Raw genomic sequence first — 288,358 nt, forward strand, 5'->3', positions numbered from 1 at the left:
CTTATTATGTTATTATGAAATTAAAATTTAACTATTATAATTTTCGGTGTGGATACAACCCCCCTTTTTTCTTGGTAAATCTACTTTTGCTGAATTTTGTTCAGTTTCTGATATCTAGCACGAAAACCAATCTTATATAACATGATTTGACATCACTATCTTTATTTCCCTTTCAAGGTATACACCATTACTTACTCAAAGCTACTTTTACCTTGTGCACAGTAATTCCTGTCTTCTTTCAACACAAATGTTATATCATTTGGATAATTTATACATAAAATATACTTATATTCTTATATAATATCTATGAATAGACAATCACTTTTTGGACACACTAATTCATTTAAAAAAATATATATATTATCTTATCATCTAACCCAAAATCATATCACTGTCAGTGTAAGATATAATATGTCCTCATTCTCTCTCAAAAATGAATTAAGTGCCAGGAGAAAAGCTCCTGAGAATCTGGATGATATCTTCCCAGATATCCCTATGGAAGGGGCAGAATTAAAAAACTGGAATGAAGATCTCTATAAATTGAAATCTACTTTATAGAGACAAATCAGAGTTTCATGGGATATTACCACCCTGGAGAATTATACAAAACACAAAATCACATGATCTGGGGAGGTGATGAAGATTCTCTGATGTCGTTTATCAAAAGCTTAAATAGCAATACTATCAATCTAAAACTGACGCATTCTATCAGTCATCAGTCAGTTCCCTTCCTAGATCTAAGAATCTACAAAGACCCCACCGGTATGATCCAGATAGAGCTGTTCCGAAAGGAAACAGCAACAAATAATCTACATCAAACAAGTGCGCATTTTCCACCCACTATAGAAAATCTACCCAAGGGTGAATTCTTAAGACAAAGGCGCAATTGTTCCGACAAAAGAAATTTTGAAGATAAATGCATTGAACTTACTGAGAGACTTCTGGAAAGAGGCTACAGCAAAAGGTCGATCAAAAGAGCTAAAAAGATTACATTTGATACACCCAGGGAATCTTTAATCTTCCCAAAAAAAGCGGACAAAAATAACGAGATTTCAGACAAACTCCGCTTTGTGGGTGATTTTTGTCAAGAATGGAGGAAGATACAGGAGATCATACAAAAACACTGGCATACCCTCCATCTTGACAAAGATTTATCAAACATTCTTGCAGATAAAGTCTCTATGAGCTGGAGACGGTCTAAAAATCTGAGGGATGAACTAGTGAAAAGTCATTTCATCAAAAACCCACCGAGACCAATGAGACTAACGGGAACTTTTCCATGTGGCACCTGCAAAGCATGCCAGTTCATATTAAAGACCAATAAGGTGGAAGATAAATTTGGTCAAATGCTACATATCAAAAATTTCATGAACTGCAATGCGGAAGGGATAATCTACTGCATAATGTGCAGTTGTAATAAAAGATATGTGGGTATGACATCTTGGGCATTCAAACATAGAATCTTGGAACACATTGGATCCATTAGAAATGCATCTTCAGATCTAGAGAAACATAGGAAATTAACCTCAGTAGCCCGACATTTCCTAAAATACCATCAAGGATCCAACCGTGACTTCAAAATCTTTGGCTAGAGAAAATTAATCTCGGTATACGGGGAGGAGATCTGACATGGGAGCTGCTCAAGAGAGAGAGTGCTTGGACATTTAAACTGGGAACATTAACTCCAGATGGTCTAAATTAATTTATTAACTACAGTGTTTTCTTTTAAACTACATAATTTACTTGCCAATTATTTGATTGATCATCTTATCTAGTTAATAAAATACAGGTAAATACACTTTTGTTTATATTCATATATACTTGTATGTAGAATGTTCTCATAATATCAATCTGTCTCCAATTTTCTTAAACTATTTCCATCACCTTCAATCTATATTTTCCCCCTTTCTTTTTCCCCTCCACCCCCCCCCTCTTTCAAAAAAAAAATGTTCCCCCCTTCTCCTTTTTCCTTCCCTTTCCCTTCTCCCTCTTCCCCCCCTTCCCCCCTTTCTCTTCTTTTCTTCCCTTTTCTCTTTTTCACTTGACTTTTATTCAGATCACAATAGTATCACTAATTTTTCGCAAATAGCTCTGGTAGCGGTATTGCCCTCTAACATATTGAAATTCTTATCAATCAACTCACAAATTAACAAATTATAGAATCCCCAGTATTACTTCACTTCTCACAACTGCACAGTCACCAGGTGCACTCTTACACACCTAAAAGAACCAATTCACATATGCCCGAACATCTAATGGTCACCCTAGGTTCACAAATGATCAATATATATCCCGTACTTCTATTACTTTCCCTAATCTTTATGCTATTCTCAACAATATGACAGCTACAGGAAAATAGGAACCTATGACTCTGCAATGCTGATAGCAACAGAGTCAGACTCCTATCAGTACTGTTAGATGTTACAAGTGTACTTTCTTCCTTCATCTTACCTCATGTATGTTCCCAATGTTCACCAATCACCAATGTCATATATGACATATGATGGATAGTAACTTGGACAACTGCCTCTGTAGTAAGACTTTATTTGAATACCTTATTTCTCAATATGGTATAGACCAATATCTTCTTATGGGTACTCTCATTATAGACTTTCAGGGAGGATGTCTGCAATGACAACAACAGGCCTCCTCCTGCTGATACAATGTAACAGCAGATACCCAGTGCACTTACTCAGACACCCAGTTGCATTGATGAGACGCTCACAGGCCATCCAATACATGATATGATGACATGCAGCAGCTGTCACCTACGCAATACATCGGGTGCTCTCTTTGTTCCACTAACATCTTTTTGGATCGGCTCTTTATACGTATCTCTCTCTGAGGTTCACAATATACTCTGTTCTTCTAGTACATTACCTCACTGTATGTGGGATATCGAGGGAACATATGTGATATTATAACGGACTTGACATAACATATCATGGATCTGTGGATATACGAATCAAATCATCATATATTAACACACTATAACATCTCCCACAGATGATTAAGTTACATAGTAACGAACACCTTTTAATTATCATCATAGATGACGTTTGAGGACAAATGATTGATTAACAGTTCTTTGTCCTCTCATTACCATTAATATTATCCTGTTTGCTATTACTCTCCCCCCTTTTCCTGTTAGATATAAGGATCTATACTTGGAGGAATCAATTACATGTAACAGATAACATAACCATCTACTACTTTCATAGGAGGATGACCTACTCTTTGTGTCTAATGCTAACTAAACACAAATATAAGTAACAATATATGATTATCTTTTTACTTTTAATTACTCCTCATCATTATTGAAAGCAAGAAGTTTAATATAACTAAATTAATTTATGTCCTTGAGGTGATGTCTGCACTGTGATCGATTACAATCACTAAACATACCAGTACTGAAGGAGTTAATTCTATTTGAACTGATGACTAATACTCCACCCTATTGGGCATCCATCACACTCGTGATGGACAATAAATATTAGACGCACAATGACGCTGTGGACACACATGGCGGATGACAGGCGGTCACGTGGGGGATTGAGCCAATGATGAACGATCTCCCGCGACCACATGATCGGGATATAGACCCGGCAATGTGTACCACCTCACTGAGTGTCTATTACACTTGTGATTAACAATACACGTGACCGATAACAGGTGGTCACATGTGGCATTGAACCAATGAATAATTACCTTCCGTGACCATGTGATCGGGACATGGACCCGGAAGTGTGTACATAAGGTAAGAGCAGTGTTTCTGCACTACATGCGATGGTGAACAAGCCTACAACGGGTGAAACGCGCGTCCAAGGACTCTGATGCATATGGTCTGGCTGGTGCACACGCCGACCACCTCCTTCGACCTTGACATGTATTAAGGGTAATTGTATCACTTCATTCAGACCTCCGTGTCTGTACCCTTAAGCTGACTTATTTCTATTTGCTTTGCCTTAGTATCTGGTCAATTGCTGAAATATTCAGAATTTGCAGATTGTGGATGGTGATAATATCATTTAAATGTATGCAGTAACTATTTAAGGTTCATATAAAGGAACTAACAGACACCAGAAACTACTCTTTTAAGAGATAGCTCAGATTTAATACTCTATCTCTGACAATATTGTGTGTATTTTATAAAGACTCTGTCATTGATATTTGCTACCTCTGAGTGACATACAGGGACGGACTGACCATCTGGCAATTCTGGCAAATGCCAGAAGGGCCGATGGTTAGATGGGCCGGTCCGACTAGTGCCGCCAATGGAGTGCTCAGGCTGCAGCAGTATTCCTGGCCACAGCACTCTGTACATGGAGTGCTGTGGCTGCCTGACAGATAGAGACTTTCTGCCCCTCTGTGCCTGCCACCCGCTGCCATGCCTACAGTTCAATATCAAATAGAATAGATGCGGCTGGCTGGCAGGCGGCGCTAGGCAGTGACTGAACCAGCCTCTCTCAAGACCCCTCTCATTGTGCCGGGACTGAAGAATGAGATGGCGCGGTGACATCATCGCGCGTCTGTCTCTCCTGCCAGCTGCCGCGCGAAAGGGACAACAGAGAGGAATTAGAGGACAAACCCTCGCGGACGCTGGTATCAGTGATAGGCAGTACTGAGTGGTGAAGGAACAGTTTAGAAGACGGCATGAGGAGCGCAACAGAGGTAAGTTGAGCTGCATGAGTGGGGGATAAACTGTGTGAGGAGGGCCCTGGGGAGAGCTGTGCCAGGGGGAGATGATGTGCCAGGGGGAGAGCTGTAGAGGGGGGAGATGGTGTGTCAGAGTGAGAGCTGTGTCAGGGTGAAAGCTGTGTCAGGGGGAGATGGTGTGCCAGGGGGACATGGTGTGTCGGGGTTAAATGGTGTGTCGGGGGAGAACTGTGCCATGGGAGATGATGTGCCAGGGGGAGATAGTGTCTCAGGATGAGAGCTGTGTCAGGGGGAATGGTGTGCAAGGGTAAGAGCTGTGCCAGGGGGAGATGGTGTGCTGGGGGGAGATGGTGTGCCAGGGGGATATGGTGTGTTGGAGGTTAGATGGTGTGTCGGGGGAGAACTGTGCCAGGGGAGATGAAGTGCCAGGGGGAGATAGTGTCTCAGGATGAGAGCTGTGTCAGGGGGAATGGTGTGCAAGGGTAAGAGCTGTGCCAGGGGGAGATGGTGTGCCAGGGGGAGATGGTGTGCTGGGGGCAGATGGTGTGCCAGTGGGAGAGCTGTGCCAGGGGACATGGTGTGTTGGGGTTAGATGGTGTGTCAGGGGAGAACTGTACCAGGGGAGATGAAGTGCCAGGGGGAGATAGTGTCTCAGGATGAGAGCTGTGTCAGGGTAAGAGCTGTGTCAGGGGGAGATGGTGTGCCAGGGTTAGATGGTGTGTTGGGGGAGAACTGTGCCAGGGGAGGTTAAGTGCCAGGGGGAGTTAGTGTCTCAGGTTGAGAGCTGTGTCAGGGGGAATGGTGTGACAGGGAAAGATGGTGTGTCAGGGGGGAGCTGGTGTGTCAGGGGGAGCACTTTATGAGGGAGATGGTGTGACTATCAGGGGGAGATGGTGTGACTGTCAGGGGGAGATGGTGTGTTGGCGCCCAGAGGAGATGGTGTGTCAGGGGGAGAGATGTGTGAGGGAGATGGTGTGTCAGGGGGAGAGATGTGTGAGGGAGATGGTGTGTCAGGGGGAGAGCTGTGTGAGGAATAGGCTTCAGGCACGGTGGCTCGCTTCGCTCATCACAGGTTTATATTCCCCCTCTATGTCCACGTGGATAGTAACGAATGATGTTGGACAGTAACTAATGACATCAGGGCACATCTACGGAAGAAGATCTATCCACTACCGCAAGGGTTATGGTGTCGGGGAGAGAGCTGTGTGGCATAATGTGTTATGGACATTACTGTGTGGCATTACTGTATTATAAGGGGCATTGTTGTATGGCATAATTTTTTATAAGGGGCACTACTCTGTGTGGTATGTGTTATAAGGAGTACTATTGTACTGTGTGGCATAACGTGAATGGGATCTGTGTGGCATTAATTGAATGAGCTCTACTGTGTGGAGTAACATGAAAAAGGGGCACCACTGTTTAACGTAACGTGTCTAAGGGGCACTACTGTGTGGTGTACTGTTAATGACGTGCATTATTGTGCAGTGAAATGTGACTAAGGGACACTACTGTGCGGTGCAATGTGACTAATGGGCACTACTGTGTGGCATAATTTGAATTAGGGATACAATTGTGCGGTCACGACCCAGCAAAACCACACCGTTTTTTGTTTTTAGAAGCACGCCTTCAGCGCGCACTCTCCCTGTTATGGTTGTGGATGGTGTCACCAATGCTCTTTATATACATAGTGCATAAAATGTGTAGTTATGGCTCTGCTTTGGTGTGCACAGATGTATCATCCTCTGTGTTCAGCACCCCTGCCCTAAAAATTTCCTACAGTGAACGCTATCAAAGCCTCTACAACTGCTAAGCTAGGGCTTAGTCAATTGGTAAGATGCCTTCTCCGCCAGCTTTACCTAACAGAACCAACCCAATATCTTGCTATGGCACATGTTTGAATCACCTGCATGATTTGCTCTGCTGTGTGTGTATTGCTCTGCTGTGTGTGTATTTATGTAGAGAATGATGTACACTTGTATGTTGTTCTAATAATTATTATATTTGTAAGAGCATAGACTATGAAGTGGGAGGAGTCAGGAATAGTAAAGGGAGGAGTCTACATCTGGGGCCAGATGCTGACGCCTAGTTGGGCCTGTGTGCTTTAAATGCCAGGTCCTATTTTTAGTCCCAGTCCGGCCCTGGTGACATACATATGGGGACATTGACCCATATAGATATTAGCGATAAACACGAGGTCTAACAATATTTGAAGTGATGTATAGCTCAACCAATTATTTCTGAATATAACCCTGTATTATGAATGGACCTTTTTGTACATACAGGGGAGTTTATGCATAAATAATTTTTGAAAGGCCAAATCTACTCTCTTAGAGAAAAGTGTATTATTATAACACGATATTTACTCTACCACTATATGTATGTATATATATAAATGTACAACTTCTCAATATAGCGCAGTATATATGTGTATATGTTCCTGTATAGCATGACTACAGGAACGTTGTGGGTTAGAGAAAGACACTTTGATAATATATGAATAAGAATACTTTGGTACGATCTGGTGGTGAGCATACCCTGTATACACAATAAGACTCATATTGGAGGTCTAAGAATACTGAGAACAATCTGTTCCACTGTATCACTTAATATTCTCGCTCTTCGCTTTTCTACATATGATGCTACTTATGTGTCCCGACAACTAATAACCATATTAAACAGAAGGATATTCTGTGGAATATGAGATATATGTATCTCTTTTAGGTAGCAACATAAAATCTTTGTACTGTATTGTTTTGCATTGTTTTTTGTATACCTTGAGGTATTTTTAATGGAATATATTAAAAGTTACATTTTAATTTCATAACATAATAAGAGTGCCCCACAAAGAAAGCCTTCTTTTCTTCTTTTCTCCTTTTACGCATAGTCCTGGTCTCAACAGCTGTTTCGGTGCGTCGGCACCTTTGTCAAGAGACTGTCACACATACTGTGGCAAAAGCTCGACCTAAATACCCCCTCCATGAATGAAACACACCTCACCTGTGTGAGCACCTGTAGGCGATCACCGCCGGTCACCATGGGACCCACAATCATCCACCCATCCACGCTGACAGGAACACCACGCCGCGCCGGAAATGAAACCGGCAAGCGGAACTAAGCTGCCAGTCTACGCGGGCGGGGAAGAGAAAGAGGTTCCCATATACCGGAAGTGATGCCCTCCCCAATGTAAACAATAACAAACGCAGTCAGAATTTGAAAGAAATGATTAGCCAATCAGACATAAGTCCTAAGGTCTCAAACAACAGGTGCTGGCTGAGCTGCGAAGTGGGAGCTTTTCGGTGTCCAGGTTGTGTTAACTGTCGGCACATGATGGTGGGCGACAGCTTTGCGCATCCTACCATGGGCACGATATATCGGTTGCATCATCGTATGAATTGCAAAACCAAAGAAGTGATATATGTGATTAAATGTCTGTGTAAAGTGCTATATGTAGGCAAGACCATCAGGATGTTGAAAGAAAGGATCGCCCTACATAGGTCGTCAGTGAAGGCCTACCAGATGGTTGAACCTAGCACTCCACCTGTGGCCTGACATTGGGTGCAACATGGTCATACGATGAAGGACTTTCACTTTATGCCCATTGATTGTGTTCCCCCCTTGCGAAGAGGAGGGGATAGACACAGGTTATTACTACAAAAAGAGGGGCAGTGGATACATAAAATGCGTACCATGTCACCGTTGGGATTAAATGAGGAATATTTTCTCTCTGCATTTTTGTGATTTAAAATGGGGCTGCATGCATCGATATTCTCAGTGCAATTTATTTGACTATAATATTTTGCATGTATAATTTTTAGTATTAACATTGGATCCATTTGTGTATGTTTGTATTATTGGATGTTTATTATGTATATATATGTGGTGTCTCACGTGTCATTGAAGCGAAGGCTTAGGCACCGCTGATGTTCTATTATGAACATTGTATGTACATCGTGGTTTTGTTATTGTTTACATTGGGGAGGGCGTCACTTCCGGGATATGGGAACCTCTTTGTCTTCCCCACCCGCGTGGACTGGCAGCTTAGTTTCGCTTGCTGGTTTCATTTCCGGCGCGGCGCGGTGCTCCTGTCAGCGTGGATGGGTGGATGATTGTGGGTCCCATGGTGACCGGCGGTGATCGCCTACAGGTGCTCACACAGGTGGGGTGTAATTAATTCATGGAGGGGGTGTTTAGGTAGAGCTTTTGCCACAATATGTGTGACAGTCTCTTGACAAAGGTGCTGACGCACCGAAACAGCTGTTGAGACCAGGACTGAGAGCCTGATTCAGAGCCGTACGCAAGTGGATGATCGCTCGTTCGACGAACGAGCGAGAAAATGTAAATTCAAGCGCTCGCTCCTAAGTTCGCTCGTAGCTAATCTTCTGCCCCAAAGTGTCCCAACCCCTCCTCTAGCTAACGAACAAGCAAAATTGCGACCGTCCATCTCCAAATTTGGTTGCAGGGAACGCTCGCACAAATCCAAACCGGAAGTGGGCCTGTCAGATTTCGATTACCTTCTCGTTCATTCTGCATACATACTTTAATCGTATCATGCCAATCAATCTATTAATTAGCTCAATTGGTCTTCACATGTTTGCAATCCGTTTTTTTTTTCATTTTCAATAAACTTTATTCTTGTCCGTGTGTGTCATTTTTCCAGCAGAATACGTACGGTTTCACCAATGGTTTTCAAAACTACATGTTGTTGTAACCAATGATCCTATTGTTTTCATGTGAAATATCGGTCAGCTAGAGCGCAGGTGGTCGGATCTGCGCTGCCGCACGCGACGCTTGCTGGCCTGTTTTCGGCAACGTATAGCTGAAAGTATTTGGTTATTTTCTGGGCTTTTTTTGCGGCCCTATCTGCGTGTGCATGTTTTCAGTCTAGCCCTGTTTGTTTATTGTGGTTCTATCTGCGTGTGCATGTTTTCAGTCTAGCCCTGTTTGTTTATTGTGGTCCTATCTGCGTGTGCATGTTTTCAGTCTAGCCCTGTTTGTTTATTGTGGTCCTATCTGCGTGTGCATGTTTTCAGTCTAGCCCTGTTTGTTTATTGTGATCCTATCTGCGTGTGCATGTTTTCAGTCTAGCCCTGTTTGTTTATTGTGGTCCTATCTGCGTGTGCATGTTTTCAGTCTAGCCCTGTTTGTTTATTGTGGTCCTATCTGCGTGTGCATGTTTTCAGTCTAGCCCTGTTTGTTTATTGTGGTCCTATCTGCGTGTGCATGTTTTCAGTCTAGCCCTGTTTGTTTATTGTGGTCCTATCTGCGTGTGCATGTTTTCAATTTTTAAAATGTTATAATATTTGTGGAGTTGCTAATTTGTGGCCAAACCCCCCCCCCCAAAAAAAAGACTAAACATTTTTCTAAACTCATTTAGGGGCTGAACGCAGAAGCCGGCCGCGCCGCAGTCACAGACGCTGGGCTCGGCCCCTCAGTCCGACTCCCAGCACAGCATCAACTCCCCAACCTTCCCCCAATTTCCCCTCCACCCCTGACCGGCCACTACCTGAGGCCCCTCCCTCTGGAAATTTGCCCCCCCAACAAAATTCACCCTCCACTCCACCCCCCCTTCTCTTTTCTTCACCCTCCCCTCCCCCCCCTGCGCTTTTCATCGCCATCCAGCAGCTCCGAGATCTCCCCTCCGTGTAGCCTACAGCACTGGCCCACCTCCGAGGAGGAGTAGGATGGAGGGCCTCCAAACACCCAAATCCCTATTACCTGTATGTTTCCCTTTAAAAAATGTAAAATTTTTAGTGGTGACATTTTTATTTTGATAGACAATGTATTGGATTTTTACCAATGATACATATCACACATGTCCAAACACTCATACTTGGGTAGTTATTGTTTACCCTAACAAGGGTACTTCGTCCTTTTTGTGGTCGCCTTTTTGTGTGTTCATTTGTAATTTAGTATTTATCCCATCTTTGCATTTGCCAGTACTTTGTTTTTTTCATCACAACTGGATATTTGTTTACACTAGATTTATTTGTTGAGTTTGTTTTGTAAACTTATAATGTAAGGTGTTATTTTTTTTTTTATTTTTTTTTCCAACAGAGGACCAGAGGCGGATGCATTGTATGCAGGAGGGATTGGCCGCCTTGCGTGGGCACATGATAGCAATGTTAGTGGTCCTTGACCACATGGCGGCGGCCCTTCGGAGCTGATTTTTTTTTTCCTTGTTTGTTTTTTTCAAATTATTTGTTTGAAATTAAAATTTCTTTGTATTTTAACGAGTTTCATTCCTTGTCTGAAACAATTACATTGTTTAACCTTCCATAAGTCCACTATTTGATCATGTTCTTTAAAGTAAGGTAAATTATATTGAACAAAGCGCTAGTAAGTATGTAAGCTGCCACATTAAACACCTCACCATACCAATAGGTTATTAGAAATTCAAACATTTTCTGTTTTTTCTTTGGGTGGGTAATGTAAATTTTCAAAAAAAGCTGCTTAGGCCTAGTTTGGCAAACCTACTGAATCAACATAATACCTTTGATGTTTTTTGAAAGCCACAAAGCATGTTCAAAGACTTAAACATTTCACACATTACAGGATTAGGCATTACGAAAGTTGGCCTTTTTTGTACCAGGTTACACGTGATTCTAATTTTTTAATTCTTTTTAACGGCAAACAAAAATTTAATACACACCAAACACATACAAAAAGTGAATTGTGACAAGCAATTCACACAGTGAAAAGACACTCCAAAAAACAACCAACACCAAAAGCAAACAACAAAAGAAACAATCAAGAACTGATGAAATAAGTAGCAGGCCAACATAAATCCACAAATGAGGCGATGAAATAATTGATTCCAAAGTTAGATCCAATGTGGCCACATGTACACAATTTAGTGGAGCAGGTAGTAGGCATCGTTTTTTCGAGGTTTGTAAAGGAAGACAAGAAAAAAAAAAAAAAGGCACATTACAATGGTACATGTTGACATTGTGTCAATTAAGTAAATGTTTGACAATAATTACCTGAAAAATCTAGCAACTACATCATCGGTTATGGTCCCCCCACATACTGACCTCCGACCAACCTCGGGGGGGCCATCCTCAGGCAAGGCATCCTCTGGCTGCATTGGGACACCACTCCTTATGGCAATGTTGTGAAATATCCCACACAGGACCACTATTTTCGAAACCATATCCGGCAAATACATGAGCTCGCCACCAGAGCGGTGGGGAGGCATCTGAATCTGCCTTTTAAAAGGCCGATACAGCACTCCACCACCTGCCTGGTGGCTGTAAGTGCGGAATTATACTCACTTTGTGGCCCTGGTGTGGGAGCCAAATAAGGAGTGAGCAGCCAGGGCGTGCAAGGGTAACCACTGTCTCCTGTGAAAAAACAAACACAAACATCAGGACCATTGTGTAACAAGCTTTGCATTGGTTGCCACGGAAGGTGTCAACTTACCCAGAAGCCACGCATCACCAGCTTGTAGGTTGTCTAATTTTTGCCAAATCCCTGATTGCCGGATGACGAAGGAATCATGTGCACTCCCAGGGAATTTGGCATTCAGGGACAGGATCTGGAGGGAGGCATCACATACCACCATTACATTCAGTTAATGAAAGTGTTTTTGGTTCCTATAAATAGCCTCCAGCCTTGCTGGAGGCTGAAGTGGTATGTGAGTGCCATCCACAACCCCTATGATGTGTGGGAAGCCAGCTATTTGGTAAAAATTGGCCTTCGCCACACTAAGGGAACCCATATCCACTGGCATTTGAATAAAATGATGGAGGTGTTTAAAAAGGGCCTCCATCACTTCCCTCAGGATCCTTGAAAAGGAGGATTGGGAGATTCCCGCAACTATTCCCACCGTGATTTGAAAGGATCCTGAGGCACAGAAATGTAACACCGCCATAAATTGCGTAAGTGGTGGTATTGCTGTAGAACTGTCAATTTGCCGTTCAAGATCACTCTCTATTAATGAGAGAGTGTCTAGGATGATTTGTGGAGGAAGACGGTATCGTCTTAACACCTCATCATCTGGCATTCCAAAAAGGGTGACACGTGTTCTATATATCGTGGGCCTTGCACGCCTACGAGGCCTACGCCTGGGACGAAGTTGAGGTTGGTCGGGTTCAGGCAACATGGCCAAGATAATACGACCAACATCAACCTGAAATGGTAAGCCAGGTAGTTATTGTTTGAGACAAATGTGAACATAAAAAACAACTTATCTTTTCCAATCAATCCAAAGATGCTTACAGGCCGGGGTATTGTCATGATGTCAAAATCCTACATTTTAAAAGATGAAAAAATTTGTAATTTATTTTTCAAATTAAAAATTATTCGCAAAACAATTTTAAAACCATAAATATATAGAAGGGAGCACACATTAGTTAGGAAATGCACGCTACATTTACAGTGGTTTTCAATATGGGATAGATAAGTCCCTTTTTGCGTTAAATTCGCAATTCAGACATCATTATCTCAGGTTTTACTTTTACACCGTAGTCAATATCAAAGACTTTTTGCATTTTTGTAAAGGCGAAGTGATAAAACGGGGAGAAGTTTTCACCATTGAATAGGTGTGGCAAAGAAGTGCAGAATTGGGGTTTAGGGGTGCAGTCTTGAAAAAAATAGCCGGTACCCCTGAGATTGACATTTAACAAAGAACTGTGTAAACCAAAAAATTTACACAATAAATAGGGACACCACCCAAAAAAAAGTAAAAATTTGGGGTGATAAAATAAAACATGATAAAAATTTGCTAAATAAAATGCAAATATGTTCAGGGCTATTCTGCATGTATGCGGCAGGTATTTTGAAGAATAGAATTATAGCGGCAGGTGCACAAATGCTGAATTTTCTAAACACTTACTTTAGGGACACCAAAATATGCTAGTACCCATTTTCATGTTCCCCAAATTTGATGTGACCACTTAAAATATTTTTAACAAATTCCAAAGTGCTCTTCTGCATCACTTGCTCAATGTTGGTAAAAAAACACATGCTGCGTCAATTTAAATCCCCGACTTTCAATTAAAGGCGAAAACGGGGGTACCCACAGTGTGCCCCCATGTTTTCCCAACTTTAGGGGGGGTCTTACAATTTTTTAAAGGAAAACTTCTTAATTTTACGCAAATCAAACTAAGGAGTTTCCCTTTTTTGCTAATTTTATATTGAATAGGTGGATAAGCGGGAGCGCGCACCAGACTTAACGAAAACGAAAACTCCAATATGAAACGTTAACTTCGACAGTGAAATTTTACTTGCGTAAAATTACGAAGTTTTCCTTAAAAAAATTGTAAGACCCCCCTAAAGTTGGGAAAACATGGGGGCACACTGTGGGTACCCCCGTTTTAGCCTTTAATTGAAAGTCGGGGATTTAATTTGACGCAGCAGGTGTTTTTTAACCGACATTGAGCAAGTGATGCAGAAGAGCACTTTGGAATTTGTCTAAAATATTTTAAGTGGTCACATCAAATTTGGGGGACATGAAAATGGGTACTAGCATATTTTGGTGTCCCTAAAGTAAGTGTTTAGAAAATTCAGCATTTGTGCACCTGCCGCTATAATTCTATTCTTCAAAACACCTGCCGCATACATGCAGAATAGCCCTGAACATATTTGCCTATTGTTTTACATTTTTTATGGGGTTTTTTTTGGGAACCCCAAATTTACAAATAATTTTTTGAGGTACCCCTATTCTAAAACAAACCTTTTTTTAACACAGTGCTTTTTTAAAGGACATTCTCAGGGGTGCAGGCTATTTTTGTCAAAGCCTGCACCCCTAAACCCCAAATCTGCACTTTTTAAAGACACCTATTCAATGGTGATAACTTATCCCTGGTAGTGGTAAAACATGACTTGAAATTTGTTACAGGCAAAAAACATTAGTGCGCTAAATAGTTTGCATTTTTGACTGGTTAAGAAGGAAACATTAGTGTGCGAAATAGTTCACATTTTTGACTGGTTAAGAAGGAAACATTAGTGCGCTAAATAGTTCGCATTTTTGACTGATTAAGAAGGAAACATTAGTGTGCTAAATAGTACGCATTTTTGACTGGTTAAGAAGGAAACAGTGTGCTAAATAGTACACATTTTTGACTGGTTAAGAAGGAAACATTAGTGCGCTAAATAGTACGCATTTTTGACTGGTTGAGAAGGAAACATTAGTGCGCTAAATAGTACGCATTTTTGACTGGTTAAGAAGGAAACATTAGTGCGCTAAATAGTACGCATTTTTAAAAAATAAAAAAATGGAAATATATTTCACAAAACAGTACGCTATATTTAGTGTAAATACATGATTTTTTAATTTAAAAATAAAACATTACTTGGCAAAACATATGCGAAAACCAACACATCAAAATTGTAAAATCATGAAACAATAAAAACTTACCGAAAAGCGACAAATAAGTCACAGTCCAAAAACTTCAATGGGGCACTGCCTAAATAACTGTTAAAAAAAAAAAAAAATAAGTAAGAACATTTGGTTAGTAGATCCATTAATTTTTCAAAGAGTTTTTAAAAAGACTTACTCAAAAAATAACCTGAAAAAAAAAAGCAAACGTAATATCCAAAAATCAAACACAAAAAACCAACTCCAACAAACCGCCTCAAACCAGTAATCACGCCAACAATCCACTTCTCCAAGCTAAACCTCCAACATTCATCACCCGCCACCTCGACTCGAGTCGCAACAAGCCATAAATAGTCTTTATTTTCCCGCTCAAATTAAGGACGGATCATAGGAGCGCACAATCAATGATGCGGACGAATAATGAGGACGCATGTATAAATACGTCACGGAAAGTCACAAACGGTCTGCTGTAGTTCAAGTTGAGGTGCTCATAATGGCTACAGAACAGCAAAACAATGGCCAAGAGGCGCCCGGTAAGTATTTGTCTCTTTTGTATTCAAGGATTATTTAGAACCCTAATTTATAGAAAATTTGACATCAAAATTTAAAAAATGTTTTTTAAAAAAGGTGTTGAGGATGCCATGGAAGAGGCTGCTGGGCCGAGTAGGCCAACAAAACCAACCAAAAAAAAAAGGCAGCCACAATTCACAAGAAAGGAGATGGAGGTTTTGGTCCAATTGTGTGTTGACACACTGCCACAGGCAGAAAGGAATATGGGTGCAAGCCAGAAGTGGAGAATGTGGGATGAGATAGCCAGTGCTGTCAATAGGGTGGGTGAGTTGGACCGTCTAACCCGGGATGTCAAACGCCGGCACGTAAAAACTACATTTTAATAAAAAGTGGTTACAGGGCCAAATACTGCAGGAATAATGCCAACTTTTTCACCCACAGATGGACCGATTTTAAATATCGCTTGAAGCAAAAACTGACTGACAGGGCTAGGCATGCAAGGGGGACAGGTGGGGGTCCCACCCCTGTGTCATTGGAGCTGAATGACTTGGAAGAGCTGGCACAGGGGTGTGTGCAGGAAGAGGAGGTGTTTGGCGTGTCCAACATGGATACGGACATGCCAGACTTTGCGGCTCCTCATGTTGTCCCAGGTAAATGTTGTTATGTTACCAACTCTGAAATGTGTTTGTGACAATATGTAGATTCTAATGTTCCTATTTTCTCTTTTTTCTCACAGAGACACAGGCGGATGAGTCTGCTCCAGAGGGGAGCCTTGGCTGCAGAATTTCTGCTGGCACTGCAGGGGAGGAAGCAGTAGATCCGGCTGGGGACCCTGCAGAAGCCAGTCCAGGGCAATCCCCCTCGCAGGCAGTGGCCCTCCTCACAGATCTCAATTTTAAATCGGATCACCACACGGAGATTCTGCAGAGGATGGACGCCAGTCTGCTACGGGTGGCTGAGGCCATGGAGCAAAATGCTGCGGCCAACGTGATCATTGCTCAGGCCCTGGCCGAAAATACCGGGGCCAACATCCGAATTGCCAATGCCCTGGAGCAGCTCGTTCGCCAGCACATGGTGGAGCCGGCCTCCCTTCCTGCCGGAACATCAGGATCCTCCACCTCTGGCACAACAACAGCCATCCCTCCAAATGTGCCTAGCCCTCTGCCTAGTCCAGAGGCCCCAACATCTGCCTCTGGACAGGCCAGCCAAAGGACATCCCGGACCCGGTCAGGCTCCCACCCTACCCCGGCCAAACGGGGCAAAAAGCGATGACAGCACTGGCTAATTTTCCCACAATCCTTCTGTGCTTGCCCCATATTCCTTAAGGGCCAAAACTTCCCTCTCCTTTCTTGTGAATTGTTTTTAATGTGTGTTATTTTCTTTTGGGCAAATGCCACTATTGTTGTGTTTGTAATTTTAATTTCAATTTTTTTTACGTTAGCCAGAACTGAAAACTGGCAAATGCACATGAAAAAATAAAAATGTGTCTAAAAAATAAAAACATTTCAAAATATGCTTCATTGTATTGTGACATTGGCCCTGATTCAGAGCCGGACGCTCTGACCAGAGCGCTCGCTCTGAATCAGGGCCCTCCTCCATTAAAATGGAGCATCCTCCTGGACGCTCGTATAGCTGTGGGTCACCACCCACAGCATATACGAGCGTGCAAAAAGATGGTCGCGATGGTCGCGATGGTCTTGCGGCTGGGAAACCCTGCGGTCGTGTTTCCCAGCCGCAAGGCCAGGAGTGATTTTGGCTCTATCAGTGCCAAAATCACTCCCACTGACATCACTAGTGATGTCAGTGGGGCCGGCTTCAGACGGTAGGCGTTCCCATGGGAACGCCTCCATCTGGCAGGCACGCCCCCGGCACGCCCACCAAAGGGGGCGTGCTGTCAATCAACATCGACAGCACACCCCCTTTGGTGTGAGACCCCGAGCGATGGAAAGCCCGTCGCTCGCCGGGTATCGCGCATGCGCACGACAGAGCTCCCTCCATCGTGCGCATGTGCAGTGGGGAACATCGACCCACTTGTGAGCGTACTGCCGCTCGCGAGTGGGTCTGAATGACCCCCTTTATTCTAAAAATGGTTTATAGGTAATCCCGGCCAAAAAAAAATAAATAAAAAAAAACATTAATTTTAATTCAGATTCCAAAGGGTTAAAAGCCATTTAGGAGTTTTAAGGAACACTTTGCCAAAACAAAATGGATGTGAATTTTCCTGGCCCATTAAAAATGTTGCTAAAACACAAACATGATGACAATATTGTTGCAATAACACAAAACCAAAACAAAAATGCAAAAAATAAAAAAAAATTTCAAAATTGGTACGCTAATTGATTGTCTAATCCAGAAATTAGCAGCTGAGTATTTCACCTGCGTACAGTTTTGTGCTACTAAAAAAAAACTATTTGCTAAACACATTACAAGCTTGTTTTCAATTCTAAGTTGATTGCTTTTCGGGCAAGAAATGGTAAATCGATTAAACATCGAAGAGGCACGGGAAGGAGGACGAGACCATCGTCATTGTGGTAGAGTATACCAGACCACAAGATGTGCGAGCAGTTTGAACGGAAAGTGGATCAGACAGTGACGTATGACTTGTTCCGATCACATTGGCCGTTCGCATGAGATAATTTATGTACGCCCAAAAAATGCCTCGACACGCCTGCGTTTTCCCATCTCCACCCCGTCAACGCCCAAAAATGGCCTGTTCTGTCAATCACATTTGACATGTCACTTCCTGTTCGCTATTCGAAGAACGACTAAAAAAAAGATCGCAATCAGCCGTACGCACATGCGCAGTGTAACACCGGCGCATGCGTGGTTTCACAACATTGGAACGCTACGAGCGTACTGACGCTTACGAGCGGCTCTGAATGAGGACCTATGTCTGTTATATGGCTCTTTTGGATACCAGCAGACTGCTGATAAGTATATTCTTGCTACATATGCATTGTTTTGCAAGCTTTTGACTGCTTACCTGTTTACACAGTAAAAACGGCTTTTTTGTACTTTTCAATGGAGTGCCGGTTTTTCTTACACTTGGGGTAACCTGGTCACAGGTTTGCTCCAAATGGATTGTTTGTCTAAGAATTTACTTTACCGTGCACCCACAACTTATGCCAGTGAGTGTGTGCAGCTCCCACGACACAACTTATATATATATATATATATATATATATATATTGTGACACAGTCAGATTAGGGGTCCCTCTCCTGGGTAGAGGACTCCTTCCTTACACACACAGCAGCCGGGAAACAGTACGCCAGACTGGATTCGAGTACAAGCTGGTCGGCGCCAGTCTTTATTGTGCAAAACAGAAATAACATAAAGAAAACATAAACATAAATCCTAGCCCTGTCGGGGCACTAACTTCACAGGTGGTTCCCTCACTACCAGAACCTGGCAGGGCCTAATGCCCTCACCAGCAACAAAGGCACAGCACAACACTCACAGTTAGGTTTTCAAGTGTCTCTGAGCAAACTCCCTGTCTGCTCTCCCAGGTGAGACACTCAGCCCTAAACACACTAGGCTTATATTGGCCACTCTCAGGTGGAAAACTAACAAGCCTGTTACCAGGCTGCGAGAACCAAAACCTGGAGTGGCCGTGGGTGGAGCCCTCCCTCTCCTCTCACCCACAACCCCCAGGTCCCAAACCGGCTTTTCAAAAAGCCGAGACTCAAGCCTGCTACACTGCAGACTTTCTCCTGGGGGTTTTAAAACACATAAGACAGGAATCTGGCACAAATGTACCTGCCACAGACCACTTTACCAGTGATCCTATCACATATCCCCCCCCCCTTTGTTTCGACCTGTGGGGCGGAACAACTGAAGCCCCCAAACAATGAACGCGTGACAACGCGTCTGCATTGGCCAGCTGGCTTCCTGGCCTGTGTTCCACTGAAAATTTAAAAGTTTGTAACACCAAGAACCATCTCGTAATTCTCGTATTACTGTCCTTATTTTCGGACATCCACTTCAAAGGGGCATGATCAGTGATCAATTCGAACTTTCTTCCAACCAAGTAGTACCTGAGAGCCTCTAATGCCCACTTTATGGCCAACGCCTCCTTCTCCACTGTGGCATAGTTTCTCTCATGTACATTCAACTTTCTACTTAGATAGAAAATAGGGTGTTCCTCACCCTCCTTGTTCTGGGACAGGACCGCTCCTATACCTACTTCTGATGCATCGGTTTGTACTATGAATTCTCTGTCAAAATTAGGAGTCATCAGGACTGGTTGGGAACACAACGCTACTTTCAACTCCTGAAAAGCTTTCTCTGCCTCAGGACTCCATTCTACCATGTCTTTTTGTTTGCCTTTGGTCAGGTCAGTCAGTGGGACTGCCATGGTGGCAAAGTTGGGTATAAACCTCCTGTAGTACCCCGTAATTCCCAAGAAGGCTCTCACCTGCTTCTTATTCAGAGGCCGTGGCCAGTTTTGTATGGCATCAACCTTATTGAGCTGAGGCTTTATCAGGCCTCTGCCAATGGTGTATCCCAGATATTTTACTTCCTCCATGCCTAGACAACACTTTTTTGGGTTGGCTGTCAAACCTGCCTTATAGATGGAGTCCAACACTGCTTGTACCCTGGGTAAGTGAGACTGCCAATCAGGACTATGAATGGCCACGTCATCCAGATAAGCAGCCGCATACCATCTATGGGGCCTTAGAATCCTGTCCATTATTCATTGGAAGGTAGCAGGTGCCCCATGTAGCCCGAAGGGCAACATCTTGTACTGAAACAAGCCCTCTGGCGCTGAAAAAGCTGTCTTTTGTTTGGCGCTCTCGGTTAACGGTACTTGCCAATACCCTTTGGTTAGGTCAAGAGTGGTTAAATACCTTGCCGTCCCTAGTCTCTCAATCAGCTCATCCACTCTTGGCATCGGGTAGGCATCGAATTTTGAAACACTGTTCAACTTTCGGAAGTCATTGCAGAAACGCATACTCCCGTCTGGCTTTTTAATCAACACAATGGGACTTGACCATTCACTATGTGATTCTTCAATAACCCCTAACTCTAGCATATTTTTAATTTCTTTCGACACCGATTCTCTTTGTGCTTCTGGTAACCTATAGGGCTTTAGATTAACTTTAACCCCTGGGTCAGTGATGATGTCATGTTTAATGACCGAGGTTTTCCCAGGTACGTCAGAGAACAGCACCCTATTTCTAATCAGAAACTCCTTGACCTCTTGTTGTTGAATTGCCGACAGGGTTTTTGCCACTGTCACTTCGGGAACTAAGGGCCATGGATTTACTGGAGGGGCTCGGTCGGTCGACAGTACCGTTCTATCTTTCCAGGGCTTTAACAGATTTATATGGTATATCTGTTCCGGCTTTCTTTTCCCCGGCTGGTAAACTTTGTAATTGACCTGCCCCACTCTTTCTAAGATTTCAAAGGGCCCTTGCCATTTAGCCAAAAGTTTATTTTCCACAGTGGGAACCAATACTAACACTCTGTCCCCAGGAGCAAAGCTGCGTAACCGAGGATTGCGGTTGTATACCCTTTGCTGTGCCTGTTGAGCCTGTTCCAGGTGCTCTCACACTATCGGCACTACCGCAGCAATTCTCTCCTGCATTTGAGAAACATACTCAATCACCGTTTTGTAAGGACTAGACTGCCCCTCCCATGTCTCTTTGGCAATGTCTAGTAACCCCCTTGGGTGTCTCCCATACAACAAGTCGAAGGGTGAAAACCCGGTGGAGGACTGGGGAACTTCTCTTATGGCCAACAATAAATACGGCAATAAGTAATCCCAATCCCTACCATCGTTGTCGACCACTTTCCTAAGCATGTGTTTTAACGTCTTGTTAAACCTCTCGACCAGCCCATTGGTTTGGGGGTGATAAACAGAAGTTCTTAACTGTTCAATTTTGAACAGGCGACATAACTCTTTCATGACTTTTGACATAAACGGTGTACCCTGGTCAGTTAGTATCTCCTTAGGTATACCCAGCCTGCTAAAGACATGAACTAGCTCTCTGGCAATGGTCTTGGTTGACGTATTGCGCAACGGGATCGCTTCTGGGTACCTGGTAGCGTAATCCATTATGGCCAGAATATACTGGTGTCCCCTGGCAGACTTCATTAAGGGTCCAACCAAATCTATCGCTATTCTTTCAAACGGCACCTCTATAATAGGCAATGGCACTAGTGGACCCTTAAAATGTGGCCTGGGAGCATGATACTGACACTCAGGGCAGGATGCGCAAAAGTCAGACACCTCTTTATGAAGCCCGGGCCAGAAAAACCTCTGCATTATTCGCTCAGTGGTTTTCTCTACCCCTAGATGGCCTGCCGTTATATGACCATGGGCCAGATCCAACACTGTTCTTCTGTAGGCTTTGGGAACTATTAGTTGTTCCACAATATCTTCCCCCTTCTTAATCACCTGATATAACAAATCCTGACACATTGCCATGTGAGGATAGGACAAAGGACTATCAGGGTCTACGGGTTTACCATCAACTACTTTTACATTCTCCCTGGCTTTTACCAAAGTAGGGTCATTCAACTGTTCCACGGCAAAGACCTCTCTTCTGACCTCTAAATCAGGCAGATGATCACCTGGCCCAATAACACTTCCCACCTCAAGGGGAGGCACATCAGTTGGCGGGCCACCGTCACGCTCCGCATTCTCTAGTTCGCCAATCATAGTAGAAAAAGGGAATAACTCTGACTCAGAAGAAACTCCCTCCTCCACTACATCGACAACCTTCTCAAATGGATCGGGGTTGTTCACCTCTGGAAAAAAACGGCTTTGCCACAACTTCCAGAAGTGAGCAAAGTCTCTCCCCAATATTGCATCGTACATCAGACCATGCACCAAACCCACAGAAACTATAGCAGAACCACATGGTGTCTCGATGTTCACCTCAGCAGTAACATAATATCGAGTATCCCCATGTATGCAGGTCACACCAACAGTTTTCCCCTCACGCCGCAAGGGGTTCACCAGCTCAGCTTTTATAAGTGTCACCAAGCTACCAGAGTCTAACAGTGCCTCTACTCGGTTGCCATCTACAGTGAGTACACACATGTGCTTATCAGTCTCAGCCTGCCGGTCAGCCGTACAGGCTGTCTGTGCAAAGAAAGACCCCCTGCGGTAGACATGAGCAGTATCACATTGCATAGGTTCAGTTGTAAGTGAACAATTAGCGGCAATATGGCCGAAGCCACCACAACGGAAACACTGAGTCATATTAATGTCTAGTCGTTTACGAGGCAAGAACCTTCCCGGCCTGTCAGGCCTGTCTCCAGGTTCTACACCCTCAGTCTTAGGTACATTCCACCGCCCAGCACCCTTCTCCCCTGGAACAGTCTTACCAGTGTCTGTGGGAGTTCGCCGGTGCGCCATCGGGGCTCGGTGGGGCATACTCATCAGCTCTTCAGCCGCCACGTACCTCTCCACCAGCTCCACCAACTGGTCCGCGGACTTAGGGTCTGCATGGCTCACCCACTTGCGCACAGTCACAGGTAATGATCGCAGGTACCGGTCCATCACGACCCTTTCCACGATCTGTGGTCCCATCAGCGTCTTGGGCTGTAGCCATTTTGAGGACAGATGGACGAGGTCATGCATCTGTGAACGTGGAGGCTTGTCCTTATGGAACTCCCAGCGGTGGACCCGTTGGGCACGAACAAAGGTGGTGACTCCCAAGCGAGTTAGGATCTCCTGTTTTAGTTTTTTATAGTCCTTGGCATCAGCCAGGCATAAGTCGAAATAGGCCTTTTGTGGCTCCCCAGACAAAAAAGGTGCCACCAGACTTGCCCACTGCTCCTTGGGCCAACTCTCCCTTTCGGCCGTTCTTTCAAATGCGGTGAGATAGGCCTCCACATCATCGCCCGAAGTCATCTTTTGGAGGAAGTGACTGGCTCGTATGGAGTGAGTGGTGGTGGGCGGACTAGTATTAACATCTCTGGATCGGGCGACCAGGTGCTGTAACACCTCTTTTATGGCCTGGCTGTTTTCCTCGATGGAGACCTGTTGAAGTTTGTTAGTCTCCTGCTGAGCTGCTGCAGCTTGGAGCAAGGCCTTAATAATTTCCTCCATTTTGTCCTGGGGTGTAGGTTGGAAGCTGAACCTTGCCTCTCTGAGCATTGGCTGACGCCTCCTCTATGGGACTCCAAGGACACAGTGTTATTTCCACACTCACAAATTGGGTGTCTGTCCCTTTAATTTTTAAATGGAAAGTTTTCCTCTTGCTGCAACTTCAGTGTGTGTGGGTGCCCGCATTCTCCACCATATTGTGACACAGTCAGATTAGGGGTCCCTCTCCTGGGTAGAGGACTCCTTCCTTACACACACAGCAGCCGGGAAACAGTACGCCAGACTGGATTCGAGTACAAGCTGGTCGGCGCCAGTCTTTATTGTGCAAAACAGAAATAACATGAAGAAAACATAAACATAAATCCTAGCCCTGTCGGGGCACTAACTTCACAGGTGGTTCCCTCACTACCAGAACCTGGCAGGGCCTAATGCCCTCACCAGCAACAAAGGCACAGCACAACACTCACAGTTAGGTTTTCAAGTGTCTCTGAGCAAACTCCCTGTCTGCTCTCCCAGGTGAGACACTCAGCCCTAAACACACTAGGCTTATATTGGCCACTCTCAGGTGGAAAACTAACAAGCCTGTTACCAGGCTGCGAGAACCAAAACCTAGAGTGGCCGTGGGTGGAGCCCTCCCTCTCCTCTCACCCACAACCCCCAGGTCCCAAACCGGCTTTTCAAAAAGCCGAGACTCAAGCCTGCTACACTGCAGACTTTCTCCTGGGGGTTTTAAAACACATAAGACAGGAATCTGGGACAAATGTACCTGCCACAGACCACTTTACCAGTGATCCTATCACAATATATAATTATCCTTTATTTATATGGTGCCACAAAGGTTCCGCAGTGCCTTACATGGTACATAAATGAGCGCACAAGAAAAACAGCTAATAGTAATACAAAACAATGCAGGACAAGGACATGGTTTATAAACATAGCTGCATAACACAAGCAGCAGGCCCCAGCAACCAAGTGTTAGGTGCCAATTGGGGAGTTAGGACTAAATGATAATGTAAGTAGGGGGAGAAGAAGTCATCTTTTGGAGGAAGTGACTGGCCCTGCTCGTGAGAGCTTACATTCTAAATGGGAGGGACAGACAGACAGGGGTGACACAGATGGGGTAGATAGTGAGGAAGGAGCATGGAGCAGTGGGTTAGGATACAAGCAGCAGAATGTGTGCTTATAAGATGACCTGATGTTATGTCAAAATTAAATCCTTAATTCATTTATCTTTATAACAAAAAATAGATTTTGTTTATGTGTTATTTACATGAGAGATGTACAAAATAAAAAAGTTGCACTTTAATTTTTGTCTGTTACATTTTAGCATCTAAATACATCCAGCTAAAAATGCAGCTATTATGGGACTGTCCCGCCATCCTAATAGTGAATACTTTAGTCCCAGCTGCTGGGTGTTATGCCATGCTCCTGTGAGTGGGTGCATCTCATATGCTAGACCCACCCACAAATGGGTGCAGCCATACCCAACATGCTGTGGTCCTGCAGGATGTTGCAGTACCCGGGTCTAGATTTCTTTTGGCAGCCCTGGAGGTGACAGACAGAACCAGGAGGGAATGGGGCTTAATGGTGGGGTAACAAGGCCATGAAGGAAAGGAGGTGGGTGAGAGTGGAGGAACAGGAAAGGCAGGGAAAAGAAGCAGAGGGTTGGAAAGCAGACTGATGAGAGAAAGAAGGGGAAACAGCAATTGGAGGAGACAGGAGGGGGAGGATAGGGATGGATAAAGTAAAGGATTATGTGGACATACAATAAGGGAGGTGTTTGAAGTAAGGGTGTTCATGCTGTAGATGAGGTAATAAGCGAGTAGTATGAAGGCACAAATTACAGTGTACAGAGACGATCCAGTCAGAAGTGCTTTGAGCAACAAGATCAATCAACAAGAGCAGCACGCAGATAGGGAAGTACTTGCTATGTACAAGCAGTGAGTGCAGTAAGGAGTTTCCTGGATATGCACGGTTACAGGACTTTTTTCGGGCTGCACCCACCCTGTGGAATGCCCTCCCACGCACAAAAAGACTTTCCGCTAGTCTCCAAACATTCAAGCGTTCTCTGAAAATTCACCTCTTCAGACAAGCTTATCAGATTCCAGAACCACTCACATAACCTTTATAGAGTCCCTATATAACTCCCTTCTTATAGTTTACACATATCACATTTTCTCTCTCTTCAATTTCACATCCTCCTGTAGCCTCTATTTGTTTACATTGTCCTCACCTATAACCCCATTCCATTGATCCTGAAAAGGACCCCACTGTTTGCTAACATGCATGCAAACAGTGGCATAACTACTGTGGGTGCAAGGGGTGCGGCTGCTATGGTGCCCTGGCTGCCTCTGTGGCCAGGGCCGCCATCAGGAGGGGACTGCAGGACTAGAGTCTCAGGCCCGGCCACTCGGGGGCCCCGCTGTCCGGCTGCTCATAACCACCTGTCACTGCACAATAAAAGTGGCTGACAGTGACAGGTCCAGCCCAGGTCCGCCCTCCCGCTCCGCCTACCCACGCCGCGGCCAGACACTCGGGGGGCCTGCACACTCCCCTAGTACTGCCCACCGACCCGCCACCACTATCCACTTAAAAGATTGTGAGTGACAGGCCCAGTCGGTGGCCCGCTCTCACCCCCCCGCCACACAATAGCATGAGTGACACCCAGTTGCCCCTCCCCCTCCACTCTTACCTACTGCATTGGCCACAATAAAGTTTTTTTAGTGAGCCGGCGGGACGTGACATCATGGAGTCATGTCGCTGAATGAAAGGGGACCCAAGGAATGTGGTGTGAGGACTTGGGAGCCGGAGAAGACAGTCAGAATAGAAGGAGTCAGCTATGGTAATTGTGTCTGATACTTCTTGTATATATTTTTTTGCAGTATTTCAGATGTTTATAATATTTGCCTTTTTTATGTCTGAATAAAGTGGGGGGGCTGGGGGCCCGGGGGCCATTGTTATTTTGTTAGTCCCGGGCCTAATGATTTCTGATGGCAGCCCTGTCTGTGGCCTGCAGCTCCCCCTGCACCCAGTCACACACACAAAGTGGGCCGGTCCAGTCAGGGCCACTGAGGGGAGACTGGGTGTCAGATGGCGCACCGGCACGCAGATATGGAGAGACAGCGCAGCCGGCAGCCAATCAGCAGTGGCAGCTCCTGCTTGGCTGTCAGTCTCACTAGCTCCTAGTGGCTCATGACCGGCGCCAGATTCATATTGTGCCGATGCTATCTGTGCATGTCTGCCTCTGCCTGCCAGTGTACCGGTTGTAATTAGCTTGTGGCCCGGCATCAAATCCACACCTGGTGGCTGCTGATGGCACACAGGGGGAAGCAAGAGGCTGCTGGATGGACATGGGGAGGTGAGGTACTTTAGGGAGGAAAATAAGGGGCATTACTGTGTGGCATAATGTGTAAGGGGTACAACTATTGTGTGGAATGTGTTATATAATCTGTAAAGGGCATTACTTGTGGTTTAATGTGTGAGGGGCATTACTGTGTAGTGTAAGGTTAATTACTGTGTGGTGTAATGTATAAAGGGCAGTGAATGGCCAGCTTAAAAGAATACATTTGTAGCTTTCTCACAGGTTTTTGGCAGACTGCCAATTTCCACTTGAGCCAGCCCCGAAACCTGTGTAATGTAAGAGTGTCCCCATTTTTAGGAATTGTGTGAAAGTGTGTGGCCCAGATGAAGTTCAAACCTAGGCAAAAACCTAATCCTAACCAAACTACAACACCATGCCAAATTTGGTGCTAGGACTAAAACTCTGGCCATGCATAAAGGACAAACAGACAGACAGGCTTTCTCGCTTATTATATGGATGTGTGTGTTTGCATAGCCCTCTATCTATCTCTATATATTTATATATACTGTATATCTTAGTGATCTCTTCACTCCTCTATCGGGACTACAGCAAATGCTCAGTCTACTGACCATGCAACCCTCTCCCAATAATTTTTGCAAAATAGTAGCCCAGAGAATACTATAGTACTATGGAGATAGCGTTATCCGATCGGAGCCAAACTCCGTATTCTAGAGCTTGGAACCTCTGACAGCTTTGCAGCCCCCAGTCAGAAATAAAGGGCCAAAGCAGATATCTCCAATCTTGAAATCTGCTGTGGCTCCTGCTTGGTACATTTGGGGGACCCTTAATATTGTATCCCCTGTAAACAGAGTATCCCGCAAATATTACTTGATAAATAGGCCCCTTTATAACGTTCCTCCTCATATACCAATCCTTTCTGAGATAAGCAATTGCAAGTTCCCTATTTTCACAACATTATGGCTGCTTGACCCCTGAAACACACTCAAGCCGTTTGTTGAAATAGCTACAAGTATTTACGTAAAGGTTCCTGTTTAAAGAAAAACTTATAAGCAATGTTAACTACAATAGGGGAAGCTACGCCCTCTATATTAGATGGGCACGCTAGCTACAGTATTTACCACTTCAGAAACATTTTTTATTGTAATTTGACAGAGCAACTCTGTATTTCAGTTATAGAACATTTGTGGAGTGAATTAGATACTTCTGTCAAAGCTGGAGCGATTAAAGCACTCGTGATATTACTCTCATATTACCCTTAGAAATAAACGATTTAAATTTACAGTGATTAGATGCTATGAAGATAAACTGCAAAGAGCCCTTTCAGTTCTCAGTTGTTACACTGAGGGTGAGAAGCTGATAAAATTACTGACATTAGAAAATATCTACTGACAAAATATAGAAACCTTTGCACACGTGATTGTGAATGTTTCCAGAAACTGTTACGTTTGGTTAGTGGACCTTGAATTTAGCACCTGTGCAACTTCTGCTGGAAATGTGTGTAGGCTTCTGATCTGGGCAGGTGTGACACTGTTTGCAGGGGGAGGTGACACAGGGACAGGAAACTGCAGAAGGGTGTTACTAGGCTACAGACACAAGTTCAGTTTACAGCTGGGACACTTCATTTAGGACCAAGGTAAATTAAATGTGATTTATTATATTACATTGATATATACTATAGGTCTTTTTTGTAAACTACATGTTACTGCACTTTGAACAAGTTGACATCTGTAGCCGGCACTGACAGTATCAGTTTCCAGCAATTATGACAATTATGCTGCAGAGCAGATGTGTCCTCCTGACTTTAACTACTGAAGTGTACGTATTTTGTATTAGTTCAGTTTTGTGATTTATCCAGATTAAGGGGGATATTTATCAAAGCTGGGAGAGAGATAAAATTGTGAGAGATAAAGTACCTACCAATCAGCTTCCAATTTACATTTTTCTGTGTTTAAAAAATTATAGTTAGGAGCTGATTGGTTGGTCATTTATTTTTTACAATTTTATCTCTCTCCCAGCTTTGTTAAATACTCCCTTAAAATAGAATTAAAGAAGAAACCCTTGACCTTATTTTATACACTTCTGATACAAAGGGATTGCAATACATTCGATGGCAGCGTGCACTGAAAGATTTATCGGAGGATGGGTTGTTCACAAAGGCTACCTCTAGCTGTGGATGGTCCAAGAATGTCTGAGTTCCCAGCTGGAGAAACTGTGGTTTCAGGATGCCTACAGTTCATCAAGTGTTTATCTTAACGTCTTCTCTTTTACAGTTAAGTCACCTGCCAGAAAAGGCATTGGGATGCGTATAGACAGAGATTTCAAGAGCAATTGAGTGGCTTCAACAGCCGCTGCCTAATACACAAGAGGTGTCAGAGTAGTGAATTCCAAGGTTGACATTGGCTGGCTAGGGAGTTGGTCTTTATAGAAGAATGTAGAGTGAACATCTCACAAATGGGAGGGTCCCTGAACACTGGATCATTGGTATAGTACATCAAAAGTTCTCAAACTCGATTCCCGGGAGCCCAAACAGTTCACGTTTTCCAGTTCCCCTCACACAAGTGAAATAACTAGCTCTACATGTGGATCTTTTAAAACATGTCAGTGAGTAATGAATATACCTGAGCACTGGCTAGGTGACCTGGAAAACGTGAACTGTTTGACCTGATGATTGAATTTGAGAACCAGTGGTATAGTGGATGGGATTTTACTGTATATTTTGTAAATTTAGCTTTTCGTTAAGTGTGATATTATATTACGGTTTTATTACATTCAGCACCTACAGTAAAAGGAAGCAAAGTATAGTTTATCGTTTGTAAATGTCAGGTCATAATGATGAGTTGGGTACGGGATGCCGGCGCTCCAGATTCCGGCGGTCAGAACACTGACGCTGGCATCCCGAAAGGGTTAAAATACTGACAATGTCCAGTAAGTACCCTAACCCAACCCCTGCCCCTAAACCTAACCCTCCCTCCATTCACCCTAAGCCTAACATCCCCCCCTAGTGCCTAACTCTAACCCTCCCCCTAGCCCCACTACTTAATGTCGGGATGCAGGCGCCGAGATTTTGTCTGGTGTCGGGATTCCGGCGCTGGTATTCTGAGCATTCGTATTCCGATAACAACCAGCATTTCAACTACTTCCCCATAATGATGTCTGTATAAAATTATGGGAACTCAATTATAGGCATATAACATATAGCACACTTATGCCTGGAAATTAATACATTTTAAATGAGTTTTACATATATAGCATGATGAATATGAAGAGAAATTGCATTCTACATTATAAGGGATGCCCATCCATAGATATATTTTGCCACTAAGGGGTCTATTCTTTATCACTTAATTTCTACAAAAGCAGTGAAAATGAACATTTTCACCTGCATTTGTAGAAATTAATTTATAGGCCATTCATCAAGAAGGTGTAGCAGGAGATATCACAGATACAGTATCTCCTGCTTACCTTCCTCTCCCGGAATGGCCCGCTGTCCCCATACACTAGTACCACAGATATCTCCTGCTTACCTTTCTCTCCTGGAATGGCCCGCTTTACCCATAGACTAGTATCACAGATATCTCCTGCTTACCTTCCTCTCCCGGAATGGCCCGCTGTCCCCATACACTAGTATCACAGATATCACCTACTTACCTTCCTCTAGCGGAATGGCCCGCTGTCCCCATACACTAGTATCACAAATATCTCCTACATACCTTCCTCTCGTGGAATGGCCCGCTGTTCCTATACACTAGTGTCACAGATATCTCCTACATACCTTCCTCTTCCGGAATGGCCTGCTGCACCCATACACTAGTATCACAGATATCTCCCACTTACCTTCCTCTCGCGCAATGGCCCGCTGTCCCCATACACTAGTATCACAGATATCTCCTACTTACCTTCCTCTCCCGGAATGGCCCGCTGTCCCCATACACTAGTACCAAAGATATCTCCTACTTACCTTCCTCTCCCGGAATGGCCCGCTGTCCTCATACACTAGTATCACAGATATCTCCTACATACCTTCTTCTTGTGGAATGGCCCGCTGTCCCCATACACTAGCGTGGGGACAGAATTCATCAAGCTCAAGTTTGATTGCGGGAGCATTCGCTATCTTCAGGTGGCGAGTACTGCCACTACCCGCTCCTTCCATATGGGAGTCCCGGGTCGTGAAAAGGGATCCTTTCGGATACCTCCACCCCTATCTGGCTCCTTCCGCTGGAAGTAGGGGCTCTTGTGCATATGTGTGACTTGTAGGTCAGATTTAATATGTGCAGAGAAATTTAGATTTGGGAGGAGTGTATCCAAACTGATATCTAAATTGCAGTGTAAAAATAAAGCTGTCCAACATTTATGAGCTACATGCAAAAGCAGCCAGTATTTACCCTGCATGCAAAAAAATGTATGTATTTGCAGCCCTTGCATTGCTACATGGTTTGTCCAGGTGCACAGTTACTTTCTCTATCTTACTCTATTCCATACTTGCCTGCTTTCCCCGGACTGGCGGGAGCCTCCTGAAAATCAGGTGTGGCTCCAGGCACCTCACAAAAGTAGGCAAATCCCCCGGGGTGGCGGCCGCCCCCCCGCAACCCCCCTGTGAGTGCTGCAAAAGTGGGTGGCCCGGGGGTGCAAGGACGCGATTCGCGATGAATCGTATAATCATAACCTCACCCTCTGCTTTAAAATGTAGGTAATATCGGCATTATAAAGCAGGGGGCAGGGCTACGGTGATGCGGCGCGCCCCTGCTCTGCTTGCTTAAACCGCCCCCACCAGCCCTGTTGCACTGACCTGGCAGCCCCCTCCCGGAGGGTAAGGTAAGTATGCTCTATTCCAAAATCTGAATCAGGCCCTGAGTACAGTGTGCCTAATAATGTGTGTTATTACTTGCTGTCTTTGTGGAAGTATGCAGTTATTTCACTAGAAACTGGCTCCCTTTTCTGTCTGTCTTAGATAATGTACTGTACAATCCTTTAGCACTGAATCTGTCTGTTTACTTGCATTAAATGAAAGAAAAACCATACTTACCGACATTCTGACTGGGAGGCAGCCAGGTTGGTGCAGCAGGTGGCGTGGCGGTGGCATAAGTGGTCGGTATGGGGGTATGGCAGCGGGATTGCAGCCCTGCCCCCCAGTTTTACAATGCCAATATTATCGACATAGTAAAGCAGGGGGCAGGGCTAAGATGACGCAATTCAACGTAAATTGCGCCACCCCCCCCAGTCTGCCCACTTTCGCTCAAGAAGTGGCTGCGACCTGGTGCAGGTGGGGGGCGCGGGTTGCAGTGGTCAATTCGGGAGACTTTCCTTCTCTTGCAGGGGGTCAGGAGTACCAGCCGATCTTCAGGAGGCTTCCGGCCATTTAAGTATGAGAAAAACATTACCGCAAATATCATTGAGAAAGTTTCCATATAACCCTCCAATGACCTAATGTACTATAAATATTTATGGTGTACATATGGTGTTGGCAATGTTTTTTTTATTTTGGTGCCATACATGGAACATTACAAGTCAAAACAATATCTGGTGTGCCACCACCATTACAAGATATTAGTCTCTGAGCAGAACTAGCTGTGGAATGGTTCACACACTGTGGATAGGCCTCATAGCTGGTGTGGATAAGCCTCATAGTTCCCAGACAACTGCAATTGATAAGGATATAAACAGACAATAAGCATCTTACTCAATTATGCAAGCAAGGCCTTACTGTATTCAGACTACAGTATGGGCCTGATTCACTACGGATCGCAATATTCAACTGCGATAGTATGCTAATCCATAGTGATCGCAATGCCGCAGCACTACTTAAGGACGCCCACTTCACCTACATGCACATCCGTAATGGTAAGCAAGACTGCCAAAACATCGGTACAATCGAGTACCATCTGACCCATACGCATAGTTAAGGTCAGACCTCACTCAGGAATTGCTCACTTCAGCGCATGCTATGAGGCCTCAGGCTGCGTAGGGTATCGCAGTGGATAATTTATGCACACCCCTGCAATGGCGTTGAAACGCACTGGAATGCCTGCCTTCGGCCGACCAACCCCTGTCACCACCCACAAATGGCCATCGTTGGGTTAACCATCGATGGTTATCAATTGTACCATCGGTGGTTGACCTAGATGGTATGCATCCATCAGCTGTCAACCATCAATATTTTCATCTACCGATGGTCATTTCTGCTTTAATATGTGCTTGGACATTGCTTTGTGCCATCAATGGCGGAGAACCATTGTATTTCCAACATCGATGGCAATACCCATCAATGGTCAATGGCGATCCCTATCTCTCAGTGTATGGCCACAATAGCAGGCTGTCAGATAAAATATCTGTTGTTCTGACAGACATTTTATCTGACAATGTATACCCAGCTTAAGTAAAATTTAAAAATCCCACCTTCAAACCAATACAATACAGGCTTTCAAAACAATATGCTGAACTGCAGCATTGGAATGTATGTTAGGTACATGTTTGCAGCTTCATACTGTAAAATAAAGTATTTTACAACAATCTTAACAGTGCATGCTATTATTATTATACTTGTAGGCATATTATTGCTGGATGTTTGGATTAAAAATAAAATAAATATCAAGCCAATAATTAGACACATTACCTGTAACATACATACAAGATAAAGTATTGTATAGAAAAAACACAATCAGGGCGCTATACTACCGAGGAGGGAATAAATAATGGTGATTACTACTCAGTAAACAGGACCTACTTAATTTAAGAGACAATACAGAGGTAAATCAATCAGATCTTAGATGACTGCTGCTACCAATCGAAGAGCTGACCCTCATATACAACATGAAAAAAGAACACAAGTGGAAGCGCTGTCTCTGAGAATCTCAATAATAAGTGTAATGGTGTCAACTATTGATGTTAACCTAGCATAATAAACATAAATTAAGATGGTAATTAATGGACAATACCATAGGCAAATCTATGAAAAACTTTATATGGAGAGAAATATAAAAAAAATGCAGATTTAAAAAACACAGATAATGGAATAACATATAAAGATAAAAATAAAATGAAAATGAAAACCAAATGAAATTAAATACACATAAATTGCAATGATATAATAATAAAAAAACATCTATTAGCTTGAAACCATCTATTTGGTAATGTGACAAAATCGTATAATAGTGGCTTACTAAATTTAATCTTATAAAATCAACCTGTAACCCAAGTTTTGACTAAATTGCCACACACTTTCAATAGACTGCAACAATGTTGCCAATTGATGTCAATAAACGTTGGAAGTTGTAATAATAGCCACCTGGGGTTCAGCTGGGCTGAAGAAACGGCAAGTGCCGAGAAACGCGTCAAGCTCACAACCCCCGTTTTGCTGATTATGCACATCTGAACCTCACGTGGGTGAATTGTTTACACACCGCAGCCCAACTGGAGCCGAACTAGGAGTTTCCGGCTACCCAGCTGAACTCCAGGTGGGCTTATTTCATCTGCAATACAGCCTGACGGGAGCCGGACTAGGAGCTCCAGGACACACGCTGCAGTTATTGCTGTCCCGCTAATTAATTTAAGAGCACTGACAGTCCACTACTAAGCGGCTACGAGTGCACTCGGTAAGGATATATCCCGGACGGCCGAAGGCTGTGGAACTCGTTTACTAGACACTGAGGTACCATTATTATTATTTCCACGGAGGCCATGTACCATTGGCTCCAGAGTGTCCGTTTGTCAGGACACTACATATGTACTGTTCCTACACCCCAATCGGGTCTCCTCTATAGGCTGAATCGGGATTATACCAGCGGTGTCACAGGGACATAACCCCGGTGTCAATTCATGTGCATTTGATGTGCCACTGTTTTCTATAATTCCTTTCATGACTGGTGGCTATTATTACAACTTCCAGCGTTTATTGACATCAATTGGTAACATTGTTGCAGCCTATTGAAAGTGTGTGGCAATTTAGTTGCCAACAAAGGCATCTGTCCAAACTTGGGTTACAGGTTGATTTTATAAGATTAAATTTAGTAAGCCACTATTATACGATTTTGTCACATTACCAAATAGATGGTTTCAAGCTAATAGATGTTTTTTATTATTATATCATTGCAATTTATGTGTATTTAATTTCATTTGGTTTTCATTTTCATTTTATTTTTATATGTTATTCCATTATCTGTGTTTTTTAAATCTGCATTTTTTTTAATATTTCTCTCCATATAAAGTTTTTTATAGATTTGCCTATGGTATTGTCCATTAATTACCAGCTTAATTTATGTTTATTATGCTTGGTTAACATCAATAGTTGACACCATTACACTTATTATTGAGATTCTCAGAGACAGCGCTTCCACTTGTGTTCTTTTTTCACAAAGTATTGTATAGGAATGGTTTGATAGAAATGTCATTGCAGAGGCATTGTGAAGAGGAATGAGGAAGTTTAGATTTCCCTGCCAACCCTGTAATTAAAAATACCATTATTTAATAATCTCATTGTTGCTAGGACACCGTGGTGGACTCATACTTAATGCCCAATGGAAGGCCCTTGCATATACATATTAATGTACAATTTATATTACATATCTTCCAACCCCCTCTATTTACTCCTAATAAATAAAATGGGAATTTCATTCAAAAATGGTGCCTAAGTGAAATAATTGCACTGGGTACTAAACCTTGCTGCAATACCTCATGATGTTGAAATGGTTGTTCTGTCTTAAATTGCATCTAACACCTCTTTTATACCAAAGTTCCGTCTGAGCCGGGGGTTGGAACAGGGGCCCTGATTCAGTGCTGGACGCTCTGACAGAGCGCTTGCTCTGAATCAGGGCGTCTTTTTTTTTTTTATGGAGCGTCCTCCTGGCCGCTCGCATTGCTGTGGGATGTCAAGACCATCGCGACCATCGGGCTTGTGACGAGACCCTTGTGGTAAGGTCTCGTGGCCGCAAGCCCCAGACAGCTTTCGGCTGTGATGTCAGTGGGGCCACCCCCAAACGGTAGGCGTTCTCATGGGAACGCCTCCACCAGGGCAGCCACCCCCCGGCCCGCCCTCCAAAGGGGGGCGTGCTGTCACTCAACATCAACAGCACGCCCCCTTTGGTGCGAGACCGGGAGTGACGGATTGCCCGTCGCTATCCGGGTCTCGCGCATGCGCATGATGGAGCCAGCTTCGTCGTGCGCATGCGCTCTGGACCACCATGGACATGGTTGCGAGCGTCTGAATCAGGCCCAGGGTTCCAATCTGGATCAGACCTGGAACTTACCCCTTACATACTGCGGCGCTGACCCGGGATATTCCCGAGTCGGCGCCGTTCACACCGGAGACGAGTCTGCAGTGACCCGGCTTTTCAGGTATTGCAGTGGACGCTTGGAGATCATGTCATCTCCAAGTGCCACTGAAGCTTGCCAATCGGGAGGCATGCGGCACAATCTGGGTCATCGTGACCCAAATCGTGCTGTTTACACTGCAGGGTGCCAAGGGAGCGACCCGTGGCCAACCCTGCAAAGTACCCGAGTTGGATCCCCGGGTCGATCCATTTACACAGACAAATATCCCGGGTTGATCAACCCGAGATTTTTAGATCGGTGTAAAAAGGGTATTAGAAACACACTGGTGCTGCTGTTAAAAAGACAAGCTGTGAATGGCTATTTGTTTTTATTTTTATTAGCAACAACTGTAACCTTATGCTGCGTACACACTAGACGATAAAAGTGACCATATGAACGATATAGATATCGTTCAAAAATATATTGTTCATATCGTCTAGTGTGTATGGTCTGAACGACCAATGAAGGGTGCTCCTGCGGGTCGTTAACAATATCCCCAGTCAGCTGTACATGCAGCTCAAACTGGGAATATCGTTAACGATGCCATGATGCCGAATGCAGTATGTCATGACATCACTCCCATAGTTCCGCGGAGCGGGAACCGGGGACGGACGGCAGCAGGCACTGGAGCGCAGTTTAAGGTAAGTATTTTTTTTTTTATGTGTTGTGCGGGGGGGGGGCTTACTACAGGGGGCAACATATGGGGGCAGTATTGGGAGCACTACAACTGGGGGCACTGCAGGGGCCCTTACTACTGGGGGCACTGCAGGAAGCATTACTATTGGGGGCACTACAAGGGCATTACTACTGGGGGCACTGCAGGGAGCATTACTACTGGGGGCACTGCAGGGCCATTACTTCTGGGGGCACTGCAGGGAGCATTACTACTGATGGCACTACAAGGGCATTACAACTGGGGGCACTACAGGGGCCCTTACTACTCTGGGCATTGCAGGGGGAATCATCCCTTTAATTTGGGTCATGTGAATACTATTAGGGCGCTGTGTATGTGTCTGTGAGCTGGGCGGAGGGTTTGGGAGAAAACAGGGGCGGCATTGTGAACCTTTGCCTAGGGCGCCCTGAAACCTTGCACCGGCCTGCATATGCGTCTACAAAGTTGTACGTAAAACTACAGGCAATATGCTCTTTAGTTTGTCAGGTCCAGATAATAAGCTATACAGAATATAGTATAGGAACAACACTGTAGATATTTATTTTTTTGTACAATTGTATTTATCAAAGATTAAAGAGAGATAAAATTGTGAGAGCTAAAGTATTAACCAATCAGCTTCTAAGTTACATTTTAAAAGCTGTGTTTGCAAAATGACAGGAGCTGATTGGTTGCTACTTTATCGCTCACAATTTTCTCTCTCTCCAAACTATGATAAATACCCCCGTCAGTCTGTACATATACAGTAAGAACATAAAACAAAATTGAGGCATATGCATTTTTAAGATGTATCCAGCTATTCATCAGTAGCCAGTTTACATCAGGCATACCAACACCCAGGACACTTATAAACATAATTAGATGGCACTGCCCTAAAATGAGGTGCTTTTGGGACATGGTACATCGTTTAATTCTCTTCCTCATGTGCGTTTCACTCCCACACTGCCTCTCATATTCCCTCCAACCACGGCCCATTCCCAATAGTTATTAAAATACTCAAGCACTTATTTGTAACATCCTTAACACGGCTAACTGCGCCGTTGTGGCTTACTGGAAGAAAGTAGACTCCCCACTCCTCTTCTGCTCTACACAACTCCTTTTGGCACACTTACCATTTAGAACATATTACTAGCTGCCCACACAAATTCACTGGAATCTAGTCTCCCTGGATTTCTTATCATGAGACTCGTACTTGACAATCTATAGCTCCTCGTTATATGCAACACTTGCCAGCAGTCTCCCACCCCTTTTCCCTCCTTTCCCTTACTAACACTTCCCTTCTTCTCTGACTCCCCCTCCTCTTTATATCTTCTCCCCTCTCTCTTCTTCCGCCTGCTTCTGCCCATTCAAAATATTCTAGTATCTCCCACATCGCTATTTCATTCTTGCCGATATTCAGCTCCCTCCTTCCGGGAGGGAGCTGAATGCCTGCAAACAGTGGGGGGCGTGGCCGGTCAATGGGTCCATTTGGGGGCGGGACCAGGGGCGGAGCTGCATGATTGCATTATCATGGCCCCGCCTCTCCTCACAATGCCGAAAATAAAGGCATTGTGAAGCATTCACAGCAAATTGCATAATAGGGCCCCCTGCTGCGGGGGTTTCTAGTAAGTAGTTGGGGAGGGCAGGCAGCAGCCGGGAGGCTTGCCTGCCTTTCTGGGTGGTCAGGAGCGGCACCCGATATTCGGGAGGCTCCCGGCCAAATTGGGAGGGTGGGCAAGCCTGCGCTATTTTGCTTTATATGAATATATTTGTATGCCGATTTCAACATTGTGTGATCATTGTCAGATACCATTTTCATATTGTTTTGTACTGGTATGTTATGTATTCTGATAAACCTCAATAAAATTATTTCTCAAGAAAGTTCAAATAAAATAAACACATTCAGTCAAAATAAAAAAATGTTTTAACATTTTAACACCAGCATCGGCGGCAACCCCACCACCACCCACTGGCGTCTCCCCGGCGGCAACTCCACCAGCACCCACTGGCGTCTCCGAGCCGCGTAAGTAAAGTACACCACATTGTTTTCTACAGCACTGTATCGCTATCCTTTTTTACCCTTGTCAGTCTCTCTCTCTCTCTCTAAATCCGACACATCACATCAGAAATCCGAACCCGCTCACCCCTAATATATATATATATATATATATATATATATATATATATATATTATATGTATATATATTAGGGATGTGCAGGCTCGGATAGGTTCGAGTTTGCACGTGGAGTTCGGATTTTTCCCTCCAAAAAAACGGATCTCAGAACGAGGCAAAACGTCATCTTACATGGACGAACATCATCATTCCTGGACAAAAGACCAGGAATGATGATGTTCGTCCATGTAAGATGACGTTTTGCCTCGTTCTGAGTTCCGTTTTTTTGGAGGGAAAAATCCGAACTCCACGTGCAAACTCGAACCTATCCGAGCCTGCACATCCCTAATATATATATATATATATATATATATAAACATATATATATACAAACAATCAGAGGAGCGGCACTCCCTTGTAAAAAATCACACAAACCACAGCAGTGATAATAGAACGTTTCAAAACTTTAAGTACTATCTTCAGCTATACAGCACATACACATACATCTTACCTTAATTACACCCCACTGCCCAATACACAAGAAGCGCGCCAGACAGGACACACGAGGCCAGCTGGCGTCGCATCCTGATGATGTCATCAACAAGCGCATCATCAACAGCTGATCCCAATCACCTCACCATAGCAACAAGTGAACATATACAGATAACGAGCATGAATAAAGACAACATTATCAGGCTAACAGAATAAGATCCTCGGTGATATCAGGCACGTACACATGCATCTAAATGATCATTACCCATTTAAATCAAGCAATATGGTGGATTGATATAAACAGATTCCATAGAATACATAATTAGATTTTTTTCCTAAATATTATACATCATAACACAGGTAACATTATAGCAATAAAATGGTCACATAAAAATTAATTATAAAAAGCACCAACATTACATGACAAAAAAAGCATGTGATTTAAATACCTGCATATCAGAACGCATGTTAGCCAAATAGCATGCTAGAGGTCATAAGACATTAAGATTTTCACATATTGAATATATCGCCTGTTAGCATGACTATGACATATTAAAAGCATGATAAGCCCAAAGATTCATTGAGCCCACGGGGTGCAACCACATCTAACCTGTGAATCCACCTTGATTCACACTGCAACAATAAACAGTTTCTATCTCCACCTCTATTTAGTTGAGGGATATGATCAATCATCCTATAGCGAAGTCATGCCAAATTATGTTTGAAATCCACAAAGTGGCGAGCCACTGGTTGATCACTTGATCCACATGACAATGCAGCGCGTATGCTTGACTGATGCATTGCCATGCGTTCCTTAAATTTCCATTGGGTTTTGCCCACATAAGAAAGCCCACAAGGCCATATAATCTGGTAGATTACAAATGAACTGTTACAAGTCAAGTGATGTCGAATAGAAAAAATTGTTTGCCAGAATGAGGGTAAGTAAAGATCTCTCCAGGAATTAAGTACCGGGAGGTTACATAGGAACATCTAAAGCATCCATTTTTCACCACCGACAAAAAGTGCTTTTTAGTGGCTATTACACCACAGTTAGAGATGTCAGCCTTAACAAAGATGTCCCGTAAATTCCTGCCTCTGGAATAACATGACATGATATTAGTATTAGTTAGACCCAGGTTCTTGTCATATTTGACAATAGGCCAATGTTTTTTAGAGGCCCTATTCACACCGGGAGACAAAACATTAAACTTGTTAACCCACGGCAATATTGTTTTCTTATCACAGGACTCACGTTTCATCAATAATGACATACGATCAATTAAGATCACTTTCTCCTTGGTGGTAGGCAAGCTTTTACTGCTGTAGCCATGTAATATGAATTTATCAATGAGGGCATCAATCTGCACTAGGGCCTCGTGTTTCCCATCTGGCGCGCTTCTTGTGTGTTGAGCAGTGGGGTGTATTTAAGGTAAGATGTATGTTTATGTACTGTATAGCTGAAGATAGTACTTAAAGTACTGAAATGTTCTGTTATCACTGCTGTGGGTTTTGTGATTTTTTACAAGGGATTGCTGCACCTCTGATTGTTTATTTAACCCTTCTGTGAGGGCACCCCTGCTATTTCTTCATTTATCTGGAGTGCCGGACCTTGGATTGATATATATATATATATATTATATATATATATATATATATATGGATTATCACAAGTAGAGCCTTTCAGCCTCTCATTCACACGTCCTGATGGTGTGCTGAGAGATGACACGGTGGGTAGATGGTGGTGTGCTCTGACACAACGAAGCGGGGGAGGTGATGGTGTGGCTAAGAGATAACGCAGGAGTGGAGGCAATGGTGTGCTGAGAGACGATGCAGGTGGAAGGTGATGGTGTGGCTGAGAGACGACGCAGGGGGGGAGGCGATGGTGTGCTGAGAAACAACACGGGGGAGAAGATGATGCGCTGAGAGATGACACGGGGGGGAGGCGATGGTGTACTAAGAGATGACACGGCGGGGAGGTGATGGTGTGGCTAACAGACGATGCAGGGGGGAGGCGATGGTGTGTTGAAAGATGATGCTGGGGGTAGGTGATTGTGTGGTTGAGCGATGATGCAGGGGGGGAGGCGATGGTGTGCTGAGACAACGCAGAGGGGGAGGTGATGATGTGCTAAGAAATGACGCAGGGGGGAGGTGATGGTGTGGCTGAAAGACAACACGTGTGGGAGGCGATGGTGTGCTAAGAGACGACGCGGTGGAGAGGTGATGGTGTTCTGAGAGACAACGCAGGGGGGAGGCGATGGTGTGCTGAGAGATGACGCGGGGGGAGGTGATTGTGTGCTGAGATGACGCAGGGGGGAGGTGATGGTGTGGCTGAGAGGCAACACAGTGGGGGGAGGTGATGGTGTGCTGAGATACAATGCAGGGGGAAATTGTGTGGCTGAGAGATACAGGGGAAAGGAAGTTGCACAACGAGAACGAGTCTGGTTGAACCGCTGTTGTAGGATGATGACCTTGTTAATATTCCTACACAAACAGGCATCTTCCGAATGATGTGACCTACATGAATAGTGAATACCGGCTGAAGATGCCGTCTTCCCAGGGAGGATACATTTCTTTAGAGGTTCCATATTGTGAGAAACCACCATATAAGTAAGGTGCATATGGAATGCAAAGGAATGTTCCCAGAGTGACGAGAAATGGGTGGCGTGTCATGTTGGCGAGCCCCATTTTCAGTGGCCACACCCTTTCAGAATGTGACCACGCCCATAATTTGCTATGTGTGTGTGTGTGTGTGGGGTATGTTCTTCAACTTGCCATGGGCTCCAAATACCCTAGTTACGCCTCTGACAGTACGGAAATGCATGTTTTTCTAAACTAAACCTCTAAGCTCCTCTGTTTCTGCACTGTTAAGGCCCCCATACATCAGCAATCGATTGTGGCAATTCTGCATTTTGCAGATGATTGTATAAAAAAACCTGCAATGTATGGAGTTCACAGATCGCAGATTGCAACCAAAAAGTGATTGGAATTGTTAAATCAGGTTGTCCGACATTTCACAGATCATATGGGGCTGTAGATCAGGGCCGTAAATAGGGTAGTGTGGCCGGTGCCATCGCACCGGGCACCACAGGTCAGGGGGCGCTGTTTGGGCCTGTCAAATTTCTTTTTATTATCATTCTCACTTGTAGCTTTCTCTTATTTTATCTCCAGCATCTCCTGGCCTCCCCTGTCTCTTCCCTGGTCCTTCCCCATGAGGCCATTCCCATTTTTTGGGTGCATTATGTCCCTTTGAAAAATGAGGGGAGCGCCAATGCTCTTTCTGGCACAGGGCACCAAAAAGTCTAGTTACAGCTCTTTTGTAGATTGCTAGTGTATTGACATGATCAGCAGATTTGCAGACAGTTACTAGTAAAATGATGGGCCTTTCAAGATTGACAGATCTGTGTTTGATGAAAATGATCTGCAAATCACTGAAAAAGATATGTAATGTATGGGCACAGATTGCTAGATTGGGAAATCCTAACATCGGGCAACAAATCTTCAAATTGTTTAGTTGTGGTTTTCTGATGTATGGGGGCCTTAGAGAAGTGCCTAATAATATTACTGATCTTATTTTTTCCATCAGTCAAGTAACACTTTATTTAGTAGAACAACCAGACAGTGCATAAAGAAAAGTTTATTTAAATTAACTGTGATACTGACACATTCGGGATCATGCTCACTCATATTCTAACTTTGGTGTACTAGTCTGATTTATTTATTAGAACGGCAGACAACGTGCACAAACTAATTGGCCTCTTTCCCTAGTACTAAACTAATACAGTCCTAGGGGTAAATTTACTAAAGTGAGAGTTTTTAGAAGTGAGTTTTAGAAGTGATGTTGCCCATAGCAACCAATCAGATTCTACTTAACATTGAACTAGCACCTCCTAGAAGATAATAGCTAGAATGATTGGTTGCTATGGGCAACATTGCTTTTAAAACTCACTTCTAAAAACTCTCACTTTAGTAAATTTACCCCCTACTGACTATCAGATCAACCAGCTGGTCTAGCATTCATGGCCTTATGTGGGATACACACAGGCCAATCTAAAGATTTGGCAAGGTTATGCACAAACGACCTTTTGTATGCACACTTACCAACTTACCAATCGGTCGCCCGACATGTCTGGCCAGAAGAACCAGTTGTGATGTCATTATCGCTGGTTCCTGTGACCAGTGGGTTGGGTAAGGGATCCCGGTGGTCAGGACGATGGCGGTCTGAATACCAACAGTGGCATCCCGACAGTCAGAATCCCAACACCTGAAGGTAAGTAGCCTAACCCTCCCTCTAACCCTAACCACCCTTTCCCGCACCCTTACCCTAACCCTCCCCATAGTGCCTACCCCTAATACTTACCTTTGGGATGCCGGCGGACTGGATTCCAGAACCGGGATTCCCACTGCTGCCAGTATTATGATCACCAGCATCCCGACCGCCAGGATGGTGACTACATTCCGTGGCCAGCATATGGGTCGGTTGGTTGTGTGTACACACAAGCAGATTTGACAGATATACAGTATATTTCAGATATATCGCATCTGCTGTGAAGCACGGCCGTATCTGTGAAAGATGTCAGATGGACTGAACGATCATTATCCACAGGAACCAGGACCTTTTAAAGGTTAAGCTCCACCCCAGCTCTATCCTAATTGCCTGGTAATTAATCCATATCTTATCTCCCTGATTTATTATTAAAGCAATTCTGTACTTAAAATATGCGGAAATGTCTGTGTCCACATGTTTATAGCAAAATTAAGTAACTATGGGCCAGCAAGGAACGCAATTGCGTATACACACGCAATTGATTGATTCGCACAGCGCATGCATCGCAGTGCGCCTGCGCGAGCCAGATGCTGTGGTCAGAACTGCGTACACAGAGGCTACGCCGACGAACGACAGAGTGACTGACAGGAAGTGCCGTTTGTGGGTGGTGACAGGAGGGTGGCCGTGCGAACTCAGGCGTGCCACTGCGTTTCAACGCCATTGCATGGGCGTGCATAAATTATCCACTGAGTAACCAGAAGCCTCCTGAGTAATCATAGAGTGTGCAGAAGTTAGCAATCCTGAGTGAGGTCTTAGCTTCCTTAACTGTGCGTCTGGGTCCAATGGTACTCGATGTTACCAATTGTTTCGCTATGTTGGCCAAGTGTACGGATGTAAGTAAGGGGAAGTGGGCGTCCTTATGTCAGGCTGTGTTCACAATGCAAATATTAAATATCCGCTGATATTAGCAATGCAGTTCCGTGCGTATAAGCAGAATAGCGATCCATGCTGAATCAGGCCTATATAACAAGGCTGTAAAACAGGAAATATGGGAGGGCTTATCTTCATTAAATAAATATATACAATTCAATATTGCTCTGGTGTAGGGAAACCTAATAGTAGCGGCAAATGTTTACACTGCCGGTTTGTGCTGGCAGTATTATTGGCACATGCGTGACCTTATGGCAAGCATGTGCACTGTGAGGGCAGGAAAAGGAGGAGGGATCAAAATACAGTAGATTCCTTTTTACAATCCTTGCCTCTTCCTAAGAAATGGGTTCCGGACTATAGATAGACAGTAAAAAGGTCGACAATGTCTAGATAGACACCAGATGTTAGACAGTCAATAGGTCGACTGGTAAACAAGGTAGACAGGGAAAAAATGTCGACACACTAAAGATAGATACGTAAGAAGGTCGACAGGTACAAACAGTCGACTGTGTCAAAATGTCGACATGAAAATGGTTGCCAAAAAAAGGTAGACACGTGATTTTTTATATTTTTTTTTTAGGGTTAGGCACTTACTGGAGGGTTAGGGTTAGGCACTTACTGGAGGGTTAGGGTTAGGCACTTACTGGAGGGTTAGACACTTACCCCGACGGTTAGGGTTAGGCACCAGGAGGGAGAGTTAAGGTTATGCACTTACCGGGGGGGGTTAGGGTCAGGCACTAGAAGGGACGGCTAGGGTCAGGCACCTACCCCAAAGGCTAGGGTTAGGCACCAGGAGGAAGGGATAGGCACCAAGGGGAGGGTTAGGGAGAATGGTGGGGCTAAAAAAAAAAATATATCATGTGGCAATCAATTTTTTGTGTTGACCATTTTCATGGTTACCTCTTGACCATGTTGAACATTTGTACCTTTAGTGTGTCGACCTTTAACGTGTCAACCTTTTGCCCGTCGACATTTTGTCCCAGTCGACATACTGACTGGCAAACATCTGATGTCTACCTAGACACTGTCGACCTTTTCACTGTCTATCTGTTAATCCACACCCCTAAGAAAATGGCGTTAGTTTGCGCAGTCAAGCTCTGAAAACTTAAAATTTTTAGAGCTTGATGAATTATATAATTGAAACACTCCCATATGATGGGGAAGGTGTGACACATCGGGTCTGTGCTGTTAGCAGAAGATACAAGCGGAAATGACTCTCTTTGTAATACTGTATATAGAACCTGCTCATCTTGATAAATAGAGCCTGTGTCTCTTTTTCAGTAATCTAAATGTAATTCTCAGTATCTTGTCATTCTATGTGTATGCACAACAGGTGAGTAGTATCAATTTTATTTTGTCAAATGCATGTGTAATTCTCTGATCTTATTCGCAGTGGCAGGTTATATCTGCAGCCATAAAACACACGCCACAATCTTTTCTTATATCTTATTCCATTTGGCTAATTCTACTTGTTGTGCATTGTAATAAACTTGGGGTCAGATCAGTACTGCATATTGTAAATAACTTACATGGGATGGAGTAGATGTGTATTGTAATGAACATAGCTGCTTTGCTTTTTAGACAAAATACAATAAGCTTTTTCACATACAGGTTTGTAAATGATCCAAGACAAATACATATAATTGAAGGCTTTACCTAGGTGGGGCAATGAATTCTCAGTGATGTTGAAATTCTATGTAAACACTAAAGAGCTATGAAACATAATCAAAAATATGTTTGATATGTTGCAGTGCACACTTGCCAACTTATGTAGAGCCCTCTCTGAGCCCCTTCCTTTAGAGTCCCAGGGGCCCATTCATCATTACTAAGATCTTGCATGGAGTTCTACCTAATTACCGAAGGAATTCATCATTCCTCCTCTCCACAAGTATCTATTCCAAAAAGCTGTAATTTTTGCGATGACAGCTTTTCGGGAAATAGATACTTTTCCCTGCCTACACTAACTTACCGCAGCTGGAATCCGTGCTGTGCATGCGCTGGTACATTTGTAAAAGCAGCATATGCGCAGCACTGCCTACAGCTGCGGTAATTGTGCTGCTCTGACACTGTGTTCTCCCGGGTGAACACAGTAAAGTTTAGAAAAAAAGAGTAAAAACGGAGCAGCCAGAGCCAGAGGAGGGACCAGGGAGCGATGGAGCGAGCCGAGGAGGACCTGCCCAGCTGACAGCAGGTAAGTATAACCCGCTGTACGCCACCTGAGAGTGGCGTATAGTAACACCATCGAATTCCGAAAATACATAATTTTTGGAATTTGATGAATAGCCTAATTTCTATATCCCCATACTAATATATGGGGAGTGTGGAAAGTAACACAGGCGGACTTAACCAGGACATATCAGTGATATCTCCTGTGTTAAGTGTGTTCATGAATACTAAAATAACGGTAATTAAGATGTCCTTAAAAACGTTAGTGTTGATGAATAGGCCCCCCAGAGTGGTAGCCATGTCAGTGGTGTGTGTGGGGGGGTTGTTCGGCCCCTCTTTCAAGCCACAATTCATCTAATCCCTTGACCACCCACATGATGGAGACTGGCCCACTCTTTCATTAGTCAGGGAGAGACCCCCCCAACATTCGTGGCCCTTCCATACATTCTGAGAGTGTTGTATGTTGTAGAGGACTGACTTACATTTCCTGCTTAGTTATAATATATATAATATATATATATATATATATATATATATAGTGATATCTTGGGGTAATTAGCTCAGTAGATTGGTGTCAGTGGTGCAGTGATTAGGTGCAGAATTAGAGTGCACACCTGGCCTTCAAGTAAAATAAATGAGATGGTGTGTTACTTCCAGCAGGGAAAAACAGGTACAACACAAAGGAACAGAAAATAATAAACAACCTAGCCCCTGTTTAGGACGTCTAACTCACTTCTTGAGCCCTCTCTATCGTGCTGCAGCTAGTCTGTCAACAAGGTCTCTGCCTGCTTCTTGCAGATCTCTCGCTGGCTCCAGCCTGGCTTGGCTTGGCTGCCACAGCTACACAAATACAGTCTGGGTGGCCTTCCCTGTATCCTACAGATTTAGGCCCTGGCTTCCTCAGCCTGCAGCTTCACTGCTGTCTTGTCACACAGTCTGAGAGTTTGTGGTCCCCCTTTGCCTCCTGCAGGTACAGACCCAGGCCTCCTGGCCCCCAATGGCTTGCTCAGCTTCACTGGGCTCTCTGGCTGCCACAGTCTCACATCGACTGTCTCCCACATCAGCCCATACCTGAGCTCTCTCCACAAGGCAGCACTTAGGCATCTTCCCAGAATCCTTTTCTTCTCTGTGCAGGCAGAAGTCCCCTGCCTCACACAGAATCTGCTGCTCACCAGTGCCATCTCTGGTGATATTGCCACTATATATATATATATATATATATATATATATATATTATATAAACATCCATCCAGGAGATCCATTCAGGGGCTCCTGTATAGATTTGACCAGCACTCCATCGATTATAAGTATTTAATGTCCATAGTGAAAAAAATGCCCATAAGGCAAGACATGTACCAGCAACAAGTTAAAAATAATGAATCACTTATTCAAGTGTAACTTCATCGCTGGGGCACAGCGTTCCTACCCAGCACCTAACTCCCAACAGCCAATTTGGTATCAACCGTCTTCAGGGGAAACAAAGTGGTAAAGTGCAAGTGCAGCCCTAAATACCTGGTCTAATCAATCTAATGGGACCCACCTGTGACGCGACCTGTGGCACTCAATCCATCGTCGGAATCTACGGCAGACCACACCAGCCGTGGACAGCGCTAGTGCAAGGACCTGCATCCGCCGGAAATGACGTCAGCAGTGCGTCCATAGCACCCATGCTGCCAAGCAACAGGGCAGTCACCATAACACTCACGGCGGTGGTAACTGCCCACAAGTCAGCCGTCACATGCACAAAGTGCACAACATAACACCCATCAGTAATGAAAGGTATTCAAATACAATTAACTAGCCGCTATTAACTCCGCTATTAATACAGTAGATAGAATATAAATTGCAATCTACAGGACCCGTTCTAAATGCAGAACCAATCAAGGGGTCCACTAACGGAGCAGCATAAAAAACCTATCATATAGAATGTTAATGTGCACACAATGTACAAACAGAAATTCTCATCAAAAACATACAAGGTACATAATATAACAAAGAACATTGAGAGTCGACAGCAACTGATTCCAAATGCAAATGTCACACCTAGAATCAACTCCAGACCTTTTACCTGCTTAATTGATAATGAAATAATGAGGGAATAGACCACACCTGTCCATGAAATAGCTTTTGAGTTGATAGTCCCATTACTTTTGGCCCCTTAAAAATTACATCCAAATCAGGTGAACGGTGTAGGAATTACAATGGTTTCTATATGTGCCTCCCACTTTTTAAGGGGCCAAAAGTAATGGGACAAACTAAACCATCCTAAATCTAACTTTCACTTTTTAATACTTTGTTGCAAATCCTTTTCAGGCAATTACAGCCTGAAGTCTGGAACGCATAGACATCACCAGACGCTGGGTTTCATCCCTGGTGATGCTCTGCCAGGCCTCTACTGCAAATGACTTCAGTTCCTGCTTGTTCTTGGGGCATTTTCCCTTCAGTTTTGTCTTCATCAAGTGAAATGCATGCTCAATCGGATTCAGGTCAGGGGATTGACTTGGCCATTGCATAACATTCCACTTTTTAGCCTTAAAAAACTCTTTGGTTGCTTTTGCAGTATGCTTCGGGTCATTGTCCTTCTGCACTGTGAAGCGCCGTCCAATGAGTTCTGAAGTATTTGACGGAATATGAGCATCTAATATTGGCCGAAACACTTCAGAATTCATTCTGCTGCTTTTGTCAGCAGTCACATCATCAATAAATACAAGGGAACCAGTTCCATTGGCAGCCATACATGCCCACGTCATGACACTACCACCACCATGCTTCACTGATGAGGTAGTATGTTTTGGATCATGAGCAGTTCTTTTCCTTCTCCATCACTCTGGTACATATATATATATATAATGACTGTAGAAACTGCCATATTTATCCATGAATTAGAAAAGTGAATCCATGCTCTGATTTATATTTGCATCTTTTATTTATACGGCACTGTGTTTGTAATAGCTATTCTAACAAAGAATCCATGCCATGCCAACTATCCCGATTTAGGCACAACAATTCCCATTTGAGGGGACTGCCCAGCTGTCCTGATTGCTGGGACTGTTGGGAGTTGTATCCCGCTCACAGCAGTTTGAGTGACAATGCAGTGTTTTAGGGCAGGGAAGGAGAAAAGGTGCCAAAAAAAAGTGGCACGACCAATGTGATGTGGTGGACACACCTCCAGTGGGGCATGACCATACCCTTTTTTTAACAGCATAGGCCTGAATCAGTAAGGATCGCTATTGCGATAGCGATTACGCACGCACTTCAACTGCGATAGTATGCTAATCCATTGTAATCGCTATGTTGCCACAGTACTACATAAGGATGCCCACTTTACCTTACACACATCCGTAATGTTTAGTAAAACTGTGAAAATATCGGTACAATTGAGTACCATCACAGCCTCATGCACAAGGTCAGACCTTACTCAGGAATTGCTAATTTCCTCGCATGCTATGAAGCCTCAGGCTGTGTATGGCATCGCAGTTGATAATTTATGCACGCACCTGCAACGGCGTTCAAACGCATTGGCACGCCTGCGTTTCCCTGACCACCCCCCCATCACCACCCACAAATGGCAATTTCTGTCAATCACTCTGCGATGGGTCTGCGTAGTCCCGATCGAAGTATGCAACAATCGGCCAATTGTGTACGTATTAGCAACTGTGATCCAAGCTGATCAGGCCCAGTGACTGTGAGACATGACAAAGTTCATTTTTACTTATACCTCACTTGATGCACCACATGACATTACGGTAAAATCAAATCTCAAGAGGCAAACTCCGCTACATTTATTTAATTGCTGTCCTTATGGAAAGTAATAGCAACGCAGCATAAATCTCGATCAGTAGAAATCTATGCTGTGCTATTTCTCTGGTAGATCTACCACTTTGCATTTCATTTTGAATTCAACAAGAAACGACATGGAAGCAGATCCAGTCTCTCAGCACTTATTCTTTAATATATCCAAACTTTCAGCTCTAATGCAGCCTGACTGGAAACACAGGCTGACAGAAGCTATCAGCAATCATCTTCCAACTGCATTTCAAGAGATTACAGATAGCTGATGTGCCTGGGCTTTTTTCCTCTCCACCTTCCTTCCAACTCTCTCCCACCTGTTCCCCTACTTACTGTATCTCGTCTCCTCCTTTCTCTGTCTCTCTCTTCCCCCATCTCTCTTTACCCCTCCTTTCCACTGTATTTCTCTCTCTTCCCATCTGCTTCTGGCTCTCTCTCCCTCTCTTCTCTCTGTCTCTACCCCTTTTTCCCTGTCTCTTCTCTCTCCTCATTTTTCTCTATCTCTCTTACCTTTTTATTCTGTCCTCCCCTCTTATCTCTCTGTTCACTATTTGTTGCTTATAGTGAAATGGCCATGCACAATGCACATCATCACGGATGTGCATGCGTTGTGGCATGTGCTTCAACTGACCCTCTGACCCAAACAGCAGGTGGTGGGCAATTGGTGGAGTAAGTTACTGGGTAAGGTAGGTGAGTGGGCTGGCCTAGCATTCCCAAGGTGGTGGTGGAGGCGGCGACGGCATAGTGTTTGTCATTGATGGCAATGACAGCTGTGACTGTTGGCGTGCACGCTTCCGTCCATTCCTCACTGCGCATGTCCTAGACAGACTGTTTTGCACCATTATTGTATAGGACATTGAAGTTTTTCGCCCATACCGGTAGCGATATTGGTACAAATGCCCAAAATCAGTAGCAAAATTAAGGCGTGTAGTACTTGCCTACTTTTGAAAAAGCATTTCAGGGAGATTGTGAAAGCAGCACCTATGACAGCGGTAATGTGGGCGTGTACTATTACATCTGAGAGGTGTCATAATACTGAATTACATCCAAATGTAAATGAGACCCAAAGCAGTCAGTAAGATCTATTTGTTGATGATTGGAAACACACTAAAACTTTCCAGAAAATGCATGTAGCCATAGGGATCATTGTGCCTTATACCCAATGCAGGGAAATATGTACTAATGATCCCATTTTAATGCATATATCTCTGTTTTTTTATTTAATATAACAGCTACATAATGAAGGCGCAATCAGTGAGATTGCTAGACTCTTCAGGGAGACAGGAAGATTGCTGCTATTTCAGGGAGTCTCCCAGACAATCAGGGAAAGTTGGCAAGTATGACGTGTACACAGTGGCGTAACTATGGAGGGTGCAAGGGGTGCACTTGCTATGGGGCCCGGCAGCCCAGCAAGCAACGCACTGCACCCTCTGAGTCCACAGCTACGCCACTGCGCTAGGTGTACTCTGCGGCAAGCAGGTGGGCGGACTGGCAGCCTGTGTGGCCCTGTGTGCGGCAGTGCAGCATAGCTGCCAATAACAATCCTACATGGAGGTGCATGGCCTGTGCCCGAATCCACCATGGCGGTGTGGTGCCAGAAGTGTCGTGCCGGGTGTTGTCCTGAGTCTGTGTGGGCTGGAAGCGCCTGCTCTCTGTTTCAGTTGGGAGTTTCGTTGCTGCCCGGCAGTGCTGGAAGCGCCTGTTTTCCGTCTCAGTCGGGAGCTTTGTGGCTGCCCTGCAGTGCCCGCAGGAACACGATCATGAGTCAGAGAGTGAGTGTTGCGGTGCTCAACCTGACCGTGCCAAGCAGCCCCACACCGGGTAATGATCTTTGGGGTGTAATGTATCACTTGTACATACGTTTAAAAGCCACAAATCTGAGCACAGCTAAGAAAACACTGTAAGACAATGTCATGCAGTAACATAGCGTACATCCGTGTACCTCTGACCGTGATATTTGTTTTGCTCAAATTTAGGCTCCGAAGTGCGGCATGAAAATACAGATATTGCTGAGAGAGAACTAGAGATATGGAAAGGTTATACAAGCTGTACATGTGTTGGTCAATACACTTATAATCTAGTTAGTCTGGGCTTGAATATATATGTGATACATGAGTAGGCACAACTATTTATCTCATACAACAGAACACAGATGAATATGGGCATAACTACGATAGGTACAAGGGGTGAAGCTGCTATCGTGACCGGAGCTTAGAGAGGTAGTTTTCCTTGTCAAAGTTACATGTGTAATATACATTTTACATCATTGGCTAGTACATTGGCTGGTACATAGGGGCCCTTACAAATTTTTGCTCTGGGGTCTTCACAGGGCCGGCTCTTGGGGTGTTCGACCCATAGAGGCGCACAGGGCATGGCTACCACTGGAGCCGGCCCTGGGCCTTCAAATACCTAGTTACGCCCCTGCGTGTACACAGGTACCTTAAGATTTACAAAAGGCTTACAGTAACTGTAAATGTATTTAAGACCATATTAACAGCATTTATGAGGGCTAAAGGAAGGTCATATTAGGTGAGAAACAAAGTGCTTGATTTTTGAGTCTATTTATCATTGGAAGAAAAGCCCTCAATCCAGCTAAAAAAAATTCGACCAGAGATAGGGCTTCCCCTCATTAGCCTACCTGTACTAGCCAAATCCTCTTATCACTAAGCAATGGGCAGTAAAGAAAATGCTTTATTTCATTAAATAAAGCATTTTTGAAAGTTACATTAAAAGATTTTTTTTCTGATTTCTTTTTTCTTCTATTGTTCTAAAAGTTCTGGCTTCAAGTGCGCTTGTGTGATATGGCAATATCGATTTGGTACACACATGTGCAGAAAGGACCTGGACTGCCAGCAAAGCAGTAAAGATTATATTTACAAACAGACAATTATTAAAAAATTTTGTCAGTATTAGTAAAGGTGTGATTTAGCCCCAGACACACAACTTCAATGTTGATTGATTTTGATTGACTATAATCGACCTTTAGTATTGCCAGTAAAGTTGGCCATGTTCTGCTGCCACCAGCCAACTCTCAATGATAAATTGTGATGATAGAATATCTCTTCCAAAAACGCAGGATAATTAGACCCCTTAATGCCTAATGTGTGCTTTTTATTTACATACTGTATACTGTAAAATTGTTTGCATATGGAAATTTGCAGCTCCACCAAGAAAACTTATTTGCATATGGAATTTTGCAGATACATCAAGCAAATTAAGTATTTGCATATACACAGCTTTATATAACTGAAGATCTGAATAAATATTGTGTATCTTTACTTCAATTAACGGTTTTACAGCTACGGAGCAGAGTCAAGGTATATGATTTGTAAGGACAAGGTCTTCTAGAAGTCATGTCACCTACTAAATAATCTGGGTTGCAGCGGGAGACCAGGGAGACTGCTGCTGCCGCTGAGTAGCAGCAGTCTTCTCTGCCTGTAGAGGGGAGCGATCACACTGATTGTGCCCCCCCCTGGATTTGTGCCGGGCTGAAGGGCTCACAGTGTGCAGCTTCGCGTTGCTGCAGATAGAGTTTTTTTTTTTTTTCTAAGGGGGCATGACCACGCCTTTCCACGGTTAGGCCACGCCCCCTCATTAGTAATGGGGCCCGGGTCGACTCTTAACAGCCCTGAGTAAAATTGGTGCAGGGTGTGTGGTGCATATGGGCCCCTAGGTCCAGCTGACCCCACATAATACACCCAGCACGCATGTATTATACTTACCTATTGGGAGACCAGCATCGGTGAAGCTGCACAAATCGCCAGCAAAATGGTGCACAGTGCCAGAGTCTACCCATCTGGGAATGAGCCCTGTGATAATAACGCTATTGGGAGATGAAGTTATGTCGGCTTCCCGTCACCACCCCAAACCAGTTTCACCTACTCCAGCTCAGCCTTTCCTGCCTGCTGACAAGGAAAGCAGATTGAGGAGCAGGCGGCGAATGCACAGTCACACCTTGAGAAGTGCGGAGAGAGATTTCTCATAAGGTTTGTCCCAGCATGCATTATTTGATACATACTTGTGATGTATTAAAATTTCGAATTGTGAATTTGATATTATCACATCCCACCCACATCTGAGATGAGGACTGTGATAATATGCCCATTAGAGCAGAAATCTGTACTTTTATTGTCGAGATGGCTAATTCTTTCATAGAGCCACCCAGGGGCGTAGAGAGCCACGCGGGGCCCCGGTAAAGAGGGGGCGTGGCCTAATTTCAGAAGGCGTGGCAACGCCCCTTTGAAAAAAAACAGTGTTTTGCACGCGCCAGGGAGGGGGCGCTGTGAGCCCCTCAGCCTGGTGCAAAGCCAGTGGGGGGCGCGATCAGTGTGATCGCTCCCCCCTTCAGGCATAGGAGATTGCTGTGGCTACTACTTAGCAGCCGCAAGCAATCTCCCGCTGCAGCCCAGCACACGCTGTGTGCTGGGCTGCTGCAGAGGGAGGGAGGGAGAAAGTAAGGGGGGGCGGCGCCAGACCCGGGCCCCCGCCGGGCCCCTCTGGAAGCCCGGGCAAATTGTACCTGCTCCCCCCCTCTCGGTGCTCCTGGAGCCACCATGCAAGAACTGCAGGACCTGTGAAGACTCCTCTCTCATAGGGTCACATTTAGCTCCTGTCCAGAAAATAAACGTTTTCCAGTTTCTGTAATATGCTTATGCGGAGATTATTTTTCTTGCCTGTAACAGGGCCTCAATTACTTGGTCAGGAAGTTCTTTTTATTTCAGCTTTTTCCACTCAGCCTCCACACTGTCAAACTGAGGCCTGCTACATTGGGATGAAGCAGGGCCCCCTAATGCAAAAGATCCAACCTGTTTGGTAACACCCAAGGTTCTTCAATTGCCATTTCCAGAGTGGTTGAGAACCAAGCTCTTCTCAGCCAGTAGGGCAGCATTACTACTGCCTCTACCTGTTTTTTCTTTATTTTCTTCAATGTGCGAGTTATCAGAGTGAAAGGTGGGAACACATTATCTAGAGGAAAACTCCATCTTAAAGACGATACTTGGAGAAGTGAGAGATCTTTGTATATGAATAGATACAAATTGGAATCCCTCACCTCAGCCCCTATAACATATGAGATATGGAACAATTAGATAATGTAATATAAAATGGACTGTAACCACTTATCTTATAAATGGTGGATGTATTCCCACATGTCATGTCCAGATAGCCAGCTACAAAGACTGTATTAGCAGACAGCACAGTGGAGAGAATTTGATATTGACTGTTAGAATTCCCTTTTGCTGCTATGCAACTTCCATGTATGCTGTCATCAGGATTGGAGTAACAAGTCCATAGTAAGGGTAATTAAGAAAAATATGTTGAAAAGTGCGATATTCAACAGCTTTTCTTTTCTTCCTCTAAGTGTCGGTAGCCACTTTATGACTTGGCTTAAAGAAAACGCATATGCACTGAGAAGACGACCAGCTCTCTGGCTCCAAGTCTGCTTTATTGAGGCCAGAATGTTAGATAGTAATACTCAGAGGCTCCTTCTCAACCGCAATTTACTTCTACCCAGAGGCATATACATTGGGCCCTGACATCGTAAGAAGCAAGGCTTAAAGACAGTTTTAAAAAAAAGAAACTGGTCCACATCGTATAAGCAGTCACTTCACTCCTGTTCTGGGGATCCTGCGCATGCCTGGTCTACAGATCACACATGCATGGCGGCCATTGCTGGGAGAGCTTCCTATGTAACCCTCTACCGGTTAGTTATGCAAAGTGTAGCCCATGGGCTACAGCGAAAGTTCTGAAATGCTTTGCACACGGGAACTTGGTAAATCTGACAGCATCGCATCTCCCATATATACCTATAGGGGTTGTTGTGCTGGTGGAAATGGAGGGACAGCAGCAGATATCGCAGAGCCCTCCATAATACATGTGGGCGATACTTAATATTTGTGGTTATCCAAAGGGTGAAGACGAGGAGCCTATAGACACCAGTTGGGCAGTCCCTGTGGAGAAACTTCCTGTCCACATCTAGGAGAATGGGTTACTAACCAGTGGAGGGCTGGGCCGGGGGGGCAGGGTGCCATGTGCCCCCCGGGCCGCAGCGTCATGCGGGCCATGGACTGCAGGCAGTCTGTGTCACTGTGACACAGACTGCAACACGTGAGTAGCGCTGACCGGATGGAGTTCGGTCAGCGCTACACAAGTGACAAACACACAGCTGCCGGCACCGGCAGCTGTGTGTTAGTTTTGATCAGCAGCCAATGAGAGTCTGTCAGACTCTCACTGACTGCTGCTGCGCCCACTGCAGGAGCCGCTCCATCTTCCAGCTCCCGCAGTGGGCAATGAGAGAGGCGTCATGATGTCATGACGTCTCTCCCATAATGCAGAGCGGCCCGGCACGGGAAGGACAGACAGAGGAGCGTATGGCGACGGCGGGAGCGGGGATTGAGTGGGTTTTTTTATTTTTATTTTATTACGTGTGCCTACTGGGGGGAGGCGGGCACTACAAGGGGGAGACCACTACTGGGGGCACTACAAAGGGGGGACCACTACTACTGGGGGCACTACATGGGGGGGACTCTACTACTGGGGGCACAACAAGGGGGGAACCACTACTGGAGGTACTGCAAGGGGGGGACTACTACTAATGGGGGCAATACAAGGGGGGGACTACTACTACTGGGGGCACTACAAGGGGGGACTACTACTACTGGGGGCACTACAAAGGGGGAACAACTACTGGGGCACTACAAGAGGGAGGGACTACCACTGGGGGCACTACAAGAGGGAGACCACTACTGGGGGCACAACAAGGGGAGATCACTACTGGGGGCACTACAAGGGAGGGGGGCGACTACAGGGGGGGCACTACAAGGGGGGACCACTACTGGCGGCACTGCAAGGTGGAGACCACTACTGGGGATTATTACTGGGAGCACTTCAAGGGGGGGACTAAAACTGGGTGGACTACTACTGGGGGCACTACAAGGGGGGTTACTACTACAAGGGGGGACTACTACTGGGGGCACTACAAGGGGGGACTACTACTACTAGGGGCACTACAAGGGGAGGGGACAACTACTAGGGGCACTTCATAGGGGGAGGGGACTACTACTAGGGGCACTACATAGGGGGGAGGGGACTACCACTGGAGGCACTGCATCGAGGGACCACTGCTGGGGGCTCTATAAAAAGGGCAATACTGGGGGTACTGCACATGGGGGAGACTACGACTGGGGCCACTATTCAAGGGGCACTGCATAAGGGTTACCACTATTGGGGGCACTGCATGGGGAGTGGACTGCTACTGGGGGCACTATATAAAGGGCACTGCATAGGGGGTATCACTACTGGGGGCACTATATAAGGGGCTTACTACTGGGGGCACAAGGGGCACTGCACAGGGGGAACCACTACTGGGGGCACTGTATAAGGTGCACTGCATAGGAGGGATCACTACCGGGGGCACTACTGGAGGCCTGCATAAGGGGGTCCTCTCCTGGGGCACAGGGGGGCACTGCATATGGGCACCTCGATGGGGCTGCCCCTAATCTTTATTTTTACTTTACATTAATCCCATATGGACCCGCCTCCTCCCTGGAACACTTGAGGGGGGGCGCCGTAGCACGCACGTTCTTCCGGCACCCTGGCTACACGCTACTCCTCTGCCAGGGTCGCCTGCATGCATTTGCCCCCCAGGCTAAAAGTTGCCAGCCAGCCCCTGTTACTAACCCATAGTAAGGAGTGAAGAAGAAATAAAAGTTATACAGTACTTCCTTTTATTATAGGGCGCAACATCTTCACCATCATAATAGTTCTATTTTAAGCAATATATGCCTACAAATGCAGTTTTATTCTGTAGCTAATTCTGTGCTGAACATTTCTTAGAAGAAACAATTTATGTACATTATATTTTCATTACACATTCATGCTTAGAGTAGCAAATTCCCATGTACTTTAAAGCCAATACAAAGCTTTATTCTAAATATCTATCAGAAATTCTTCTATAAAACATTACAATTTAAATTCTAGAGATACTTCTCCAACTAGTAACAAAGGGCCTGATTCAGAGCCGGTCGCTATTTGCGGTCGTTCGTTCAAAAAAATGGGGTGGCTATTCAAATGAACCGTTCGCTCTTTGCGGTCTGTTCACACCTCTAGGTCTGAACGAGCGAACAAAACTTGCGGTCGTTTTTTGGGAAACTACGCCCCCTGGCCGCTCGCATCCTACGTCATGTCCGCTATTTATTAGATTAATCGAGTACATCGACCAGGGTATGAGCTGCTCGCTATTCTTGTGGTTGGTTTTTGCTACCACAATTTTGCGAGCAGTTCTGGCTTTAAAATAACCCAGTGACGTGCACAATGACGCTGCTGTTTTAATTATGCACACCCATAAAACACCCGTTTTGACCTTTAAGCACGCCTGCGTTTGGATCTCCACTCCCCATTTTCAAGCACCTTCCCCTGTTACCACCCACATACGCCTCATTCTGTCACTCAAAATAGCAGGCATTCGCAATTTAGCGAACAAACGATTTTCGGCCGCACTGACTGGTTCGCGCATGCGTATTATGATCCGTACGCATGCGCAGATGGGCAAACATCGCTCGGAGCGAACGAGCAGCCACTTGCGTCCGGCTCTGAATCAGGCCCAAAGTTCCACTAAGCACTTATTCACAATGCTGTCTGGTGGCACCAATACTAACCTCATGTATCTATGCACATTGCAGTCTGGCGTATAAAGCCCCTGGAATCATTTGGTCTGGCCCTCAGTGCTTTTTTCTGCTAAACTCATCTGGATAGCTGGGTTCCTACAATGACACACTGCAGCCAGAATCTATGCAGCAGTGCAGCCTGGAGCGTCCTTAGGACGCTTCAGATGGTCAAACCGCTGCCCTTACAGCTCCCCGAAGCATCCTCAGGATACTCCAGGCTTTGCTGTAATCACTGGCGATTGTGGCCCCGTCCTCATGTGACGTCACACAGAGGGGGCATGGCCTGCACCGGGCCCACAAATAATGTTATAATATATGAAAATGGCCCTTGGCAGAAAAAAAGGTTCCCCACACCTGCTTTAAAGACATAGTGGAAGGCTAATTGGCTTCTGACAAAGTTAAAGTGTATGTCTAATGTGATAACTTGGGGTAATTAAGCTCGGTAGATGGGTCAGTGGTGCAGTGCCTAGGTGCATAAAAAGGGTCATGGTGCATACTAAGGCTCCACTCACAGCTTTTCAGGTTTAAATGAAAATAAATGGAGCTCTGCTGTCAGCATTCAGGAACAAAATAACAAACAACCTAGCCCCACATTCAGTTCACTACCTCACTTCTTGAACCCTGACTATAATGGGCAGCTAGTCTGCAAATGTAACACAGTCTCTCAAAAGTCTCAATCCTGTCTCTCACAGGTATATACATGGCCTCTTAGCCTTCACGCTGCTACAGCTTCACACAGTCTTAGAGATTTGTGGCCCTCCCTGCCTGACTGCAGGTCTGGACACTGGCCTCCAGGCACACTGGGCTCTGTAGCTCCATCAGTCCTCCTTAGACTGATTCCACATGCAGCCTGACTAGTCTGCCTCATTAGCCTCACCTGAGCTCTGTACACATGGCAGGCCTTCGGTGTGCTCACACTTCTTTTTTGTACCCTGTGTGGGTGGATGGTTAGGTCTAAAGTGGAGTGGTTTACAGGACCTCTGATGTCACAACCATGTGACTTGTGACAAAAGAGGGAGGAGCAAGGTTCAGAACAGGAGGTCAAAAGTGTCCCCTTGTAGGCTCGCTTTGCTCACCACGCTTCGGGCACGGTTTATGTTCCCCCTCTGTGCCCACGTGGATAGTAACATTGGTAGCTGGCCAGCCCTGTAATGGCGGTCACATGGTTGTGACATCAGAGGTCCTTCTGCCAACCTGGATCTAGCATCAAATATGGGTAAATCCCTCCAGCTCCACACAGAATCCATGGCTCACTATCACCACCTAGCTTGGTATTGCCACACTATGTAGTAGGGAATATAGAAAAAATAAATATCTTAGGAGCAGGACCACGTTACAGCTTTGTCTGCCTGTTAATACCCTCTCTTGTTTTATTGCTGTGATTATTACCATATGTAAAGCACTGTGGAGCATGCTGGCACTATATAACAAATGATTGTGGAGCATGCTGGCACTATATAACAAATTACTGTGGAGCATGCTGGCACTATATAACAAATTACTGTGGAGCATGCTGGCACTATATAACAAATTACTGTGGAGCATGCTGGCACTATATAACAAATTACTGTGGAGCATGCTGGCACTATATAACAAATGATTGTGGAACATGCTGGCACTATATAACAAATGATTGTGGAGCATGCTGGCACTATATAACAAATTACTGTGGAGCATGCTGGCACTATATAACAAATGATTGTGGAGCATGCTGGCTCTATATAACAAATTACTGTGGAGCATGCTGGCTCTATATAAGAAATTACTGTGGAGCATGCTGGCTCTATATAAGAAATTACTGTGGAGCATGCTGGCACTATATAACAAATTACTGTGGAGCATGCTGGCACTATATAACAAATTGCTGTGGAGCAAGCTGGCACTATATAACAAATTGCAGTGGAGCAAGCTGGCACTATATAACAAATTGCTGTGGAGCATGCTGGCACTATATAAGAAATTACTGTGGAGTATGCTGGCACTATATAACAAATTACTGTGGAGCATGCTGGCACTATATAAGAAATTACTGTGGAGCATGCTGGCACTATATAAGAAATTACTGTGGAGCATGCTGGCACTATATAACAAATTACTGTGGAGCATGCTGGCTCTATATAAGAAATTACTGTGGAGCATGCTGGCTCTATATAACAAATTACTGTGGAGCATGCTGGCACTATATAACAAATGATTGTGGAACATGCTGGCTCTATATAACAAATTACTGTGGAGCATGCTGGCACTATATAACAAATTACTGTGGAGCATGCTGGCACTATATAACAAATTACTGTGGAGCATGCTGGCTCTATATAAGAAATTACTGTGGAGCATGCTGGCTCTATATAAGAAATTACTGTGGAGCATGCTGGCACTATATAACAAATTACTGTGGAGCATGCTGGCACTATATAACAAATTGCAGTGGAGCAAGCTGGCACTATATAACAAATTGCTGTGGAGCATGCTGGCACTATATAAGAAATTACTGTGGAGTATGCTGGCACTATATAAGAAATTACTGTGGAGCATGCTGGCACTATATAAGAAATTACTGTGGAGCATGCTGGCACTATATAACAAATTACTGTGGAGCATGCTGGCTCTATATAAGAAATTACTGTGGAGCATGCTGGCACTATATAAGAAATTACTGTGGAGCATGCTGGCACTATATAAGAAATTACTGTGGAGCATGCTGGCACTATATAACAAATTACTGTGGAGCATGCTGGCTCTATATAAGAAATTACTGTGGAGCATGCTGGCTCTATATAACAAATTACTGTGGAGCATGCTGGCACTATATAACAAATGATTGTGGAACATGCTGGCTCTATATAACAAATTACTGTGGAGCATGCTGGCACTATATAACAAATTACTGTGGAGCATGCTGGCACTATATAACAAATTACTGTGGAGCATGCTGGCTCTATATAAGAAATTACTGTGGAGCATGCTGGCTCTATATAAGAAATTACTGTGGAGCATGCTGGCACTATATAACAAATTACTGTGGAGCATGCTGGCACTATATAACAAATTGCAGTGGAGCAAGCTGGCACTATATAACAAATTGCTGTGGAGCATGCTGGCACTATATAAGAAATTACTGTGGAGTATGCTGGCACTATATAACAAATTACTGTGGAGCATGCTGGCTCTATATAAGAAATTACTGTGGAGCATGCTGGCACTATATAAGAAATTACTGTGGAGCATGCTGGCTCTATATAAGAAATTACTGTGGAGCATGCTGGCTCTATATAAGAAATTACTGTGGAGCATGCTGGCTCTATATAACAAATTACTGTGGAGTATGCTGGCACTATATAACAAATGATTGTGGAGTATGCTGGCACTATATAACAAATTGCTGTGGAGCATGCTGGCACTATATAACAAATTAAAATTACTGTGGAGTATGCTGGCACTATATAACAAATTACTGTGGAGCATGCTGGCACTATATAACAAATTGCTGTGGAGCATGCTGGCACTATATAACAAATGATTGTGGAGCATGCTGGCTCTATATAAGAAATTACTGTGGAGCATGCTGGCACTATATAACAAATTGCTCTGGAGCATGCTGGCACTATATAACAAATTACTGTGGAGCATGCTGGCACTATATAACAAATTACTGTGGAGCATGCTGGCACTATATAACAAATGATTGTGGAACATGCTGGCACTATATAACAAATTACTGTGGAGCATGCTGGCACTATATAACAAATGATTGTGGAGCATGCTGGCACTATATAAGAAATTACTGTGGAGCATGCTGGCACTATATAACAAATTGCTCTGGAGCATGCTGGCACTATATAACAAATTACTGTGGAGCATGCTGGCACTATATAACAAATTACTGTGGAGCATGCTGGCACTATATAACAAATGATTGTGGAACATGCTGGCACTATATAACAAATTACTGTGGAGCATGCTGGCACTATATAACAAATTACTGTGGAGCATGCTGGCACTATATAAGAAATTACTGTGGAGCATGCTGGCTCTATATAAGAAATTACTGTGGAGCATGCTGGCTCTATATAAGAAATTACTGTGGAGCATGCTGGCTCTATATAACAAATTACTGTGGAGTATGCTGGCACTATATAACAAATGATTGTGGAGTATGCTGGCACTATATAACAAATTGCTGTGGAGCATGCTGGCACTATATAACAAATTAAAATTACTGTGGAGTATGCTGGCACTATATAACAAATTACTGTGGAGCATGCTGGCACTATATAACAAATTGCTGTGGAGCATGCTGGCACTATATAACAAATGATTGTGGAGCATGCTGGCTCTATATAAGAAATTACTGTGGAGCATGCTGGCACTATATAACAAATTGCTCTGGAGCATGCTGGCACTATATAACAAATTACTGTGGAGCATGCTGGCACTATATAACAAATTACTGTGGAGCATGCTGGCACTATATAACAAATGATTGTGGAACATGCTGGCACTATATAACAAATTACTGTGGAGCATGCTGGCACTATATAACAAATGATTGTGGAGCATGCTGGCACTATATAAGAAATTACTGTGGAGCATGCTGGCACTATATAACAAATTGCTCTGGAGCATGCTGGCACTATATAACAAATTACTGTGGAGCATGCTGGCACTATATAACAAATTACTGTGGAGCATGCTGGCACTATATAACAAATGATTGTGGAACATGCTGGCACTATATAACAAATTACTGTGGAGCATGCTGGCACTATATAACAAAGTACTGTGGAGCATGCTGGCACTATATAACAAAGTACTGTGGAGTATGCTGGCTCTATATAAGAAATTACTGTGGAGCATGCTGGCTCTATATAACAAATTACTGTGGAGCATGCTGGCACTATATAACAAATTACCGTGGAGCATGCTGGCACTATATAACAAAGTACTGTGGAGCTGGCACTATACAACAAATTACTGTGGAGCATGCTGGCACTATATAACAAATTGCTGTGGGGCATGCTGGCACTATATAACAAATTACTGTGGAGCATGCTGGCACTATATAACAAATTACTGTGGAGCATGCTGGCACTATATAACAAATTACTGTGGAGCATGCTGGCACTATATAACAAATTACTGTGGAGCATGCTGGCACTATATAACAAATTACTGTGGAGCATGCTGGCACTATATAACAAATTACTGTGGATTATGCTGGCACTATATAACAACATGTTAACCATAACAATAAACATGACATACTGTGCACTATACTAGGGGCCTGACTCAGAGATGTACTGACTAAGAACAGATTATATTGAACTGGAGAATCAGTACTGTGCATATGGTTAAAGATAGATATGCTTTAAGGGCAAAATTTGCCAGAGACAAATATTTAAAACGAGGGGATGTCCCTGGAATTCAGATACAAGTGTCAGCTATGGTACAGTACTGTATGTCATTAGCTTTTTACTCCTGTTTTTTTCTGGTGTGAATTTATTTATGAATTAGAGTTGAGATATTTTTAATTTCCTCATGTGATCAACTGCTGTCCTGCCCTCCTCTTCCTTCCTGTGCCTCGGAGGCCTCATTGACGTTCATAAACAGCTATTTATTTCCCCGTCCGTCTCAGCCTCCAGCCGGCGCGTGTATGCACTTCTAGAATCCCACATTCCTATCTTAATTCCTGGCTGCTTCTGCTGTAAGTTTTCTTAGTCAGTTTGAGGACATTGCCAAATCAGGAACAGGCAGAAAGAGATGTGAGACAGCAACAGGTGAGAAAGTTTACATATTACTTTAGACCCTAAAGTATTATACATATTATACATATATATATTGACAAAGATGGACAATTAAGATTAGACATATGCAAACTACCAGATACAAACTAGCATACTATACTGTATTAAACCTTTTTGGAATTTCGGTTCAAAAGAAGGTTGTTTTGCATTATTTTTGTACATAAAAAGGGGCATTTCAGCAAAAGGGTAGGTTTCAAGAATTCATGAAACATTCCAAATAAATCATGGATATTTACAAACATTTTTGCAATTTCAAATTAAAAGTTCTTAATGAATATGGCATACATGAGAGCAATTCATTCTGGAATATGGCCATTTCAAAATAATTCCAGCACCATTTACATCAGCTCTCATGTCAAGTCATAGGGGCGTATTTATCAATATTATTTTTACTAAAATAATGTGAAAACAGTTGTTTGCAAACCCTTTTCACATTATTTTAGTATCACCTAAATGTATGAAAGGGGATGCAGTCATGTGACCAGCGGCCGCTGGTCACAATCCCGACGGCAGAATGCTGGCTAGGGATTATTGATAGACGTCAAAATACCGACGCCTATAATAATCCCGACTCCAGAGTCTAGAACGACGCTGGACCGAATGAGGTAAGTACGGTCCACGCGTCTTCATAGCTGCGGGGGGGGGGAGGGTTAGGTTTAGGGTATCCCAGGGGGGATTTAGGGTTAGGCACCCCCCCGGGAGGGTTAGGCTAGGGGAAGGGGGGGATAGAGTTAGGCACACCTGGGGGAAGGTTAGTTTTAGGTACCCCCAAGGAGGGTTAGATTTAGGGTGCGGGGAGGGGGGTTAGGTTTGGGCACCCCAGGGGGGAGGTTAGGGTTAGGCACTAAGGGGGGAGGTTAAGGTTAGGCACTAAGGGGGGAGGTTAGGGTTAGGCACCCCTAAAGGAGGGTTAGGGTTAGGGGGGACAAGAGGGGAGGGTTAGGTAGTTTATTCACCTCCGTCGGGATCTCCGCTGTTTGGCCTGCCGGTGTCAAGATTTTTCGACCACCTGGCTACGTCCGGCAGTCATTCATACCGATCCCGTATGAAAGGGCTTTTGGAGAAGATTTCGCTAAATTCTCCTCCAAGCCCTTAAATTCGCATTTATTTTAGTAAACGGATCGCATTTCCTATGCTTGTAATGGGAAATGATATCTGCCCAAATGTACTAAAATTGAAAAAATAGTGGAGGGAGCCGGGTGATAATAACGCTATCTACACATGGCGTTATTATGGTTTCCCTCCCATTTCCCCTACTGCTCTGACAGCCAGAACAGAGCTCAGAGCCATTTGTGTCTAACTAGACCGCAGGCTGATCCCTGAAAATAAAAAGTTGAAAAAGAAAATAATAAGCTAACACTTACCTGCTAGTTGCTGCAGCCAGGTATAGGTGTCCAGCTCCTGTGACCCCAGTCAGCTGAAAATATGGTGGTGTGTACGCAGAAGATAGCAAAATGCTCTGGCACAGTGTCAGAGTCTTTGTTATCTTCTACACATGTGCCAGAAAATTCCTCAGGAATATGGCACCTTTGTTATAATTCTGAAGAAGTCACTGGTATAATGGAAGGTAGGAACCCATTAGGAAATATAAGGAAGATTACAAGGAGCTTATATGAGTTGGGGGTAAAGAAGTTCTGAGGCCTCCTTTTGATATACAGTCAGGTCCATAAATATTGGGACATTGAAAGAATTTTCATATTTTAGTATTTTGCTCATGGTATTTGCTGCTGATACGTCATGCTCTTCCTTAATAATATGCTGTACTTGCAACGCTATATCTCCATTACTATGGTAAACGTTTCAGTCTGGCAAGTAATGTAACCAGTAAGTTACCTAAAATTAGAGGACATAGGGCCTGATTCAGAGCCGTTCGCTATTTGCGGTCGTTCGTTCAAAAACAAGGGGTGGCTATTCAAATGATCCGTTCGCAAATTGCAGTCTGTTCACACCTCTAAATCTGAATGAGCGAGCAAAACATACGCTCGTTTATTTGTTAAAAACGCCCCCTGGCCGCTCGCACCATACGTCATGTCCGCTATTTATTAGATTAATCGAGTACATCGACCAGCGTATGAACTGCTCGCTATTCTTGTGGTTGGTTTTTGCTACCACAATCTTGCGAGCAGTTCTGGCTATAAAATAACCCAGTGACGCTGCTGTATTAATTATGCACACCCTTAAAACGCCCGTTTTGACCTTTAAGCACGCCTGCGTTCGGATCTCCACTCCCCATTTTCAAGCACCTTCCCCTGTTACCACCCACATACGCCTCCTCCTGTCACTCAAAATAGCAGGCATTCGCTATATTGCGAGCACATGAATTTCGGCCGCACTGACTGGTTCGCGCATGCGTATAACGATCCGTACGCATGCGCAGATGTGCGAACATCGCTCGGAACGAGCGTACTGCCGCTAGCGAGTGGCTCTGAATGAGGGCCATAACTTCTGAATAGTTCATGCTTTCAGGTCGCAACCATTCCCCATGCTTATTGCTTATTTAAACATGTTCAGACTGTTTCCATGTACTAAAGAATTAATTTGTACGCTTTACTGTGTTTTTTTGTTTGAAATAACCATTGGCAGAAACATATTGAAAATGAAATAAAATCTCTCTTACTGAAAGACCTGGACACAAAGTAGATCTGTTTGCTTCTATTTATAGTTTCTTAAAATCTAAGTTGCACTACCACATAGGAAAACATTTTACTATCCCCATAGTCGGAGCACTGGGATCTGCTCTGTGCAAACTTTTTACCCAGGAATCTTCTGTTTCTCTACCAGTCCTGAAAACCTGGGAGGTGGTTGGGTTAAGATTGTGGTTTGGGATTAGTCCTCCTGCGCAAACATCATCGGCCTATTAATAATGTGTGCAGGGTGTGCAGTGCACACAGGCCCCTGGGTCCAGGGGGGCCCTGCATTGCACCCCTGTCACCCAGATTATGCTTACCTTGTGCTGGCAAGAGCGTCCTCCTCCTTGCCTCCATCTTCCCAGGGACATCTTCAGGAAGATGGTGCTGCTTAGTGAAAGCAAAGACTCTGGCACTGTGTCAGAGCCTATGCTCTCTTGCACGCATGTGCCATCTTCCCAAATATCACTGGTAAGATGGTGCCCCGTAGGAGGAGGGGTCCGCTTTTTGGCGCACAAGGTAAGATGTGCGGCTAAGGGGTTAGTTTAATTAATTTGCCGATTCATAATCAAAGGCCGTACGGCCTCCGATGATGAAGTATTGAACTCGCTGCAAGGGATACTTAAGTATCCAACTCGCAGCGGGGGATCGATTACACCGGAGCAATTCATCTTTGTTCCGGTGCGGGGACAGCTGCTCCGAAGAGCAGCTGTCCCCTAGGTTAGTATTGCAGCTACAGAAGTAGCTGTGTTACTTACCTCCTCCCTGTCATCCTGGCTATGCATGCGTGACCCGAGGTCATGCATGCGCACAGCCACCGGGGAGGTAGTGAGGAGGCAGTGGAGGGATCCGCTTGAATCCCTTTTCGCATCCCCGGAACTCCTTTCCATAGGAAGGAGCTGGGATCCGAGAACAAGCGCCATCTGAAGATGGAGTTTGTTCTCGGAAGCAAACTCCGAAAACTTTCAGTTTGCTGAATATCGGAATTTCTGACCCCTGATGATGAATGATCCGGTAACTTAATGAGGAAACTGGCGTTTCCGCATGGTTACCGGGCCATTTATTGATGAATAGGCCCCTTTATCGTAGAACCAGCAGTGCCCTGGGAAACATGGCTACATCTAGGGGAAATGTTAGCAAAAGATGTGCTGTAGTGCAGCTTAAAATTAATATTACTTGTATGTAATTACTGCACTGGTCTTTTGCTGACTCTGGGTAAATTTTCTATGTACAGTAGACTTTGCATATCACATAAAAAGCAATGTACTGCCCTCTCTGAAATACAAAACCCGAAAATTCCCAAATTTTTAGCAATACTTACCTTTCCGCAGGCTCCTATTTCTACTTCAGGGTCCATAGGGGGCCCACAGGGTTGACCTTGGGGTATAGGTTGGGAACCAAATCCGGGCACCACGCAGTTAAAGCTTTTAGCTCCCAGGATGCACTGGGTCCACTCTCCCTATAACCCCACCCCCAAGCCAGAGGCACCTCAGTTTAAGTTGTGCCCGGCCGGAGTCGGGTCACCGTTTAGTGCAGTGGGGAGCTGATTAGCAGCCCCTAAGCTTTATTTTTTCTAAGTACAGAGTTTTTTTTTATTTTTACTTTGGACTTTCAGAGCGGCAGCGTCGGACTGTCCATAGGACGTCTAAGCTGCCGCTCCGTCACCCCGCCGGCGCTGAGACGCCAGTACAGATCTGGGGATCTCAGCGGGACCCCAGAGTCTGTACTAGCCGGACTCTGCGGGCGCCCAGGACTGCTGCCGGATCCACGAGGGGACAGACCGGAGGCGCCGGCAGTGGCGGCGGGCCCCCCATACCCCGTGTGTCCACTAGACCACCAGGGACTTACTGATCGGCGCTGGGAGCCGGCGTCCCGGGAGGTTAATAGCCGGCCAGGGGAGGAAGCTTTCCCTGTTACAGCGGCTCCTCCCCTCAGCTCAGCGCGCCTTTCAGTATTATAGTCTGGCGTCGCTGAGCTGCTTCCTCCGCGGGCCACGCTTCTTCTGAGGTCTCCAGCGGCCATTTTCTTGTGGTGCAGTAGCAGAGCTCCGGAGATGGCAGTGAGTCCAGTCCCCCTGCGTACCTCACCATCAGGTCAGTGTACACAGCGCTGTAGCCTTCCCAGACACTGAATCTGGGTAAGTTGAATGCAGTGTAATAGTGCAGTATATTATATGACATGTTTATGTATATATCTGCATGGTATGTGACTTATGCTAGTGCTGACTGTCTGTATTTAATTCTCTCACCTGTCAGTGTATATCTATCCCTTTTCTTTATCCGCCCTAATACAGCTGTACTTGGGGTGGTTCTGTGACCTCACATTTATATACTTGTTAATATTTGTGAGGTTTGTCACATACTGTGTGCGTGCTGCACGTTGCCATATTTTAGATGGAACTGTGTGTTGCATACGCTGAAAATGGGTCCCTGCAGCTAATTTTTGGCATCAGTCAGGACCAGTATAGCGCTGCTTAATATTTCCGCCAAGAAGGTTGGTCAGATATGTCTGACCAGGAGATAGAGCATTATACTACACCCATTTTTCCTAGCCTGCAAGCCATGTGCTGCAGGTGTTAGTGCGGAGGATTTGACTCATAAAGGGTTCTGTATGTGGCATCTGGTGCCGGCCCCTTTCACGACCCCCTTGGGCGGTTTGTTTTCTCGGGATCCTCTCAATTGCGGATTGCCGGGTGGGCCCCATTGTTGTACCTCACTTGGGGTTACTCCACCATACTGCCCTTTTCATCTCAGGGTATCTCGCAGTTTCTTGCACTCTTCCCCTGTGACACAGACTATCGCTCCCTGCAGGGGTTTTTCGCAGTATATGAATTCCCCCTGGTGCCACAATAGTCTGTCATGCCCCTTGCAGGGATTACCACAACAGCCACCCTGGGTGGTGTCATTTTCTACGAAACGCAAATTGGCGTGGCTGACGCCCTGTGGTTACTTCCCAGTTGGCTCTGCATGTACTGGATACTGTTTTGGGCTCTTTCTCTCTTACGGGTGGAAGCCTATTTCAGGTATTATTATCCCTGCTTTAGGGCTGGTAGCAGGTCCATTCTGGTTAGAGTGAATGTTGACCTGCACCTGTATCATACACCCTCAGTCTTACATGCCTTCGGGTTCCCTGTTGCTGACTAGCGGGTGGATCGCATAGCGGGACTCTGGCTGTTGCCAGATAGGAGGTGTTACAACAGTGTTTGGCCTCCTGTCCCAAATTCCCTGAGGGTCATCACGAGCCCCTCCTGGGGTGGATGGGCGTGTTACTCGTCTGATTACAGACGTTACTACGCCTCCCATTCCTGCGTGGTCCGTAGGTGGTAACTCTGCCTGAAATCGGTATACTTGCTTTCAGGGGTTGTTACCCATCCTACCATGGCTATAGCATGGTTGGTTAATACTATTGCATATTGGGCTGATGCATTTGTAAAATTTTTTCCCCTCCAACACGTCGGGGGTTCAAATGTATTTGGTCGCTCTCGTAATATATGCAGTTGTCATAGGTGGAAATGCCTATATTGGATACCAGTCTCCTAACTTTCAGAGTTCCGGCTGCGACTGTATCCTCCGTAATACCCTATGGCTGCGCTCTGGGGATGCAGAGGTACAGATACCATCTTTAGGGTTGATCTTGGTTGGTCCTGACCTTGACAAGATTGTAGTAACATTGGCAGTATTACTAACGACAAGTTTACCGCTTTCAGCTATGCCCTCTACAAGGCCTCAGACTAAGTCTGTAAAGTCTTTTTGTCCTCTGGGTCAGCCTAAAGGTCTGTTTCTTCGTAGACTGTCGGCATCTACAAGGGCCGACATATCCAGTACCGAGCAGGCCTGGACTGCCAGCCGATCCTGCTTCTGAACCTACGGATATCTCTTCAGCCTGACGGGACAGGCCTACAACTGGGAGATACCGATTTTCTCAGTTCGCCCGGTACTAGTGTCAAGTTGCCGTGGCTACGTGGGTAGGAGGGTACGCCCTCTCTTTGCTCAGGCGGCCTCTTTACAAGGGCCTTACAGATCCAGAAAGCTATGCAGTTGTTGCGGTAAGCGGAGCTAATTAGGCCATCCCCACTATCTCAGTGAGGGACTGGTTGTTCTGCTTTCTTTCTGGTGCGGTGGCTGAATGGTCCTCTTTGGCCTATTCTCTGTCTCAATTCCCTGAACCAGTTCCTAAAGCTACCTGGGCTCAGGAGGAAATCCCTATGCTCCATCATACGATGTTTGGAACCTGGGGACTTTATGGTATCATATACAGGACGCGTGCCTACGGGTACTTACAGAGACCTTTCCTCAGCATGGGCTGAGGTTTGCTGTATCACAGCAACACTTACAATTTTTCGGGCTCTGCCTGTTGGGACTGTCCTCAGCCCCACAGGGGTTTACCAGTGTTTTGGATTTTCTGACAGTTCTCCTGTTCAGTATATCCCAATGCTCCTGTACCTGGACGGCCTCCTGCTCTTAGCGGGATCACCGGGGTACTTTACAGCCAGGTCAGGATGACTGTGGCTTCAGGGTGCAGACGTTTAATCAACGGGGAAAAAGTCCTCCCTGCATCCCTCTCTGGGTATTCTTCATCTAGGATCCCTGCTGGATTCTCAGAATCTGAGAATTCTTCTGGCGTAAGACGGAATCTCCACTCTTCCATTAGGAGTACGTGGTTGTCTGCGCAGTCGACATATGTCTTTACACTCTGGGATGCATGGTGGAATGGGCTCAGTTCCATTCCAGACCTTTCCATAATTGGCTCATCTCCAGATGGAACGAGTTTTTTCTGTCGGATCACTGTTCAAACGATGATGCTCTCTCCGGAGGCAAGTCGGTCCCTGTCCGGGTGGCTATGGCCATCTCGTCCAGGGTATTCTTTGCTATGGACAGTGTCTGGTTCGCATCCTTTTCAGTGCAGTTGGACGTCTGTCGATTCCACCCTGTCAATTAACTTACTCTGGCATAACTCTTGTTTCCCGGTGAACCTGAAAAGGTTCAGTCCGACAGGGTCAGGACAGTGGATTCCTTTTTAGCAACACTGTTCGTTGGGTGGCAATGACAGGTATGTCACATATTCGGACATAGTCCGAGGGTCTCCTCCCGACCATCTCGGCAGCGTTCATTTCAGGAGCTCTCCATTGGGAAGCGGGAGTCCTCAGCCGTCACGACGTGCATCCCGGGGACTAGTCTCTTCCCCAAGAGAGGTTTCATCTCCTGGTGAGCAGGGGGGGCCCCCCTGAGGTGACCCTCAGGCCTTCTGACTTTATCACACTATGGTGTTACAGTCCAGCTCTGGGGATTCTGAAGCAACCTTCAGCGACTCTTTGTCGATGAAGTGGTCCTTTCACTTTGTGTACCTCTGTTCTCCGGTCTCCCTTCTTCCTCGAGGTCTTTAGAAGTGTTTCAATTGAGACGGAGATGCTTTCCTGCTGGTGGCTCCTGATTGCCCCAGATGTCAGGGGTACTTGGATTTTCGGAGTCTCTCCATCGATACTCCATTCCTGATGCTTCGCTGCCCGGACCTGTTGTCTCAGGGTCCTTGGTTTTGCCTTGGACCTGGGTCGTTTGTCTTTGACTGTGTCCCTACAGTGGTCTTACGGCTTCCCTGGCTTTGTCATCGTTGGAATGATTAGAGCACATGGATCAGCTTTTGCTGGGACCTACCACAAACTGTGGCAACCATAAATCTTATGGTATTGTACCTGTCGATACAATCCTCCGGTGTCCAGGATTTCCAGATATTCTGGCATTCCTTCTGGCTGGCTTGGGTTTCACACTTGGCCTGGTCTTCCTGACAGTGCGGATCTCTACACTGTCAGTATGGTTAAGATATGGAATTGCTCCACTCTGGTATCCAGTTCATCCTTTGGAGTGTTTTCTGGATTATGCTTCCATTTGTCCTCCCTAGGGACTCCTTGGGAGTTAGTAGTGGTTCTTCGTTCCCTCCGGGGACAGTCAATGGAACCGCTGGTTGTGATAGCCATTACATGGTCTATTGCTTAGGCTCTCTCTTTCTCTCAGGGTGTTTATATCAACCAGGAGAGTGTCTGAATTGGGAGCGTTCTCAGGTGGCTCCCTCTTCTGGAGGGCATCATGTCAGGGTGTGAGTTGCTCTCGCCCTGTGTTTCTTCTTAGTGGTTTTCAGGTTCCATTTTATTCTGGAACTTATGGTACGGCCATTCTGTTCCCAGTCCTCTCGGCTGGTGTGGCCTCATTGACTGTGGTCCGGCCTCTTTGGATTTATGTGATCCGTTCAGGTTCCTTACGGAAATCGGACTCCTTATTGGTGGTCTGAGATTTCTGGTTATCACAGGAAAGGATGGCCGGCCTATAACCAAATGTTGGTGGATGGCCTCGTAGGTCTTCCTCAGGGGCCTACCCATGGGTAGGCCTTTCTGTTGTTGATGCTTGTTTTTTCTCGGGCCATGTAACCCTCGTGGGCGGCTCGCTGTGGCGCCTCGGCTGTTTTGCCTTACTAGGTGGCCACGTGGTCTTCTGTCCACACCTTTTTAAGGTTCTAGGCATTGGTTTCCTTTGCCTCTCAGGATGCTTCCTTTTTGGCGACGGATTCTCCTCTCAGCACAGGAGCGTCCCCACCCTTGGTTGAACTGCTTTGGGACATCCCCAAGGTCAACCCTGTGGACCCCCTATGGACCCTGAAGTAGAAAACAAGAGATATGGTAAGAACTTACCTTTGTTATCTCTGTTTCTACGAAGTCCATAGGGTCCACAGGGCGCCCGCCCTGACGCACCTGGCTTCATATGGGCTGTGTGGCTGGTCACCGGTTTTCCGTCTCCCATTTCTGTGAGTATGGTTATTGAGTGTTCCAGTTTTCTCTCTCTTTTTCTCTCCTCCTCCGGCCTTTGGCTACTTACAAACTGAGGTGCCTCTGGCTTGGGGGTGGGGTTATAGGGAGAGTGGACCCAGTGCATCCTAAAAGCTAAAAGCTTTAACTGCGTGGTGCCCGGATTTGGTTCCCAACCTATACCCCAAGGTCAACCCTGTGGACCTATGGACTTCGTAGAAACAGAGATAACAAAGGTAAGTTCTTACCATATCTCTTGTTTTTCGCTGCTTCCTAATTGAATACGGGGATAAAGTGGGCGCGCGCCCGATACTTTATCCCAGGAAAAGCTCCGATGTGGAGCGAAAAGTCCAGCACAGACTTTTCGCTCCCTAATTGAATAAGGGCCATAGGGGGACATGTACTAAGCTCTGGGAACTGATAAAGTGGAGAGTGATAAACTATCAGCCAATCAGCTTCTAACTGTCATGTTACAGGCTGTGTTTGAAAAATGACAGTTAGGAGTTAATTGGTTGGTAGTTATCACTCTCCAATTTATCACTTTCCAGAGCTTAGTACAGTAGTACTTAGTAGATGTAAATGAAGTGTATTTGCTTCTGCACTGGACGCAAGGAAAAAATTAGTATATTCCCACATATGCAGAGTTTTACAATGTACCCACCTTCCTTGATGTACGCTTGGTTTGCTACTAGTCATCATCATCAGTGTACATTTGCACCTACCCTAAGATGTATGGATCTATGGGCCTGATTGAGATCCGCACACAAATGCCATCACAGCTGCGATCTCTTACGGATCGCCATTGCTAAAATATGCTAATGACTCACCCGCCATCCAGTGCTTAGAGATTGCCCACACAAAGCATCTCACATCTACTGCTCATGCACAAAACCGGAAACTTCATATGCAGATCAGACAGCCATCAGCCATCTGAACAAGTCTAAGCTGTCACAGACATAGTGGGTCACCAGACACTCAGAGGGCTCTCCTGCTGCGAGCAAGAACACAGTGGCTAATTTTTGCACACCAAAATACAGGTGCATTTTAAGAGAAGAGGGGGCTTGTGTGCAGCCTCCATTTGGACCCCTTCCTCTATGTCAGTGCACTGAGCATTAGCACACGCAGGGTGGGGGGGTTGTCTCTGCACCAGCTGCGGGCCACCCACTATCCCCTTCAACTACCGGTTAGGGTTAGCTGTCAGCGCTTCTGCGTCGGGTGGCTTTCATATCACCTAACACAGAAGCACTGACAACTGAACCGGCAGGGTCCGGGCAGCATGCCGCAATCACAGCACAGTCCTCCTAGAATGAGCTAGGGAGAGCCTGAGGGACGATCGCTGCCGCCCAGCAGCCCGGCACCTAGGAGGACATCCGCAGCTAGCAGTAGGAAAAGTTGCTGTGAGTATGCTATGTGTGTGTTTGTACTTTGTAAGTATGCTGTGTGTGTATGCTTCAGTATGTGTAAGTATACTGTGTGTATGTGTAAGTATGCTGTATGTGTATGTGTAAGTATGCTGTATGTGTAAGTATGCTGTGTGTGTATGTGTAAGTATGCTGTATGTGTAAGTATGCTGTGTGTGTATGTGTAAGTATGCTGTGTGTGTATGTGTATGTGTAAGTATGCTGTATGTGTATGTGTAAGTATGCTGTATGTGTAAGTATGCTGTGCGTGTATGTGTAAGTATGCTGTATGTGTATGTGTAAGTATGCTGTATGTGTATGTGTAAGTATGCTGTATGTGTATGTGTAAGTATGCTGTATGTGTATGTGTAAGTATGCTGTATGTGTATGTGTAAGTATGCTGTGTGTGTATGTGTAAGTATGCTGTGTGTGTATGTGTAAGTATGCTGTATGTGTATGTGTAAGTATGCTGTGTGTGTATGTGTAAGTATGCTGTATGTGTAAGTATGCTGTGTGTGTATGTGTAAGTATGCTGTATGTGTAAGTATGCTGTGTGTGTATGTGTAAGTATGCTGTGTGTGTATGTGTAAGTATGCTGTATGTGTAAGTATGCTGTATGTGTATGTGTAAGTATGCTGTATGTGTAAGTATGCTGTATGTGTAAGTATGCTGTGTGTGTATGTGTAAGTATGCTGTATGTGTAAGTATGCTGTATGTGTATGTGTAAGTATGCTGTGTGTGTATGTGTAAGTATGCTGTGTGTGTATGTGTAAGTATTCTGTGTGCATGTGTAAGTATGCTGTGTGTGTATGTGTAAGTATGCTGTGTGTGGTGTATGTGTAAGTATGCTGTGTGAATGCTATGAGTGTATGTACTGAATGCTGTGTGTGTATATGCTGTGTGTATGTATGCTGTGTGCCTCACATATACTGTATACAGTATATATATATTATCTATACACACATAAATACGGTATATATATATATTTATCTATCTATCATGTGTGTGTATGTATATAAATATATATACAATGTGTGTGTGTATATATATATATATATATATATATATATACATACATATATATATATAGAACCCCCCCACTAAAAATCCTGCGTTTGCCACTGGTCAGCGCGGTAGATTCTAGCTTCATGCCGGAATCTACTGCGCATGTGCGGTCTCCCACACCTATTTTCCCTGGAACATCTTTTCTGCGCATGCGCAGGTCACCAGGAAAATGGCCACCGCTATTTTCCCAGTGATTTTTTGCTGCTCAGCAGCTTGTCCGGCGCTGCGGAGCAGCACATCGGAGTCTGCGGAGAGGTAAGTATTTATTAACTATGGCTTGCACCCATTATAATGACGCCTATGCCCAGAAAAAAAGTGTTTAAAAACTACCGACATGCCTGCGTTTCTCTAGCCACCATGTTACCTTCTCCAAACGCTGACTACCTGTCACTCACTTTGTGAGTGAATGCTCTGTGCGAGTGTAATAGCAACTTAATCGCTGCACGTGCACAGTGCGGCTTTCTACTCAAATATCTGGATGAATCAGGCCCTGTATGCTGGTCAAATGTGATATTTCTCTGTTTACTTTCAGCAATTCCTCTGAAGTTAATTCTCTTTCCATAATATTGATCTTTGTTATTCCCCTCATTAAATTTCTAGAGGATAAAATAAAGGATAGGTACATTCGTTGCACATTATCTTTTTATTTGTTGTGTTATTAAAAGCAATCAATATGCACTTACATTATTCCAAAAGTATAAGATATATACCCCTGCTAAGGTTTATTCAAAGGATAATGTATGGAAACCTCATTTATTATGAATTTGAGGCGTTAAGAGCTCACCAACCCTCTAAACTATACGTTTCAATTCTAATAGGTCTTCATCAAGGTACTGTATGTTGATTAGTGTACGCGAGGTTCCTTTTACATCACGTAATCTAATTATAAAGTCTTATTCCAGTAGGTGATCTTACTGTACCTTTTCTCTTGCAATATTAGGAGGGAGAGAATAATACCCCTTTCACACTTGCAGCAATAACCTGGGTTATTGCATGTGAACGCGCAGCAACCCGGGATACTGTGTAGTGTGAAAGGGCCAGGTTGAAATAAGCCCGGTATTTCAACCCTGGTAACGAGAAGGGTTGAACACGGGCTCAACCCGACTTGCGATGCGGTGTGAACGGGTAACTTGGGTCCCGTTCACTGCATAGGAAGAGCCAGCGCTTTGAGATGATCTCATCTCCAAGCGCCGGCTCACAGTGATGGCTGTGATGTCATGGACCCCACATTGTTGCTGGGTCGCACCCGGGATGGACCTGTTAAACAAAATCCCGGGTGCGACCCTGCTTTCTGATGTGAAAGAGGTATCAGTGTAACTGTGCTTCCCCTTATCCTCTGTGCTCTGGCCAGTGACTGTCCAATACAGCAGAAAACCCTTACTGATGTCCAATGTAGGTTAGTTACTCAGTGCCAATGAGTAAAAGTGAAAAGTGCCAATCCATTGTAACCCTTAACCAACTGCATATTGAAAGTTAAGCAATAAAGACATAGGGCCTGATTCAGACCCGGACGCTATCTGCGTCCGCTCGCTGGCTAAAAGGGGCCGGCTATTTAAATTATGTGCTCGCACTGCATCGCGTAAAGCCGCCCACTAATTAATAGCGAGCGGCCGCACTATGCGCTCGCACCTGTATAAAGACGCCCCTTTGCCACACGAAACACACGTCATCTCCGGCAGTTGTAGGATTAATCGGGAACATCGAGAGCCATCGGAGCTGCTTGCAGTGCTTGTGGTAGCCATCTCCCACCACAACATTGCGAGCAGTTCTGACTAAAAAATAACCCAGTCACGTGTGTAATGACGCTACTTTGCTAATTATGCACACCCATTAAACGCTGTTCTGACGGTCGGGCATGCCTGCGTTCGCACAACCACACCCCCGTTTTCAAGCACCTTTCCGTTACCACCCACAAACAGCACTGTCACTCAAAATAGTGGCCCGACTTTCCCATCGCAATGACTGGTTCGCGCATGCACATTGCAACTCATATGCATGCGCAGATAGCGAAAAATCACTCAATGCGAGCGAGCCCAGCATAGCGTCCGGGTCTGAATCAGGCCCATAGGCCCATATTCAATTAGCCACGAAATGTCGGAAAGGTTTTGCACGTCCGACTTTCTGCCTACATCGTGTGTTTCACACTCGAAAACTTATCGGGCGCGCCCCGAAATTCACCATATTCAGTTCCAAAGGACGCAAAAAGGCGTCCCGGCAAAACTCTAACAGGCGGAAAGTGCTGTAAAAAATGTGGAAATCAGCCTGACACCCCCCAAAACATGCACTAACATTGGGGATCAATATAGAAGTCCCTGAATAGCCCTACTGAAGCTATTTGGGGTACTTAAGTGCTGTCAATAGCTTCTAAATAGTGTCTTTGCACAAGTGGTGAAGAATAGCATTAAGCAATATTTTTTTGAGAAAATAAGTAGTCCTGTCAAATTTGGGGTACTTGAAAATGGGTGCTAGTATATTTTGAAGTCCCTAAATTGAAGTTTTAAAAAACGTGAAAACGCACTTGCTGCAAGGTCCTGCAGTCCTAAAAACACCTGTCCCATACTTGGGGACCCCCCAGAAGTCTATTTTGCTACTTTTTATGTTTGTACCCCAACTTTGGACTTTTTTGCCCCCATTTTCAAAGTCATTTTTTGGGGTGTTCCTCACTTTTTGGGGAGGATTTTTTGATGCAGTTATCCTTTGGGTGACTGTCCCAAGAGTGCTGAGTGGTTTCCCCACCTCTGCACCCCAAAACCGCAATTCTGCACTTTTTTCCGCCTGCTTTCTGAGGCAAATCTTTTCCGCCTATTACATTGCATTGACTTTCCGTGTACGCGAAAAGTCTTTGGAATTGAATACGGAGATAAATTTCCACCTGGCGAAATGATATCATCTGTGTTACTTTTCCACGGATCTCGGCTTTTCATTGCTAATTGAATACGGCCCATAGTTGGCAAAAGTCCCTAAGGTCCACACAGCATTTTTGGCCTCACAAAAGGACAAAGTTTATGGGTATTGAAGAGGTACCTGTGATGGGAAGTCAATCAGTACTGTACTGTCATTTTGTATCTTTCAGGACATTGTTATATTTAAAAAAAAACACGTCTAGGCGCATTTCCACCAAAACTGACCCACTGTGGCATATCTAATTACCGTTATTTTAGTATTAATGAAGTCACTTAATAAAGGAGATATCAGTGATATCTCCTGGTTAAGTCCGCCTGCGTTAATTTCCACACTCCCCATACATTAGTATGGGGATACGGAAATTATGCTATTCATCAAATTCCAAAAATTATGTATTTTCGGAATTTGATGGTGTTACTATACTCCACTGTGAAGTGGCGTATAGCTGGTTACACTTACCTGCTTTCAGCTGGGCAGGTCCTCCGCCGGCTCCCTCCGTCACTCTGGTCCCTTCATAGGCTCTGGCTGCTGCTCTGTGCATTGCGGCTGTGAGAACAAAATAAAGTTTAAAAAATAAAAAAAAATCTTCAGCTTCCTCTGCCTGGTCCTGCTGTCCACTGCAGACTGGGGCCGGGCGGGAGGTCGGGGTCGGCGGCTACAAGTGGCTAGGTAAGTGAAGGGGGGGAGAGGGGGGTGGACACAGAATTATCGCCGCTGTAATCTGTAATACATCAGCAATTGATTGAGGCAATTCTGCATTTTGCGACGATGGGCTTCACAGATCGCAGATTGCAACCAAAACGTGATTGGAATTGTTAAATCAGATTGTCCAACATGTTGGATTTCACAGATGGATTGGGGCTTTAGATTGCTAGTGTATGGAGATGATCAGCAGATTTGCAGACAGTTACTAGTAAAATGATGGGCCTTTCAAGATTGGCAGATCTGTGTTTGCTGTAATCGATCTGCAAATCACTGAAAAAGGTCTGTAATGTATGGGAGCAGATTGCTAGATTGGGAAATCCTAACATTGGGCAATAAATCTTCAAATTGTTCAAATGTGGTTTTCAGATTGGTGATGTATTGGGGCGTTTACAGTATTTGTGATGTGTCCTGTGTGCTTCATAAAAGAGACTTGCTGTGTAGCAGATGATGCACATTTCATTCAGATATTTCCTACATCTCTGTGCCATTGTGGTGCTGTGAGCTTTTCCTTACTGAAAAAATAGTAGTATTTGTTTTTTTCATTTTATTTCTACCTGACAGTGACACATATTGACAGTACGATGAGCATAAGCACTGAGACGGGGTGGTAAGGTGGTAACAAAGTACTCCGGCCTGGGTCCCCTTTAGTGATGATAATGTAGGCAGACATGGCCGCCCGTAGCTTTGTCAGGGCCCCGTACTGGCTGTGGCCCTGCCCTGTTGAAAATACTGAGTTTCACTTTACATGCTGCAGGTCATGTAGCTGCACCTCTTGTAAGGCCTGGGATAATTTGCGGCCTGATGACCCCTTGGTCAGCCTGGGCCCCATATATCAGTATCACCCTGTACCCCTTGATGGCGGAATTGGAGGCGGATGAGGCTCATTTAAACCATCTATACAGAATATCTTGTATTGAAGAGTGTGATGCACACCACTCCACTTACAGAGATGATAAAACTGGAGTAGTTAGAAAGTGTCAAATGTATGAAAAAGTAACAGCAAGAGATTTCAGTGTTATCAGAAAAGTACACTGTTGGATATTTTTAGGCTTGTAAACTTTTCAATACTGTCGCTTCCAAGTGGTCAGAAAAATTGTTCCCGGTGCTCGTGACACATCTAATGCGGCATATGTATTTATTTATTATTGATTAGCAGTTATTTATATAGTGCATACATATTCCACAGAGCTTTACAAAGTCGTTCACATCAGTGGAGCTTACAATCTATATTCCCCACCAGAGGAAGATTGTAGGCAGGAAAAGTGGCTGCACAAGGCTGGGGAAAGTGATTGTTTAAGGGGGGCATCCACTACACGATTTTAGCAGGCGATTGATAACGATGTCGTTATCGTTCAATCGTTTAAAAATCGTTTATAAATCGTGCAGTGTTTGGTCGATAAAATTTCAAGGGAAAAAATCAAAGGAAAATCGTTTAGAGATTGGACAGGGAGTAGAGATCGTCTAGTGGATGTGCCCCTTTAGGCCAGTAGCCTCTTATTGGTCCATGTGGTCACACCCCTTCTAAGCTGTGCCTACGGCACCAGCTTTTTCACAGCTATGCTGGTAGTCAGGGAAGAGTATACCAAGAAACAGCAATCAAATCAATAATTTGTCATTGAACATGCATAAGTAAATATATGATTTAATAATAGCATAGCAAAATAGCTGCTGCAATACCTCTTGTTCTACTGGTACAAAGGGCCAATTTAAAAACATGATGCAAAGAGCAATCACATGTTGTAACCAATGCAACCAATTACATTACAGGCTAGCTAGTCTGACTACAATAATCTGACAAAACTAGATATTATTTATTTATTAAGTTATTCATATAAAGTACACCTATGCCGCAGTGCTTTTCTGAGAATATTTCAGTCATTCACATCAGACCCTGTCCCAGTGGTGCTTACTATCTATATTTCCTATCACATGAACACTTACACTAGGGTCACTTTTTGACAAAAGCCAGCTAACCTACCTTTATGGGTTTTCTTTTTGAGCATGGGAGGAAGCTGGAGCACTCGTTGGAAACCCACGTAAACACATATAGAACATACAAACTCCACACAGATGTACCATAAAACCGGGAATTGAACTCAAGACCTCAGTGCTGTGAGGTAGTAATACTAACCACTACACCATTAGTTGGTTGCTGTAGGTTATAGCATCATGTTATTAGATAAGCCATTAGTGTGTTATGGGGTATTTGGATCACTGTTATTTATTTATATAGCACCTACATATTCTGCAGTGTTTGCAGTGTGCCTAATATAACCATGTAGTTGGCTGAAATACCACATACAACTTGTATTGCACTGCTAAATAGCTCTCTATGCAATATACCAAGAGCCACTTACATTTTCTGGAATTACAGAAGGCTACAAATGTTTTTGTTTTTTTTAATAATCTCTGCTGGACTGTAATAAAGCAGTCATTGCTTGTGCAAAGTAAGAAGAAACTAGTTAACATTGCGTGTTATTCATGAATATTTGATATCTGGACTTTGCCTGGTATCACTCATGCTGTATTGATCTTAGGAAAGCTCTAAAATATTCCATTAGAAGTGATAACTTTTAGCTCAGCATGAGTGCATACAGAATGTTAACCCTCAGTAAGGAGTACATAACAGGAGCAGCTGCTATATTTACTTGCTGAGAAAGAGTTAAGCCCTGCGTGATACTCATGCGAGGGTATGTGCAACCCCATCACAACTCCGCACAGCTTGCCTTCAGCTGAGATGCTCCCAGTAATGACATTCCCCCTTATTAGGGCTTTCAAAAGTCTTTTACACAGCGTGTAACTGTAGACAACTGGCTCATTATTCAGCTGTAGTGAGTCACCGTGAGCCCAGATGCACATCGTTCCCTTGGCTCTGTGTGTTTGGGTTTATTGTGGATTGATGCCGAAGGCTGGGAGATCTGGTGTCTAGAGGGCTCAGGTAGGACCCATCAGTATACACAAATATGTTTTCGTTCTGACCAAACTGTTCCAAAACCTATTCCTCCACTCATACCAACCTGTATGCCAGCTGTGATACACTGCCTGCTCTTCCTTCTCCCACTCCACGTGGCCTATTTTATCCTCAGCCATTTCTTTCTAATTTTAGTTGTTGATTCAACATTTCCTTTAACATTTGTCTGTATATACTCTGCTATAGGCTTTATTCTATTTCTTATCTGACATAGTCCTCACTCTGCTCACTATCTTACACTTTTGTGACCACATTCTCTTATGCACTTTGTACTCAACTTGTTGGTATATAGGGTCTTCTGCACTCACCTCCGTGCTCTGTACTCTTCCTTCCTTCCTCCAGTATACTGTATCTGGTCCTCCAGCCTCTTATCTAAGCTTTGTACATTACTCTATCTTGCCGTCCACACTATTCCACTGTGCTTTGTACTCTCCTGTGCACTAGATGTTGTCATTAGCATTCTCGTCTGTGCTTTGTACTTTCCTGTGCACTATTATATATTGTACTCAGCACACTCCTCTGGACTTTTGTGTATACTGTAGGATATTTTGTTACTCACATTCTCCTCTGTGCTTTGTACTCCCCTGTCCACCATACTCTCCTGTCTATTTCCTATGTAGTCTCCTCTCCTTTATAGCTTGTCCAGCACTTTCTCTACTGCTCCTGGTATTCTATTTTCCAGTATATATTTGCATTCACACTCTCCTATCTGATTTATATGTACTATACAATGTATTTTGTCCACAAGTCCACAGACTTCTCTGTGCTTTGACCATTCTCCCCGATATACAGTATCTTGTGAACCACATACTTTTCTTTGCTTTGTACAACACATTTTAATATATTCTGTCCTTCATACTCTTCAGTTTTGTAGTAGACTCTCTAGTTTAGTTTATCTTTTTGTTCACTACATTCACCTCTTAGCTTTGTACTGTACTCTTTAGTATATATACTCCTGCACACTCTCTTCTACACTTTGTACGCTTCTATCCAATATACAGTATGTTGTCCTTCATCCCCTCCACTGTGCTGTACATTATATCATAGTGTATACACTCTCCTTTATCCTTCATACCATATTCTGCAATATATTACACAGTCTATCTTGTATTGAAGAGTGTGATTTGCACCACTCCCCTTACACAGACAAATATGGTAATGGTTGCAGCCACTGAGAGATTATGAGGCAGATACAAGGTCCTCTTAAAAAAGGTAATGTAAAGAAAGGGTGGTGTTCTCTCAGGAACAGGTATATCATCTGCTTAGATTCTTGCAGGGCTGGCTCCAGGGTACGGAGCACCCTGTGCCGGCCCTTGAGAAGGCGCCCTAACATCGCGCGCGGCGAAACCTTGCGCGACCGAATTTGGGGGTGTGGCCTAATTACCATAGGCCTTGCCCCCTGTGTGACGTTATTTGGAGGCTTGTCATGCGGGCTGGGCACTCCATCACTGGCTGGGCTTCCCCCAGCCCTGTCCCGTCAGTGAATGGTTGCCGCGCGTTGGTTGCCCCAACCTCCCGATTTGACCATCCGCAGGCCACTTCGGCCCACGGGTGGAACAGCAGAACAGTACTGTCCCGCTGCAATCGGGATGCTGAGGAGGGGTGCCGTCCCTCTACGGGTGGTGCCCCTGTGTGACCGCACTGGTCGAACACCCCTAGAGCCGGTCCTGGTGTAATATTTCTTTTAGTATAAGAAAGCGGGACCACAGGAAATTATTTCATATAATTATTTATTATTAAGTAGTTTCAAATGTATAAAAAAAGCGGTTTCAGGGTTTACTACTTGTTTTATGGGTCATCAGAAAAGCACGTTGTTTTTTTAGTCTTTTAAACTTTTCAATACTCTCACTTCCAAGTAGTCGGGAAATGGTGTTACATCTAATGCGGCATATGCATTTATTTATTATTTATTACCAGTTATTTATATAGTGCATACATTTTCAACAGATAATATTTGGTCATTTACATTACTCTCTGCCCCAGTGGAGATTACAATCTATGGGCCTGATTCAGAGCCGAACGCTCTGACCAGAGCGCTCGCTCTGAATCAGGGCCCTCCTCCATGAAAATGGAGCTGCCTCCTGGCCGCTCGCATAGCTGTGGGTGACCACCCACAGCATATGCGAGCGTCCATGATGATGGTCGCTATGGTCTTGACCATCGCGACCATCGGGCTTGCGACGGAGACCCTGCGGTAGGGTCTCGCTGCCGCAAGCCCTGGAGTGATTTTGGCTCTATCAGAGCCAAAATCACTCCCACTGACATCACTAGTGATGTCAGTGGGGCCGGCTTCAGACGGTAGATGTTCCCATGGGAATGCCTCCGTCTGGCAGGCACGCCCCCGGCACGCCCACCAAAGGGGGCGTGCTGTCAATCAACATCAACAGCACGCCCCCTTTGGTGCGAGACCCGGAGCGATGGAGAGCCCGTCGCTCGCCGGGTCTCGCGCATGCGCACGACGGAGCTCCCTCCATCGTGCGCATGCGCAGTGGGGGAACATCAACCCGCTTGCGAGCGTCCTGCGCTCGCGAGCGGGTCTGAATGACGCCCTATATTCCCTACCACGTGTACACACGCTTACATATATGTAATATTTGTCAGGAGCCAATTAACCTACAGTATATTTTTGGATTGTGGGAATAAACCAATGCTGCTGGAGGAAACCCACGCAAGTACAGGGAGAATATACAAACTCCACACCATTAGGGTCTTGATGGGAATTAAATCCAAGTCTGTAAGGCAGTAATGCAATAGATTACACCATCCATGTAACGGTATTACCATTTTTGCCAATATAATTTTGCTTTCATTTAGACTAGAGATGTGCGGTTCGGTTCTGCAGAGATCTGAATTCACCTGAATTTCATGAATCCGGACAGATGCGAGTGGCGGTTCTAATCTTCTGAGGAGATCTGGATAAATCCGAGTCACAGCTCTAATATTACAGCGGTTCTGAATTCAGATTTTAAATCCAGTTTTGGATTGCAAAAATTATATGATTTTAGCTGTTTTTTTGTAATAAAAAAACAAAATCTTTTTTTAATTTATATAAAAAAAAAAATATTCCAGATCCAAAACACTTGAGGGTGGTTTTGCAAAACCAAAACACGAAGATGAATCCAGATCCAAAACCAAAACATGGGGTCAGCGCACGTCCCTAATTTAGACATATGTTAAACACATTTTGCAGGTACTGTTCCCATGCTGAACCTAATTTTTATGCCCATGATCACAAAAAAACAGAAGATTCTCTAACTAAAATCTCTCATTATAGGTCTTAGCGCCTTTAACCACTGAGATACTCATATTTTGTCCTTTCACATGACCCTGGTCTTCACACACATCACCTGATTTCCACTTGGAAAGAATATGGATGAACAAGTTCTAATTAACTAATGACATTTGGCAAATGAAACTGAATCTGCATGGTCTCTGGCCTTATTAGCCCTCATGTAAAACAAATGCTGTACAGTTTTTGTGATGATGCAGAACAGATTTAATAACACAACGGACATTAGTTAGAACTTTAGGGGCAAGGGCTAGATTTTAGTGTCAGGATTCCCAAAAACAATAAGAGGATTTAGGGAAACTTCCAAGGTACATAGGGCCTGATTCAGAGCCGAACGTTCTGACCAGAGCGCTCGCTCTGAATCAGTGCCCTCCTCCATGAAAATGGAGCGGCCTCCTGGCCGCTCGCATAGCTGTGGGTGACCACCCACAGCATATGCGAGCGTCCATGATGATGGTCGCGATGGTCTTGACCGGTAGGGTCTCGCTGCCGCAAGCCCTGGAGTGATTTTGGCTCTATCAGAGCCAAAATCACTCCCATTGACATCACTAGTGATGTCAGTAGGGCCGGCTTCAGACAGTAGGCGTTCCCATGGGAACGCCTCCGTCTGGCAGGCACGCCCCCGGCACGCCCACCAAAGGGGGCGTGCTGTCAATCAACATCGAGAGCACGCCCCCTTTGGTGCGAGACCCGGAGCGATGGAGAGCCCGTCGCTCTCCGGGTCTCGCGCATGCGCATGACGGAGCTCCCTCCGTTGTGCGCATGCGCAGTGGGGGAACATCGACCCGCTTGCGAGCGTCCTGCGCTCGCGAGCGGGTCTGAATGACCCCCATAGTCACTCCACCTCTTTGGTTGTTGATGATCAAAACATCTGTCCTGCAATAATGGATTCAAACTAGATTGAAGAGGGGTGTTGTAGGTAGATGTTCTGTGCCAGTCCAACCGTGTGTCTTCCTGTAGATACTAAGGGCAAAATTTACTAAGCGGCGGTTTGACAGCGGGTGCTATTCTATTCTAAACCCCGGCGGTTTGGTGGCGGGTTCTATTCTGTTTTAAACCCGGGGGTTTGGTGGCGGTTTTGCAGCGGTTTCTAAATGGCAGCCCTGTTCTATTCTATTCTAAAATGTGTTTGGCAGTTTTGCAGCGGTTTGGCCTTAGTAAATCTGCAGATAGCAAAACCGCAGCCAAACCACAGTCAAAACACATTAAGCTAGATACACACAATAAGATTATCTCTCCAATCTGACTGGTTGGAAATCTGATAATGTATGGGAGAAATGACAATTGACAGTTTGCTCCCAAACACAGGAAAACGGACGAACATGGTCGTCAGACAAATTGGTTAAATCAAATGGATATAACCAATTTGTCTGAACGTCCATTTTTATCTGTTTTCCAGTGTTTGCGAACAAATGGTTGATTTTCATTTGCTCCCATACATTACCAGATTTTTGTTCCAACCAGTCAGATTGGACAGATAATCTTAGGGTGGGTACACACCAGAACGATATCACCACGATTTGACCGATTTGGCCAAACCGGAACAAATTGGGCATATCGTGCAGTGTGTATGCCCGATTTGCGCACTCCCGTGGTCACATGTGATATTGTGTGATTGCCGTGCTGCACAGCCAATCACACAATATCGCATGTGAGGTTGTACATATTAATGAAAGACAGTTATCGTTCCGTCGTTCATTAAATCTTTTAAGTGTGTCCCAGCACTTATGCGATGTCCAGGGTCAAGGCAAATCGCCCTGACCATCGGCATGATTGCCGGTAGTTTAGATGTGTACCCCACCCTTATAGTGTGTACCTAGCTTACCTGATCTTGGTCTAGATAAGAATGCCTCTTCCCTCCCCTGTTTTGCCTCTTTGGTTGTAAGGTTTGACCTATGTACAAAGCATTTGCATTCTGAACATGCGCGGTACAAATTCATGCTACGCAAACCAGTGTGCGGCCATTTCTGCATCAGCCACATTGAGCACTATTTCTATTCCATGTATGTTCTCTGATGTGCACTCCCTGTGTTGGACTAAATGGGTGTTTGTGGTCATTGTGTTCTCATAGAGACCAATTATCAATATTTAAAGTTTGGTCTGAGCTGTATTCTGCTTGGAGCATACCCCTGTACGCTTGTGAGCAGGACCCTTTTACCTCTCAGTCTGTCAGTTAATATCCAGTCTCATTTTATTACTGTTTTGTTCCCAATTGTAAAGAACAATGGAATATGCTTGACCAGTGGTTCACAAACTGTGTGCAATGGCACCCTGGGGTGCCTCAGGACACTTACAGGGGTGCATTGGTTTGGAGGTCCAGTACCCAATAAAATGAATTTTAGTCAGTGTGATAGGCAAATCCAGTGCTAATCACTGCCAATCAAAGAATGTGTGGACAAAAAGAAGAGCAGCCCTGTCAACCACCACATAACAGAACCTAAAAGGTGACATAGAAGCACATTTTACTTCATTTCATTTTTTTCTGAATTTCTCAATAAGAAACTTTTGGCTCAGGGGTGCCGTGGAAAAAATCTGATACTCTAGGGCGCCGTGACTCAAAAAAGTTTGGGAACCACAGTGCTTGACTATATAAATGTCAATAAATAACAATTAAATAAGGCAAGGTTAATGGAATGCAATGCAGTCTGGTCACATACATGACTGTACATTAAGTTACAAAGATATGGCTTTTTTAAAATGTATTTATTTTTGGATTGTAGTGGTTATATTGTTTTGCACATATAGCAAAACTTGTGACTGGGCTTAAAACATAATTGCTCTGCTGCATTTGTTGTGCATCTGATAAGTGAAGTTAGTAATCTGCCACAGATTTTCAGCTCTTGCTGAAATACATTATTTTCCATAGTAAGTTTCTAGTTGTGGCTACTCTTTACCGTGATGTTACATGCTAGATTTTTCTCATTTAGTTAAAATGCATCTACAGAAAATAGAATGCCTTTTATAGTGAGTGGGAGGGGGGCATACAAGGTGTCCATGGAATGAGAAAAAATAACACAGTGAACAGACTTTTCATCCAAAATCAATTGGTCTAAAAAAGTTCCAGGATACTCAAGGTCAAACTTGTGTTACAGGGGGATGGGAAATGATGTTTTGCAGATCCACAGGAAACTCTGCAATGTAAAAAGCTTGATTGTGATTGAACTCTTTAGTTGCTAAAACATCTAATGGTGCACACACACGGTACGATATCTATGAACAATATGATCAATAACGATATTGTTCAACGGTAAATCGTTCATTTTTATGCAGTGAACCACCAACGATGCGCGTTCCCGCATGGACGATAACTATATCTACAGGTGGCGGTACATGCAGGCCAACTTGGACGATTTCATCACGATTTGCCTGTTCAGAGATGTGGCAGGATGACTTCACTGAAAGATATCTATCATAGATATCTTTCAGTGTGTACACCTAATATAGTTTGTCCTGCACTACAGAAAGTTCAAGGGAAATCGTTCAGCAATATCGTTGGTTGTGCAGATCGTACCGTGTGTATGCAGCTTTACACCTGCCTGAGTGAGTTGTAGTGTGAACCTGCTTCAAAAGCTCCAATAACAATTTGCACCTGCTAGCATTGTTGGATTGAAAATTAGTCAGCTACACATATACCCCTTTCACACATAGCCTAATCACGTCATCGCACCCCTGGACCACATGCAGGCGTGGGGGGCCAGCGATTCCGGGGGACTTGCCTGCTATTACAAGGGGCCGGGAGCCCTGGAGTCCTGGGAAAGTAGTTTTTACCGGTGTACGTGCACCCAGAGCTGTAACTAGACATTTTGGTGCCCTGTGCCAGAAAGTTTATCCCCCCCCCCCATATTGTTAACAGGAACAGTGCGTGTTACAGGCGCACAGCTGAAAAAAGGGTTTGGTCTCAAAGGGAAAGGGCATGGTCACACTATAGTACCCCCAATTCACATTCCAAGTATTGATTCCTACCTATATATACACTCTAAATGTCGCTAAATGGCGTTATAGGTCGCACAAGAAATAATTGCTTTCCAGACTTGGATTGTGGTTCCGAAGCACAAAAGGATATTATTCACCAAAAAGCAGATAGTTACACGCTATGATCTAAATACAATTAGCGCAAAAGATTATACATAAACAAGGTACAGTCAATACATTACGCAGGCGCTCTGGATCCAGATTTCCGGCATCAAAGGTGAAGCCTCCGTCAACAGAATATGATGACTAACTAACAGGTTCAGGGTGCTTGCATATAAACCCTTGCAGAGATTAGGCAATACAATAGAAACGAGTTGGCATAATCCTTTTGGTTCTTCTTCTTGGTTCTTCTGTCATAGGTCAGTTGGTACAATGGTAGTTCAGCCCTCCAATGGCTCTTTATGTGTGTTTTAACTAATCAATAGACACTACATACAAAGTACATTCTGACACAATTCTCTATAATCCATAACTTGCAGACGCATGTTGCGATCTCCTTGCCGATGGAACCAGAGATCTGCAAATAAAATGTGGTTTAGAATAGCACCAAACACGATGTGGCTTCTACATACTAAACCTTAGATATCAAATACATGCATTTTATAACATTATACAATAACGAATAAACCTAATATTAGCCTTTATACTAAGGAACCTTTTAGGAAATTTGTGTATGTGTAATATAGCGTAAAGTTGCTAATATGCGTGGTGCGTTTATGTGTAGAGTGCTTATGATAAAGTCTATGTGTGTGTGTTATGCATGTAAGTCTATGTGTGTGTGTGTGTTATGCAATGCAGTGTATTTATGATGGATTTAATATATATATTATCCCTTTCTAACATATTTTAAAACTACAGTGAAAGGTGTTACAAGCAGCTAGGTTCACTTTCAAGCAGTGGTGGAGACCTCCAGCTGACTGCCGTTGCCACTTCGTCTGATAGCTAATTCAAAGGTTTTTCTCTGCCTATTTAGAATACACTTGTCAGTACTTCTTAAGCAAACCTCCGACCATTGTTTCTAACTTCTCATTCAGACAAATTCAATTGTGCATATCAGTGTCTGGGTTATATTTCAATTGCCACAGCCATACTTGTCTGTATGCGGGGCTTCTCAATTTATATGTAAAACACTCACAGTATCCTGGTGTATATATTTTTTAATTTCTTTTCTCAGACATGTATACAGAAGCTGTTTCTCATTACTAACTAAACCCTGCATGAATATTGTGTTTGTCAGTGTGAGAGTGTTGTATATTATTCGCTATTTAGTGTGGTGCGAATGTGTGGATACATGCGCACACTGGGTGCGTGCGCACGCAATGGTGCGTCATGGTTTGTACCAACATAAATCAGACAGCGGACAACCAAATCGTCCGATAACAACTGAATTGCGGTCGCATGCAATTTTTCCACTTCGACACAAGACATAGTAGTGACCCTTATTCACATTACACTACACAGTCGTGTCTCTTATACACGTTACGCTACACATTAGTAATACCCCTTACACATTATGACCTCACATTAGTAGTACCCCTTACAGATTACGCCACAGTAGTAATGATAATTACATATTATGACCACACATTAGTAATGCCCCTTACAGATTAAACCACAGTAGTAATGCCAATTACACATTATGATCACACAGTAGGAATGCCTATTACACATTATGCACACACAGTAGTAATGGCCCTTACATATTATGCCCAAAGTAGTAATGCATGACCTTGTCAAACCACCCTAGCTAGATAGTTTTCTTCGTTGTTCTCCAAGTGGTACCTCCTTCCTCCTTCCAATGCTTCCTGCTCAGCATCTGGTATTTTTTATGGTATTTTAATCCCCTTGGTATTCATGTTCCCCCCCTATACCTTCACCCTCCGCCAACTCCTTTACATGCCATTTTTCTGTTCAACTCTATGTTTATTGCCAACTATTTTGTTTACAAAATAGCTCATTTGTAATGTTCATTATATAAGTGTTTTCCCATGTTTGTTTCTGTGGCCTTTCTAAATAAAGAAATAAAATTAAAAAAATAATTTATTTTGAAAGGCCAACTCAGTGAGTTTACATATACGATGCAGAGACCTTTGCTGCACTTCTTCCATCTCTTCCAGGTATACAGCACATTGTGAGTAAAATGTAACATCACCGTTTCTATGTAAGAGCGCGAATCTTCTTTACAAATATAAGATTTCTATCTCAACCATCCAATAAACTTAATTGTTTAATGAATGCCCTGTTTTCCCTCTGTGGCACCTGACAAGTTGATGATAATAATATAATCCTAAACTTGATTAAGATATGCGGTACACTGGGCCTGATTCAGGGCTGGGCGCTGATCCCAATAAGGTTTTGTATGCAATGGGTCTACAAAAATATGCCAATACTGCAGCCATCAGGATTTGTACAGAGACGCCCATTGGTGGAGTCTATTAGTTGTTGCTTGTGTACGAAGACGCATCATCGCTCGCACCCTTTGAGTAACCTCTGAATCAGGCACACTGTCCAGATATAAGATGAACACATCTGACTCAGACATGCTCAATCTAAACACTACTCCACCCATTAGAAAGCTGCTAGAGACAGACAAGTTTAAATGGCAGCCCTCTCATATTAAAGACCTTGATATTCTGATAACCAAATGATATTAACAGTTAAATTCTTCAAACTTCCCACTGTTACTCGATATCATCAAGATGGTACCCGCGCCTCATCTCCTGATTGGGCAGAGTAGCAATCATCAAAAGTAATAATGTCCTCCTCAGACTCTTATAGTATTTCACACTTTCCCGGTCAAAGTCTCAAAACCCTGTTTCTCTACTTCTGCAAACTAAACACAAGAATACTGGGGCTAAGAGACCTCCACGAGAGAGAATAAAGCTGCTACATTTGCACATTGAGGATGGTGACCTTGTAGTACATCCTCCCATAGAGAAATTCTCCTTCGAGACGAGGTGGGTACAGGAGATGGGACACCCTAAGATCTCAATATGCGCCCAAATCAAAAGGAATACTGTATTTTACATTTTTTTTTATCATAGACAGTACCTTGGCCCACAGGGCTGTTTCTAGGGACTGGTCTCACAATAAGGGGATTGGCCTCAATGAAAAGACTACCTTATGAATAAATTACATTAACATAACCATATGATTAGGGACAGTAAAACCAACTGCTGTTATCCTGTTTCCTGTTCTAAGGCAGTCCTGTTCTTAGTCCCGTTCCCCCCTTCTGGAGAAAAAAACACATTGATCCCACACAGAGAAATAACATTGCACTCCCACAGAAAAAAACACATTGCTCCCCACAGAGGAAATAACATTGCACCCCCACAGAGAAATAACATTGCTCCCCACAGAGGAAATAACATTGCACCCCCACAGAAAAACTACATTGCTCCCCGACAGATGAAATAGCATTGCTCCCCCACAGTCTGAGGGAGACGTATGGTGTGCACACACCATACGGTAAGAGGTCCCCCCCAGCAAGGGTCATCTTACACATCTCATTCCCAGTGTGTGACTGCAATATCAGTAGACGCAACACCGCAGACATATCACAGGGAGATATCCATAAATTTCTAAATATTACAGTATTGAAAAATTATACCTCCAAAGTTGGCTTTCCTGAAAAATTCTACTTGCACAATAAAAATGTAAAAAAATGTAAATAGAATTCTTCAGGAGACCCTCAAAATGAATATAGGATATGTACTGCGGTCTAGTACTTACCGTACCAGGGTCAGGCTGTCAACTGTAGTGGGGTGAAAGATTGAAGTGCCAGAGGGGGCCGAAACTACCTAAAAGCCTAGGGGCCCAGCCACTGGTTAATACGGCACTGGACCTGATACAAATTCTCATTTAATATTAACATTCCTCTTTTGACAGAAAATTTATTTTGCCACTGCCAAATCCAGTAGCACATACTGTAAATACATTATTAAGCTAATTTGACACATCTGTTGTCCTGTGCCTTACCATAATTGCCCTAGCCTTGGAAACCTTACTTCTGTGAGAAATAGAGTTTGATACATACTTGCCTACTTTATTTTCTCCTCCCTGGGAGAAGCCCAGGGAGGAGAAGCAGGTGGGTTACAACAGGGGCGGGGCCTGACGCTTTGCGTCGTTAAGCGCCGTTCCCTTAATGGAAATTGCCGCAATTGGCGGAAATTTTAATATGAGGCAGTGCTAAATAATGTGATTCATGAAGAATTGCGTCATTCAGCCACACCCCTTACACAGGGACCCGAGATCGCCGCTGAAATTTTCCCCATTCTGCCCACTTCACTAGGAAGATGCGGGGGGTTACTAAAAAAAAATCGTGACCCTTCCGCGACTTCCGGGAGAGCAGGCATGTATGGTTTGAAACACTCATAAAATGTTTGAGAAAACTTGGCATCCACGCTTCCGGCAAAACGATGCTGAGAATACATATTAGAGTAACTAGAGTGGCTTCCTTTTAAAATCGGGTAAATCCTGAATCATGCAGATTTTGCGGCCTGTGATCTCTCTTTCCCTTTTGCTGCATGTGCTGTATTTGCCGCCCTTCCCTTTTTCTGATTTTGTTTTGTTCTAGTTTATGCCTTGTTAATGAATAATCTGGCAGTTCTTATATGTTGCATTCTACTATTTTTAAATCTTTATTTACTGTAACTCTGACTTACTATCCCATGTCACTTGATTAATAATCTGTAGTGTCTACTAATATGAACATTACAAAAAAAAAGATGTCTAATACATCAGCCAATAGGAGAGTTCAGCTGAAATCCATTGTCACACAATAGTATTTTGTTTTATATAGAATTTAATATGCTGTAATGCAGATGGTTAAATCAGTCTTTTGATTTAACCATTTGTGCTCAACCATGGATATCCTTAAAACCTGAACCGCTAGGATGCCTTGAGGACTGAGGAGCTGATGCAGACCCGCTCGTTAGGATGCGTTCTCTCGTAGCTGGCCGATGGTTACTTTCTGCGCATGCATCGCAGTGTGCGTGCACGAACCACTACGAGAGATCGGGAAGCGTTCACTCGCCCAGCATAGACAGCCCAGCTGAATGAATGACAGGTAAAGCCGTTTGTGGGTGGTAACAGGGGCAGGCCACTGGAAACGGGGGAGTGGAGGTGCGAACGCAGGCATGTCTGATCGTCTTAACGCTGTTTCAGAGGCGTACATAATTAACAGGCAGCGTCATAGTACGCGTCACCTGGTTGTATTTCACACTGAAGTGATCGCAGTGCTTGCGGCAGGGTATAGTCAACCTCAAGCGCTGCAATCGCATCCGATGGTGCTCGACGAACCAATGGTTTCAAGCACTTCCAGGGGGATGACGTGCGCAAGTGGGCGTCTTATGAAAGGCTGGTGGGCATCTGCATACACACAGTGATCGCACGCCAAGACATAGTGGGCGTGCTAATGCCTTGCCGTGCGATCGCCTGCCTTGCTGGGTGTGCGCAGAGTTTGCATACGCTGGCTGCGAGCAAACGCATTTAGAGAGCGGGTCTGAATGAGCTCGAGTTTGGAAACCTCTGCTGTAATGGTAAAAACAGATTCCAATTATCACATTTACAAAAAAAAGAGGCCTATAAGGCCTATATGGTCCTTTCGCAACTAAGCTTAAAAGAAGGATTTTTGAACATAAGAACCTTTAACCAGAATTTTATTTTCTGCATTTCCAAATAAAGTGACCGTTGTTAGCAGGGAGTGCTTGGCATGGAAGACAATGCATGAGTCTCTTGTAATGAGACCGCTCATTGTTCTTGCAACATAAGGAAGAATAGTGTTGGGCAGTATTATATCTGATATATTCCTCTGCCAAGCTCGGCATGTCTCAGCCAGCAACTTTATCAACTTGTATTAGATCTTTGCACAGAAACTTGATATTTGTATGATTTTATTAAACATAAATTCTCTAATTCATCAAATAAAAATACATTTAGTCTAGTTCAAAGATACATGTAAAATTGCAAATTAGGAATATAACATTGGCATAGGCAAACACAGGGGGGGGGGTTTCCTTTTGCTTGGACCACCATAGCAATAGTATATAATACAATTTTACTAGAGCTGCATGTTTTAAAGATTGCCTCAGTATCAGAAATAAAATAATTCTTACTTCATGTGGATCTTTAAAAATTAGTCAGTAAGTAATAAATACACCTGTGCACCAACTAAGAGTTATGGAAAACATGCACTGTTAGGGGTGCACTGCTATATACCATCTATATGGTTAATTATTAATACTGTATAACATACACTTATCCAGTACATAAGGAGTCCAATATGTTCATATACAGTCAGGTCCATAAATATTGGGACATTGACAGAATTTTCATATTTTGTCCTCTATTCACCACCACATTGGCTTTGAAATGAAACAAACAAAATGTGATTTAACTGCAGACTTTCAGATTTAATTTGAGGGTAATTACATCCAAATCAGGTGAGCGGTGTAGGAATTACAACGGTTTCTATATGTGCCTCCCACTTTTTAAGGGGCCAAAATTAATGGGACAAACTAAACAATCCTAAATCTAACTTTCACTTTTTAATACTTTGTTGCAAATCCTTTGCAGGCAATTACAGCCTGAAGTCTGGAATGCATAGACATCACCAGACGCTGGGTTTAATCCCTGGTGATGCTGTGCCAGGCCTCTACTGCAAATGTCTTCAGTTCCTGCTTGTTCTTGGGGCATTTTCCCTTCAGTTTTGTCTTCAGCAAGTGAAATGCATGCTCAATCGGATTCAGGTCACTGAATTGAATTGGCCATTGCATAACATTCCACGTTTTAGCCTTAAAAAACTCTTTGGTTGCTACTGCAGTATGCTTCGGGTCATTGTCCATCTGCACTGTGAAGCGCCGTCCAACGAGTTCTGAAGGATTTGACTGAATATGAGCATATAATATTGCCCGAAACACTTCAGAATTCATTCTGCTGCTTTTGTCAGCAGGCACATCATCAATAAATACAAGGGAACCAGTTCCATTGGCAGCCATACATGCCCACGCCATGACACTACCACCATGCTTCACTGATGAGGTGGTGTGTTTTGGATCATGAGCAGTTCCTTTCCTTCTCTTCCCATCACTCTGGTACAAGTTGATCTTTGTCTCATTTGTCAATAGGATGTTGTTCCAGAACTGTAATGGTTTTTTAGATGTTGTTTGGCAAACTCTAATCTGGTCTTCCTGTTTTTGTGGCTCACCAATGGTTTGCATGTGAAGTCTTCTCTTGATTGTTGACTTTTACACATATACATCTACCTCCTGGAGAGTTTTTTTTGGATTTGGCCAACTGTTGTGAACGGGTTTTTCTTCACCAGGGAAATAATTTTTTTGTCATCCACCACAGTTGTTTTCCGTGGTCTTCCTGGTCTTTTGGTGTTGCTGAGCTCTCCGATGCGTTCTTTCTTTTTAAGAATGTTCCAAACAGTTGATTTGGCCACACCTAATGTTTTTGCTATCTCTCTGATGGGTTTGTTTTGATTTTTCAGCCTAATGACAGCTTGCTTCACTGATAGTGACAGATCTTTGCATCTCATATTGAGAGTTGACAGCAACTGATTCCAAATGCAAAATGTCACACCTAGAATCAACTCCAGACCTTTTACCTGCTTAATTGATAATGAAATAACGAGGGAATAGCCCACATCTGTCCATGAAATAGCTTTTGAGTTCATAGTCCCATTACTTTTGGCCCCTTAAAAAGTGGGAGGCACATATTGAAACTGTTGTAATTCCTACACCGTTAACCCGATTTGGATGTAATTACCCTCAAACGAAATGTGAAAGTCTGCAGTTAAAGCTCATCTTGTTTGTTTCATTTCAAAACCATTGTGGTGGTGAATAGAGGCCAAAATCTGAAAATTCTGTCAATGTCCCAATATTTATGGACCTGACTGTATGTCCAGGGCTGGTGTTTGGTTCTTCTGCCATTTCCCCAGACTCCTGGACTTGCCCCAATGTTCTGGAATTGTGGTCGCATCTAAAATAAAATCATTCAACTCAGACAGGATGGCCCTACTGCCGCATCTAATTGCTTACTGTGATCGCTGGCCCTGTATATGTCGGGATTAAAACAAACACTGCACTTTGCATCATGCATATTACAGCTGGTTAAATTGTAATTATTAATATACATTAGTTTTTGCAATAATTATTAAAGCAAGCCACTCACACTAATAGCCAATAAAGGGGACCAATTTAAAGACCCCTGGAGTATAAACATAAGAAACTTTATATTTTCTTTTTGTCTTAATGGTTTTTTTTTATGCCATTTTATTGTGATTTTATATAGGAATATACACTGATTTAATAGCAACCGGTTGCAACTTTTTTTTACTGTTATATAAAGTTATTTATTGCACTATGTAAGTATTTTAGAGTATTTGAGTGTTTTATTCATATGCCAGACCTCTTTAATAATAAGCGCAAAAAATAAAATATATTTATTGTTGTATTGTGCCTTTTTTGACACAGATGTGTGTAGTCACAAACACATAATAGTTTCTGCAGCTGTGAGACATAGAAAAAAACTCTGTGATATCATATTTATACAATGGTTTAGGATCAGCACCTGATTTGAGTTTGCTTTGAAAATTCTAATTATGTCCTCTTCATGGATTGGCCACACACTCTAATATCAAGCATTTGGAAACCCCTCTCTAGAAATCCTGCGTTTTCCCCTGCTCGGGGGATCAGATTTAGCAGAGTGTAACAAGGCTACAAAATAATGTACCTCTCTCCCTTTGTGTCCAACCATAACCCCTCTATAATGTAAGCTCTTGTGAGCAGGGCCCTCTCTCCCTCTGTGGTAATTCTGAAATCTGAGCATTATTATGTAATTATGCAGATTTGTATATCTGTAAAGTTGTATATCTATAATTGTCCTATTTGACATAATTTTGATGTATGTTCCATCAACTATGTGCAGCACTACGGAACACTTATGGCATATGAATAAAAGATAATAGCATGGATTAAACAGTACACGTTTAAGTTAATGATTAGTAATATTTTTTTTTCTGTTTGGTAGCCAGTCAATAATTTACTTGAATAGGATTGAAAGGGAAAGAAGCTATAGTATTGGGGAAGCATGTCATTTATTGAAGGAGATTCAGAATTTTTGGGATCTCAACAAGAAACGTAAATGTATTTTTAGTACTGTCCTGGGTGTCTAATTTGGTTGGAAAGTAACAATTTAATAGGATAAACAAGTTTAGGGAAGATAATTTATTTGGGAAATTTAATTAAAAGGTTTACAAATTTCCAGCAATTAAGGTGCATCCACACACAACAATTTTTTTAACAATTATCGATAAACGATATAGTTTATCGTTCAATCGTTGAAAAAAATTGTTCACTTTCTGAGTTAAAACGAACCATTATCGTTCATGCGCGTTCACGTTTGTAGTTCAGTCAGACTGACCAACTGAACGATTTTCATTAAGGGAATATGCAAAAATCGTTTGTAGTTCAAAAAAATCGTTCATTACACTTTAAAAAATCTGACAGATAATCTGACAGAAAATCGTTCATAAAATCGTTGGTAACAAAATCGTTGTGTGTGTGTATGCAGCTATAAAGGTTTACAAATTTCCATTTTGGAGAGTCCTGTAGTTGTTTTCCAATACTGGGGTAATGTTAATGTTGTACAGGGCTCTTACAGAAGGGAAAAATAAAAATTCCCAAATATTGCACATTTTTTTAGTAGCCAATTTATAAACAGAAGTTATCTGTCTACATACAGTATATGAAATCTAGATCCGCAAGTGATTTTAGCTCCATTTTGTATCCAAAATGTTTCTAGTAAGGAATATTCATGATTAGATAAAAGTAATAAAATGTCAATGAAAATAAAAACCCGATTTACAATAAGGGCCGGTATTAGGGTGTTTGGCACCCCCTTGCAAATTATAAATTTGTGCCCTCCTCACCTCAGGGACAGGCAGCTACCAGCTGTCTCTCTCACACTCACTGTTCGGTGGGTCCTTCTCCTGGTGTTGCAGTGGACAGCTAAGGTAGCTCCTCCACTGCTCCTCTTCTTGTGTACAGCATACCACACACAGAGTTTCCCTAACCCTCCCTTAGGGGTGTCTAACCCTAACCTCCCCCCTAAGTGCCTCACTCTAATCCTCCCTCTAAGTGTCTAAACCCAACCCCCCTTCCCCGCCGCCTAAACCCTAAGTCCCCCGGGGGGGGTGCCTAACCCTAACCGCCCTCCGGGGGTGCCTAACCCTCACCCTCCCTTCCCCTAGCCTAAATCTAACCTCCCGGGGGGGTGCCTAACCCTAAGTCCCCCCCAGGAACCCTAAACCTAACCCTCCCCCTCCCCACGGCTGTCCGCCCCCGTCGTTGGAAAAATGTCAGGCGTCGGGATTTCGATGTCTGTCATTTAACCCTTGCTTGGATTATACAGTCGGGAAGCCGGCGGTTGGGATTCCGTCCATCGTCTTCCCGACGGTTTCCCCTGTAAACTATTATTAAATAGATATCTTATATTGAGGTGCAATTCAGGAACCGGTCAGTGTGATTATATATACAGAGCTTCTGTTCTGCACTCCGCAGAGGGTTCAGAAGGCAAAGATTTGTTTCTACTTTATATTAAAGCTGCAATAAACATTTTACTAACAAACCCTTCCCCCTAACTGAAGCTAGGGGTCGGTACCTGTAGTTGTGTTTCCTGTGGCTCTATTATTTCTGTAATACACAACCGTCAAATCAATATGTCTCTACCTTAAAATGGCAATGGCGAGAAAGGTCATCAAAAACAAGCTGCAATCTCTTGTTAATGGTGATTGGTCCTTGTGCTTACATGGCCTCTTGTTCTGCCAGGGCTATAAGAGGTATGAAAGAACCCCACGAAATAGGGCTGTCTTGTGCAGTGATGAGCAATTGGATACGCTTAAAGGCACCTAATATGGACACACGTAATATATTCTGTCTTGCCTAACACGAAAATGGAAAATCAATATGGCGAGTATAACTGATACTTTTAGAATGTACAAGGTGACAGGTCAAAGTTGGAGTTATTCCTTCCTACCTGACCTCTGTTCCAATTTCAGGAGCTTAGAGAGGTATGGCCTACTGGAAATGGGTGAATGTAATTATATAAGAAGAGCATGGTTTGGGTAGATTGAGGTACGGTTTGAGTGTGAGAGGGACATTGCTTAAACTGTTATGATTTGCAGATATAGGGGTATATTTACTAAGGTGCGGGTTTTTAGAAGTGGTTTTGTTGCCCATAGCAACCAATCAGATTCTAGCTATTACCTTCTAGAAGGTGCTAGATAAATGTTAAGTAGAATCCTATTGGTTGCTATGGGCAACAAAACCACTTCTAAATACCCGCACCTTAGTAAATATACCCGATAGTATGTTTGTTACAATAGTAAGAGTTTGCTAACACGCTAGATTTCTACAGCTGGTTCTTGGGTGTAAAACATAACTTTGTAAGAGAAGTTATATTGTTTACTAGAGGTGGTAAGTTTAAACCTCTTGCAGTTGAGGATGCCTATTTTGAACTCAGAACACTGACCAGGTTATCTGTTGCTAATTGTGCTATTTCTTCCATCATAAATGACTGAGTTACAGATGTGTGCTCATACAGTGTGGCTTCAGTCACGCCAAACAGCAATGTCCCTAGTAGTGCCCCTTATGCAGTGCCCCCAGTAATAATTCCCCTAGTAGTGCCCCTTATGCAGAGCCCCCAGTAATGCCCCTTATGCACAGCCCCCAGTAATGCCCCTAGGAGTTCCCCTTATGCAGAGCCCCCAGTAATGCCCCTTATGCAGAGCCCCCAGTAATGCCCCTTAAGTTGTGCCCCTTATGCTGTAGAACAGGCTCCACTCACCTGTGCAGTACTTACCTTTCTTCACGATGGCCGCTGGGCACCGCTCCAGTCGACGCAGTCTTCACTCCCACTGTCCCGCGCAGACGCTGTCGCTGACTGGATCTAATTAGATCCAGAGCGGCAGGCACAGGCTCCTCTCATCGCAGGAGATGCGGGTGACGTCATCCGCGTGCTGTATCACTGGGAACACTGACCTCTGAAGCGATAAGAGGCTTCTGAACACTTTAGAGACCAGCGTTGCCAGCTTTAAATAAAGTAAACACTGCCCGGTCAGAGCTGAGCTCCGCTCGTGGCAGGGGTGTGGGCCATATATTATATATATGTGGGCCCACACTGTCGGGCCTTACAAAATGTTTATTCGGGCCGCATGTTTGACATGCCTGATTTAGATGAAGTGTATGCTGTACTGAAATAAGGAAATGTGTCAGGCGAACAATATGAACTCCCTAGATTTTCAAAAGCAAAATCTAGACACAATAAGCCCCTTCCATGACTGGCTAAAACCAGACTTAGATCCAGCCAATCACAAACATTCCCATGAAGCCATTCCTATTTTTGTGTATGAGAATTGTGATAGTCCTCCAAAAACAGGGATGTAGACATGTATGTTTCTTTAGATCAAAGCATTGATTGAAAAATCAGGATCCTTTAGATGACATAATTTTAGCGCTAATGAACTAGGGACATTGTTGCCATGACAGTCAGAATGTGAAGCATGCCTACTAAGCATACTTGCCTACTTTTGAAAAAGCTTTTCAGGGGGATTGTGAAGGCAACACCTATTACCGTGGCGGTAAAGTGGGCGTGTACTATTACATCTGAGAGGCGTGTCATAAAATTGACTTACATCCAAATGTAATCGAGTCCAAAAGCAGTTAGTAAGATCTACTTGTTGATGAAAAAAACACACTGATACTTTTCAGAAAATGCATGTAGCCATAGGGATCATTGTGCCTTATAACCAATGCAGGGATATTATACTAATGATCTCATTTGAAAGTAAATATCAGTTTTATTTTAATACATAACATCTTCATAATGGGGGTAAGGTGGAATCAGGGAGATTGCTAGACTCCTCAGGGAGACAGGGAGATTGCTACAGTTTCAGGGAGTCTCCCTGACAATCAGGGAGAGTTGGCAAATATGCTACTAAGTAGCAGAGAAGGAGAGGTGAAAGTGCGTAAAACAGAGTCCAGTAGGACACTGGGTCCAGCTTGTTACATTGCTTTACTGTATATTGTTGGTGATAATGATACTTACCCTGGATTGGACCATTAGCCTCATGGCGTATATAGTAATAGAAGCACATGTAACATGCACTATAACTGGTGTGACAAAAACACTGGAAAAGTTGTCCAGGGGAGATATATATGCCCCAGGTTTTTAGCTTTTGTCTGGTAGATAGAAGCTGATTAATAGCCTTGACTCCCAAACCACATGAGAGGCTGATAAAGGGTGTGTCAGTTTCTGTAGTCAATATCTCACTGTCTGGGGAACAGATCAGAGACCTGTTGATAGACACTGTAATTAATGAATGTAAGTTAAGGAATGTAAGCTAAGCCTTCTTCGTGCTGCTTAATAAAACTAGTTGTACAAAGGCCCTGGGCTGGTGTACTACTACTTTACACCACAAGACGACACCCGTACCCTAATCTTGCCACACTGGCCTAATCTCTACACTGATTGATCAGAATGTTCATTCAGTCAGACACACCTTCAAAACGCATGATGTGACTCCCTCCCCTTATCTTACCCGGCTGATATGAGACTGGAGGCATGGCTCTCACACAGTACAGAAAACACTAAAAGCCACAGCACACAAAAGAAATATATTGAAGTTAATAAGTGAATGGCCAGATGGTGCATCTAACAAGTACCTGGCTTGTGGCTTGGAGGATCAGAAAAGCTCAGTGAATCAGATGCAAATATTTATTTATTTACAATTTAACACTTATTATATGTGCTGGCTTCCCCGTTTACAATTGTGCATGAATCAGTATTTATTTGTGAGAAAAAGATAAATTCCTTTTCATAGAAATATGCACCTGCTGTTTTACCAAATTTGAAACAAATTGGTCAGTTTTTCACAGCTGCAACCAGATACAGGGCCTGATTCAGCAAGGATCGCAGTTGCTAGTACGCAACGCAATCGGTCGATTAATTTATACTGCGCATGTGTATGCATCGCAGTGCGCGAGTCAGATGCTGCGGTCAGAACGCACGACAGAGTGAGTGACAGGAAGTTCCGTTTGTGGGTGGTGACAGGGGGTGGCTGTGCGAACGCAGGCGTGCCAGTGCGTTTCAACGCCGTTGCATGGGCGTGCATAAATTATCCAATGCGATACCAGACGCCTCCTGAGTACTCATAGTGTGTGCAGAAGTTAGCAATTCCTGAGTGAGGTCTGGGCTTCCTCAACTGTGCGTCTGGGTCCGATGTCACCGATTGTTTTGCTATGTTGCCCTAGTATACGCATGTAAGGGGAAGTGGGCATCCTTAAGTCTAGTTGCGTACGCAATGGGAATGCAGACATTTGCATATCACCGCTGATATTAGCAACTGCGGTGCGTGCGTATAAGCAGAATTGCGATCCATAGTGAATCAGGCCCTCAGTCATCATTAGTATCTTCACTATCAACTTTTACTCTTCAGGAGGTTACATTTGTGACTTTTAGTGACCATATTTGTTTTAACAGACATTGACAAACGCCCAAGACAAGCCCTTACCGTACATCTATTGTGACTGGACACCCAATTCATCGCACTTACGCCCACATTCTGTGAGTCCATGTCCTATCCAGTCCCGGTCTCAGGGCCTGATTCACTACGGATCGCAATTCTGCTTATACGCACGCACCGCAGTTGCTAATATCAGCGGTGCTATTTAAATGTTCACATTGCGATCGCATCCTGACATAAGGACGCCCACTTCCCCTTACTCACATCCGTATATTAGGGCACTTCCTGTCATCGCACTGCGATGCATACGCAAAACACAACTACGTTCCTTGCTGAATAAGGCCCTCCGTCCCCTAGTCACAGAGAGTCTCAATTCAGACAAAAAAAAATCATATTTGTGAAAAAACACGCATGTATAGTGCACAAAATTGCAATTTGAGACAGAAAAAAAACTCTCAAACTGCATTTAAGACTGACTCTGAATAAGGCCTATAGTTTCCAAGTCTATGGTTACTCAAAATCATTGGTATGACCCTTCTACATGTGGCACAGTCATTCTTATTACTTTTTTTCCAATTTCAGTATATTGTTATTGATTGTAAATTCACAGTTGGTGATCATGGCAATTTGCACCTTGAAGGGGATAATGGGGAATCTTTTTGCCACTAAATAGTGCACTAGTAGAGTGTGCCAGGCCCTGCATTGTGTGGCTCACCCTGTACTTCTGAAATTGAAAACACATTGCCCTTACCTACTGTGAAATTACAAGTCCAAGCATTTCAGATGGCAGGGTGTGCCATTATAGTGCCAAATGTATTTGGAGAGTTACAGATCATCCATCTCTGCTCTACTGTCACAGATAAATATTGTTAGAGTTACAGTATCAGATTAGGAGAAAACTAAATGAACTTGTATTGTAGAGTTTTCATCTTTGTCTTGAATTACGCACCGGTGTGGTGTATCAAGCCTCAAGTTCCTTTGTAAACCAAACTTCATACAAATATGTATATTTTTAGACAAAAAACAGGAACCTGAAGCACTTGCTGCAATATCTTTAGCTGATTTGTTTTTCAGTAAAAAGAATAACAAACTTCCTTCTACTGTACCTTTGATCAGAAATTTTCTTTCCTGGCTGAATCTAAAGACGTATACATGCTTTCCTGCTTCTTCACATTGTTTGAGAGAGTTTCCTATTTGTCTGACACATGAATTATAATAAAATAAATAAGATACACTTGTAGAGACCCAGATCTAGAAATCACTGATTAATAATGAATTGGAAGAACTTTTTCCATGGCCTTATATGTGCACAGCTGTGCAGATTACCCTGTCAACCATTGAACGGGCAACCAGGGTCATGAGTACCCTAGCCTCATTAATGCACTTGGGGAGCGAAGACTCGTCGATCTGGTAATATCCCACAGAAGAGCTACCGTAGGACAACTTGCTGTAAAAGGTAATGCTGGCTATGATCAAAAGGTGTCAGAACACACAGTGCATCGCAGTTTGGGGCTGCGTAGCCTCACACCAGTCAGTGACCATGCTGATTCCTGTCCACTGCCGACAATGCCTACCAGAATTATACAGCAGCACAAACCCTCTACAGGACTAAGGGCCTGATTCAGAGAGGGACACAAAGGCGATTACGCGCGTAATCAAGCAATTGTTTGTAATCGCGCATGCGTATAAGTATCCCTGTGATTACGGACACACATAGGAGTCCATCGCAGAGTGAGTGACAGGTTGTCAGTAGTGGCGTAACTACCGTAGGTGCATGGGGAGCAGGCTATGAGGCCCGGACCGACCCGGGGCCTGGCCCTCCCCCTGCACCTAAGGTGCCAGGCCTTGATCTGCGAAAATTTAGCTATGAGGCCCCCTAGGTCTAGTTACGCCCCTGGTTATCAGCGTTTGAGGGTGGTGACAGGTGGTCTGAGAAACGCCGTTACATGGGTGTGCATAATTAGCTACTGCGAGTGCATACACAGCTCTGCGTGCCAGAAGAGCTCCCAATGCTGCTGCAGGTCAGACCTGCCGCAAGGGTATGATGGGCGCCGATGTGCGTCGATGTTACCGTTATTTATGCTAGTATGCGTTGTCGCACGCACGTAAGAAGGCAGCAGTGAGCGACTTTATGCTCGGGTGATCTTTGCAAACAACATATTTTCGCTGCTGCTTTGTGTACGAAATCGCGGCTGCAATTGCATAAGAGTCCGTCTCAGAATCAGCCCCTAAGTCACAAACTACTGTAAGGTATACACATGCAAATACACATGCCCACACACACACAGAGGGCCTGATTGAGACCCGTTCGCAAGCAGCCGCTCACTCGTTCCTGGCCGATGTTCTGCAATTGCGCATGTGTATGCACAGTTATGCGCATGCGTGACTGAGTCTTTGCGAACAGATATTCGTTCGCTCGTACGGACTGCGAGCAGGAAGTGACTTCAGATAGTTGATTGACAGAAAGGGCCGTTTGTGGGAGGTGTCTAAAAACGCAGGCATGCCACAGCGTTCACACCCCGTTTTTGGGGCAACCATAAATTAACTGCTGTGAGAGAGAACGAAGAGCGGAAGTAGTAGTACGTCACTCTGTGAGCAGGCCCCAGGTAGAGATGATCATCCAGCTTGTGGTCTCCCGCAAGACCGATAGTCTTTTTGTTATTACCTACTGTAACCGATGTAACTAGTGATGTTACTATTTCAGAGCCCACAATGCAATCACCTAATAGTCTGCAAACTTCTTGCTAATAACAGGGCTAATTAGATACCCAATTGATCAGGTGCGTCTGTAGGAGCGAATTGACTTAATTAACCAAATAACTGTTGGTGCTTATCGAAACATGTTAGTATAGCAAAGTATCCTGAAGCTAGTATTATTTTCTACTTTTGCGTAAATGTAGTTTTTAAACAATTACCTTTTAAGTGTGTTTGTTATTTTTTTGTCATTTAATTTTTTATAATACAAAAAAAAACAACAAACAAACAAAGGAAAACATTTGGACAACACTTATGTTAATTAATTACATTATGGACATCATTCACTTAACATATGCTGTGATAAACCGATAGACAATCGAAACATCACATGTTTGCAGGGGCAAAAAACCCTGCGAGCGCAAACACACAAAAAAAGATTAGCTAGTGGTTCGTTCACTAACTTCTGTCGCTCGCTAGCTATAGGAGGAGCATTGCAGAATATTGGGGGCGTCAGTTTTGTTACGGGCGAACGTCCATGCGAAGGCATTGATTAGCATATTCTCTTTCGCCCACCCTGCAGGCAAGCGGCCGCTTGCGAACGGGTCTGAATCAGGCCCAGAGTACTGGAGTACTTTTCTTTCTCTTCCATTATTTGAATAAGAAGTGTCAACATGTAAAAGTGTATTGAGTTAACTATAAATATCTGATGGCTGTGAATGAAAAGGGTGTTTCATGTGTGTGGTATCCTCCCTTACGATATCTATAACAGTCTTCAGACCTGGGGGCTATTGATGTTAAATGCAACACTCTCCTGCATTCTGAGCTGTTCAGGCGCAATTGCTTTCCAAAAATGAAAAGAAAATGATTATAAATGGATATTTTAAGTAATGTATATAGTAGTAGATGAATTAATAAGTTACTGTAACATTTTTAGGACACCAGTTAAACTATTACATATTTTATTTAACATTTTTTTTTTTATTAATATTTATTTATATAGCACCAGTATGTTCCGTAATGCCATATTACAGGCAGACAACAAGCTAAAGGCTCATATACATTAGACGATGTGTGTATGAGCTGATATCCGCAGCGGCAGGCACGGCGGGGGTGCCGACATCGGTAATTGTATACACACTTGCCGATGTCGGCGACAACGAATGACGGCGGGGGGAGCGGGACCATGCTGCATTCAGCAGCATGGCATCATTAACAATATCCCCTGATTTGGCTGCATATACAACCATCTGGCGATATCCTTAACGAACCGCGGGAGCGCGCATCGTCGATCGTTCAGGGCATACACACTGGACGATATATCGTTAACGTTCACTTTTATCGTCCAGTGTGTACGGCCCTTAAGAGGGCCCTGCTCCCAAGCTTACAATCTATAACACAATAGGCATTTGAGGTTAAGTACCACATAGTGCATATTGATGCAGCCAGTTTGCAAGTGGAGATGGTGTTTTGTGGGTCTAAGTGATCCAGTCACATGGCAATGTTAATCTGGGGATCAGGTAGAGAAGTCTAGTGAGGTTAAAAGGGTAGTTTAGGAATTTGATAAGCTTCACCGTTTCCAACGAACGCTTGAAGGTTTGGTTGATTCAATTGTGGGCGAATTGAATAATGTGTGTTTTTACATTCGTGGGTCATTATATGAGAAAAAAGGAACACAATGAGACCAATGGGTTAACTGTCCTCATATGGCTGAAGTTCTAAGAGGCTTAGAAATGTAGGGGAGCTGGCACTATGCGATGTTAGATTTACAATGATGGTACATGCAATGCTGTAGATTTGTGTCAATGGCAATGAAAAACTGAAGACAGAGCCTGATTCTGACACAATGTCAATATTCATGCAAATGGCCAATGTTTGTAAACTGCTCATATGTGTCTAAGTATCTAAAATGTTGCACAACCCGTATCCCACGGTATGAACGTACAGAATCGGAGGACCAATTGAGACACACAGTCTCAGAAATGTATTGGAAATGTGCCACTGCAAACAGCAGTCAGGTCCCACTTATAGTTCATAATATCACTTGCTTTTTACACTTATGGGCTCTTTAGTAGTCTCTGGAGATGACTCACATGCTCTCATTATGTATGCAGGGTAATGCAGCACATTATGTATGCAGGGTAACAGCAGGCGTACTAAGTATGTGTATGCTAGCAGTATCTGATAGGGTCATGAAGTGTCTAAAGCTGGGTACACATTAGGCGATGTGTACACCCAGCGACACACAATGCGACCGAACAATATATTGCGTGGTCCGTACACACTATACAATCTGGTGTACAACAACCCGAAAAGTCCCTATATGTCGTACCACCGCCGCATCCATAAGCATGGTGTCATTCCTCGAATCTTCAGTTTGGCCTGCACTGCAGGCCGATCTGAAGATGTGACAAATAACGCCCTGGAGAATGCAATAGAGTGTACACATTTGATAATATGAAAAGAGTTCATTATGCAATCAATCAAAAGTGGCCGGATAGTGCTGTTGACAGTCAACATCATCGTTGCACCAGCCCTACCTGCAAGAGATACATGTCATAAAAGGTGTATCTGTAGAAGGGGATACAATCGGGATACCAGAAGCCGGCTTCCCGACTGTCATATCCCGGCGAGGGATGAAATGACGGGCGCCGCTAGTGGACAGCTGCGGGGGTGGAGGGTTAGGTTTAGGGCTCCCGGGGGGGGACTTAGGGTTAGGCACTCCCCCGGGAGGGTTAAGGTTAGGCTAGGGGGAGGGAGGGTTAGGGTTAGCCACCCAAGGGGGGGGACTTAGGGTTAGGCACCCCCCCCCGGGGGATTTAGGTTTAGGCAGAGGGGAAGGGGGGGGTTAGGCACTTAGAGGGGGGATTAGGGTTAGGCACTTGGGGGGGGAGGTTAGGGTTAGGCACCCCTAAGGAGGGTTAGGGTTAGGGAATACTTACCTATCCACGATCGGGATTTCCAGCGCTGTCGGGCTTCCGCTGCCGGGAACTCTGCTGTTGTTGGTCAGGCGCTGCCTGGAATCGAACCGCCGGCCATGCGGCCAGCGTTATTTCATACCGATTCCTGTAGAAGTGCCGAAGTCTAATTGTGTTGCCATTACGTGCACATGCCCTTACTGTACTTGGACTAGACTTGCTGTCTCTGCTCGCCCTCATTCTGCTTCTAAAGGTTTGCCTGCACCATACTTGCCTACTCTCCCGAAATGGCCGGGATGCTTCTGGCCACCCGGAAAAGTAGTCGAGTCTCCCGCACTGCCCGGACCCCCTACAATCCGAGCACATCCCCCTGCGGCCGCCCACTTAAAGATCTCAAGTAGGCGGTCTAGGGGGTCCAATTACGCAATTCAAGGTTAATCGCGTCATCGTAGCCCACCCCCCGCTATACAATGCCTGTTTTCTCTGCACTGTATAGCAGGGGGCGTGGCCTTGATGACGGAATTGTGCCGTCACGCCCCCCTTGTACTGCCCACTTTCCCGGCCGCCACGCCTCCTCTCCTCTCCTACCTGCCAGCAAATTCGGTAAGTAAGGCCTGCGACAGAAAAGCAAATTACCAGGTAAAGCACTTTTACCCAGTAATTTGCTGATCGACACGGGTCCTTTTTCTTAGATACAACAGAGAAAACCATAAACAGCGCTCAGAGGTCAAAATCCAACGGGAGACACAGTCTCTGCCAAATGTGCAGCTGTAATATTCCAACGGAGCTGTCTTATTTTCTCATAACTCCAACGTGGATTTTCATGATATGAGAAACAAAATACAAAAAATGGGTTACATAACTATTAGGATGTACACAGTTACTGAAGAATGAGTCCACTGATTCCCAAGGATGTGCTCAGTAGTAGAATACACCACGTAGCAGAAGATGCATAAAGTAATGCTTACTATAAGCTTACATCAGTAAGACATGTTGCAGACTCATAAAGGTTTCTTTTCTCCATATATTTTTTCCTCAACTTCCCCTTGGTCACATATATGAAAGTGAAGGAAAACTCAGCATGTAGATAAAAATCACTTTTTAATGTTTAAAATATATATAAGCAATAATACATCCGTACCAGATAGTAACAAGCCTAATCCATGAGCTTTACAGATGGTATAGAACCCGGGTGCTCTATTTAAATGGTATGAAATAGGCTTTGCAGGTACGGAATGTAAATTCACTGTCACTCACAACGCGTTTCAACGCTCGCTGGCGTCTTTATCAAGTGGAGTGACTATAAAAATGAATACAGTGTAAATCTCTTATTAAAATCTCAGTCGCATATCTACATCAAAACACTGACTTACCCCTGTTATAGGGTCAAACCAGCACTGGTATCCACGGTGCCATATTGTCCATACTGCATAAAGTTTTATAGTGATGGTATCATAGCTCATGTGACCAGTTGTTCAGATGCAATAAAGTTTCTTTCAAAAAAAAAAAAGGATTTAAAAACTATTGCTTTTTGGTTATTTAAACCAGATAAATTATTATAAAAGTCAGCTATCTCCCGGTTGCATGACTTTATAATAATGTAAGCCAAATAAATGGCTTAAAATAGTCCACGTTTCCCGGTCACATGACCCTGCATAAAGTTTTATAGTGATGGTATGATCACTCATATGACCAATTGTTCAGATGCAATAAAGTTTCATTCAAAGAAAACAATGAAGTTTGAAATGGATTTAAAAACGGATTTGAAAACTATTGCTTCCCAGTTATTTAACCCTAATAAATGATTATAAAAGTCTGCTATCTCCCGATTGCATGACTTTATAATAATGTAAACCAAATAAATGGCTTAAAATAGGGTTAGGTCTAGACTATAGAGTGCTGATGGACCTGTGACGTCACACCCACGTGACCTGGCCTAAAAGGGGGAGGGGCGGGGATGCTAACGGGGGACCAAAGTGTCCGCTCGCCACAAATATATTCGCCCTCTATGCCCTAGTGGATGGTAACGCAGGAGCGGTCCAGCCTCCTGCAGCGGTCACGTGGTGGATACGTCACAGAGGTCCTTTAGCCACATAGGAAATAGCAGCAACCCTTAAAATAGTCCATGTTTCCCAGTCACATGACCCTGCATAAAGTTTTATAGTGATGGTATCATCACTCATGTGACCAATTGTTCAGATGCAATAAAGTTTCATTCAAAGAAAAAAATGAAGTTTAAAATAGATTTAAAAACGGATTTGAAAACTATTGCTTCCCAGTTATTTAAACCAGATAAATAATTATAATAGTCTGCTACCTCCCGGTTGCATGACTTTGTAATAGTCCGTGTTTCCCAATCACATGACCCTATGATATAGTGGCCATATAACACAGAGCACCCGGATTTTATATCAGGTGCCAAACATATTGATCCAATACCTTGGATATAATATACATATAAAAAGAGTACATAAAAGTTATATATAAAACAACATCATCAAAAAACAGAGAGAGTACGTATAATCTCCACACAGAAGAATACATCATTATAATGAAATCTCTACACAGACCAGATTTTATATCCAGACATGTACCAAACATATAAATCCAATAACTTGGATATAATTTACATATAAACATATAAAATAGCATCAAAAATAAATAAATAAATAAGTAAATAAATGTAATAAAAAAAAATCATCAAAAAAATCATAAAAAACAGAGAAGGTACGTATAATCTTTACACAAAAAAGTACATCATTAAAATAAAATCTTTACACAGACCAGACAGGTTTAATACAAAAAAGGTTAATCAATAAACCATATGACCTCAAAATCAACATTCAGAACTTTAGGTCTGATGGTATTCAAATTATAGATATACCTCATTTCTGTTTGGGCTAATCTTTTATCTCTATCATTATTCCTCCAATTAATCTTTACTAATAATATAGCTGCAAAACTCTTAAAACTTGTAATGGAACAGTTATATTTGTCTTTGAAATGCTATGAGAAGGGATGCGTCTCCAAACCCCTCACAGCATTTCTTACATGTTCCGCCCATCTAATTTTAGCTGCTATAGTAGTTTTGCCAATATAAACCAGCGAACAGCTACATTCAATGGCATAAATGATGTACTTAGTGTGACAAGTAATAAAGTCTGTGATTTTTATTGTATGTCCATTAGTGTGGAATTCTGTCATTTTTCGTTCACTCGGACATGACTTTCACATTTTACATTCTCCACATCTATAGAACCCTTTATTTCTGGGTAATAATCTAGTCCCATCCATAGGAAGGGCACTTGTGACTAAATTATTTCTTACATTGGCAACCTTTCTATAAATACATTTCGGAGATGGGGTTAAATATTTTTTCATACATTCGTCCTTCAGTAGTATCCCCCAGTTATTCTTAATGATGTGTTTATGGGGCCTATTCATCAACACTAAAATAATGTTCTTAAGGACATTTTCCTTAAATAACGTTATTTTGGTATTCATGAACAGACTTAGCACAGGAGATATCGAAGATATCTCCTTGCTAAGTTCCCCTGCGTTAATTTCCACACTCCCCATACATTAGTATGGGGATGTGGCAATTGTGGTATTCATCAAATTCCGAAAATTATGAATTTTCAGAATTTGATGCAGTTACTATTCTCCACTGTATCCAGAATCGACTTACCTGTATCCACGTGTGCAGGTCCCCCGACGAGTCCCTCTGGCGCTCTGCTCCGTCCTCAGGCTCCGGAGACTGGTCGGACATGTGTGCTCCCCAGCAGAGCACAAGAAAGTTTAGAAAAATAATTTATTTTTTTATTTTTTTTCTAATCTGTCATGTGGTCAGCTGGGAAACCACAGGACAGACCAGCAGGACGGAGGCTGCTGCGCGGACAGGTAAGTCGGGGGGGTGGGGCGGGTGGGGGGTGGGTCGGGGGGGTACACAGACTTAACGCATCTGTAACCAGTGCTGCGCATGCGCTGGTTTTACAGATGTAACAGCGCATGCGCAGCACTGTTTCCATATACGATAAGGTAGTGTAGGCAGGGAAAAGTATCTATTTCCCGAAAAGCTGTCATCGCAAAAATGACAGCTTTTCGGAATAGATACTTATGGAGAGGTGGAATGATGAATTCCACCTATAATTAGGTAGAACTCCATGCGAGTTCTAAACCTAATTATCTCCATCGAATTTTTAGGTTTAATGAATAGGCCCCTATATCTTTTAATGTACCTAGTACAGAAATTTAGATTACAATGACCATTCTCTGAATCTGGTTTTATCTTTTCTGCCAGCAATTGTTCACGTTCCATAGATTTAACTTCACCTAAAGCTTGATTAAGAAGTTTGGTTTCATAACCCTTCTGTTTAAACCTATCAATCAAGTCATCTGCTTGAGACTCGAACATTTTAATATTAGAACAATTGTGTCGAAAACGCACCAGTTGTCCTTTAGGGACATTATCAAGCCATTTGGGTAGATGGTTACTAGTAATATCTATATACAGTATGTATTTGAATCCGTTGGTTTTATAAAATTACTAGTAGTAATATTCCCATCTATAATATCAATTTTCAAATCTAAAAAATTACTGTACTCTCACTAATACAAAAAGTCAAATTTATATTGAGTATATTAGTGTTCAAATATTGACAGAACACATTCAGAGCATTTAAAACTTTATGCAGTATGGACAATATTGCACCGTGGATACCAGTGCTGGTTTGACACTATAACAGGGGTAAGTCAGTGTTATGATGTAGATATGCGACTGAGATTTTAATAGGAGATTTACACTCTATTCATTACAGCTGCACATTTGGGATCTGTGTCTCCCATTGGATTTTGACCTCTCAGCGCTGTTTATGGTTTTCTCTGTTGTATCTATGTATGTATATGAAGTGGTGTTTCATTTTGAAAAACCAGAGCTGCTGTGAGGTGTTGCGCCCTATAATTTAGTGTTTTTTCGTTTTATGGGTCCTTTTTCTGTCTGAAAGGGTCAACCTGGGTCGAAATTACCGGGACTTCGAGCCACCAATTTTGACCCGGGTTGACCCTATCATACAGAAAAAATACAGTAAAGGGGTTCAGGCTGGGACCGGCAAAACGACCCGGCACTCAAATGCCGGGTAAAGGTTTTTTGGGAATTCTGTCTGAAAGAGGTATATATGTTCTAAAATATACACTGATGCATGTAAGTTGATGTGCAGCTGTGCAGCCAGGACTGTAGGGCTGTGTTAGCAAAGCTCAGGAAATCCTGTGCGCAGTTGTATAATTGTAGAAATGCATGTTTACATGTATGGACATAGAAAATTATATGGTAATTACCCTGGCTCTAGCGAAAGGTGAATTGTTAACTCTCCAACCTTTGTTTAGACTCAATGCACTCCAGGGAGCATCCTGTATTGTGGAGTATAAGGAGTTAAGGAAAGAGACAGTTATGTACTAAATCAAATTGTGTTTAAGGCAAACCAGTTTGGATATACAAAAAACAGTAAACAACAGCGCTATGTACCACCTATAGTCTACATTAAAAATGAAAAATAGAATGCAATACAAACAGAAATAAAAAATATTAATGTTAAATAATAAATCATGAAAGATACTTTAATAAAAATTCAAATTTAATAATATGAAACAGACATCATTGGCCAATGTAACAAATGTACATATACATATCAAAAAATGTGTCTAAAAACACTAAACATCAAAAAAGAGCCAATAAACACTGTAATAAATGATAACTAGAGATATATAAATCTGGATCACCATATACACCTAATGTAGCAGCTGTGGTTATAGGTGCTAATTGTATGGGCAGAGATTGTTATGGCTCCATGCATAGAAGCCTGAAATCTGTTAAAGTTCCACAATAGAAAGTAATGTGACTTTCAAAGAAATTGTCTTATCTGGGTAGATGATATAACAAATTTAAAGCATAATTCTCAGACTGTGTCCTGCTGACCACTGATGACCACTGTCCAGAAATGTGTTTTTATGAATTTAGAACAATTTTCCACTAGCAATTTCAGTGCAGGTTTTATGGAGTTAACATCACCACCACAAGTCCTGGTCTTGCGACACTTACCTATACAAGGGCGCACGCAGCGGATAAGTCAAAGTCTGTAATTTGGCTAGCTGCACGGAGCATGGCTGGACAGAGCCTGACCCACAGAGACATCTCTATCTGCCAACACGCTGCTGCGAGACACCGCAGGCAGCAGCACAGCAGACACCATCCAAAAGTTTTTCCATTGCGTCATCTGCCGCAGCACTGTGTAGAGATTGCTCCTCGCTTGATTCACGGAACAACACAGACCTGCTAGTCCATCGCCGCAAAATAGCATAGACGGCAGCACAGAGGACACCATTTGGCGGCTGAGCATTAGTGCGTCACCAACTGCAGTCTAGCACGAAGAAAGTGCATGTTCCTTTGCCATGAGACGGACGGAGCCGACAGACCGCCACACTGTCATCTGGCGACTGAGCAATAGTGCGTCATCTACTGCAAATCAGCACAAGAAAAGTGAATGTCCTTTTGTTACGAGACGGACGGAGTTTGCAGACTGTTACGTTGTCTCTATTACGAGGTATGAATTGCAGACCTGGCTATGAGACAGAAGGAGCATGAGGTGCGTTGGTGAGTGAGGACACATTACACTCACTAAGGGACATTAACTCCATAAAACCTGCACTGAAATTGCTAGTGGAAAATTGTTCTAAATTCCTAAAAACACTTTTCTGGACAGTGGTCAGCAGGACACAGTCTGAGAATTATGCTTTAAATTTGTTATATCATCTATCCAGATAAGACAATTTCTTTGAAAGTCACCTTACTTTCTATTGTGGAACTTTAACAGATTTCAGGCTTCTATGCATGGAGCCATAACAATCTCTGCCCATACATTTAGCACCTATAACCACAGCTGCTACATTAGGTGTATATGGTAATCCAGATTTATATGTCACTAGTTATCATTTATTACAGTGTTTATTGGCTCTTTTTTGATGTTTAGTGTTTGGGTGTGATATGTATTACCGCCGGCCATCAAGGTCCTTGATAATGGGGCAATAAAGGGCCCCGAAACGTCAGTGGTGATTTAATCACATCCCTGTGTGTTTCTTATCTGCGTGGAGTGCTGCCTATCTGGATTGCATGTATATATATATATATATATATATATATAAATATAATATATATATATATATACTGTCTATATGTAAAAAAAAAGCAAAAGGGCACTCTTCAATATTAAACCTAAAAAACTTTGTTTATTATGATCACCACCCAGTGTAAACAAGGTTAATAAATATCAGCTTCACAACTTCCAACAGTCCAGTTCCTGTGAAACGCGAGTTGTATTTATATGGTGGGATACAGTTTCCTGATTTGTGTACAAGTCTTTGAGGATTACAACATGCTGTACGATTGTGTCCTCATACTATAAAAAGAGGCCATGTGAGCCCTGGGAGAGCGTATCCTCTGAACATCAGGAAGGCTAGTATTTCTGTGACATCTGTATGCTATGGTTGTCCCAAGCACCTTTTGCAAGGGACTTGTCTTTTTAAAGACATTGAACAGTAAACATCTTACCTTAAGACACCTGCTTGTATTTTGTGACTACCAGAGTAGCTCCAAATGCTACTCCAATCTCTGGCTGTTCTGGATTAAGCCCAGTATCTCCAAGCTGAGACCCTTTGCCAGAAACCCAGTGCAGACTGGTCCATAGTGAGGGACTAGTGGGAATTAGCTAACACTACCTAGAGAGTGTTACAGCAGTACATCCACGCATACCAAGAAATAAGTGGTTTCAGGTGCCGATGCTAGGAGCCTGTGTTGAACGAGCGTCTCAAGGTGCCGGTGTAGGAGCCTGGTGGTGGCAGCGAGTTACCCGCCCATTGTACAGGGGGAGGAATCAGTAATAGGCGGTTACTGATGGTGAGAGAGAGTCCCTAGGAGTGGTGGAGTGATATTCTATCAGTGACAAAAATCTGTGATCGGTCACAATTGTTTTTAAAGTATATGATGTAAAGAGAATAAAAATGAGGATGTTTCATACATTCCTGCTATCATACATTTACTTATTCACTGAAAACAGAAATTAGGGATGGAAGTTTTACAGAAATATGACAGCATTCAGTGAACAACTATTAAATGATTTTCTGAGTAAACAGAAATATTATATTTAGGAAAGGTAAACCGGGATAGTCCATCCTTCTCTACAAGTAGATCAACATATTTATATTCTGTGTGTTTAAACATGTTGATGGCTGTCTTTTTAATCATATAATCTATTTATAGGGAACATACTGCAGCTAAGCCTTATCTTTAATCCGCAGGAAGTTAGTAACAATTGTTTATGCTCCATATCCACACAGATCTACTGAAAAGATTCCAGCTTATAAATGATTTTCCAGGACTCTGAAACTACATCCTAACCCTCTGGCAGATAAATGACTCCCCTATGGACCTCTCAGGTAATATTACTGTATATATTACGGGAAACAGCACTGAACAAATTACCAGCATCAATACCATACTTTTGTGTGTGGAGCTATGAATATGTTCTATATTTTGCACAGTTTAGTTTTTTGAGTGACGCTTTCAATGTTGCACAATTATTTGTTTCAAACATTTATTACGTCTTTCAATGAAGACTGTATCATTATAGATGTCCACTTTTGAACAACACTCTTCATCTTTACCTGCTCTTCAATGTAGTAAATAAAATCCCCCAATTACCATTAGCTGGGAGCTGACAGCCATCGTATGACACAGCAGGTCACACAGTACAGGAGGACTAATTCAGTTCAATAAAGGTTAATCTGCGCAGTCCTCTTCAGTAGAGGTGAATAATAGTGTTGTGAAGCTGTCTAGTTCTCTAATAAAGAGCACTGTGAAGTCCTTTTGTACTGCGAACTACCATGTTATTTGGTACTTAGTGGCTCCTGGCTACAGGTAATGGGTTTACCATTCATAATTGCCCCACAAATGGCAAGGTGTAACGTTTGGGTCCTGGTGCAATTGGGAATACAGGCCACCTTCTCTACCTCTTCTTCCCCTTCCTCATCAAGACCGCAGAGCGAGTTAACACCCAATATCACCTCCCAAACCGTGCTTACAGCATGTACTATAAACCTAGCCTATTACATTGCACAATAAATACAAGCACTCATACATTTTCCTAAATACAGCAGAAGATAAATCTCACAAAGACTGTCTTATTAAAATGGATCAGGTAGGAAGTGATTTGTGAATGCCTTGTTTTCTCAGCCACCGAGGCAGATATGGTCCATCAGAAGGTGCAAGCTATTCTCCGTGGCCTTGACGGTCAACATTCGGGACTGCATTCTGACCCAGGTAAGAAGTGGTAGAAAAATGTAGGGAAAGGAAGTACTTAGTACCATCTCGTAATACCTATCTCCTGTGCCAGTTCTACGTCTGAAGCCACAGCGTGCGTACTTAGTACATCATCCAAGTACCATCTATTAATATCATTCTCCAGTGCCAGCTCTGCGTCTGAAGCCATTGAGTGTGTGCTCAGTACGTTTACCAAGTACTATATCCTAGTGCTAATCTCCTGTGCCAGCATTGTGACTGGAACCACTAAGTGTGTACTCAATACACCACTTCAGTACAAACCTCCAATATCTTTCTCCTGTGCTTTCCTTGTGATAGTGTTCTTCCATTTTCCCACTTGTGCCGGATACCTAACTAAAGGGTCGCGACCTGCTTACTGGGTGCAGCTTAAACCCAACTCCCGCTTGGAGGGGTAACTGGTGAACACCTCCCAGTAATTTAGACTCTGCGCCTTTGGTCAGGTCTCGCCAACATCCGGTACTAGTGGATGAAGAAGTCACTAATCCGGGCCCCTCGTCTCCTGTTCCTTCCTCAACCTGGGTCCACGTCTTCTAATTCCGTGGCAGAGAATCACCTTAGCCAGATTGTGACATCAAGTTCTTCCACACCAAACTCAGTAAAATGTGTTAATGGCAATCACTTTGTGCAGGGGCATTGTAATGCTGATACAGGAAAGGGCCTTTCTTAAACTGTTGCCATAAAGTTGGAAGCACACAATTCTCTAGCATCTCATTGTAAGCTATAGCACTGGAACTAAGGGGTTAAAGCCAAACCATGAAAAACAACCTTAGACCAGTAGTTCTCAAATTCGGCCCCCAACAGTGACAGCTGGTCATACACCTTTGGATTTGTAGGTGGTCTGGAAATTGTAAACTGTTTGGTCCAGAGGATCAATGTTGAGAAAGACTGCCCTAAACCTTTATGCCTCCCCCACCAAACTTTACAGTTGGCAGTACACATTCAGACAGGAAGGGGTATATTTACTATAGCGTGAGTTTTTAGTAGAGCAGTTGTTGCCTATAGCAACCAATCAGATTCTACTTGACATTTATCTAGCACCTTCTAGAAGATAATAGCTAGAATCTAATTGGTTGTTATGGGCAACAACGTGAAAGGATAATAAAGTGAAAATCCATTATTACTCCAATGATAAATGAACAGAAAGGACTGAATGAATGAAATGCATTGACTTGTGTCCAAATTGAATGACAAAACTAGGAGACTATGGGGTCTATTTACTAAGCAGTGTTAGGAGACAGAGTGAAAAGTGATAAAGTGACAGCCAATCCGCTCCTAACTGCCATCTCACAGGCTGTGTTTGAAAAATGACAGTTGGGAGCTGATTGGCTGGTACCTTATCACTTTTCACTCTGTCTCCTAACACTGCTTAGTAAATAGACTCCTATATCCTTAATTGTTCCTCCACACTAGTGGGATCAACAGAGCATGTAGTGACACACATGTAAAAAGGAACTACATTCTTGTAATATATTTCCATAGAGTGAATTCAGTGCGCACTGACTAACAAACAAGTTCCTACAAGAGGCAGTTGAGGTCGCTCGCCAACAAGAGTGGACAGGCAATTTTACCAATATCTTTATTTTGCATAGGAATCTGTTACTGACATTGGAGGACATTTATCACCCTAATGTTTCAGTTACACTGGCGTAACTCCCAACTATCCCACTTTTCACAGGACAGGCTCACTATTCAGGGACTGTCCCGCTGTTCCACCAGTGTCCTGCGGTGGGGGTAGTTGGGGGATGCTGTACATCTCTTCACTGTGCAGGGAGAGCCTGGGGGCAGCCCAGCATCTCCAGGAGTGCAGGTCTCACCCCTAGAGTGATGAAAACAGGGGGCCTGTGAGGCCTGCCCCTTTAAGGTGAGACAAAGCCCCCTTTGTAGTAAGACCACACCCTTTTTTTGGGCGCATGAAAATCCCGATAATGAACTGGGAATGTTGGGAAGTATGCATTGGGTGGTGCATAAGATACTTGATGTCACACATCAGGGGTCTTAGCCTCACTTATCCGGTCCAGCAGTACCATATCATGGATGCCCACACCTCTCCTGGGTCCCTGCAGTGCCCCTGAAGCATTGTCTCTCCATTTTAATCATAAAAGTTATTGAAGAGTTACAGCTAATAAAAACAATGACTTAGAGATACAACATAATACTCAGAAGTAAAACCCGGTCAATAGTAACCAAAATATGGATTACATTCCCGTGACCACTTTTATGGATAGTAAGGAGGAACGAGGAAGGGAGGAAGCACAGAGAGAAACCGGTGTGGCAGACCATTAAGAAAGGAGGAAGAGAAGAAACAAACAGAAACAGAAGAGAAAAGAGAAGGAAGAAATCCCAAATGGTGGAAACCATTCAAAAGGATGAGGCAACTTAACCTAACTCGAATGGGGAGGGAGCATTCTGCGAAACAGGCGAAGGGCCCCAAATCTTGTGAAAAGATTTGGAAGAATTATTAAGTATACTAAACATATGTTCCATACGAGAGGTATACCAGATCCTAGAAATGATTGAGTTAATTGAGGGGGTGGTAGCAGAAACTATACAGCAAATTAATTTGTTTTGGTGTTTATTAGCAATTAGGAGACCCAAAAGGAAGAAGGAAATTTTGGGTTTGTACGGGATTGGAATCCAAAGAATATGTGTCACAATTGGGGCTCGAGGGTTACCTGTATCAGGTGATGAACTGGAAACACTGGAGGCCGGCTGGACTGGAACCATGGGGGACATGAATAGCTCTTTTAATAAAAGAAGTGGGTAGCAGTGAGAACTGCCTTGGGTGATGAGTGACTGGAACTGGAAACTTGAGAGGTTGGAATGAGACCAGAAGGAACTTGGGGGGACCGGACTGGGACCGGCAGTTAGGCAGACTGAGCTGGTCGGGGTACCAGTAGATGAGCTTGCAGACGGATGGTAGCGTGGAAGCTACTTGTTGTGGCTTGGGAAGCCGTGGGTAGACGTGGTAGCGTGGAAGCTACTTGGAGCGGCCTGGGAGCCGTGGGCGAGAGGTGGTAGCGTGGAAGCTACTTGGTGCGGCCTGAGAGCCGAGTGGAGAAGCTGGTAGCTGGGTAGCCACTTGGAGAAGCTGGTAGCGTGGAAGCTACTTGGGGCGGCCTGGGAGTTGTAGGCGAGAAGTGGTAGCGTGGAAGCTACTTGGTGCGGCTTGGGAGCCGTGTGGAGAAGCGGGTAGCGTGGATAGTCACTTGGAGAAGCTGGTAGCGTGGAAGCTACTTGGAGCGGCCTGGGAGCCGTAGGCGAGAAGCGGGTAGCGTGGAAGCTACTTTGTGCGGCCTACGTCCCGTGTGGAGAAACGGGTAGCGTGGATAGTCACTTGGAGTGGCCTGGGAGCCGTAGGCGAGAAGTGGTAGCGTGGAAGCTACTTTGTGCGGCCTGGGAGCCGTATGGAGAAGCGGGTAGCGTGGATAGTCACTTGGAGCGGCCTGGGAGCCGTGTGGATAACTGAACGTAGCAGGCTTTACAGATAGCACTGGTCTGGGAACCAGCAGGAGCCTGGGACACACTGGAACTCAGGTACAGCTACAGCACAAGTTGTACACCACGGAACGTAACGAGATGTTCAAGCACTGAGTGCTATTAGAGGAGGATCTATATACCAAGAGTCTGGCAGTGATTGGTGGTCTGGCAGTGGCATTCAGAGTGGAGCAAGACACAGCATGCAAAAGGAGTATTCATCTCTGCAGCTCTGAGAATCAGGACCACACCTGTGATTCCAATTAAGACTAGCAATGCTCACAGACAGAGCAGGGTCCAGGTGATTAATCAGTTTGGCTAGGAGAGCAGTCTGCACACACAGAGATATCACAGCCAGCATGATTCAGCCAGAGCAGATGTCCCAGGAGAATTGCAAACACAGATCCATGGAGCAGCTGACAGAGGTAAGTCTCAAGGCAAAAAGGTGACAACTAGACAGAATCGTGGCAGTACCCCCCTCTTATGGGTGGACTCCGGACACCAAAACAAAAACTTCTAAAAACTTGGCTGAGCCTGCCCGATATCTTCAAGAACTTGAAACTTTGAGAACTCTAGAAGGTGTTTGGAAAACTGTTTCCTGAGGTAATTTGCTCAAAAAATCTTTCCTTGGAGAGCATAATGTCAATCAACTTAAACAAGCCATCTTCCTTAATAACCTTGACCCCAAGACTCTTTGCTTTCTCTCTTGGTTTTTCCACCAAAATGACCCATAACGAGATAATCGATTTTACTGCATATCTTCTCGGAAACTTTGCCTCCATAACTCTCAATTAACAACTTGGCTTCCTCCTTTTCTATGGACTCCAAATATCCCACGATCAGAAAGGTTAATCCCTTCAAGCATCTCTCTGTCCCTAGAGGAATTTGCATAGTGTTAAGAAGAGTAGCTGAAGAATTTTCCTTTTTCAGCAACGTAGTTTTTACTGGTAATTCTTGGGAGAACGTATGACTAGGAAGAGCATGGTCTGATACTAAATGGTTGTCGAGGAAAGGAGTATTGTCATGCACAGGATCGAATTCAGAATCAGAATCCATGTCCAAAGGAAGATCAGAGGAGTTAACATGACTTGAAAACCTAGAGGACTCCGGAGATGGGCAGAGGGAAACACAACCAACTGTCATGGTATCATGTTGTTGGTCTCTAAAAGTTCTTTGAGTCTTCTTCTCTCGGACTGATTGATCCTGTACCATATGATTTTGAGAAGGGAGTACAGCGGTGTATGCGAGTTTAATATCTGAAGGTGCTGAAATAACTCTAGAATATTTATCAGAACAGGTATCTGGAGACGGACACATAGGAGCAAATTCTTTAAGCAGAGCTGTACTGAAGGCTATTATGTCTTGTAGAATTGGATCCTTGGACTCAATGAGTGGGTTGGCCCACTCCAAGGCTTTTCCTTTAAAGTGCATAAAAAGAAACATGACGATGTTGGTGGGAGTAATACCACAAGCTGGATTGGTTCTCATTAGGGCATCATAATGCTTAAGCAATATGGTGTACTGGGACACATCATCATCGAAGGTCATGGACACTATATCATCCTGATTTACAGCATTCTTTTCAGGAACTGAGAAGGAACCACTTAAAGATTCTTTAACGCAATGATTGGATGATTCAGCCAAAGTTGATTGATGTTCTTTCTTAGACAGGACAGTAGAAACTTCCACCAAGAGTGTGGTACTTGAAATCTGCTCCTGGGGAATGGGACTTGAAACCACCTCCTGGGATATGAGACTTGGAACCCCCTCCTGGGGCGCGAGACTTGGGACCCCCTCCTGGGGCGCGAGACTTGGGACCCCCTCCTGGGGCGCGAGACTTGGGACCCCCTCCTGGGGCGTGAGACTTGGGACCCCCTCCTGGGGCGCGAGACTTGGGACCCCCTCCTGGGGCGCAAGACTTGGGACCCCCTCCTGGGGCGCAAGACTTGGGACCCCCTCCTGGGGTGCAAGACTTGAGACCCCCTCCTGGGGTGCGAGACTTGAGACCCCCTCCTGGGGTGCGAGACTTGAGACCCCCTCCTGGGGCATAATTCTTGTAACCCTCTCCCGGGGTGAGACTTAAGGTCCCCTCCTGGAGTACAGAGCTTGACACTCCCTGTTGGAGTATGGGACCCAAAATCCCCTTCTGGGGAAGCTGACTCGACTTTTCCTCTTGGGGTATGGAACATGAACCCCCCTTTTGGGATGCGTGGACAGAGACTTCCTCCTGGGGTGAGTGACTCAAAACCCCTTCTTGGGTTACGAGACTTAAGGACCCTCCTGGGGTTGAGACTCTGGCGACCCCTCCTGGGGTTGCCAACTGGAGTTCCCTACCGGAACAGGTAGAATCCGGGACGGGACCGGAACAGGCAGAATCCGGGACGGGACCAGAACAGGCAGAATCCGGGACGGGACCGGAATAGGCAGAATCCAGGCTGGGACCGGAACAGGCACTGAGACGTTGACACCTGGAACCACTGCTGAATTTGCAAAGGGAACAGTCCTTGATAAAGTGGTCAGAAGCTCCACAATAACGACAGAGATGTAAATCTTTACGCCGCTGGCGTTCAGCCACAGAGAGCTTGGAGCGCGGGTAACTTCGATGTCTCACTTCACTTGGCATGGAAGAATCTTTGGTTCTTAGAGATTCCAAGACAGAGTTTTTAGTTGAGACAGAGGTAGCTCTAAGAAATTCAGGAATGAGCTGAAAGATTTTGCTGAGAAGAGCCTGTAGCTGTTCCAGCAGTTGATGGAAAGTAGTTAGGGGTTCAGGTAAGATTTGGGTATCATCTAGCCGGTTAGTCAGAATTTGCTGAAGTTGTAGTACTTGATGCTGTACCGCCTCCTGTGAATCCAAATGAGTGATTAGGTTACGGACAGCACTTGATCCAGGATTAGGTGCTTGATCCGCCACCATCGTTAGGCTTGAACATACTGTCACAATTGGTGCTCGAGGGTTACCTGTATCAGGTGATGAACTGGAAACACTGGAGGCCGGCTGGACTGGAACCATGTAGGGACATGAATAGCTCTTTTAATAAAAGAAGTGGGTAGCAGTGAGAACTGCCTTGGGTGATGAGTGACTGGAACTGGAAACTTGAGAGGTTGGAATGAAACCAGAAGGAACTTGGAGGGACCGGACTGGGACCGGCAGGTAGGCAGACTGAGCTGGTCGGGGTACCAGTAGATGAGCTTGCAGACGGATGGTAGCGTGGAAGCTACTTGTTGTGGCTTGGGAAGCCGTGGGTAGACGTGGTAGCGTGGAAGCTACTTGGAGCGGCCTGGGAGCCATGGGCGAGAGGTGGTAGCGTGGAAGCTACTTGGTGCGGCCTGAGAGCCGTGTGGAGAAGCTGGTAGCTGGGTAGCCACTTGGAGAAGATGGTAGCGTGGAAGCTACTTGGGGCGGCCTGGGAGCCGTAGTCGAGAAGTGGTAGCGTGGAAGCAACTTTGTGCGGCCTGCGAGCCGTATGGAGAAGCGGGTAGCGTGGATAGTCACTTGGAGCGGCCTGGGAGCCGTGTGGATAACTGAACGTAGCAGGCTTTACAGATAGCACTGGTCTAGGAACCAGCAGGAGCCTGGGACACACTGGAACTCAGGTACAGCTACAGCATAAGTTGTACACCACGGAACGTAACGAGATGTTCAAGCACTGAGTGCTATTAGAGGAGGATCTATATACCAAGAGTCTGGCAGTGATTGGTGGTCTGGCAGTGGCATTCAGAGTGGAGCAAGACACAGCATGCAAAAGGAGTATTCATCTCTGCAGCTCTGAGAATCAGGACCACACCTGTGATTCCAATTAAGACTAGCAATGCTCACAGACAGAGCAGGGTCCAGGTGATTAATCAGTTTGGCTAGGAGAGCAGTCTGCACACACAGAGATATCACAGCCAGCATGATTCAGCCAGAGCAGATGTCCCAGGAGAATTGCAAACACAGATCCATGGAGTAGCTGACAGAGGTAAGTCTCAAGGCAAAAAGGTGACAACTAGACAGGATCATGACAATATGGCATATGAGATTGATAACGTCCCGACTGAGATTAAAAATATTTGGACACGACCACAATATCACTAAAAAACATCAGCGCCTATTCTGCACAATTATTGTATAGTTTCTTCTTTTTTTCTATCCCACACCTGCAGCAGATTAATTAAGAGGAATTGCCAACCTCTAAGAAAAACTAAAATTATTATGAAAGATTACTGCACTGGTGTGAGGAAAATACCACTCCTATATTATATCAAATTCTTTATATTATTTATTAATAAACAAAAAAATCCATACACATATAGCTATACACTTGGCATTATGGTGCATACACACGATCAGATCTGTCAGATGAACGATTGAACGATTTTTATCAACGATTTGAACGATTTCAGACAGTATTAAAATGAATGAAATCGTCAAAAACATCAAAATCTGACTGCAAACACAGACGATGTCAGATATCGTTATCTGACATGCAGGAACGCGCATCATTCATCATTGCAGGCTCACATGTCAGATTTTCTTTCAGATATGAAATTTTAAAATCGTTATCGTTCAGATCTGACACAAAATCTGACCGTGTGTATGCACCATTACTATATCTAAACTTGCTAAAAGTTCAGCAAAGATAATTGATCAGTAACAGCTTTCAATTAAATACAAAGTAATATACGCATATAAAACTGAGTTACATTGTATTACTGCACTTTTACCTCCATTCATAGCAACTCACAGGAAACATCGATTGACAGTTCACATGCAGTACGAGCTTGGATATGAATGCTCTTCTTTATTTCACCAAAATGTCTCACAATTTAAGAGCATTTCAATGGAAAGGGCTTGAGATATCTTTAGATGATATAATGCTCATCCGGCCCTTAAGAGTATGATTGCTGCTCTTAAAACTAATCCAGTCCCGGAGGCTAAAATAGAGGTTTTTTATGTGTGTGCTTGAACACTGATTTATCACATTTGTATTTACCCACAGTCCCGGACACTCCTTCAGGTTCCCTTTATATTTGTATAATGGCTGAATCCACCCGTCCTCTTTCGTGCAGAAGCACTTTCTTTCCCTTTTACTCAGATGCCGGCTCCGGTCAGAGGCTCTGTCTTTACAGTGGGCGCTAAATCTGAGTCTGTGTTCCTTACACTGGACGTCCGACCGGAAACACTGTAAGAGGAGGACGTGCTCCAGCAAAAATCACAGCAGGAATCACGGATAGCCTCAGGAATATTTTTAGCAAGTCCCGGTTAGCCTTGGGAACCTAGTTAGATTGTCTGCCAGTGATATGTTAATTTAGGAGAACAGCAACGTGTTTCAACCACTGCGCTGGCCTTTTTCAAGCTGGTTTGAAGCAATTTCATGGGGGTCACTCAACGGGGGTGATTCCTCAGACAACAATGAGTATAAACCGGAAATTAAACCTTTAGTCGAGGATCAGCTAAGGCAGAGTTTCAAAAGTCGTGAGGGGTCTTGAAGATAGCTGCTGTTTAACCCTAGAGTGGAAGTGTCTAAGCTGAAGGATTGATAAAAATTCCTAGAGGGTATGGCCAGCTGAGAGTAAAGGTCTGAGAAAGAAGGAAAGTCATAGTTCCGAACAATGTCATTTAAATATCTGATACCGCCCTCCCTCCAATAATTTAATGGATTTCTGGACATTCCGGATGGAAAATCGGAATTATGAAAAATCGGAACAATTGGAGAAGGACATGGGGCAATTGAAAATTTCCAATTGGCACCGTCCCACACAATCAGGGAGTAAGCTATAATAGGGTGGGAGGAAATCATTCTAGGGCTTTATGGGGAGCCAGAGGAGGGATGAGACAGTAGACAGCCTCAAACTATTTGCCTCAATTTTGCCTCAATTTCTGCCCAAATTTTGTGCACACCAGGATTGCACCATAAAACACATTGGACCTCATTCAGAGTCTCTCGCTAGCGCTGTGCGCTCGCAAGCGGCCCGATGGTTTGCATGCGCGCATGCTTCGTTCTGCGAGTGCGCAAACTACTGTGTGCGATTGCAGGCCACTCGCTCGCCCAGCAAAGACAGCCCAGTGAAATGAGTGACAGGAGAGGCCATTTGTGGGTGGTAACAGGGGCAGGACACTAATAACGGGTGAGTGGAGGTGCGGACGCAGGCGTGCCTGAGTTTTTCAACGTCGTTTTAGAGGCGTGCATAATTAACACGCAGCATCATAGTACACGTCACATGCCTGTTTTTTACACTGAAGTCCTCGCAGTGCTTGAGGTAGGGTAAGGCAACCACAAGCACTGCGAACGCTTCGATTGTCCTCGATGTACCAATGATTTCATACACTTCCTGGAGATGACGTGTGCTGGTGGGCGGCTCTGCCTGTGTGATTGGGTGTACACTAAGACATGGTGGGCGTGCTTATGCGTTGGCGAGCGATCGCTTCCCATGGCGTCACTTTGACAAATTTGCATACGCTGGGGGCGAGCGATCGCATCTAGCGAGAGACTCTGAATGAGGTCCATTGAGCTAGTTGCGCAGCCATATAATGTTTTTATGAAGTTTGGAATGCCAAGCCCCCCACTGTGTGAAGGACGTTGCAGAATCTTTAGACGGACACGAGGACGCCTACTTGCACAAATGAAACGGGATGTGTGAGACTGCAGAAATGTAAAGACATATGAAGGAACAAAGGCCCTCATTCAGAGCCGTACGCTCTGAGCAGAGCGCACGCTCTGAATGAGGGCCGGGCTCCATTTTCATGGAGCGTCCTCCTGGACGCTCGTATAGCTGTGGGTCACCACCCACAGGCTATACGAGCGTGCATTGTGATGGTCGCGATGGTCGAGACCATCGCGACCATCGAATTTGCGAGCCGGAGCCTGCGGTTGAGGTTTTCAACCGCAAGCTCCGGAGTGAGTTTGGCTCTATCAGAGCCAAAATCACTCCCACTGACATCACTAGTGATGTCAGTGGGCCGGCTTCTGACGGGAGGCGTTCCCGTGGGAACGCCCCCGTCAGGGAGGCACGCCCCCGGCACGCCCACCAAAGGGGGCGTGCTGTCAATCAACATTGACAGCACGCCCCCTTTGATCGGACACAACGAGCGAAGGACTTTCTTTCGCTCGTCGCGTCTGGCGCATGCGCACGACGGAGCTCCCTCCGTCGTGCGCATGCTCAGTCCATAACATCGACCCACTTGCGAGCGGACAGCCGCTCGCGAGTGGGTCTGAATCAGGCCCAAAGATCGGGAGGGTTTGGAAAAAGTAAAGGAGCTGAGGGAGAACGTTCATTTTAACTGAATTCTGTCTCTTTATTCTAAACAAATAGTGTGGCTGCGTGGGTGCAGCCATGTTAGATTCTGTCATGTGATTCTGCCAGTCAAACCAAATTCTATAAGTTGTACTCACATGATCCGATTATCCAATTGACACAGCGAGTGCCATAATTACACTGGTTCCAGAGATCAGCTCATTCTTAGAACAACTATGGAAGAGGATTACACCCTGGTTCCAGTTGTTTCTGTGTTCTCAGCAAGTGCTCGGTTTATACTAGTGCCTGTTTTTTATCAAGTGCTTCGTTTACACTTCGTTTACACTTTTAGTGCCTGTTTTCTCAGCAAGAGCTATGCACTCTCCAAGTTCCGGTGTTCTCAGCAAGTGGTCAGTTTACACTAAGTGCCTGTTTCTTAGCAATTGCTCTGTTTACCCTGTTTTTCAGTAAGAACTCTGCATTCTCCAAATTGCCTTGTTCCCAGCAAGAAATGTGCATTCAACAAAGTGCCTGTTTCTCAGCAACTGCTCCGCTTACATCTAGTGCCTGTCTCCCTGCAAGTGCCACCAGTAACAGGTCCATCTACTAGCATACCATCGGTGGTAGGGGACTAGTCTCTGTGTTCTGGGTGTCTGGTAGCCAGGGCTAGCGCTGAGTCACAGGTTCCATTTGCAGTTTTGTGTATCAGGGTGTAGATTGCCGGTCTGTGCACCTGTAGTTAGCTTGCAGGCCTGAGTTCCTTATTTCTGGTTTCAGTTCTGAGTTCTTGATTCCAGCTCTAGCTTGTTTCGGTTCAGCGTCTCTACTGACTAGATCTCTCAGAGTTCCCAGTAGTGGGCTCCAGCTCCGAGTTCCTGGGTTCAGGTTCCAAGGGTGAGTTCTACACAATCGGTTCCAAGTCCTGGAACTGCGGGTTCCAGTTCCGTGTTCTGATCCAGTTCCTGGTCTTGGATTTTGTCCCTCCCGCCAGTGCTACTTTGGCTTCGAGTATTTCTTAAATTAGCAAAGGACTAATTAAAGTCCCTACATTCAGCTTAACTCCTGCTTCAGTTAAGGGGCCTATCCACTAGACGATTTAAATTAGCGATTGAACGATAACGATATCGTTATCGTTCAATCGTTCATAAATCGTTTGCAAAACTACCAGAGATGTGAGTGCCCGCTGGTCATTTAGACATCTATCATCTTGCAAACATGCTGGTCAGACTGACGATAACGTGAGGTTGAGCATGTTTGCAGATGATGGATGAGCCTGTACTGAACGACTGATCGTTCAGTGCAGGCTCATTACAGACTGACAAACAACTGCACGATTACAATGTCGTAATCGTGCAGTCGTTTTCATGTCTGCTAGTGGATAGGCCCCATTAGACCCAAGAGTCCCGATACAGATCAACAAATACAGACAACCGTGACACCTGAAGTTTTATCTACTAATTGGAGCAGTTTTATTACCTGGAATACGAAACTTGTACCTGCAAACATGGAGTGTATACTCCTAAAAGAAAGCTTTTATTTCAGATTCATGTACTACTGAACTAAAGGCTAATACAGCTATATTTTCCCTATATACACAATAATTGTTGTGCTGTGAATACAGTATATGAAATATGCAGATTTCTGGACTATACCAAAAAAAAAAATTATTTTGTTATTGTTTATTTTATTTCTAATGGTTCTATATAGCCGATATGATAGTTAATAAAATTATTTTATATTCTTCAGAAGCCTTATCACCATCAATGGCATAAAACAGATATACAGTATGTATATATATATATATATATATATATCTCTATTATACACACACAGTATATATATATATATAAACTAGCACGGCGATACCTTTTAATTTTTTTTTACATTTCCATTAGGAATACTGCAGGAAAGAGAGAGTCCCTTTTGATATTTAAAAGGGGAAAACAGAGAGAATGAAAGTGAGGTAGTTCTCTTATAATGGTCAATAAATGTTCTATGACAGGAATGCTGAGGTGGACTCTACACAAGAGCTTGGATCGGAACCCGAACAGTGGGAATATTATGGTGGGAGTTCTCATTATGGAGCTAGAGAAGGTATGTTTATGGCAGTAACCTCTTTTTCTCTTTAACAAAAATGGAAAACCAAGACACACATTAAACCATGCATAGGGGGAGATTAAATTAGGCGTGGGATTTACCCCGCAGTTAATTGAATGCACTGCCAGATTCAGTTAGATGTGGGAACCCCACACGCTAAGCCCCAGAGGGTCGATTTTTCCTCACAGCATCAGGAGCTACAAAGAAAAATCTGCATTAAAATGCAGACACTGCAATTAAGCAAGCGTGGAAACCCATAGAGTCCAGCACTTTGTGCGGAATCTATGGGTTAGCGCTCGTTACCTGCGGGGTAAAATGCAGATTCATTGAATAGCTCCGCGTGTGAAACTTTGCACCTAAATTAATCTTCTCCTAAATCTCTCTTTGTATGTACTGTGCTAAATTAAGTCAAAATCATCTATGGAAAATTAGAATCTTCTTGTTAAATATACAATAGATCCTAACTGTATACTTTAGATTTTCTGATTGTGTAGGTCCAATTTAAATCTAAAATGAATATATTATATATATATATATGTATATTTATATATATATACATATATATATACACAAAATGATGATTGGCACTCCATACATAAGATCCAGCCAACCGGGGTGCACTTCTCCCAAGAGCCCAACCTGACGCTGGGACACCACAGACAATTTCATCAAAAATAGGCAGCACTCCACAGAAGCTTGCTTAATACATGCAACGTTTCAGATGCCTTGATGAAAGATGCAATAAAGCATCTAAAATGTTGCATGTATTAAGCAAGCTTGTGCCCGATTGTTAAATCCGTGAAGTGCTGCCTATCTTTGAAGACGGTTGACACCGAAAGGGCCGTTGGGAATATGTGATGTATAATATTCCAAATATTTCAATATGCTGCTGGTACATGTGCTGCTTTAAGATATAACACTATGGAGATTAAAAATCAATGATTGATTAAATGGAGTGCCGGTCATATCTATACCTGAGCCCCTGATTGAATATCTTGGATGGATTGTTTATATATATATATATATATATATATATATATATATATATAATTATATAGACAGTACTATTTTTCAGCAGGAACTCAGTTCCTGAACCTCTCATTAACTATACCATAATGTCCTGGGCCAAAATGTATTGTCCATAACATAAGTTTTATTTTAAAGTCCCTTTTGAGTGCCTTCTTTTCTAACTACTATACATATGTGTGTGTATGTATAATATATATATATATATATATATATATATATATATATATAATCAGTTTTTCATAGCTCCACCGACCGTTCTTGAACCTATTGTTTTAGAAAAATAGCTATATATATATATATATACACACACATATATATACACACATATATATATTGTGATAGAAGCACTTGAGAAGTGGGGAATGGCTTCTATATTTGTCCCAGATTCCTGTCTTATGTCTTTTAAAACCCCCAGGAGAAGTCTGTTAGAAAAGCAGACTAGTAATGTCGGCTTCTGTGAAAAGCAGGAATGGGTCCTGGGGGAGTGGATGTGAGGAGAGGGAGGGCTCCATCCACAGGTCACTCCAGGGCTTGGGCCTTTCAGCCTTGTAGCAGGCTCATCAAGGCTTGCACCTGGAAGTGGCTAATATATGCTGGGTCTAGTTAGGGCTGAGTCTCTCATACCTGAGAGAGCAGGCCTGCAGGTTAGCTTGCTCTGAGACACTGCTGGCTACAATTCATGGATTCCACAATTCATGCCTGTCCCTTTAAGTTACTGTGAATACTGTGGACGAAGATTTATTTAGTGTTCCGTTAGTGAGGGAACTTGATGTCTAGTTAGTGCCCAACCGGGCTAGGGTTTATTTTGTGTTTTGTTTCTTTGATTCCGACCTTGTCACAAAATATATATATATATATATATATATATATATATATATAGTACAATTAAAGGAAAAATTATAATGGTGTTACAGGTGGCAGTGAAGGCATTGAAGGTACACAATGGCAACTCTGCTGAGCTTTGTACAAATTAGTGCTGTCCCTTGTTGCTAATATATACAGCCAGACAAATGTTAAGTATTTAAAAGAAAAAAAGGGTAAGTTACTGCTAGCACAAAATACCCTACGTAGCCTCAGATGCCTCCCTAAACAAAAGTCATTGTGCACTTAATCATACACATACAGAACACTAAATTACACACATTACAACACTGTGCAAAGTTAACCACTTGCCTGGCATGGTCGCATCCTTTGCGACTACACCAAACTGTGCGTTATCTGATCTGGTCGTCAACAACATGACCAGTCATATACACAGTGTGGGTGGCTGGAGGAAGAGAATCTGCCAGCAGCTGCTGCTCTCAGAGGGGCCCCTCACCCAATGGCTGCAGAGATTAGCAGCCGCTGGAAAAATTATTATTTAACCCAGCCTCACCCCCTAGAGTGTACCTGATGACTGAAGCCGCTGTGAAAAGGAAAGTCGCAATGGTCTCGATGTTCCAATGGTGGTGATCCGATGTTCCGATGTTTGGGGGAAAAAACAATTTTTACAAATACTATTATTATTATTATTTTTTTTTATTAAATAATTTTGGATAAGTTGAAATACATGTTCTTCACCTAATTCACTCGTAAAAAAAAACCTGACAATCTCTGAGCGTTTTTTTGAAAAATATTTTGTCAGTTAAGTGGTTAAACCTTACATTAAAATACAGACATACTTTCAATTATATATTTACTGTAGCCATAAAAAACATAAAACATAAAAAATATATACAATCTCCGGACAACAATCACATTGCTATATGCAAAACCATATATAATATAAGGGACCGCAGCCCTCACATTCGGGACTATGTACGTTTCTGGGTGGCAACTGGGTGTATGCAAGGAAGATAATGGTCCCCTGGGGATGTTGCTAGAGTTACTCACTACTTTGCCATTTATTGACATTTACACAGAAATATACCTTATATATTGAATATCCTACTAGCAACGTGCAAACCAATGTGAAAAATGTATGTTTATTTATCGGTCTATACATAAATAACAAAAATAAATTACAACAATCAACAGAGTTTAGCAAAAAATTGTGTAACCCACCTCTACTGCATTCACTTTGCTAATAATGCTTGTAGCTTTGTGACAATTCCAAAAACAATATCAACTCAATGTTTAATTGCATTTTGAGGTGTGTTGTAACAACATTTGTGCTCTCTTTGCAGGCGGAGCTAGGAGACCACCTGCATTATATTATACCTTTACTCCACACATTGATGTATGTCATCACAAAGGTAATCACTGGCCCACTGCAATGGGGTGAGGATAGACCTCCCAGGGAAAGATATTTTATATACATGTACTATCCAGATGCTTAAAGAGTTCTATACAGAAAACTCAATTTGCATTTAAACTAAACTCTGTACCTCTTTTGCCTTACTTGTAACTAACAGAAGAAGAACAAGGACATAAGTATGGGCTTTTTGAGGTTCGACACGGCATTTTCTTATTATTTCTATATATTAATATTTATTTTAAAATATCAATTAACAGTACACAAAGACAAGCATATCTATCCTTTAAAGATTGGTGAAAGATGGGTTGTTTTTCTGCAAAAGGTATTTAGTTTTAGCAACAAGGTGGAGGGAAAGTACTCTTTTGTTTGGGGCACAAATTCTACCTAATTAGCTATAAAATTTAACTTTTATTAAGTTTTCATTAAGAATAAATACATGTAAAAAGGAGGACAAAGATACTAGACAACATATAATGACAACATGAGAAAAAGAACAACTTATTGTCCTTTTAAAAAACTAAACTCAAATGGTGAGCATCACCATCTAGTGGTGATCTTATTGATGAATCATACAGTCACTGAAGCATATATTTGCGAGATCTCATGTAATCATAAATCACAAAACATCAAAAAGTGTATGAGCTATCATAGCTCTATATAATGAAAACTCTAGGTGAAATATTTCAGTAATATTGGTGTATTATAAAACAGATATATTTCTTGAATTAACACTAGAACATCAGTCTGCCGCAAAAAACATACAAATGGTATTAAAGCAAATAGATATATTCCATCAAGAGTTCACCTCAACAGAGATATCAATTGCCCAGAATAAAGGGCATAATATGTTATGTAACAAATATCTAAGATGTTATAATCTGCACAGTATATAATAGAAAAGTGTCAATAACCACATGTCAACATATATCAGGGTACTGATTTTGTGAGAACCTGTGTCATCAAATGACAATATCTCTAAATGCAGATTGAGGCAAGAGGGGACATAAGATATGAAAATAATAGTGTATCAGGTATAACATACAGGTGCAAAGTTGTCATTTACTGACAGTAAAGTTACCACTCACTATAGGCAAGGGGATAGGTGGCTTCTGTGTCCCATGTACAGATGTAGTGAATGGGACATGAGCGGGCCCACCGCATATACCATGAGGGTATAGTATAGTCAGTGGCGTAACTAGGGCAGGGCGAGCGGGGTGCATGCCCTGGGCGCCGTGGGACCGACGGCATGGGGGGGGTGCCGCCGTCCACGGTCCGGCCGCCCTATTTAGCCACCAGTGTAGCGCCAACCGCAGTGAGTGCGGTCAGCACTACACATTTACACAGGACCGGCACTAGGCTTCCAGCGCCAGTCCTGTGCTGCACAGCTGAGCCCATTCCCTCCCCCTGAGCGCTTGACCAATAGTGCTAGGAGGCGGGCTCAGGCTGTGCATAACACACGCATCGCCGCCAGCGCTGGCAGCGATGCGTGTGTTAAACAGCAGCCAATGAGAGTCAGATAGACTCTCATTGACTGCTGCAGCACCCACTGCAAGAGCCGGGCTTCCGTCCGGCTCCTGCAGTGGGTAATGGGACAGACGTCATGACATCATGACGTCGGGAGCGGTGTCGCGGACCGGAGCAGCAGCAGCGTGGATTCAGGTAAGTATATTTTTATATATATATTTTTTAAACCTGTCTGCACTACTGGGGGCACAACGGGGGAGGGGGGTGGCTACTACTGTGGGGACCTCTACTGGGGGTGGGGGCACAATGGGGGAGGGGTGGCTACTACTGGGGCATCATTATTGGGAGGACCTCTACTGGGGAGGGGGCTACTACTGGGGGCACTTAATCGGGAGGGGGGACCTCTACTGGGGGACTACTACTTGAGGGGGGGGAACTACCACTGGGGGCATTATAAAAGGGGCCTACTACTAGAGGCACTGCACTGGGGGGACCACTACTGGGGGCAATAATAGGAAGGGCCACTACAGGGGGCACTGGATAGGGGGGATCACTACTGGGTGCCTGCATAAGGGGGACTATTACTGGGAAAACTGCATGGGGGGGACTACTGCTGGGGGCACTATATAAAGGGCACTGCATAGGGGGGGGACTACTACTGGGGGCACTATATAAAGGGCACTGCATAAGGGGATACCGCTACTGGGTGCGCTGCATTGTGGGGACTGCTACTGGGGGCACTGCATAAGGGGGAACACTACATGGGGCACTGCATTTGGGGGGGCCATTACTGGGGGTACTGAGTAAGGGGAACTAATTGGGGGCTGTATAAGGGGGACCACTACTGGGGATACTGTATAAGGGGCACTACTATGGGCCTGCATAAGAGGGACCACAACTGCATACTGGGGGTACTGTATAAGGGGTACTACTGGGGTTAAGGTGCATATGGATAGGAATGTTCAGCGTGAAAATAAAGGGGTGTGTCATGTTGACACGCCCCATTTTTAAGTGACCACGCCCATTTTTTGCCGCGCGTGCCTTCGCCGCGCGCACACCGGGGGGGGGGGGGGCTCCCTTTTCAAATTTGTCCTGGGCTCCAAATACCCTAGTTACGCCACTGAGTATAGTATAGTTATTGGCATCTACTGTCCTCCCCTGTTCATCCACTTTAAGCCTGATGTGTAAGTGCAGGCTATACCAGTGGGACAGTGGGGGAGTGGGAGTGGGGCAGTCAAAGACTCGCCTGCCAGGAGTAGTGAGAGAGATCTCTCATTGAATAATTGGCCAGCATCCATAGCGTCCTACACACACCAGAAAGGATAGAAAGATAGAAAGGAAAAGCACTGGACCGGAAAACAACGCACCTCACCCCACTGATGTGTCAATACAGTGCAGTGGGAACATCAGTCCGTGTATCCCTTGAAGATGAGTGAAATACCTGATACCACGAGTGCGCAGCGGCAGTGTCCAGACGAAGGGAGTTTCCTTGTGCACTCCGGAGGCTCCCGACAAGACGCGCGTTTCACCTGACAAGGCTTCGTCAATTGAGCTCCGTGACTTCATGGGGGCTTGCCGCATGTGTGTATACAAGCGGCCAATCAGATGCACAAGGCGTGCAGTTAGCTATCCTAATCTTTACTAGGCGGGTTAAATGTGTTCTGAGTAATAGGTCTAGGTCGTGCTTGTCACTGGGAAAGACCCTATTTTGTCCGGTTGGAATAAAAGACACAGAGGACCTCATTCAGACCCGGTCGCAAGCGCTGAGCGCTCGCAACCGGGTCGAAGTTTAGGCCCTGCGTGTGCGCAAGCCCCGGAGCGAGAGGGAAATTCTCTTGCTCCGGAGTTCACTACAAAAGGGGCGGCTGTCGATTTTATTTGACAGCTCAACCAGTTTTGTGGGCGTGGCGGGGGGGTGGTTTCACAAACGGAGGCGTTCCTTAAGGAACGCCTGCTGTTTTGTGGGCGGCCGCACTGACATCAGCAGTGATGTCAGTGGGGAGCTTCCTTCTCGATCAGATCAGAAAGCGCCCTGGGGCTTGCTGTTGCCGAGACCCAACCTTAGGACCGTGGTTGGGAACCCCTGCTCTAGGGTGCACCTCCATTTGACATCAGATTTGGTATACCATGATATCTTCCTACTATATTGAAGTTTTTTCTGCCTTCACGTAACAAAAAAAAATTTTTTGGTACCAGCGCTTGGGGTCTCCCCTCTAACCCTTTTCCCTATATTTACAAAGTATTTAGTTTTAGGCCAGATCTGAACTGGCAATCTCGGATCTCATTTTACAATTCTACCAAGACCTGATTTATGCTTCCATTTTACACTTTAAAGCAGTGGGTACCAACCTGGGTGCCTTGGGGCACTTGCAGTGGTGCCAAGGGTTGGTGGATCGGATCCAGACCAAATCATATTATTTATTGTCCATGTGATAGGTAAACTAGTGGCTGCCAATCATAAAATATGTGGACAAACAGAATCCCAACCATGTCTACCACCACATAACTGAACCTAAGGATGACAAATAGGAACAAATTGTTAATAATGGAGGAATTCAGGCCCTGATTCAGAGGCGCTCACTATTTGTGAGCGCTCGCTCTGAATCAGGGGGGGACGTTTTTTTTTTAACCCGGGCCTCCAGGCCGCTCGCCAAGCTGTTGGTGACCACCCACAGCTTTAGCGGGCGGCCTGGCGATGGTCGTGATTATCGCGACCATCGGGCTTGCAAGCCCCAGTGAACTTCCTGCTCTATTAGAGCAGGAAGTTCACTACTGACATCACTGGTGATGTCAGTAGGGCCGCCCACAACCGGCAGGCGTTCCTAAGGGAACGCCTCCGTTTTGCAGCCACCCCCCCTCCCCGCCTACAAAACGGGGCGAGCTGACGATCAACATCGACATCCACCCCGTCTTGTTGCGAGTCCCAGAGCGAGTGATTTCTTGCTCGCTGCGGGGCTCGCACACACGCAGTGCGTACGCCCGTCCATTGACCCGCTTGCGAGCACTATGCGCTCGCAAGCAGGTTTGAATCAGGCCCTCAATTCAATGCGATGAATAGCTGCGGAAGGGAGCTCCCGGAGCTATTCAATACACAGCGGTTTGCCTGGTCAGGAATTGGTTAAGTCAGAGAATGCCGGTTATCGCAACTTAATCTGGGTGTTTAGTCGTGAGGACCGTCATTCCCCGACTAAAGTGCCGGCTGCGCGGCTGGCACTTTTGTGGGATTTCTCCTTGCATCCCCAGGGGGGTGCGAGAAGAAAACCTTTAGCCCGACCAAATATCGCGATGAATTGAATAGCTGCGGGAGCTCCCTCATGCGGCTATTCATCATCGCATTGAATTGAATTCCCCCCAATGTTTGCAGACTTTCTCAATAAGGAACTTTTAAGCCTAGGGGCCTAGGGATAAAAAAATGTTGTCACTATAAGAAAATTAAACCATGTATAAAAAAATATAAATATTCATCTTTTTCAACTTAAATATACATATAGGGCCTGATTCAGAGATGTACGCAAAGCTGATGGTTTGGGTACATCTCCGACAGTTACTGATCTATGCATGCGTCCTGTACTCAGAGATCGCTTACAGTGCCACCTAAGCCGCAGCATATAAAACATGGCTGGGGACGGCAACGATGACGGTATTACAAAATGGGGTCTTGTCGTCCCCATATTGCAGGTGTGCCGAGGCCAGGGTCTGCGTCTTCTGCAGATTTCTTGGCCCCGGCAGCGTGAAACCACCAGCCATCCTGAGTAAGCTGAGGGTTACTCAGATGACCGAGGTTCACGCAGAGTGATCAGATGCCGTGTCTTTGGATGCAGCAGGAGATCACCGAAGCCGGAAGGAATCGTCTATTTATATAAGACGCCTCCTGCTGCTTTTACATATTTTGGCACAGCAGCTGTGTCCAAAGACGCAGATACTGTATCTCCTGCGTACAACTCTGAATCAGGCCCATAGACACAGCATAAGTAATAATGAATGTAAAGCAGAGGCATGAAAGAGTAGGGAGGGCACATGAACTAATGTCCAGTAAGGTATAGCAGTAATATTAAGGCCAGATGAATCAAAAATAATATTTAAATAGAAATTGTTTAAATTATGCAATAAATGACATTCAAAGCAATCGCTGCTACTGATTTAACTGTACTTACAGCAGAATGTGTTAGAGTGTCCTTCAGGATCACAGGGGAATTTGCAACATTACAGTAGGTTGCCAGTGTTGTTAGAAGGTCTTCTGGATAATAGCCCCCGGGCAGGTAAGGATGTGTGTGCTGGTTAATTCACAAGCAAGCCACTGCAGTAGAACTGCTGTCCAACGGGATCCGGGGTTCCAGACAACACCGCAAGGTAAATGTGCTCTGCAATGGCCTCCTCCTCCAATACAGAGTAACGCGTTTCGTCTACAATGTAAGTATTTCCAAATAATTAGGAAATGCCTCTAGCCATCCTTAAGCATCGGTCTGACTTTTAATTACTTAGAGATCCCCTGTGTACAGTGTGAAATGCAATCCAGGTACTTTTTCATTAGTTACATTGACCTTTATATTGCTTCTATACCATACTGGACATTATCTTATGTGCCCTCCCTATTCCTCCAGGCCTTCTTTAACATTCATTATGACTTATGTTGTGTCTATGAGTCTGATTCAGAGTTGTACGCTATACCTATGTTTTCACAAATATAATGATTTTTCTCCACTGCAGATGTATCTGAGTCGCACTGCGCATGTGTCAAGGTACATTACTGTAGTCACACGCTGCGAGTCTTTAATCACAGTATGATTAATAGGCAGGTTGCGTTTTGGGGTAGCAATGGGGAATTTCGACTATAAACTCTGGCTTGTCCCGATCGTTTAGGGAGCGTGTCACATACTGCACCTGCGCAGTTAAAGTGGCTCTGGCATCTCAGTTCCGGTGGCCATTCGAGTGACCATAGACTCACTCAAGGAGTTGATGTTTGCCTGATCTGCGTCCGATGCTGCGTATGTGTACACAATTGCAGACAGCTGCGATGGCTCAGGTGGGTGACTCAGTACAATTCCCGTCCCGCTGTTGCATTAGCATATTTTTGCATATCCACAGCTACGAAAATCGTAGTGGGAGCATTAGTGTACAATTCTGAATCAAGCCCAATATGTATATTTATATTGATCAAAATTAATACATATATTTTTAATATACAGTACAAGTACATGCGTCGCACTGGTTTAGTTTTCTTATAACAACAACTTTTTATATTTTCAATATTAGCGCCAACACCAATATTGCATTTTTCTTGGTTTTAGTTGAAGAAGTAGTCTCTCTGAGTATATGGCGGCTTATTAATAAACCATAGTAACATAGATTTAATTTATTAACACCAAATCAGTGCTCGTACCTTTTTTCTTTGCTATTTTACACTTTAGCAGAGAAGCACATTTCAAGGTGCCCTGTTACCAATATAATTATCTTTACAGTTAAGGTGCCTATCCATTAGGTGACCTGAAAGACAGAACGTCTAGCGGTTAGTCCTTCAGGTCGCCGGGTGTGGTGCCCGCACTGAATGGCGTTCACTGAACGTCTTTAGTGCAGGATTCCGACCTCCTATCTCGGAACATGGGGAACCTGACAAGCGTCGTCAGGTTGACCAGCATGTTCTGTAGATAGTCGGGGTCGGCAAGGACCCAGCGTGCACGCACATCGCTGGTCCTTGCTGGCTATCCATTACACGACTTTGTGAACAATACGACCAAAACCTCCTGGTTTTGGTTGGATTGTTCAAAAATTTGTGTAATGGATAGGCCCCTTACACATGCAAAATTGCCACATGCAAGAAAAGACTGTGCTGATGTAATCTCTCTATCTATATTAATTATATTCATTAATTAAATGAAGCTAAAATGAATAGAATTTCAGGAGAAAACAAAGTAATGAAAGTGTTTGTACTAAAGTGTTGAGAGGTTGTGCAAAATGGAACTGTTGCATTAAAGTTCAGTGTTCTTTGGGAGTTTTCACCACCTTTTGTATACCTAGGTGCACTAGCAGTGGCAAACGCAGGATTTCTAAAGGGGGGTTTCCAAATGCTTAATTTTACGAGTGTGGCCAGTCCATGAAGAGGGTATAATTAGCACTTATCCAGCTTTAATATGCATCATACAAAGTGTTTTGAACTTTTGAGTGTCATAACTCCAGCATATACAGGATCAGTGATCACACTAAGCCAATAAATGCAGCAGTAGGACCATCCTGCCTGAGCTGAATGTTTTTGATTCAGATGTAGGCTCCATTCCAGAGTATGGGAGCAAATCCTGGAGTCTGGGGGAGAAGCAGCAGAAGAACCTAGCACTGCCCTGGACATATACTGTATGTACATATTGGTCTCGTTATGCACTGGATAGTGTATTATTATATAGTATTAATAATTAAGCCTATTGATGGTCTATAGCAGTGCACCCCTAACAGTACATGTTTTCTAGATCTCCTAGTTGATGCACAGGTGTATTTAGTACTGGCTATCACATGTTAAAAGATCCAGAGATTGTGTTAATTATTTAATTTGTGATACTTAGAAGATCATGCAGCATTAGTAATATTCTACTATATTACTATTTCTATTGTGGTCATGGTGTGGGCTGGGAGGGGGGTTTCCAGGCAACCGGAAACCCCCCCTGCGTTTGCCTATGACTAGTAAGCTGTGGAAGGTTTCTTCTAGTGTGGATAGTTGGCATGCAATATTAAAGCATACTCGGCTGACTATTCAGCTGTATGGGAGGAAAACAATGTTGACATAATAAACTAAATGCATCTAAAAAGTAGGCTTGTAGGCTTGGTTGATGTTTGTCCATTAGACGGTATCACAACCTGTAAAGTTACTTAATCCTGAATCAGTTATTGACTATTTTCTTGTAACTGACGTTTTAGGCTGCATATATTTCCAATGAACTGTACGAACGGGTTTATGTCTTCTGCAAAAAGATACTAACTCTTCCCAAACCGTACTGTACGATTGGACTGGACTATGCACAAAGGCTAAAGACTGAGAAGAAAGTACCAGGTATATGGATATTGATAAAGCATTTGATTTATTTTCCTACTGTGTTAGCCTCTACCACTTGTTTGCTATATTACATATCCATGATCCTTTCATTGAAGTATATTTCTCCATTTCCCCCAAAACCCCTCACATACAGTGTTAGTGTAGAGATGCCCGGAGAGCAGACACAGCTGGCCACTTTGGGGGGGCGGGGCCAGGTTACAATGTCATTAGGCCCTGCCCCCTTCACGGAAAACTGCATGAGTGCGAGGAGGGGGGGGGCTAAATTAAGCGTTTTCGCATCTTTTAGCCATGCCCCTCCATATGCAGTTGCGTTTCACAGCAATTATCTCCCCAACCTGCTCACTTCACTAGGAAGTGGGTGGGATCTGGATACTCTTCCGGGGGTGCAGGGGTCTCCCCTGAAAAATTCAGGAGCCTCCCGCTTCTTCCGGGAAAGTAGGGAAGTATGATTTACTACCAACATAAAAAGGAATTTGTCACTGTGTGGGTAGCTAGACTGTGGAACTCACTGCTGAAGCAGATTAAATCTACTTTGCAAGAAATGCTGCAATCACAAACACATGTCTTAACTGTAAATGTAAACTGGAAATATGAGCCTGATTCAGAGCTGAACGCTCTGACCATAGCTGTGGGTTACCACCCACAGCTATAGCGAGCGTCCATGATGATGGTCGCGATGGTCAAAGACCATCGCGACCATTGAGCTTGCGACGAGACCCTGCGGTAGGGTCTCGCTGCCGCAAGCCCAGGAGTGATTTTGGCTCTATCAGAGCCAAAGTTACTCCCACTGACATCATTACTGATGTCAGTGGGGCCGGACTCAGATGGTAGGCGTTCCCATGGGAACGCCTCCGTCTGGCCGCCACGCCCCCGGCACGCCCACCAAAGGGGGCGTGCTGTCAGTCACCATCGACAGCACGCCCCCTTTGGTGCGAGACCCCGAGCGACGTATTTCTCGTCGCTCGCCGGGTCTCACGCATGCGCACAACATCGACGCTAGCGAGCAAACTTTGCTCGCGAGCGGTTCTGAATGACCCCCTATGTCTCTCTTTATTTAGATTGTAAGCTATTTGATCTGAAGACCTTTGCCCATATCTGTTTGTTGATGCTTTCCCCGTTATATATATAAGTTCACATTCATGCTTTATGTATGAAGACCTTTGTATTTATTTATGTAGTTTTGCTATACTATCCTTCTAGTGTACACTCTTTGTATATTGTTATTCTGTACTATTTACACATACTTGCCTACTTATGCACTCTCTCCTCCTGGAGAAGCCCAGAGGAAGATGCAGATAACTGGAGGTGGGAACAGATCATGGCACTATGCATCACTATAGAAACACGTCATACTGGCCTCGCCCCCCTCAACATTTACCTATGATTCGCAGCATTATCCTGCTCTAGTGTCCATTTAGCTAGGAAGTGTGCAGGATGTGGGAGGGCCACCTACTCTTATAGGGTCTAGGGGACCGCCCGCCAATACGGGGAGAGTAGGCAAGTATGTATTCACATAATGTGTAGCTTTATTGGCATAAAACAAATCTGTACATAAATACCCTATGCATCATTGTTTATGTGATCTTTTAGGTTTTTCATATCAAAAAATGGTTGTTTCTGAACAAAACCTTAAGAGGGACATCTCTCAACAACAGGGAAAGTAAGTGAATTCCATTTTCTATACTTACGGTAAAAAAAGTTTACATTTTGTAAGTAAGAAGAAATGTATTGATCAGTTCTAAAAATGACGTTATTTACCAGCTAAACAGTTTGACGCCATTTATGCTTAAGTAGGAGAAGAAATGTAATATGAATTATCTTTATAGAAGTTGGATGCCTGTTGCTCTAAAAGACGGGGTTAGCGTATCTTGCAAATATTGTGGCCTACCGATTATGCTTCAGGAGGCATGGCCTTGCAGGAAGGGGCATGACCTCACATCATTCCTAGGCTTCATCGCTCTGGGGGCGTGCCCAGCACTCCCGGAGATGCTGGTCTGCTTTCAGGCTCTCCCCCGCTACTCCCCCCCAGAGGCAGAACTATGGGAGACAATGGAGGCCGGGCTCCAGCACTGAAGGGGCACCTCCTCCAGTGCCCACAATATATTCACCCCACTTAGGGCTGTAACTATGTACCTGGAGTGAACCGTCACGGCTGCCCAATACATGACACCTCTTCCCGGCACCTGAGAAGCCACCATACACGAGTGGAGGACTCCGTGTCACACCATCAGCTGCCTCCTCCATCTATCTGTAGCCTGTCCCTCCTAATTCGTGTCGCTGCTCCTCAGCAGCTTCTTATGTCAGTGTGACACGTTCGGCGCCCCTCTCACCCACAACTCCCTGTCTTACTCCTTCCTGGCAGCAGCCGGCAGCAGAGTCCTGAGTGGCTGGCCCGAGGATAAGCACGGCTGCAGATCTTCTTCCAGGAGCTGGATGTCCACAAGGATGCATCGAACGGAGCTGCTGGTAAGAGGGCATGGGTGGCGGGGTCCTCGGGCACCAGCGACTGAGTCTGGGGGGCAGATCTTTGGTGGAGCAACTTCTTGGCATGTGATGCAGTCGGCAGTAGACTAAGCATTTTGTGATTTGTAGTCCCACCAAAGTGGCAATCTTACAGTATCTTGATTTAAACTCCTCAAAGCCACCACATCAGTGGGGTGTTCTGCTCCATAAGGGGTAACAGGAGGGCACCCCACCCCACATCAGGTGGCTTTCACCTCCATCAGGAGGACTTTGAGCCTCATGCTAATTGCACCATACAGGTCACTAATGCATACAGATATGTCCACATACATCAATCCTCCATGCGACACATATCGTGTGAGCACAGAGTGACTCGGTAGCTTTGAGCATCTTTTCGTGCAAATTTTTCCCTTCAAATGCGTCTTATTCGCACAGCGATGTGAATAGGATGCACAAGCAGCTTCTGCTGATTAAAATGATCTGTGGCATGCCTATATTCTATGTGCCACCGTGGCTGTATCTGCATGTGAAACACTATGTTACAGTGTCAGCGGCTGTGACGGGGGACACCAAATTATAACTTGCCTCCAGGCGTCTGGATGAAGTTACGCCACTGCTTCTCCCAACTCCAACACCTCCTCCCACAGGGGGACACTGCAGCCCACAGGTGGAAGGAAAAGGAATAATAGAAAGCGCTGCTGATTGGAGACCTTCTGTCTTAATAATAATAAATACAGTTTAATATAACATACAAATGGCCATATATAAAACACAAAATTAAAACACAAGACAATTTGCATAAATAACAATGCATAGGTATAAATACTTCTGGAATATCAGGTTAATATCTGAGTATGTTATTATATAAAGCAGCCAAGATAATAGCACTATAATGTACTCACATATATTTATAATCAAGTCCTCTCCAACCATCAAGGAACAAAAAGTACTGTTATTCAATTGGTCCTTGTCCTAATAAAATGGTATGGATTAAAATACACTTGGAATCTTGAAGTGTCATTTTGGGATATAATCCAGTGAAACGTCTAGTGAAGTGTGGAGCTGTTTCATTTACTATATTGTATTTATATGTTTACTTCCACATCATAGCAACATATGTGGAGTTGTCGGCAGCTTGCTATTATCTCGGCTGCTTTATATAACCACATGCTCAGACATTAACCTGATATTCCAGAAGTATTTCTACCTATGCATTGTTATTTATGCAAATTGTCTTGTGTTTTAATTTTATGTATTTTATATATGGCCATTTGTATGTTATATTAAACTGTATTTATTATTATTAAGACAGGTCTCCAATCAGCAGCGCTTTCTATTATTCTTTTTACTTGGTTTTTACTGTTAAGAGGTGTGGCAATTACCTCTATTCAGAAGCTGCAGCGTGGATTGGGTACTAAGGCCCTGATTCAGAAACGGATGCTCTGAAAAAGCACTCGCTCTGAATCAGGGCGTTTTTTTTTTTTTTGCGCGGCCTCCTGGCCGCTCGCATAGCTGTGGGTGACCACCCACAGCTATTGCGAGCGGCCAGGATGATGGTCGCGATGGACAAGACCATCGCGACCATCGGGGCTTGCGACGAGAGCCTTGTGGTAGGGCAAGCCCCAGAGAGTTTCTGGCTCTAATAGAGCTGGAAGCTCTCCCACTGACATCACTGGTGATGCCAGTGGGGCCGCCCACAAACGGCAGGCGTTCGCATGGGAACGCCTCCATTTGTGAAGCCACCCCGCCACCACGCCTACAAAACAGGGCGAGCTGTCTATCAACATCGACAGCCGCCCCTTTTGTAGTGAGCCACGGAGCGAGAGAATTTCTCTCTCGCTCCGGGGCTTGTGCACGCGCAATGCGGCCGCTGTGCGTGCACAGAGCACACCATCGACCCGCTCGCGAGCGCTCAAGCACTTGCGAGCGGGTCTGAATCAGGCCCCAAGTTCGATATCTCCATATTCTGATCAGGCGCCTAGGTGTGTTTGTTTTGGTGCTTGTTCTGTTTCACAGGTGGAAGGAGGCATCTATTTACACAAGACACTTCCTGCAGCATTAGCATATTATCATACAGCCGCTGCGGAAAAAGACACAGCGGCTGTGTGATCTGTGTACATCTCTGAATCAAGCCCTTAATATGGGATCCCTTTGGCAGGTCTTGCCAGTGGTGAGTACTTACATATATGGAGAAAGTTATCTTAATGTGCTGAAAATAGCTGGTATCTGTAAGCAGAGCCGTCACTAGACTTTTTAGTGCCCTGGGCCAGAAAGAGCATTGGCTACCCCCCCACCCCCCCCCCCACCCTATTTTTCAAATAGGAACATAAGGGACATAGGGACATAAGACATGCGCCTGAAAAAGGGGTGTGGCCTCGTGGAAGAGCCATGACAAATCTGTTGTGTCTGTTTTGTCCCGTACGCTGATAAAGGGGTACCGATTCCTTTGTGTTATCCAGGTGTCACTGCCAAATACAGTGTGAATCCAATAACTGCAGTGACGATACACAATAATTATGCAGAATAACTCACCAGCTCTAGATGCAGGTGAACTGCAGCAGGATTTGTACATCAGAACAGCCATGCACATGACTGGAACTGGCAGTGTAGACCAACGACTGAAGGTATAGAAAGAGTGCTACTTGTAGTGTATATGCAGCAAATATCAGCGGTGAGATCAGTGTACTGTATGTACTCTACGCCGGCAGCTGATCTCACTGGCAAACGTACTCGAGGTGTGCTAATAACACCTGAGTCAGGAATTGGTGGATGTGTTCAGGGCTGCCATCAGAATGTGTGGGGCAGATAGCAATGTAAGGTGTCTGACTGCGATGTGAAAGGTGATAGTTTCGAGTCCCGGGTATGACAGTATTTTGAAATGTATGTGTTAAATAAAAGCGGATGTGACTGAAGGTGCTTGGAGAGGTGACCAGATGGAGGGAGAGTCGGCCAGGGAGGAGATAGGGATGGCCAGGAGAAGCTGGGTACATAGAAGAGGAAGCTACAAGTGAGAATGATTATAAACAGAAAATTGCCCTACGGTACCCTGTTCCATGGCACATGTTGTACCACCCTAGTTACTGCCCTGGTTGTAAGTGTTCCGTGCTGATGGATAAGCTGGCCAGAGATCGAGGCTGTGCAGTCAAAGGAACAGCATGCACTTGTGTGAAATGGCGTATCCTATGATAAAAGTCTCTATTCCGCTGCATACTGTAGGTGAAGGAGAGCATACGTGGACAGTCTCAGTGACTGTAAGTGGCAAGAAACTCGAAAGCGTTTCTTTTCCTAAGGCAATTTCGTCAGAGGGTGCCACGGGAATAGCGAAACTACTAGGTGGGCTTGCCTGACTGCTTCTAGCTTCTGGAAAGAATAACCTGCAAACCTGGAGCAGACTTTAAGCTTGGCTTTGGTGAAAATGTGATGTTACTAGACAATAAACCAGCATGGTGTTAAATCAATGAAGACGTGAAACAGAACAGTATCAATCTCTTCATGCAAGTGGTTAAAAATAAGATCTCATACATTAATGATGAAAACATTTTTGAAGAATAATGCACGTCACAGAGGCTTACTGCAGTTTCCTTTTTGTTCACTGGTGTTCACATTATGGATTAATTAAAAAGTGTTGCAAAAAGACTTAAGATAACAAAACCTTATAGGTTACTGAATCTACTATAGATAACTTACTGTCAGGAATCGTGGTACTGAGCTACAGATCTCACCTTTACGCTGTGCACTGGCCTGCAGAGGTCATCTATTCAGGCTAGCTCTCCGGTTCCTGCTCTGCGCTGCTGTCCACAGTGTACCCCATCTTCCCCTGCCTGATGTAACCCCGCTGGCATATCCGCCTTCTCTGGGCCTTGGCGCCACCATGACACCTGCGGTCAGCTGACCGCTGATCCTCCAGTCCCTAGGTCAGCAGCGATCATGTGATTCTGTGCTCCATTCATTGTGGAGTGTCCTTCATCTAATCGGACACATCACATTCTACAGACCCTCCAACATGACCCCTTCCACCTGGTACAAAATGCTCTGCTCCTGGACTTCTCTCTTAATTGATTATTGCAACCACCTGTGGTGAAACATCTGTCTCATCTATTAATTTGCTCAACACAGGTGGCTACAATCATTAATTAGGTGGGAGGAGCAGAGCATTTTCTACTGGATCGAAGGGGTTATGTTGGAGGGTAGGTATTCTATTATATTACTATTTCTATTGTGGTCATGGTGTGGGCTGGGGAGGGGGGTTTCCAGGCAACCGGAACCCCCCCTGTGTTTGCCTATGACCCCCGCACCCTAACCCTATCCCTCCCGGTTAGTGCATAGACCTAACCCTCCTCCCTTAGTGCCTAAACCTAAACCTCCCCCTTAGTGCCTAACCCTAACCCCCCCCGGTGGTGCCTAACCCTAACCCTCCCTGTCCGCAGCCTAACCCTAACCTCCCCCCTCCCGCAGCCTAACCCTAATACCCCCCCGTGTGCGGTTAACAGCTAACGGCGCCCATAATACTTACGATTGGGGATAACGGCTGTCGGGATTCCGGCATCTGCACCTCCAATGATGTCGGGATTCCGGTGCTGGTCTTCTGTCCGCGGTTCAGGATTCTGGCAGCCGGCATCCCGATGGTAGGTATAATAACTACATCCCGTATAAATCCTTTGCGAGAGACAAAATGGAGAAGTTGCCCATAGCAACTAATCAGATTATAGCTATCATTTATCTAGCAGTCTATGAAATTACAGCAGTTGATTGGTTGATATGGGCAACTTCTCCACTTTATCACTCTCAAAAGTTTGATACATCTTCCCCCTAATTTCCCCTAATTTTGCAGTTAAAAACTTCATAAAACAGATGTTATTTAAATTTTCTGTGCTATAAGAAGTGTGCGCTCTAGAGATAGAACTTTCTGCAATTTTGAGTTTTAAGGTGAATCCGTCATCTACACTCAGTGGAGATAGCCATTCTGTGGGTAAAACTAATCCGCTGCCACATCAGGGATGTATTGTGAACCGGGGGGGGGGACTACCGCACTGACAAATAGCTTCCTACTGGTCCACACAAGCACACATCCCTAGGCTGTATATGCAGCGTTGGCTGTTACTGAGGCTGCACACACAACGTAGGGGGGCCCAATAAGCAATCACACTGGAGCCTGGGAACCCTTGGTGCCCCATGCATTTAGTGGTGGATAGATGTAAACTATAAAAGAGAGATTTAGCTCTGTAAATGGATATATTATATTAAGGCAGCAGCACTGAAGAAATGTGTTCTCTGCAGGGTGCTGCTCTTCTTAGACCCAGGGCTGGTGTCTGAAGCTGTGTGTAATACACTGCTCCGTGAAACTCAAGCAGGTCAGATGTCCCACACCCCTATAGCCTGTATGATCTATGTCATCACCAACTGCATTCAGGCCGCACTGGGCAAAAACTGTGACATAACCCTGCTGCAACGGGTGCTTAAGGTAAGATGAAAAGTTATCTAGAGTATTAATATTTATGTATATGTGTTTTGGGAATTCTGCACGTAGGAGAGTATCTATTGCCTAAACAAAGTGGGGGAAGCCTATGAACTAATATATAGAAGAGTACAATATAAATGATCAACTCTCTGGCTTCTGATGAATTGATTGGCTGTATCCTCATAGATATAGGTAATACTTGCCGACTTTTGCTTTCAATTAACTGGTGGTGGGGGCAGGCCCGGGTGTTTCATGTCATTAGGACACGCCCCTCATGATGCAATGATGCAAATCGCAAGTCGATCGAGAGGGGGGTGGGGCCAAAATTACGTGTTTCTACGGGACCTATTTATCATTAAATATTTGCAGTTTTCTATGGAGGGATTGCAGCAGATATCTCCGATATCTGCTGAGGTCGCTACATTTCCAACAGAAGTCGCAACATCCATTGATTTTTACAGGAATTGCAAAGCTGTCAGGTCCGGAATTTAGCCCTCGCAGTTACGCCATCTGAACATGGTGTTGTGCAGCTGTAGCCTATGGGCTACACTTTGCAAAAATTACTGGTAGAGGGCAGTGGCGCCGCCCCCCCCCCCCCCCGCCCAAAACCAAACACACCCAAAGACAACGTTTAAGGTGTGTGGTTTCATGTTCATGATACAGTGATATGCCTTACACATTATGACACACTAAGTAATGCCACTTATACCACATTATGCCACACCGGAATGCCCCTATAACACATTATGCCACACCATAATGCCCCTTACAACACATTATGCGACACGGCAATGCACCTTACACATGCCACACAGTAATACCCTTATAACAAATTTTGCCATGCCGTAATGCCCCTATTTCACATTATGCCACACCGTTATGTCACATAACACATTATGCCACACAGTAATGCCCCTTATACATTATGCCCCTTATAACACATAATGCCACACAGTAATGCCCCTAATAGCACATTGTGCACACAGTAATGCACATTACACATTATGCCACACAATAATGCCAATTACATCCCACCCTGACAGATCTACTTCATCAACCCTCTTCTCCTGCTCACCTCAGCTCAAGACAGATTACACAGTTTTTATATCCATGTAGAACCAGATTATTGGGAACATGTTTATAACCTATTAAGTTAGTGCCCCTTATACAGTGCCCCCTGTAGTTGTGCCCCGTATGCAATGCCCCCTGTAATAGTGCCCCTTATGCAATGCCTCCTGTAGTAGTACCCATTATCCAAGGCCCCCTGTAGTTGTGCCCCTTAAATTAGTGCCCCCTGTAGCTGTACCCATATGCAGTGCCCCCTGTAGCTGCGCCCCTTAAAGTATTGCCCCTGTAGTTGTGCCCCTTCAAGTAGTGTCCCTTGTAGCTGTGCCCCTTCAAATACTGCCCCTTCAAGTAGTGCCCCCTGTAGTTGTGACCCTTCAAGTAGTGCCCCTGTAGTTGTGCCCCTTCAAATACTGCCCCTTCAAGTAGTGCCCCTTCAAACAGTTCCCCTGTAATAGTGCCCCTTCAAGTAGTGCCCCCTGTAGTTGTGCCCCTTCAAGTAGTGCGCCCGTAGTTGTGCTCCTTCAATTAGTGCGCCCTGTAGTTGTTCCCCCCCCCCTAACCTCTCCCCCCCGTACTTACCTGACTCCGTGCAGCTGTCATCCAGGCTGTCTCTCACGACTCCCGCTGCCATGCTGACTGGATCAATTGAACCAGCAGACGCGGCCGCTCAGGTTCCTCACGTCGCGGGTGACCTCATGACGTCACCCGGGGACTGCATTACTGGGAACGCTGGCCTCTGAAGTGATCGGAGGCTTCCTTAGTCTCCGATCACTTCAGAGGTCCGTGTTCACAGTTGCAGTGGCGAGGCTACGGCCCCCGGCGCCCCCAAGCCACCGCGGGGGGCAGTAGTTACGCCGCTGGTAGAGGGTTCATATATGCGTGGTCTGTAGACCACGCATGCACAGTAGTCCCGTTAGAGGAGTGAAGAGACCTGGGATTATCTGCAAATTTGTGAGTCTCCCAGAGGTTCCAGGAGAGTAGGCAAATATTATATAGATTGAGCCCGCTGCCCACGATATACTGTAGCTCAATTGTATGTAGGCAACAGATCCCCATTTGTGTAATTATTGCAGTTCCTACACCGGATCTGCAAGATTTACATATATTATCATTAATCATTAAAACTATAAGGGTGATGGGTAGACAGCCCCACTAATTTAATAAGTAATCCCATCTACTTACATTTACTTTACTTATTTTATCTTAAACTTTGCACTGGTAACTCCTATCACTGTCTTCAGGTTATGTCAACATAGATTACATTGGTTGCACCCTTAATACAGAGCTAAAGGGGGAACAGTCATCCCTAGAGTTAGGGGAGTAGGGAGCATATGATATGATATGTAGAATGTAAACCAATCTGGCCCATCCTCATGTAATTATTTAAATTTTTCACTATGATGTATGTCATATTCTGCTACTTTTACATTTCCATTGTTCCTTGATAGAATCAAAGCACAGAAGAGGTGGAGCTGTGGTTTCAGGACGTCCTGTCTGTGGTGGAGCGCAGCGCACAGGAGAGTACTGACAGCAGGCAGAGGCACAGTGACAAGTTAAGGGAGATATACAGCAAGATAATCATCTCAGCAGAGGAAGGTACAACTGGATATGAGTTGCTTATAGCGAAATAACATTACTTATGGCCTGTTACTAATATTGTAATGGTTAGAATCTGCTAATGTCTCTTCCATGCTTGGTACTACAGTACGATGTATTCAGTGGTGAATTAAAGGCTAAACTATTTTTTGACTGGAATCCCATCTTCCTTGCAAAAAGTAGAAATGCCGTTGTCCCATACCCTGGACCTCACTTACTTTATTAAAAATGGTATCCAGGTGAATGAAGCAGCAAAGAATTCTAACTGTATGATAATAATGGCCAATACCACATCCCACTGATAGAGGCTGTCAATATTACAGAGAAATCACTAGAGGATATTACGTGAAACACTTCTCTTTTTCTCTTGAAGATGTGCCAATGTCCAAACTTCAGAGAATCCCTCTCCCCAACCCAAACATTAGTGTCCACCTGTGGACTGACGACGATCAACTATGTAAGTGGGTTTTGTATTATACCATCAATATCATTCCTATTATTTGTAGCCTTGTTGTTGCAATCTACCTATGCAAATAGTAAAATACCTTACTTGTCTCCATGCACGCTCATGATAGTGACTGTAAGGCCGTTAAACATCAGAACGACGTGTTTCCTAGCCGATTTGATGAACGATTGAAGGATATATTGGGTGGCCATACCCACTACACAATCTGGTATACGACCGCCCGATATAATCTTCCATGCCCCATTCACCTGCAGGCCATCGTCAGTGTGGTCTGCCCATATGACATGTAGCACATCAGATGGGATGACATCGCTGATGGCGCACGTGAACACGCGTTTGAGGGTACACATTCAGTGATATGGACGATATGCCATTTCAATTTGCATTAAAATGACAATATATCGCCTGATGTGTACCTGACCTAATTGTTCATGTGTTGCTGAGACGTTACTAACTATGCAGAATGACAAATGCTGCTTTGTTCAATTTTCATGGGTCATTCTGAGCAGGTTGAACAGCCATTGTGCCTTCTGATTACTAGGAATTTTGATGCCCTAAGCCAGGAGTGGACAATAAGTGGCCCTCCAGCTGTTGTTGAACTACAAATCCCTGTTTGCCTTGCAACAGTTTTAGCATGGCCAGATAGCGAAACTGTGGCAAGGCATGCTGGGTTGTGTAGTTCTACAACAGCTGGGGGGCGGCTTATTGCCCACCTCTGCTCTAGGCACTTAGGGCCTGATTCATAGATTTCCGTAATTCCGATATTTCCGTAAATCTCTGATGTCTAAGATCTGCGCATGCGTAGGTGCCACACTGCTGCGCATGTGCAGATTTGATCTTGTTGGTCACTGTGCCCCAAAAGTCGCAGCATGAGTGGAGGTGGAGATGGGGAGCGTTCCAGAAGATGGGCGTGTTGGCCCTGTTTTCTGGGAGTGCCAAAGCCAGTGGCTGTGTTCATGGATGTAGCTTTACTAGCCCTGGCAGCATGAATTTGCCGGACATCCTGAGTAACCCGAAGGTTACTCACATGTCCGATGTTCACACAGTTGAACCATTGCTGCTTCTTTGGACACAGCAGCAGATCAGAGATGCGGCAGTGGGCGGATTTTTAATTAAGATGCCTCCTGCGGCTTGTGCATAATTTGGCACAGCAGCTGCGTACACAGACGCAGTGGCGGTGTAATTAGCATGCATCTCTGAATCAGGCACTAAGTTATGAAATTGAGCCCCTCCCCCTCTGCAAACTACACACCTTTTAACAACGCCACTCACCCTTTTCACTATTGAAGCTGGTAGAGCAAGCAAGACTCTATTATGAAATTACTTAAGGGTCCCATGCATCTGCCACCGATTCCCCGATCGGAAATACAGATCGATGGCCATCTATGATCACTGATCCGTCAGGGAATTGGTGAAATTCTTCATGTTAAAAATCCCTGATTTGTTGATCACAATCATATTTTGATTGTGATTGGCAAATCAGTGAAATCCAACATGTTAGATTTCACTGATGCGTCAACTCCGGCGTCTGGGGATTGGTGATACATCGACTTAAGTCAAAATTGATAATAGAGTGCAAGGAAAAATAAGTAAATGAAAACCCAATCCCAGTGAAAATAGTGCAGATACTCCCACACAAAACAATGGTAGCCAGGGGTTAAAGTGGGCCGGAACGGGCGGAACTGCGTTCCGTCAGTTCTATTTGGAGACGGAACCAGTTCTGCCTCCGCCGGCCCATCTAACCCCGGCGCTGCAGGAAGGCTCCATTTGCCGGGCGCCCATTGAGATTTTGTTACCAGCGGGTGCCCGGCTCCTTCCCCGCAGCACCAGCAGCCGGAGGCTGGAGCTCACTCCTGAGCTCCGGCTTCCGACTCCCCCCACAAGCACTATGGGAGCGACACCATGACGTCTCTCCCATAGTTCGGTGGAGCAGCCAGGCGGACCGCAGCGGCGCCGGAGGGTGGAGCTCACTGCTGAGCTCCAACATCTGGCTCCCGCAGTGCACTATGGCAGAGATGTCATGATGTCTCTGCTGCAGTGCACTATGGGAGAGATGTCATGATGTCTCTCCCATAGTTCAGAGAGGAGCAGCCAGACGGACTAGACGGCAGCGGATGCGGGAGCGGGGATTAAGGTAAGTATTAGATTTTTTTTTTTTGTGTAAGCTAGCAGCTTCACTATTTGGGTCACTACTCAGGGGGCTGTACTACTGGGGGTATTACTCAGGGGACACTACTTCTGGGGGCATTACTACTGGGGGCATTACTATTGGAGGCATTGCTCAGGGGGCATTACTATTGGGGGCACTACTACTGGGGGCACTACTCGGGGGGCACTACAACTGGGGGCATTACTCGGGGGGGCATTACTTAGGGGACATTACTACTGGGGGCACTACTATTGGGGGCACTATTACAGGAGGATTACTAATGGGGGCACTGTATAAGGGGGGCTCTGCATATGGGGCACCACTACAGTGGGCTCTGCATAAGGGGCACCACCACTGTGGGCACTGCATAAGGGGCACTAACACTACTGGGGGCACCATTAAAGGAGCACTACTACTGGGGCCACTATTACAGGGGATTTCTAATGGAGGTACTGCATAAGGGGCACTACCACTACTGTGGGCTCTGCATAAGGGGCACTACCACTACTGTGGGCTCTGCATAAGGGGCACTACTACTCTGGGCACTGCAGGGGCACTACCACCTACTGGGGGCACTGTATAAGGGGCACTATTACAGGGAATTACTAATAGGGGCATTGCATAGGGGCACCACTCCTGGGGGCACTGCATAAGGGGCACTACCACTACTGTGGGCTCTGCATAAGGGGCACTATCACTGTGGGCACTGCATAAGGAGCACTACCACTACTGGGGGCACTGCATAAGGGGCACCACTACTGAGGGCACGTCATAAGGGGCACTTCCACTGTGTGAACTGCATAAGGGACACTACCACTACTGGGGGCACTGCATAAGGGGCACCACTGCTGTGGGCATTGTATAAGGGGCACTACTACTGTGGGCATTGTGTATAAGGGGCACAAATGAGGGCATTGTGTAAAAGGGGCACTGCTGTGTGTCATACATGAATAAGGGAGGTGTAATGTTAGTCAAGATTGTGCTATTGTGTGGCATAATTGGAAATACTATTGTTGGACCATGCCCCTTTTGTGACCACACCCCTTTCTTTTGTGACCACATCCCTTTTGTTTGAGGCCACACCACTTTTCTGACGCTGTAAAAAAAAAAAAAAAAAACACCAAGGGGGGCGGTGAGTTCCACCACTTCTCTAGGACCTTTTTAAGCACTGATGGTAGCCGGTATAGACAAAAAGTTATTTTGCCCTCAGAGCCAGGCTATATTAATTATTGCATACTGTCCTGTCAGACCACAAAAGGAAACTTCCAGCGATTTATAATATAAATATAAAACTATTTAATGCTCACACAGTATGTCAAGACAATGAACATGAACTACTTGATGTATATCAAAATAAACATACAGGCAGTGGCTACACAATTTACAAATGAACACTGAAGACTTCAAGACATTTTTATGCACATATTATTTAAATTAATTAATATTACTTGGGTATTATACATGTCATACTTTGTGTGTTGTATATGCAGAACACACATGGGGAGATGCAATAGACTGTATTTGGAAACCTCTTACTAATAATAATTTAAAAACTTTATTCATGTACCAGGGAAAGAGCTGATGCTGTTCACCAGGGAGACACAGGCTATAGAGGCCGAAATGGGGTCCTTCAAAATGACAGATCTCACCATGGACACAGAAGGCAATGAGCAGAACCGGATCTCTGTGTGGTCTAATGACAGTGGGATAGAGAGAGACTTCCCTGGGGTGGAAGAGAAAGAACTGGCCAAGTTATATAGGAAACCTTGTATTAAGAAAAAAGGTGCAGACTTGGACTCCGCTGTTCTCTTTCAAAATCTCACAAAGGCACCCAGGGGAAGCCGAACAGCGACACTACAGAGGCTCTCAGGGCAGAGCACGGAGCTCTCTACTGGTCCTGATAAGCTGCCCACTCGAGTGGTCATACTGGGTGATGACAGAGCGCTGGGGAGGCTGGCTAAGGCATATTACTCGTTCAGGTACAGGTAACATTATAACTCTTGGTTAACTTACCTCATCAGCTCAGTCTGCCATATATAGTTCTTAACCACAGATAAATGCAGCTTCCTCTCTAGTATATTTAAGTACTCAGGGCCTGATTCAGACTCGGACACTATTTGCGGCTGCTCGCTGGCTAAAAGGGGCCGGCTATTTAAATCATGCGCTCGCACTGCGTCGCGTAAAGCCGCCCGCTAAGTAATAGCGAGCGGCCGCACTATGTGCTCGCACCTGTATAAAGACGCCCCTTTGCCACTCGCAACACACGTCATCTCCGGCAGTTGTAGGATTAATCGGGAACATCGAGAGCCATCGGAGCTGCTCGCAGTGCTTGTGGTAGCCTTTTCCCACCACAACATTGCGAGCAGTTCAGGCTAAAATACAACCCAGTCACGTGTGTAATGACGCTACTTTGCTAATTATGCACACCCATTAAACTCCGTTCTGACGGTCGGGCACGCCTGCGTTCGCACATCAACACCACTGTTTACAATCACCTTCCCCTGTTACCACCCACAAATGGCACTATCTGTCACTCAAAATAGCGGCCCGACTGCGGGCTGCGGGCGAGCACTTTCCCATCGCAATGACTGGTTCGCGCAAGCACATTGCCAATCATACGCATGCGAAAAATCGTTCAATGCGAGCGAGCGCAGTATAGCGTCCGGGTCTGAATCAGGCTCTCACTTTGCAAGAAAGTTCCCTCTGTTTCCAATTATCTTAAGGAAAGAAAAAAAAAAATTTGGTTACAAAGGGTACATGACAGGTGACGAAAATGGAAAATGGAATTTCTGGAGTATTAGCCACATAATAGCTAAGGGCCTGATTCAGAGCCACTTGTAAGCGGCAGCTCGTTCGCTCCGAGCGATGTTTGCCCAACTGCGCATGCGTACGGATCGTTATACGCATGCGCGAACCAGTCAGTGCGGCCGAAATTCATGTGCTCGCAAAATAGCGAATGCCTGCTAATTTGAGTGACAGGATGAGGCGTATGTGGGTGGTAACAGGGGAAGGTGCTTGAAAACGGGGAGTGGAGATCCGATCGCAGGCGTGCTTAAAGGTCAAAACGGGCGTTTTATGGGTGTGCATATTTAAAACAGCAGCGTCATTGACCACGTCACTGGGTTATTTTAGAGCCAGAACTGCTCGAAAAATTGTGGTAGCAAAAACCAACCCCAAGAATAGCGAGCAGTTCATACTCTGGTCGATGTACTCGATTAATCAAATAAATAGCGGACATGACGTAGGATGCGAGCGGCCAGGGGACGTAGTTTCCCAAAAAGTTTTGTTCGCTCGTTCAGACCTAGAGGCGTGAACAGACCGCAAAGAGCGAACGGTTGATTTGAATAGCCACCCCTATTTTCTGGACGAGCGAGCGCAAATAGCGTCCGGCTCTGAATCAGGCCCTAAGTATTTAATTTACTGGTTTTTACTAAGCACAGTTCCCTTTGAGCACAAAGTGGTCTACGGCCCGTATTCAATTTGGAGCGAAAAGCCGTTTTCGCGTGTTTTGGCAAAAACTTTTTGCCGAGGACGTCATTTCGCCAGGCGGAAAAGTATCACCGTATTCAATTTGAAAGACTTTCCGCCTAGGCGGAAAGTCAATTCAATGTAATAGGCGAAAAAGTTTCACCTATGAATAGCAGGCGGAAAAAAGTGCAGAATTGGGGTTTTGGGGTGCAAAGTTGCGGGAATCCCCGTGCAGCCTTCAGACAGTCCATCAAAGGTAAACTGTTGGGGGACAAAGTTAAAAACTAGCGAACTTGACTCTGGGGGGGTCCCCAAGTATGCCCATGTGTTTTTTTTCATTGCAGAGGCTTGCGGCAGGTGGATTTTTCACGTTTTTTTAAACTTAACTTTAGCAACTTTAAAATATGCTGGCCCCCATTTTCAAGTACCCCAAATTTGCTAGGATAAGTTATTTTCAAAAACGCTATTTAGCAGCTATTGAACCCGTTTAAAAACACAAAATACCTTCAGCAAGCCAAATCGGGGGGTACCATAGCTAACCCCCATGTCAGAGCATCTTTTGAGGGGTGTCAGGCTGATTTCCCAAAACTGACAGTACTTTCCGCTTGTTTAAGTTTCGCCGGGTCCCGTTTTCGCCTACTTTCAAATTGAATACGGAGATAAGCGGGCACGCACGCGATACTTTTCTGCCTGCAAAACACGCGATGTAGGCGAAAAGTCCGGGAGGCGAAAAAGTATCGCGGGTCCGCTCAACTTGAATACGGGCCTATGTATCATTTTCACATTATTTTTTCAAAAACAATCCACCTATTCGCACAGTTTCACAAATCGTAAAAAGTTTAATCAGTGGAATGTAACAAAAGATCTTTGCCAGGACAGCGTTTCTGAGAGTAACTATTGCTATCACTTTGTGCTGACTCTGACATGTGCAGAAAATGTTTGTGATAGCCAAAGGGGAGGAGCATAGCAGCCGCCATGCTTACCAAAGGGTTAGAACAGCTAACGCCATCTGAATACCCATGAAGAGGAAAATGTGCAGTATAATGGATACAGGCCCTGATTCAGAGCCAGACGCTCTGAAAGAGCGTTCACTCTGAATCAGGGTGTCGCTCGCATAGCTGTGGGTGACCACCCACAGCTATTGCGAGCGGCCAGGATGATGGTATCGCGACCATAGGGCTTGCGACAAGACCCTTGTGGTAGGGTCTCGTGGCCGCATGCCCCAGAGAGTTTCTGGCTCTAATAGAGCCGGAAGCTCTCCCACTGACATCACTGGTGATGTCAGTGGGGCCGCCCACAAACGGCAGGCGTTCGCAGGGGAACGCGTCCGTTTGTGAAGCCACCCCCATGCCACGCCTCCAAAACGGTGCGAGCTGTCGATCAACATCGACAGCCGCCCCTTTTGTAGTGAGCCACGGAGCGAGAAAATTTCTCTCTCGCTCCGGGGCTTGTGCACGCGCAGTGCGGCCGCTGTGCATGCACAGAGCACACCATCGACCCGCTCGCGAGCGCTCAAACGCTTGCGAGGGGGTCTGAATCAGGCCCCAAGATCGATATCTCCATATTCTGATCAGGCGCCTAGGTGTGTGTGTTTTGGTGCTTGTTCTGTTTCACAGGTGGAAGGAGGCATCTATTTACACAAGACACTTCCTGCAGCATTAGCATATTATCATACAGCCGCTGCGGTGTATGATAATATCATACAGCCCCTTTTGGTGTGAGACCCGGAGCGACTGAGCGCCCGTCGCTAGCCAGGTCTCGCGCACGTCGGAGCCGGCTCCGGCGTGCGCATGTGCAGTGGCCTAACATCGACCCGCTCGCGAGCGGGTCTCAATCAGGCCCACAGTACATATGACCACAACCTATTATAACAAAAGAGAGGTAAAAAAACAACAAAAAAAACAGCAATTTCAAACATGCAGTGCGTACAATATTGCTGAGCTACAAAAGCAAAACTCTGAAATCCTGCACCCCAGGCGGACTGTGGGCAAAATTTACTAAGTGGCGGTTTGACGGCGGTTCTATTCTATTCTAAACCCCGGCGGTTTGGTGGCGGTTTCTATTCTATTCTAAGCCCCGGGAGTTTGGTGGCGGTTTCTATTCTATTCTAAACCCCGGGGGTTTGGTTTTGCAGCAGTTTCTAAATGACAGCCCTGTTCTATTCTATTCTAACGTGTTTTGATGGCAGTTTTGCAGCGGTTTTGACATTAGTAAATCTGCAGATAGCAAAACCGCTGCCAAACCACAGTCTAAACACATTTTAGAATAGAAAAGAACAGGGCTGTCATTTAGAAACTGCTGCAAAACCAAACCCCCAGGGTTTAGAATAGAATAGAAACCGCCACCAAACCGCCAGGGTTTAGAATAGAGTAGAAACCGCCATCAAACCGCCGCTTAGTAAATTTTGCCCATTGGCTGAATCCCATATGCTCATTAACGGATATTGTGTGCTTTTCTGATACATTGTAATAAAAAAGTAACGTTATAAGAAAAACTATAACATGAGCATTGTAGAAGGACTGCAACCTTATTTCCATAAAACTGAATTGGGTAGAGCCAGTGATGAGTGAGGATTATATATTTATATTGCCTCCATACTGTACAAATCTAGATTGACCAAACCTTTTTGTTAAGCAATTGTTCTCTTTTAGGAAGAGAGAAGCCAGGAGACCTCACCGGACTTTGAAAGCCAATCTCCAATTTTATTGCATCCCTGTCCAAGGGGAGCAGACAGATACCTCATCCGACATGGTAAAAATTAATTTTATCAATGCAGTTAGCAGAAAGATAAACAATACATTAATTTAAGTGCACTGGCAACTAATATAGATACCATAAAGCTGGCTACACAAGTGAAGATTCAAATAATTGGCCTGATTACTGCAAATACTGAATTGCAATATGTCAGTAGGCTGTCCAAATGTAATTTCCCTGTGGAATCAGTTTTTCCATGTCTCAATAAGCATACACTCTTTTGGATTGTGAAAGGTATAACAAATAAAAGAGTCATTGTAGGTTTCTCCAATGGCCTGAGAAGTATATTGGATTCAGTGGTGACATGTCTTGTATTTTCCAGGAGGACCCTTCCAGCATGAGCGATACATGTGAACTCAGCAAGTACCTTGGTCAGGTAGATCCGTGGTATGACAGAAACATCAACACTCTCTGCAACATGATTGCCAAGCTTACCCTCATGGTAGGTAATTTGAGGCTATTATCAGTAAAATCTCCTGACAAACTGTCAGTTGACCACAGGATATAAGCCTTCGGATATATATATATATATGTCAGTAAGAAGGTTCCATTCTGGCTTTATACTCACAAAGAGAAAGGATACTGACCATTGGGACTGCATGCATGTCTTTCCTTCCTAACTAAGATAATAAGGGCAATGTACAGTTTTAATTAGCAGATAATAAACTAGATCATTTATATGGTGTAGGATATAGAGTATGCCAACCAATTCAAAGCCTGCAACATCTCTGTGTAGATCATCAGGAGGTTTATGAAAGAAACAAGAGTGAACATGTGCGTAACCATTGACATACTGTACCTATAGTCTGTCGAGAAATCTGGAGAAACATTAGCTGGGGATGTATATTATTTGTGTGTAAATTTTGTTAAACTGAAGTCCCTATGAAAAATATGCTATGTAACAGAACAGGGGAAAGAATCGGTAGGTATTTAAGTAGAAGGCGGGAGGAGCAGGTGCACACTATAAGCACTAATAATATTAATGATCAAAAAATCTATAATAGACTGCAATAATTAACATTGTTTTAACTAGGGATGAGCGGGTTCGGTTCCCTGAGAACCGAACCCACCCGAACTTCGGGGATCCGGGGCGATCCGAGCACAAGCTCGGATCTCCCTGTCTGCCCCAGATCCCTCTCCCGAGTAAAAAACCTCGAGATCTGCTGTAGGATCTCGAGGTTTTGCCTCGAGCGGCCATTTAAAAAAAATGCCTTTGCCTGTAATGGGCAAAGTGCTGATTGGCTGACAGAGCCGTCTGTCACGGCTCTCAGCCAATCAGCATTATGGTGCTCATTTGCATGTAGCATGGACCCGGGAGATCCGTGCTACATGCATCTGTGTGATTGACAGTGACACAGTGCACAGATAGGTCAGTGAGACCCGTCTGTGCTGCTGTGTATTTCAATGACACAGATGCACGCACGGACCAGGAGATCCGTGCTACTTGCATCTGTGTCATTGACAAAGAGCACTGACGGGCCATGAGATCCGTCTGTGCTGCTGTGGTTAAAAAAAAAAAGAAGAAAAAACCTGTGTAAAAAAAAGAAAAAAATGGCGTGCCCCCCCCCCCCCCAAAAAAAGAGCAACCAGCCCCGGGCATTAGTGACCCAGTGCTGGGTGTGCTTAAATACAGGGGACAAACGACGTAGGGGTCCCCTGTACTTAAGCACAACCAGCACCGGGCTAGTCAGAACCAGCGCTGGTTGCCAAAATACGGGGGACAAATGACGTAGGGGTCCCCTGTATTCTGCGCAACCAGCTCTGGGCTCTGATCCGGTCCTGGTTCTGGAAATACAGGGGAAAAAAATTAGTAGGGTTCCCCTGTATCTTCCAGAACCAGCACTGGACTTTTTCTAGCGGGGGGCTGATGCCACAGCCAGGGGAGCCCTTTCACAGGGCCCCCCCAGCCGCAGCATCAGCCCTGCCCGCTAGTCATCCCAGGCCGGTGATCCCTGGAGAGCTGGGGACCCCCCCCCAATAAAGGGGTCACCCTCTCCAGGGCACCCCAGGCCCAAGATGATAGCCCGGGGCTATCCCCGCCACCCCTGGCGGCGGTGGGTGGCGGGTTGATAGTGTGGTGTGGTGTAAATAAAGAATATCGTGTTTGTGCCGCCCACTTGTGTCGCTTAGCATAGTCATCCAGCTACCTCGGTGCAACCTTTTGGCCTAAAAACAATATTGTGAGGTGTTCAGAATAGAGTGGAAATGAGTGGAAATTAATGTTATTGGGGTTATTAATAGCGTAGGAACAAAAAAAGGCCCATTTTATGTGATTTTAGCGTTTTTTGTTTTTTTTTAAGAAAAAAATCCAGATCCAAAACACGGAAGGGTGGTTTTGGCAAAACCAATCCAGATCCAAAACACGAAGAAAAATCCAGATCCAAAACCAAAACACAAAACACGAATAGTGGCCGGTGCACACCCCTAGTTTTAACATGTACTAAGAAACCTTACATTTAAAACCATGTTAATTATTGCAGTCTATTATAGATTTTTTGATCATTAGTATTCTTAGTGCTTATAGTGTGCACCTGCTCCCCCCACCTTCTTTTTTGCTGTAGAACTACAGGTCTCAACATGGTAGCACCTATTATCATGTTTATTATTAGGATGTGCAGCCCAGCCCCTCCCATTTAAATAGAAGGGTCTGGCCTGGATGATAAGCCTTTCACATAAGTTACACATTCATATATGCTCAAAGAATGCATAAAAAAGGTATGTTAGCAGGTGTTTATTCTACAGTCAGAAAGCATCATTCCCACACAGGTCTTGTGCAATGGATGTGTAGATGCAGCCTGAAGGTGGAGCATGAAAATTTAACTTCCTTTATAGAAAGAATGCAAAATGCACTTTCAATACCCAATCATCAGGAATGTCATTACACCAACACCCAATCATCGGGAATGTCATTACACCAACGCCCAATCATCAGGAATGTCATTACACCAATGCCCAATCATCAGGAATATAATTACACCAACGCCCAATCATTAGGAATGTCATTACACCAATGCCCAATCATCAGGAATGTCATTACACCAACGCCCAATAATCAGGAATATCGTTACACCAACGCCCAGTCATCAGGAATGTCATTACACCAACGCCCAGTCATCAGGAATGTCATTACACCAATGTCCAGTCATCAGGTATGTCATTACACCACCGCCCATTCATCAGGAATGTCATTACACCAATGCCCAATCATCAGGAATATCATTACACCAACGCCCAATCATCAGGAATGTCATTACACCAAAGCCCAATCATCAGGAATGTCATTACACCAATGCCCAGTCATCAGGAATATCATTACACCAACGCCAAATCAAGAATGTCATTACACCAATGCCCAATCATCAGGAATGTCATTACACCAACGCCCAGTCATCAGGAATGTCATTACACCAATGCCCAATCATCAGGAAAGTCATTACACCAATGCCTAGTCATCAGGAATGTCATTACACCAATGCCCAATCATCAGGAATGTCATTACACCAATGCTGAGTCATCAGGAATATCATTACACCAACGCCCAATCATCAGGAATGTCATTACACTAATGCCCAATCATCAGGAATGTCATTACACCAACGCCCAGTCAACAGGAATGTCATTACACCAATGTCCAATCATCAGAAATGTCATTACACCAATGCCCAGTCATCAGGAATGTCATTATACCAACGCCCAATCATCAGGAATATCATTACACCATTGTAGGCCTTCAAAAATAGAGAGAATAGGTCTAGGTCAAACAAACCCGCATTGGCTAGCCACCATCACATGCTTGGGCCTAGTCTACAATTTTGGTATGCTGTGATGCAGAATAAAGTGCTAACTACCTGTACAGTTGCCTTTAACTTGTCTACAGGGAAACACCTAATTTAGACATTAACGAAATACACCATTACTCTGCAATCCATAGGTTTTCAAAAGGGAGCAATGAAATACTATTTATCTATTCCCATGTTAGTCTCTTAGTTGAGATGGAGAGCAGTACATGTTGATTACTATTGCTTGTACATGTATGTCAGACTTAAGATGTCATGTCAGATGTGTATTTTGCAGCCACCGTGTCCCGCCAGAGACTCCGCCTCTGACCCCTTCATCCTGGATGTTGCCTCCTACTACTTGCGTTTTGGATTACAGCCAGTTTACTTCCAGATTTACAATCTCAAGGTCTGTATATTCTCCCACCACAGTGTGTTTCCACCTCATCTCATACAGTGTAAAGGTTTTCCATTAAATTGTTGGAAACCATGATTGCAATGAATGTTAGGTCCACATCACTGATAATCATACATTCCGAGTAAGGAAAATGGCTCACTAAAGTGATATCCGATAATTATCTGTCTATCTATCTGTCTATCTATCTATCTATCTGTCTATCTATCTATCTATCTATCTATCTATCTATCTATCTATCTATCTATCTATCTAACTATCTAACTATCGCTGAACAGGGATGCAAATGGGGTTATCACGGCATGTAATGGCAATTGGTCTGAATTCTGACAGCTCTCACCATATACCTCAACATTTCAAAAAACAAAATTAGGACACAACTAAGTCCGTCCCATGTTCACCATCTAAACAAACCACTCCCAAATTACCATAAAGACATGTCACCTTTCCAGGTCCAATAATCAGGACAGTCCAACTGTGAGAGACTGCACCAAGGATTGCATAATGCCCTGTGAGGACTAAATCATTCTTTTTCCTTCTTTCAGGTCCACTTCAGAGACTTGACTCTGGAGCCAGTTGAAGATGTGTTCCTAACGGAGCTCAAAATTGAGATGCAAGATTGCGCGTTTACAAAGCGTAAGTAGATAAGTGGGCTATACAATTCTGTTTTGAAGCATTATTATGTGTAAAAACAGGTGAAATGTTTTAGCTCCCCAAAAAATCATGGGATGGCTGTGAAAAGCCTTTTTTTACATTTATTGGGCCAAATGTAATAGGGTGTCTGTTTTATGCTAAACTCGCAATTTTTCACAACTCTCCAATGTAATAGGGTGTCAGTTCAATAGAACTAGCATTTTTTCAGAGTTACTAAAAATCCCCATTCTCAAGATCGCATCCAGATGTTTTCCCATTGAAAACAATCAACTCGCCCAATGTAATAGGGTGCCAGTTTCAGACTCGCAAAAAAAAAGATAACCAAAAGTCCCCAAATAATAGACCAGCTTCAGGATTATTATTAATATTATTATCATTTATTCATATGGCTCCACAAAGGTTCCATAGCGTCTTACACAGTACATAAATGAGCACACAAGAAAAACAGTTAATAGTAATATAAAACAATACAGGACAAGGACAAGGTTTATACACATACTGTAGCTGTATAACACAAGCAGCAGGGTATCAGCAGCCAAATGTTAGGTGCCAATTGGGGAGTAAGGAGTAAAAGATACTATGAGAAGGGGGAGATGAAATACGTGAGGAATGAGGGCCCTGCTCATGAGAACTTACATTCTAAAGTGGAGGGGCAGACAGACAGGGGCAACTCAGATGGGGTAGATAATGAGGAAGGAGCATGGAGCAGTGGGTTAGGATATGTACAGCAGAATGTGTATGTATAAGATGACCTGATGTTATGTCAAACTTAAATTCTTCATACATCTATCTATATGACAGAAAATAGATTTTGTTTATGTGTTATTTACTTAAGAGATGTATAAAATAAAGCTGTAGCGCTTTAATTTTTGTGTATTCCATTTTAGCATCTAAATACATCCTGCTAAAAATGCAGCTATTATGGGACTGTCCGTCATCCTAATACAGTAGTGAATACTTTAGTCCCAGCTGCTGGGTGCTATGCCATGCCCCTGTGAGTGGGTGCTTCTCACATGCTAGACCCACCCACAAATGTGTGCAGCCATGCCCAACATGCTGTGGTCCCATAGGATAGCGAGCATATCTTGAGCAGGTCAGATTAACACAGAAACATGCACATAGTCATGATATACGTGCATGTTTCTATGTGTACTTATGCAAAACGTTTTTTGTTTTTTTTAAATGACGTGCAGCCCCACCCCCCAAAAAGCATAACCAGCCCTGGGCTTTATAAAGCCTGTCCTGTTCTAAAAATACAGGGGACAAAATGCGTAGGGGTTCCCTGTATATGAAGAACCAGCACAGGGCTTTGCTGAGCTGGCCCTGGTTGTGGATAAACAGGGGACAAGTAGGGGTCCCCTGTAATCTCCATAACCAGCACCGGACTCTTTCTAGCAGGGGGGTAATGCCACTGCCAGGGAAAACCTTTTCACCAGTTTCCCCGGCCAAAGCATTACCCCTGACCGCTAGTCAGCCCAGGCCGGGAATCCCTGGGGAGGAGTGGACCCCCCCAAGAAAGGGGTCCCCCTCTCCAGGGCACTCCAGGCCTCGCTGATAGCCCAGGGCTATCCCCGGCACCCCTGGGCGGTGGGTGCCAGGTTGATAGTGTTATTGTGTAGTGTAAAACAGATGTTTAAATATTGTCTTTAGACAGGGGCTGGCTGGCAACTTTTAGCCTGGGGGGCAAATGCATGCAGGCGGCCCTGGCAGAGGAGTAGCGCGTAGCCAGGGTGCCCGAAAAATGTGCGTGCTACGGCGCCGCCCCCCCTCAAGTGTTCCAGGGAGGGGTTGGGTTCATATGGGATTAATGTAAGGTAAAAATAAAGATATGGGGCAGCCCCCTGTCGTAGTGCCCATATGCAGTGCCCCCGTGTGCCACAGGAGAGAACACCCTTATGCAGGCCTCCAGTAGTGCCCCCAGTAGTGATCCTCTCTATGCAGTGCCCCTTGTGCCCCCAGTAGTAAGCCCCTTATATCGTGCCCCCAGTAGTGGTCCCCCCTGTGTAGTGCCCCTTGTGCCCCCAGTAGTAAGCCCCTTATATAGTGCCCCCAATAGTGGTACCCCCTATGCAGTGCCCCTTATATAGTGCCCCCAGTAGCAGTCCACCCCCCCCATGCAATGCCCCCAATAGTGGTAACCCTTATGCAGTGCCCCTTAAATAGTGGCCCAGTTGTAGTCTCCCCCTATGCAGTACCCCAGTATTGCCCTTTATAAAGAGCCCCCAGTAGTGATCCCTCGATGCAGTGCCCCCAGTCGTAGTCCCCTCCCCCTATGCAGTGCCCCTAGTAGTAGTCCCCTTCCCCTATGCAGTGCCCTAGTAGTAGTCCCCTCCCCTTGTAGTGCCCCCAGTAGTAGTAGTACCTCCCTTGTAGTGCCCCCAGTAGTAGTAGTCACCCACCCCCCTTGTAGTGCCCCCAGTAGTAGTAGTCCCCCCCTTGTAGTGCCCCCAGTAGTAGTAGTCCCCCTCTTGTAGTGCCCCCAGTAGTAGTGCCCCCCCTTGTAGTGTCCCCAGTAGTAGTAGTCCCCCACCCCCCTTGTAGTGCCTCCAGTAGTAATAGTCCCCCACCCCCCTTGTAGTGCCCCAGTAGTAGTAGTCCCCCCTTTGTAGTGCCCCCAGTAGTGGTCTCCTCATTGTAGTGCCATACCCCCCCCCCCAGTAGACACACGTAATATAAAAAACAAAATAAAAAAAAACACTTACCTGAATCCCCGCCACCGCCATCTGCTCCTCCGTCTGTCCTCCCGGGCCGGGCCGCTGTGCGTTATGGGAGAGACGTCATATGACATCATGACGTCTCTCCCATTGCCCACTGCGGGAGCCGGAAGATGGAGCGGCTCCTGCAGTGGGCGCAGCAGCAGCTAATGAGAGTCTGACAGACTCTCATTGGCTGCTGCTTACAACAAACACACAGCTGCCGGAGCCGGCGGCTGTGTGTTTGTCACTTGTGTAGCGCTGACCGAACTGACCGAACTCCATCCGGTCAGTGCTACACACGCGGTGCAGTCTGTGTCACAGTGACACAGACTGCCTGCGGCCCGCATTACGCAGCCCTGCCCCCCGGCCCAGCCCGCCACTGTTTTAGATGTGGTACTACACCTCCCAGCAAGCCTCCTCCGCATGCTGGTACTTGGAGAACCAGAAGTACCAGCATGTGGGGCATTACGGGCCCGCTAGTACCTGTAGTTCCACAGCCAAAGAAATACTGGAAGCCATTGAAAGGCATGTTAAGTTTCAACAAGCTGGAGCATGTAGTTGCCCAATAACTGTAGTTCTATAAGACCTGTACACATTATAAAAAGAACAATTTAGGCAAAAAAACAGCTTTAGACTCAGTAGCTATAAGCTGCTCGAAGTTGCGCATAACTTTCCTTCTCTCTAAACTCCCATTTAGTACTCAGGTCCAATGAGCTGCATGTCCACTACATGGGTGAATCATTTGGGCATGATCTAGCACTATTTTGGACTGAGAACAATTTTCCACTTATTGCACCTTAAGTCCCTGAGTGGGATGTAGTTAGGATACCGGCGGGCGCTATCCCGCCCGCGATATCCCGACAGCCACATTCCGACATGTGAATAAAAACAGGTGTCGAAATCCTGACGCTTATCATTAGCCCCACTACTAAATCCTGACACCTGGCTTACCGAACGAAAGTAAGCCGGGTGTTTTAGCGTGTAGCCGTGGGGGGGGGGGGATTAGCGTTAGGGACCCCCGGGCGACTTAGGGTTAGGCACCCCCTGGGAGGGTTAGGGTAGGGAAAGGGGGGGTTAGGGATATGCACCACTAAGGGGAGTTAGTGTTAGGCACCCGCCACCCGGGAGGGTTAGGTTTAGGGTGCGTGGAGGGGGGGTTAGGTTTAGGCACTAATGGTGGGAGGTTAGGGTTAGGCACTGAGGGGGGAGGTTAGTGTTAGACACCCCTAAGGGAGGGTTAGGGGTGGAGAGGGGAGGGTTAGGGTACTTACCTGATGTTGTCTGGATTCTGACCCATCGGGCTGCCGCTGTCGGTATTTGATCCGGCGGCATTACATACTGATTCCCTCCAAGCATAAGCAAAGTCAGGAGAAATTACAGGTGCCCATAACCCCGCCTCTGCACAAGATTGATAAGAAGATAAACTGTGGCACTGACATTTCAAACACAAGCATTTGCTGAGTCATTACAACATATTTGTAATGTTTACTATATGGAGGACTGTATGCAGTGTTTTTAGAGTATGTACTGTATATAAAAAGTATATGATGAAAAACAAAGTTTGAATTCACGTTATTAAAATCTTATGCTTGCTTGCCCATGCTGAAAACCGCTATAAATGTCCCCTTTAAATATGTACCTCCCCTTCCTATGCTATCTTGTATATAAAGCATGTCATCTACATACAAATGTATATTAAACAGTTATGTAAACATACAAAAAAAAACTAAACCTTTATTATAATTTATAAACCATGTGCTGGTGCTACAGTAATATACTTACTTCAATAGTGACCTTTACACACGACAGCCGAAAGTTATCCATATTCTGGGCTGCTTTGAAATGCCTGAGTAGTAATGAAATTGTGAACCAGCCATGTACAGGAATTCAGTATGATTTACCGTCGGCTGCATGGCCGGCTGTTCTAATCCCGACAGCGGCATCCCGGCAGAGGAGGAAATCCTGATCGTGAAAGGTAAGTATGTACTTACCTAATTCTAACCCCCTATCCCTAACCCTCCCTTAGGGGTACTAACCCTAATCCCCGCTCTAAGTGCCTAAACCTAACCCCCACTTCCCCGCCGCCTAAACCTATGTCCTCCGAGGGGTGCCTAACCCTAACCCTCCCTCCTTTTTTTTAAATAATTGTCTTTTATATTTTTTTTAAATAAATTTTAAGTCTCCTCAAAATACACCAGAAGCATCTTTTTCCTACTTTTTTTTACATTTTAAATTTTTTCAGTTTAAAAGTAAACAAAAAAGTTTGCTTTTTATAATTTTTTTACTTGTTTTAAAAAATGCACAAATCAGCCATTTAACAACATTTCCAGTACATTCCTTATGCCCTTCTGAATGATTCTGCAAACAAAATTGTCAGTCCAGGTCATCCCAGATTTGCATTGCCTTCTCTCACATCACATTTTGCTGACAATTCGCAAACACCCGCTGCAAGTACCATGAATAGGCATTTTAATTTGATTGGAGAATTCCCAGGTGCTCGCATTCGTGCGAAGTCTGCAGGTTTCATGAAACAAACTCGCAACTCACACCTATTTGTATTGACCCCATAGTGAGTTGCCTTATACAACTATTCCTTTTCCATTGCCCTTTATTGTTTTGGTGTATTATAGTAATTATATGGCTTATCACTGCATGGCTTTGCAGTCACATTGTGGAACCCTTAATTAAATAACAGATAATGATAGGTAAATAGCTGGGGAGGCACTGGCTAGTATCAGAGCCAGATTTACACACACACACACATATATGAACCCGAGGATTCATGTGGGCATTATACAAAGGTGCAGCAGTATATAGTGCTGGAAATTTGGTGTGTTTTGATCAGGGATGTGCGGAAATGGTAGGCAGGGGAGGCAGTGCCTCACCTACCATACACTTTTCACTCGAGTTTGACTAGGGGTGTGCACCGGCCACTTTTCGTGTTTTGGTTTTGGATCTGGATTTTTGTTCGTGTTTTGGATCTGGACTGGTTTTGCAAAAACCACCCTTCCGTGTTTTAGGTTCTGGGTTTTGTGTTTTGGATCTGTATTTTTTTTAAAAAGAGCATAAAAACAGCTAAGATCACAGAATTTGTGGGTTTTTATGCTCCTATTCAATTATTAACTTCAATAACCTTCATTTCCACTAATTTCCAGTCTATTCTGAACACCTCACACCTCACAATATTTTATGGCCAAAAGGTTGCACCAAGGTAGCTGGATGACTATGCTAAGCAACACGAGTGGGCGGCACAAACACGTGGCCCATCTAGGAGTGACAGTGGCAGACAGGATGGCAGTTTGAAAAACTAGGCCCCAAACAGTACATACTGCAAAGAAAAAAAAGAGGTGCAAGATGGAATTGTCCTTGGGAATATGGTTGTATAAATAGGACATGCACACTTTAACAAACCCATCATTTCAGCGCCAGGGTCTGCCACATGACTGTGGCTGAAATGATTGGTTCGTTTGGGCCCCCACAAAACAAGCTGGCAATTAATGTGTCTCTGCACAAACTGGCTCTACGGAGGCAAGATGTCGTCCTCATCCATCCACCGATTCCTTGGATAAAACAGGAAAAAGGGATTTAGGTGTCCCTGGACTGCTTACGGTCTTAGCCAAAGTTTCTGAACTTGACAGTAACTTTTTATGAACGCGCTGCAGGTGCCGTATAAGGGAGGATGTTCCTAGGTGGTTAACGTCCCTACCCCTACTTATTTCACCTTTACATATGGTACATATGGCAAGACAGTTGTTGTCCGGATTTGGATAGAAATTTTGCCAGACCAAAGAGGTGGAATGTTTGGTCTTCTGCCCAGGCATGACCGTGATGGGCTTTTTCATCCCACGGACAACAACTGTCTTCCCCGGAGCCTGATTTAAACAAACCACATCACCATCAGAATCCTCCTCGCCAACTTCCTCCTCAGTCCCAGCTACGCCAGTATCCTCATCCTGTTGTACTTCAGCAGCGACATCTTCAATTTGCATATCAGCAAGTGCACTGTGGGTGCTCCTTTCAGCACTTGCAGGGGGCGTGCAAATGGTGGAAAGAGCCACCTCTTCCCGTCTAGTGCTGGGAAGGTCAGGCATCGCAACCGCCACCACACTTGGACTCTCCTTGGGGGTTTGTGATATCTTCTTAGAACGCACAGTTCTTCGCTGTGCTTTTGCCAGCTTAACTCGTTTGATTTTTTTAGCGGGAGGAGGGCTTCCATCGTCATGTGAAGCTGAACCACTAGTCATGAACATAGGGAAAGACCTTAGCCGTTCCTTGCCACTCCGTGTCATAAATGGCATATTGGCAAGTTTACGTTTCTCTTCTGATGATTTAAATGTTTTTTTTAAGGTCATTTTCCTGAACTTTGTCATTTGGGATTGTGGCCCTGATTCAGAGCCGGACGCAAGTGGCTGCTCGTTCGCTCCGAGCGGTGTTTGCCCAACTGCGCATGCGTACGGATCGTTATACGCATGCGCGAACCACTCAGTGCGGCCGAAATTCATGTGCTCGCAAAATAGCGAATGCCTAATAATTTGAGTGACAGAAAGAGGCGTATGTGGGTGGTAACAGGGGAAGGTGCTTGAAAACGGGGAGTGGAGATCCGATCGCAGGCGTGCTTAAAGGTCAAAACGGGCGTTTTATGGGTGTGCATATTTAAAACAGCAGCGTCATTGACCACGTCACTGGGTTATCTTATAGCCAGAACTGCTTGCAAAATTGTGGTAGCAAAAACCAACCACAAGAATAGCGAGCAGTTCATACCCTGGTCGATGTACTCGATTAATCTAATAAATAGCGGACATGACGTAGGATGCGAGCGGCCAGGGGGCGTATTTTTCCAAAAAACGAACGCAAGTTTTGTTCGCTCGTTCAGACCTAGAGGCGTGAACAGACCGCAAACAGCGAACGGTTCATTTGAATAGCCAGTTCTTGTTTTAGAACGAACGACCGCAAATAGCGAGTGGCTCTGAATGAGGGCCTGTATGTGCCCTCTACTATGACATTGGGCATCGGCCTTGGCAGACGACGTTGATGGCATGTTATCGTCTATGTCATGACTAGTGACACAGAAATTTTTTTTTTATTTTGTTTGGAGTGCCCTTTGGGGGTTACAGCACCCTTTAACGGACAAGCCAGTCGGCCTTTTACTTATGGGACACAGGCGCACGCTTGGCACTGCTCCTTTGTTGATGCACGTGCAGCCACAGTGCACACAATTCACAAACACAGAAAAAATATTTATTTTTTTGCACTTGCGGGGAGCACCCCTGATGGACAGAGCACCCCCTGGACAACACTACAGCACCCCTTTAGGACTGGGACACTGCACAGGACTTTGGAGTGAGGACTGGGACACTGCACAGGACTTTGGAGTGGACACAGCTCCAATGGACAACTGACTGCACAACACAGTCCAGCCAGCGCCTATGGACTTTGAAGTAGTGGACACAGCCCCTATGGACAACAGCAGCACAGCGCAGCACAGTACAGCACAACACTACACTGCACTACACTACACTACACAGCCCAGCCAGCCCTAACTCCCACCCTCCCTCTTCACTGTCCACAGCCGAGTGAGAAAATGGCGCCGACGCGGGTACCTTATATAGGATCCAAAACCCGCTAGACCCGGAAGGCGGGATGATGACGTTTTGCCTCGATTTCAGATCCGAGTCAGGCGGGAAAAGTCGAGCCTGACTCGGATCGGCCTCGGATCGGGGGCTCGGAGGGGTTAGGATTTCAGAAATCCGAACCCGCTCACCCCTAGTTTTGACTATAAAAATGATTAGAATACAAAGAAGATATTTATAATATTTTATTAAAAGTTTACTTATAATTTTTATAGTCAAAACTCTGGAGTATACCTAAGTATGACAGGAAAGGCTCTGCCTCACCTCACTGCATGTCACTGTAAGGTTTATTCGCAGGTCACCCTGCTCTCATCCATGACCCAATGTATTTTTACACCTCCAGCTTTATGCTTTCACTCCGCCCACCACGAGCAGCAGTTCCTATTGATCCAGCACATGCTTCCATTCTTAAATCCCTTGGCATTTTCAAAAAAACTCAACGGGGCAGTCGTGGGAAGCGAGGACGAAAATCTCCTATCCGCTGTAACCACGTAAGTTCCTTGCCTTAAGGTTCACCAGTTTCATATAGGAGACAAAGAGAAGTGGTACCTATCAAACGGCCCTGTGCTTGGAAGAACAGATCATTAAACTCCCGCTCTGTGACTGACATCCCCAGAGCCCCCACACTCAATATAAAGAAATCTACAGGGACTCCGGTATGCCCAATCAGGTCTGTCCTTTGTAATGCCAGATCTATAAGAAACAAGACTGCCACAATTGCTGACCTTATTGAATCTGCAGATCTTGCCTGTATTACAGAGACTTGGCTAGATGAAAATGCAGCACCTATCTTGGAAGCTGCAGTTCCAACAAATTATTCTGTCATTCACAACCCAAGACTTAACCGCAGGGGAGGGGGAGTGGCCATCTGCTTTAGAAAACCACTTAAACTTAGGGTTCACCCAATGGAAATGACTCACTCATTTGAGTGCATCGCTGCTCGGAGTTCTATAGAATTAGGATTCAGAGTACTTCTCATTTACCGCCCCCCTGGAGATGGAAAGATATTTCTACAAGAATTTGCAGATATTGTTGCTGGACTAGTTCTGGAGCATCAAAGATGGCTGATCCTTGGGGATTTCAATGCATGGGTTGATTATGAGCTCTCACACCTTGGCCAAGATCTCCTGTGCACAATGAATGCTCTGGGCCTCACACAAGTCATTCCTTCGGCTACTCATATAAGTGGTCATACTCTTGATCTTGTCTTCCAGATTGAATTAGATGTCTCTGACCTAAATATAAACCCAGTCACGTGGTCAGACCACCACTCAATTCACTTCTCAGTTGCAACCCCTCAAAATAGAACTTTACCCATGGAGTTGACAAGGTATCGTCCAAGGAGGGGCATGACTCCCCAGGCTCTTGCAGCAAACCTGGATCTTTCTGCGGTAATGGGGGCCTGTGCAGATCCTTGTTCCCTGGTCCATTACTATAACAGGGATGTGACAGCTGCAATGGATATTATTGCCCCTGTGCGTATACGACCCCTCATACCACACCGTCAAGCCCCTTGGTTTGACAATAGTGTTAGTGAACTCAAGAAAAGGGGGCGTAGACTTGAAAGACGATGGAGGAAGACGAACCTGGTAGAGGATAAGTTAACACTAATCAAACATATAAGAGAATATCAATCAACAATCACCCATAAGAAAACAGAGTTCCTTTCAAATGAGATCAAGGCAGCAAACAATAGGCCGGCTCAGCTTTTCCGTACAGTGGAGATGCTTTGCAAACCAGCATGCCTGCAGCATGATGAAACCCTCTCCCAGTCAAGATGCAATGAGTTTGCAAAATTCTTTGCAGATAAAGTATCCTCCATCCGGGCTGGAATCCCCACAGTGCCATCAAAGGAGTGCCAAACTACCAAGCCTGCCAAGGTAAGCCACCTGTCTCCCTGGAACAGCTTTGACATAATGGATGTAAAAGACATTGCTAAAATTATCAGAATGTTGCGACCCACCACCTGTGATCTGGACCCTGCCTCAACCAAGCTTCTGATAGGGTGTATAGACATTATTGGCCCTGTAATTGCAAAAATAGTTCAATGCTCTTTGCAAACAGCCATTTTTCCAGAACCACTAAAGGAAGCAATTGTTAGACCACTTCTTAAAAAATGTAATTTAGACCCCGACTGCATGACCAACTATAGACCAGTATCAAACCTTCCTTTTCTAGGAAAAGTCATTGAGAAAGTGGTGGCAATGCAACTGGAAACCCACCTGTCTACCCATGATATTTATGATCAATTCCAGTCAGGATTCAGGAGAAGACATAGCACTGAAACAGTCCTGGTATGTGTGCTTAATGATCTTCTGATGGCAAGAGACAGAGGTGATTGTTCAATCTTAATCCTTCTGGATCTCTCAGCAGCATTTGATACTGTGGACCATGGGATTCTAATTGAGCGCCTGAAAAATTTCTGTGGTTTGGATGGCACAGTCCTTAAATGGTTCAAATAATTTCTCACTGGCAGGTCACAGAGAGTTTCTTTTGGAGTAAACTCTTCATCACCAGTGCCACTTCCATGCGGTGTCCCACAGGGTTCTATACTATCCCCCATGCTTTTTGCAGTATACATGCTACCATTGGGTGAAATAATCAGACGTCATGGCCTGGTCTACCATTGCTATGCAGATGATACACAACTGTACCTGTCCTTTGCTCCAGGTACAAAGGACCCAATAACAACCCTAAATGGCTGCCTAGCTGAGCTTCAGGAGTGGATGAATGCCAGTTGGCTGCGACTGAACCCTGATAAAACAGAGGTCCTTATGATAGGTCACAGGACAGGGCTACAGCATAGCCAACCAACAGGACTTACGCTTGGGGGTTCAGAATTACAAAACACTAAACAAGTGCGGAATCTTGGTGTTGTCCTGGATAGTGGCTTGACACTTAAACATCAGGTATCAGCCACAATCAAATCCTCATTCCTTCATCTGAGGAACATAGCCAGAATCAAGCACTTAATTCCCTCAGAAGATCTGCCTAAAGTCATACATGCATTTATATCATCATGCCTAAACTACTGCAACGCCCTCTACCTCGGTCTCCAAGCAAAAGAATTACACCGCTTGCAGATGGTACAAAATGCAGCTGCCAGGCTATTAACCAACCAGCCCCGTTCCAGCCACATAACACCCATTCTCTACTCCCTTCACTGGCTGCCTGTCAGATGGCGAATTGCTTTCAAGATTGGATTAATAACTTACAAAGCCCTTCATGACCATTGCCCAGGGTACCTGAAACAGCTTCTGATTCCTTACTGTCCCACTCGATTACTGCGATCCATTGACGAAGGACTATTAACAGTACCTAGAATCTCACGGAATTCGTCTGGGGGTCGAGCTTTCAGTTATGTGGCTCCAACCTTTTGGAACTCACTTCCCCGCACAGTTCAAGAGGCCTCCACTCTAGAATCCTTCAAAAATAGACTCAAGACTCACCTATTCACCCAAGCATTTCACTAATGTCCCTTGTTTAAGCTTATTTTGTATTTTGTACTGTAAATGTAAAGCACTTTGAGTCCTTTAGGAGAAAAGCGCTATATAAATAAAATTATTATTATTATTTATTATTAGTTAATAAACATACAGGGTTCCATGTTGCCTACAATTCTATCTGTACTCTGGTTCTTCATAATAAGTCTACATCTGTTTGAGCAGTTTGTCAATCAATTTCTTTTTATTCAGTGAACACCCTGACCAAAAAAAAGATGGTGACGGATGTCCGTGGGGCAGGGATCCAGGTGCATTATAAAAAGGTACTGTTACATGGATGGCAGTGTGAACTGCAGATCAGCACAATTTACCTATGCTTATAAATATTTGATTGACATAAAAAAATTATATTTTTACAGATAGTAAAAGTTCAAAATATATACAGTATATATATAATTCCAGGCATTAGCCAGTAACCGTGAGAAAGAAGGATCTATTGTGCTGAGAACTTCAGGAGCCACAATTAAAACAATACCGAATAAAGAGACAGAAGGTAAGAAACTTTTTTCAGAACAGCAATGTGCGGCAGCAGAGATGTGCAGATCTCATTACAGTGGTCATCTCTTACAGACCTGGTGTGTTTGAATGTCTACATTGATGAGATGACAAAGTCCTCCTCTGGCCGCTCTGCATTGGTGAGTGTTAGTCTAATTTAGGGTTGATTACTGCTCATAATTTTCATTTAAAATAAATTTACATCAGTTCTGAACACTATATACCATTTTTCTTATTTATATTATTCAGGTCTGTAACTAGGATGGTGCGGCTGGTGCCACTGCACAGAGCGCAGAATGCCCTAGGGGCGGGACCGGCTGCTGCCACACTTTCTATTTGCCTGGCGCCCACTGTGATGCACATTAGTAGCAGTGCGCCCGGCTCCACTGCACTCCGGAGCTTCAGCTCCCACATTATGTTGCAGTTACCAATGAGAAAAGAGGGCAGGTGACTGCCCGCTAAGCTCCTCCCCCATCTCTATTGTGAATGGAGGACGTGTCACGTCTGTGACAGTCTCAATAACTGAGGAGGTAACAGCAGGATAATGTACAATAATGTACTTAACATGTTGCTAGGAGCGGGTGGTTGGAGGCACATTGGGATCTGAGGGTGTATTACTCCCGGGCATGCGTATCTGTGATGAGGAAAGCAGAAGAATACTAGCGCACCAAGAATTAAATCAGGGGTTACGGGATGTAAGCGAGCAGCCGTATGGGACAACTGACTGGATCCCTATCACAACAGAAAAAGAGAAAATATACTGCGCTCAGCTTGCATCTGACAACAACTAAAAAATATATATATACTGTGTTGGTGGAATAATGAAACTCAAATTGTACCCACCTATACAGGGTAACATGCACCAAGTATGCAATGTAGTAAAATATAACAATGTCAATACTGCAAAATAAAAAGTCAATTTATTCTAAATAGGCTGAACCATAAAAAGCAGAAAAACTGCACACGCACACAAATAGATCGCCTACCAAAGTATCACATGTGGAATCTCTGATATCTCAGAATTGCATGGGATATGTATAAGTAAGCAAAGTCTTGTGCACATAGAAGAACAAACAAAAAAGATTGTTTAAAAAGGGTTAATTGAAGTTTTGCACTAATAGTGCACAGTCCCAAATAAGTCTGAGTGCTGTGCAATAGTCTTTATGATTCTTAAAGCGGCGTCCCGCTATATGAGATAGAGACAGTTGATTGTTGGCATAAATTGAGGTGCCCGGGGTGGTCTTCACGGGGATAGGAGTACGGTGGATTGCCGGGGAGATGTGGCCTCCTGGTGCAGTGTGATCCGCTCACAGTGTGAGTGTCAGAGGCTACCTGAATGACCAGGCCGCCTCCGACCTCTGCCACCGGGGATGACCCTGTGTGTAAATGGGAGACAGCCCAGCACCACCACTCGCTAGAGTAGCGCGCCGTGTGTCTCCCCTTGTACCGGGGACTTACCTGTCTCAACCTGGGAGGCACCGCTCCTTCCCCTGCCGGCTCTGTTCTTCCAAACGGCTATGTTGCTTGTAGTCCTACACACGATGCAGTCACATGACTGGTGTCTGTCACGTGACTGTGACAATGATTCAGTCCGGATACTCTTGGTAAGCAAAGTGCGTGCTAGTGTGTCAGCCACGATAGACACAGCAGGTGAATGATGTGTTCATCCCACACATCATTCACCTGTTGTATTATTTTTTACCAGACGGTCCTTGTGGTTCGGGCCTCTACGGTAACCCTGCATGATCTTGGAACCTTTCAAGCTTTTCAAATTAGGGTCTGTAGTAATTAAAGGCCAGAATTTCTTAATAGAAGAATTAATGTTAGAACTGGCATCGTTAAAGGTATTTACAAAAATTATATTCTTCTGCTGTTTGATATTGGTGTTACGTGAAATTGATAAGCACTCTATGCGCGGAATTTTCAGTGCTTTCTCCCTCACTTCAATGAGCTCTCTACGAGAATAACCTCTGCGATGAAATTTATTAAACATAACGTCCATCTGTTTAACAGCTTCCTCTTCATTGCTGACAATCCGTTTAATGTGCATAAATTGAGAAAATAGGAGTCCTTTTTTAAAAGCCATAGGGTGATGACTGGCAGCGTGCAGCAGGGTGTTTCTATCTGTAGATTTTGGATATAAATTGGTCTCCAATGCACTACCATTCCAGATTACATCCACATCCAGAAAGTTGATTTTATGCGGATTGTGTTCAACGTAAACTTAATTGAATGATGTAAGTTGTTGAGGTTATCCATTGCTTTGATGAAATCTTCAGAAGTTCCCGACCAGATGACAAAAATATCGTCAATGTAACGAATGAAAAACATCATGTATTTAGAAAATTCCAAATTGTCAAAAAATAGGAGTTTTTCAATATTAAACATGTAGATATTGGCCAAAGAAGGTGATACATTGGATCCCATACTGCATCCTTGAAGTTGTAAGAAAATTTTCCATCAACGTAAAAATAGTTTCTCCTCAGAGTAAGTTCCAACAGCTCTAGGAAAAAGGTATACTAGGGTCTGCATAATCAGCTTTAGATTACAGAAATTCATGCATGGCCGACAGTCCTTCAAGATGCGGAATACTTGTGTAGAGGTTTGCTACATCAATGGTACATAATAACAATGTTGATGGCAAACCTGGAAGATGTTGTGGTAACAAAAAGAATGAGGTGGCATCCTTTAAAATGGTGGATTCTGTTTGGATTAATTTGGACACTGAATTGTACAATGAATTCCGGGCCGAGATTATTGGTCTACCTGGGGGGGGGGGGGGGGGCAAGGTTTTTATGCACTTTCGGCAAAGAATATAATAAAGGGACCATTGGGTGTGCCTGAGTATGTGCATTTATCTTAATTGAGATGATATTTGAAGACATCGCCTTTTGTAAGGTGAGAGTTAATTCTTCCAAATATACTGGTGTAGTATCAGAAGTGAGCTGTTTATACACTGTGGTGTCATTTAGTTGTCTGTAAATCTCAGCACAATATGCTGAAGTATCCTGTAAGACAATTGCCCGGCCTTTGTCCGCGGGGCGAATGATGATGGATTTATCTTCACTCAATGTTTTAAGAGCTTGAATCTGAGCAGATTGTGAAAATTATTGTTAAGATTCATAAGCCCACTCAGGACTTCTTCATCTACCATGAGTGAAAAACATTGGATTAATGCATTAGTGGAGTGTGGTTCAAAATTAGATTTGTTCCTAATGGGACAACAGTCACTCTCTGTAACATTATCTGTAGTATTGGAAAATAATTATTTAAGTTTGAGGTTCCTATTGAATCTCCACATATCCACCTTCCACTCAAACGGTTGAAACTTGTTGGTGGGGACAAAAGAAAGACTGTTGTTTAATAAGTCTATTTCAGAGGAAGTTAAAGTATGAGAAGACTATGAACAGTTCTGAAGATCAACTACATTAATTAAGTAGAAAAGAGAAACCAGGGAAGAGTAACATTGCATTGCTACACATCATAACTCCCCAGGAAAGAGTGGCCTATGGCTTAGAGGAGAGAAGAGATAGAAATGGGATATAGATGGGAAAAGCCTCCCAGCAGCTGTCGAGGGACTGTACAGTAAAATAATTCAATAATGATGGGACAAAAAAGACTTTGATTTAAAACATAAAAAAATATATAAAAAATAGAAACAAAAAATCTCAAAGTAATTATATTAAAATCAAGACAAAAACACACACAAAAAGGTCAGACAAAATGGAATTGTAGGCTAATTTCCGCACTACTTTTCTATGTATGTGCCTGGATATCAATGTTTTACATATAAGCTTGTGAATTTCATTCGGCATGAACTTCAAGCAATCATTAGCCGAGCGTTACCCAGTAGTATCACTCAATTCTAAGACAGATATCTGGATACAGATCTAGTAATAAATGATTGGTAATGTCATAAAACAGATGTATTTATGTCATGGTTCTGTTATGTGCAGTGCAAAGTGAATGGCCTGAAAGCATCTAGCATCCAGATGAGGAGCCTGGAACTCAGGACCTTGAGCCTTCAGCTGGACAAGGACAGTCGCAGGATATACACTAATGTGTCCAGGTAGGATTTGTTGGAAAATCAATGAGGATATTAACCCTTCCATTAATCCTAACTTCCCTGACTACATTCATTGTGGAAGTCTCCTCTAAGGCCCTCCTGGTTATTAGATGTAGGCTTGTACAGTTTTGGGACCACAGATAGCATGGTACACTTTTAAAGTTATCCATACAGCGATGCCTATGGGGGAAAAAACTCAGTGCCAAGTCTAGTCCAGGCCAGGCCCATTTAAATGACAGGCATTTGCCATGGGCGCATAAAAACTGAGGGCCCACCAATATACTACAACCATTATACAAATTTAAAAAATTAAGATTCTACAAAAAAACGATTCTAATGGTGCATACACACGGTCAGATTTTCTGTCAGATCTGAACGATAACGATTTAAAAAATCATTCATATCTGAAAGAAAATCTGACATGTGAGCCTGCAACGATTAACGATGTGCTTTCCCGCTTGTCAGATAACGATATCTGACATCTGATGTGTTGCAGGCAGATTTGGACGATTCCATTAATTTTAATACAGTCTAAAATCGTTCAAATCGTTGGTTAAATCATTCAAATTGTTGGTAAAATCGTTCAAATTGTTCATCTTAAAGATCGATGCAGGAAAGGACATCACCGCAACATCCTGCACTTTACCTCACACTCCCATAAGCTGGGGACACATTAGACGATATTTTGCCCGATCCTAATGATCGGGCCCACGTATCATTAAAATCGTTTAGTGTGTATCATATTGTCAGTTGCATTGTCAGGTCGGCCCTACATGCAGCTCAATCTGACAATGCGACTGACGACCCCAAGCAGCGGAATGTGGAAGGGGTCAACAAATTTGGCGTTTGGGCACTGTATAGTGTAAAATGTACCGGCGATCCGATATATCGGATCGTAGGTGGAGGGGGTCGTCAGTCGCATCGCTGGGTACATACAAATCGTTTAGTGTGTACCCAGCTTTAGAGTGTGCAAGTACATGCATGATGTTAGGCTACCATATATAAGGATTATGAGCGCACTGCACATCACCCGTACGTCATGCCGGAAATGTGATCTTATATCCCATTTAACTAAATTGCCATGTTAGTATGATATAGTATGATAGACTCTTCCAAAGTGAGTAGTTGAGTAAATTATTCTGGCTAAAATATAGTAATCTCAGTCATTAACACTTACCTGGCATGGTCGCATGGGATGTGACTGCAGGCAGCTGGACTTTCGCTGACACGTCACATCCCATACCACCTTGTCTGTTGTTACTTCCCCACGGTGATTACAGAGGAGATCCATTTTACACATGTGAAGAACGGATCTCCTCCTTCTCAAGACCCCAGGCAGTGATGTTGAACTTAGTTCCCCTCCAGCACTGTGAGACTGATCTCTGCAAATGCAGAGATCAGCTAGAGCAGGGTGGACTGATGCTCATTCCCCACTGACACACGACTTTAGGAAGGAGGGACAACTCTAGGGGGAGGGACATTGCCAGAGGGGAGGTAACGGAGGGTGCTCCATTGCTACTAGGAGGAAGGAGGGGTGATGCCTCCCGAAAAGTTTTAGATACCCTGGGGAGGGGAAGTTTTACAGCTATATAGTGACACATGGTGGGGGGGGGTACTAGTACAAGGGGGCTATGGACACTGGTTGGTGGGGGGGTTAATACCACTGGAGATCTGTTGCTGCTGGGGAATTTATTGACACTTGGGGACGGGATGTAATTTTATAATGGGTCCTATGGGAACGATGGGGGGAGGGGGGTGCACCCCTACGTGTATTTTTTGTAAATTGCCAGTTAAATCGTTAATAATAATCACTGCTATATTTCTAGCAGTAGCCAAAATAAAACTTACCAATTTTTTACCTTGACAATAGTGCAAAGCCTACATCAACCCTAACTCTAATGGTCCAGATGCAGCCACATATATGCTTTACAACAGAGCGGAAAATCTCTTGTTATGTCCCCAGTTGTAAGAAAAGCAATAAATTGGGAACAATTCATTTTTAACACTGACAAACTGCACAATAAAATTCCTCTCTTTCTGGTGTTGGATGCAATTCTTATTATCAGATTTCAACACATACCCTATTTATTAACCTATAATTTTTTTTTTTGCAGCTTTGAAGTAACCCCGTGCCAGGAGCCTGGTTACAGCCTACAGAAGTTGCGGGCATCACGTGCCCATTGCGATGGGAAAGAAGATGGTGGACTGAGCAGATATATGGCAAAGTCTCTACTCTTGCCCATTAACACATTTGCAGGGATCATTCAGTAACTTGAAATCACATGAATACTTGAAAACATGTCCAAGTACTAACTACCACTCACTATGATTAGAAACTGGGGGGGGGGGAGATTTATCAAAGCTTGAATAGAGATAAAGTGGAGAGAGATAAAGTACTAACCAATCAGCTTCTAACTTTCATTTTACAGGATGTGTTTGAAAAATTACAGGAGCTGATTGGGTGGTACATTATCTCTATCCAAGCTTTGATAAATCTCCCCTTGAATTACATTGGGGTTACACTATACAACACACTAATAATTAGAATTTCCTGTCTAAGATTGCAGTAGCTGCTCAACAAATCAAGTATATGCCCAAAATAGGAAACCTGTGGTGCAGCTTGCTGGGACATATAGTTCCACAAGAACTAGAGGGCTACAAGTGGCCTACTCCTTCTGTACATACCCTCTAAAACATTTTCTTCTTGGTAATATCTAAATGATTTATTTTGTTTATAAGTCAAATATTAGACATTTATTTATTAAAACTGCTGTAAAAATACATTTTAAGGTGATAACGACAAATTTGTGGATGATACATTTGATTCTAATTTTCATGTTTTTACGTATGTGATCCTGTTGGGAATTGCTCCCTGTTTTTTTTTTTTTTGCCAGTTTTACATATTCTGATTCGGCAAACCTTGGATATCCACAATGCTGTCAAAAAAAGTTTTCCCTATAAATAAATGCATTAAATAGAGGGCCCCACATCAATGAGGTCAACAGTCCTATCCTCCACCACATAATATCTGTATTAAATAGAGGAATTCAACCAGTAATTATTACATATGGTCAAATTGATTATCAAGAATGCATATGAATCAAAACTTTCATGATAAAACTAGAGGTAGACAGCATGAGGTTTAATAAGTATAGAATTATGTCCTGCTCGTCTTCCGAGACCCTTCTTTGAAAGGCATTTCATCAGATATACGCACATACCTCCCAACTGTCCTGCATTCAGCGGGATAGTCCCGTTTTCCTGGGACTGTCCCGCTGTCCCATCCGCAGGCCGCAGTGTCCTGCGGTGGGGGGCGGAAGTTGGGGGGAGCCAAATGCATGGCAGAACAGCGGTATAGCAGAGCAGCGGGCAAGAAGAGGTAGAATAGATGTCGTGCGCATACGCCAGTTTTGCTGGGCACGCCCCTATAGTGACGCCAGCGGGGGTGCCACAAGGCTCCGCCATCGCTTCATAGCTGCTCTGCCCCCTTTAAATGAAGCCCCACACCTTTTTCGGGCACGCGCTCTTAGGTGCGCAAAATGTCCCGAGTGATTAGACTTCAAAGTTGGGAGGTATGTACACATAAAGTATAAAAAACACAGAAACAAAAACAAACAAACACATTCATCCTATGGTTTATCTCAACTATAGATGCTCTAACCATTTTTGGAAACAGTTACCAAACTAAGGGGCCTATTCAATAAACCTAAAAATTCTCTGGAGATAATTAGCTTTAGAACTCTCATGGAGTTCTACCTAATTATAGGTGGAATTTATCATTCCACCTCTCCATAAGTATCTATTCCGAAAAGCTGTCATTTTTGCGATGACAGCTTTTCGGGAAATAGATACTTTTCCCTGCCTACACTACCTTATTGCATCTGGAAACAGTGCTGCGCATGCGCTGTTACATCTGTAAAACCAGCGCATGCGCAGCACTGCCTACAGATACGTTAAGTTTGTGTACCCCCACCGACCCACCCCCCTCCGCTCACCTCCCCCCCTCCCTACTTACCTGTCCGCGCAGCAGCCTCCGGCTCCGTCCTGCTGGTCTGTCATGTGGTTTCCCAGCAGACCACATGACAGATTAGAAAAAAAAAAAACTTTTTTTTTTTTTTGTCTAAACTTTCTTGTGCTCTGCTGGGGAGCACACATGTCCGACCAGCCTCCGGAGCCTGAGGACGGAGCAGAGCGCCGGAGGGACTCGTCGGGGGACCTGCACACGCGGATACAGGTAAGTTTCACCTGCTATTCGCCACCTCACAGTGGTGAATAGTAACTGCATCAAATTCCGAAAATTGATAATTTTCGGAATTTGATGAATTTGTGGAAATTAACGCAGGGGAACTTAGCAAGGAGATATCTGTGATATCTCCTGTGCTAAGTGGCTACATGAATACCAAAATAACGTTAATTTAAGGAAAATGTCCTTAAAAATGTTATTTTAGTGTTGATGAATAGGCCCCTAAATTGTTAAATGTACACAAATGTTTACAAAACTTGCATAAATTTGTTTAACTTTGGTAAGTTTGGAAGATTTGAACACAGGGCCTGATTCAGAGGCGCTCGCAAAAAGCGAGCGCTCGCTCTGAATCAGGGCGGGTGCTGTTTTTTTTAGTTGCGGCCTCCTGGCCACTTGCATAGCTGTGGGTGACCACCCACAGCTATTGCGAGCGGCCAGGATGATGGTCGCGATGGTCAAGACCATTGCGACCATCGGGCTTGCGACAAGACCCTTGTGGTAGGGTCTCGTGGCCCCAAGCCCCAGAGAGCTTCTGGCTCTAATAGAGCCGGAAGCTCTCTCACTGACATGTGATGTCAGTTGGGCCGCCCACAAACGGCAGGTGTTCGCTTGGGAAAGCCTCCGTTTGTGAAGCCACCCCCCGGCCACACCTACAAAATGGGGCAAGCTGTCGATCAACATCGACAGCCGCCCCTTTTGTAGTGAACCACGGAGCGAGTGCTTTTTGCGCTCGCTCCGGGGCTCGTGCGTGCGCACTGGGCCATCATCGACCCGCTTGCGAGTGCTATGCGCTTGCGAGAGGGTCTGAATCAGGCCCACAGTTCAAGCCTCCATGACAATTTTTTTTTTTTGTGCAATCTGTTTTTTATTAAAGAATCCAAAAGGAAAAAGTACAGATATACAAGGCATAAAAAAACACCAACATATCCACATCAAAATATATACAAATTGGAATCCAGTTTACAAATTTATATAAAAAACACAAATTATAAACAATAATACAGGGGGAACAAAATAAAGGAAGATAAAGAACAGATGGGTTGTCAGAGGAGGGGGGGGAGAGAAGGGGGAGGGTCTTCTGCATGACAATTATTAAGGTTGTGTTCAACGGATTGTTGCCATGTTAAATTCAGTTCCAGAATAATAAATCACAAGCGAGCGTCAATAGTTTCAGCTAGAACAAGCACATAAGCACACACAGCTCTGCTGTAAGCTCAGTGGGCAAAAAGAGGCACTTAATATTATCCTTTTCTAGTAAAAAAAATGAAACATTCCTTCTGTTCGCATTCATTCCCCAACATTACGGGACAGTTTTTTTTTATTTTTTACTTTATTATGGTTTACAAAAGTATATGTACAGGCAATGACAAGCCTTAACTGTATATTCAAAGACAGCATTTAGCAAATAATAGTTACCACAGTATGGTAACAGAAATAAGTGGCATACATGGTGTTCCTGTGTATACTGCATAAATGGAAAAAATCCTGTAGCAAGAAGTAATGCTGGTGTTCGTGGGGGGGGCGGGGTTAGGAAGGAGAGGAGAAGGGGGATACTGAGGCCAGCACCACTGAACGCAGATTTCCGATGATCCTTGCTGAATCAAGCCCCAAGTCTCTGGTACATAAATACAGCGAAAAAGGTTAGCCTATCAAAGGTCGGTAGATACATGAGTTGTAAACGACTAACAACTACCACAGAAGGTGTGAAAGTTCACTGTTGGTGGAGCGTAGAGATATCAAAGACACCATACTGAGTAAATGTATGGGTTTTATAGCACACAAAGGTTTTCTTCCTAGTTGCGAGGTGCCATATTCTATTGTGCAATTGTTGAAAATAAAACAGCATTCGCTTGAGAAATTCTAGATATATCGTTGCTGTATCTTGAAAGTTGTCCAGGCCTTCTGGTTAATATATACAGATATTGGGGGGCTATAGCGCAGCAATGGAGTAAATGAAGGTGTATGGGGAGTGGTGGGTGTCTTCCAGAATATTGTGTGCTGGTATGTATGGGGTGTCAGTGTAGTCACTTCTGGAGGGTGGGGATGCAGAATCCTAAGTAAGGTTGTGTGTATATGAATTAATGAAAAACACCTACAAATGTATAGCGGGAAGGTGTTTGATTTAATTACAGTTTGAGTCATAGAGCCGGATTCAATTAGCCATCAAAAAGTCACGATTTTGCGAAAAGTTTTCGCACTTTCGAACTTTGCATACAAAAATGCTTATTGTGCAATCCTATTTTGAAGATTTGGCACATGTGAATTCTCCATAGACAAAAACCAGTGAAAAGGTTTCACCATCTCAGAGCAGGTGAAAAGAAGTGCAAAATCCCTATTTTTGGCTAAAAAGCTCAGGAGCTCAGTCAGACCCACTCTCTATGCTGCGCTCACTCACAGCCGTAAGGACTGCCAGAATGCAAATTCCGCGATTGCTCACTAAGACATCAGGACACCCCTTGTGTCTTAACATGTGATCACCGGGTGAAGTTAGACGCCCACTAGCCTGGACAATAGACGCCCACTTTCAGACATCATATCCAGGAAGTGTATGAGAACATTGGTACCATTGGGCGACATCGAACCAGAAAGCAGTGCTTGATGCAGTCCCTAGCCTACCGCAAACACTGCAAGTGCTGCTGTCTTTATTTCACTCGTATGACGTGTATGCTGATGCTGCGTCTTAATTATGCACGCGCTTATAATGGTGTAAAAATGCACTGACATGCCTGCGTTCGCACATCCACACCCCCGTTTCCTTTGTCCTTCCCCTGTCACCTCCCACAAACGGCCCGTTCTGTCACTCAAACTAGCGGGCTGGCTGTATGCTGAGAGCAATCGTCTCCTGATCACTGTGACTGGTTCGCGCACACGTACTGCGTCTTTTACCCATGCGCAGTTTGCAACAATCAGCCGGGCACGAGTGAACGCAACCCAGCGAGCGGGTCTGAATCGCCCCCTTGGTTCACAATCCATTGGATACCCCCCCCCCCATTCCCTAATGACAAATTAGGCAAAATTATTTTTTAAGTAGTTTCATTTGGCCAATAATTATATATAATTTTTTAGGTGAAAAAAATAAAAGTGTTGGAAAATGGATTTAAAATAGTGGGTCAGGCATTTTTGGGGGGCTATATGGATGAACATGTGTTTTAATATTTTAGGAGGCTACACCTGGTGTATTTGTAATATTTTTTAAAGTGCACTTTTTGGACTAACAAATATACCAATTTAATGTACCCCCAAATTAATTGCAGCATTTAACTTTCCCTACCCCCTGAAAATTAGATTTTTATATTTTTTTTTTACTGGTGACACAATTTAAGAACCCCAAATACTTTTATTAGGGCCACTAATATACCTATAAAGTTATTTCCTATGTCAGTTAGCCTCTTTATGGGGTACAGACAGACTTCCCCATAATGTGCTGTACTTTACGCAGATTACTCAATGAGCAGTTTTCGTGCAAATGTATTTTTGTGTCTTCTGCAATAGTATAGTGCGAAAAATGGGAGTGCGCATAGACAAAAGACGCGAAAATATTGCACCAAAACACTCAAATTGTGCAAAAATTTATCAGAAGTTACGTTTTCGCGTTATCGCATCTAATTGAATTCCCCCCATAGTGCTTGGCAATTCAGATGAGATCCTTTAGGAGACCGGTATACTTTGGGAGACCTCTTGGATGTTTAGGGTGTTAGGTTAATCATTAGGATCACCTTAATATAGCTAAGCTATATTCCTTCTTAAATGATTGCCCTTTGGGGGATTTGAGATCCAAGTAATGTCTCAGGTGTACTGTCCTTATAGGGCTGTAGTGACAGTTCAGTGTGGTGGAAATAGTTCATGTGGCAGCGTCCCGCCTCTTAGTGACCCCACTCACAGGTAAGTGTCTCCGCAATGGTCCGTTTCTGGGGCAGCAGTGAGTGTTGTTAATAACATTGGGGACACACTGGTACATCTGACTCAGAATCAGCCCTATTGTGAGACAATGGGGAGACTCATGCCACCTGAGCAGGAGACAGTCCATTCCCCAATGTAAACTAAACAATACATATAACAATTACTGCCAGGCTGATATAGACACACATATATATTTGTACAGACTAGTAACATTGATATATATGGATAACTGTGCCCCCCTGTATAACAAACAGCACAGCAATAACGCTTTCATATAACAGTATAATAAGCTTGCGTGGTTGTGAGCAGCTCACAATAATATATTACTCTACAGCAGTGGTTCCCAAACTGGGTGGCGCAGGGTACTTGCAGGGGTGCCATGGGTTGGTTGTCCAGGACAAAATGAAATCAGTGCTGGTGGATGCCAATCATAAAATATGTGGACAAGCAGAAGTGCAACCCTGTCCACCTCCACATAACTGAACCCAAGTATGACGTAGATGCACAATTTAAATCATTTTATATATATTTTTTAAATCCTTAATAAGAAACTTTTGGCCTAGGGGTGCCAGGAAAAACATGCTGATACTCTACAGCACCATGATTCAAAATGTTTGGGAACCAGAGGCATCACCAGGTCTAGTGATACCCGATGCGCACTCTGGATACCCCCTGCGCGCTCTGCCATAAAGGGTGTGGCCTAAATAAAAGGGCATGGCAACCCTGCATCACCGGAGATGCTGGGATGCCCTTGGACACTGGTCAGTCTGCACTGTCAGCTCCTCTTCTATGACAGGAGCCGGGTGCTGCAGGAGAAAGTCACACTGCAGCGAGCTGGCATTTTGGTGTCACCCTCCTGCACCCCCCTCATGATGACACTGTTGGGAACCACTTTTCTACAGCAATAAATACTCTGCTTTTCAAAGATCTGCTGTTGATTTCTATCAAAAGAAGGGGTAGGCGGGCCCATGCTCTTAGTTCACCACATGTTGCCACAGCGTATGCTAGATTTAAGCAGATGGGTCATTCCATGGTAACTCACATTACAAAGTGACATAGCAAACAATTAGCAATTCCTGTATATAGTTTTTTTAAAGCATGAACTGTCTTATTATTTTCTCATTAAAATTATTTTGCATAAATTCCTTTTGCTGTTGAAAGGCATGCATATACTTTGTATGTCACTTTGTAACGTGAGTAACCATGGAATGACCCAGATACAATTCTATATACTCCATAGAGGGTACCCTACATCTTGGAAAAATTGGAGGTTCTGCTCCTACTGCCTGTCCTAAATGTGAAGAGTCGGTTGCTGATTTCTGGCGTCTGCTGTTGATTTCTGGTCTCAGGTCTTGGACTGCGTTGCTACCTCTGGGATAAGAATATGCCTCACCAACCCCAAAATCTGCCTGTTTGGGCTTGAACTCAGTGATGTTCTCCACCGTTCTTTACACACATGTTATTATTCTATTTTCACTGGCCAAAGTATGTATTGCCAAGAAGTGGATGACTTCTCAAACACCCTCTATTTCCTAATGGATCAGTCTAATCAATTCTATTTCTCATAAAAGATTTATGTATATGAAATGGAAGTGTTCTCTCTACTTTGATCAAGTTTGATCCCTGTAGCAATGCACTACCTATGCCACAGCCCTAGGGGCTCACAACGCCTGCCTCCCCAGCACGCAATAAGTTTTTTCTGTTTCTTTTTTTTTTCTAAAGAGGGAGGAGGGTGAACAGACCAGGTCCACTGGGCAACCCCTCGTCTAGTGACCAGATTGAATAGTATAGTACTGGTAGATAGGAACTCAGAACTCAAGCCAGGAATTGGAGTCTTACAGTATGTAGTCAGAGTACAACTTAGCTCTGGCACAGCTCTGATGCAAGACCTGGAACTGGAACCAGTGAGGAACTCAGAAACGGAGAGTCAGGATAGGTAATACAGCTACTGAACTCCTCAGTGCACAGACTGTATACTGCACACTGAACCCTAGCCCTGGAACCAGCATTCTTCTCTGAATCAGCCCAAGATAATAGCACACAGTGCAGGGAAGCCTATACAAGTTAGCACAGTAGTATAACCTGATAACCTGGACAACCACTGAGCATAGAGTATAACAGTATAAGTAACTTGCATGCACTGTCCCAGTGGTATGATGGAATGAGACCGCGGCTGAACTCGTTGGCTCAGCACTGATAGGTGACAGTAGACAAGCAGATAAAAGTGATATACTTGCTGGATGAGATGAAGTAGTTAGTGCAGGTCTATGTGCAGCATGGACACTGCAGCGCTGACAGGTAACAGCTCACAGTGGCAGATGGAACACAGGTCTGTATGCAGCGTGGGAGCTGCCGTGCTGACAGGTAACAGAACTCAGCAGCAGATGGAAAGTAGGTCTGTATGCAGCGTGGAAGCTGTGGCGCTGACAGGTAACGGAACACTGCGGCATATGGATAGCAGGTCTGTATGCAGCGTGGAAGCTGTGGCGCTGACAGGTAACGGAACACTGCGGCAGATGGAAAGTAGGTCTGTATGCAGCGTGGAAGCTGTGGCGCTGACAGGTAACGGAACACTGCGGCAGATGGAAAGTAGGTCTGTATGCAGCGTGGAAGCTGTGGCGCTGACAGGTAACGGAACACTGCGGCAGATGGAAAGTAGGTCTGTATGCAGCGTGGAAGCTGTGGCGCTGACAGGTAACGGAACATTGCGGCATATGGATAGCAGGTCTGTATGCAGCGTGGAAGCTGCAGCGCTGACAGGTAATGCAACACAGCAGCAGATGGACACAGGTCTGTATGCAGCGTGGAAGCTGTGGTGCTGACAGGTAACAGAACATCACGGCAGATGGATAGCATGTCTGTATGCAGCGTGGAAGCTGCGGCGCTGACAGGTAATGCAACACAGCAGCAGATGGACACAGGTCTGTATGCAGCGTGGACGCTGCAGCACTGACAGGTAACAGAACATCACGGCAGATGGATAGCATGTCTGTATGGAGCGTGGAAGCTGCGGCACTGACAGGTAATGGAACACAGCGGCATATGGACACAGGTCTGTATGCAGCGTGGATGCTGCAATGCCGGCAGGTGAACGATAGCGTAGATGGTAAATAGGGAGAACAGCTGCATTCTGCGTGAAATCGCAGATGCGATTGCATTAGCATACATCTCTGAATCATCTCTGAATCAGGCCCTCAGTCCGGTCACCAGCATTTCCGGACCCAGCCCGGTTCCAGTGTTATGTATTACTGGTCCCCGCCCGGTTTCACATTTACGCATTATCGGTCCCAGCCCGATTTCAGAGTTACGCATTACCGGTCCCAGCCCAGGTTTCAGTGTTAAGCATTACCGGTTCCAGAGTTAGGTATTCCAGTCCCAGTCCAGATATTACTAACCGTTCCCAACCCAGTCTCTAAGTGGGTTCCAACCCAGCGATACTAGCCAGTCCGGTCTCAGTGAAGATACTGCTACTGATTCCAGCCAGGTCTATTCTGGTTCTGGTCCAGCTAACCTACATACTCCATTCCAGTCCTACTCCAACCCAAGTCAGTAACCTACCTTGATCTCTACTCCAGTCCAGAGACAGTCCCAATCCTGTGCCCACGACAAACTCAGGAATCTGACAGTTATGCATTCATCTGTAAGAGGGTCTGTGCGCCTTTAAATCACATTAATTTGACCATACCTCCAAGCTGTCACTATTTTAGGTGACATTCTCACAGAATGCTGTGCATTCTACATCCATCTGCCACTAGTAAACTGGCCAATACGGGAGTACTTTTAGGGTAGTGGAAGGGCCTGGCAAGTCAAAAGCACTAACATGCCCCCATGGGACACGGCAGACTCCAAAGTGATTTTAAAATGTTCCCAGTGTAACATGACACATGACAATGCCAACTGACACTGAGGGGAGTCCGGATCAGTTGCACATTGGGCAGGGAGAGAAGGAAACTGCTGCTGCTTAATGGCAGCAACCTCTCTTCGCAGCCCAGCATCTGCTGCTGTGTTCTGGGCTGCAGAGGTTCCAGGGAGGCTGTTTTGCTATACAGTGGCCAGCGGTAGTGGGGAGGCAAGTGCTATGGAGGGGAAATTGCACTGATCGCTTCCATGGGGCCGCCCCTGGCTGAGTTGCACATGGCACCACCCTCTGGAGTGTGCAGCAAGGTGGCATAAACTATTTTTTTTAATGGACACGCCTTCTTCTCATGACCTCCAGTACCCAGGCTCGATCTCGATGGCCCTGACTATGCCAACTTATTGCAGACACTGTCCGGAATATTAATGTTTTAATTTAAACAGAAATTAACCAATAGGATTTGCATTTATTGGAAAACATGAAATGTGCCCTAAACATTTTGTCTCATGACCGAGTAATAAAAGACTAGCACCGAAATCTGTATTTTTCTGTATATTTTATATAAGTAACAGAGTGAGAACTGCCATCATATTTGCTCAGCCCAGATAAACTAAAATATATCAGCCAAGGATTGCAATGGAACTGTGCCGAGTTATGTAACACATCTCTAACATATGGAAGCATATTTGCATGTTTTACCTAATTGAGAATGTTAGAAACCTGCGCTGCTCCTTTATTTTGCAAGCTGCTTGTTGGGCAAGGTTTTACCAAGGCTTCTCTCTATCCTGGTATAGATAAATAATCCAAATGTTATATATATTGTCCTGGCACCAGTCAAAGTAAATAATATTACTGTGGGGTATTTTACTACATAAACATTTATTAATTGACATGCAAATGCTGTGCACAGCAAAACAACTTAGACAACACACAATTAAATCAGTGCAATTCAGGGGGCGTGGCCACGTCAGCGAGGCAGTAAGGGCTATTTCATGCTTGCCAGTTTTGACCGGGTGGCAAAAAAGCTGCCTGTTTTTTTACCTGGTGTGAAATATAGTAATGCAGGGAAGCAGGTGCCTTCTTTCACACGGCACGGTCGCCGTGATACAACCGGGAATATCCACTGCGCAGAACGGCTACCTTGCTGTGTCCGTCCCTGCACGCCAGTGGTGTAAAGGAAACAATGTTTCATTGCACACACACATGGGCTTGTGTCGGGCGCGCTTGTGCAGCAACAGCTGCTGCTGTGCATGCCCAATAGATTAAAAAAAAAAAAAACACATTAAAAGCAGCTCAAAGCCACGGCTTATGAAAGGCACTGAGTGCCTGAAAAAACCTGTCCGGCTACTGCCAGATTCTTGCCCGGCCAGTCAAAACCGGCAAATGTGAGATAACCCTAAAGTCGTGAGTCCGGAAAGCGCCCTGGCTAAACATCCTCCACCACTAATCCTGACCCGGTGTCCGGTGGTCGCCTCTGTTGCCCCAACCCCCGGAGTACATGCTGAGCGATTCGGGGATGTCTTCTGCCTGCTCCCACCACCGGGAGCAGCTGTGTGTATCTGCAGCTTGTTAAGCCAGGGACTATCTACCCGCATCTGAGCACTGTCCTGGATGCGGCTGTCAATCTTTGGAGCCTGCTGCACCGGGTCAGCGGTGGAGGGGTCAGGGGGTCCCAGACAGCCTGGAAGTACGAGCCCTACCTATTCCTCTCTGCATACCCCATATCTCTCCCTCATTGTGACAAGGGATACATAGTGGGAGTGGCTTTACAGTCCGGCGGCCATATTAATTTGTGCAAGCTTTCTGTTGTCCGCATCGCAGGTGCAGGATTTTGGTGGTCTGCAGTAGCCTGTGCTTAATACACAGCTGTCTTTCATTCTAGTAGATATTCTCAGGGATCTGCCTTCTGCCATTATGGAGAATTCTGGCCATGCTGCTGCAGCAGCAGCTAAATTAAAAAAGTTTGCCCGCACTTCCACATCACAGGCCCCATAGCCCCCACAACAGGGTGAATCTCCTGCTCCAGATGCTGAGGGTGGTCCACAGAGTTCAGATGCTGAGGCTCCATCTGCAGTTACATTGCAACAAGTCTTGGAGAGAAGCGTCTCTCGGATAAAATTGAAAAAGTACGATGTGATCTGTCACTGCTGCGGCAGGATGTGCAGAGGGTCAGAGAAAGAGTGGGTGAAGTGGAAACGGACTCACATGGGCCCCTGAAAGATAAAGTTTCATCTTTAAGTCAACAAGTGTCCACTATGCAAAACTGGACGTGGAAGGCCGGTTGCGTCGCAACAATGTCCGGTTTGTTGGGCTGCCTCAGGGGGAGGAGGGGTCCTCTCCTAAATCGTTCTTGGAAGCATGTCTAATACCTCTTTTCCACCAAAAACCCGGATCCGACCTGGGTTTTCAGACATGGATCCAAACTAGGTCAGCCCCGTTCACACGGAACCTGGGTCTGCCCTGCTAAACTTGTGAGGTCATAAAAAGTGGGAGGTGACTGCTTCACAACCACCAATCAGCTCATTTTAGGCATGACCCAGGTCAGGTAACCCGGGTTGCACAGTTTACACTGCACCATTACCCAGGTCCATCCTGGGTCTGACCCTGGTAGCTACCTGGGATGGATTGCCGGGTTATTTTTCAGGGACCCTTTTACACTGAGCTGCGACCCGGGTAGACCCAGCAATAACTGGTGTTTTAGCTCTGGTGTAAAAGGGGTATGATTGAATGCTATGGCAGACTCCTCCTTATAGTTCGTTATGGAAAGGGCACATCGTGTACCAACTCGTCCTCTGCTGTCTGGGGCTTCTCCTCTTACCTTTATTGCTAAATTGTTGCACTATAAGTACAGGGATGCGGTGTTGTGTCTAGGACATACTAAAGGTCCTCTAGTTAGGAATGGAGTGAAGATTTCTGCCTTCCCAGTCTTTGCTTTGGAAGTTCAAAAGGATAGAGCCCAATTCCTCCCTGACTCCGGGACTTAAATATTTAATTCGCTATGCTCTTCCCATCCAAGCTCCAGATTGTGGTGGATGGAGAGTCCAGATTTTTCGCTACCCCACATGAGGCGGCTGCTTGGCTGGGCCACTATGCTCCTGGCGGTTGGCAAATGGCTCCTGCTTGACATCCTTTCTTTAATGCTGTATATTTTCGTTGTGCCTATTAAGGGTGCAGGTTTACACTATGCTGAGCTGCAGTCTTTAATGTTATATGTGAAATATTTTGCGCCACATTGTTTTAGGTTATTGAAACCGGTTCGCTGTTGCCAGGGGGTTCCCTTGCAATGGTGGTTGCTATATTCATTGCCCTTCTTTTTCGGTGTTGGACACTAGTTTATTTACACTTACGATACTTTGAGTTAGTGTTTAGATTTGTGTTAGCGATTTAGGTATGCCAGTGTTGGGGATGGTGTATGGGGTGAGGGCTGGGAGAGATTTTCGTGATTTGGTAGTTAGCGTTTTAATTTATTTTTATTAATATTATTTTTAATTGCTGCACCTGGTTGTGTCTCCAATTATTATTGTATGCTGGATTGGAGGGTGGAGGGTCTGGATCCGAGATGTTTTTATATTCTCTTCTTCTGTATGTTCCAATTAAGTGTCCCAATGGGGAATGTACGCAGAGTGAATGACAAAGTCAAATGCTCCTTGGTGTAAAAATTGCTTAAACAATATAACTCTAACATTGTTTGTTTAACTGAGACCCAATTAGTAAGTAATAAGCTATTTTCTCTTCGACGGCCATGGGTGGGATGGGCATAGCACGCCTCCCACACATCATCGTCAAGAGGGGTCTCAGCTCTGATTCGCAAATCTGTTTCCTTGTGTTGAATACCGTTAAGACGGACCCATATGGTAGATATGTTTTCTAGACTGCAAGGTTCACTCCATGCCTTTATATATTTTAGCTGTGTATATACCTTCCCCTTCTCATATGAGGTTTAAAGCGTGCTGCTGAATTTGTGGTACAGTCTCCTGACACCCCTGTTATATGCCTATGAGACTTTAACAATCTCCTAGATCCTCATGTGGATAAGTGGCGGGAGACATACTCTCCACAGTTGGGAGGAGGTAGGTAGGATTTGCCAAATTTATTGATAGTTTTGGCTGGGTTGATGCTTGGAGGGTAAGATATCCAAATGTACAACAATTTTCTTGCTTCTCTATCTATCACTCATTCTCTAGAATTGATTTAGCCCTGATCTCACCCAGCTTACACCTTAAACTCCGAAATATTACCTATAAGGCTAGAGGGGTGTCAGTTTATTCCCCTCTTATAATGTTCCTGGAGGTGGATAGTCCTAGGTGTCAAACATTTTGGAAGTTACATCCCTTCTGGCTTATTCAAATGAATACGGGCTCCAAATTAGAGGCCCAGTGGGATGGGTACTTTGCCGATAATGCTCATTCGGCCTCTGCAACAGTTGAATGGGACTCTTTTAAGGCATTTATGCGTGGGATTTTGATGTAGCATGTGGCTGAATTGAAGATATTTTATAGGAAAAAGGAGACTAAGGGCCGTATTCAATTAGAAGCGAAAAGTCAGTTGCCGGACTTTTCGCCGTCATCGCTGGTTTCAGGTGCGAAAAAGTATCGCGCGCATGCCTGCACATCCCCGTATTCAATTTCGGGAAATCCCAGCGAAAACAAGACCCGGCGAAACGCAAACAGGCAAAAAGTGCTGTCATTTTTTGGGAAATCAGTCTGACACCCCCCAAAAGATGCTCTGTCATGGGGGTTCACTATGGGTACCCCTGATTAGCCCTGCCAAAAGTATCTGGCGTCTTCGAATGGTCTAAATAGGCGCTATTTTGCGTCTACGGGACAGTGATGAAGAATAGCATTTGGCCAGTTTTTTGGGGGAAAATAACTAGTTCCATCAAATTTCGGGTACATGAAAATAGGTGTAAACATATTTAAAGTTGCTAGCGTCAAGCATTAAAAAGCGCCAAAAATGCACTGTTATGTTCTGGGTTGTTTGTGGACCCGGGGTGGTAGCAGGAGCGATCACAGAAGCAGATTTGAAAATAAAACTAGGATTTTTAATAAGTGCTTGAGTAGACATATAATGTGGCAGTAAATAAAAGTCCAGGAATATATAAATGTGCACAAGAGTTCTGTGGTGGGAGTAAAAGGGTTAATGTCCAAGTAGAAACAATTAGAGCTGTCCAGGTGTGCAGGTAGTGAAACTGAAAATAATCAAACCAGGTATGCAGGTAGTGAACTGAAGCGCAGGATGTCAGCAGGCTCAGGCACTCAGGTATGGGCAAGGGTGATGGAGGAAGCAGGGTAGTCCAGTGGGAGCTAGGAGCTGACAGGCAGACTGGCAGACAGCGAATTCACAGGAACAGGATAAGCACAGAGAACTCCCCGTCAGCTAGGCTGAGATACACGTTGCACTGGCAAAGAAGGAAGGCACTGACCCTTCCTAAATACCCCATGCCGTGCTGTTACTGGCCGGAGGGAACATGTGACTCACCAGGATTGGCCAGCCGCATCACATGGCCAGAAGGCAAGATGGCGGCGCCCATGCCAAACGGAATGGAGACACTGCCAGGCCTTACCAGCGCAGAGTGACAACAGGCCCGCACAACAACGCACGCAGCCAAAGCCCCCCGCCAGACACCAGTTCCGCCACCAGACAGCCCGCGCCACAATGACCTCACAGGTAACACTCGCCTAGCGCCATGCTGAAATACCCTGGCCATGACACGCACCTTCAGCAAGCACCTGCAAACAAAATACACCTCCCCCATACTTCCAGACCTCCCCCCCAAAGGCTGTTTCGCTAGTTTTGTATTTTGTACCCCCACTTTGATTTTTTTCACCCACTTTTTCAAACTGCTTTTTTGGGGTGTCTTTTGTGGGGGGTTTTTTAGCTTTTTTTTGCGCAATTAGTGTCAAGGGGGGTGAAGGACAGTGGGCGGGAAGTCCCCGACGCCCACTGTCAGATGCTCTCTTCCCTCACCTCTGGCGGCTAATGCATACAGGCGGCCGCGGCTCCCGTAGGGCGCACGCATCGCTCAGTTTAAGATTTAAAGGGACAGGTGCGGGAAAGTCTGATTGGCTCTGGAATTGAACTTTAACCTATATAAGGAAGTTCCTGGGAGTACTCCAGTGCCAGAGTATAGGCTCATACCTTGCTCCAGCATACCTTGATCTTGTGCTACTGACTACCTGTTCCTGATCTTGGCTATTCCTTCTGACCCATTCCGTCTGTTCCCTTGGTACTGTGTTTAGTGATTCCTGGTTCGACTTCTGTGTGACCCGATTCTGTATTCTCCCTGGTACTTTGCTGTCCTGTTTGTTCTGACCCCGCTTGTCGACTACGCTTTACGTACTCCCAGCAGCTCTCTCAAGCACGCCAGCAACTGTACAAGGGAACCTGGGCAGAGGGTTGCGACCTGCGTGTCATTTGCAGCTAGGTCCATACCTACTTGCGGGGGCCCCTGGTGAATATCCCCGACACGTTAGACTCCGCCCCTTTGTTCTGGGTCTTTGCCAATCCAGAGTACGGGCCAACAGCCATTAACCATCCGTGAGCTGTGACAGAATACTCTGCCCTAAAAAATGGATGCCGCTGGTAATCCCTCGTCACGTGACCGGTTGGAGAATTTGATCGGTCGAGTGGAGAGGCAAGAACGAGACCAGACTCAAATCATGCAGTGCTCTACAGGTATTAATGCAACAAGTTGGAAATCTGAAATCTCCTCCTGCACAGCCTGCTTCATTTCCTACAGTGCCTGAAGAACCAAGGTGGCCTATGTCATTTCCTTGTTGTTCGGACAGGCTGTAGACTGGGCTTTTCCACTGTGGGAAAGGAATGATCCCGTGGTCAACGGCAGTCCTATATTTATAGAAGCCTTCAATAAGGGTTTTCGTAGAGCCCAGTAGGGCATCTGCAAATAAAACAAGGCAGCCAGACTGCAGGACAATGGCCCTCATTCAGACCCGGACGCAAGTGGCCGTTCGTACGTTCGGCATACGTAAAAAAAATAATAAATTCAAGCACTCGCTCCTATTTTCGAACGCAGCCAAACATCCTCCCCAAACTCAAGCGACCCCTCCTCTAACTAACGAGCGTGCCAAATAGCGAGCGTACATCCCCGAAATGGCTTGAAGGGAACGCACGCACAAGTACAACCCGGAAGTGGGACTGTCAGATTTCGATTAACTGCTCGTTTATTCTGCCTACCTCCCTCAATCGTATCATGCCAATCAATATATCAATTAGCTCAATTGGTTTTTTTTTTTTTTTTTTAACACAATGCAATAAACTTTAATCTTGTCCGTGTTTGTGTTTACCCGCAGAATACGTACGGCTTAAACATTCGCTTTCATTTGTCAAAATACATGTTAGCCCCAATTAAACAATTGTTCTATTTGTTTTTCTACCCGCATATTTCCCGGGGTTCATTTCTTTATTTAAATTTGCTTACGCATGTCACTGCATCAAGCCTATCATAACTCTCAAGAGATTTCTGGCCCTGTCGAACACATGACTCATACACTAACCAATAGAATTGGTCCTGTTAATTACCCAAATACATTAGCCAATCATATTTTTTTGGGGCACTTTATTAAAAATGATTTTTAACAAATACACCATTGCCATCATGAGAGCCTCCGCATTCACCAGGCGCGAGCTGCTGGTGCTAACGGAGGTGATGGATAGGCGGATCACCAGCCAGCCTCCACCCATCACCAACCGCGAAAAGCGTTCCGCATATGCGGAGGTACGGGCCCGCCTGCGCTCCTTCGGCTCACGCCGCCAGATCGGACGCCCCGCTTGCTGGCATGCTTTCGCATGCAGATCGCAGAAAGTAAGTTTTAGGGACTGTGGTTATCATGTTTGTCTTTGTGGCCCTAACTGCGTGTGCATGTTTTCATGTATGTCCTATTTATTCATTGTACTCATATCTGCATGGCCATGTTTTTCATGTATGTCCTATTTATGCATTGTACTCATATCTGCATGGCCATGTTTTCATGTATGTCCTATTTATGCATTGTACTCATATCTGCATGGCCATGTTTTCATGTATGTCATATTTATGCATTGTACTCATATCTGCATGGCCATGTTTTTCATGTATGTCATATTTATTCATTGTACTCATATCTGCATGGCCATGTTTTTTTTTTTTGTGTCATAAAATAGTGTTTTTCTCGGATTTGGTTTGAAACTAACCACAATTTGTTTCACATCTTTTAGGGGCACAGCGAAGACTACGGCGTCATCGTCATCCCAGACGGCGCTCACGCCCACTCTCTCCAACCCCCAGCCAACCCTCCACAACCCCAAATTCCCCTATTTCACACTCCTCCCCAGCCTGCCAAGACCCTCAGGCGGATATTTCTGGGCTCCTTCCCAATTCCCCCTCTCCTCCAACCACCCCTCTTCGAATTACCCCCTCCCCGGATTCTGAAATTACCCCGCCCAGATCGTTGGGGAATGGAGGCACCTCCGAGGAGGACGAGGGAGGGCCTTCTGGAGCTGCCGTTTTTTCTAACGGTATGTTTGTGTTTTTGTTTCTTTTTCGCCACAAACTGTTTGTATGTAATCATGTGTCGTTCCCTTTTTTGAGTTTTTATGTAGACTTTTGCTGATTTTTCGGGTTGCCTTTACCTGTTACTGCTGATTTCACCATACACATATCACACCTGTCGGAATTTGTTTATTGGCCTTGTATTTTTGGGCTACACTATTTTGGGGGGATGGGTTTTAATGGTGTAATTATGCTTTGTTGCCAAATATATTGATTGTTGGTTTGTTTGTTTTGGCTTGTTTTTTAATGTGGTTTCATTATTGTTGTATTAATCCCCACCCTTTTCTAACCCACAGAGGAACGGAGGCGTAGGGCTGAATTATCCGCCTGTGTGGCCCGTATGCGGTAAAATATAATTGGTCTGCTGGTGGTCCTTGACCATATGTCGGTCCTCCTTAGGGACTAGTTTTTTTTGTTTTTTGTGCTAAATTTAAATAAATTAATATTTGCAAATTAACGTTCTGTCTCATTCGTTGTTGCAAAATCAGAGATTGTTTACACTCACATAAGTAGACTCTTCCTGCAAGGATTTGCAATTTTTGTCACTAAGATTGTGTGTTGTATTTTTATGGAAAACAGGCACAAGAAACACCTAGCAGTAACAATCTCATTTCCCTTTTTTGGTGTAGTCACAATTAGATATTACTACATTTTACAGGTTCCTATTTGGGGTGCAAGCTGCTTAGGCCGATATTACGAAGCCAACTGATTGTACAGGATTCCTTTGGGTGTTGGTTTGGACCCAGAAAACATATTACATTTTTGCTCAACTTGCGTCATTACTGGATTACCCCTTAGGCAAATGTAACGTGTGTGAACCTGGTTACACTTGCTTGTAACATTCAAAAAAAGGTACAACATTACACTCTCAAGACATTTATTCACAACATAACTCCAAAAGCAAAGTGGTCACTCACAAACAAAACACACAGTGATAATCATAAATACAACACATACCAAAAAAAAAAAGAAAAAACACAACAAATCAAGAACTGGTTGACGAAGGACCATGCCAACATGATTCCACAAATATGGCGTTGCAATATGGGTTCCATAATATATCCCCAAAATTTCCACATACAGGTTTTTTAAGGGTAGCAGGAAGTAGTCATCGTTGGAGTGCCAAAGATTATGGAAAAAAACAGAAGATGGAGAAAAAAAAAAAAATAATTAGATGTTCTCAAACAAACCGTACCACATTGGGTATAAACACTGTTGTTTTGACAATAATTATCTAAAAAATCTGGCCACCACATCATCGCGTATGGCCCCCCCACATACTGACCTCCGACCAACCTCGGGGGGGCCATCCTCAGGTAAGGCATCCTCTGGCTGCATTGGGACACCACTCCTTATGGCGATGTTGTGAAATATCCCACACAGGACCACAATTTTCGAAACCATATCCGGCAAATACATGAGCTCGCTACCAGAGCGGTGGAGGCATCTGAATCGGCCTTTTAAAAGGCCGATACAGTGCTTCACCACTTGCCTGGTGACTGTAAGTGCGGCATTAAACACACTTTGTGGCCCTGGTGTGGGAGCCAAATAAGGAGTGAGCAGCCAGGGCGTGCAAGGGTAGCCACTGTCTCCTGTGAAAAAGAATAGACAACATCAGGATCACTCTGTATGAAGCTTAACATTGTTATGTACTAAAGGTCTCCACTTACCCAGAAGCCACGCATCACCAGCTTGTAGGTTGGTTAATTTGTGCCATATCCCTGATTGCCGGATGACGAAGGAGTCATGTGCACTTCCTGGTAATTTTGCATTCAGGGACAGGATCTGGAGGGAGGCATCACATACCACCATTACATTCAGGGAGTGATAGTGTTTCCGGTTTCTAAATATGGCCTCCAGCCATGCTGGAGGCTGAAGTGGTATGTGAGTACCATCCACAACCCCTATGATGTGTGGGAAGCCAGCTATTTGGTAAAAATTGGCCTTGGCCACACTAAGGGCACCCATATCCAAAGGCATTTGAATAAAATGATGGAGGTGCTTGAAAAGTGCCTCCATCACTGCCCTCAGGATCCGGGAAAAGGAGGATTGTGAGATGCCCGCCACTATTCCCACCGTTGTTTGAAACGATCCTGAGGCACAGAAATGTAACACCGCCATAAATTGCGTAAGTAGTGGTATTGCTGTAGGACTGTCAATTTGCCGCTCAAGATCACTCTCTATTAATGAGAGAGTGTCTATAATGATTTTGGGAGGAAGACGGTAGCGTCTTAAAACCTCATCATCGGGCATTCCAAAAAGGGTGACACATGTTCGAAATATCTGGGGCCTTGCACGCCTACGATGCCTACGCCTGGGACGAGATTGAGGTTGGTCGGCTTCCGGGAGCATGGCCAGAACAATCCGACCCAGATCAACCTGAAATTGCAAGATTGGACTGTAAGGCTTTTTAACCCCCCCCCCCAAAAAAAAACAGACTTAGCTTGATGATACCATCCATTGATGCTTACATGCCGGGGTATTGTCATGATACGTGCAAACTGGAAATAATCACAACATAAATATACATCATTTTATGCTGGGCATTTCAGTTTCCAAATTTGGGCCAAGACAAAACATAAAAGGGGAGAAACACACATTTGGCCAAAGAGCAAAACGACATTGTGCACACTACATCAAATTGGGGCCAAATGTAAGCAACAAATGCTAAAGGGAAAACTCAAACAATTTAACGGGATGAATAAGTATTTCAAAATGCGCTAATTAGTTCGCAAATACAAGTCACAATTGAAACTAATAAAAATGCGCTAATTAGTTCGCAAATACAAGTCACAATAGAAACTAATAAAAAGGCGCTAATTCGTTCGCAAATACAAGTTAAAAAATACGCAGCTACAAAAAAAAAGCAATTTTAAAACATTTCGGAGTTAGAAAAACAAAGGTAACAAGTGTAAGGCCACCCAAAGTTGCGTAAAGACAAACATGAACATTTACAAAACAATTAAACAAATGAACTTACCAAGAGATAATATATAAGATTCCGGATCAAAAGGTCTTTGGGGCAGAGCCAAAAAAAAACCTAAGAGAGATGAAATGAGAAAAAAACGTTAGAAAATTCAGAAACAGAAGGAGACACAAATTGAACCAAAGTTAGACTTCCAAAAACTTACCAAAACAAGAAACGCCAAAAAGAAATCCAACTGAAAAAATGCGAACGGAAATAAAAAAAGCAAATATATCAAAAATAAACTACTTCCACCAACGCCAACTCCAAAACCCGCCAACAATCAACTCCAACCAACGTAACCTCCAACAATCAAAAAACGCCACCTCGTCTCGAGACGCCCCAAGCCATAAATAGTGTTTAGTTTCCCGCACAAATTAAGGACGGATCAATGATGCGGCCGAAAAATAAGGACGCATGTATAAATACGTCACGAGCCAAACCAAACATTCTGGTGTATTTCTTGTTTGGAGCTCAGACATGGCTACAGACCAGGGAAACAATGGACAACAGTCTGGCGGTAAGTATTTCAGGCATTTTGACTCAATGATTAATTAGAAACATAATATTGTGCAAGTTGTGAAGTTGACAATTCTCCAAATTTACACAAATAGGTGAGGAGGATGACATGGAAGAGGCCGCCGGGCCCAGTATTCCGGGCAAAGCTGCCAAAAAGAAAAGGCAGCCACAATTCACAAGAAAGGAGATGGAGGTTTTGATTCAGAAGTGTGTGGACATCCTGCCACAGGCAGACAGGAATATGAGTGCAAGCCAGAAGTGGAGAATGTGGGAAGAGGTAGCCGTTGCTGTCAATAGGGTGGGTGATTATGTCCGTCTAGCCCGGGATGTCAAACGGCGGTAAGTAAACACTTGCCCCCCCCTAAAACCAAAACCCATTTTAAACAAAAGGATAATGGTTCCAATTTCACCCACAGATGGGCCGACTTCAAATATCGCCTGAAGCAAAAACTGGCGGACAGGGCTAGGCATGCAAGGGGGACAGGTAGGGGTCCCACCCCTGTGTCATTGGAGTTAAATGATTTAGAAGAGCTGGCACAGGGGTGTGTGCAGCCTGTGGAGGTGTTTGGCGTGTCCAACATGGATACAGACATGCCAGACTTTGCGGCTCCTCATGTTGTCCCAGGTAAATATTGTGATGTCACCAACTCTGAAATGTTATTGTGCCAATATGTAGATTCTAATGTGACTCTTTTCTCATTTTTCAAACAGAGACACAGGCGGATGAGTCTGCTCCAGAGGGGAGCCTTGGCCGCAGAATTTCTGCTGGCTCTGCAGGGGAGGAACCAGTAAATCCGGCTGAGGACCCTGCAGAAGCCAGACCAGGGCAATCCCCCTTGCAGTCAGTGTCCCTCCTCACAGAACTCAATTTTAAATCGGATTTCCATACGGAGATTCTGCAGAGGATGGACGCCAGTCTGGTACGGGTGGCTGAGGCCCTGGAGCAAAATGCTGCGGCCAACGTGACCATTGGTCAGGCCCTGGCAGAAAATACCAGGGCCAACATCCGCATCGCCAATGCCCTGGAGCAGCTCGTTCGCCAGCACATGGTGGAGCCGACCTCCCTCCCTGCAGGAACATCAGGATCCTCCACCTCTGGCACAACATCAGCCAATCCTCCAAATGTGCCTAGCCCTGTGCCTAGTCCAGAGGCCACAACATCTGCCTCTGGACAGGCCAGCCCGATGACATCCCGGACCCGGTCTGGCGCCCTCCCTCCCCCAGCCAAACGGGCGAAAAAACGTTGACAGCTACTTTTCCCACACTCCTTCTGTGCTTGCCTCATATTCCTTTCTGGCCAAAACTTCCCTCTCCTTTCTTGTGAATTGTTTTTAATTTTTTGATTTACGTTTACCAAAAATGTTTTGTTTGCACAATTAATAAATATTGTGGAATGAACACTGCCAAAAATGTTTATGTAAAATATGTGCATGATTTTTTTTGTGGATAGCAATAAATTTACATCAAATGTACGACTTTGTATTCTGACATTATTGTCAAAATGGGTTACATTTAATCCGGGCCCACAAGGCAACAACGTTCAACAAAAACATTTTACATTGGAAAAAAAGGGCTCTTTAAGGAACGTTTAAAACATTACCTAAGGATGCAAAATCACCTTGCAAAAACAAAATGAGCCCAAAAACCTAAACATGATGACATTATTGTTACAATAGTCCAAAAACCACAAATTGAGGCCAAAATAAACCCCCACAAATGTACGCTAATTGATTGTGTAATCCAGACATTAGCAGCTATGATTTCCACCTGCGTTCGGTTTTGTGCTATCCAAAAAAACTGCTTTCCAATCACATACCAAGCCGGTTTTCAATCCAACACTAATTGATTTTCTGACAAGCCGTGATTAATCGATGCTACATCGTGGAGTGCCGGGACGGAGGAGAAGGCCATTGCCAATGTGGTCGAGTTATCCAGACCCTAAGCTGTGCGAGCATTTTGAAGGGAAAGAGGATCATCGAGTGACGTATGAGTTGGTACGAACACATTTGACGTTCGCATTTGTTAATGTATGTACACCCCAAAAACGCCTCGCCACGCCTGCGTTTTTCCATCTCCTCCCCCGTCAACACCCAAAAACGCCCTGTTCTGTCAATCACATTTGACATGTCACTTCCTGTACGCTATTTGACGAACGAGACAAAAAAAAATTCGCAATCTGCCATACGCACATGCGCAGTGTTACACCGACGCATGCGCGGTTAGTCAACATCGGAACGCAACGAGCGTACTGCTGTTAACGAACGGCTCTGAATCAGGCCCAATATACGGTGCAATCTGAACAGTTGCCTCCGAACTAGGATGGAATAATGAAGCACTGGTTGCTGCCATTTTGCAAGGACTTTCCGAAGAAAAATTAAAGATGTCTTAGCGTCCAGAGAGTTGCTCACGTCCTTGGATGACAATCTCCTTATGCATCCAGATAGACCTGCGTCACAGAGAGAGAACACGGGAGCGGGAGCGGTCTCGGTGCTTCAGCTTTAAGCTTGCACCTCGTTTTACTGCTCCAGTAGAACCACCTGAAGAACCCATGCAGATCGGGAAGTCATATTTATCTGTCGTGGAGAGGAAAAGGAGGTTCAAGAATAAACTGTGCCAGTACTGTGGTGAGCCAGATCATCTACTTGTTCATTGTTCTAAGTGTCCGTGAAATGAGAGGGCCTAACTGATCGAGGGGCGGTCAGATTAGGTGCATTCCAGCAAACCCCAACTGAGAAAGTTTCATCACAGTTTGCGATTGATGTTATCCTACAGTTGGAAAAACACTCTGAGACTCTTAAGGCCTTCTTGGATTAAGGTGCTGATGGCAACTTTATCACCACTAAAAGGCTTGAGGAGTTAGGAATCCCTAGTATACCTTTACAAAGTCCACTGGAGTGGACGGGAATAAACTTCCTATGGCTACCATCCGCTCCAGGATCACCATGCAATTGGCGTTCTTCATAAAGAGTTCATTTTCATTGTACATACTTTCATCAGCTGACAATCCGATTATCCTGGGTCTTCCATGGTTACACAAGCACGCTCCCATGTTAGACTGGAGTGAGACCCAAATTTTGTCATGGGGATTTCAGTGCTACCGGAGATGCTTGCCAACAATCAGACCCCCACATCGGGTCATCCATGTTCATACATGGTCCCAGATGATTCTCTACCCGCTACGTACCAGTCCTTCTGGGACATATTCAGTAAGATTGCGGCTGAGACACTTCCAGCTCATCAGGAGTGGGATTGTGTCATAGAGTTATTTCCAGAGAAGGTGCCTCCTCATGGAAGAGTGTTTTCTCTGTCGCTTCCAGAGACCCAGATGATAAACTGACTACATCAAGGAGAATCTTGAACGCAGGTTTATCAGAGAATCCAAGTCACCCGCAGGTGCCAGTCTATACTTTGTCAAGCAGATGGAGGCTTGAGACTGTGCATCGATTATCGGGGTGTGAATGCAGTTACTATAAAGGATCAGTATCCTTTACCCCTAATCTCGTAGCTCTTCGATCGGATAAAAGGGGCAAAGATTTTCACAAAACTAGATCTTTGTGGGGCCTACAATCTGATTAGGATCCGATCAGGGGACGAGTGGAAGACTTATTTTAACACTCGAGGTGGGCACTATAAGTATTTGGTCATGCCTTTCGGTTTATGTAACGCACCCAAAAGTTCATGAACCACATCTTCCGAGACCTGTTGTACCAGTATGCAGTAGTATACTTTGATGATATTTTGATTGTGGTGAGAGGGATTCTCTCTCACCTGAATTGCCCACATTCTGGTAGGATCAACTCCCTCCAAAAGGGAGAGGAAAACAAGATCAGCACATTCTGCACCTACAAGAGAGTTTGGAATTCCTGGTTTTCTGGGCTGCACAGCTCAAACTGGAAATATAGAATTTCGGGTTTTCCAGGTCAACTGGAGCAAGCAGAAAGCCAGCAGCACAGGAAGGGTTTAAAACTCTCACACACCTGTTGCTCCTTGCTCCTGATGCTGGACAAACCGGCCAGGCATTAGGCCAGGGGTGGTGGTTAGCATTAGGGTGCCAGGATCTGGAGAGTCCACAGATATTGTAACTGCTGACTGCTTTTATGTTTATTTGTTTATATTCTGTTATATGGCTTTGTATATCCAGGCTTATGCTCACGTATGCTAAGGTGCAGTTTCTGCTGCCATTAAAGGCACTGTTTTACCGTATACCTGCCTGTCTGGAGTCCTCATTTCTATACCCTGTGTTACATATGGTGGCTCATACAGGGACTCTGCTGTGTCACAGCACAATCGTTAGACTCCTACGGCATAGCAAAGGATCTGACCAGGCAGAACGTTCAGTATATGTGAGTATGGTTTGCTAACCAGAAAAAACGCAGTTATAATAAAGGACATTGTGTAACCTGCTGTGCACTGAAAGAAAAGTTGTTTGTGTACAGAAAAAAAAGTTACTTTCCTTTTGTTTGTTTTCACTAAGGTGCTAAAACATATCAAAATCTGGATTAGTGTGTTCACCAGTTAGTGTTCATGCTGTCTAATTAAGTTCACCTGTTGTTTGAGCATAGCAAGACACATACTGAGGTTTAATTACTGCAGTGCTGAAAGAGAGAAAAAAGTTGTTGTTTTTTTCCCTGTGTTGTTCAACCCCTGCATTGCTGAAGAAAAAAAAGCAGTGTTTTCTTTTTCTGAATAACAATTGCTTTGCTAAAAGAAAGAGAGATGTTTATTTGTGTAAACTGGCTTGTTATCTAAAAGCACCTACACGTGTACATACACCTCCCACTATAAAAATGGAAGAAGTGTTTCGTACTATAGTAAATTTGCTAGCCTACCATCAAAAGACACGGGAGCAAATGTTATATTAATTATTGATCCCAATCAATGGGCACAGCAAATGCTACTGGGCATCTGAACAAAATGTCTGCCTCAGATGACCCAGAGGCGTACTTGTTAATATTTGAGAGGGTCGCACAGCGCTTAAAATGGCCAGCAGACACATGGGCTGATAGACTTGTCCCCTACAGTATTTCACTGATGAGGCTCAGGAAGCCTATGCTGATGCAGAGAAATATGTCCTAATCAAAAGTGCAATCTGGCCAGGTCAGGTCTCCTCCTTCTGGGAAAACATAGCGCTTCCACGAATGGGCCCTAATACTAGGGGTCCCTATTCAGAAGCAGGTTGCAGAATTTGCCAGAGGTGGAGTTGTCTCCAGCCAGAAGACCGCACTGCTGCTCAGATTGTAGAGACAGTGGTTATTGTCCAGTGTATAAGAATCCTAGGGCGGAATATGCAGCACTGGGTCATACATGCTTATCCTCAGAATTTAGAATTAAGTACCGTATTGGAGCGGAATGCGACCGCACGAAATATGACAAAAATGCCAGAAAAGAAACCAGGGAATAGGCGACCCATTAAGATGGCACCCCACTGGCCTGTGACCCCCTACTGTCACCCCTCCTCAAGGAAATGCTGCTGGAGATGCCAGGGTAGTTTGCTATGAGTGCAGAAAGTCAGGTCATATAAGGCGGGACTGTCCCAGAAAAACACCCTATGGCGTGTGGGGTTGCTAGTATGGGTGCTATGTACCCGGCTTTTTGCATGATGGTAGCCCTGGATTCCAGACCCCGTTAATGTGGGAAACTGTGTTACTAAATGTTACAAGTCGCGATCACAACTTGAATCCTTCTAACAGGTTGCCCAGACAGGACGGGGTTACTTCAGTTGTTTCTGTTGCTAGACGAATGGCACGCCTCAGGAAGTGATGTATTCTACAGTGCAAACTTGATTGGGACTTCAGCCTATTTATACTCACTGGACTATTGCAGCTGTGAGTTTCATCAGCTTTGCTGCATGGTCAGTTTGTTTCTCCTCGTGATACAGCTCATCAACTTCCATACGGCTTTCCAGCCACACCAAGCAGCCCCCATGCTGCCGTCGGCTCATCAGCTTCCATACGGCTTCCTAGCTGGACCAAGCAGCCCCTGTGCTGCCATCAGCTCATTAGCTTCCATATGGATTCCTAGCCGGACCAAGCAGCCCCATGCTGTCATCAGCCTTCATACGGCTCCCAAGCCACAGTCAAAACCTACATTGTTTTCTAACGGCTATTGCTGCACCATCGGCACTACTGATGCACCATCGGTAAAACTGCCGCACCATCGGCACATTTGCCACATCATCAGCTCCCAAAGCCCTTGCCAAAACCTAGACTGTTTACTAACGGCTATTGCCGCACCATTGGCACAACTGCTGCACCATCGGTAAATATGCCGCATCATTGGCTTCCAAAGCCATTTCCAAAGACTAGACTGTTTACTAAAGGCTATTACCGCACCATCGGTACAATTCTCGCACCATCGGCAGGTTTGCCGCACCATCGGCTTCCGAGGTCATTGTCTAGACTTTCTTTATTTCACCAACAGCAATTGCCACACTATCGATACTATTGCCGCATCATCGGCTGCTGTACTACTACAAAACCACTTCAAGTCATACCATTGGTCAAATATCCACTCTTCTTTTCCTCAAAGCCTTACCATCACCTGCATCTGTTCCAACTGTACATTTCATCTATTGAATCCCCTTGTACCTCCATGTGAGCCGTTACTACCCCAAGCATAAGTCCAGGCGGTGAACGTATCCAAGTTCTAAGGGAACAACAGCGGTTGTTATTGGTGAAGATCTCGCTAGCCGGGTTCTTGTGGTCTCACATGGAGTAGGCATTGGGATTCGTAAAAATGGAGTAGGCATTGGGATTCGTAAAACTAAATGGCCAAGAACTCACAGCTATTATAGACTCAGGGAGTGAACTAACCCTGATTTCAGGGGGTATGAAGAAGACACGACTGGAAAGGTGGTTCGGAAGGCTGAATGTCTTGGCTGTCACAAAAGGAAAGGCGCGCTTCCCCAAGCTTGGAAAAGTGAAAAAGGAGGGGGATGTGTGGTGAGAGGGGCTCTCTCTCACCTGAATTGCTCACATTCTGGTCGGATCAGAAGAGAGCAAAACAATAGAACAGAACCTACAATGAGAGTTTGGAATTCCGGGTTTTCTGGGCTGCACAGCTCAAACTGGAAAAATAGAATTCGGGTTTATCTGGTGACCCGGAGCAAGCAGGAAGTCAGCAGCACAGGAAGGGTTTAAACCTCTCACACACCCGTTGCTCCTTATGCCAGACAAACTGGCCAGGCGATAGGCCGGGGGTGGTGGTTAGCATTCGACTGCCCAGAGCAGTGGAAAAGGTGCCACGGTTAGTTGAAGTACTCTGCATTCATGGATCTACAGAAAACTTTTCCCGGGTGCGACTGAGCTTCACCATAAAGGGGCGCACTTATGAGATGGTCGCCGCAGTTGGTCCTAAGCTCCCCAATCCTATCATATTGAGACACAATTTCCCAGGATTTGTTGACTTCTGAAGGAACCACAGAGACAACGCTAATGTAAAGTCTCCAAGGCCCTACCTCGGAAAAGGGAGAAGAGTGGAAAAGCACGGCCAGTCCTCTTTGAATAGAGAATGTCTGCGCAATTAATGTCTAAGGAAAGCAATCAGCAACACTTTGTCCGGTTACGGCCAAAGAAATATATTTGCAGAGGTGTCATACCCAATACAGATGGTGCCATGAATGTGCTGGAAACCGCCACACCTAGTTCGCTTGACCCTACAGAAGTTACTGGGGGCCGCTCTAGTTCGCTTGACCCTACAGAAGTTTAGCTGACGGACACCTTGTCAGCAAAACAGTGAAAAGGAGCGGAAGCCTTAGTTCTCAATAATCAGGGTGTGTTTTCTTCCCTGCTGGGACGCACAACCTTGGTGGAACACAACATAAATATTACCTGGAGGAGCGGGCGTAAAGCAGCAACCGTATCACATTCCTTAGGCACAGCGACGAGCTATCCGGCAAGAAGAAAGTCCGGTCCCTGTACCTCTCGCTAGACAGCTCGGATGTCACACTGGCTCTTTGACGGATACTTTGTCTGCGGGGCAGCGGAAAAAAGTAGAACCCAGCAGCTGCAAGAAAAGAAGGAGGGTTGCTCTTGTGCCAGAAGGCATCACGTTCAGGGGGTATGAAGAAGACACGACTGGAAAGGTGGTTCGGAAGGCTGAATGTCTTGGCTGTCACAAAAGGAAAGGCGCGCTTCCCCATGCTTGGAAAAGCGAAAAAGGGGGGGGATGTGTGGTGAGAGGGGTTCTCTCTCACCTGAATTGCTCACATTCTGGTCGGATCAGAAGAGAGCAAAACAAGATCGGCACATTCTGCACCTACAATGAGAGTTTGGAATTCCGGGTTTTCTGGGCTGCACAGCTCAAACTGGAAAAATAGAATTCCGTGTTTATCTGGTGACCCGGAGCAAGCAGGAAGTCAGCAGCACAGGAAGGGTTTAAAACTCTCACACATCCGTTGCTCCTTATGCCAGACAAACTGGCCAGGCGATAGGCCGGGGGTGGTGGTTAGCATTCGAATGCCAGGACCTGGAGAATCCACAGATATTGTAACTGCTGACTGTTAAGCAGAAGGAGTGCTGGGACATTTACTTTTATGTTTATTTGCTTATTTTCTGTTATGTACCTGTGTGTATCCAGGCTTATGCTCACGTATGCTAAGGTGAAGTGTCTGCTGCCAATAAAGACAGTGTTTTACTGTATACCTGCCTGTCTGGAGTTCTCATTTCTATACACTGTGTTACATGATATTATCAGAAGATTTGGCAAGTCATCGCAAGCATGTCTGTGAAGTCCTATTTCAACTCCAAGCTAATCAGCTTTACTGGAATTAGAGAAATGCTCCTTTGAGCAAAAGGAGCTGACGTTCCTGGGATACATACATTTTGGGTTCTAGTCTCCAGATGGACCCAGAGAAAGTTTCCGCTATCGTCAGTTGGACCCGTCCGACCGGGTTAAAGGCAATACAACGCTTCCTTGGTTTTTGCAACTTTTATCGTCCATTTCTTAGGAACTATTCATCTATCGCAGCCCCTATCACTGCACTTACCAAAAAGAGCCAAGAAACCAGGGTTTGGCCTTTGGCGCACAGGAAGCATTTGCCAAATTAAAGCAGTGTTTCATTTCAGCCCCCATTTTGAGACAACCCAACTGTGATTAACTCCTCTTACTAGAAGTGGACGCCTCTATGGTTGGAGTCAGGGTGGCCTTGTCCCAGAAGGATGAAGGGGGTAAATGGTACTCTTGTGGCTTCTTTTCCTGTAAATTTGAGGCCCAAGAGAAGAACTATGCAGTTTGGGATAAGGAGTTACTAGCCATTAAACTGGCTTTGCAAAAGTGGAGATATCTGCTGGAGGGGGCAAAATTTTCGGAGACGGTTTACACCAATCACATGTCTCAAAACTGCTCATTGTCTGAATTATTGCCAGTCCAGATGGTCGCTGTTTTTGATCGTTTCAACCTCATTATTAGTTATTGTCCAGGTTGCAAAAATGTGAAAGCTGATGGCCTATCCCAAGCATTCAGTTCCGCCAAAGAAAATGAAGTGCGGGAGAACAAGCAAATTCTGAATCCTGCTTGCTTTGTTGCAGTCACTAAGATCAAGGTTGCACCTGGGAAACATTTGTAGCACCTGAACTCCGGACTAACTTAGTTCAGTGGGCTCATTCTTCTTGCTTCACTGGTCATGCAGGAGTGGGGATAAATCTGGAGTTAATCCTCAGGAATTATCGGTAGTCAACTGTACGTCGTGATGTCAAAGACTTTGTGGCAGTCTGTACCATCTGTGCTCAACACATGGTGCCGCCTCAACTTCCCTTGGGTTCTTTATGTCCACTTTCTGTACCTGATTGTCTTTGGTCTCATATATCCATGGACTTTATCACGGAATTACCATCCTGCCAAGGTTTCAATACAATCTGGGTAGTGGTGGACGGGTTCTCCAAGGTTGCTCACTTTGGGCCTGATTCATTAACGATCGCAACTGCGAATGCAATAGCGATTACGCACACAGTTCAACTGCGATAGTATGCTAATTCATTGCGATCACTATACCGCCACAGCACTACATAAGGACGCCCACTTTATCTTACACAAGTCCGTAATGTTTTGAAAGACTGCAAAACCATCGGTACAATAGCGTACCATCGCAGCCTCACACACACTTGCTAACTTCATTGCACGCTATGAGTCCTCAGGCTGCATAAGGCTTCGCAGTGGCTAATTTATTCATGCCTCTGCAATGGTGTTCAAATGCAGTAGCACACCTGCATTTTCCTGACCCCCCCCCCCAATCACCACCCACAAACGCCACTTCCTGTCAATCACTCTGTGATGATGCTGAAAATATAGTTGGTAAACTACTAGAGTGCACCCTCTCCTTATGCAGCCTTGGTATACCAGTAAATAATGTGAGGTAAGTACCCCATGAAATAATGTAAGGTAAGTAAGTTGGTGGTTAACCTGGGCGCTGGGAGCATTCTCGTTGATAAACAGTAAAAATAATATAATAAACTCTATCTTAGGCAATATGAATATTGAGCTGAATATATAGGTGTCAGCAAGCAGTCAGGTAAATATAATGCATTTATTTAGACACAAAATTAGCTCTAAAAGGAGCAGCATGTAAACAATAAAAATAGGTGCAATAATTAGCTCTCAAGAGAGCAACATGTAAACAATAAAACAAGTACAATAATAAGCTCTATGGGAGCAAAAAATAGCTCAAATATAACCAAGTTCGTACCAGTCCGAGGAGGTGAGTGTCTTCCGAGTAATTAAAGGTGTGAATTTATCCGGATAAAACACACACCAGATACTCATAAACATAGGTCTCAGTCCTGGTTCATGTAGCTGCACACATATGGACCAATGCGTTTCGAGCCACCTCCGGCTCTTCCTCAAGGATGTATATGTGATGGGTCTGCGTAGTCATGATTGCAGTGGCTGGTTCGCACACACGCACTGCGATGCATATGCATGCACAGTACACAATTGGCTGATTGCATGCGTAATCGCAGTTGCGATCGGTAATGAATCAGATCCTTTGTCCCATTAAAGGGTTTACCTTCAGCTCCAAAATTGCCTTTATGCGTTTATAAAAAATCTTCAGGATACATGGGTTTCCCAAAGAATTTGTTTCGGACCGTGTGGTGCAATTTACTTCTAGTTTCTTGAGGTTGCTATGTAAGTGCTTTGGGATCAACTTAAGGACCTCATTCAGAGTCGGTCGTTGCGGCCGCACAGTCGTACGGGAAAAGGGGCCGGATATTCAAATGATTCCCTCGCAAGTTGCGTCCCTAAGTTCAGATCGGTAGTTGGCCGACCAAGGGGAGGAAGCGGTCAGAAGACAAAAAAATATGCCCCCTTCTCATACGCATTGCACGTTATCTCCGGGCATATAAGGATTAATCGAGACCATCGGGAACCATCGGAACTGGTCGTAGAGCTTAAGGTTGACCATACCCTCTCTTAAGCTCTACGATCATGTCAGTGTAAAAACCTCCCATGTCACATGTGCCATGACGCTACTTTGTTAATTATGCACTCCCATAATCCGTATGCACTCCCATAAAACGCCGTTCGCATAATGAGGTATGTCTGCGTTTGGATCTCCACTCCCCTGTTTTCAAGCACCTTCCCCTGTTACCACCCACAAACGCCTCCATCTGTCACTCAAACTACCGACCTGGCTGTGTTCAAGGAGAGAGAAATTTCTGATCGTAGCGGCTAGTTTGCGCACGCGCATTGCAAACTTTACGCATGCGCAGTATAGCGAACATCGGTGGCGTACGACCGTGCAGCCGCAACGACCGACTCTGAATGAGGTCCTAAGTGTAATGAATCCCAGGGGGATTCTCTTCGGAGGGAGATGATAGTGTTATGAATCACAAGACCGTAGATGCTAGACAAAGGTGGAGACCAAGTGGTCTCGTAGCAGCCTTGAGGGCTGGAGATGCTTGGCAAAGATGGTGACCTGATGGTCACGAAGCAGCGTTGAGGGCTGGAGATACTTGGCAAAGTTGGTGAACTGATGGTCACAGAGCAGTCTTGAGGGCTGGACATACTTGGCAAGATGGTGACCTGATGATCACGGAGCAGCCTTTAGGGCTGGAGATGTTCCGAGATGCAGAGCAGCGGAGATAACTTTGGTGTACAATAAAGTCCTGCTCAGACGCTGCACCTCGGTTAATGCTGCCAGGAAGTGATGCAGCAACTGGGAGATGATGTGTACACACACTGCGGAAGTAATTGCAGTGAAAGGCTGGAGACCCTCGGCCGCAGTAGTGGCACTGTGCCGCCGGAATATGACACAGCACTTGGAACGCTGAAGGCACTCTGCAGCGGAGATAGAAGCAATGTTTTGCTGGAACCTCAGACGCTGCAGTGCGGTGAATGCAGCCGGGAAGTTATGCAACAGGAGATTCGAAAGACTCAGGACTGGAGATGCTGACAATGACAATGAGAGAGACCAACTCTATGGAACCGGAAACACGTGTAAGACACTATCACCGGCATCCGAGCAACGCATCAGCAGGAAAGAAAAAGGAGGAAAAATAAGGCCTAAGAAAATCACCAGGAGCACCGTTGTCCAACAAGATGCGGCCGCGGCTTTTGACACTATGTTTTTTATTTGCGTACCACCCACAGAGTAATGGTCAGACGGAGGATGTAAACCAAAATCTGGAGAAATTTATTCGGATGTATGTCTCAGCCAATCAAGATGACCGGATTTGCCTGTTACCATGGGCCGAATTTGCTCACGATAATTTGTACCTTTATGCGTCAGCGTACTCTCCTTTCTTCATTCAGTATGGCCTGCATCCTGTGATACCAGAGTTGCCAGCCAGTCAGTCGGTATCACTTCCAGCCATTCGTGGTACAGTGAGTCAGTTCCTCAAGATCTGGAGGGAGGTAAAAAGAAATTTGCGTAAAGTTTCTTCTAGGTATAAACTGATGGCAGACAGGAAGAGGAGAAAGGGTCCTGTATTGATCCCTGGTGACAAAGTTTGGTTGTCCAGTAAGCATTTGTGATTAAAAGTTCCCACCATGAAGTTCACCCCCAGATTCACTGGTCCCTTACAGATTCTTCAAGTAATCAAACCGATTGCGGTTCACTTGAAACTTCCTGGTACTCTCAGGATTCCCAACGTATTTCATATCACTCTCCTCAAACCTTTCGTGTTCAATCAATATTCTACACACTGCAACCCTCCCTCTGCGATTCCAGTGGACCACAAGGAGGAGTATGAATTAAAACAGATTCTGGACTCCAGAATGTCTCAAGGTTCAGTTCAATTCTTGGTGGATTGGAAAGGATATAGGCCCTCATTCAGAGCCGTACGCTCTGAGCAGAACGCACGCTCTGAATGAGGGCCGCCCTCCATAATTATGGAGCGTCCTCCTGGACGCTCGTATAGCTGTGGGTCACCACCCACAGCCTATACGAGCGTGCAGTTTGATGGCCGCGATGGTCTTGACAATCGCGACCATCGCCACTGCGAGCCGGAGCCTGCGGTTGAGTTTTTCAACCGCAAGGCCCGGAGTGATTTTGGCTCTATCAGAGCCAAAATCACTCCCACTGACATCACTAGTGATGTCAGTGGGCCGGCTTCTGACGGTAGGCGTTCCCTAGGTAGGCATTCAACATCGACGGTAGGCGTTCAACATCGACAGCACGCCCCCTTTGATCAGACACAACGAGCGAAGGAAAGTCCTTCGCTCGTCGCGTCTGGCGCATGCGAACGACGGAGCTCCCGCCGTTGTGCGCATGCGCAGTGCACAACATCGACCCACTTGCGAGTGGACAGCCGCTTGCGAGTGGGTCTGAATCAGGCCCATAGTCCGGAAGAACGCTGTTGGGTCAAGGCCTCGGATATTCATGCACCTCAACTCCTTCAAAAGTTTAATCGGAAGTTCCCTGGCAAGCCATTTGTGGGGTGTTCGGTCCCCCCCCAGAAGGGGGTAATGTCACAGCTAAGCCGAAACCGGTGGTACTTCGCTGTCCTGTTGGTTCTGACCCGGCTTGTCAAGTACGCTTTACGTACTTCTAGCAGCTCTCTCAAGTACGCCAGCACCGATACAAGGGAACCTGGGGAGAGGGCCGCGAACTGGGTGTCAGTTGCAGTCCATACTTCCTTGCGGGGGTCCCTGGTGAATACCACCGGCACGTTAGACTCCGCGCCTCTGTTCTGAGTTTTCACCAATCCTGAGTACGGGCCAACATTCATTACTCATTCGTGAGTTGTGACAATTTCGGGGCACCAGACAGGGTGCCCTCTGTCCCCTGCTTTGTTTGCCATAGCAATCGAACCACTGGCCTGTATCCTTAGGGTCCATCCTGATATTATGGGGCTCCAACTTGGGAATAGAGTTCACACGGTAGTTCTTATTCAGACAATTTAATATTGTTTCTTGAAGATTATAAATCGGCGAAGCCATAGTTCTTAGAGTAATGGAGAAGTTTGGTAGATTCTCAGGCCATACTACCAATTGGGATAAATCCTCTATATTACCACTACGAGGTGCTCCTACTGGTGCCCCAGAGGTAGGTTTGCCCCTGTGCTGGGTTTCTAAATTGAAATATCTGGGTATTTGGATATCTAACCAGTCGGCAGACTATATACCCTTACATTTAATGCAGTCAATTTCCTACTTAAGGGAGAGGATCGGTTCTTGGGGCAGGCTTCCTCTTACGGTAACGGTCAACCTAATTAAAATGGTGGTGCAGCCCAAATTCATATATATATATATATATATATATATATATATATATATAAAGAAATGGAAAAAGAAGCGCCTGCTAGTGTCAGAAAAATAATTAAATCAACACCCAAGTGAAGCAAACTGGTGATTAGTTCACTACTTATCTGGTAAAAAACCAACATAGGGCCTGATTCAGACCTGCTCGCAAGAGGGTCGATGGCGGCCCAGTGCGTACGCGCGGTGAAAAAGTGCAAAAAGCACTCGCTCTGGGAAACACTACAAAAGGGGCAGCTGTCGATGTTGATCGACAGCTCGCCCCATTTTGTAGGCGTGGCCTGGGGGTGTCTTCACAAACGAAGGCGTTCCCATGTGAACGCCTGCCGTTTGTGGGCGGCCGCACTGACATCACCAGTGATGTCAGTGGGAGAGCTTCTGGCTTTATTTGAGCCAGAAGCTCTCTGGGACTTGCGGCCACGAGACCCTACCACAAGGGTCTCGTCGCAAGCCCGATGGTCGCGATGGTCTTGACCATTGCGACCATCATCATGGCTTCTCGCTATAGCTGTGGGTGGCCACCCACAATTATGCGAGCGGCCAGGAGGCCGCTCCTAAAAAACAGCGCCCGCCCAGATTCAGAGCGAGCACTCGCTTTTTGCGAGCGCCTCTGAATCAAGCCCATAGTGTGTACCGTACCGCACTGTATGTTATTCTCTATAACCCAAAAAGAAACTGTATTGGACCCTTTTAGGGTCCCCTTGATGAAGTCCTAGAGACGAAAGACGTTGGGTTTGCTGTACCTTGATCCCCCCTAAATGGACAGATAAGCATTCATTTTTTATATTTCTTGTACGTGTGTCTTTTTACCATTGTGTGTCACTGTGTTATTAAAACCTGTTTTATATTGGAAAACTTACTGTGACCCCTGATTGTGTTAATCTTTGGGAAAAGAATATCCCTAAAAGGGTCCGATACAGTTTCTTATTGGGTTATAGAGAATAACATACAGTGCGGTACGGTACACACTATGTTGGTTTTCTTTTTGTTTTTTCCTTTATATATTCTTCCCAATGGTCACATGACCGAAGAACATCTTACCAGATAAGTAGTGAACTAATCACCAGTTTGCTTCACTTGGATGTTTATTTAATTATTTTTCTGACACTAGCAGGCGCTTCTTTTTCCATTTCTTTATATTTGTTTTGGGTACCAAAACCCTACTACTATTTTTGGAGCTGCCACTTACTTATTGTTCGATGTGTGTCACATTTAAAGAAAAAATATTTTCTTTTTTTTAGCACGTTATATAATAAAAAATGTATTTTGGAGTGTTATACCACAATCAGTGCACCTTTATATTCCCTACACTATATATGTATATATAATATATATATATATATATATATATATATATATATATAAACACACACTGATTGCAGTGAGCAAAAAAAATTGTGGGTCCTAAGGACCCCTGGCTTTGAAAAGTTGGGGTCCTAATTAGGGGTGTGCACCGGCCACTTTTCGTGTTTTGTGTTTTGGTTTTGGATCTGGATCTTTCTTCGTGTTTTGGATCTGGATTGGTTTTGCCAAAACCACCCTTCTGTGTTTTGGGTTCTGGGTTTTGTGTTTTGGATCTGTATTTTTTTGAAAAAAAGCATAAAAACTGCTAAAATCACAGAATTTGTAGGTTTTTCTGCTCCTATGCTATTATTAACCTCAATAACCTTAATTTCCACTCATTTCCAGTCTATTCTGAACACCTCACACCTCACAATAGTGTTTTTATGTCCAAAAGGTTGCACCGAGGTAGCTGGATGACTATGCTAAGCGACACGAGTGGGCGGCACAAACACGTGACCCATCTAGGCGTGATACTGCAGTGGCAGACAGGATGGCAGTTTGAAAAACTAGGCCACAAACTGTACATAATGCAAAGAAAAAAAAGAGGTGCAAGATGGAATTGTCCTTGGGCCCTCCCACCCACCCTTATGTTGTATAAACAGGACATGCACACTTTAACAAACCAATCATTTCAGCGCCAGGATCTGCCACACAACTGTGGCTGAAATTATTGGTTCGTTTGGGCCCCCACAAAACAAGCTGGCAATTAATCTGTCCCTGCACAAACTGGCTCTACGGAGGCAAGATGTCATCCTCATCCTCCTCATCCACCGATTCCTCACCCTCTTCAGTGTGTACATCCTCATCCTCACAAAGTATTAACTCATCCCCACTTGAATCCACCACCACAGGTCCCTCTGTACGTTCTGGAGGCTGGTCTCCCTGGAAGAGCTGATAATTCATTTTGATGAACATCATCTTCTCCACATTCTGTGGAAGCAACCTCCTACGCCTTTCGCTGATAAGGTTCCCGGCTGCACTAAACACTCTTTCGGAGTACACACTGGAGGGGGGGCAACTCAGGTAAAATAGAGCCAGTTTGTACAGGGGCCTCCAAATTGCCTCTTTTTCCTGCCAGTACAGGTATGGACTGTCTGACATGCCTACTTGGATGCTGTCACTGATATAATCCTCCACCATTCTGTCAATGGTGACAGTATCATATGCAGTGACAGTAGACATGTCAGAAATTGTTGCCAGGTCCTTCAGTCCGGACCAGATGTCCAAACTTGGTCCTGCCTGCCCTGCATCACCGCCAGCGGGTTGCTTAGGATACCTACGTTTTTTCCTGGCAGCCCCAGTTGCGGGAGAAAATGAAGAAGGAGCTATTGACATGTCACGTTCCGCTTCAGCTGACAGTGTGTTCACCAGCAGGTCTTTGCACCTCTGCAGGCTTGTGTCGGCCGGAAAGAGAGATACCACTTAGGCTTTAAACCTAGGATCGAGCACTGTGGCCAAAATGTAGTGGTCTGATTTCAACAGATTGACCACCCTGGAATCCTGGCAAAGCGAATGAAGGGCTTCATCCACAAGTCCCACATGCCGAGCGGAATCGCTCCGTCTTAGCTCCTCCTTCACTTTCTCCAGCTGCTTCTGCAAAAGCCTGATGAGGGGAATGACCTGACTCACGCTGGCAGTGTCTGAACTGACTTCACGTGTGGCAAGTTCGAAGGGCTGGAGAACCTTGCACAACACGGAAATCATTCTCCACTGCGCTTGAGTCAGGTGCATACCCCCTCCTTTGCCTATGTCATAGGTGGATGTATAGGCTTGTATGGCCTTTTGCTGCTCCTCCATCCTCTGAAGCATATAGAGGGTTGAGTTCCACCGCGTCACAACCTCTTGCTTCAGGTGATGGCGGGGCAGGTTCAAGAGTGTTTGCTGGCGCTCCAGTCTTCGGCACGCAGTCGCTGAATGGCGAAAGTGGCCAGAAATTTTTCGGGCCACCCAAAGCGTCTCCTGCACGCCCCTGTCGCTTTTCAGAAAATTCTGCACCACCAAGTTTATTGTGTGAGCAAAACATGGGACGTGCTGGAATTTGCCCAGATGTAATGCCCGCACAATATTGGTGGCGTTGTCAGATATCACAAATCCCCAGGAGAGTCTAAGTGGGGTAAGCCACTGGGCGATGATTTCCCTCAGTTTCTCTAAGAGGTTGTCGGCGGTGTGCCTCTTACTGAAACCGGTGATACACAGCGTAGCCTGCCTTGGAACGAGCTGGCGTTTCTGAGATGCTGCTACTGGTGACGCTGCTGCTGTTGCTGCGTAAGGTGATACATCTACCCAGTGGGCTGTCACAGTCATATAGTCCTTAGTCTGCCCTGTTCCACTTGTCCACAGGTCCGTGGTTAAGTGGACATCGTGTACAACGGCATTTTTCAGGACACTGAGGACACTTTTTCTGACGTTTCTGTACAGTCTCGGTATCGCCTGCCTAGTGAAGTGGAATCTAGACGGGATTTGGAACCAGGGACACACTACCTCCATCAATTGTCTAAATCCCACTGCACTAATGGCGGATACCGGACGCACATCTAACACCAACATAGCAGTCAAGGCCTCAGTTATACGTTTTGCTTCAGGATGACTGCTGTCGTACTTCATCCTCCTCGCTAAGGACTGTTGGAGGGTCAATTGTTTAGTAAAAGTAGTGGTGTTCCTACTTCCTCTCTGGGATGATGAACGACTCCCAGCAGCAGCAACAGCAGCAGCGGCAGCAGTAGGCGTAGCAATGCAGGATCCTCCGGAGGAATCCCGGATAGGAGAGTCAGTCATGCCAGTGACATGGCCTGCAGGACTACTTCCGATCCTGACTAAGGAGGAAATTGACGAGGAGGGAGTTGACGGTGTGGTTTGCAGGCGCTTGGATACAACAGGACAACGGGATTTAGGTGTCCCTGGACTGCTTACGGTCTTAGCCAAAGTTTCTGAACTTGACAGTAACTTTTTATGAATGCGCTGCAGGTGCCGTATAAGGGAGGATGTTCCTAGGTGGTTGACGTCCCTACCCCTACTTATTTCACCTTTACATATGGCAAGACAGTTGTTGTCCGGATTTGGATAGAAATATTGCCAGACCAAAGAGGTGGAATGTTTGGTCTTCTGCCCAGGCATGACCGTGATGGGCTTTTTCATCCCACGGACAACAACTGTCTCCCCCGGAGCCTGATTTAAACAAACCACATCACCATCAGAATCCTCCTCGCCAACTTCCTCCTCAGCGCCAGCTACACCAGTATCCTCATCCTGTTGTACTTCAACAGTGACATCTTCAATTGGCATATCAGCAAGTGGACTGTGGGTGCTCCTTTCAGCACTTGCAGGGGGCGTGCAAATGGTGGAAAGAGCCACCTCTTCCCGTCCAGTGCTGGGAAGGTCAGGCATCGCAACCACCACCACACTTGGACTCTCCTTGGGGATTTGTGATATCTTCTTAGAAAGCACAGTTCTTCGCTGTGCTTTTGCCAGCTTAACTCTTTTGATTTTTTTAGTGGGAGGAGGGCTTCCATCGTCATGTGAAGCTGAACCACTAGTCATGAACATACTAGGGATCGACCTTAGCCGTTCCTTGCCACTCCGTGTCGTAAATGGCATATTGGCAAGTTTATGTTTCTCTTCAGCTGATTTAAATGTTTTTTTCAAGGTCATTTTCCTGAACTTTGTCATTTGGGATTGTATGTGCCCTCTATTATGACATTGGGCATCGGCCTTGGCAGACGACGTTGATGGCATGTTATCGTCTATGTCATGACTAGTGGCAGCAGCTTCAGCACTAGGAGGAAGTGGTTCTTGATCTTTCTCTATTTTATTTTTATCGGAGAAAGTTTGGTCGTCCATTTATGTTATATCGATTTGATATATACGTGCGGCTAAACACAGAAAATATTTTTTTATTTTTGCTGGAGAGTAGTGCACTTTGTGGGTTACACCAGCCTTTAAGAAATGAGCCAGCCGGCTCTTTACTTATGACACAGGCGCACGCTTGGCACTACTTTGTTGATGCACGTGCGGCTACTGCGCACACAATTCACAAACACAGAAAATAATTTTTTTTTTGGTTTGGACTGGAGTGTAGTTTGGGGGTTACAGCACCCTTTAACGGTCAAGCCAGCCGGCCCTTTACTTATGACACAGGCGCACGCTTGGCACTACTTTGTTGATGCACGTGCGGCTACTGCGCACACAATTCACAAACACAGAAAATAATTTTTTTTTTGGTTTGGACTGGAGTGTACTTTGGGGGTTACAGCACCCTTTAACGGTCAAGCCAGCCGGCCCTTTACTTATGACACAGGCACACGCTTGGCACTACTTTGTTGATGCACGTGCGGCTACTGCGCACACAATTCACAAACACAGAAAATTATTTATTTTTTGGTTTGGACTGGAGTGTACTTTGGGGGTTACAGCACCCTTTAACGGTCAAGCCAGCCGGCCCTTTACTTATGACTAGGGGTGTGCACCGGCCACTTTTCGTGTTTTGTGTTTTGGTTTTGGATCTGGATCTTTCTTCGTGTTTTGGATCTGGATTGGTTTTGCCAAAACTACCCTTCCGTGTTTTGGGTTCTGGGTTTTGTGTTTTGGATCTGTATTTTTTTTTTAAAAAGCATAAAAACAGCTAAAATCACAGAATTTGTTGGTTTCTCTGCTCCTATGCTATTATTAACCTCAATAACCTTAATTTCCACTCATTTCCAGTCTATTCTGAACACCTCACACCTCACAATAGTGTTTTCATGTCCAAAAGGTTGCACCGAGGTAGCTGGATGACTATGCTAAGCGACACGAGTGGGCGGCACAAACACGTGACCCATCTAGGAGTGACACTGCAGTGGCAGACAGGATGGCAGTTAGAAAAACTAGGCCCCAAACTGTACATAATGCAAAGAAAAAAAAGAAGTGCAAGATGGAATTGTCCTTGGGCCCTCCCACCCACCCTTATGTTGTATAAACAGGACATGCACACTTTAACAAATCAATCATTTCAGCGCCAGGGTCTGCCACACAACTGTGGCTGAAATGATTGGTTCGTTTGGGCCCCCACAAAACAAGCTGGCAATTAATGTGTCCCTGCACAAACTGGCTCTACGGAGGCAAGATGTCATCCTCATCCTCCTCATCCACCGATTCCTCACCCTCTTCAGTGTGTACATCCTCATCCTCACAAAGTATTAACTCGTCCCCACTTGAATCCACCACCACAGGTCCCTCTGTACCTTCTGGAGGCTGGTCTGCCTGGAAGAGCTGATAATTCATTTTGATGAACATCATCTTCTCCACATTCTGTGGAAGCAACCTCCTACGCCTTTCGCTGACAAGGTTCCCGGCTGCACTAAACACTCTTTCGGAGTACACACTGGAGGGGGGGCAACTCAGGTAAAATAGAGCCAGCTTGTACAGGGGCCTCCAAATTGCCTCTTTTTCCTGCCAGTACAGGTATGGACTGTCTGACATGCCTACTTGGATGCTGTCACCGATGTAATCCTCCACCATTCTGTCAATGGTGACAGTATCATATGCAGTGACAGTAGACATGTCAGAAATTGTTGCCAGGTCCTTCAGTCCGGACCAGATGTCCAAACTTGGTCCTGCCTGCCCTGCATCACCGCCAGCGGGTTGCTTAGGATACCTAAGTTTTTTCCTGGCAGCCCCAGTTGCGGGAGAAAATGAAGAAGGAGCCGTTGACGTGTCACGTTCCGCTTCAGCTGACAGTGTGTTCACCAGCAGGTCTTTGCACCTCTGCAGGCTTGTGTCGGCCGGAAAGAGAGACACCACATAGGCTTTAAACCTAGGATCAAGCACGGTGGCCAAAATGTAGTGGTCTGATTTCAACAGATTGACCACCCTGGAATCCTGGCAAAGCGAATGAAGGGCTTCATCCACAAGTCCCACATGCCGAGCGGAATCGCTCCGTCTTAGCTCCTCCTTCACTTTCTCCAGCTGCTTCTGCAAAAGCCTGATGAGGGGAATGACCTGACTCAAGCTGGCTGTGTCTGAACTGACTTCACGTGTGGCAAGTTCAAAGGGCTGGAGAACCTTGCACAACACGGAAATCATTCTCCACTGCGCTTGAGTCAGGTGCATACCCCCTCCTTTGCCTATGTCATAGGTGGATGTATAGGCTTGTATGGCCTTTTGCTGCTCCTCCATCCTCTGAAGCATATAGAGGGTTGAGTTCCACCGCGTCACAACCTCTTGCTTCAGGTGATGGCGGGGCAGGTTCAAGAGTGTTTGCTGGCGCTCCAGTCTTCGGCACGCAGTCGCTGAATGGCGAAAGTGGCCAGAAATTTTTCGGGCCACCCAAAGCGTCTCCTGCACGCCCCTGTCGCTTTTCAGAAAATTCTGCACCACCAAGTTTATTGTGTGAGCAAAACATGGGACGTGCTGGAATTTGCCCAGATGTAATGCCCGCACAATATTGGTGGCGTTGTCAGATATCACAAATCCTCAGGAGAGTCTAAGTGGGGTAAGCCACTGGGCGATGATTTCCCTCAGTTTCTCTAAGAGGTTGTCGGCGGTGTGCCTCTTACTGAAACCGGTGATACACAGCGTAGCCTGCCTTGTAACGAGCTGGCGTTTCTGAGATGCTGCTACTGGTGACGCTGCTGCTGTTGCTGCGTAAGGTGATACATCTACCCAGTGGGCTGTCACAGTCATATAGTCCTTAGTCTGCCCTGTTCCACTTGTCCACATGTCCGTGGTTAAGTGGACATTGTGTACAACGGCATTTTTCAGGACACTGAGGACACTTTTTCTGACGTTTCTGTACAGTCTCGGTATCGCCTGCCTAGTGAAGTGGAATCTAGACGGGATTTGGAACCGGGGACACACTACCTCCATCAATTGTCTAAATCCCACTGCACTAATGGCGGATACCGGACGCACGTCTAACACCAACATAGCAGTCAAGGCCTCAGTTATACGTTTTGCTTCAGGATGACTGCTGTCGTACTTCATCCTCCTCGCTAAGGACTGTTGGAGGGTCAATTGTTTAGTAAAAGTAGTGGTGTTCCTACTTCCTCTCTGGGATGATGAACGACTCCCAGCAGCAGCAACAGCAGCAGCGGCAGCAGTAGGCGTAGCAATGCAGGATCCTCCAGAGGAATCCCGGATAGGAGAGTCAGTCATGCCAGTGACATGGCCTGCAGGACTACTTCCGATCCTGACTAAGGAGGAAATTGACGAGGAGGGAGTTGACGGTGTGGTTTGCAGGCGCTTGGATACAACAGGACAACGGGATTTAGGTGTCCCTGGACTGCTTACGGTCTTAGCCAAAGTTTCTGAACTTGACAGTAACTTTTTATGAACGCGCTGCAGGTGCCGTATAAGGGAGGATGTTCCTAGGTGGTTGACGTCCCTACCCCTACTTATTTCACCTTTACATATGGTACATATGGCAAGACAGTTGTTGTCCGGATTTGGATAGAAATATTGCCAGACCAAAGAGGTGGAATGTTTGGTCTTCTGCCCAGGCATGACCGTGATGGGCTTTTTCATCCCACGGACAACAACTGTCTCCCCCGGAGCCTGATTTAAACAAACCACATCACCATCAGAATCCTCCTCACCAACTTCCTCCTCAGCGCCAGCTACACCAGTATCCTCATCCTGTTGTACTTCAACAGTGACATCTTCAATTTGCATATCAGCAAGTGGACTGTGGGTGCTCCTTTCAGCACTTGCAGGGGGCGTGCAAATGGTGGAAAGAGCCACCTCTTCACGTCCAGTGCTGGGAAGGTCAGGCATCGCAACCACCACCACACTTGGACTCTCCTTGGGGATTTGTGATATCTTCTTAGAAAGCACAGTTCTTCGCTGTGCTTTTGCCAGCTTAACTCTTTTGATTTTTTTAGTGGGAGGAGGGCTTCCATCGTCATGTGAAGCTGAACCACTAGTCATGAACATACTAGGGATCGACCTTAGCCGTTCCTTGCCACTCCGTGTCGTAAATGGCATATTGGCAAGTTTACGTTTCTCTTCAGCTGATTTAAATGTCTTTTTCAAGGTCATTTTCCTGAACTTTGCCATTTGGGATTGTATGTGCCCTCTACTATGACATTGGGCATCGGCCTTGGCAGACGATGTTGATGGCATGTTATCGTCTATGTCATGACTAGTGGCAGCAGCTTCAGCACTAGGAGGAAGTGGTTCTTGATCTTTCTCTATTTTATTTTTATCGGAGAAAGTTTGGTCCTCCATTTATGTTATATCGATTTGATATATACGTGCGGCTAAACACAGAAAATAATTTTTTTTTTGGTTTGGACTGGAGTGTACTTTGTGGGTTACAGCACCCTTTAACGGTCAAGCCAGCCGGCCCTTTACTTATGACACAGGCGCACTCTTGGCACTACTTTGTTGATGCACGTGCGGCTACTGCGCACACAATTCACAAACACAGAAAATAATTTTTTTTTGGTTTGGACTGGAGTGTACTTTCGGGGGTTACAGCACCCTTAACGGTCAAGCCAGCCGGCCCTTTACTTATGACACAGGCGCACGCTTGGCACTACTTTGTTGATGCACGTGCGGCTACTGCGCACACAATTCACAAACACAGAAAATAATTTTTTTTTGGTTTGGACTGGAGTGTACTTTCGGGGGTTACAGCACCCTTTAACGGTCAAGCCATCCAGCCCTTTACTTATGACACAGGCGCACGCTTGGCACTACTTTGTTGATGCACGTGCGGCTACTGCGCACACAATTCACAAACACAGAAAATAATTTTTTTTTGGTTTGGACTGGAGTGTACTTTCGGGGGTTACAGCACCCTTTAACGGTCAAGCCAGCCGGCCCTTTACTTATGACACAGGCGCACGCTTGGCACTACTTTGTTGATGCACGTGCGGCTACTGCGCACACAATTCACAAACACAGAAAATAATATTTTTTTTGGTTTGGACTGGAGTGTACTTTGGGGGTTACAGCACCCTTTAACGGTCAAGCCAGCCGGCCCTTTACTTATGACACAGGCGCACGCTTGGCACTACTTTGTTGATGCACGTGCGGCTACTGCGCACACAATTCACAAACACAGAAAATAATTTTTTTTTGGTTTGGACTGGAGTGTACTTTCGGGGGTTACAGCACCCTTTAACGGTCAAGCCAGCCGGCCCTTTACTTATGACACAGGCGCACGCTTGGCACTACTTTGTTGATGCACGTGCGGCTACTGCGCACACAATTCACAAACACAGAAAATAATTTTTTTTTGGTTTGGACTGGAGTGTACTTTCGGGGGTTACAGCACCCTTTAACGGTCAAGCCAGCCGGCCCTTTACTTATGACACAGGCGCACGCTTGGCACTACTTTGTTGATGCACGTGCGGCTACTGCGCACACAATTCACAAACACAGAAAATAATATTTTTTTTGGTTTGGACTGGAGTGTACTTTGGGGGTTACAGCACCCTTTAACGGTCAAGCCAGCCGGCCCTTTACTTATGACACAGGCGCACGCTTGGCACTACTTTGTTGATGCACGTGCGGCTACTGCGCACACAATTCACAAACACAGAAAATAATATTTTTTTTGGTTTGGACTGGAGTGTACTTTGGGGGTTACAGCACCCTTTAACGGTCAAGCCAGCCGGCCCTTTACTTATGACACAGGCGCACGCTTGGCACTACTTTGTTGATGCACGTGCGGCTACTGCGCACACAATTCACAAACACAGAAAATAATATTTTTTTTGGTTTGGACTGGAGTGTACTTTGGGGGTTACAGCACCCTTTAACGGTCAAGCCAGCCGGCCCTTTACTTATGACACAGGCGCACGCTTGGCACTACTTTGTTGATGCACGTGCGGCTACTGCGCACACAATTCACAAACACAGAAAATAATTTTTTTTTTGGTTTGGACTGGAGTGTACTTTGTGGGTTACAGCACCCTTTAACGGTCAAGCCAGCCGGCCCTTTACTTATGACACAGGCGCACTCTTGGCACTACTTTGTTGATGCACGTGCGGCTACTGCGCACACAATTCACAAACACAGAAAATAATTTTTTTTTGGTTTGGACTGGAGTGTACTTTCGGGGGTTACAGCACCCTTAACGGTCAAGCCAGCCGGCCCTTTACTTATGACACAGGCGCACGCTTGGCACTACTTTGTTGATGCACATGCGGCTACTGCGCACACAATTCACAAACACAGAAAATAATTTTTTTTTGGTTTGGACTGGAGTGTACTTTCGGGGGTTACAGCACCCTTTAACGGTCAAGCCATCCGGCCCTTTACTTATGACACAGGCGCACGCTTGGCTCTACTTTGTTGATGCACGTGCGGCTACTGCGCACACAATTCACAAACACAGAAAATAATTTTTTTTTTGGTTTGGACTGGAGTGTACTTTCGGGGGTTACAGCACCCTTAACGGTCAAGCCAGCCGGCCCTTTACTTATGACACAGGTGCACGCTTGGCACTACTTTGTTGATGCACGTGCGGCTACTGCGCACACAATTCACAAACACAGAAAATAATTTTTTTTTTGGTTTGGACTGGAGTGTACTTTCGGGGGTTACAGCACCCTTAACGGTCAAGCCAGCCGGCCCTTTACTTATGACACAGGCGCACGCTTGGCACTACTTTGTTGATGCACGTGCGGCTACTGCGCACACAATTCACAAACACAGAAAATAATTTTTTTTTTGGTTTGGACTGGAGTGTACTTTCGGGGGTTACAGCACCCTTAACGGTCAAGCCAGCCGGCCCTTTACTTATGACACAGGCGCACGCTTGGCACTACTTTGTTGATGCACGTGCGGCTACTGCGCACACAATTCACAAACACAGAAAATAATTTTTTTTTTGGTTTGGACTGGAGTGTACTTTCGGGGGTTACAGCACCCTTAACGGTCAAGCCAGCCGGCCCTTTACTTATGACACAGGCGCACGCTTGGCACTACTTTGTTGATGCACGTGCGGCTACTGCGCACACAATTCACAAACACAGAAAATAATTTTTTTTTTGGTTTGGACTGGAGTGTACTTTCGGGGGTTACAGCACCCTTAACGGTCAAGCCAGCCGGCCCTTTACTTATGACACAGGCGCACGCTTGGCACTACTTTGTTGATGCACGTGCGGCTACTGCGCACACAATTCACAAACACAGAAAATAATTTTTTTTTGGTTTGGACTGGAGTGTACTTTCGGGGGTTACAGCACCCTTTAACGGTCAAGCCAGCCGGCCCTTTACTTATGACACAGGCGCACGCTTGGCACTACTTTGTTGATGCACGTGCGGCTACTGCGCACACAATTCACAAACACAGAAAATATATTATTTTTTTAGCACTTGGGGGGAGCGCCCCTGATGGACAGAGCACCCCCTGGACAACACTACAGCTCTCCTTTAGGACTGGGACACTGCACAGGACTTTGGAGTGGACACAGCCCCTATGGAGAACTGACTGCACAACACAGTCCAGCCAGCCCCTATGGACTTTGAAGTAGTGGACACAGCCCCTATTAACAACAGCAGCACAGCACAACACAGCCAGCCCCTATGGACTTTGAAGTAGTGGACAACAGCAGCACTACACTACACTACACTATACAGCCCTAACTCCCACCCTCCCTCTTCACTGTCCACAGCCGAGTGAGAAAATGGCGCCGACGCGGGTACCTTATATAGGATCCAAAACCCGCGAGACTCGGAAGGCGGGATGATGACGTTTTGCCTCGATTTCAGATCCGAGTCAGGCGGGAAAAGTCGAGCCTGACTCGGATCGGACTCGGATCGGGGGGGCTCGGGGGGGTTCGGATTTTAGAAATCCGAACCCGCTCACCCCTACTTATGACACAGGCGCACGCTTGGCACTACTTTGTTGATGCACGTGCGGCTACTGCGCACACAATTCACAAACACAGAAAATAATTTTTTTTTTGGTTTGGACTGGAGTGTACTTTGTGGGTTACAGCACCCTTTAACGGTCAAGCCAGCCGGCCCTTTACTTATGACACAGGCGCACGCTTGGCACTACTTTGTTGATGCACGTGCGGCTACTGCGCACACAATTCACAAACACAGAAAATAATTTTTTTTTTGGTTTGGACTGGAGTGTACTTTGGGGGTTACAGCACCCTTTAACGGTCAAGCCAGCCGGCCCTTTACTTATGACACAGGCGCACGCTTGGCACTACTTTGTTGATGCACGTGCGGCTACTGCGCACACAATTCACAAACACAGAAAATAATTTTTTTTTTGGTTTGGACTGGAGTGTACTTTGGGGGTTACAGCACCCTTTAACGGTCAAGCCAGCCGGCCCTTTACTTATGACACAGGCGCACGCTTGGCACTACTTTGTTGATGCACGTGCGGCTACTGCGCACACAATTCACAAACACAAAAAAAATATTATTTTTTTAGCACTTGGGGGGAGCACCCCTGATGGACAGAGCACCCCCTGGACAACACTACAGCACCCCTTTAGGACTGGGACACTGCACAGGACTTTGGAGTGGACACAGCCCCTATGGACAACTGACTGCACAACACAGTCCAGCCAGCCCCTATGGACTTTGAAGTAGTGGACACAACCCCTATTAACAACAGCAGCACAGCACAACACAGCCAGCCCCTATGTACTTTGAAGTAGTGGACAACAGCAGCACAGCGCAGCACAGCACAGCACAACACTACTCTGCACTACACTACACTACACTACACTACACAGCCCAGCCAGCCCTAACTCCCACCCTCCCTCTTCACTGTCCACAGCCGAGTGAGAAAATGGCGCCGACGCGGGTACCTTATATAGGATCCAAAACCCGCGAGACTCGGAAGGCGGGAAGATGACGTTTTGCCTCGATTTCAGAATCCGAGTCAGGCGGGAAAAGTCGAGCCTGACTCGGATCGGACTCGGATCGGGGGGGCTCGGGGGGGTTCGGATTTCAGAAATCCGAACCCGCTCACCCCTAGTCCTAATGCACATTCTGGGTCACATCACATATTATGGGAGGTGAGGGCATGCATCATTTGGGACAGTGCTGGGTGGCATGTAGCAGTTGGAGTAGAGGGGGTTAAGAGCAAGCAGCAGTTGAGGTAGAGCTGGGGGTAAAGGCAGGGAGAAGTTGGGTTAGAGCTGGGGTTAGAGGGCTGTGGGTAAGGGTAGATACCAACTGGTGCAGTACTGGGGCAATGAGGTGGGTATGGACAGGCAGTGCTGGGGTTAGGGAGGATAGATAGCAGCTGGGGCAAGGAGGAGGATAGGAGCAGGCAGTGTTGGGGATACGGAGGGTGTAAGGGTAGATGGCAGCTGGTACAGTGCTGGGGGGCAAAGAGGAGGTTGGGCAGACAGTACTGGGTGTAGGGAGGGATCAAGAGTTAGCAGCTGGGGCAGTACTGGGGGGCAAAGAGGGAGTTAGGGGTAGAAAGTACTGGGGGTAGGGAGGAGGTAAGGGTAGATGGCAGCTGGTGCAGTACTGAAGGCAAGGAGGGGGTTAGGGGCAGACAGTGCTGGGGGTAAGGAGGGGGTGAGAGTAGATAGAAGGGCAGCTTAAAGTAGTAGTAGCAGCTGGCCCATCCCACCCCCTACCTTCACTACCACTATTGTTTGCCAAATGGCAGTACCCCCTCCTGGCCACTATTTAATATTAGCAGCAGCCGCAGGAAGTTACCCACAGCACCCTACCTACCCGCCACAGCACCATACAGCCACCTGTTAATCCGCAGAACCTGCCACCGCACCAAACCAATCCCCACACGCTTATTAAATTTACTTGAATAATCCTCCGTGTGCCGGGGCCGTTTGTCCCTGTAGTGCCAGATGTGAGAATCCACTGGCGTGAATATACAAACCAACAGTAGCACTCAGAGTACGCAGACATCAGTACAAACACTTTAACTACTTGCAGACCTTGCTTCATTGAAACAGCGTAGGATGAGGTGGTTGTGATCACTGCTGTGTGAGGTACAGTTGTGAGGTATTTAATTGTCAACAACTAAAAACAAAACCAGACAAACAGGACAGGAATGGAAGTTGACAATTGTGGAAGCTAAGGACAGAAAAGCCCAGATGAAAAAAAAATGTCAGTGTAGCACTAAATACTTGTCCGAACAGCTCCTGTTGGCCAACTCATACTGTCATAGTGCAAGTGATAACAGTCGAGAATATGAGGATCCACTGGCACTAGCACTCATAGAGTAAACAGACAAGATAGACATTAATACAAATAAACACTAACTACTTGCAGACCTTGCATCATTGAAACAGCATAGGAGGAGGTGGTGGTTGCTAATGCTGAACAAATGCGGAAAATATACTTTTTATTACAGATTTTAATGATCAGTATAAGAAGATAAAGAGAATTTTTAATAAACATTGGGGCCTTTTAAAAAATGATCAGATACTTTCGAGGATCCTACCGGATAAGCTGCAACTTGTTTTTAGAAGGGCGTGAAATTAAAAGGATATTTTAGCACCTAGCACTTTACAATCTACCAATATAATGAATAAAGGTATCTGGGGCACTCAAATAAAAGGTTAGTTTAAATGCGGACATTGTAATATTTGCAAACTTGCACATCCCTTATCATGCACCTTCTCAAATAATTCAAAACCTTTTAAGATAAAGGATTTTAGTAATTGTAATACTACGAATGTAGTTTATCTTTTAGAGTGTGGGTACGGGAAATAATACGTGGGGAAAACTAAACGTCCTCTGAAGATTCGCATCCAGGACATGTGAGAAGCATTAAAAACAAACAAGATTTTCACACGATGCCCAAACATTTTCTAATGCACCATAATGCGGACCCCAATAGTTTAAAGTTTAACGCGATTGAATATGTTAAACTGGGGAGTAGAGGAGGTGATTGGAGAACAAATTGTCCAGAAGGGAAATGTTCTGGATATATAACCTGGATACTCTGATCCCTAAAGGTCTAACTGAAAACTATGAGATTGCCCCCTTTTTACAGCTCACTGTGATTTCTCTTTATGAATTGTACTGTAATTTGTTATGTGTATGTATTTGTTTTATGTATTTGGTCAACTTCCAACATTTTATTGTGGTTGCACTGTACAAGCTGTTCAGTGTTGTTTCCACATTAGTTGGTCTTAGGAAAAATGGCCACTCTTATATACTAAGACTGGCTCCTTAAAAATGGCCGCCTGTCAGAGTACTAAACACTCGGTTTAAGTAAACCTTAGGGTCTTAGGACAAATGGCCGCCACCATATACTAAGACTAGCTCCTAAAAAAATGGCCTCCGGCAGAATATTAATATACTCTGTTTTAAATAAACTTCCATCGCAACTAAATATTGTGGCTTATGATGCGGGTAACGGCGAGTTCCCCCCCCCCCCCTTTTTTCCATCACCCGTTTGTTATCAGGCCGAATCACGATCATATATTGGATCGCGTTGTTATTTTTTTACCTTATTCCCATCAAGCAATGTGCTATAGACGCATGCGCACTTGATACAGCAAGACGTCTGTGAACCTCTTTCCAAACCACACACACGATCTGCTTTAGCAGAACACATGGATCTTTATGACTCTGTGGGCGGTTGCATACATGTTTGTAGAGAACTGCATAGTGTTCTGACTTTCTTCCCATAAGTCTGCTGGCCGCAGTGATCGGGACACAGCAGCAGCTGCGACTGCCAGGAGTCGTGGCTGCTGCTTTTTCTGGATTCATGGCTACTATGCAGCCATGCCAGGAGGTGGGTGCTGCCGGGTTCTGACCACTGTGGCCAGCAGTGATGTGGATATATCGTGGATGGGGAGCCGTGTGTGCAGGGGGACCAGCAGCCGACAAGTGGGCCTCAGATGCGACCATGTCAGTTAAAGCCCAATCTGTTGTGGTCGCATCTGATGCAACCACGCCTGGCAAGTGGTTAAAGTACCCTTCTCAGCGCTGGAGATAATCTCCTGTTTTCAATTCTATTCCCTTTGGGTTAAGTTGGAAACTCACTAGTACTCCTTAGGTCGCAGAGATTGGTCACCTGTTGGCACCGCCCCTACATTCAGTTTTACATGACATACTGAAGATGTCGACATTATGCTGTCCACATGTCGACCCTGAGATCGGATCCCATAGAAAAACAGGTCCCAATATAACAATGAAAATATCTTAGTATCTTACCAACTTAATATAAGCAATGCAAGGCTATTATACTGAGTGAAGTGAGCAGTACAGGCGGCCAATGACATAATTTACATTGAATCATGTAATCATAGCTCCGCCCCCACTCCACAATGCCGGTAATCACGCCATTGTATAGCTAGAGGCGGGGCAATGATGACGCGATCACTTCACCATGCCCACAGGGTGCCCACTTCTGCTGCACCCACCACAGTGCTGACCTGGCTGCTCCCTCTCCAGGTGGCGTTATTATCACAGGGCTTTCCCCAATATTTTTTCACATTTTATTTTTACTAACTCTGGTCGGATCACATTTCCCATTACAATTATGGGAAATGCGATCTGATTACTAAAAATAAGTGATACTTAGGGGTTGGAGTAGAATTTTACGAATTCTACTCCAATTGCCCTGTAATAACTATAGGTGATACTAAAATAATGTGAAAATGGTGTGAAAACACCCTTTTTCACTTTATTTTAGTCAAAATAATGTTAATAAATAGAACCCAATGTACTGATTTATACTGTTGATAAGCTGATACTCTAATGTTTCCCAGCAAGAGACCTTTAAATAACTATATTATATTAACCTTAAGGATCACTGCCTTCCTCAAGCCATGGTCCTAGAGCCAGAATTACAGTATAATTATATAAATGTAAAAGTCACACAGCTGGAAAACTGGTATCCTTGCTGTATGCTATAGGCACAAGACTATTAGTGGGTGTATAATCAGGGCCGGTTCTCCCGTTACGCATGGTACGCAGCTGCGTAAGGCGCCACATAGTGAAGGGCGCTTCAGCTGCGTACCATGCGGGCCGCGGTGCAGACTGTGTCTCTGTGACACAGCTGCACCGCGTGTGTAGCGCTGACCGGACGGAGTTCGGTCAGCGCTACACAGCACAAACACACAGCCGCCGGCACCGGCAGCTGTGTGTTTGCTTTAGCAGCTGATGAGAGTCTGACAGACTCTCATCGGCTGCTGCTCCCACTGCCGGAGCCGGACATCTTCCGGCTCCCGCAGTGGGTAATGGGAGTGACGCGTCACTCCCATGACGCGTCACTCCCATAATGCAAAGCGGCAGACGGAGGAGCTGATCTCGGCGGCGGGACCAGGAGCGGGTGTCAGGTAAGTGTTTTTTTTTTTTTTTTTTTATTATGTCTCTACTGCGGGGGGGGGGGGGGCGGATTACTACTGGGGGCACTACAAGGGGGGGGACTACTGGGAGCACTACAGGGGAGGAATACTACTGGGGGCACTACAAGGGGGGGAATACTACTGGGGGCACTACAAGGGGGGGAAATACTACTGGGGGCACTACAAGGGAGGAAATACTACTGGGGGCACTACAAGGGGGGGAAATACTACTGGGGGCACTACAAGGGGGGAAATACTACTGGGGGCACTACAAGGGGGGAACTAATGGGGGCACTACAAGGGGGGAATACTACTGGGGGCACTAGAAGGGAGGGGACTACTGGGAGCACTACAGGGGGGAATACTACGGGGGGCACTACAAGGGGGGGAAATACTACTGGGGGCACTACAAGGGGGGGAATACTACTGGGGGCACTACAAGGGGGAGGAAATACTACTGGGGGCACTACAAGGGGGGAATACTACTGGGGGCACTACAAGGGGGGAATACTACTGGGGGCACTACAAGGGGGGCTACTACTGGGGGCACTACAAGAGGGCGGACTATTACTAGGGGCACTATATAATGGGCACTGCATAGGGAGGTACCACTACTGGGGGCACTGCATGGGGGGGAGTACCACTGGGGCATTATATAAGGAGCTTACTACTGGGGGCACAAGGGGCACTGCACTGGGGGGGCCACTACCGGGGGCACTGTAAAAGGAGCACTGCATAGGGGGGGCGCCAAAAAATACTCGCTTACCAAAAAATTTGGGCTAGGGCCGGCCCTGTGTAGCATACACAAAATTAGCAGATCTTTCTGAAAGACAAAAGATTTATCTTTTGAAAATTCCTGGGGCTGCTGTGACAGATATCTATCATGTACATGACAGAGTTTTGCAAACGACGAACGATATTGAAGACATCATTCTGGGAGTGGATTTTTTTTATGTTTCTATTCATTTTCATAAAAAAATATCTGTCGTTTACCGCGACAGATATTTCTAAAATCTTTCTGCGATAAACGATAATTGACCAACATGTTGGAGAGACAAAAGACCCAATTTGTCGGCCGCGGGAGTGCGCATTTTTATCGTTCAGAGCTTATGCATTAGCAGATAAATTTTCCATCGTTCAAATTTATGCGCTAATGAATTGGCCCCTTTAGTGGCACCAACAGCAGGAGGACAATTAAACATGGAATGGGGTTATAGTCTGAGTGATCCTCAGAGTCTGCTCATGTTCTGATATGAACCTACCAGGAGACCCCAGTATGTATGATATAGTTTGCATAGTGTATAGTATGTTATGTATGTAATAATAACAGTTATATATGTATCTATGTCAGGGTCCCCCCCCATCTTACAATCCAAACCAGGGATGAGAGTGAGCCCTCTCCCCGCTGATAGTGGCCTACCTCCTCCCCATCTCAGCACCAGTGCTCCTATCAGTGCAGCTTATACCGCTCACCCACCTGTACTGCTCACTGCTCACCCTCACTGAGGCCATAGGCCCTGATTCAGAGCCGGACGCTCTGGATCAGGGCCGGGCTAATTTTTTTTTCGAACGGCCTCCTGACCACCCACAGCTATAGCGAGCGGCCAGGAAGGACCATCGTGACCATTGGGCTTGCGACGAGACCCTTGTGGTAGGGTCTCGTTGCCGCAAGCCCCAGAGAGATTTCGGCTCTCCCACTGACATCACTTGTGATGTCAGTGGGGCTGGCCCCAGACGGAGGCGTTCACATGGGAACGCCTCCGTTTGGGCAGCCACTCCCCCGGCCCACCCACCAAAGGGGGCGTGCTGTCACTCAACATCGACAGCACGCCCCCTTTGGTACGAGACCCGGAGCAATGGAGTGCCCGTCGCTATCCGGGTCTCACGCATGCGCACGATGGAGCCGGCTCCGTCGTGCGCATGCGCACTGGGCTACCATCGACCCGGTTGCGAGCACTCGGCGCTTGCGACCGGGTCTGAATTAGGCCCATAGAGTGATAGCAGAGTCCTGCACTAGAGCTAACGATTCATTGGCGATCTTCCCCTCTGGCCTGTGCATAGATATTGTGGGCATGCGCAGTGGCAACCGGCGTGTGTACGGTATGTATGTATATGTATATATATATGTGCTGTGAGTGAATATATTTGTGGTGTGTGTGTATGTATGGTGTGTGTATGTAGCCAATTAACATGATAGTGAGATGATTAATAGCCTATGTTACTCTGAGGATCTGAAGAAACATTTCAGTGAAAGCACAATCAAAATTGGTTCAATAGTTCTCAAGTTTATCGCGAACATACATATAAACATTATATATATATATATATATATATATATAAGCCGTGACTTTATTCTTTCTAGGTCATCTGACTAATACAAGCTCACATTAAAGATTGAAAAGCCTTTTGCTAAAACTTCAATATTTAAAAGGTTTTCCCAGCCTGCACTATGGACCTGATTCAGACCTGCTCGCTAGCAAGTGCTTGCTCGTTGCTGGCGATGTTCGCTAATGCGCGCATGCATATAGTTCGCAGTGCGCGTGCGCAAACTAGTATGAGCGTCCTGGATGCTCTCGCCCTGCAAAGACAGACCAGTGGAATGAGTGACAGGAGAGGCCGTTTGTGGGTGGTAACAGGGGCAGGCCACTGGAAACGGGGGGAGTGGAGGTGTGTTTCAACGCCGTTTCAGAGGCGTGCATGATTAAAAGGCAGCGTCATAGTACACGTCATCTGGTTGTATTTCACACTGAAGTGCTCGCAGTTCTTGCGGCCAGGTATAGTCAACCTCAAGCGCTGCGAGCACATCTGATGGTGCTCGATGTACCAGTTTTTATGCACTTCCTGGAGATGACGTGCACAAGTGGGCGTCTTATGAATGGTGGATGGGTGTATGCATACACAAAGTGATCGCTCGCCAAGACATAGTGGGCATGCTAATGCCTTGCCGTGCAATCGCCTGCCTTGTTGGGCGTGCGCTGAATTTGCATACGCTGGGAGCGAGCGGCTGCATCTAGCGAGCGGCTCTGAATCAGGCCCTATGTCTTTTGCCGGGCATACATTGCCAGATAAAGTGCCTTTCAGACCGACAGACATTTTATCTGGCAGCCTGTCACCCTGAAGATATCGCGGGCAAACACTGTGAGATGTCTCACAGTGTATTGGCCCCGACATATTCACTCCGCCCCCGGGAAGGAGACATTTTCTCATTCCTTCCATGGGAAGGAACAGGGGAAATGTCTGTCTGTCGGCCGCGGCTGGACATTTAACCTTGCAGATATCGCATCGGACGGGCATGCTGGACAATCTGGCATGCCCAACCGATTCATATTTAACCCTCTGCCGGCCACATACACTACAATTATCGGGGCGATCCAAGGATATCGAGCGGATCCGCCCGATAATCGTAGAGTGTATCCCCAGCATTTGTTGTGTGTAGCCCCAGGGCTAGCACCTATACTATGCTCTGTATTATTATGAGACTGTTGACTTTTTTTTTTCCTCTTCATGATCACAGCCTCCCTCAAGTGTGTCAGATGTTATGCTTACATTTGATGAGGCAAGTGGATTATGGTGTTATGTAACAACTTTCTAAAATAATAAAGTTTTTTTTTTTAATAGATGAAGGTGTTATGACCTTTGGGATCATAGTAACAAAGTTATTTTAAATGTTGGTAGTCTATTTACTGATATATTTTGGTGCTATGTCTAGTTCTTAAGTCAGTTTTTAGTCTAATAATTTATCTTGAACTCTAAATATCTCAGGGCCTGATTCAGAGCCGGACGCTCTGACAAGAGCGCTCGCTCTGAATCAGGGCCCTCCTACCTAAAATTGGATCGGCCTCCTGGCCGCTTGCATAGCTGTGGGTGACCACCCACAGCTTATGCGAGCGGCCAAAAAGATGGTCGCGATGGTCAAGACCATCGCGACCATCGGGCTTGCGACGAGAACCTGCGGTAGGATCTCGCTGCCGCAAGCCCAGGAGTGCTTTTGGCTCTATCAGAGCCAAAAGCACTTCCACTGACATCACTGGTGATGTCAGTGGGGCCGGCCCCAGACAGTAGGCGTTCCCTCAGCACAGTGTCGCCCAATGCGGGTCCTGGCGGGGGTGCCGGCATCGGCAAGTGCATACACACTTGTATATGCCGGCAGCAATGGAGCGACAGCATGGCCCCCGCTGACGATATCGCCCGTCGGACCTGCATGTTGCTGATGGACGATATCGTCGGACCGGCGATGTAGCTGATGACGTGCGGGAGTGCTCCTCCTCAGCGACATAGCGGGTACACACTGGCCGATGTGAACTTTATGACGTCCGATCCGCCGGATTCTAGTGTCATACTTGTCTACACTCACAGAAGTCGCAGGATGCTCCTGATTTTTTGGGTAGCCCCCCGCACCCCGGAAAGTGTAGGCAGATATTCCGCAACCCGCCCACTTCCTAGTGAAGTGGGCAGGATGGGGAGGTTTAACTAGGAATTCATGAGTGCGTCGGGAGGGGGGGGCTAAAATAATGCAAATTGCGTCATTTAGCACCGCCCACTCTTCGCAGACCCGCAAATCGCTGTATTTTCCTGGGGTGGGGCAGGGCCTTGCCTCCGAAGATATTTGCAGAATTTCCTCTCCGGGCTGCTCCCCTGGAGGAACTCTGTAAAGTCAGCAAGTATGTCTAGTTTGTACCTAGCTTAAATGTAACCAGGGGCATATATATAATGGGTGCAGGGTGTGCGGTGCACATGGACGCCCCTGTGTCCAGGGGGGGGGCCACACCACACCCATTAACTCTTTATACTTACCTCTCCATTGTCTCCAGTAGTGCTGCTCTGCAGAGAGCAGCAAAAGTCACTGGTAAAATGTCGACAGACACTCTCCTGGTGACTCGCACATGCACGGTACTTCTGTCCCTAGGAAAACATTGCAGGTGCCATTTTCTCAGAGACCAACGCATGCGCAGTAGATTCTGGCACCAAGCCAAAATCTACTGCCGCACCACCCGTCTCGGCACCGCAAGAGAGAGGAGGGGGCCTGCACTGAGTCTGCACACAAGCCCTCTAATCACTTAAAACGCCCCTGAATGTGACATAAAATCTTCATTGTCTCGCCTCTTCATTTATTTGTAAACTGTCATAGTGGAAATTACAAAACACAATTGTACATATATCTCTTCTAGTCAGGGCAATGACTGCTGTCAGGTTTCTAGTCAGGGCAATGATTGCTGTCGGGTTTCTAGTCAGGGCAATGATTGCTGTCGGGTTTCTAGTCAGGGCAATGATTGCTGTCAGGTTTCTAGTCAGGGCAATGATTGCTGTCAGGTTTCTAGTCAGGGCAATGATTGCTGTCAGGTTTCTAGTCAGGGCAATGATTGCCTGGTAGCCGCGCAGAAACTTCCTTCTAGTAATACCCCTTTTACACTGGAGCTAAAACCCGGGTTTTTGAACAGTTAACCTGGGCAGCTTCCTGGTGTAAAAGGGGAGAGGGTTGGATCGCCGGGTCGAGGGACCGGCAATCCAACCCAGGTAACTAGCAGGGTCTAACACGGGCACAGCCCGTGAAACCCTGCTGTGAGAACAGCGCACTCCGGGTCACGATGACCTGGAGTGCGCTGCTAGCCGGCCGATTGGTCCGGCTTAAGTGGCGCTTGGAGGTGACGTCATCTCCAAGCGACCACTTTCACTCCGCAAAAGCCGGGTCTATGCAGACCCGACTGTGGTGTGAGCAGTGCCGACTCGGGAATATCCCGAGTCCAGCGCCAGCAAAATTCTGGGTCTGATCCGGATAGGAACTTTGTTCCAACTCCGGGTCAGACCCGGAATTTAGGTGGAAAAGGGGTATTAATGTAAGTTAAACCCGCTTTGACTGGTGTAAAAAACAGGAAACATACCGCAACCAATGTGGCTTTGCACTTAGCCATGTGTACACTAGATGGCGGTAGCCGTTGCAGTCCTGCACTGTGCTTGTCAATATTGCTTCTAACCTCTATGGTGCCTGTGAAGCAAACCTGTATCCTAGTAACAGTCTCCTCATCCATCTTGTGTCAGGTGCAGAGCGACACCTGCTGGTGGGTGTGGTTAGAGAAGGATCAGCACCCGGGAGGCCAGGTGACGTGTCCCCTCTCCGGCAGGTGAAGAGGTGGGCGGGGCGGGCAGCTGCAGGTGTAACTGTGTCCAGTCCTGAGATGTGGAGGGTTCCCCCGCTGTCAGGAGTCCGAGAGACCCTCCCCAGTGAGCCCGCAGCCTCCAGGGAGGAGGGGAACCCTGCATGAGCCCACCGGCAGCAGGTCAGTCTGCGTTATAATCAGTGTGTAATACCCAGGCACCCAGTATATCACACTACTCTCTTCTCATATGCAGTGCTGTCTTTACAAGATGTCATAACTCATAATGATGTCATAGTGGCTCCTGTATTATCAGTGTGTAACCCCTAGGCACCTAGCTACAGCAGCTCACTCTATTCCCATATGCAGTGTCACACTCTATTCCCTTATCATATGCCCTGTCACACTCTATTCACTTATCATATGCCCTGTCACACTCTATTCACTTATCATATGCCCTGTCACACTCTATTCCCTTATCATATGCCGTGTCACACTCTATTCCCTTATCATATGCCGTGTCACACTCTATTCCCTTATCATATGCCGTGTCACACTCTATTCTAATATGCAATGTTGTCTTCACATGATGTCAGAATGGTTCCTGGATTAGGATAACTCATTATGATATTCATTAATATATACTTAGAAACACTCACGGGGGCGATTTAATTGTTGCATGGGTGGCAATAATTAATGAGCGCCCAGTTCTGCAATTCAATTGTTCTCCTCTTTCATTATCGCCCTCTTCACGCCCTATTAGACCATCTAAAGTCCTGGTTAGGGTGCCCTAACCATGGGTTTATCTCATATTTTTGCTAGCACTCTCCTGAGGGTGTAAGCCGAAATGCTGGTGCCAGCAGCTATCGTGTTCAGACGGAGCAACAATTGAATTGCTCCGTCGGGCGCCTTTAAAAAATAGCGGCCGGCTAAACAGTTGAATCGCCCCCACCCAATCCAAATAGATAAGGCAGAACCAGCACTCGCTTGAATCAATGTAGAAGCTATATTCACATACAACATCATGGGTATACATGCAAAGGTGGTAATCACCGGGTGCCCAATGGTCCGTTTGAATTGTTGCCAGTTTTCCTCGGGCACTAAGGAAAACTAGCAACTGTTGAAACGGACACCCGGCACTGTACTGTTTTGCATAGGGTTGAGTGCTGCCTCATACCCCATGTACTTAATATATACTTAGACTTTACTGAATTCTTGTATAGTATATTCTGATGTGAAGCGAGTGGTACTTGTGTGACCTCATCATGATATTACTGTTGTATTATAATTATGTCCCTAAGTTTCAGGGGCAGTGTTAAAGATTTATCACTGGAAATGGTCACAATAAAACATTTTCTGTCTGCATGTTTGAGGCAGTTCTTAAGCTAGGTACACACCTATACAATCGTTGGGCCATTCTTTTGATTCCCGACCCCTTCATGCGCTAACTCGGAGTGTGTACGCACTTTCGATCGTGTTTTATCGGAAAAACACAGGTTGCATCTGAAGATGAGATTTTATGTGCAGTTTAATTTTCATCCATTCGGTGGTACAATATCAGACAAAAAGTGAAATGTGTACGTACTTTCCACCATTCTGTCCAAAGCTTCTGCCTAGGCTCCTCCAGCAGCAGTGCCGCCTTTGTTTTTTTCAGCAATTATTTTCAGATCAGTTTCCTCATAGACAGATCAGTTAAGGTAGGTACACACTTGCTGATATTTTGGACGATAACGATATCGTTCAGTCTTTCATATATCGGCCAGTTTGTATGCAAAAACAATGAACGATAACAAACGATGCGCGCTCCCGCAGGTTGTTTTGGTCTTTGTCGTTCATCGCCCGAACATGCAGGCCAGCCTGACGATGTTGTCAGGTTGTTGCATGCTCTGGGATGAGGGAGGGTGCCCGGTACTGAGTGATATCGTTCAGTGTGTGCTCAATGTCGTTAACGACATAGAGCACGCCCCTGCCTAGGACACACTATACGATGTCGCTCATGGAGCGAATCGCCTAGTGTGTACGCCCCTTCAGATTGTATAGGTGTGTACGCATGACTCGGCACTTTGAGCGGGACTTCTGAACATAAGTGTTACTGAAAGTAAAATAGCATTGAAAGTAGGGAAGTGCAGCCTCGGATTAGTTCGGATTTTCCCGCCAAGTTCGGATTTTTCTTGCCAAAAATCGGGTCTCGGAAAGAGGCAAAACGTCATCTTTCATGGACAAACTTCATCATTCCTGGACAAAAGCCTGCACATCCCTAATTGAAAGTATGATTGTGTAGTACAATTTCCATCACCTCATGTTTATTGAATTTATAGCAACATACTTTTTAGCATCTATGTACTAATTTTCAATAAATATTACCAGCCAGTAAATCTAGGTACACACTTGTACAAAATACAGACATGACAGTGTTGCGGGGGACTAAGCAGTTAAGTGTCACTAGCAACTTTTAAACTGTATCTACAGCATTGACACCCACACATGCATCTAACAGATTGTTCAGCATTTTTTGCTAAATTACTGATAAAATTGGCACCAAGTACACAAGGCAGACATTTTAAATACTGTTTACTGAACCGAGAAATTATGCTATCCCATAAATACTTCTCAAACATATTGTGACTGTCTTAAAAATGACTGCCCTCTTTACTTGAGTGACAACTAGAGCATTATAAATTACATAAATCCATATTATTGACTGTGTGCCATCAGTCATCATAACACTTTGAAATATGTGGAATTTTCTCCAATATTATTATTATTATCACATTATTATAAGCCAGATATTACTGTACAGCACTTTGGAATATGTTGTCAGCGTACAAATTATCAACACATTTTATTGCTACAGAGATGGTTTGCATGGAGAACTGAATGTTATCTTACGCAGGCCTGGACAGTTCTTGGTCACCATGGTAACAAAGAGATGCGCCTTGGTGACCACAGCATTTCACCTTTCTGTGCTCACTTCTTCCTCTCCATTTTGGAAACAGTCTGAGAGAAATAGCTGGCTCTGCAGAACATGCAGAATGATCCTGGGTCAGCTCTCATACATGGCATTACACACATTGTGCTGTTTGTCATGAGCCATGCTTTGAAACTTCAAGGAGCAGTGTTTCTCTATACCGCTGGTCTGGTCACTGTAATTAAATAGTGTGTTTATATGGCCATGCATGAGATGTGTAATCGATGGGAATACACTGGATAGGAAAAGGAGAAATACAACAATGGTGGCTATGTACGAGCTGACACTGTGTGATGGGTTACAGGCTGGTAATATAAGTTTGATGTGTAATATTGGGGTAATTATATGCTAGGCATTATTACTGAGCAGTGGCATAGACAGCTTTTGACATTAGGGGGAGAAACTTGGAAAAATAGGCTTCCCAGACCCAGGTATTTCTCATGTTTCCTGATATGACCCATCAGACCCGCACATGTCCCTTCTAATAGTATCCATGCCCTTTATATGGCATCTCCTACCTCCAGTGCCCCTTTTCTGCCTTTATACCCCTCCACATACTTCTTTTGTGCCATCAGACTTCTCCACATATCCATCTGTGGTGCCCACCAATCATCCCCATGTTTCATGTGTTCTGTCTCCCCCCATACAAAATTCTTTGTTTTGTGCTGCGCTCTCAACACCAACCAACCCCCCCCCCCCCCCCCAACACACAAGGGAGTCGGTATGATTCACCGCCGGACCCCTGGCAGGCGGTTCAAATGCTGGCAGCGGCTGCCCGAACAGGATGAAAATCCTGATCGTCTCCAGATAAATATTCACTAACTTATTCACCCACCCTAACCTTCCCCCCCCAAGTGCCTAAACCCAACCCCCCCCCTTCCCCGCTGCCTAAACCTAACCTCCCAGGGGGGTGCCTAACCCTAAGTCTCCCCCCCCAGGAGCCTTAAACCTAACCCCCCACCCCCCCTATGGCTGTCCGCAGCGGTGCCCGGCATCACTTCGATCGGGATGCCGGGCGCTGGCCTCCCGGCGTCGGTAAAATGACAGGCGTCTAAATGTAGACGCCGGTCATTTAACCCTCGTCAGGATTAAGCAGTCGGGAAGCCGGCTGTCGGGATTAGGTCCGCCGGCTTCCCGACTGCATACCCACACAAGTTAACTTACCTCAAGTATTCCATCCTCTAGTTCCCCTCCAGTCCTCTGCAGTGCAGTCTTTAATCAGAAATGTCACAGCGTCATTACATCACTTCCGTGATGCTGCCGGGAACTCGAGATCCAGGCATCTCTTGAGGTGCCCGGAACAGTTACTACACTAACCCAGTAACAGCGTTGTGAGGGCCATCCTGCGTGTGTGGCTCCCTGGTAACCGCCATTGTTGCTCCAGTGTTAATCCAGTGAGGTGCCGGACTAATGATAGACAGTAAAAACGTCAACAATGTCTAGATAGACACCAGATGTTAGACAGTCAATAGGTCGACTGGGACAAAAGGTCAACACACTAAAGGTCGACATGTAAGAAGGTTGACAGGGTCAAAAGGTTGACATGAAAATGGTCGACACATTACTTTTTTTGTTGTTTAGGGCTGGGCACTTACCGGAGGGTTAGGGTTAGGCACTTACCTCAACGGTTAGGTACTAGAAGGGATGGTTAGGGTGGGACACCTATCCTGATGGTTAGGGTTAGGCACCAGGAGGGAGGGTTAGGCACCAAGGCGAGAGGTTAGGGTGAAGATTAGGGCTAAAAAATACATTTTTTTTTCTTGTGTTGACCATTTTCATGTCGACCTTGTCAATCTTCTTACATGTCGACCTTTTGTCCCAGTCGACCTATTGACATCTGGTGTCTATCTAGACACGGTCAACCTTTTTACTGTCTATCTGTTAATCCACACCCAATCCAGTGTGTGCCGCTGGGAACAGCATATGTGCCGATTTTCAGTTCAGGGAGTCCCCCCTCAGCCCCCTGATTACGCCACTGATGCTAGTAAATTAGTTGTATCACCATAACCCAAATCTTTGTGTTTGACTAGCTCCTAAATTATATCATTAATCCATCAGAAATTATAAATTGGACTAGGTGTAACAGCTGGCATCTGCATACGTAAACTCATAACCTTTGACAAATTAGTTCAAGGGTCCAGATGACGAGTGTAATGCTGGGTGCACACTTGTCGATGTATAATTTTATTTGATCGATAAACGATATATCGTGACAGCATTGATGGGAGTGTACATCCGATATGTCTGAACAATGTCATTCACAGACATATTAGGTCGGCCCTGCAGCACAGTCAATGCCGATATATCGGTGAATCTACATATGTGTATGGGTGACCTGTCTTCAACCCATACACTTGTTGACTGCCTACACTGATATCTCAACTGGGCGCAGTTGTGATGTCAGGCCAGACGTATCGAGCGGCTGATTGGTAAACTAGTGTTCCCTCTAGCTCTGGCGCGAGGCAGGGCGCCGGAGCTAGAGAGGGCATGTCCGTGCGCGCGCCGAAGGCGGCGCGGTCATCGAAAAGGGGGCGTGTCTATAAGACACGTCCGCTTTTCGTCACTCTTAGGGGCGTGCCCGGCACTCACGGACACACCGGGCAGCCCCCAAGCCCTGCAGACAGGGAGAATAGATGCCGGGCGCATGCGCCCGGCGTCTATTCTCCGGCGGTGACCGGGTCACCGCACATTTCTTCACCCGCGGGACACTGCGACCCGCGGGTGAAGACGGTTCCCGCAGGCTGTTAGGGCAGGGCGCTTTTTGCCCTCCTTCTGGAGGGCAGGGCGCTTTTTGCCTTCCAGAAAGAGGGCAGGGTGCCGCGCCCCGCTAAAACAGCATAGCGGGAACGCTAGTAAACTATGGACACTTACCAATCAGCCACTCAGATGGTAAATTGGTCTGCTGACCGATCCGTCGTCTGTGTGTGTACCCAGCATTATGGGTATACTGCCGGTGATGTTCCAGCACATATTTTACTGTTGTGGGTCCCCTGTGCATCTGCACCACCTAAATGTATTCTGCTGATATTTGCCAATCATCAGGGCCGTAGAGAGTAAAGAAGGGCCCGGACACTGGACCCTCAGCAGCCAGCATACAGCAGAGTGTGTGCTGGGTTGGGGAGAAAGTCGATTGCCACTGACAGGAAAGAAGCATTACAGGGGGGAGGGGGACAACCTGGGTTCGTCCTACAATTGTTAATAGTAAATTCAGAAGTCACATCCCCATATAAAATGTAATGAAATACAAGCGCTCCATATTCTTTGTTTACTAATCTAAAAATGTGAGTAGACAGCCAGTACTTAGTCATTCACTGCAGCTATACATATTATATTATCAGCTGCTAGAAAGTATTACAAATTTTTGACATTCACAATGGTGACATGCACAGGAGGATGACATTCACAATGGTGACATTCACAATGGCGACATGGACAGGAGGACGACAATCACAATGGCGTCATGCACAGGAGGACGACAATCACAATGGCGTCATGGACAGGAGGACGACAATCACAATGGCGTCATGGACAGGAGGACGACATTCACAATGGCGACATGGGCAGGAAGACGACATTCACAATGGCGACATGGACAGGAGGATGAAAATCACAATGCCGACATGGACAGGAGGACGACAATCACAATGGCGACATGGGCAAGAAGATGACATTCACAATGGTGACAGTCTGCATGTTAACCTTGCAGTTTTCTATAGACTCTTAACTAACCTTAACCCTAAAAATAGAATGTTGAAATTATGTCCTTTAACATTAAAAATGTTGACATTATGAAAATGTCGACTGTCATTGTCGATATTGTGAATGTCGACATTATGATCATATACATCATAATCATCATTATCTTTATGTCAGGCCTAATGAGTACATCTGGGGACGCACAAAGCTAGATTCAGATTTTTCTTTTCACCAAATGTAAGTAATGTAAATGTGTATATGTACAGCACAAAAACTGACATAAGCCCAACTGTAAAAGTGACAGCAGCAACGATGCTGATCCCTAGGCAGTAATATTTTGGTTGGACTAGTTCAGTTCTATTTATATACATGCAGCCTTTCCCTAGAAGAACTTGCTCAACCTGTTAAATATATTAACCAAGATTTTCAAGTCCCCGTCCACCACCAACACCTTGCTGTAGAGAGAGACAAAACATTTCCAGTGACCAGGTAAATTATTCATATTTGCAGCTCACTTTAGGGTTAATCTATTTCCAAACTATGGAGGCGAAGCAAGATGTTGAATAGCCACGGGAAAGAGTTACCAGAGCTATTCAATTGACTGCACTGTTAAGTCAGATTACAGGATTTTTGCTTACACCTCTGATAAGCTAACTAAATCAAGATTCATTATGTTTGCAGACCTGTTGGTCACTGGCTTGGTAAATCCTAAAGCCTTGCTTTCGTTTTTTTTGGGGGTGGTAATTCAATTGTTTCTACCATGGCTATTCGGGTGCAGTAGGTATTACCACCAGACGCAGGGCCGGCGGTTCAAATCCCGACAGCAGCAGCCCGGCAAGGGTGAAAATCCTGACCGTCCCTAAGGTAAGTATCGCTAACCTAATTCCCAACCCTAACCCTCCCTTAGGGGTGCCTAACCCCCCCCCTTCCCCGCAGCCTAAACCTAAGTCTCCCGGGAGGGGTTCCTAACCCTAACCCCCCCTTCCCCTAGCCTAAACCTAACCCTCCCGGGGGGGGGGTACCCGGCCCTATATCCCCCCGAGAGCCCTAAACCTAAAGCACGGCTGCCCGCGCCCGGCTTACCATTGTTCGGTATGCCGGGCGTCGGTCTTCCAGCGTCTGGTTAATGACAAGCGTCAAGTTTTCGACACATGTCATTAGTACCACGCCGGGATTAGAAAGTCTGGAAGCCGGCGGTCGACATTTAGACCGTCGGCTTCCAAACTACATCCCATTTCTTCTGGGCATCCAATGGAGCAATTCAATTGTTTCTTCGTTCGGGAGCAAATAGCCACAGGAGCGGACACGTCTGCTCACAGCCTCCCAAGGTGGCGAGCAGAAATGTGCGATTAGTCGGCACTTTGGGCGCCCGAACCAGTACTTTTAGTTGCTTCTGGGCACGCACACGTGGCACTCGCGTCCTATGGGTGCAACCATACCATTACATTTGGGTGCCCGCAAAAAAATTTAATTGCCGACTTACAGTCCTAAAAACTGAGGGCATTCATCAACACTAAAATAAAGTTTTCAAGGACATTTTCCTAAATTAACGTTATTTTATTATTCATAAACACACTTAGCAAGGAGATATCAGTGATATCTCCTGTGCTAAGTCCCCCTGCGTTAATTTCCACACATTAGTATGGGGATATGGAAATTATGCTATTCATCATATTCCGAAAATTATGTATTTTCGGAATTTGATGGTGTTACTATCCGCCACTTACCTGCTTCCAGCTGGACAGGTCCCCTGGCGTCTACCTCCGGCGCTCTGGTCTCTCCTCTGGCTCCGTCTGCTATGCTGACATTGTGTTCTCCCAGCAGAAAACAATAAAGTTTAGAAAAAAAATATATATATTTTTTTCTCTAAACAGTACTGTGCTCTGCTGGGAGAACACGTGACAGCATAACAGACAGAGCCGGAGGCTGCTGCGCGGGCAGGTAAGTGCTGAACAGGGGGGAGGTGAGGTGAGGGGGGGCAGGTGAGCGGAGGGGGGGGGACACAAACTTACCACAGGTGTAGGCAGTGCTGCACATGCGCTGGTTTTACAGATGTAACAGCGCATGCGCAGCACTGTTTCCAGCTGCGGTAAGTTAGAGCAGGCAGGGATAACTATTTCCCGAAAAGCTGTCATCGCAAAAATGACAGCTTTTCGTAATAGATAGTTATGCAGAGGAGGAATGATGATTTCCTTCGGTAATTAGGTAGAACTCCTACTGAGAAACTATAGGTATAATGAATAGGCCCCTCAGTGATACCCCAAGTTATTGATAAGAATATACAGTATATTTTTTTGCTCACCTGCTGCCCTAAAAAGTAATTTTGCATGCAAAAAAATTATATTAAATGTAACAAATATGGGTCGACAGGTGAATGTTTTTACCTAGTTGTCTTGGCTCATTATCACACCAGGAAGTTGTGTCCTGAAGTGAAGAGTAAACATTCACACACCTTTAAAAACACTTTCTACAAAGCAAGCACTATGTATTATCCTGCCAATTTACATGAGGAACAAATTAATATATGAACACACCAGCATCATCCAATCTTCTACTTTTTCCATATATTATTTTTCTTTATAGGACAGAAGTTTAGTAGTACAATCAAAGCTGAAGTGTGTGTGTGTGTGTGTGTGTGTGTGTGTGTGTATATATATATATATATATATATATATATATATATATATATATATATATATATATATATATATATATTATGGTGAAACCTTTGCTTTTTGATGATTGACTGTACACAAACTTTGTTTAAGGCACAACCTTATTAAAAATATTTTATAAAATTGTCTGCAGGCTGTAAGTACAAGGTGTATATAAAACATAAATGCATTCTGTGTTTAGATTTGGGTCATATTCCCAAAATATTTAATTATAGTATGCAAATATTCAGAAATACGGAACATTCCGATATCCAAAATACCAGTGGTCCCAAGCATTTTGGATATGGGAGACTCAATCTGTGTGTGTGTGATGTGTGTGTATGTATGTATGTATGTATGTGTGTATATGTGTGTGTGTATATATATATATATCAGTCAGGTCCATAAATATTGGGACATTGACAGAATTTTCATATTTTGTCCTCTATTCACCACCACAATGATTTTGAAATGAAACAAACAAGATGTGATTTAACTGCAGACTTTCAGATTTAATTTGAGGGTAAATACATCCAAATCAGGTGAACGGTGTAGGAATTACAACGGTTTCTATATGTGCCTCCCACTTTTTAAGGGGTAAAAAGTAATGGGACAAACTAAACAATCCTAAATCTAACTTTCACTTTTTAATACTTTGTTGCAAATCCTTTGCAGGCAATTACAGTCTGAAGTCTGGAACGCATAGACCTCACCAGACGCTGGGTTTCATCCCTGGTGATGCTCTGCCAGGCGTCTACTGCAAATGTCTTCAGTTCCTGCTTGTTCTTGGGGCATTTTCCCTTCAGTTTTGTCTTCATAAAGTGAAATGCATGCTCAATCGGATTCAGGTCAGGGGATTGACTTGGCCATTGCATAACATTCCACTTTCTAGCCTTAAAAAACTCTTTGGTTGCTTTTGCAGTATGCTTTGGGTCATTGTCCATCTGCACTGTGAAGCGCCGTCTAATGAGTTCTGAAGCATTTGACTGAATATGAGCATATAATATTGCCCGAAACACTTCAGAATTAATTCTGCTGCTTTTGTCAGCAGTCACATCATCAATAAATACAAGGGAACCAGTTCCATTGGCAGCCATACATGCACACGCCATAACACTACCACCACCATGCTTCACTGATGAGGTGGTATGTTTTGGATCATGAGCAGTTCCTTTCCTTCTCTTCTCTTCCCATCACTCTGGTACAAGTTGATCTTTGTCTCATCTGTCCATAGGATGTTGTTCCAGAACTGTAATGGCTTTTTTAGATGTTGTTTGGCAAACTCTAATCTGGTCTTCTTGTTTTTGTGGCTCACCAATTGTTTACATCTTGTGGTGAACCTTCTATATTCACTCTTGTGAAGTCTTGTCTTGATTGTTGACTTTGACACATATACATCTACCTCCTGGAGAGTGTTTTTGATTTGGCCAACTGTTGTGAAGGGGTTTTTCTTCACCAGGGAAATAATTCCTCTGTCATCCACCACAGTTGTTTTCCGTGGTCTTCCAGGTCTTTTGGTGTTGCTGAGCTCTCCGGTGCGTTCTTTCTTTTTAAGAATGTTCCAAACAGTTGATTTGGCCACACCTAATGTTTTTGCTATCTCTCTGATGGGTTTGTTTTGATTTTTCAGCCTAATGATGGCTTGCTTCACTGATTGTGACAGCTCTTTGGATCTCATATTGAGAGTTGACAGCAACTGATTCCAAATGCAAATGTCACACCTAGAATCAACTCCAGACCTTTTACTTGCTTAATTGATAATGAAATAACGAGGGAATAGCCCACACCTATCCATGAAATAGCTTTTGAGTTGATAGTCCCATTACTTTTGGCCCCTTAAAAAGTGGGAGGCACATATAGAAACCGTTGTAATTCCTACACCGTTCACCTGATTTGGATGTATTTACCCTCAAATAAAATCTGAAAGTCTGCAGTTAAAGCACAACTTGTTTGTTTCATTTCAAAACCATTGTGGTGGTGAATAGAGGCCAAAATCTGAAAGTTCTGTCAATGTCACAATATTTATGGACCTGACTGTATATATAATAAAATTATATTACACGCACACACACACACACACTGCATCCGGAAAGTATTCACTACGTTTCACTTTTTACAGCCTTATTCCAAAATGAAATAAATTAATTTTTGTCCTCAAAATTCTACACACAATGGGCCTGATTCAGACCCGCTCGCAAGTGGGTCGATGGTCCCCCACTGCGCATGCGGAGCCGGCTCCGGCGTGCACATGCGCGAGACCCGCCCAGCGAGGGACGCTCCGTCGCTACGGGTCTCGCACCAAAGCGGGGCAGCTGTCGATTGTGATTGACAGCTTGCCCCATTTTGGAGGCAGGCAGGGGGGATGGCTGGCCAAACGGAGGCGTTCCCGAAGGAACGCCTGCCGTTTGGGGGCGGCCCCACTGACATCACGAGTGATGTCAGTGGGTGAGCTTCCGGCTCTATTAGAGCCGAAAGTTCACTGGGGCTTGTGGGAACGAGACCCTACCACAAGGGTCTCGTCGCAAGCCGAGATGGTCGTGACCATCGTGACCATCACCTGGCCGCTCGCTAAAGCTGTGGGTGGTCACCCACAGCTTAGTGAGCGGCCAGGAGGCCGTCTTTAAAAAAAACAGGGACGCCCTGATTCAGAGCGAGCGCTCTCAAAGAGCGTCCAGCTCTGAATCAGGCCCAATATCCCATAATGACAACATGTAAAAAGTTTTTTTGAGATTTTTGCAAATTTAATAAAAAAAAGAAACATTAAGAAATCACATGTACATAAGTATTCACGGCCTTTGCCATGAAGCTCAAAATTGAGCTCAGGTGCATCCTGTTTCCACTGATCATCCTTGAGATGTTCCTACAGCTTATTTGGAGTCCACCTGTGGTAAATTCAGTTGATTGGACATGATTTTGAAAGGCATACACCTGTCTATATAAGGTCCCACACTTGACAGTGTATGTCAGAGCACAAACCAAGCATGAAGTCCAAGGAATTGTCTGTAGACCTCTGATACAGGATTGTCTTGAGGCACAAATCTGGGGAAGGGTACAGAAAGATATCTGCTGCTTTGAAGGTCCCAATGAGCACAGTGGCCTCCATCATCCGTAATGTAGAAGTTTGGAACGACCGGGACTCTTTCTAGAGTTGGCCGGCCATCTAAACTTAGTGTTCGGGATAGAAGGGCCCTAGTCAGGGAGGTGACCAAGCACCCGATGGTCACTCTGTCAGAGCTATAGCATTCCTCTGTGGAGAGAGGAGAACCTTCCAGAAAGACAACCGTCTCTGCAGCAATCCACCAATTAGGACTGTATGGTAGAGTGGCCAGATGGAAGCCACTCCTTAGTAAAAAGCACATGGCATCCCCCCTGGAGTTTGCCAAAATGCACCTGAAGGATTCTGACCATGATAAAGATTGAACTCTTTGGCGTGAATGCCAGGTGTTATGTTTGGAGGAAACCAGACAACGCTCATCACCAGGCGAATACCATCCCTAAAGTGAAGCATGGTGGTGGCAGCATCATTCTGTGGGGATGTTTTTCAGCAGCAGGAACTGGGAGCCAAGTCAGGATAGAGGGAAAATGAATGCAGCAATGTATTGAGACATCCTGGATGAAAACCTGCTCCAGAGCGCTCTTGACCTCAGACTGGGGGGACAGTTCATCCTTCAGAAGGACAACGACCCTAAGCACACAGCCAAGATATCAAAGGGGTGATTTCAGGACAACTCTGTGAATGTGCTTGAGTGGCCCAGCCAGAGCCCAGACTTGAATCCGATTGAACATCTCTGGAGAGATCTCAAATTTGCTGTGTACCGACGCTTCCCGTCCAATCTGATGGAGCTTGAGAGGTGCTGCAAAGAGGAATGGGTGAAAGTGCCCAAAGATAGGTGTGCCAAACTTGTGGCATCATATTCAAAAAGACTTGAGGCTGTAATTGCTGCCAAAGGTGCATCAACAAAGTATTGAGCAAAGGCTTATTTTTTATTAAATTTGCAAAAATCGCAAAAAAACTTTTTACACGTTGTCATTATGGGGTATTGTGTGTAGAATTTTGAGGACAGAAATGAACTTATTCCATTTTGGAATAAGGCTGTAACATAACAAAATGAGGAAAAAGAGAAGCGCTGTGACTACTTTCCGGACGCACAATGTGTGTGTGTGTGTGTATGTGTGTGTGTGTGTGTGTGTGTGTGTGTGTGTGTGTGTGTGTGTGTATATATATATATATATATATATATATATGTGTGTATGTGTATATATATATTTAATTACAGTGCCTTGCAAAAGTATTCACCCTCTTTGCATTTTTAATGTATTTTTGCCTCACAACCTGGAATTAAAATGGATTGTTTTGAAGGTGTGCATCATTTAATTCACAGAACATGCCTACAACTGTGAAGTTGTGGTTTTTTTTATATTGTGAATCAAACAACATTTAGGACAACATAACTGAAAACTTCAGCGTGCATAACCATTCACCCCCCTAAAGTCATTACTTTGACGAGTCACCTTTTGCGGCAATTACAGCTTTGGATAAGTCTCTATGAGCTTGCCACATCTTGCCCCTGGGATTTTTGCCCATTCCTCAAGGCAAAACTGCTCCAACTCCTTCATGTTGGATGGTTTCCGCTTGTGAACAGCAGTCTTCAAGTCTGACCACAGATTCTCAATTGGATTGAGATCTGGGCTTTGACTAGGCCATTCCAACACATTTAAATTTTTCCTCTTAAACCACTCGAGTGTTGCTTTAGCAGTATGCTTCGGATCATTGTCCTGCTGGAAGGTGAACCTCCATCAGAGTCTCAAATCACAGGCAGATTGAAACAGGTTTTGCTCAAGAATATCCTTATATTTAGCACCATCCATCTTTCCCTCGACTCAAATCAGTTTCCCAGTCCCTGCTGCTGAAACACATCCCCACAGCATGATGCTGCCACCACCATGTTTCACTGTGGGGATGGTGTTCTTGGGGTGATGGGATGTGTTGGGTTTGCGCAAGATATAGCGTTTTCCTTGGTGGCCGAAAAGTTCAATTTTAGTCTCATCTGACCAGAACACCTTCCTCCATACAATTGGGGAGTCGCCCACATGCGACTCATATCATGTCTTCTTATTTTTATCACTAAGTAATGGCTTTTTTCTGGCTACTCTTCCACAAATCCCAGCTCTATGGAGTGTACGGCTTATTGTGGTCACATGCACAGATACACCAGTCTCTGCTGTGGAACTCTGCAGCTCCTTCAGGGTTACCTTTGGTCTCTGTGCTGCCTCTCTGATTAATGCCCTCCTTGCCCGGTCTGTGAGTTTTGGTGGGCGGCCCTCTCTTGGCAGGTTTGTTGTGGTACCATGTTCTTTCCATTTGATGATGATGGATTTGATGGTGCTCCGGGGGATCATCAAAGATTTGGATATTTTTTTATAACCCAACCCAGAATTGTACTTCTCAACAACTTTGTCCCTGACTTGTTTGGAGAGCTCCTTGGTCTTCATGGTGTGATGCCTCTTGCTTAGTGATGTTTCAGCCTCTGGGACCTTTCAGAAAAGGTGTGTTTATACTGACAGATCATGTGACACTTAGGCCCTCATTCAGAGCCGTACGCTCTGAGCAGAGCGCACGCTCTGCATGAGGGCCGGGCTCCTTTTTCATGGAGCGTCCTCCTGGACGCTCGTATAGCTGTGGGTCACCACCCACAGGCTATACGAGCGTGCATTTTGATGGCCGCGATGGTCGTGACCATCGCGACCATCGAAATTGCGAGCCGGAGCCTGCGGTTGAGGTTTTCAACCGCAAGCTCCGGAGTGATTTTGGCTCTATCAGAGCCAAAATCACTCCCACTGACATCACTAGTGATGTCAGTGGGCCGGCTTCTGACGGGAGGCGTTCCCGTGGGAACGCCCCCGTCAGGGAGGCACGCCCCCGGCACGCCCACCAAAGGGGGCGTGCTGTCAATCAACATTGACAGCACGCCCCCTTTGATCGGACACAACGAGCGAAGGAAAGTCCTTCGCTCGTCGTGTCTGGCGCATGCGCACGACGGAGCTCCCTCCGTCGTGCGCATGCTCAGTGCAGACCATCGACCTACTTGCGAGCGTACAGCCGCTCGCGAGTGGGTCTGAATCAGGCCCTTAGATTTCACACAGGTGGACTTAATTTCACTAATTATGTGACTTCTGATGGTAATTGGTTGCACCAGAACTTTTGAGGAGCTTCATAGCAAAGGGGGTGATTACATATGCACATGCCAATTTTCAGAATTTTACTTATAAAGATTATTTTTTATATATATTTTTCTCATTTCACTTCACCAAAGTAGACTATTTTGTGCAGATCATCACATAAAATGAAAATAAAAAAAAAATAAAAAATTACAGGTTGTAATGTAACAAAAAAGGTAAGAGGCCAAGAGGGGTGAATACTTTTGCATATATATATATATATATATATATATATATATATATATATAATTTTTTTTTTATATTTCTACTGCAGGGTCCATAGGGTATCCACGGGATACCTTGGGTTATAGGGGATGGCATTTGTCATCGGGCACCGCATAGTTAAAACTTTAGTCCCAGGATGCATCGGGGCCTCCTCTCCTGTACCCCGCCCCCAGGCCAAGGCACATTCAGATTCGTAGGTGCCCGGCCGGAGTCGGATCACTGCATGGAGGAGCTGTTAAAACAGCCCCAGAAGATCTTCAGAGCGGACATAACGGACAGTTCAACGGGCGTCCGTGCTGCCGCTCCAACACCCCACCGGCGACGAATCTCGGGGATCTTGGCTGGCATCTGTGGGTTTCCGCTAGCAGGAACTCCCGGGGGCCTGGAACTATGACTGGGCTGCACGGGGATCAACAAGGTAAGCAGACGACTGCTGGTGCACAGTCCTCTATTGTCCCCAGGGTTGGGGGCTCCCTGGGGACAGCAGCGTGTGCAGCCAGGCACTGAGCCTGCGCTACCACTAGACTACCAGGGATATCGGGCTGCAGCGTTGCGGAATACGCTCCAGCATCCTAGGAGTTAACAGCATGCCTGGGGAGGGCGCCTTCCCTGTACAGCACAGCAGGCTCCTCCCCTGCTGCACACAGCGCCTTAACACTGCAGTCTGGCGGGCTGTGTCAGTGCTCCTCCTCCAAGCCTGCCTCCTCTGAGCTCTCTGGCGGCCATTTTAGAGCGACAACACTGGTCTCATTGGAGCGGTGCGGACCCTGGGTCCCCCTGCATACCTCTCCTCCAGAAAGTCAGTGTATGAAGCACTATTCCTACCAGACTTTGTCTGTGTAGTGCCATTAGTGCAGGTGGTTATTCTGCATTGTATATGACTTATGCTAGCGCTGTCTGACTGTATTTTCTTTCTGTCAGCCATTTTTGCTATCCCTATACCTTTTCCTCCTCTCAGCCCTCACTGTGCCAGTACTGTCAGGGTGGAAATTTACCTCATAGTTAAAGGTGTTTTATTTTTATTTTTTTCTGTGTGGTGGGTCACATACAGCAACTATGTCTGGGAGTGACTAATCTGTGCAGAATGGTGCCCCTCTCCTGCTTTCCTGCTCCAGATGTAAAGCAGGTATTGGGGAGGGAGATGTATGTAATGGGGGCTTATGTACAACATGTTCTGCCCTATTCATGTACACCTGCTGTTCCTAACTCTGCGTAGGAGCCTCTCTGGGCTTGTTTTGCACAAGCTTTAAATACCCTTGTGGGGCGAGATCAGTATGATTTACCATCGGCTCAAATCCAACAGCAGAAGCCCGGCAGAGGTGAAGATCCTGACTGCTAATTAGGTAAGTACCGCTAACCTAAGTCCCTACCGTAACCCCCCTCTAAGTGCCTAAACCTAAGTCTCCTGTGGGGTTTGCCTAACCCTAACCTCCCCCCAGGGACACCCCCCCCTTCACCTAGCCTAACCCTAACCCCCCCTTCCCGTAGCCTAACCCTCCCGGGGGGCTGCCTAACTCTAAGTTCCCCCTGGGAGCCCTTAACCTAACCCTCCCGTTTAGACCGTCTGCATACCCGTGGGACGGTTGGCTGCTCCCCCCGCGAACTGGGGTTCACGCAGCAGGCGGTAGTCCAATATTCCATACAGGGGGTCCTCCAGCAGATGATGGTGGCGCAGTGCTTCCCTCCACAGCCAGCACCTTCTCAGGTGTCTCCGGAGCCTGTGTGGGTTAACTGCTTCTCTACCACGGTTCAGAACCTGACAGAGATGTTGCATGGTGAAACCCCGCTTAGACCTGCTAGGAAACAACTGATGTCGTCTCAGCCAACACACTATGATGAAGACGACGAGGAGATACATGACTTGTCTGACACTGAGCGGGATGCTGAGCCTAAGACTAAAATGTATGTCCACGGTCTCATATGTGCGGTTCTTGTGATCATGGAGATTGGGGACGAGGAGCCTCCGGCAGCTAAGTCCAAACATGCCTTTTTCAAGGATGTTAAAAGTACTGCTGCAATATGTCCTCTGTCTGATCAGCTGGTGGATCATTTAGAGGAGGAATGGAAATTACCAGGAAAGCGTTTCCAACTTCAAAGACGTTTGGCTTACACTTATCCTTTTGAGGAAAATGATTTCTCGACTCCCCCTCAGGTGGATTCTCATGTGACACGCCTGGTTAAGAGTGCGACTCTGCCCATGCCGTCCATGTCCTCTATGAAAGACTTTACGGACAGGAAGGTGGAGGTGTGTTTAAAGTCTGTCTATTCACTTTCAGGAGGGGCTTCCAGGCTAGCTATGGCCATCTGCTCGGTGGCCAGGGCCATGGAATGCTGGGCGAACTCTCTGGAGGCGTCTTTTCCCTTAGATGCTACCAGTGAACAAATAGAACTGGTAGGTTATCTCAGGGATTCGGCTACATATATTAATGAGTCGGCTTTAGATGTTAGCCTCTTAACGTCCAGGATTTCAGCTGTGGCCATGTCGGCACGGCGCTTCCTGTGGTTACACTCTTGGAGAGCAGATGCTGAGTCCAAGAAGGGGTTGGAGTGTTTACCCTTCAATGGAAAGGTTTTATTTGGTCAGGATTTGGACAAGATCGTGTACACTTCGGCAGCTGCAAAATCTGCTTGTCATCCCTTGGCCCCGGTTCCATCGGGATCTGGGACCTCATCCTTTCGGAACTATTGTCCTCAGGGAAAACCTAAGGTTCAGTCCTTTCCTAGGCCGTTAGGAGCCAAGAAGGTTACCAAGCCCAAGAAACAGGCTTAGAGCACCAGACGTCCGGCGTCCAAGTCTGATGATAAACCCTCAGCCCGATGGGACGGGCGCCCCTTGGGGGACCCCAAGGTGGGGGGCCGACTTCTTCAATTCGCCCAGTGCTGCTGTCAGACCACCACAGACACTTGGGTAAGGGAAGTGGTCTCTCAAGGGTATGCCCTCTCTTTTCGCAGAAGGCCTCCTCATCAGTTCTTCACCACGGGACTTCAGTCAAACCAGGACAGAGCCTTGGAGATCCAGAGTGTAATACGCTCTATGCTTCAAGCAGAAATTATAGTACTGGTACCGTTAACTCAGAGGGGAATGGGTTACTATTCCAACCTCTTTCTGGTCCCGAAACCAAACTGTTCATATTGGCCTATCCTCAACCTAAAGTCCTTGAACAAATTTCTCTGAGTACCTGGGTTCAAGATGGAAACCCTGCGGTCTATTATACTGACTATGGAACCTGGGAATTTTATGGTGTCTCTGGATATTCAGGATGCCTACTGTACTTGCATATCCCGATTGCTTCGGCCCACCAGAGGTTCCTCAGGTTCCCTGTCCTACAACATCATTTCCAATTTCATGCCCTTCCGTTTGGCCTTTCTACTGCACCAAGTATTTACCAATAATGGCAGTTATGGCAGCCCATCTGCGGATGCAGGGGGTCCGCCTGTTGCCATACCTGGACGACCTTCTGCTGCTTGCTGGGTCTCCAGAGGTACTTCACCACCACCGCCTGCAGCTAACAATCTCTGTGCTGCAGACTCACGGTTGGCTGACTCCCTGACTTCTTCCCAGAGGATGCTCCATCTCTGGGCACTGTTGGACTCTCAACAGCAGCAGATCTTCCTGACCAAGGACAAGATCTCTATTTTGCAGACGCGAGTATGCAGGTGCCTGCACAGTCGCTGATGCAGTTACTGGACTCCATAGTGTCGACATGGTAGAGTATGCCCAGTTTAATTCCCGGTCTCTGCAGACATTGATCCTCTCCAGGTGGGACGGATCTTCTCATCGGTTACTGACACAGACAATGGTGCTGTCACCGGAGGTGCATTTGTCCCTGACTTGGTGGCTTCAGACTGGTCACCTCACCAAGGGGCGTCCCTTTTTGGATCCCGGACTGGGTACTCCTGACGACGGACATCTGTCTCCGGGGTTGGGGCGCAGTGATGGGTCCATACTTTCAGGGAAGGTGGACCGAAGAGGAGTCTGCCCTACCAATAAACATATTGGAACTTCGGGCGGTCTTCAGGGCCCTACAGAAAGTCAGTTTCATACTTCACGGAAAGCCTGTGCAGGTTCAGTCAGACAAGCCACGACGGTGGCTTACATCAACCGTCAAGGAGGAACTCTGAGTCAGGCAGAAGTGTCCCGCATTCTGACGTGGGCGGAAGAAAATCTTCCCGCCATATCGGCAGTGTTCATACTAGGAGTACTCCAACTGGGAAACTGACTTCCTCAGCCGTCACGACGTACATCCAGGGGAATGGTCTCTTCACCAGGATGTGCTTCAGCTCCTAGTGGCCAAGTGAAGTCTTCCGGAGATAGACCTCATGGCATCTCGTCACAATTGCAAGCTACCGGTGTTCGGGTCCAGGACAAGAGACGCCGAAGCTCTTCTTGTGGACGCTCTGTCGGTCAGGTGGACCTTCCAGTTTGCATACCTGTTTCCACCGTTCTCACTTCTTTGAACTTCCGAAGCATCCGAGGAAGAAGGAGGCATGATCCTGCTGGTGGCTCCAGCGTGGCTCAGACGTCACTGGTACTCGGATCTGCAGAGTCTCTCCATTGACACTGTTTCTGTTGCCTCAACGTCCGGACCTGTTGTCTCGGGGTCCTTGCCTTTACCCGGATCTGGGTCCTCTGTCTTTGAGACATCCCTGCTGAGGTCTAAAGGTTTTTCTACCTCTGTGGTTAACACCATGCTCACAACACGAAAACCTGCCTCTGCCAGGATTTACCACAGGGTGTGGCATACCTACTTTGAATGGTGTTGTCCCAGAGGTTATGACCCCCAAGTGTTTCGGATATCCAGGGTTTTGGCTTTCTAACAGGCGGGTGTGGATCTAGGTCTCCACCTTGCTTCACTGAAGGTGGGTGTCTCTGCCCTTTCAGTGTGGTTCCAATGAAGAATTACTCCCCTTCCTGATATCCGCACTTTCCTTCAGGGGGTCCTTCGTATTCGGCCTCCCTTTGTCCCTCCTGTGGCTCCATGGGATTTGGCTGTGGTACTTAGGGCTCTCCAGGGCCATCCATTTGAACCCCTGGGCTCAGTGGACCTCAAATGGCATACGGCTAAGACTGTGTTTCTTCTGGCTATTGCTTCGGCCAGAAGAGTGTCAGATTTGGGGGCTCTTTCTTGTCGCCCTTCGTTTCTGATTTTTCACCAGGACAGGGCGGTGCTTCGGACCCACCCTTGTTACCTTCCTAAGGTCTCTAGTTTCCACATTAATGAGGAAATTATAGTACCGTCCTTGAACTGTCCAGACCTCTCGGCTGGTGAGGCCTCTTTGGAAGTGGTACGTGCTCTCCAGATAAATGTGGACCGTACCAGTTCCCTTCGGAAGTCGGACTCTTTATTTGTCCTCTATATGGTTTCCATAAGAAGGGTTGGCCAGCCAATAAGCTAACTTTGTCTAGGTGGATTTGCATGACGATCTCTGAGGCTTACACTCATGAGGGCCTTCCAATTCCGCCCTCTTTACTGCTCATTCTACTTGGTCTGTGGGTCCTTCGTGGGCAGCTCGCCGTGGCGCCTCAGCTGTTCAGCTTTGTAAGGCGGCCACGTGGTCTTCTGTCCATACCTTTTGTGAGGTATTATGCTTTCGATACCTTCGCCTCTCAGGATGCTTCCTTTGGGTGGCGGATTCTCCTTCCTGCACAGGAGCGTCCCCACCCTTAAAGGGACTGCTTTGGGACATCCCCAAAGTATCCTGTGGATACCCTACAGACCCTGCAGTAGAAAATAAGAAAGATTATAAGAACTTACCTTTGTTATCTCTATTTCTACGAAGTCCATAGAGTCCACAGGACTCCCACCCTGTCGCACCTGTGCTTCAGATGGGCTTTATTCTGGTCACCGTTTTTTCCATCTCCTTCAGTGTGAGAATGTGATACTTGCGTGTTCCAGACTTTCTTCTCTCTTTAGTTATTCTCCTCCAGCCTATGGCTTGTTACGTAAATGAAGGCGCCTTAGCCTGGGTGCGGGGTATAGGAGAGGGGGCCCTGGTGCATCCTGGGACTAAAGTTTTAACTACGTGGTGACCGATGACAACTGCCATTGCCTATACCCCAAGGTATCCTGTGGACCCTATGGACTTCGTAGAAATAGAGGTAACAAAGGTACATTCTTGCAATATATATATATTACACTGAAGTACTCTGCTAGCATGTGAGGCAATGCTTTCCGTTGACTCCAGTGTGTCCCTATGACTTGATACTACATTTTGCATGCTGTTGTCCTAAAATAGTTAAATGGTGCGTTTTTCCAGCCAGAAAATGTTGGTGTCCAGTATGCTGTGGATTTATCCAGTGTAAGGAAATTTCAGTTCCCGTCGCAATAGAATGATTTGCCACTCAAACCCTGCGTGCATGCATGCACTACTTTACCTCTAATGTATGTATTAAATTTTTGTATTTATTCCTGCCCTGATATACTGTAACCCATTGAGTTTATCTTCACCAGCTGAAAGATTCACCCTTCATTCGTACAAAGGGCCTGATTCATTACAGATCGCAACTGCGAATGCAATAGCGATTACGCACGCAGTCTCACTGCTATAGTATGCTAATCCATTGAGATTGCTATGCCATCGCAGGACAACATAAGGATGGCCTTTTTACCTTACACATGAAACCTGTGAAACCATCGGGGATATAGAGTACCATCGCAGCCTCACACACACTTGCACAAGCCCTGACATTACTCAGGAATTGCTAACTTCAGCGCCCCCCCCCCCCCCCCCCGGTCACCTCCCACAAATGGCACCTCCTGTCTCCTTACGTGCGTAATTGCTGTTGTGATCGGTAATTAATCAGGCCCAAAGACTGAAGTCCATTAATCGCACATCTGAAAACTGAGTTGTAGCTCAATCTTCTGTCTAGATTACGTATAATGTATGATGAGCTCATGTTATTTCTGTTATAATTGTATAAATGAGCTGTTATTATTTGAAATCTGTTTTGATCTGTGGACTCCTCACTCTTTGTAACATATTACATAGAAAATAGTATTAGAAATATAGCGACCTAGGCTTTGCAATGGCTGTACTGCATGACTCTTCAATTTACTATGTCAGACAGAACTTACAAATGTATAGTGGAGCTGAGCATATTGAGTTATTATATTAATATTAACTATGCCTAAAATTTCCGGGAGGCTGCTGCGCATGTGCCAAAACTTGGACAGGGCACCTGAAATCTTAAAACCAATGTACGTGAGTTAATAAATATGGGAGTGTGACAATATATGAGAAAAAAATGGTCGGTACAAAGAAGTTTATTTTGTTATAAACTGTTAAAATTCAATATATTAAAATATTCTACAACAAAAAATCTAAAGGTGCCCACACACATACCGATCTGCACACGATCCCACGATGTGTGCGATTTCCCCTGAACTCTCCCCCGGCAGCTCCTACACACAATTTGGAGTAAAAAGCATAAGATCTATCGTGCTTCTTAACTTTTTTTTTTTTCCCCCAGTGCATTTTGTCCCAGAATGTCAGATCTGCCCTACTGCACGGCAGATCTGACGATGCGATGTGCGACCAGCGGGGACGTGCATCGCATCGTGATCGTTAGTTAGGACTCACGATTTCCTCACGATTTGGCCATATTTTACACGATCTGTCGTCACGATTTGTCGGAATCGGCCAGATTGTGTAAAATATCGCTATGTGTGTGGGCACCTTTAGTATTTTCAATATATCAGTCCTATATTTTATAGCTAAAACTACCTAAATTATAAGTGTCTTGAAATTAACATCTAAAAGTGCCTTTTAAAATTTCTATGAAATTGTCTTAACTAAATATATTTGAGAGCCTTTGTGGGAACCAGTTTTCTTTTACTGTTCACATAATATTTATGTGGAAAAAAAATAGGGGACCTAAATGTAAAGGGACATAGCAACCAATTACATTTTTCTTCATTGTTTGACCTTTTAGTACACTTTGATGATGAAAAATTGTAGACAAATATTTGAACGCTTGCAGAAGACTGCTGGGAACTAATGCAAACCTGTTATGGATGATTCTGTGAGATTGCAGTTATTGTATTTGACCAGTTCAAACCTTGTAAGTTGTGTTATGAGGGTTACACACGTGTGAATTTTGGATCAACTTTTAAGCATACTTGCCTACCCTCTTAGAAATTGGGTGCCGCTGAATTGCATCATTTTGGCCCTGCCCCCTGCTTCACAATGCTGGTAATCTCGGCATTGTGTAGGCGGGCCAAAATAAGGCGATTGCGTGACTACGCCCACAAAGCTGTCCGGTCACGCCCCCTATGCCGACCTTGCCCCCTGCAATGCCGATCTGGCTGCTCCCTCCTGGAAGGGGCAGCCAGAATGTTGACAACCCTGCTTTTAAGGCACTTTTATAGTCCCAATACAATACAGTACTTTGGGCCTGATTCAGAGATGTACGCAAGCCCAATAGTTTGCATGCATCTCTGATGGCGGGGGGACTGCGCATGCACATGATCCATTCCGGGCTTTGCGTTGTTGCAGTGCCCTCCAGCCGCAGCATGATTGACATGTTGTGGCCGTTTGGGGACGGGGAGGCTCTGCCTACGTTTCCAGAAAACGGGAGCATGTCGGCTCTGTTTTCTGGGAGTGCAGAGGCCAGTGTCTGTGTCTAACGATGCAGATTACTGGTCTCACAAACAGACAGGAGGTGGCCATTGTGTTGATCCAATCCTGCATTTTCGAACATAGGCATCTTATCTGAGATGCCGGCAGGAGGCATCTTTTTCCTACAGACATCTCCTGCAGGCATTAGCATTTATTTGCACAGCAGCTGTGTAAAAAGCGTACATCTCTGAATCCGGCCCATTGTATATTGTCTTCTTACATGAAGACCATTACACTGTAAAAAGTACTTTATCGGTCGGGATCACCTTTATCACTGTGCTGTGGGGACATCCCCAATATGCAGTGCAGGACACCTCCTCCTCACACATCATTACGCCACTTCAGTACAACAATGTAACATTGGAAGCCCCAGTACCAGTAATTACCTTGCTGATACTTTCACATGTTATATCAGCTGACTGACATGGCATAATAGATGTGGTGGGGTGGATCCAGCATAGCAGTATCATGTAGTCTGATGGGGAATTTTATGTTTTAAAGCTTTTATTTCATTGCAGCCAGCAGACCCCATGCAATGGCTATCCCACTGAAGTTGGATAAGAACTGTTTATAAAGAGTTGTTTAATGCTGTTATATTATTAAGGAGGCTGAAGCTAAAAATACCTGTGTATGTAAAAGCTATTTGTATGGCACTACTGGATGTGCAGTGCTTTTACAATTTACAAGAATACAGTATGAGGAATAAAATATAACTCAAGGTAAATAAATATAGTAAACTGACAATTACATATAGAAAGTTTCCTGGCCCAGCGACCTTGCAGTCTAATGAAAAGTACTTTGTACTACTAGCAAATAAACAAATCTGAAGTGACATACAATATTTGAAATCGGCAGCTCTGTGGCAAAATATCCCAAGTTACATATTTATCTGTTTTATAATAGTCTTATAAATGCATGTGTTGTCACTCTTAGATAATTGTAAATTAATTCACAGCATCATTAGTTGTAAGATATCTCATGTGGTTTAGTAATACATATACTTTTATTTGTTCACAGGTCTTTTGGAAGTGGCTATTCACAGCTGAAGACATGAGTGCCACCAAGCAATGGAACATCAGCAAGGCCCTGGCTGTCGCCAGCTTGTTCCACTTTTTCCACAATTTTGGAAAGTTCTGTGTGATACCTTTCTTAACCATTTTCTTTCGATACCTTGGACTGAGCCCCCCGCTGGTGGGCATTGTAATGGGAATAAAACATATCATCTATGTTTTTTGGGCTCCTCTCTGCTCTTTTGTAGCTAAGAGTAACAGCAAGAGGAGGTTACTCATTACGTCATCTCTGTTTTTGTCAGCCGGAGCAGGGTTAGCGCTCACATTTTTCCCACCCCTAGAAAAGGATATGGTACTCAAGTACTGCAATGTTAGCCTTTCTTGGAAGGGCAGACTAACCACACCAGGTGCTATGGACTTTGAAATGTTTGGGCCTGATCTTAATACAAGCTTTGTGGTGACTGTAGTTCCTACTACTCCTACTACTACTACACTGGCATCAATTATGTTTACAAATCTCAGCCACAAGACAATTTCAAGCTTTGCTATGAAAACAACAAGTACTTCTAAAACTCCGGAGGACTCTGATGCCACAGATGTAATTGTTCACCTTTCCAGTCCAACCCCAAGTTCTGAAACCGTAACTCCTCACCAAAAAAGACTTAAACAACTTACCAATGAAAGATTGCTCACGACAAAAGTTAGCATCAGTAGTAGTAAGTTACCTGTAGTAAATAAAACTTCAGCTAAAGCACATCAAGTTCAAGGGAATAGTTCTGGTTCTCCTGCTTCCTCACCAAAACCTAAAGCCTCCAAGCACACTTTTCATCAGAAAAAAGTCAGAGACGCGAGCATGATCCATTCTGTACGGGCACATTTTCTGGATGAACACAAGACATTCCTGATTGTTTCAGGCATCATAATTGTCTGGGCAATCTTTGCTGCACCATTAGAATGGACAGCTGATGACAGTCTCTATGAATATCTTGACTTTGTAGACGCCACAGACAGGCACAATAGAGTTTGGTTTTGGCGTTTTATGGGAGCTTGCCTTGGATCATGTTCCATTGTGTTCCTGATAGACAATCTCAACTGTTTTCTCATTGCCGACATCCCCCGAGTCTACCTCCATTTCTACGCATACTCTGCTTTTATGGTTTTAACTCTACTTTTAAGTACTTTGTATCCTATATATGTCTCCAAGAAAACTGAACACGCTAATAAGACTATAAAAGCTTTAGGCCTCATTGGAAGTGATGGTCGGATTATCCTAATGTCTCTTACTGTCTTTTTGACAGGTGCTATTGGGTCCACTGCACACAATTTCTTATTTTGGCAGATGCAGGATATCGGCAGCACTGAACTTTACATGGGTGTCTCTATCTTTCTTGCCCTCTTTTCTGAAGTTGTGCTTCACTTTTTCAGGGAACAACTGTTGAAGGTCATTTCATTTAAGTGGACAGTAGCACTTGGTCTTGGATGTCTGGCAGTGCAGTTCCTATATTACTCCTTTTTATGGACTCCTTGGGCTGTGTTGCCCATTCAACTTTTGAGTGCCTTCAGCAATGGAGTTCTCTTTTGGGCAGTTAATTCCCAAGCAGAAAATGTTGCCACCCCAGGAACAGAGCGGTCTCTCCAGCTTGTTCTTCACTGCCTCTCGCATGACTGCGGTGCCAGCATAGGCAGCTTTGCCAGTGGTTTCATAATCAGTAGTTTCAGCCTCCCTATATTATACCAAGCATGCTGTGTAGCTCTGCTGCTGTGGCTGTTAATATTCTTGTTGGTCCAGCCCAAGCTCCCCCACATAAAGAAAATTAATTATTCACGACTCCTTGCTGCTGACAACAGTGATATGAGTGACTCGGAAGATGAACAGGAAAGAGATTGGCTTGTCAAGGCCATGAAAGATGATAATAAAAAATGGTAGCCTATAATGAACTGCGTGATAGTCGCTAAGGCTAGCCAAAGCATGGGTTCTATAATTCTAATGTATTTTGACTCTCTATGCTAATGAATAATATAATATTTTATTACAAATATTTAGCATTATTGTTTTGTTTTTGTTTTTTTTATTTTGAAGAGGGGAAAAAAACCTTCACATCCAAATAACATAAAAAACATAGTTATTGGTATATTTACCTATATGGGTGTATCCCACAGGCTAAGCTATCTATAAACCGACGTTAGAATTGAATGGCCTGGAGAAGCCTTTGTATTGTTATATATATTCTAGATGTATTCAGGCCCATTCCAATCCATATTTGCCTCTTTTTTGTAATACACTGTAAAGGTGCGTACACACGGTACGATATCTATAAACGATAACGATACGGTTCAACTATATATATTGTTAACTGTTATGCAGTGAATGACCAACGATGCGTGTTTCCGCATTAACAATAACGATATCTATGATCATAGATAACGATATCTATAATCGTCCGTACATGCAGACCAAGTTGCAGGATATTGTCAACTGCCTGTTCAGAGATGTGGCAGGATGACTTCACTGAAAGATATCTTTTGAAAGGTTGTACCGTGTGTATGCAGCTTAAGGGGCATACACAGTAGACGATTCGCTCCATGAGTGACATCGTTTAGTGTGTCCCTGGCAGGGGTGTGCGCTATGTCTTTAACGACATTGAGCACACACACCGAACGATATCGTTCAGTGCCGGGCACCCTACCTCATCCACGAGCATGCAACAACCTGACAATATCGTCAGGTTGGCCTGCATGTTCGGGCGATGAACAACAAAGACCAACGACGCGCATCGTTGGTCGTTATTGTTAATCGTTTTTGAGTACACACTGGCCGATATAGTGAACGACTACGTTATCGTTCAGACGTTTAAAATATTGCCCAGTGTGTACGCAGCTTTAGACTCTCAAAATAGTGCAGGTTGATTTCACAGAAGTACCACTCATTGTGAACTCAACCTAAAGATGCCCAGGAATGATTGATGGACAAAGAGAGAACCCTGCACTCAAATCACCATCCGAAGTCTTGAATGTATGTGTTATTGATATCTAGCTGCTGTTGGTAGGAGTAGTTGTTTGACCATACAAAAGACCAATTGAAATGTAACTTAGACACCCAGGGGCTAATTTAGAGTTGGTAGAAATAAAAAAACAAAACAAACAGGAGCAAACTTGCACCTGGACAAACCAGGTATCAAAAAATATATATCTATAAACAACTGCAGAGTGGACGGCACTTTTAATCTAGCAGCATTAGAAATAATCCAGACACAAGTCAGCATGATCACGCAGATTTGTGTCTGGATTGTTTACTTATGCTGCTACACTTGAGTGCCATTCACTTTGCAAGTGCTTACATATGATTTGGGAAAGGTACCTAAGAAGTCTGTATGTACATTGAGTGCCGGACATTGGGATATGGTGTATGTGTGTGTATATTAGAGGTGTGTGTATATTAGAGATGTGCGCCAAGAGGGGGCGGGAGCGGGTACAAATTGCCCGGGCTTGCTGTGGGTGCCCGGATCCGGCACTGCTCCCCTCCCTCTTAAGTCACAGCAGCCCAGCACACGTTGCTGTGTGCTAGGCTGCACTGGGAGACTGCTCGTAGCTGCTAAAGCGGCAGCCGGAGCAGTTTCCTATACCTATGGGGGGAGCGATCACGCTGATCGCACCCCCGATTGGCTGTGCGCCGGGCTGAGTGGCACACAACGTCCCCCTCCCCAGCGTGCAGGATTAAACAATCCTTTGCAAAGATTCCACTTTACTAGAAAAGCATTTCCCAACTTGTACAGGGACATTTAAAAAAAAATTAATTAGTGGCCTCCAAAATGCCATTGTACCCACTATCCACTTTACCACATATATGAGGACAAGCCGAACAGAGCAAATGTAAGATTTATGGTTTAAGTCTTACGTTGTGTCTTTCTTGAGAATCCTTGAGAGCTATGCCTGCTGCTGGAACTGGATTTCCATCCAAGAAGGGACGAAGATGTCGTGTCTTTCTTCCCAATGGACACTGGGCCTGATTCAGAGCCACTCGCTAGATGCGATCGCTTGCACGATATGTGTATGCAAATTGTGTAGGCAGTGCTATCGTACAGCAATGCATTAGCACGACCAGTATTTCCTAGAGAGCGATCACATAGTGTATGCAGACACCTGCCAGCCTTTTTTAAGATGCCCACTTGTGCACGTCATGTCCAGAAAGTGTATGCTACCATCAGTACATCGGGTAACATTGGATGCTAACGCAGCACTTGAGGTTGACCATAATCTTCCGCAAGCACTGCGAGCACTTCAGTGTAAAAACAAGTCAGATGACGTGTACTATGATGGTGACTTTTAATTATGCACATCTCTAAAATGCCATTGATCTGCTCAGGCACGCCTGTGTTTGCACCTCCACTCCCCCGTGTTTAATGGCCAGCCCCTGTTACCACCTCCAAACGGCTTCCCCTGTCACTCACTCTGCTGGGCTGTCTTTGCGCTGCGAATGAATGCATTTTGAACTTTCGCTATGGTATGCGCACTGCGATGCATGTGCACAATGCAAACACACTGCATACCATCGGCAGCAGCGAGAGTATGCATCTTAGCGAGCCAGTCTGAATGAGCTCCACAGATCTGAAGAGATGCAAAGAGCTGTTGGTAAGCAAATTATCAGCTCAAGTGGCACATGATGCAGCGGTGGCTTCTTCAGTTTCTCCAGCAAGTGCATCTGCCGAGAAAAAACTAAACTTTCTACTTCAGGGTTCTTAGGGATCTACAGGGATAGCTTGGGGGGGGGGTATAGGCTTGGCTGCTGCCATGGGCACCACACAGTTAAAAGATTTCCATCCCAGGATGCACCAGGCCCCCTCCTATACCCCGCCCCCAGGCCAAGGCACCTCAGTTTCAGCAGGTGCCCGGCCGGAGTCTGGCTACTGCACAGGGGGGCTGTGTGTTCACAGCCCCTGAAGATCTTCAAGAGCAGTAGCATAGGACAGTCCAGCGGACGTCCATGCTACCGCTCCGACACCCCTGCCGGTGCCGACCACCAGTAGCGATCCCGGGAACTCATCGGGCTCTTGGCGGTTAGAGATAGCGGAACCCCCGGGGGCCTTGGACCGTGGCCGGACCTATGGGGGACTACAAAAGGTAAGCATTGGGCGTCTGCGGTAGGCGCCCGCTGGCTCACAGCACGGCGTCCCCAGGGCTGGGGGCTCCCTGGGGCCGGCAGTATAGTGGAGCCAGGCGGATGCCTGCGCTCTCCACTAGTCCACCAGGGATACAGGACTGGAGCGTTGCGGAACATGCTCCAGCATCCCGGGGGGGTTAATGGCCTGCCAGGGGAGGACTCCTTCCCTGTAGCGCACAGGAGGCTCCTCCCCATCACTGCTGTCGGCGCCTTACATTAAGGTTTTGGCGGGCTGAGGCAGTGACCCTCCTCAGGCCCGCCTCCCTTCATCCTCCGGCGGCCATTTTATGTGACAGACGCTGTGGTGACGGTGCGGAGCCTGGGGTGCAACTCTGCCTATGCCGTCTATGTCTTCTCTGATGGACGCTACAGACCGTAAGGTGGAGGTGTGCCTTAAGTCTATTTATTCCCTTGCTGGAGGGGCATCTAGACCAGCTATGACTGCTGGGTCGCCCAGGCTATGGAGAGATGGGCGGACGCTTTAGAAGCATCATTTGCTTCAGAAGGTACCAGTGAACAGATTGTGTTAGTAGGTAACCTTCGGGATTCAGCTACGTACATTAACGAAGCAGCTTTGGATTTGAGCCTGCTTCTAGGATTTCAGCAGCAGCTGTGGCCGCTCGACGCTCCTTGTGGTTACGTTCTTGGAGGGCGGATGCTGATTCCAAAAAGGGCTTGGAAAGCTTACCCTACAACGGGCAGGTCCTGTTTGGACTAGCTTTGGACAAAATAGTGGACACGTTGGCGGGGGCCAAATCGGCATGTCTACCTTCAGCCCCAACTCCATCGGGGTCTAAAAATCTGTCCTTTCGGCCCTATCGCCCTCCGGGAAGACCTAAGGTTCAGTCCTTTCCGAGACCTTCAGGTCCCAAAAAGACCGCAAGGCCCAAGAAACAGGCTTGGAGTACCAGGCGCCCAGCTGCCAAGCCGGATGACAAACCCTCAGCCTGACGGGTTGGGCCTCCCCTTGGGGCACCCTAAGGTGGGAGGCCGACTTCTGCAATACGCCCAGTGTTGGTTCAAGACCACCACAGACACTTGGGTAAGGGAAGTAGTATCTCGGGGATATGCCCTCTCTTTCCGCAGAAGGCGTCCTCATCAGTTCTTTGTAACAACACGTCCTTCAGATCCAGCGAAGGCTCTAGCGATCCAGGAGGTTGTACGTTCTATGCTCCAGATGTGTGTAATCGAGCCGGTTCCGTCACCCCAAAGGGGGACTGGGTACTACTCAAACCTCTTTTTGGTCCCAAAACCAAATGGATCATTCCGACCTATCCTCAACCTCAAATCCCTGAACATGTTTTTAAGAGTTCCTCGGTTCCGGATGGAGACTCTGCATTCTATTGTGTTAACTATGCAACCTGGGGATTTTATGTTGTCCCTGGATATTCAGGATGCTTACCTGCATATTCCCATTGCCAGGGCACATCAGCATTACCTCAGATTTACAGTGTTGGACCAACATTACCAGTTTCAAGCTCTACCGTTTGGCCTTTCCACGGCTCCCCGGGTGTTCACAAAGGTGATGGCGGTCATGGCGGCACACCTGCGGTTGCAGGGGGTTCGCCCGTTACCCTACTTGGACGACCTTCTGTTGTTGGCAGGGTTGCCACAGGTCCTTTGCAGCCATCTACAACTGACAGTATCAGTATTGCAGACTCAGGCTGGATAGTGAACTGGAAGAAGTCCTCTCTAATTCCTTCTCAGAGAATGGTCCATCTCGGGGCATTGTTGGACTCTCAGCAACAGAGGATCTTCTTGACAGAGAAAAAGATAGCCCTGTTGCAGTCCAAGATACGCAATGTGCTAAGCAGTCGCCGAGTGTCTCTTCTCAGCGATGAAGTTACTGGGCTCCATGGTGTCAACGTTCGATATGGTGGAGTATGCCCAGTTCCATTCCAGGCTTCTGCAGATGTTGATCCTTTCCAGATGGGAAAGGAATCCCCATCGAATAAAGATGCAGATGATCAGGCTCACTCCGGAAGTGTGCCTGTCTTTTGGTGTGGTGGTTACAAAGGTCTCATCTCAGCAGGGGACGTCCGTTTTGGATTTCTGATTGGGTCCTTCTAACAAGGGATGCCTGCCTTCGGGGCTGGGGCGCTGTGACAGGCCCACATGTCTTCCAGTGCCGGTGGACGTCAGAGGAATCGAAACTGCCGATCAATATATTGGAAATTCGAGCAGTGTTCAAAGCGTTGCAGCATGCAAGACTGTTCCTGCTGGGGAAACTTGTGCAGGTTCAGTCAGACAACGCCACCACGGTGGCTTACCTAAATCGGCAGGGAGGAACTAGAAGGGAGGTGTCCCACATCCTGGCTTGGGCAGAAGGCAATCTTCCAGCCATTTTGGCCGTCTTTATTCCGGGTGTGCTCAACTGGGAGGCGGACTTCCTCAGCCGCCACGATGTACACCCGGGGGAATGGTCTCTTCACCAGGAGGTGTTTCAACTCCTAGTGGACAAGTGGGGTCTTCCCGAAATAGACCTCATAGCCTCCAGACACAATCGCAAGCTGGGAGCGTATGGATCCCGAACAAGAGACGCAGGAGCTCTCCCGGTGGACGCTCTGTCGGCACGATGGAACTTCCAATTTGCGTACCTATTTCCTCCGTTCTCCCTGCTGCCTCGAGTAATTCGAAAGTTCAAGCAGGAAGGAGGCAAAATCCTGTTGGTGGCCCAGAAGGAGTTGGTACTCGGATCTTCAGTGTCTGTCCGTCGACGCTCCTTGGCTGTTACCTCAGAGGCCAGACCTATTGTCTCAGGGTCCTTGTCTCTACCCGGATGTGAGTTGGCTATCTTTGATGGCGTGGCTCTTGAGACTTCCCTCTTGAGGTCCAAGGGATCCTCTAGACCGGTGGTCAATACCATGTTACATGCTCGAAAGTCGGCTTCAGCTAGAATTTACCACAGGGTGTGGCATACCTATTTTGAGTGGTGTCGCCCTAAAGCGTACGATCCTCGCGAGTTTAGAATATCGAGAGTGTTGGCTTCCTTCAGGCAGGCTTGGATTTAGGTCTACGCCTTGCTTCACTGAAGGTGCATGTTTCTGCCCTGTCGGTTTTGTTTCAAAGAAGGATTGCAACGCGGCCTGATATCCGTACCTTTTATGCAGGGTGTCTTTCGCATCCAGCCTCCCTATGTCCATCCGGTAGCTCCATGGGATCTGGCTGTGGTCCTGAAGGCACTACAGGATCCTCCATTTGAACCTTTGGAGTTCCGTGGATCTGAAATGGCTTACGGCAAAAACAGTGTTCCTTTTGGCTATTGCTTCAGCCAGAAGGGTGTCTGATTTGGGGGCTCTTTTGTGTCGTCCCCCATTTCTAATTTTTCATCCGGATAGGGCGGTACTTCGTACCCATCCCAAATTCCTTCCGAAGGTGGTGTCTAGTTTCCACTTTAACGAGGAAATTGTAGTCCCAGCCTTTAATTCATCTGATGCCTCACCAGCTGAGAGTTCTTTGGATGTGGTACGGGCTCTGCAAATTTACGTGAACTGTACCAGTTCTTTGAGAAAATCAGACTCTTTGTTTGTCCTATATGGATTTCATAAGAGGGGTTGGCCTACCAATAAACAAACTTTGGCACACTGGATCTGCATGGCGATCTCTGAGGCATACACTCATGAGGGGCTTCCAGTGCCACCCTCCGTGAAAGCTCATTCTACAAGATCTGTGGGACCTTCGTGGCGCCTCAGCTGTTCAGCTTTGTAAGGCAGCCACATGGTCCTCTGTCCATACCTCGTCAGGCATTACGCCTTTGACACATTTGCTTCTCAGGATGCTTCCTTTGGGCGGCGGATTCTCCTCTCAGCACAGGAGCGTCTCCTCCCTTGAAGGATACTGCTTTGGGACATCCCCAAGGTATCCCTGTGGATCCCTAAGGACCCTGAAGTAGAAAACAGGAGATATGGTAAGAACTTACCTTTGTTATCTCTGTTTCTACGAAGTCCTTAGGGTCCACAGGGCGCCCGCCCTGACGCCCTGTGCCTTCGTAGGGTGTTGTTCTGGTCACCAGTTTCTGTCTCCTTTTTTTCTGTGAGAATGTGAATCTTGTGTGTTCCAGACTTCTTTTTCCTTTTTCCTCTCCTCCGGCCTATGGCTTGTTACTAAAACTGAGATGCCTTGGCCTGGGGGCGGGGTATAGGAGGCGGCCCGGTGCATCCTGGAATGGAAATCTTTTAACTGTGTGGTGCCCATGGCAGGAGCCAAGCCTATACCCCCCCCAATGTATCCCTGTGGACCCTAAGGACTTCGTTGAAACAGAGATAACAAAGTTAAGTTCTTACCATATCTCCTGTTTTCCCAAAAAGACCCCACTGGTGATGCAGATGAGTCAACACAACCAAGTTTTTTGTTTTTGTTTTTTTGTCTTGTGCCCAGGCATGACAATGGGCTTTTCCTTATCATGGGCAACAACTGTTTCATCCACTAGTGCCTAATTTACACAAACAACATCCTCATTAACGTCAGCTACACAAATATCCTGCTCATCCTGGTGCACTACCACAGAAGCATCCTCAATTTCTATATCAGCATGTTCACTTGTGCTTACATTATCAGAAGAGGCAGAACCACCAGTCATAAATTAAGGCCTTAGCCTTTCCTTGCCACTTCATGTGGGGAAACTGGCATATTGCCCATTTTATTTCTTTCTGCATCTAACTTTCCCTTTCATGATTTCTTCTTTACCACTGTAACAGATTGGTTCTTGATTTTAGATGCTGTGACTTTTAAGCCCTGTATTCCCTTGGGTACCTGCTTTAGTAGATGATGTAGATGGATTAGTATTGTCATAACTGGTGGCACTGGCAGCAGCTACAGCACTAGTATGTGGTTCCTGCTCTCCACTCAAGTCTCAACTGATCATTCTCCATATCAACAAACACAAATGAAGTGGGGTACAGCACACACGCCAATTTGTACCAATTTTAAATATTACACTGCGGTATCAATGACCTACAGTGTCAAAAGATTTGTTATGAATAAGAAAAGATTACACTTTGCTGCCACTTACAGTATCACAAGATTATTTATGAATAATAACACACTGCGCTACCACTTAGTGTCACAAGATTATTTATGAATAAGAATAACACGCGCTAACACTTAGTGTCACAAGATTAATTATCTCTGAATAAGAATAACACTGCGCTAACACTTAAGGTGCGTACACACGGGACGACTGCACGACGATCAGATAACGATAATGAGCGTTATTGAACATCCAACACATGCATTAACCTATAACGACCCACGGGTCCCTATAGTAAAAAGGCTAACATGGTCAAAATCGACCATGTATGCCGGTTTTCCCAGACGATGGTCGATAACGACCATTCATGCCCACGCATCAACCATCGTTTTGTCGTTTGCAGGGGCATTAAAGTGAACCAATTGAATGATAACTATAAGATCCTTATCGTTTAAATTGGTCACTTTATCTGAACGTGTGTATGCAGCTTTAGTGTTACAATATTAATTATTTATAAGAATAACACTGCCCTACCACATAGTGTGATAAGATTATTTATGAATAAGAATTTCACACTGCGCTACCACTTAAAGTGATGTCATTATGTTTTATATATAACGCATGTTATTTATCACTTTGTTGTGGTCGGCGCGTAGAGTAATCATTTATTCACAATTGAGGAAAGAAGTGAAAAGTTTAATATTAGACTGCGCTACCACTTAGTGTCACAAGATTATGAATAAGAATAAAACTGCGCTACCACTTAGTGTCACAAGATTAATTATCTCTGAATAAGAATAACACTGCGCTAACACTTAAGGTGCGTACACACGGGACGACTGCACGACGATCAGATAACGATAATGAGCGTTATTGAACATCCAACACATGCATTAACCTATAACGACCCACGGGTCCCTATAGTAAAAAGGCTAACATGGTCAAAATCGACCATGTATGTCGGTTTTCCCAGACGATGGTCGATAACGACCATTCATGCCCACGCATCAACCATCGTTTTGTCGTTTGCAGGGGCATTAAAGTGAACCAATTGAATGATAACTATAAGATCCTTATCGTTTAAATTGGTCACTTTATCTGAACGTGTGTATGCAGCTTTAGTGTTACAATATTAATTATTTATAAGAATAACACTGCCCTACCACATAGTGTGATAAGATTATTTATGAATAAGAATTTCACACTGCGCTACCACTTAAAGTGATGTCATTATGTTTTATATATAACGCATGTTATTTAGCACTTTGTTGTGGTCGGCGCGTAGAGTAATCATTTATTCACAATTGAGGAAAGAAGTGAAAAGTTTAATATTAGACTGCGCTACCACTTAGTGTCACAAGATTATGAATAAGAATAAAACTGCGCTACCACTTAGTGTCACAAGATTAATTATTTATGAATAAGAATAACACTGCGCTACGACTTGTAGTGTCACAATATGTGGACGATAAACTGCGGTCTGGCCGGCAGTGTCACCGTATAATAATAGCGCAGCTAAGTTGCTAACGCACACACACACACCAAAAAAATTTTTTGTGGATTGATATTAATTTAATTTTACTTTTTTCTTTTTTTTCGCACTGGGGAAGAGCACCCCTGAATGAGGCAGCAGCCCCTTGATGAACAACACAGACAGCACCCCCTTTGATGGACAATAGAGCAGCCCTGCTGAGTGCGGACAGACCACCAGCAGAGTCACAAATACGTGGACGATAAACTGTGGCAGTGTCACCGTACAATATTAGCGCAGCTAAGTTTCTAACGCACACACAAAAATAAGCACTTATTTTTTTTTACAATGGGGAAGAGTACCCCTGAATGAGGCAGCAGCCCCTTGATGAACAACACAGATAGCACCCCTTCTTTATGGACAACAAAACAACACTGCCATGTGTGAACAGACCACCTGCAGAGTCACAAATATGTGGACGATCAACTGTGGTCTGGCTGGAAGTATCACCAAACAATAATAGCGCAGCTAAGTTGCTAACGCACAAAAAAAAGCACTTTTTTTTTATACTGGGGAAGAGCACCCCTGATTGACAGAGCACCCCCCCTGGACAACACAGCACCCCTTTATGGACTGCAGCCCTAGCTCCTTTATGGACAGGACAACTACAGCAGCCTTTATGTATAATAGCACAGCAGCAGCCCCTTGATTGACAGGACAAGTGACACTGCAGCTGCAGCACCCACTGAAGCCCCCCTTTATATACTGCAACCCCTTTATGAACAACAGCAGCACCCTTCAGCCCCAGACCCCGACAGGACAAGTTGGTCAACACACTGACACAGACAGTGACAGCAACATGTCTGTTCAGTTCACCATCCACACCTGGAGTGAAAATGGCACCGTTCACCGGGACCTTTATAGAATCCAAAACTCGCAAGAATCAGCGGGAGGATGATGATTTGCCTCATTATGAGAGCTGAGTCACTTGGGAAAACCCCGAGCCTAGCTTGGTTCTCGTCTCGGATCTGGTTGTTCAGGTGGGTCCGGTTCTCTGAGAACCGGACCCGCTCTCTAGTGTTTGTGTGTGTGTGTGGATATATATAAAATCAAAGACAAAAAAACCTTACGGTTTTACATGTCCCATTAAGGCTTCTTACACATGATCTGAAATTTCACAAAAGCTACTGTCTTTGTGCCACTTAAACTAAAAAAAGCAATGAAATTACGATCATTAATGCTGACGCATTAATGGACGTGTTCCTTGCGCAATACAGATATGCTATACCATCACACCCTATGGTTAACTGCAGATTCAGCACTCTAACAGAATGAGATTGCTGTCACTCAAAAAATGGTGGAGCTGCTAATTCACAGAATTGTGTGCTCATTGCAGTCTATGCAACTGAGGTCTAAGCAGAAAATAGAGCTGTGCAAATGGGATAAAAGTGGTGTGGATGAGTGGAGGAGACAGAGCAGCGTGGGTAGGTGTGACAAAAAGGCGTGTAGAGGAGGGAAGATTAAGCAGTACAGATGGGGAGGGGGGTAGCCAAAGTGATGCAGATGGGGGAAAAACAGTGGCGTGGGGGGGGAAAGAGTGGTACAGTTTGGGGGGACAGCGACGTGGATGGGGGTAGAGAGTTGCATGAACATGGGAAGACAACAGTGCGGATAAGGGAAAACTAACACAAATGGGAGAACACACATCTGTAGGGATTGGGGAATACAGATTGGTGTGGATTGGTAGGAAGACAGAGTAGTGCGGGTAGTTGTATATGAATTAATAATCACCAATAGAAAGAAGCAGACAGCCGCAAGGGAAGAGGGTGGCAAAGTTAAGGAGTAGAAGCCACACTGACTAAGGAGGAGCCATGAAGGGTAGATGGGTAAAGTAGGTTCAAAGGGAGCTGTAAATCAAATCTCACCTAAAAATCCCCCACCTCCTAGATGATGAGCTCATGAAAGCAAACACCATAAAACTCACAAAGAAATCATGCAGGATTTTAATCGCAAAATGATTAGAAATTCAATATAGTTGGATTTTCTAGCCATCCTCTTAAAAAAATACACATTTGATGAATGCTTGTTATATACTGTAATTGCACCAGTATCCAGACAGGCAGCGATATGAATTTTTATAAACCTATAGTTCAAAGAGATAGACGTGGTATAGTTACAACAAGAGCCATACAATGACCTACATACACTCAGTCACACCGATTGAAGTGGTGCCAATTAACACACAATAAATATAATTATTCATTAGTTCATTATTATGATTTAATTACTTTGGTAAAGTTATATTGTTATGAATATATAGTGTTTTTTTCTTTTTCCCATGATATTTGTACAATTTGCTGTTTGACTCTATTTTGTATACATATATATATTTTAATATCATTTTTCTCATGAGAATTACATTCTGGGGGGTACATGTAATAGCCTGCGGACTGCAGGCATCGG

The 288,358-nt window shown here is 45.1% G+C and overlaps 2 protein-coding genes across 6 annotated transcripts; both read left to right on the forward strand.

Moving 5' to 3' along the window:
- Positions 1-28,439: 28,439 nt before the first annotated feature.
- On the forward strand, positions 28,440-188,908 carry PIK3R6 (phosphoinositide-3-kinase regulatory subunit 6). Of its 4 annotated transcripts, none has more exons than XM_088468468.1 (20): positions 28,440-28,499; positions 119,294-119,392; positions 120,189-120,275; positions 132,991-133,082; positions 136,280-136,348; positions 144,718-144,850; positions 146,444-146,513; positions 152,594-152,777; positions 155,291-155,438; positions 155,812-155,895; positions 159,624-160,032; positions 164,173-164,272; positions 164,598-164,717; positions 168,350-168,460; positions 169,012-169,102; positions 181,142-181,212; positions 181,352-181,442; positions 181,520-181,584; positions 185,401-185,513; positions 187,625-188,908. In XM_088468468.1, exons 2-20 carry the CDS (start codon positions 119,380-119,382, stop codon positions 187,779-187,781), a joined length of 2,208 nt encoding a protein of 735 aa, XP_088324594.1. In that variant the 5' UTR covers positions 28,440-28,499; positions 119,294-119,379; the 3' UTR covers positions 187,782-188,908. The 4 variants fall into 4 exon arrangements, with proteins under 4 accessions (XP_088324594.1, XP_088324593.1, XP_088324595.1 ...); XM_088468467.1 differs by lacking the exon at positions 28,440-28,499 and adding an exon at positions 64,832-65,013; XM_088468469.1 differs by lacking the exon at positions 28,440-28,499 and adding an exon at positions 83,409-83,472.
- A 59,962-nt stretch (positions 188,909-248,870) lies between these two features.
- Positions 248,871-276,291, forward strand: MFSD6L (major facilitator superfamily domain containing 6 like). 2 transcript variants are annotated; one of them, XM_088468471.1, is made up of 3 exons: positions 248,871-249,089; positions 270,927-271,051; positions 274,305-276,291. In XM_088468471.1, exons 2-3 carry the CDS (start codon positions 271,031-271,033, stop codon positions 276,222-276,224), a joined length of 1,941 nt encoding a protein of 646 aa, XP_088324597.1. In that variant the 5' UTR covers positions 248,871-249,089; positions 270,927-271,030; the 3' UTR covers positions 276,225-276,291. The 2 variants fall into 2 exon arrangements, with proteins under 2 accessions (XP_088324597.1, XP_088324598.1); XM_088468472.1 differs by lacking the exon at positions 270,927-271,051.
- Positions 276,292-288,358: the final 12,067 nt, after the last annotated feature.

This window comes from Taudactylus pleione, unplaced genomic scaffold, assembly GCF_031769625.1.
Source record: "Taudactylus pleione unplaced genomic scaffold, aTauple2 ptg000012l, whole genome shotgun sequence".
In the NCBI taxonomy this organism is placed as follows: domain Eukaryota; kingdom Metazoa; phylum Chordata; class Amphibia; order Anura; family Myobatrachidae; genus Taudactylus; species Taudactylus pleione.

Bases quoted from the DNA above. Each gene is read 5' to 3' on its own strand.
- PIK3R6 (XM_088468468.1), top strand. The intron at 155,439-155,811 runs GTACAACTGGAT...TTTCTCTTGAAG, and splicing joins AATCATCTCAGCAGAGGAAG to ATGTGCCAATGTCCAAACTT. The intron at 155,896-159,623 runs GTAAGTGGGTTT...TTCATGTACCAG, and splicing joins GACTGACGACGATCAACTAT to GGAAAGAGCTGATGCTGTTC.
- MFSD6L (XM_088468471.1), top strand. From the start codon at position 271,031: ATGCACTACTTTACCTCTAAT. The intron at 271,052-274,304 runs GTATGTATTAAA...ATTTGTTCACAG, and splicing joins TGCACTACTTTACCTCTAAT to GTCTTTTGGAAGTGGCTATT.